At 44.0% G+C, this 288,358-nt stretch overlaps 2 protein-coding genes and 1 pseudogene across 2 annotated transcripts; 2 read left to right on the forward strand and 1 right to left on the reverse strand.

Moving 5' to 3' along the window:
- The first annotated feature begins 3,539 nt into the window (after positions 1 to 3,539).
- Positions 3,540 to 195,279, forward strand: VAT1L (vesicle amine transport 1 like). Its single transcript, XM_031003006.3, has 9 exons — positions 3,540 to 4,069; positions 32,360 to 32,489; positions 40,668 to 40,883; positions 77,989 to 78,131; positions 91,609 to 91,712; positions 94,379 to 94,434; positions 99,798 to 99,992; positions 187,024 to 187,107; positions 192,768 to 195,279. The coding sequence occupies exons 1-9, from the start codon at positions 3,837 to 3,839 to the stop codon at positions 192,864 to 192,866; spliced, it is 1,260 nt and encodes a 419-aa protein (XP_030858866.1). The 5' UTR covers positions 3,540 to 3,836; the 3' UTR covers positions 192,867 to 195,279.
- A 42,683-nt stretch (positions 195,280 to 237,962) lies between these two features.
- CLEC3A (C-type lectin domain family 3 member A) lies at positions 237,963 to 247,457 on the forward strand. Its single transcript, XM_004058030.5, has 3 exons — positions 237,963 to 238,158; positions 243,516 to 243,599; positions 245,807 to 247,457. The coding sequence occupies exons 1-3, from the start codon at positions 238,017 to 238,019 to the stop codon at positions 246,199 to 246,201; spliced, it is 621 nt and encodes a 206-aa protein (XP_004058078.2). The 5' UTR covers positions 237,963 to 238,016; the 3' UTR covers positions 246,202 to 247,457.
- Positions 247,458 to 263,997: 16,540 nt separating this feature from the next.
- LOC109023587 (keratin, type II cytoskeletal 8-like) lies at positions 263,998 to 272,336 on the reverse strand (annotated as a pseudogene).
- Between the last annotated feature and the right edge of the window lie 16,022 nt (positions 272,337 to 288,358).

Consider the following 288,358-nt stretch of genomic DNA (forward strand, 5'->3'; position numbering starts at 1 on the left):
GGGCTGAAGGGCTTCTCAAGCGCGGCCAGAGTGGGCGCCAAGGCCAAGGAGGCCCCGAGAGTGAGCCAGGGCTGTGAGGGCTGCCAGCACGCTGTCATCTCTCAGTACTAAGATTGTTTCCCATATTTTCTTACTCAAAGACTTTACCTCTATTAGGGGTTCCTATATCTGGCCTTCTACATCCCCCCCACCCCCCACACACACCCCCACGTGCACATACCCTGTCCCAGACCGTTTGCAAGGTAACAGAGCTGAGCTGTAATACTCTGTTTTACCATCAGTGGCCACTGTTTGACATTATGTACAATGATGTACATAATGCACATTATTCTACAATAATGTAAGAAATTCCACAATGGAGGCTCTGAGTGAATGTCCAAGGTATCAATTTTACAAATTGAAAATTGATTTATTGTGTTTATTTGGAGATATGCCATGCACTGTGGCTCTTTCCACGTTCCACCAGGGAGGACCAGAGTTGGGAATACTTAACAATAGTGGTATATAGGACTCAGAAGAGGGTATCTCCCCACCCCCCCAGAAGCAGCACAGACTGTGGTGGGTTCTCTCTGGGTTGTTGTGATAATCAGCTGCCTACCAATTATAATCTGGGGTTTGTAAACAGCCAGAAGATTCCCTTGGAGGGAGTAATTATATTCCCTTTAACACGCTGTAAGACAAACACTTTCTCTTAAACATGCTGTGTGCTGACTACAGAGTAGATTTACTTTACTAATGCCAAAGGAAAACAAACACTCAGAACCAAGGCAAGGGACCTTGGTGGTACAGAGATAGTAGGCGGTGAAAAAAAAGAGCAGGGAACATTAAAAAATGCCATGGAGTATTGTCAATCAGGGGCAGAACTGGTTTGGGCTGTCCGTATAAACATGCATGATGAGATGTTAAGAGCACAGATTTGGAGTTGGTCTTCTATCTCATTATAACTAGCATGTTCCTTTGAGCACAATAATTCATCATGTAAAGATTCATTTTCATTTTCCTCTTCCATAAAGTGGGAATAGGAATTCTTACTCATGAGATTATTTTCAGAATCAAATTAAGAAATATACCTACAGTGTCTAGAACAGTAGACACCTCCAAAACAATAACATATATTGCAGATATTATTGGTGCCAAAGCTATGTCTCCTTGGAATTCATCATTCCATGTATAAAATGATAGCTTCCTGCAAAGAGCATCCACAATTCTCTGCCTGGGGATTCTCTCAGCCCAAGTACATGGGACAGGATGGAAATGTCAAGGAGTTAACAATTCCAGGAACAGTTCTTAACCAATCAAGCATAGACTTTAGTGAATAAATACCTGTGTCCTCACTCCTTGGGTGAGACAACTCTGAGACTTGTTCTACACTGTCTCTCAAATGTCCCCTGCGTGTTTGAGCTCCAATTGTCCACTGCGGTAATCTGCTTATTAATACATCTCATATTGGGTAGTATCAATTTTCTGTCTCACTTTCCTACTTCCCAGCCAGAGCTTCCTGGGATTACTTCCAAAATAAACGACGGGTGTTCAAATTCTTGTTTCAGGATAGAATCCAGCCTAAACACTGTATCTCACAATGTAAACAAGACAAACAATTTGGACAATTGGATTCACAATAAAATGTTCAATTCACTAACCAAGCCCTATTCAGGCTTCTTTTAGCCCTCTTCCTTCCATCCCACGGCCATTGCCTCAGTTGGGACCATTCTCATTTATTTTGTTTCTTTTTGGGGATTTTTTTTTTTTTCGCCTGCACTTAGTCTCTAACTGATCTCGATGCTTCCAGTAACTCTATCATCTAATCCATCACCCACTTACTGTCAAAGTTATTATCCTAAAATGCAGTTCTGGTAATGCTCTTCCCATGTTTTTGTTTTTTAAGCCTTTATGGCACCAATTGCCTCTGTGATTATGTCTTAAATTTTATAACCTGGTATGTGAGAACTTTCAAAAGCTGGTCCCAATCAACCCTTCAGCCTCATCTCCAATGATTGCTAAATACAGCCAATGTTCTGCCTACATAGAACAAACCAGAATCTCAAAAGACCTTTTACCTGTTACCTTTCTGTGTATTTGAATGAGCTTGCGACCTTTTCTGCCAGAAGAACCTGCCTTATCCTTCAAGGTCTAGCCCAAATGTTCCCTCCTCCATGAGAACTTCTCCAACTCTCTGGACCAGTTTTTCAACAGGCTGCCTCTGTGCATATTCTACTATGTACCAATCACGTATTAAGCCCTGGGAAAACCACGCTGGATAAAAGTAGAAATAGCTCCTGCTCACATGAAGTTCACAGTTGGATAAAGGAAACAGATATTATCAGGTAAACATATAAAAGTTGGCCACAAAGGGACATAAGTGTCTATAGTCAGGGAGGATACCAATCTGGAGGTTGGAGTGCCTCCCAACAGGAATGGACCCTTGAGGTGAGAACGAAGTAGGAGTTAACACCAGATAAAGGAGATGGAACACATACCCCAGGCCAAGGGGACAGCAGGTGCAGAACCCTGTGGAAGGAGGGAAAATGGCAATCGTCTTTTTTTTTTTTTTTTTTTTTTTAAGGAATAGAAGACAAGGGCATTTAAAGCAGTGAGGCACAGGAAGAATGGGGGGAGAGAAGAGGCAGCACTTACATCATTCATTGTACCACATTTGTTGACTGTGTCCTTCCTGCCTCATGCTCTGAAATTGACCTTTTCCAATATAATAAGGACCATGTCTCACTGAAATCATATCCACCCCAGCACTTCACACAATACAGAAAAAAAAATCAATGTACCCAATTTATAGATGAGTGTGTTGAGGCTCAGGAAGGTTGAATGAGTTGCCCAAGATCTCAAGGCTGGCAATGGCATAGCAACTATAATAGAATATAGACCTACTTCCTCAACTGCATCTCTTTCCTTAAACTGCCCCTAGGAAAACCACCTCCTTCCCCATTATTTTATTTCAGAAATTCCAAGTTTTTCTATGAGATGTTTTTCTCAAAGAGCCTGATAACAAAACAAAACGCCAGTTACTACTCTGTGTATGTGCATGCATGTTGGGGAGCGGGTACACATTGGTCTTCCGGGGATCAGAACACGAACAGGATCCTTTCTGGTACAGGATTCTTGTCTGAAGCCTCTTTAATAGCCCGAAATGGTGTGGGTGGTGAGAATTCGCCGTCGTAAGGAAGCCCCTGGTGATACCCAGCAAAGAGCATCCCGGCTGACCCTGCAGGTCTGGAGTGAAAAGACCCTGCACTGGACTCTTCAGGGCAGTGAGCGGGATCTCTAGTTCCCTGCTTCCCAAACCTCTCCGCCCTTCCACCCAAAACTGGCTGTTTGAGAAACGACCCAATTTCCCGACTATCCCGCCCAGCCTCGAAGATGGGAGGGAGAGAGGGCAACCTTGTCGCGGGAAGGCATCCTCCAGGCCCAGACATTAGTCTCGGTCCATTTCAAGGCACCCGAGCCTGTGCCGTATATAACCAAGTACTGGGCCCACAGGAAGGGGGATGACAAGGTGGTCTCTCTAGGCTCGTTTTAGTCACAGATCTTCGGCAAATTTGGGTTTAGGGCCGCGATCCCGACCCTAACTTGGGACTATTTCAGGAACTGGAGTTGAGGCTTCGTTGGGACAGGAAAGAAGGGTGGGGCAGGGGTGAAGCGCTTAGGGCACGGCTCTTGTGAGGATTACGGCGGAGGCTGTGGACCGCGGCGGCGCTCGCAGAGGCTGCAGCCATTGCACAGCCGAGCATCCCACATTCAACAGGAGGAACCCGCGGGAGAGGAGCCCCACTCCCCCGGCGCCGCAGCCACCGCAGCCCGTGCGCCCCGCGCCCTCGAGCGCCATGGCCAAGGAAGGCGTGGAGAAGGCGGAGGAGACGGAGCAAATGATCGAGAAGGAGGCAGGCAAGGAGCCGGCGGAGGGCGGCGGCGGCGACGGCCCGCACCGCCTCGGGGACGCCCAGGAGATGCGCGCGGTAGTGCTGGCTGGCTTCGGGGGGCTCAACAAGCTGCGGCTCTCCAGGAAGGCCATGCCCGAGCCTCAGGACGGCGAGCTCAAGATCCGCGTCAAAGCCTGGTCCAGTATCCGCGCCTTTCTCGCTTTCTCTCTTTTTGCGCGCTGGGCTCTGGGGAGGGGGTGGGAAAGCTGCGGCTGGGATGCTGCCCGGGTAGAACCGCCGCGCGCACCCCCTCCGCGCCCTCACCCGGGTCTCAGAGCCTCCCCGGGCCAAAGCTGGGGAGGATGCAGAGGGGCGGCCTCCCCAAGCCAGATCTAGAGGTGATGGGAGGAGAATGTGAGCTCCTGGGGCGCGGGGAGAATGCTGGCGCCCAGGCACCCCGGGTCTGGAAGATTGCGCTACGGGAGTTCTCCGTCTGAGAGGACAACTCAGCTTTCGCACGGGGGGGTTGATGCTTAACAGAATTAAAAATATATATATTAAGAACCGCAAGCCCACTGTGTGCCAGCCGCCGTTGGTAGTTTTACACGTGCGATCTTATTTAATATTTCCTGGGACCTAATGAGTCAGGTGCCATCATGATCCGTTTACAGGTAAGAAAGCCGCCGCTCAGCGAGAATGAGTGATTTGCCCAAGATCAGTCAGCTGCCACTAAGTGGCTTGGCCGGGAATTTGATACATGATCTTTTTTCACCTCTATGCTGTTGTCCTGAAGGGCCTGGGACAGGGTGCAGGGCTGGATCCCGCCTCCTGCACACTTTCTTCCCCGTAGTTTGACGGGGAAAGGAACTAGGAATGAAGAGGGTCGGTACCTTGCACCCAAGCTTGGTGAGGGTGGAGACCAGGGCTGCAGCGCAACCCCCTGCATGCCCCTCTCCATCCTCTGTTTCTCCGAGAGGGGAAAAAACCCTGATCAGTCTCCCCGGAATTCCTGCTCCCATCTCAGAAGGAGCTCAGCTCTCTAAGCTGCCCTGTATTCCCCATTCCCCCTGGGGGAACTTCTCCAGGCCCTCACGCTCAGCTGAAATTCCCGGGGAGAGTTTAAGCCTCTCTGTGTGCGGGCACTGTAATTTCCCTGAAGTTCTGGGAAGAGCTTACCCAGCAGAGGCGGACTGGACCCAACACTAGGTTTGCATGTTAAACTTGTAAGGGGAACTTGCTATTAATCACGATGAGACGAGCCTATTCCTTCCCATCTGTTTTTTAGAGCCCCCCAGTACATACTGCTCTCCAAAGCAGCAGCCAGCTCACGAGCTCCTAGGTTAGATCAGAAACCCAATATCTGGACCTCTCTAGAGGCACGAGAAATACAAACGAGAGTCCCCTCCCGTTCACCACCTTGAGAACAGACGCAGGTTTCATCGGCCAGATTAGAAAGCAGCTAGTGGGAGAAGCAGCCGCTGATCCCTGCCTTGCTGCTCATATATGCAGCTGGTCAGGTTTGACTCTGAACACGACTCGTGGGTCTCTGTGGGGAATTCAGGGTAAGGGAAGAGGCTTTTGCAAACCGGGGGATCCTGTACAATAAACTCTTATTGAACCAAGTTGTTTGATCCCAGAAGGAGAGCTTATATCTGCCCTTTCGCAGCTAAATCCCCAAAGACCAGCCCACTCCCCCACCCCACACTGTTTGGCACACTGCACATCCTAAATAAGTTATCACTGAATGAATGGATTGAGGAAAGAGCTCGGAGGAGGATTGTTGGGTCATTATTTTTCTTCACTTGCTGGTGGAAGAGCTTTTGCTTAGTACAATTAAAACCGTGCATTTAGAACTCTCTTTCCTTAACCACTTCATCAAAAAAAATTACCTGTATACACACACCTATGCATATATGTGCATATACATATATACAATTATATATACAGTTGCATATGTATGCGTATGTAATTTATGACCCTTCATCCAAATTGAGGATGGGATTCTAGGATTCTAGAGTACATATTCAGAGAGTGAAAATGATAAAACTACTTTTTAAAGGAAAGAGCATCATCTGCAGTACACATAGTTCTGTGTTTTCCAGTCTTATGTTAACTGCATAATTGCTGATAGGAACTGAAGCATTTTGAAATAATAAATGTCAAGATGAAGGCCAAGAGATTGATTTTCAAAGCCAGATGTGAAAGCCTGTTCTTCAGTGGAGCTACACACACACACACACACAGAAATCACTGCACTTCCCCTACCCTAGTTGTTCAGAAAGCCAACCAGTCTGCAGGTACATTTGGAATACAGTGTTGCAAACAGCCCAGATTGATTTTCCTTTCACCAAGCTGGAAGCAGAGTTAATGGTTTTACGAGGAAGGATTGTAATAGGCTTGTAAAAATGGCCCACTGGGCAGCTCCTTCTCCTCTGGGCTGGGATTGGCTGGCCAGACATGATCATTGATTATAAGTTTTAGCCTTGGGATACAGGATGACTCATTCTGTATTTTTATGAATCAGCCGATGGCTTCCTGGATGATGGTCTCCCTTTTATCTGCTCTCTATTTTTAATAGAAACCTTTTTGTCATAATAGGATATGCTTTTTGCTTCGAATAAAGCATAGTCCATTTGAACCAGTATTAGTTAGACCTGGAATGACGTTCCAAGTTGGCTATGAATTTTATGAAAATGGAAGAGATGAGGCAGGAAGAAATATCTATTTTATATCATTGACCCTTTTTCATTAATGCGCCAGTGAGATGGGTATTTTTCCTACAGAACAGAAGAGCAAATTGAGGCTTGGAAACATTGAGTAATTTGCCAAAAACATCAAACAATAGTAGACTTAGGATTTGAATCTAATTCTCCTTAAATTTTTGCTGTTTTCCTTTTATTCCATTTTTGTCTCCCTTGGTGGAAAAGCCTTAGCACATGTGATTCCCCTCTTAGCATGTAGTCTCACTTTCTTTCCTTTCTCCACCGAAGATGGTTCCTTTGCTCTTTTTGTGTCTGGCTTAAGAGAATATTCTCTAGCTATTTCCAAAGTAGTATGGCTTTCTCCAGAAAGTAGAGACATTCTGGACAAATGCAGCTCAAAAAGAACTGTTGCTGGGGTCAGGGTTGGAATGATAGCAGAGTCTTCTGTCTGAATTGTTTTTAAAAATGTCAGTTTTGATGGCAGATCGATTTCACCAATTATTCATGGAATACTTTACGCAACAAGAGGTTTAAGTGACCAGGTGGAAAAAGCATGTGGCCCTTGAAGAGAGAGGGACTTGAATATAAGCTTAAGCCTCATCTCTTCCTATCCATATGTCCCCTGGGGGATGTGTCTCAGTGTCTCCAAACTTCCCATACATTATCTGCAAAATGGGGATAATAAAATGAACCTCATGGTATTGTTGAAAGGATCAGATGCAAGAAAGACACTGCCGTGTTGTCAGCATTCAATAAGTAGGATTCATTGTGACTGTCGTTGTTGCCATATCTAAACCAATGTGATATATGCTGCTTGGTGACCTACAACTTGGAGGCCATCATTTTAATCATGTATATAATATAGGCAATATCATGTCACATCTGCTTAGTGATTAAGAGAGCTTCCTAGACATGAGTCCCAGCTCTGATACTTGCTAACTGGATGTCTTAGGTCTGGCTCCTTGGAGGCAGAGCCTGACACAGGGATCCTTTTTCAGGTGGTTTATTGAAAGTGTGCTTTTAGAACTATGGGAGCAAGGGAAGCAGGCTAGGGAAGAGGAAGGAGTTAAGCAAAGATGTGGTCTTAGCTGGATCCCACTGCAGAGTCCGTCCCACCTTGAAGCAAGGAACAGAGGGAGCCTTGTGTGTCATTGGCTGTGGGCTACTTCCTAAGTGGGGACATTGAGCCTCTCAAGCAGAAGTGGCTTCTATTTGACTGAGCAAAATTCTCTAGGGAAAGGGATGACTCTGAGGCTTGAGCATCCAACACTTCCAGCAGTTTGGGGATGGGCACCTGCCCATAGACAGGATCTGGGTGAGGTACAAACCACGCCTTCTGGTTGGCCTTGGCCATGTTGTTGTTAAAAACATGTTAACAAACTTCTGTTTCCCGGACTATAAAATAGAGCATCCATTTTATAATAGCATCCCCCTTCGTAGTGTTGTAATGAAGCTTAAATGACATGCCATATACAAAGACCTTTATAAGGATGCCTGGTGCTTAGCAAGCAGTCAAAAAATGATAACCATTATTATCTAAACTTTTACTTTTGGTTGCCGTAGAAACTTTAGTTTATTATTCAAACTGAAACTCTTGTATTTTGAGACAGGCGTAGCAAGTAGTCAAAAAATGGTAATCATTATTATCTAAACTTTTACTTTTGGTTGCCATAGATACTTATATAGTTTATTATTCAAACTGGAACTCTTATATTTTGAGACAGGGTCTTGCTCTGTCACCCAAGGTGAAGTGCAGTGGTGTGATCATGATTCACTGCCACCTTGATCTCCCTGGCTCAAGTGATCCTCCTGCCTTGACTTCCTGCATAGCTGGGACCACAGGCATATGCCACCGTGCCCAGCTAATTTTTTTTTAATTTATTTTTTGTCAAGACAGAGACTATGTTGCTCAGGCTGGTTTCAAACAAACTGAACCTCTTCTGAAAGCAAAAGGGGCACTATTTATAATTACTCCTACATAGGAGAAGCTACAATCATAAACTGGAACTGTCTTAGGCAAACCAAGGTGTATGGTTCACCCCTAACTGATACAAGTCAGAACTGTGCCTTTGCTGCTATCAGTCTTGTCACAGTTGAGTGTCTCTTAGACAGGGGCTGCTAGGATTTTAGGCTGGCAGAGGGTCTCCAGGTTGGGCTGCAGGAATGTATTTAAGTGGCCATTAACAAACCTTGTCTGGTTTGTGGTTCAAATTGGCTTGCAGTAGAAGGTCACTAATGGATTAGGGACATTTATTTTCCCAGAGTGATTTACACCAAGAGGCTACATGAAACTGCTGGAAAGAGACCAAGTGGATGAAAAATGGTTCCAGCCAGTCATGGTTCCATTGGCTGATCTGAAAATGGGCTGAGGGCAGGCCACATCAGAAGAAAGCTACCAGATTGGTGGAATTCTAATATGTCACGAGGGTATAGTAAATTGGAGATAGGGAAGGAACAAACATGTATTGACCAGTTGTTATGAGCCAGGAACTGAGTTGGCTGCGATACACTCTTTGTTTCATTTCATCCTAATGACAACTCAACAAAATCAGTATTGCCATCTCCAATTAAAGATGAGGAAACTGATATTCACAGACACATCAGGATCACAGACTGCTAAGTGGAAGAGCCATGTGAACACCCAAGTGTGCCTAAAACCCAAATGGCTCTTTACATTTTGGAGAATCAGACATACACAGTGACAAAGACATAAAAGAGAAAGAGACAGAGACACACACACACAAATCATGAGAAATCAAGAGACACAGAGAGGCAGACGGGCACACAGACAGGAATACAGAGAAAGAGCCATGAATGTATTTGACTGATTTGAAATACAACTGCTAAGATTCAAAATTGCACAGTACTATCCTGCCTCCCACCCCAAAACGGCCATTATGTTTATGCACCACATCCATTTCGTCTACACTTGTGAGATACAGTATGTGGGATGCTTTGGGGGATCCATCTAGATGGAGTTACTATGACTGTTGACCCAGAACACCCATGCTGATTAAACACAATCACAATCACCACTCCTTGAACCACTAAAGATATTGGAGTTCCTCCCTCTGCCTCCTTTACCTTGATCAGGCCATTGCTACATTGGCAAACCGAGTATAAGTTATCCCCAAACAACAGAGCATTAAACTGTCACCAGTAAGGTTGATGCAATGAAAGGTGGCCAACATGATATTCCCTGTGTTTATTCAAAATAAACAAGTGGCGTCCATGAGGTTAAGATGTTTGTAAAACTAAGATGTTGCTCAGAGGGTTTCTAATGCCAAGCCAGGAGCCACTCTGACATGGAGATTGGAATAATGTGTTCTGAATCACTCTGTATTGGATGGAAGCATCAGGATTTGACAGGAAAGGATGACTCCATGCTGAGTCATATTTAAGGCTCATTTGATGGTGAGAAAGAACATGGAAGTGCTAGCTCAGGGGTCATTTTTATTTAATGAAATTTGCATTCTCTCATCAACTGAGTCCTTGCTGATGAGGACTGGGGATGGTGACAATATCCGCTCTTTATGCAGTAATGAAATGGGCTTCTTGCTTTTCTGGCGATTTGAAGAGGAAAGGAAACCTAGAATCAGTGATTCTTCTATCTCAAGAGAACAAAGAAATATGTTTTGACCCCATCATTTGAACCCACTGTTTATACTTAGCATCTTGCCCCCTGAGAATATTTTGATCTATCAGTAGAGAAGCCTTTGTCTTTTCTCTCCATTTTGTGTCTCCTCTCCCTCAATCTGTATCTTCACATACTTCTGTCTTCCCATTTTTCCATTCTGCTGCTAAAAAAATAATAGCCACCAAAGAATAACCTCACTAATGGAAGCAATAATTGGTAGAATTTACAGTGGGGGGGGGGGGAAGATTGAGAAATTAAGATTTGTTTTAATAATATTTTACATGAAATAGGATTCATCCAAGTAGAAATAATTTCAGAAAATAAAAGCGAAGTAAATGGCAAATAGCTTAACAGCTTATTAACAGCTTAATAACAAATAGCTAAAATGTGCCATTTAGAACATTTTAATTTGCTAAAAACCAACACTGTTGTCATAATTCTGATGGCTTGTTTGTAGTAGGTATTTCCTCAGGATTAAACCTTTTGGGGGATCGAAACTATGGAATTAAAAATAACCTGGGATCAAAAGGAAGAGCCTGAAGGAAGAGCAGGAATGAAGGTGGATGGGTCCATTCAGAAAAGATTCATTCATTCCACCAAGTTGGTCAACTAGCATTAGTAGGGAATCAGCGCAGACGGGGAGGAAGCTGCCTATCCTTTGGAAAGTGCTGGGGCTCTGGTTTCAGGCAGACATGGGTTAAAATTTTGCTTTGCCCTTTATTAACCATTTGTGTTTGAGCAAGTCGCTTAGCTCCCTTTTTTCTTTTTTTTTTTTTTTTTCATTTGAGACAGAGTTTTGCACTATCGCTCAGGCTGGAGTGCAGTGGCGCAATTTCGGCTCACTGCAACCTCCGCCTACCAAGTTCAAGCGATTCTCCTGCCTCAGCCTCCCAAGTAGCTGGGATTACAGGTGCCTGCCACCACGCCCAGCTAATTTTTATATTTTTAGTAGAGACAGGGTTTCGCCATGTTGGCCAGGCTGGTCTCGAATTCCTGACCTCAGGTGATCTGCCCGCCTCGGCCTCCCAAACTGCTGGGATTTACAGGCACGAGGCACCACACCTGGCCAGTTGCTTAGCTCTCTAAGTCTTATTTGCTTTACTTACAAAATGGAGGTACAACCTTATAGAACATTCGACGTATACCAGGTTTCCATGAACAGCAGCCAGATCTCAACTATATAGGGACCAGTGAGAAACCAATGGCAGGTAGCTGATGATGGGCAAAGGGAATGGGGACTGATTATTGCACCCACCCTACCATCCATCTGCAGCATCTTTGCAGTGACAAAGCCTACTATGTACCTCAGCTTTTCATCTGATCTTCACTACCCCATGGGGTAGGTGTCACTGAAATTATCATCCATGTTTTCTAGGAGAGGAAGCTGGGACTCAGGGATGGAGTGGAAATAGTGAGAAGCTACAACCGATTTGGGTTCAGATCCTAACTCTACCTCACTGTGGCTGTGTGATCTTAAGCAAATAGCACTTTCAACTTATCTACTTCCTCACTTTGTTAATGATACGCACTTTTACTTATTGTTACAAAGACTAGCTGAGTGTCTGTAGAAGTCTTGACGGTGCCTTGCCCATGGTGGGCACTCAATAAAGGTTGTTTCTTCCTAAATGACTTGGGCTTTTACATACAGAACTGGGACATGAATTGCCATCTCTTGTTTTCTTGCCTAGCGGTTCTCACACTAAACTACATTGCCAGCACGGAGTAGGATGCTGGCTTTTCTACAAAATGGAATGAAATCATGTCTTTTGCAGCAACATAGACGGAGATGAAGGCTGTTATCCGAAGGGAAATAACTCAGAAACAGAAAGTCCAATCTGGCACGTTCTCACTTAGAAGTGGGTACCCATGGTCATGGTACACACTGAGTAGAATAATAGACACTGGAGGCTCTAAAAGGTGTGAGGGTGGGAGGAAGATGAGGGTTGAAAATTGCCTAATGGTACAGTGGTCACTATTGGGGCAGTGGGTGCACTAAAGGCCCGGATTTCACCATTACACAGTATATCCACGCAACAAAACTGCACTTGTACCCTTAAATCTATTTTTTTTTTTTTGAGATGGGGTCTCGCTCTATCACCCAGGCTGGAGTGCAATGGCGCTATCTTGGCTCACTGCAACCTGCGCCTCCCAGATTCAAGTGATTTTCCTGCCTCAGCCTCCTGAGTAGCTGGGATTACAGGCATGCACCACCACACCCGGCTAATTTTTGTATTTTTAGCAGAGACAGATTTCACCATGTTGGCCAGGCTGGTCTCAAACTTCTGACCTCAGGTGATCTGCCTGCCTCAGCCTCCCAAAGTGCTGGGATTACAGGCGTGAGCCACCACGCCCAGCAATTTTTCTTTTTTCTTTTTTTTAGGATGCTGGCTTTCAAAGCCACCCAACTTCCAGGGTTGGGAATGGATTTGGACTGATCTATTGCTGCCCTCCCACCAGCCCCCTGCATCCCCACCCATGGGTTGCTGCAGGGATTTCTTTGCTAGCTGGGTGTATATAGACAATCCAGCCTCTGGAGCTAGCTTTGCTAGCTGGGTGTATATAGACAATCCAGCCTCTGGAGCACTCTCATTCAAAGGAGTCAAATCCCATGCTTTGGACACATCACTGACACTCAACACTGACAGCAGAGCTCACCCAGGCATGAAGAAATAGTGCCCCAATGACCTCCAAGCTCCTGGGACTTCCTTTTCCTAAGAGAGAGCCTTTTGGACATCTTGGCATTTGTCACAGAAGAAAAAGTGTAATTAGAAGGAAGAAGAGACTCTTCACAGGAAAGGGCGGCGAGCATGTAATCTGAAATTAGTTTGATTCCTCTGTGTGTGATCTCATACAGAAAATTGGTTGGAGCCATGGTATGAAAATGAGTGAATTTTATGTCTGAAGGCCCAGGAGACAAAATAGATGTTCCAGTGAAAGAAGCTGTTTTATCTTTGAACATGATATTTTCCTGATGAGAGCATGCCGTCAGCATCTGTCCTCAGTCTCCTGTCAATGACCCCTAAGGTCTCATCCCCAGAATTTTCCTGGAGCCAGGGACATGCTAAACAATGCTTCACCAAACAGAACCCAAAGCCAAAGCATTGGGTCCCGTCACTCCTGACTTCTCTAAATAACTGTGGTCCCCAGAGCCTAATGCAGGGTAATTATCTTCTGAGCCAGGGATGACAATGATTCCTTTCTTAACCTGGCACTAGCCATACACCCAAGCCAGATGAGAGGCAGTATGCTTCTTGGTTATAAAGTAGTTAATGTGTGAACTAAAACAAGCTTGAATTCAAATCCTGGCTCTAACAATTTTAGCAACCTGTATAACCTTGGAAAAATGATTAAGTCTTTTGAAACCTCAGTTTGCTCATCTGTAATATGGATATAATAATAGCATGTATGGGGTAAAAGTTTTTGTGTGGGGAAAGAAAAAGATAATGCAGCTAAAGTGCCTAGCAAGGATGTTGATACATTTCATATTTGTTGAATGAATGAATAAATGAAGTGTGTGTGCCATATAAGATGTGTTTGATAGATATTAATGGTGGGGAGGAGGTACAAAGAAATAGGACATTAAAAAGTCCCTCCGTGCTTCATAAAGTATTCTGAATGGAGTCCCTCATTCAGACTCCACCTGTATCCGCCAAAGACCACAAAACCCTGACATCAAAAGTAGCTCAAACGGGATATGCCACTGTGTCATGACATATACAAGAAGATGAAGAGGAATTCCTGAAGGGACAAGCGAGGAAATGGAACCAAAATACACTGCGCTCCTACTGTGTGCTAGAAACTGGACCAAGCTTAGAGATCTTCAGAGGGCGGGAAGGCCACCCCCTTACTCCCTCCCCTCTCTCATTATTTCAGCCCTGCTGGCCATCATGATGAATTTGTCCCTGGGATTCTAGGCTTTCTCCTCTCCTTCCCCTTCCATCTTTCATCCTCTCTCCTCATAAGTCAGCTTCATGTGCTCCTGCTGCAATGAGCTTCCTTCCCGAGGCTGGAAAAGGTGGTGGTCATTAGCTGCAGCTTCCATGTAAAAATTTAGCAAGCCCCAGTGCAAAGAGAACTTTTTTCTCCCAGTTTTCATGTATTAAGGAAGGAATTTGATTGGTCCTTTGCAAATCACATACCAGCCCCTGGAGATCTCTCTCCCTCTCTTCCTCTCCCAGTCCTCCTCCTCCTCTCCTTGTCTCTCCCTCTATCTCTCCCTCCCTCCCCCTCCCTCCCTCTTTCTCTGTCTCTCTCCGTCCCTTCTTTTCCCTCCATCTTTCCCCCTTTCTCCCTCCCACTTTTTCCATCTCTTTTCCTCTCCACTGCCTCCCTCTCTCTCCTCTTTCTCTCTCTGGCTTAAGAAAATGAGGAGCTGTGATTGACCACACCTGTGCCTCATGCTCTCTTACCTTGGTCTAAAAGAATGTAAGCATCATGTCTGACAGCCCCACTGGAATACATGGGGGTGTGTGTGTGTGTGTGTGTGTGTGTGTGTGTGTGTGTGTGTGTGTGTGTTGGGGGAAAAGGAGAGGGTAAATACTCCAAAAGGAATGGAGAGCAATTACCAGAAAGCGGGGGATAAGAAGCACATGGGACTATTTTAAATGGTAGCCATCATGAGTGGATGTGAGACTCTTCTTCATCCAGTAAAAAGTGAAGAATCGGAGGGGAACTGGAGAAGTCAGGTCCATTCCCTCTCCTGTGATTGTACCTTTCTCACCACAGTTATTAAGTCACATTAAATAACACATATTTTCAACTTTGAGGCCCATCATCTTGTAGATCTTTTTGGTAATCTTGGAAATTCTAGGAATTTTCTCTGTGATCAGTTAACAGGATGCCAAGCATGATGCTTGGTTCACAGTAGGCACTCAACAAGTCTGGAGAATGAGTAAATATATTACTGACTTTCTAGTAAACATGACCTTCCTAATACAAACAGTGGCCATTCCTGGTCAGTGGGGCTCAAGCTTCCCTTCCTCATCTCAGCTTTCTCCTACAAGAAGCTAAATCTCTCCTAAGGCCTCTCACATGCAGATTTGTGAGTGAGAACCTGGAAGAATACCAAACTATGTTTTCATAGGACTATATTTTCAGGAGTTTTACTTCTCCTTAACACAGTCTATTCTCTTGGAAGAAGAAATGAATAATGACTTTCCCTAGCCTGGGAAATGTGGGTCTCTGAGTTCTCACGATGCTCTGTAATTTTCTCCTTGTTGACATCTGGCTCCATCGAGTGCCGCAGACCAAAGCTCTTAGAGAGAACCTGCCATGCAGGACCAATGACTGTTATTCCATGAGCAATCACTAAAGCATCCCTGCAATACATGGGATTATCGGGTATACCTGGGGACTCTAAGGCCAACCAAACTGGATGTTAAAATCATAAACCCTATTTCCACGACTCTGTCCCTACCCTTCGTAGGTATCAGGCCCCCCAAACTGCACCCTTCAATACCCACAGAGTTTCAAGGGTTGCCTAGAAGCTGTTGCACAGGTACTCAGAAACACAGTTCTCCTGGTTGCCCAAATGATCCTGAACCTTTCCTATTGCCTTGTTCTTTTCCCACTGCCATACACTAAAGCCACCCAGAATATGTCCCCATTTTCTCCCTGTTCCAGATAGAAAGTCAGGCTCCCTGCCTGTGCTGTGGCACATTTTCCCCCCAGTGCAGGTTACAAAGCAGCACATGCTACCTTGTGTATTTAATGCTCCCACTGTTTGGAGTTAATAGGAAAGATACATTAATTATATTTCACTATTATCATAATAGCCTTTTGTTCTTGTTTTTTTGAGACAGAGTCTCACTCTGTTGCCCAGGCTGGAGCCCACTGGTGCGATCTCGGTTCACTGCGAACTCCGCCTCCTAGGTTCAAGCGATTCTCCTGCCTCAGCCTCCAAAGTAGCTGGGATTACAGGCATGTGCTACCCCACCTGGTTAATTTTTGTATTTTTAGTAGAGATGGGATTTTGCCATGTTGGCCAGGCTGGTCTCGAACTCCTGATCTCAGCTGATCTGCCCACCTTGACCTACCAAATTGCTGGGGTTACAAGCGTGAACCACTGCCCCTGGCCCCATAGTAGCCTTTATAGGGTACTTCCCAAGTACCACAAGCTCTATGCCAAGTGTTTTATGGTGATCCCTGTGATACCAAGCATCCTACCCGTGAAAAAGTGAAAGAATTTACTAACTTTCACGCAGGCTACAGAGAACTTGACTTCAAAACAGGATTATGTTTCTTTCCAGAGCCCATATTTTTCACTGCTTTGTCCTACGCAGGAGATTCCCAAACTGAAAAAGAACATTCAGTAATAACTGAAAAGAACGTTCTGTAGTAAGAAACAACTACACTCAGAGTCCAGCCCTTTATGGTTTGATCTGAAATAGCTTCATCCAGGCCTGTATTCTCCAACTCACTTTGCCCTTAGGATGAGGTTTGTTATGGTTCCCAGAATACATAGCTGCCCTTCATGCAAATAACAGATTGTGGGGCAGCCCCACTGGCCCAGATAGTCTGAGCCATATGATTCAAGGGAGCTCTGATGAGACTTTCAAACTGCACTCTTCATACTCCTACCCCTCCTCCCAACACAGGCACACTTGTACCTTTGAGCAGACTATCCATCAAAGTACACACTTTCATTTAAAAAAAAAAAAAGCATCCCTCATCTAGGATCAGAAGGAAATGCCTTTCATTTATCTACGCTACGCCTAGTTCAATCAGCTAATGGGGAGCTATTAAACCTACCACACCTATGATTGGTCTGAATGATTTTCTCATTGGTTTCCCTTTATCCGCTCAGTTAAACTCACTAAAATTGTTCCTACTGGGGACCTCATAATAAACTCTGACTCAACGTTGTGCAGCCGGAATCGACGATGCATGACGCAGCCATCCATGCGCCCACCTTCCTGAAACAGTCCTTTCAGATTTGAAGGCCTTCTCTGTCTGACCCCGGAGGAGAGACAGACAGTCCATCTCTCTGGGACTACTACTTCATAGGAAATGAATGGCAAAGGCAATTTTCACCCTCCCACCGCTTTGAGCCTCAGCATCTCTGTCCTCAGCCAGCAGCACATGTGGGAGACTCCACAACTTCCTTTTGCATTTTTAGCAGTTTTCTTTCCTTTTCCTAGTCATCTTTCTTCCTTTTGTATCCTTAAGATAGCTAGGCCTGTTTGTTCTTGAATGGAGACCCAGCTTCCAAAATAATTGAAAAGCACTGTGAAAGTCTTGAGTCCCTTAGAAAACACTAAAGTTGCCGGGGCACAGTGGCCCACGCCTGTAATCCCAGCACTTTGGGAGGCCGAGGGGGGTGGAGCACAAGGTCAGGAGTTCAAGACCAGCCCGGCCAAGATGGTAAAACCCTGTCTGTACTAAAAATACAAAAATTAGCCAGGCGTGGTGGCAGGCACCTGTAATCCCAGCTACTCGGGAGGCTGAGGCAGGGAATTGCTTGAACCCATGAGGCAGAGGTTGCAGTGAGCCGAGATCGTGCCACTGCACTCCAGTCTGGGCAACAGAGCGAGACCCCATCTCAAACACAAACACACACGCGCGCACACACACACACACTGAAGTTGCATCCATTCATGGAACGGACAAAACTTCTCAAACATTTTCTTTTCGTGTGTACATCCCATAAGTGCCGCTGCTCCCTCCAAACTCTCCCCTGCTCTGTTCAAACTCTTCCAGACTTTGAAACCGTGCTCTTGCCATTTTTTGGCAATCTTTATTCACCCTTCATATCTAGTCTTTAATCTTCCAGGAGTAAATCCTTGCTTTTTTTTGAGGCGCATCAATCAAGCAGGCCTTTGATCTTCTCAGTTTCCTTCTCACCATCACAGCAGTGGACACAGCAGGGCCGGCAGCCCAGCAATGATTTCTTTCGCGAGAAGAAAGAATAGAGCTCAAATCATTCCTAGGTATTTTCCTACTTACACCTTCAGTACAGAAATTATTGTTTGCCAGCCTTTAATGTGCCCTGTGCTAAGCACTGAACATTGAAAGGTGGATTTTAAGACAAGCCCTGTGCCCTAAAGTTGCTCATAGTCTACAGGGAAGATAATAGGGTAGAGATGCTACTACTGTCTCCTCCTTAGGATCCATTAGACTTAAATATTACTTAACTAAAAGTTCAGTTCCTTAGTCACACTAGTTACATTTCAAGTGTTCAATACCACATGTGGCCAAGTGGCTACCATATTGGAGAGCAGCAGGGACAGAACATTTCCATCATTCCAGAAAGTTCTATTGGACATGTCTATTCAAGTCTTCACCTCCTTTTTTGTTCCTATTGAAACAACCATTTTACTAGACATTCTTTTTTTTTTTTTTTTTTTGAGGTGGAGTCTTGCTCTGTTGCCCAGGCTGGAGTGCAGTGGTGCGATCTCAGCTCACTGCAAGCTCCACCTCCTGGGTTCAGTCCATTCTCCTGCCTCAGTCTCCAGAGTAGCTGGGACTACAGGCGCCCTCCACCACGCCCGGCTAATTTTTTGTATTTTTAGTAGCGACGGGTTTTCACTGTGTTAGCCAGAATGGTCTCGATTTCCTGACCTCGTGATCTGCCTGCCTGGGCCTCCCAAAGAGCTGGGATTACAGGCGTGAACCACCATGCCTGGCTACACATTCTTTTTATCAGCAGTAATGTCTTAGGAAATAGCTGTCACGTTGTAGGAAAAATGGACTATTTCTCCATTGGGACCCTGTCCGTCTTTGGCTCCGAGGAGAAATCAAACCATCATTACTCTATCTTCTCCCCTCTGTGGAGAGGTGAGATGGGGCTGGAGAGGCTGAGAGAACAGGAACAAGGGGCACGCCCATTCAGTGATACTTTCTGTGAGAAGAACCTGATCCCAGTGACGTTATTTAAGAACTACCCTCTGTATGCTAGCTGTGACTCTTGTACAGCCTCCTCTTATGGAACTATCATGCTGTGTAGTCATTCCTTTGTTGATCTCTGAGTCCTGGAAGGCAGAGATGTCATTGTCACTCTTGTGACATTAGTGCCTAGCCAAGCCCCAAAACACAGAGGGGTCTGTTGAATTTCAATTGGATGACATTAAATGTTCTATGCAACCAGTCACTGCTGAACACCTGTTTGAAGTGAATGCCTTGGTCAACATCAAACATGGAGCATAAAGATGTTAACCTTTACAGGAACCTTAGGAATAAATACCTCCTGCTGTGTCCCGAGGAGGGGCTCAGAGTAAATAACTCCAGGTCTCAAAGTCAAAAGAGTTAATCTCAGCATCTAGGAGTGCTTGTTTTGGACCCTTTCGGACCTGGCTTTTCTGTTTCTGCTGAAAACTGGCTCTAGACATTTAGATTCTCAGTATGTCTCCTGGCCGTTTTGTTCTGTGATGGAAATACTACTGAGGTGTGTTTTGAATACTAATTTGGGCATATGATCTGAATGTATTTCTTTTCCCAGATACGGTAGAAACAAAGAACTTGTACAACTGTATCCCAAGCTATATTACCCTCATCATCACTGCCAAGTCACTTCCTCCCTCCTCTCTGTCCTTATTTCAGCCATGCTGGCCATCATGATGAGTTTGTCCCTGGGATTCTACGCTTTCCCCTCTCCTTCCCCTTCCATCTTTTTTCCTCTCTCTCCTCATGAGTTGGCATCTTGTGCTTCTGCTACAATGAGCTTCCTTCTTGAGGCTGGAAAAGGTGGTGGTCTTTAGCTCCAGCAGCCGTGTACAAATTTAGCAAGTCCCACTGCAAAGAGAACTTTTTTCTCCCAGTTTCCTCCCAGCATATGTTATGGACAAAGGGATCTCAATGGGGCAGCGACAGCACTACTAATGTAAAGTGGTAGATTATGAATAAAATCAGATGGGTCGGAAAACTCCGTATGTCTCCTGTGGCTGCAGTGGCTTGTTTATCTTAAAATAGTGGTTAGAGAGGGTGGACAGGGTTATGTGGAACTGGTCACCAAGGGGACCAGTGTCAAGAGCCATGAGCCAGCAGTGTGGGAGGGGAGTCTGAACATCCCAACATACTCTTTCCAGCCTCTGATTGAACACAGGTGGATTCTTCAGGTGAATCCTAAGACCTCTCTGAGACAATTCTGGCTGTTCTCAAATAAGAGCTGCCATCTGAGATTTGCATAAACAGTGTCCTTGTTTTGGTCACTGTGAGCTTTTTCTTTCCTAGCAAATTTGTGTCAGTCTGTTCTCACAGTCTTGAGATAACAAAACTGGCACTTGAGCAAATCAAAAAAGAAAAAAGAAGATTTATGCCCAAGATTTTCTGAAATCAATGCCTATTTTCCTAAGCATTTTCAAGTTTTCAATTGAGATTAAGAAACAAAAACAAAAGCTTCAGTTCTGGGGCAATGAGAAAATTAATCAAACATCTGCTTCTTTGACCCCGCATGGATTGGGAGTTAAGTGCTTTGATGAACATATTATCAGCAAGATGAGAGCAGAATAAGCAAAGAGCACACCTTCCCTTACTGTGTCTGCTTGGCACAAAGCCTCGCACGAGGTCTCCTTGCTTCTGCCCAGAGCTGGCAAAGGCTGCCACAAATGCAGGGCTGGTTAAAGTTCCCAGGCAGAGGGCTGGTAAAGCTTTCTATTGAGAATTTGGTGGTGTTTTCCCTGATGCCTGCCTCTCCGCCAGTGTCGTGATCTCCAACTTCCCACAGACACATAGAAAGCCCTGAAGTGTGATTTTTCATAGATTTTCCCCAAGCACTTTACCAATCCTGCACGTATTTATCTGCTTGTTACTTTTTGTGTTATTTTTTCCTTAGTCTCTGCCTTTTTTTTTTTTTTTTTTTTTTTTTTTGAGACGGAGTCTTGCCCTGTGGCCCAGGCTGGAGAGCAATGGTGAGATCTCAGCTCACTGCAACCACCACATCCCGGGTTCAAGCAATTCTCCTGCCTCAGCCTCCTGAGCAGCTGGGATTACAGGCGCCTGCCACCATGCCCAGCAAATTTTTGTATTTTTAGTAGAGTCAGGGTTTCACCATGTTGGTCAAGCTGGTCTTGAACTCCTGACCTCAGGTGATCTGCCTGCCTTGGCCTCCCAAAGTGCTGGGATTACAGGCCTGAGCCGCAGCACCCAGCCTCTGCCCCCTTTTTAAATTCCTTGATCTCGTTATTTTTTTCTTTCTATTTATTTATTTATTTATTTATTTTGAGATAGAGTCTCGCTCTGTCACCCAGGCTGGAGTGCAGTGGTAAGATCTTGGCTCATTGCAAGCTCCGCCTCCCGGGTTGACGCCATTCTCCTGCCTCAGCCTCCCAAGCAGCTGAGACTACAGGTGCCCGCCACCACACCCGGCCAAGTTTTTTGTATTTTTAGTAGAGACAGGGTTTCACCATGTTAGCCAGCATGGTATCGATTTCCTGACCTCGTGATCCGCCCACCTCGGCCTCCCAAAGTGTTGGGATTACAGGCGTGAGCCACCGCGCCCAGCCTGATCTCTTTATTTTTCTAATCTTCACTTCCTTTTTTTCTATGGGAACAACTGTTTTTACTAAACATTACTTTTATCATATCTTTTATGATATAACATATCATAAAACATAACAACTTTATTTTAACATATGTTAGGAAACAGCTGTCATATCATAGCAAAAATGGACTGTTTCTCCATGGGAATGCTGGTCCTTGGTGGCTCCAGGGAGAAATCAAGACATGACCACTCTGTGCTGTCTTCTCCCTTCCATGGAAAGGTGGGGTGAGGCCAGAGAGGCTGAGAGAATGGGAGCAAGAGGCACGCCCATTCCTAAGGGATACTTTCTGTGAGAAGCACCTGATCCCAGCAGGTTCTTTCCCCTCCCTCTCATTCTTTCAGGTTTTTATTTAAAGGTCTCATTCTCTTTCCTGCCTTTGCACCATTTGTTATAAGAACCACCAGATCTTTCCTCCTCAGGGACTGCCGTGCAAAGGAGCCTCATAAAAATTCACCATCAGTGACAGCTGCTCTGTGATCACAAGGGAATAAACCCTGAAAGGAGAGATCACACTACTCTTCTTGTAGTGGGAGCTAGTGTGCACCACCCCAAAGCATCCTTTTAGAATCTCAGTGCTCACTCCCCCAGCTACCAGCAATGATGGCAGCTGACAGCTCACAGCTGGTTTCTCCTGAGGAATTGTTCTCAGCCAAAGAAAGTCTCCTTCCCCAAGGCTGCACCCCCTCCCTGGGGGCAGCCCTCATTCCTGACTGGTTGATGCAGGAGTGCAAAGGCCCAGTCCCCATGTCTTGATTCAGAATTACTCAAGGAACCATGCTATGTCTGGAACTTTGCAAAGATGAACTGAGACCTCTTTACTGGTATATCAGAGTTCAACTTCTCCCCGTCCCCAGTCCAGCTTCCCTCCTGCCCATCTAGGAGTTGTCTTTTAGAACACTCCCTATCAGACCTCTTGCTGCAAATCTCAGTCTCGGAGTCTGTTTCCCAGGGAACCTGACGTATGGCATTTTCTTTGTGTCATAGTGATGACACTGATTCGGATAGCAGCTTATATCTGTTGAGCATTTACTGTGTACGAGGTACTCTGTTTTACATATATTGTCACATGCAATCCACACAACACCCCATAAGGTGGGTGTGTTACTATCCCATTGTTGAGATGGAAAAATTAAGGCCCAAGGTCAAGCAACCCACTTGAGGAGGAGCAGAAAGCTAAAGCTAAAGATCTAAACTTAGCCTTGGTGATTGCAGAGGACTGCTTGGAATAATTCTTTGGGGAGAACTTTCTGGAGGTTGATGCTTTGACTTCATGGTTATATTGTACATTAGCATGTGCCATGGTGGCTATATGAGCACTTTGCCTACACTCCAGAACAGGGGTCCCTGGGTCACAGACCAGTACTGGTCTGTGGCCTGTTAGGAAATGGGCCACCAAGCAGGAGGTAATTGGTGGGCAAGGAAGTGAAGCTTCATCTCTATTTAGAGCCACTCCCCGTCACTCGCATTACCCCCTGCACTCTGCCTCCTGTCAGATCAGCGGCAGCATTAGGTTCTCATAGGAGCATGAACCCTATTGTGAGCTGCACATGTGAGGGATCTAGGTTGTGTACTTCTTATGAAAATCTAATGCCTGATGATCTGTCAGTATCTCCTGTCACCCCCAGATAGGACCATCGAGTTGTAGGAAAACAACCTCAGGGCTCCCACTTGATTCTACATTATGCTGAGTTGTATAATTATTTCATTATATATTACAATGTAATAATAATAGAAATACAATGCACAGTAAATGTCATGTGCTTGAATCATCCCAAAACCATCCTCCCACCCCTGCTCCATGGAAAAAAAATGTCTTCCATTAAACTGGTCCCTGGTGCCAAAAAGGTTTGGGACCGTTGCTCTAGAAGATCACTTGTCATCGTATTGTGATCAGTTTTGTTCCTGTTTTTGTTTTTGTTTGAATCAGAGTTTCATTCTTGTTGCCCAGGCTGGAGTGCAATGGCGCAATCTTAGCACACCACAACCTCCACCTACTGGGTTCAAGCAATTCTCCTGCCTCAGCCTCCCACGTAGCTAGGATTACAGGCATGTACCATCACACCCGGCTAATTTTTTGTATTTTTAGTAGAGATGATGTTTTTCCATGTTGGTCAGGCTGGTCTTGAACTCCCGACCTCAGGTGATCCACCTGCCTCAGCCTCCCAAAGTGCTGCGATTACAGGCGTGAGCCACCACGCCCGGCTGTGATCAGTTTTTATGATTGTTTCCCCATGAGAATTTGGAGCCCCTTGTTAACTTTGGGCATCCACTACCTAGTATAAGGCATAGTATACAGTAGTGCTCAATGTGCTAGTTGAGTGGAGAGGTCTCGTCTTTGTAACTGGGAAAACTGACCCATGATCTTTCTTTAGGAGAGCAAAGTACATTAGTCAAGAGCACAGGCTCTGGATTAACGTCACTTGCTTTCGCAAGCAATGTAAGCCAGCTAAAACCAACATTTTGTAAACCTTAATGTGCCTTGGTTTTGTTCTTTGTAAAATGGGGGTAATATTGTTGATCTCTTAGCATTGTTTACGGTTGTTGTAAAACTGAAATGACACTCAACACCATGCCTGATACATAGAAAGCGCCCCATAAAAGTTACCTATTACAATTGCTAGCCACAAATCAATTCTTTTCCTTCGCATCCTCCATCATCAGAGAAATTAGAATGGCCAGATTTCTGTTAGCTTCTTGGGGATGCCTCCAACAGTCACAAAGCCCTATAGGAGAGCCCTCTCAGAAAGAGTCCATTCTTTTTTGATCTTTTTTTTTCCATGGGAACAGCTGACATTGGGCTACTCAGGTGGTCCTTTGCAACCCTAACAGCACATGAGAGTGTGTGCTTTCACTAAAGAGACTCTCAGAGCTGGGACCAGGATGTACACTTTCAGAAAAAAATAAACGTCATGATGATCCTGACTTGCATTAAAAAAAGTGATTGTACTCAAGGCTCACCCCCTCTTCTCAGCAATTGCTGCTATGGCTGGAGGGAGGAGATCTATTGCCATTGCCCACAAAGAGACAGGGTTCATAGCCTTTATCGAGTTTACTACACGTGACTTCAAGGTGTCTTGGAACTATTTCATAGAATCATGAGCGCTCCAGATTTGAAGAAAGGATGTCAGCTAGTCTTGTGTTTTAAATTTCCTCCATGACATCCTTCATGGTCTTCACAAACATCGTTAGTAACCAGGAATGGGGCAGCCTGTCTGATATTTTTATCAGCAACTTGGATGTAGAAGCTCATGTCATGATAACCACATTTTTACAGGCTACAAATCCAGGAGGGAGAATTAATTTTTTTTGATGAAAGAATTAGAATTCAAGAAAGAGACAGACAAATGAGAATGATGAACTTAATCTAATAACACCAAATCTAGCAAGGATAACTATAATCCTCTGGACTAAGATCAAAAATTCAACTGCCCTAGAGGACAATGAGAACTTTTCATTTACTTTCTATTCAACCATTTAATTTGTACTCTGTCTCATTTAGAGAAAGACTTGAATTAGCTTTAAAAAATAAAACAAGATCAGTGATTCTCTAAGTGTGGTTCCCAGATCAGCAGCATCAGCGTTACTTAGGAACTTAGAAATGAAAAACTTAAGACCTCGCCCCGGACCTACCTGAGTCCAGAACTCAGAGGTGGGGCCCAACAATCTGTGTTTTAACCAGCCCTCCTGGAAATTCTGATGAATAATAAAGTTTGAGAACCATTCACAATACTACTAATACTGGTAATGGAGTGTAAGGATTTAAAAAATGGAATCTCCAAAGTACTCAGAGGTTAAGATGAAGTTCAGTATTAAGATGATATAGAGGCCGGGCACGGTGGCCCAGCACTTCCCACACTTCCCAGCACTTTGGGAAACCAAAGTGGGAGGATCACCTGAGCCCAGGAGGTCAAGACTGCAATGAGCCATGTTCACGCCACTGCACTCCAGCCTGGGTGACAGAGCTAGACTCTATCTCAAAAACAACAACAAAAATGATATAGAGAATGAATGTGACAAATTTGGCTCAGAGCTTCCTAACAGCCAATGCAAAGAAATAAACATAACCAACGTATATACTGTACTGAGCCTATAAGATCCATAAAGCCAATCCTTGTGCTGAGATTTGAGGAAAAAGTACTGTCTTCATAAAGTCGTAAATATATATAGTAGCAAATTATATACTTAACAAAATCCCTACAGTAAGTATTAAAAGTAATGGCACAAACCACAATTACTTTTGCACCAACCTAATAAAACAATGGGTTTCTGAAGATTCTTTGGCAGTCTGTCTCTTAATTGAACTAATGACAGAACAAGACTTGGGATTTCTATTGAGTATAATAGGAAAATATAGGATGAGGCTCTACAATCTGCATCAATAGAGAAGTAGGTTTCGGAAGAGGGAGATTTGTTTAATGATCTGACACTGTTTGGATTTTCATGATTGATGCTGAGGATACTGACAACCTGAGGAAAGAACAGGATAGCAAGAGGCCTAAGATCTTTTCATATGAGCAACCCCTGCCTCCTTTTCACCAGGGGAGCAGAAGACAAGGGAGCATCTCCATGCTACATGTATCTTTGCTAAACTCCTTCTTTTGAGTCACTTTTAACCTCAAATTGGAAAATTAATAAACTATAGCTGGGCTGATTCTTTTGTCATCCACTTGGTGATGTCTTTTAAGAAATCAAATGTGTCTTCATTTGATATTGTTAGCATATCCAAAAAAAAATTCCAAACGATAATCTTTGGGGACAAGAAGACATAGCGGCCTACCATGGTTTATAGATCACACAATGACAGCCTGGTGGTCAGGACTCAAGCTTGGCAGTCATATAAAAAGGGCTCATATTCCCAGTTCTGGTATGAACTATATAACCTTGGACAAGGTACTTTATTCTCGCTTGGTCTCACCTCCCTTTTGCACAAAATGGAGATTAAAACACTCCATCCCTTAATACCTAACATGTAGCAGTATCATCACGGGAGCAATGTTTGTTGACTTTGGCAGGACAAAAATAAAGGCAGCTAAACATCTCTCAGGAGACTTTACAGGGTGATATTCCTCACTTACTAGGTAACAGAAAAGAAAGTGTAGAGGCCAAGGCTAGCTTTTAACTCCTATATAAAGTCTAAGCATACAAGTCAATGTCTTTTTCTCAAGACCACCAAGCATCTCTTCCTCTCTACCTAAGCTTTGATTTTGATGATGTTTGAAACAGAGCCCACAGGATAAAGGACCATCAAACAAACAGACGATGAGAGCTGGGGAAGGCTTCAGAGACTCAGCCAAACTCCACTGCTAATTGATGGCAGTACAGGGATTAAAACCCAAGCACCTGCATCTGTTTCCTTTCACTGTTTCCTTTCAGTCTTGTTGTCCCTGAATCTTTTTTTTTTTTTTTTTTGACAGAGTCTCGCTCTGCCACCCAGGCTGGAGTGCAGTGGAGTGATCTTGGCTCACTGCCTTCCAAGTTTAAGCGATTCTCCTGCCTCAGTCTCCTGAGTAGCTGAGACTATAGGTGTGCGCTACCACGCCCAGCTAATTTTTGTATTTTTAGTAGAGATAGGGTTTCACCGTGTTGGCCAGGCTGGTCTCGAACTCCTGACCTCAGGTAATCCACCCGTCTCGGCCTCCCAAAGTGCTGGGATTACAGGCGTGAGCCACCATGCCCCACCATTCCTGAATCTTAAAACTCTTGATTTTAGTAACATTTGATTTACTTGAGATTTCATGGTGTTATGGGATACACAATAAGGAAGGAGTTGGAAGACCTTTACTCAAGTCTCGGTTCTGTCACTGTCATGTACTGTCAGTGGTGTTGTGCTGCCTGTAACAAGTCAGTTTGCTTATCTGAGAGGCTCAATGTTCACATCTATTTAATGGGATTAACGGTATCTGCACTTCTTTTCTCAGCTTGTTACAAATTTTAATGAGATGTGTATGAAAGCACATGGTAAACTGTGCTGTACTCTACAAATATAAGAAAGTGTTATTATTTTAAGGAACTGTCCCCCAATTTTCCTGTATCTTCCCTAACATGTCTTCAGATCCCTCATTCTAACTGTTGAGCTTTTCAGGGTCTCTTTTTCAAACCTCTATCTTCATTCCTTCAGGATGCCATGTCTCAATGATAACTCTTTAAACCTAGCCTCTGACTAATAATTTAGTATGGGAAGAAAACTGAGACAGTCTTATATTATTTATTAAAATTGTACCAATCTTTGAGAAAAATAGGATTACCTGGCAGAACTTTATGTCAGGCACTTTCCAACACTATTTCTTTTTTTGCAATGATCTGAAATGTTTAAGAGCTGTATAAAATTTTTACTCCATTTGTGGGCCTGAGTCATCAGGCATAGTCATTGCCACCCCCAAAAACATTCTAACTAAGAATCAGATTACCTTAGAGAATACTGGAAACTGTAATTGTGCAAAACAGGGGCATTGACATGCCCCTGTTTATTTTATTTTATTTTATTTTTGCTGTTGTGGTAGAAAAACAAAAGGATTAGACTCAAGTTTTTAAGTTCATAGATTTCACTATTTACTATCTGTGTGGCCTTGGGTAAATAACTTATTATCTCTAAACCAACAAAGTTATTTTTGTCTGAAGAAAAAAAAGTAGAGTCAACAATGTCTGTCTCAATGGGTGATTGGGAGTGATTGATTACGGTATTCGTTTGAGTTTGTATCTTTTGGTTTCATGTGACAGGGACCACACAGGTAATCCAAGCAAAGAGCTTCTGCTATAAACACATGTGTGAAGTAATGAAGGAATTCATGGAAATCATAGAGCAGGAGGTGTGCTGGAGCTGGACCTCTCCAAGCCCAGAGACTGGACCTCTCCTCATTCTAGGGAACTCAGCAATAGAAGTCTACAAAGCCTCATCCTGGTGCAGGGAGTTGGGTTGACTCTGTTGCTGTTCGTGTTTTTTCTTTTAATTCTTCCAGCTATTGGCTTTTCCACGTATGCTTCCCCAAAGCTCAGGTTAACTAGGTCTCTGTCACTCACTTCTGTCTTTTGACATCCTTTCTGTTGCTAAGTCGTTCTCTTGATATGTGTTTCCCAATTCATAGATTTACAGAGAACACCCAGTTCTTGGACCAGCTCATTTATTCAGTTTAAGGAATGGGTTCCCGTCTAGATTATGAATGGCCACTCCTCCAATATTGGGCCCACATTGGTGCAGTCAGCTCTCTGCAAGGGGGAAGATATAAAGAGCTATAAACATGGCTCTTGTATGTGCAAGGGCGGGGCATAGAGAAGTTCCCCTTAAAGAGGTAGAGTGTGTTGCCTAAGGGGTCAGGTTCTAGGCTTTGCATGAATTCAAATCCTGACTTTGACACTTTGAAAAGATGTGATGGCAAGCAAGTTACTTACGCTCTCTGGGTCTCAATTTTCTGATCTGAAAAATTGGTATGATAGTTCATACCTCATAGGAGGAGCATTGATGAGTCTTAAATAACAAAAGTCAAGCACTTAGCACAGTTCTTGACACAAACTAAACCCTCAGCAAAAGCTAGCTATATCCAAATCAGGAGAAACAGGTCTGATCCAACACTCGGGAGTACTCTGTTAACAATTATTTACATCCCCTTTGTGTGGAGATAAACAATACTGACCTGTCCTAGTCTCCGTCTCCAAAATACACCTGAGTCCTAAAAATAGGGGACATTCTCCATGACCTGACAGAATCGCCTAATGCCTCACTGAGGAAACAGGGTGCTACAGGCTTTTGGAAAGTCAGTGTTAGCCTCTCTTCTCACTGGAATTTAAGTACCTGGCTCTCAGTTTACCATTACTGGGCCCAGTTCATGCTGCATGGAGAATGCAGACAGCCCAGTTGAGCAGTGTAATAAGTGTCGAAGATGAGGCCTTCTCCAGGGGGCTGCCATGTTTGCAGAAATGGCAACAAATTTCTTCTAGCATTTTTCCAACAGGGCCTTGGGAAATCACTGGTTTTCACGAAAAGAGAAACATAGTGAGCTAAAATATACATGAAATGAGATGGAGTGCTTCATTCAGGTTGTAGAAATTTCATTTACTGTTATACAGTGATGCGTTATTTATTTGGTTGTGTCAGAAAATCGGCCATTTTATACAAGTGAAGTTCAGAGATAGCTGAAGCTTTTCCATGTCAGCTGTGAAACTGTTTTTAACCCTTTTTTTATGAGTGCCTTCCTAAAATATATCACATACTTCTGCCTTCTTAACGGAAGATGCAAATTTCAAGGCTAACATGTATTGAATACTGACTATGTACCTGGCACCACATGTCAGTGCTTTATGTGCATTAATTTTCAATGACAGCCCTGTGAAGTAGGTACTATCATAACTCCCACTTTACAGATGTGGAAACTGAGGCATGGAGAAGTTAAGTAACTTTTCCCAGGTTATAGAGATAGAAGTGGTAAAATTGGGATTTGTACCCCAGTCTCCCCAAGCTCTTAAGGAAGTGGCCATGTTAAATTATTAACATTTCAGTTAATAAATGACCTGGATAACCACTAATCATTGAAGTAGGATCTTTGGGAGTCTACACATATCATTCAGAAATGTATCCATTACTCCAAATTCTTTGACTGCTTTTTAAAAGGAATTAGCACTCAAACTGGCAGCACATATTTTTGAATATCCATAACTATTCCTTCATTCAGCAGATGTGACTTGAGTCCCTGCTATATTACTTTGGGTCCGATGCATGCCAGGCACACTGGAAGCAGAGAAATATGAGGCATACAGATGGCTTCAAGGAGGTTGCACTTTAGAGAAATACCAGCCGGGTTCAGTATGTGAAACTTCTCTAATTTGTGGTTGGGAAAACTTTGAGAAGGTGGTGAGTTTTGAGCCCACACTTCAAAGAAGTTGTCTTATTCACCTTTATTCAGTCCCTGTGTATGAGACTCATAAGTGAGACCAGTGGGCATAGGTGGAGTTAGATGCTTCCTTGGGTCCAAAGAGACCAGGGAAGAAATAAGCAAGATGTGCTTTAGAACTAGTTCAAGTTGGCTGGGCACAGTGGCTCACGCCTGTGATCCCAGCAATTTGGGAGACCAAGGTGGGCGGATCACCTGAGTTAGGAGTTTGAGACCAGCCTGGCCAACATGGCGAAACCCCATCTCTACTAAACATACAAAAATTAGCCGGGTGAGTTGGTGTGCACCTGTAATCCCAGCTACTTGGGAGGCTGAGGCAGGAGAATTGCTTGAACCCGGGAGGTGGAGGTTGCAGTGAGCTGAGATCGCACCATTGTACTCCAGCTGGGTAACAAGAGTGAAGCAAAACTCTGTCTCAAAAAAAAAAAAACTAGTTCAAGTCATCTAGCTTGGAAAAGAAGCTGTGGTTGGATGCTAATGGATGTTGGGTCAGACTGAAGAATGTACTTTCTATAGTCTGAGTCTTTCTTAGATGGCGGCTTCTAAAAACAGAAAGTACAGGCTGGGTACAGTAGCTCACACCTGTAATCCCAGCACTTTGGGAGGCCGAGGTGGGTGGATCACCTGAGGTCAGGAGTTCAAGACCAGCCAGGCCAACATGGTGAAACCCCGTCTCTATTAAAAATACAAAACATAGCCAGGCGTGGTGGCGGGCGCCTGTAATCCCAGCTACTCAGGAGGCTGAGGTAGGAGAATTGCTTGAACCTGGGAGGTGGAGGTTGCAGTGAGCTGAGATTGAGCCATTGCACTCCAGCCTGGACAACACGAGCAAAACTCTGTCTCAAAAAAAAAAAAAAAAGTACATTAGAACCACATCTGTTGGGAAAAAATGCATGTTTAATGGGATGTGTTTTCCCATGTGATTAGCAAATGGGTGTTAAATGGAATCCCCAAGAGCAGTTCTGATAAAATAAAGAGTCCAGGAGCATTGCTAATAGCGTCATTGGAATCAAGTGTATGGTTTTCCATTATGATGACTTTGATATATTTTAATAACTTTCTTATTCCAAAAGTAATGTGTTAATCAAAAATATCTAATAATATATCTCATCTGGAAATAACTTAGATTTTTGAAACACTCCAGTATTCCCATATCTATTGGGGCATTCATTTGATCTCTCTTTGAGTCCCCTCTCCTCCAGTGGAACATAATGTAATCTCCTGATGGCTTATATTCACCATTGTGGGAGCTGTTTATGCATAGTGCTGATGTAAGTGTGTGTGATGATTGAGGAGAGGTGGTTGGTTGTTTTGAGACCTTAGGTCTTCTTTCTCTTTCTCAGGCACTGGCTAGTGGCCGTTAGGTCTGGCTGCTTTCCATGTGTCTGTTCATAACCACTTCCTGGTAAATTTTTTACCTTTGATTAAGTACTAGGAACTCTGATAGCCAGGCTAGTCAATATGTTTTTAGAGTAAGCATAAACAGGCTCTGAGAGAAGACAAAGGGGCCATCTCTTGAATCAGTGTAAACTCTGCAACTACTATTTTCATTGCCAGAAATGTATTGCTTATCTGCATAGAGATAATTGAATTTTGCATTATTGGTGACATCTAGCTAAGTGGCATTACTATTAGGGATACTTTGCCAAAAAGAAAAAAAGAAAGACAGGAAGGAGTGAAGAAGGGAGGGAGGAAAGGAGGAAAACAAAAGGAAGAAAAGAAAACCAGGTCGGTGCTTTCTTTTGGATCTCATTTTGAATTTCTCTCCTTTTACATTTGCTCTTTACAGTGGATTAAACTTCATTGACTTGATGGTGCGACAAGGGAATATTGACAACCCTCCCAAGACTCCCCTGGTGCCAGGATTTGAGTGTTCTGGGATTGTTGAAGCTCTGGGGGACAGCGTGAAAGGATATGAGGTAATGTTTGGCTCTCATTTGAAGAGTAATATTCATTTGGAATCCATTGAGACAACAAAAGATGATGCAGAAGAAATGTTTGAAATAACCTATGGCATGCATTATTATCATTGTCTTCTTATTTGGACTGTTGACAATGTTTATAGTCATTAAGGTCTCATGCCTTTTTTATGGACTATCTTGGTTGCTCCTGGCAGCATTCTGGTGCAGGGGGCAGGACAAATCTTGTCTCCCCCTTTATTCGTGTCATGCAGCTATTCAACAAAAGTGTTTGGCATTTGGATTAACTAAGTGTGCATAGCCCCTTCCCATATCCGGAACTCTCATTTTCTGATCATCTTCAGCTCAAAATGCAACTACAAAACACAGAAGTTTAGAGGAAATGGACTCTCTATTTTATAACCTGGCTCCTTCAAATAGTCACTTAACTGGTACATTTAAGTGATCATTTATAAATCCCTAACTATTTTAGGAATTGGGGAGGTAGCATTTTGGATGAAGAAGATGTTAAAGTCAAAGAGTGGAGGTACCTGATAAGTAGAACAGAACTGGCCATGGATTGATGGCTTTGGAAGTAGGGAAATGGGCAAAAAGGTTTATCGTATTATACTGACTACTTCTGTACATGTTCAAAATTCTCCATAATAAAACCTTTTTTAATTTGTAAAAAGATTTTTGACCCTTCCTATTATAACGCAAATCAAATAGAAACCAGTCTATAAAAACTGAAAACCTGTGCACAAGTCAATTGCACAAAATTGCAGTAATTTGGAGTCAGAAAAACCAATGCAAATCAGGTACAAGGGCTCTTACTCATAACGAAGTGCTCCCCTAGGGAGGAATGAACATGTGAGAACCCGCTATAATCAGAACCATGGAGAAGTTATCTTTTTTAAGCCTCCACCACAGCCCTGCAAAGCAAAGATAGTTATCCCCTTGCAGATGAGGTTCAGGAGGGTTCAGTAATTTTCTGTGAGGTCAGAAGGGTAGTTAGTACCACTAGAACCCGGATTCAAATCACCAGAGCTTGTTTATCCTTCCTACAGTCTCATGATCTTCACTCCCTACTCCCAGCCCCCAAATACTGCAATAATAAATGCAGGACAGGAGAGCTAAAGAAGAACTCTATAAAATGCAATGCCAAAATGCCCTTGAAATTGAATTTGAGCCTGCTTCTCAGTCTCAGCGTGTCTGAGCCTCAGTATCCTGTGAAAATATCAATATGCTCCAAATTCATTATGAAAAATGTCTGGAAATCTCATCCCATTTATTAGTATTTTTGCCAATGGTTTTCAGATAAGACAGCACATAAATGTTGAGAAAGAGGCAGTAAATGAGTCTTTTCTTTTCTTTTATACGAATTTACATTTTTTTGTCCCCAGGTAAGCAGTGTAACCAAAGGCATACTATCTCACCCTGAAAGTGCTGCACATAAGAAATATTATCTTCTCTTCAATCCTCCACATGGTCCCCAAAGAAAAGATCATGCAGCTCACTCCGTTAACCCCGAGCATTGAATAAATAACCCATTATTTTAGAATATAACAGGAAACAGGGACATTGTTCAACTTGGTTTAGAGGGAGAACTTACTATACTTGATTATGTATATTTTTCCTTTCAATATGACTTATCTTTTGCTAATTTGCCCTGGCTTGTTTACTATCATGCCCACCCTTTAAACTCTCTCCCTTCCAATGACTTGTGGCTGCACAAAAAATAAGTCACCTACTCGTTTCCAGTTAGGGTGTGATATGGGAGAAAACTGACACTAATATTCCATCTATAATTTTGACTTAAGATCTTCAGTCATATTGGAGATGGAATTCCTTGCAGCAGCACACTGAATAGCTCTCTTGGTTTGATAGATCGCAAGGGATGATGAAAAGCTGTCACCGGAGGCCGGGTAATAAAGGAATAACTTGAGTGCATTTTGGCAAGGACTGATTTTTTTTTCTTAGCAGAATCAAATAATGAGATGAAGTGGTTATGTTTTAAATGTGCCTGCCTCTGGACTCTGAGGCTGGAGCTGAACCTATGGCTTGGACATATTTGCTATTTTGATAATGAAATGGAAGTGATGGAGCAAAGTCAAAGGAGAGATCTGGGAGCAGCCAGCCCTGTAGTGATGGCCATGAGCACCACTGCCAAGGTGGCTGAAATATTCTGTTCATTACACTCTGTGCTGACCCTGGAGGCCATCAGCTATTCTGTGGGACTGAGGCTGTGTCTTTGGGTTTTCGTGATTCTGTGAAGAACAGGATGCTAGTATTAGACCCTAGTTATCTTCTGATGCACTGAAGATATTCTTTTCTTTTTTCTTTTTTTTTTTATTTTTCTTTTTAGATGGAGTCTCACTCTGTCACCTAGGCTAGAGTGCAATGTCACAATCTCAGCTCACTGCAATCTCTGCCTCCTGGTTTCAAGTGATTCTCCTACCTCAGCCTCCTGAGTAGCTGGGATTATAGGTGCCTGCCACCACACCTGGCTAATTTTTTGCATTTTTAGTAAAGACAGGGTTTCACCGTGTTGGCCAGGCTGGTCTCGAACTCCTGACCTCAGGTGATCCACCCGCCTCAACCTCCCAAAGTGCTGGGATTACAGGCATGAGCCACCGCGCCCAGCCTGAAGATGATATTCTTCACATTCACTAATTGGTCTTCACCCCTTCCGGGGATTGGGACACTCACTGATAGTGGGACAGCCTCTCTTACCCCAGTTTCCTCCTTAGACAGCTGTTCCTCCTGCTTTCTGAAATATAATGAGTCAGTATTTAACTGCTCATTGCTAAACTGTGAATTCCATCAGGTCAGGAACCAATCTGTTCTTTTAAAGAGCAAACATGTATTGCTCTTTCCTCATTTTCCGTGCACCATGTTAAGTGCATTGGGTGTGTATTATGCCATTTAGTTTTCATAAAGACCCTTTACTAATATTATACCCATTTCAGAGCTGAGGAAACTGAGCCCCGAAAAGTTCAACTAATATTTCCACACTTTGTAGGTTCCTCTGTTATGCACCCTTATATAAGTTTATGTTTCCTTTGGAGCACTTTTCTCAAGTGTAATGAATTAATTATTTGTATCTGGAATCAGACTATCTGAGGCCATTTCTTTCATGGTTTCAAGAGGATTGAGGTAGACTCCCGCACCTGGTCAGATTGAACTTTTACCTAACACTAGGAGGAGATGACAATAGTCATGGTGACTCCCAGGGTTTCCGTGATTCTCCCTCTACAAATATATTAGCATTAAGAAAACTCACCATGGCCTTGGCTGAGGCTACTTCCAGCTAGATGAACCAGTGCTGCTTTAGAATCCCCCTAAAATCAGCAAAAACACACATTTCGCTGAAGACCAAACCCCTTGCCAAGAAAAGGAAAGCTCATCGATGCTCACATCCTCAAGCTCAAGCTCTGTAGGGGTGTTTCCCATTGTTTCTATATCTTTTCCTGCAGAATAAGAGAAGGACCCTCAAACCAGCATGAGCCGTCAGTCAGGATAGCCTCCTGTTAGTAACAGCTTGTCTTAGCAACACCAAGAAGATGGAAAATGGCTAGAACAAGGGAGAGCTATGCAGAGAGACAGATCTGAACTGGAAGCCTTCTGCTTCTGCTCTTCAAAGGCTCCTTCACCTTCCAGCTTCAATTTTCCAATCTATATAAAGGGCACAGTCATAGTTCATTATTAGTCATGAACTTCAAGAATTACATGGAGTTCTTGTGGGAATTATATAAGGTCATGTAAATAAAGGCACTTAGCGCAGATTCAGGAACACATTAGTTTTTGTTTTGGTAAATGCCATTTATTATTATCAATAACAATAGCACCTAGCAACCCCTTCCCCAGCAGTTTCCCTGCCCCAGCAGTCCCTGCCCTAGCAGTGCATTCTAGTCAATTGCAGACACTGGTTTTCCCCTTTAGACCTACAGATGTTTCCTATGAGACTACTGAAAGCTTCTCCAGGACTGAATTTCTTCCCTTATTCTCTCCCATTTCCCACCCATGGAGAAGTTAGACAAGGTTCAGTTACTTGTAATTATCCATCAACCCATCACTCACTATGCACCAAGCATTGGGTCATGCACTGAGAATCCATAAATCAATAAGACCCAGCGTCTGCCCTCTAAGATCTCCCCATTTAGAGAGGGAGCTAGTCATGTAAAAGGATAAGCCAATATAATGGGATCTGCATAATTATGAAGGATTATATAAGGAATTAGGTGGACTTTTGTTGAAATCTTTTCTTTTTTTTTTTTTTTGAGATGGGAGTCTCACTCTGTTGCCCAGGCTGAAGTGCACTGGCATGATCTCAGCTCACCAAAACCTCTGTCTCACAGGTTCAAGCGATTCTCCTGCCTCAGCCTCCCAAGTAGCTGAGATTATAGCCACACCTGGCTAATTTTTCTGTATTTTTAGTAGAGAAAGAGTTTCGCCATGTTGGCCAGGCTGATCTCAAACCCCTGACCTCAAGTAATCTATGCTCCTCAGCCTCCTAAAGTGCTGGGATTACAGGCATGAGCCACCGTGCGCAGCCTGAAATCTTGTCTTTACCACTTACAACTGTGTGGTCTTGGGCAAGTTATTTAACTGCTCTGAGCTTTAGGTCCCAGTCTATAAAATGGGAACAATAATAAAAGCTACCATAAGGAGTTGTCATAAGAATTAAATGCAGTAATTTAATTTGCTGTCTACTCAGTGCCAGCACACAAGCAGCACTCAATAAACAGAGATACTAACAGCAAAAAGAAGAGATGTCAGTTCTGCTTTTGTAGGGGAAGGTTGGTTGTCAGGGAAAGTTTTGGAGAAAAGAACATTTGAGCTGAGTTTTAAAGGAAAATAAAATATTTTCCTGAAAGAAAGACAGCACCAAGTGCAGAAATAGCATATACAAAAGCATAAGGGTGTGAGCATGCACTTTCTTGTGTTTCCTGCTGCTTTTCCAGCATGGCCATAAGGGAGACACAGGCGTCAATACTGAACAGGCACAGGGGCTGATCCTTCCCTTCTCCTTTGCTCACATTGTCTGAGCTCCCACCCACTGCTGCCACTTTTTATTGTTAGCTCATGTTTTATTTTATTTATTTATTTATTTATTTAGAGACGGAGTTTCGCTCTTGTTGCCCAGGCTGGAGTGCAATGGCGCGATCCTGGCTCACTGCAACCTCTGCCTCCCAGGTTCAAGTGATTCTCCTGCCTCAGCCTCCCAAATAGCTGGGATTACAGACATGGGCCACTACGCCTGGCTAATTTTGTATTTTTAGTAGAGACGGGGTTTCTCCATACCAATCAGGCTGGGCTTGAACTCCCGAGACCTCAGCCTCCCAAAGTGCTGGGATTACAGGCGTGAGCCACCACGCCTGGCCTGGCTGATGTTTTATTCTTAATTGTACCCTCTCTGGAACAGACTGCTGTCACCACTAGTGTGGAGAGCCACCCCCTTCCAGTATCCAAGAAATCTAGGGTCATTTAGGGGCTTGGAGGAGGGGAGAGAAGAAGGCATGTGGGGGCTGAGCCACAGATAACATACAGATAAGTCTAGGCAAGGACCTCTCCCTCTCCAGCAGTCCTGGGAGGATTCAGAGAGGGGAAGACCTGCTTAGGTTTATGCCAGGCTACCCAAGGATAAGGAAAGGAGATGCAAGGAGGCAGTGAGAATGTCCTCCTTGCCCAGCTGTCGGATCATCACATTGATTAATTACTTGCCTCTTTTCTCAAAGCGAGCAGACCAGACTTTGCCTTGCTCTTGTTGCTGTCACGAGAGCCCCAGAAGACACACTGGGGCAGAGCAATTTGATTCTGTGGTTCAGGTGTCTTTTCTGAATTAGGTAACCCAAACCCCTGCCCCCGACAGAGCTGCCCTGGCAGCTGGAGCAGAGGTGGCCAGACTCACTTAGAACATTGTTGATGCTGTCTCCAACTGTCTCATTCACCTGAACTCCTCATTACCCAGGTCTGAATGGTGCCAAGATCAGTCTGTTGTCTTTATACTATATCATCCTGTAGCCAAACGGACAATCAAGTCCTCTGGATCCTGTTCCAGACACACACTGAGGCTGAAGCAGCTCTATTCCAAAATACGCAGAACTGGCCAACCTGGAAAATCCCCAGGGTTTTGGGAGCGCTCACCTCCAGGCTACTCTGACATCCCTTCACCCCACCCACCATTCCCACACCCAAAAAATGAACTCTATTATCTTTGGACCAATATCTGAAACATCGTCATCATAGTTTCATGCTTTTGGCTTAAGACTGCATTCTCTGCTGAAATATTATCCCTTCCAAGTAGATTTTCCTCTAAGCCCTATCACTCATAGCACTTGTCATATGAAAATATCAGAGAATATGAATAATTTGAAAGCATGAGCTGTACCTCATTTACAGTTTTATCTCCAGTGCCTAGAACCTAAGATCAAAAAGGGGCTTCATATGCAAACATGGCGGGTGCTCATTGTGATGTCATGGAAAAATATTTGGAATTAGACAGGCTTCACTCTGTATGTCATTAGGCAAGATACTCAACCATTCTTAGTCTCAGTTTCTTCAAAATTATAATAAGAATAATATCCTATTAAGCTTTCATGTAGATTAACTGACAAAATGAAGATTACAGTATAGTACATTATGATTGTTTAGCAAATCATAGATTTTATAGTGATCAAATGTACATATAGAAAAACCTCTCGGCTGGGCACAGTGGCTCATGCCTGTAATCCCAGCATTTTGGGAGGCCAAGGCGGGTGGATCACTGAGGTCAGGAGTTCACAACCAGCCTAACATGGTGAAACCCCGTCTCTACTAAATACAAAAATAAATAAATAAATAACCAGGCATTGTGATGCGTGCCTGTAATCCGAGCTACTTGGGAGGCTGAGACAGGACAATCGCTTGTACCTGGGAGGCGGAGGTTGCATTGAGCTGAGATCGTGCCATTGCACTCCAGCCTGGGAAACAAGAGCGAAACTCCATCTCAGATAAAAAAAGAAAAACCTCGCATGAGGAGGAATCCATTCTCCAACCAGGCTGTAAGTTCCTCATGCTTGGCTATGGGGACTACATTTTTGAGAAGTCCTAAAGGAAGGACAGAAGTTTGCCAGGTGAAAGGTGGTTTCAGAAGAATGAAGGAGGGCTCTGCATTGTTTTGCTACCTTCCTTAGATGCGCTGACACTTCCCAGGACTTTCGCTACCACCTAAATAATGTTCAGAGTCAAGGAATGGGTTCTCAACTAACCAACTTAGCTGGTTCTGGGGAGGAGAGGGTAGTGGCTGAAGAGGGGTGGACAAGAAACATAGAGCTGTCAATGGTTCATTAAATCAGTTGTATTACTTGTGAAATGTATTAGCTTTTTGCACTGCAAATGTATTTTAAAAGTTATTCGTTTCATCAAAGTATTAAAAAATGATTGTGGGCCAGGCACGGTGGCTCACGCCTGTAATCCCAGCACTTTGGGAGGTCGAGACAGGCGGATCATGGGGTCAGGAGATAGAGACCATCCTGGCTAACATGGTGAAACCCCGTCTCTACTAAAAATACAAAAAAATTAGCCGGGCATGGTGGCAGGCACCTGTAGTCCCAGCTACGCGGGAGGCTGAGGCAGGAGAATGGCGTGAACCCAGGAGGCAGAGCTTGCAGTGAGCCGAGATCATGCCACTGCACTCCAGCCTGGGTGACAGAGCGAGATTCCATCTCAAAAAAAAAAAAAAAAATGATCGTGATACTAAAAAATTTGGATAGAGTTCTCAAGTGTATGAGTCAGGAGAAACCATGTGTTTGTACCGTGGATAGCTCCCAATAATGCATTTATTATTTTTTTTTTTGGAGAAAGAGTCTTGCTTTGTTGCCCAGGCTGGAGTGCAATGGCGTGATCTCAGCTCACTGCAACCTCCGCCTCCTGGGTTCAAGCAGTTCTCCTGCCTCCGCCTCCTAAATAGCTGGGACTACAAGCATGCGCCATCACGCCTGGTGAATTTTTGTATTTTTAGTAGAGATGGGGTTTCACCATGTCAGCCAGGCTGGTCTTGAACTCCTGATCTCGATTGATTCACCCACCTCAGCCTCCCAAAGTGCTGGGATTATACGCATGAGCCACAGCGCCTGGCCAGCTCCCAGTAATTCTGTTCTCTCCTTGAGCCTGTGTCATGAGGTAGCCTCCACTAACTCTGTGTTTCCCCATGCCCAGATTGGAGACCGTGTCATGGCATTTGTCAATTACAATGCCTGGGCAGAGGTGGTCTGCACACCAGTGGAGTTTGTCTACAAGATCCCGGATGACATGAGCTTCTCCGAGGCTGCCGCATTCCCCATGAACTTTGTCACAGCCTATGTGATGCTGTTTGAAGTTGCCAACCTCCGGGAAGGGATGTCTGTGCTCGTGCACTCAGCTGGTGGGGGCGTGGTAAGTCAGCTGTTTGTAACTTCTCTTCTTTAAGGTCATGATGGTGGAAGTGGAGTGACACCCCCCTGAGGTCTTATGTGAGCTATGTCCTTTAGCAGGAATCATCACTATGGTTCTGGTAGAGTTCACATGGACAGCAAAGCCCATATAGATGATTGCATTGGGGTAGGATAAGCCTGAGAGATGGTTTCTCTGGAGTTTTGGAAGGTTGCCAAAATGGCCTGTGAGGACACAATGGCTTTCAGAGATAGTCCCTGTTGAGAAGCATTCTCAGGCCGGGCGCCGTGACTCACACCTGTAATCCCAGCACTTTGGGAGGCAGAGGCGGGCAGATCACGAAGTCAGGAGATAAGACCATCCTGGCTAACACGGTGAAACCCCGTCTCTACTAAAAATAAAATAAAAAAAAATAATTAGCCGGGCATAGTGGCAGGCGCCTGTAGTCCCAGCTACTCGGGAGGCTGAGGCAGAAGAATGGCATGAACCCGGGAGGCGGAGCTTGCAGTGAGCCGAGATTGCGCCACTGCACTCCAGCCTGGGCGACAGAGCCAGACTCCATCTCAAAAAAAAAAGAAAAAAAAAAAAAAGAAAAAGAGAAGCATTCTCAACAGTCTTGGTATCATGATGAAAAGTTGTGTCAATCACTGTAAGATGTCTCACAAGTCATCTACTACTGCTATTATTTGAAATGACAAAATGGTCATTTTGTCAGTGATTTAGTTTTTTCAATAAATTGCAGTGGACTTGAGATGGTTCCCATATTAATGACATTCTTATTAATTTGTATTCTGCTATATTTTCTTGAGTGGGCAGAGATTGTACCAGCACACTAGAAATCATACATAAACCTAAGTACATTCATGAAAGTGGTTGCACATGTCAGTGTCATCTGTCAGGTGTGTCTCTGCCAAGGCGGAGAATGGTGGAAATCAAAATTTCTGCTCTGGATTTCAGGGATGGCAGAAACTTCTCTCATGGTTTGTCTGTGTCTCATTGCCAGGCATTCAGTGTATATTGCATGCCCGCTACATGGCAAGCACTATGTCTGTCATTGGTCTACTGGGGTCTGGGTGGAACGTTAGTGTTTCTGGGAGTGGAAGGTACTACCTACTAGTTCAAAACATATTAATTAAACACATAACATGTTCTAGACTCTGTGGATATAGAGATTAATCCCCTATCTTAGAGGCTTTGAGAGGTTCTCAGAGTCACTAATTCTGTAGTTTGATGAACTCAGAAATAAACTCTTAGGATTTGGTGTATCTCAGAGATATTTCACTGGAGGTTTTGCTAGCATACCGTTGATTTTAAAAAAGAAAAACTTGGCTTTCTGTAACTATTAAAACTCTATATAGTGTAGAGCACATTTCCGTTGTTTTTATCTAAGAAAACAAGCTCACATCCAGAACCATGAAGGCAAAGATAGGAAACTTTAGGAATGCCTTAAGAAAAATATCTTCAATCACTTTAGCAAATTTGCTGATACCTTTCGACCATGAATAAAGACATAATAAAAGCTAAGCATCCCGTAGAAAAGAAATGGCTTTCAGTTCCAGTGAATCTGTTAACAGCAAGCAAGCCATTTAGAATGCTGGCATTTATGATCTTAGTGTGCTCAGCATACAAAGTATTAGAGACTTGTTTTCATACTATCAGCATAAGCTGCAGTCTTTACAATGATGCTGGACTCAGTTCTGCTGAGAATTAGTATTTATACATTGACACCTATGATATTTCATTTCATGTTTTTATTTTTATTGTTTTGTTCTTGGAGCAAAGAAGAATGTGTCAGGGGCATGTGTCTTACAAAAGGAAAATAATCTTGGAAAATAAAAAAAAGTTTTTATCGTGCTCTATTCTGGGCTTACAGATGCTACCAACAATACTAACTACAGTGTAAAACAGGTGAAGGAACTGGGGAAAGTGGACAATGAGGGTTGGAAAATAAGTCAATGCACATAGCACAGGCTATGTTGTCCTAAAGCTTTGCTGAAGATGAACAATTTTGTTTCTTAGCTTTCTAATAGTGAGTGAAAATAGGGGGAAATGGTCATCCCTGTGAACTAGTGTTCATTTGATTGAAATAAAACAGTTACTAGGGGTAACCATAACTAACACTGGTTTTGGGGACCAGAGGACTCTTTCTTTCTCTGTGGTTTCTCATAAGAAATGTATGCTGAAATGCAATAAACATCCTCAACAAAGTTATTATAGTAAATGCAACTATTTCCATGAAGGTTTTTCTTACGGTGCACTCTTAATGTAATCTAAGAGCATCAAAGTAAAGCAAAATTTAGTGAGAGCATATATTCTTGGGCCAAAAGGATGTGGTCTGGTTTAATCTTCGGACAGAGTTGAAAAGTGCAGTTGGACCCATCTCTCAGACGGGCTGGTCTCTTTGAATAGCGTTCTCTGAAATGAGATTTGATAGGTGGTGTGTGGCAGTTCAAGGTTACCATTAGAGAAGAGATTTTTGGCCAAGTGCAGATCCACATATGTGAACACTCCGCTGAGCTGGGATGGGTGGGGCACTGTCTTACAAAATCTAAGGAGTCCTGCAGAGAGCCCACACCATCACACTCCCCTGCAGGGAGAGACCAGTGAGTCCCTGGTACCTGTATGTTGCCTTACCTGGCAAAAGGAACTTTACAGGTATGACTAAAGTAAGGACGTTGAGATAGGGAGGTTATCCTGCGTTATTCAGGATGACCCAGTGTCATCACAAGAGTCCTTAAAGGTGGGAGTGGGGCCGGGCGCGGTGGCTCACGCCTGTAATCCCAGCACTTTGGGAGGCCGATGTGGGCGGATCACCTGAGGTTGGGAGTTCGAGACCAGCCTGGCCAACGTGGAGAAACCCCCATCTCTATAAAAATACAAAATTAGCTGGGCATGGTGGTGCATGCCTGTAATCCCAGCTACTTAGGAGGCTGAGGCAGGAGAATCGCTTGAACCCGGGAGGCAGAGGTTGCAGTGAGCTGAGATCGTGCCATTGCACTCCAGCCTGGACAACAAGAGCAAAACTCCATCTCAAAAAAATAAAAAATAAATAAATAAAAAAGGTGGGAGTGGGAAGTAGAAGAATCAGAGAGACTTAGAGAAGCTACACTGCTGGCTCTGATGGAGGAGGAGGCTGTGAACCAAGGAAGCAGGTGGCCTCTAGATGCTGGAAGAGGCAGGAAATGGATTCGCCTCTGGAGCTTTCAGAAGGAACACAACCCTGCTAAGACCTTCATTTTAGCCCAGCGAAACCCATTTTGCCCTTCAGACCTCTAGCAATTTAATATCCTAAATCTGTGTTTTGAGCCACTAAGTTTGTGTTAATTTGTTACCACTTATGGGAAACCGATACTGCCACTTTCCTGGGGCTGCCTCTCTCCTTCCCTTTTCATTATGGCCCGCCAGCAGAGGCCTGAAGAAAATCAAAGTAGCGAATTGCAGAACTAGGATTCGTACCTCAATTTGGCTGATTCCAAAACCTCTTCTCTTTCCATTCAACAGCCCAAAATGTTGGGAGAGCCAGCCCAGATTCTTCAGTCCTTCATTTAACAAATATTTGTTCAACCTCTACCCAGTGCTCAGCATAGATGCTTTCAAGATCCAAAAGACGGGCCCAGGTACATATTTGCTAACTTGATGTCGATGAGATGACAAAGAAGATTAAACCTAGTAATAGCTGGGCCAAAGTTTCCTAAATAGGGTTATTTAAAGTGTGTAGCCCTAATGGCACCAAGACTTCTGTCCGAGTTTCATCAAAGGCTGAGATGGGGACTTTGCAGACAGCATGTGAGGAATACCAAACTTAGCTATGGTTTTAAGGAAACCTGAATACAGCATGGAAAAATAATTCAGTCTGGAGCAGGATACACTCTCATTGGAATTGCCCACTGCCTCCATGCTCTGTCATATCTTTGAGGACATTGTTTTCCTCTGACAATAGCATGACAAGATGGCCCCAAATGGCAGTGCTCTTAGTAAGATCTTTAGAAACTGGTTGAAAATTGGGTCACAATCCTTTAAAGGAAAAGTAACAAAATAGGTAACAGAATGAGACTCATGTTGGGACCTCGAGTTTTGTTGCCAGTCCCGTTTAATGAGCCTTGTTGATAAAGCTGCTATGACTCTGAGTCTCTTAATCCGGGTGTGCTCAGTTTCTGGAGAGTGGCATTACTGTTCCTGTGAGGTTATTTGCATTTGTGTCTGATATCTGATGCTTTGCAGTTTTCAGAGTCCTCTTACCTTTATCATCATATCATCTGAGCAGAGATTACTATAGGCAGTAAGCAAGCATCATTCCCATTTTACAGAAGTGGAAGCTGAGGGTTAGAGAAGATGAAGTGAACCTAGGTGCCAGCATGTGCCCCGGCTTCCTGACCCCATTTGATGCTGTCACTGGTCCACCACCTCCAGCCAGCCCCTCGAGGGACATGAGATGCGCCTCTATTCTGTGCCTTTTCAGAAACTGTCTCAGGGAAGATGAGGCAAGATCAGCACTCTCCCCTCCAGCCACCCTGACCTTCTCACTCTACTCAGAACACTCTTTATCTTATGGTGTACTCCTAATGTAATCTAATAGCATCAAAGTAGCAAAATTTGAAGCTCTGAACATCTGTGCCTTTTCATATGCTGTTTTTTTCTTTCCAAAATGGTATTCTCTCCCAATTCAGATGTCAGCTCTTCTGGGAAGCCATACTGTCCTCTCTTGTCTGGGTAGCCTTAACCCTTTAATAAAAGCTATAGGAGAATCCTTACAGCCTTTTATTTGTTTATGGTTTGATATGGTTTGTCTGTGTCCCCGCCCAAATCTCATCTTGAATTATGGCTCCCATAATTCCCACATGTTGTGGGAAGGACCCAGTGGGAGGAGTCTTTCCCATGCTGTTCTTGTGATACTGAGTAATTCTCACAAGATCTGATGGTTTTATAAAGGGGAGTTCACCTGCACAAGCTCTCTTCCCTGCCACCATGTAAGACATGACTTTGCTCCTCCTTTGCCTTCCACCATGATTAGGAGGCCTCCCAGCCATGTGGAACTGTGAGTCCATTAAACCTCTGATTCTTTTTTGTTGTTGTTGAGACGGAGTCTCACTCTCTCAGGCTGGAGTGCTGTGGCGCACTCTCAGCTCACTGCAGCCTCCGCCTCCCGGGTTAAATGGATTCTCATGCCTCAGCCTCCTGAGTAGCTGGGATTACAGGCCCGAGCCACCACACCCAGCTAATTTTTGTATTTTTAGTAGAGATGGGGTTTCACCACGTTGGCGAGGCTGTGTTCGAACTCCTGATCTCAGGTGATCTGCCAGCCTCGGCCTCCCAAAGTGCTGGGATTACAGGCGTGAGCCACCGCATCCGGCCAAACCTCTTATTCTTTATGTTACCCAGTCTTGGGTATTTCTTTATTAGCAGTTTGAGAACAGAATAATACATGGTTCATCCTCCCAGCAACATTTCATGGGCAGAGTTATCATCTACTGAAGGCTGGGTTGTTTGGTAAGAAGAAGACAGGCAAACCTGAGTCCAGTCTTCAGCTCTGTCATTTAATAGGTGGTGGGGGGACACTAGGCAAAGAACTTAGTTTCTATAAAATGAAAATGGTAACATTTACCTCACGTAAGGATTAAGGGAGAAACAAAGGGCTTAGCAGAATACTTGACATATAGTCTAGAAATGGCAAGAAGAGAGGAGATGAGGCAGAGAAGAAAGAGAGCAGAAGGGAGGGAGAGGTTTCTTTATATTCATAGTACTGGGCACCTATCAGTGGCTGAATAAATGTTTATTGAATTACTCCTGGCCAAATATTTGATGCAGAAAAGGTGCTGCTTCCATGTATGCGTCATACTCCCTGAGATGATGAGAATGACATTTTACCTTTCTGATATTCTTTCCCCAAACCCATAACCCCAATTTAATCATGATAAAACATAGTACAAGCCCAAATTGAGGGAAAGTCTATAAAATACCTGACCAGTATGCCTCAAACCTGTTACGGTAATGAAAACCATAGGAAGAGACTGAGAAACCATCACAGATGAGAAGAGACAAAGGAGCTATGAGAAATACACACAAAATGTGGTTTCCTGGACTGAAAAGGGCCATTAATGGAAAAACTGGTGGAATCAGAATAAAGTCTGCAGTTTAGTTAACCGTTTGGTACCAGTGGTTTGTTTTGTGTTTTTTGTTTGTTTGTTGTTTTTCTTTTTTTTTTTTGGAGATGGAGTCTCACTCTGTCACCCAGGCTGGAGTGCAGTGGCTTGATCTCGAGTCACTGCAACTTCTGCCTCCCGGGTTCAATCGATTCTCCTGCCTCAGCCTCCTGAGTAGCTGGGACTACAGGTGCCCACCACCATGCCCGGCTAATTTTTTTTTTTTTTTTTTTTTTTTTGTATTTTAGTAGAGACAGGGATTCACCTTGTTGCCCAAGCTGGTCTCGAACTCCTGAGCTCGGGCAATCCACCAACCTCGGCTTCTCAAAGTGCTAGGATTACAGGTGTGAGCCACCGTGCCCAGCCCCAGTGTTGTTTCTTTAGTTTTGATATGTACCATAGCAATGTCAGGTGTTGGCATTAAGGAAGTATGGGCAAACCGTATCTTGGAAATCTCTGTATAGTCTTTTCAACCTCTCGGTAAAACTAAAGTTATTCCAAGATAAAGAATTGGAGAGAAACACGGAGAGACAGACTATTTTACCCAAAGGATTCCACGAAGGCAAATGAGTTTTCAAATTCTTTCACCTCTAGGCATATTCTCCAGCTCCACCATGATGTGGTCTTAGCTTTCCCTACCTTGAGGACAATTTAGAGACAATCTAAAGACAACTGTAACTTCCTCTAGTCTGGTCCCAATTGCAAGTCACAGGAAGGGCTGGAAGAAGCATTCCTGGATCTCTACCAGGCTCAGATGAGGTTTTCTCGACAGGCATCCAGCTAAGACATTTGGGGAAAACACTAAGCAGGCTGAGAGAAGCTTCTCTGATCACCACAGCCTGGGCTGGACCATAGACCTTGGAAAGGAAAGCAGAGCTTAACTTTCAGATGGAGTTAAATTTGGTAACCACTCAATGATTAAATTCTATTCGTTATGGATGAGGCATTTCCCAGTGTCATTCAAACTATTTAAAAGGATAAACCACACAAGGGAGGGGAAGAATCTATAAAGGGGGCATTATGAGGCCTTTCCACACCATCTATGTGCCTGAGCACTTGTGGTCCTCCCTGAACCAACATCATTCTATCATTAAACCACAAGAGCACGGAGCAAGTGACGATCTTCAGTGGCTGAAGGATTTGGACATGCAAGATACACTCATACAGTTTTAGCAGAAGAGACAAAACCATCTACAGCATCACCGCAGGAGTATATTTTGTTGAAAAGAAAACCATCATTGACCCTAAAAGGCACCAGTATCTACCCAGTTACTCAAGTCAGCAACCCAAGAATCATGGTTTGCTCTTCTTCAACATGCTACAAGTTTCCAAATCCTGTGATTCATTCGTTTACTTATTCACTCATTCAGCACATACGCAGTGAGGGCCTACTCTGTTCAAGACATTGAATTAGGCGCTAGGAGTTCAGTAGGGAATAAGACAGATTCTCTTCTTTCAACGAGAAGCCCTAGACATTGATGGGCCTATGAATCAAATAGTCACATGGATAACTTTGCCAAGTGCTACACCAGGGAGATACAAGGTGATATGAGTATTGAGAACAGAGACCTGACCTGCACCAGAGGAGGTGAGGGGTGGAATCAGGGAAGGCATCCCCAAGGAAGTGGCATTTAATGCTAATCTGTGGATGATAAGCAGATAAACTGAACAAGGGTGGAGGAGGAGGGTCTTCATGAAAAGTGGTAATGGACTGGGCGTGGTGGCTTACGCCTGTAATCCCAACACTTTGGGAGGCCGAGGCGGGCAGATCACGAGGTCAGGAGTTCGAGACCATCCTGGCCAACACGGTGAAACCCAGTCTCTACTACAAATACAAAAATTAGCTGGGCGTGGTGGCGTGTGCCTGTAATCCCAGCTACTAGGGAGGCTGAGGCAGGAGACCTGCTTGAACCAAGGAGTCGGAGGTTGCAGTGAGCCGGGATCACACCATTGCACTCCAGCCTGGCGACAAAGTGAGACTCTGTCTCAAAAACAAAGAAAAAGAAAAAAAAGAAAAATGAAAGTAGGAATAGGCATTCATGAGAGGTGAGGGGGGCTTCATTAGAAGTGGAGGTGGGCTGGGCTTTCATGAGACGTGGAATGGGGGTAGGCCTTCATACAAAGAATTCCGGACAGGAGGGCGTTTCTTACATCACCTAACTCTCTGTCTGCCATTCACTGCTATTTTACTTCTGGCCCCAGTATGTCTCCCCAGGTGACTGCAGCAGCTATTCAACAGGCTTCCTCATTAGTTTCCTCTCCTTATTCTTTTCACTCCTTACTTGCAACCAGAATGGTTCTCCACACATACCAATCTGTTCTTGTCACTTCCTGTTGTGAATCCACAGCGGCTCCCATTGTTCTCAGGACAAGTTCAGTCCCCTTAGCTTCTGGACACACATGGCTCTCATTATCTAGGCCCTTGCCTTCCTTTCTCTTTCTCTCTCTCTCTGTCCACTTTTCCTCTATTTCTCCTTACTTCAGTAATACCGAAGGACTTGCAGTCTCTATAAGGTGTGTGGCCCTTGCCTGTTCTATAGAAGCTTTGTAGTCTGCTTCTATGGACAGAATTGCTGCTTGTAAGCAGCTGCCCAGCCAGGGACTGCATTTTTAAACCATCCTCCCTGCCCCCTGCCCTAGTACCTAGCAGGGACCATGCATCTGAGTTTGGACCAACGAAACATGGACAGAGGTATGCGATGCACATCACTTCCAGGCCTGCCCCGTCCTGTGAGATCCTCCATGATCTCTCTTTCTTTCCCCCCAGTTTTCTGGTAGGTGTTGAAGTCAACCTGGGAAGCCCGTGTTAAAGATTACAGAGCCTTCATCGACCTGGGACCCCGAATAACTCCACTCTCTTCTCCTATCCCCCGTCTCTATCCAGTCCCTGCATTTGAGCTTTATGTGAGCAAGGGAGAAAAAAAAAAGAAGCTTCTCTTATCTTAAACCACTAAGATTCCAGGCCCTTGACATCACCTACCATGTGTTAGGCTTTTCTGCATCCCAGACTGCATCCTCCTCTTCCCTTCATTTTCCTAAGATTAATGGCCTGGGCCCTGGAGTCAGTCTATGTCCAAAGCTTACCACCGTGGGCAAAATACTTCTCAGTTTCCTCATTCACGTCATGGGAATAATAACAATGCATTTATTCCTCAGAGGGTCTCTGTGTATGTTAAATGAGCTGATGCTTGGGAGACACCAAACATAGGACCAGGCATAAAGTAAGTGTTAGTTAGCTATCTTTATTATTGTTATTGTTATTACTATTAAGTGTTGGTTTGCTTTTGTTTTTTTAATTTCATTCCCCCAAACCTATAAGCCCCTCCATCAAAGCAACTGGTTCTTTTTCTTTTTGTGTCTGGTTCCTGCCACGTAGTAAATGCAGTAAATACTTGTGAATCAAAAAGCTGTCACAAGCCAATTTTTTCTATATTCTAGAAGAGTTATTTGCTGAACTAAGGAGAGCCCTGCCAACTGAGTTAATCCCAGGGGGAGGAAAAATCATTCCCAGTGATCTTGTAAATTTAAATCTATTAAGCAGTCTTTGGGGTTCTTTCTCATGCTATCCAACAGTCTGAATATTCTTTCCAGATTTTTTGGCTGCCTCTGGTATGTAATATTCATTAAATGAGGTCCCCTTTTCATGGCCCCTGTGGCTGTCCCAGCATCACTCCATCCATCATCCCATGGTCCAGCTGTGCTGAGTCCACTTCCTTCAAGGCCCCAACTAGCAGGCAATGCATGGGATCTCAGAGCTAGAAGGGAATTAAGACATACACTCACTTTTGTCAGTCAAGTACTATGTACTAGACTCTTCAAACATGCTGTTCATGGCTGGGTGTGGTCGCTCACACCTGTAATCCCAACACTTTAGGAGGCCAAGGCAGGTGGATCACCTGAGGTCAGGAGTTCAAAACCAGCCTGGCCAACATGGTGAAACCCCATCTCTACTAAAAATACAAAAATTAGCCAGGCGTGGTGGTGGATGCCTGTAATCCCAGCTACTCGGGAGGCTGAGGCAAGAGAATCACTTGAACCCCGGAGGCGGAGGTCGCAGTGAGCCAAGATCATGCCTTTGCACTCCAGCCTGGGCAACAAGAGCAAAACTCTGTCTCAAGAAAAAAAAAAATGCTGTTCATTTAACCCTCCTAAAATCCTCCCTGTTGAATAGTATGTGACAGAGAAGAGAACAGAGTATGAGCTCTAAAGTCAGACTCCTTGGGTTTAGTCCCAGCTCCATCTTCCTAACCACACTAAGACTCAGTTTCTTCATCTGTATAGTGGGGGTGGTGTTAGTGCCAGCCTTAGGTATTACTTGTGAACTTGGGGCAGTGCTTGGCACATGACTGAACACCCACTGATTTCTGAGACTAAGAGTTTCAGTGTTATTTTCTAGGCTATAATGTTAATTATAGTCAGAGGCTCCAATTTGAACTCAAATATAGAGAGCTAGGGACCCCCGATTCAGTGCTCTTGACACCATACCACACAGTGGCCTCAGAAACACCTGCACCTCCCTCATTTTTTCTGCCTGTCCCACCGTGAGCCCCAGGATAAGGGAGATTTCACTATGGCCAGATACCTGGTCCCCAGGGTCCTGCAATAATGGGAAACAGAACCCCTGAAAACTTAAAGAGAACTAAATGGCTTTATCACGTCTTTCATGAATAATCAAAGCGATGAGGATTAACTGCATCTGCACATCAGCAGGAAGGGCTATGGCTGGGGACTCACTGGAATGATTAAGACCCTCTTTCCCTAACTGCTGACCCTGGGAAACAGGCCTTTGCCTTCCAAAATGTCAGAGACATTTCTGAGATATGTTGTGGAATGAGGGCCCCGCCTCCTTGCTCCCAGAAATCTCTAATGCCAACAGCACATGACTGGATTCCTCATAGCAGCAAAATGCCTTAGGTTAAAAATATATAAATATATAGATCTAAAAACACCTCTTCCAATCCATGTCTATTGCTGAAAAAGCATCACTCATTCTTTATTTTAATTGTTTTTATCTCCTTGACCGTAAATCATGATTGACTCAAATGAACTAACTTTATTATAAATATTGTACAGGTGAATTTGGCCTCTGTGACAGATTTATTTATGCAATATTAGTTGAATAAATATATAAGCTCAGGGAGACAGAAGAGCTAAAGTAGATTGAGCTCAATAATTTCCATACATTGTCTATAAGATACTATCACACCTCATTTTAACAGAGGAAACAGACACAGACAGGTTAAGTAACTTATTCCAGGTCACACAGCTATAGAGAGGAAGAGCTGGCATGTGCACTCTCTTTGAATACAGAGCCCATGTGTTTAAGTGCTAGGCTGGGCTGACAGGTAGGCAGTGCTGAAAGAAGCCCTGCCTCTGCCTAGAGTGAGATGGAAGGTATTTCACTCCACGGGTTTTGTTGGTCGACTTTGCCTCCGTGAGTTAAGGATCGCCTGGGTTTTCCCAGGAGCTGAGGAAGAGGGGAGGATCTTTAGTTGACACAGCTGATTTCTCAAGGGGTCAGGCGGATTTGGTGCCTGGAGCTACCTTGATGTTAACTACCTGGCTGAAATTAAACCCCAGGCTCCCATGTTCATAAATTAAACCTCAGGCTGCTGTGTCCATAAATTAAACTTCAAGCTGCTGCATCTATGAAATTAAACCTCAGGCTCCTGTGTCCATGAAATTAAACCTCAGGCTGCTGTGTTCGTGAAGGCAGGGATGGTGTGAACCCTTCACCCCCTGTATCCCAACCACTGATCTCAGTACCCAGCACATTGGTGCTGCTTCAGAAATATTTGTAGAAGAAATGAAAAAATCAAGGGAAAGAAGACAGAAAAGGGCCAAAACCAGCAGTATGTACATTAGAAAAATGGTATGAAACTTAAGGGTCCAGATTCTGGAGTCAGAGCTGGTTTTCATGCCAGCATCTCTGGTTTCCAGGTGACAGAGCTTGAGCAAGTACTTTAACTTCCTTGGACTTTGTTTCTTCATCGATAAAGAACAGGTCTAATACGTATTGTATCCTTACTATATGGCATTTTAAAAAGGGGGTCTTGTAATGGACTTAGATGCTCTCTGGCACATAGAAAATTCAAATGTTAGCTGCTATTATTCCTATTATATCATTATTATCACTGTCTCATTAGACAATGTTACCCAGCGATACTTTGGCATTTACAGCCAGAAGCAAACAGGTTAGGTTGACGGTTGAAACCTAGAGCGAGGGGCAAAGAAAGCCGATCTCATCTCCCTCGGTCTATCTTCCCTGACAGCCGCTGCTCCATGCTCTATGAACTGGTGAGATTGTCTCAAGCCCCCTTCCAAACATCGCTTTCCTTGACCACATATGAAATAATGAGACTTTAGGGAAAATTTAGCTCTATAGTTCTGGCCCCTTGGATACATGCTGAGAACTCCAAACACAGGGACTACTCTTGGCCGGGTTTATATGACTCTGGGGACCCATCCACTTTCCCAGTGACATACCCAAAAGGCCACAGTTGCTTTTTAGATTATTATTGCCTTTATTAAGAAGAAAAATCAGTTCAGTTGGGAAAGGGAGGTGTGTAGCAAGAAGCAGCCTCGTTGCCTTTGAGGCGCGTGGTCTCTGTTCTCACTGACACCCACCAGGATGTTGGCCCTGGCCCCCCATCACCCAGGCTGGCCACTGGTCACTCTGATTGTGTTCATTTTGCAGCTCATGTCATGGCAAATTTGGCGGTTTCCCTTTTCCTTGCACTCACCCCCCTGCTCTCAACATGCCTGGGTGTCCGACTCCACGACAGGATAGAGAGATGAAATTTGAGCACTCCCTGCCCCTCACACAAGTTATGTCCCTCTCCCCACTGCAACAAACTGATCTATACTTCCTGTCTCCTTCCCTTTCCCTCCTCCTTTCCCTCCCTGCCTCTCTGTTCCTTTGTCTTTCTGTCCATTTCCATCTCTCTTTCCTTTTTTTTACTCTTTTTCTGTCTCCCTTCCTCTCTTTTCCGTTTCCTTCTCTCCTTCCTTCCTTTCTTCTTTTTCTCTCTATTTCTTTCCTTCTTCTTTTCCTTCTCTCTTTCTCTCCTTCCTCCCTTCCTCCTTCTCTTTCTCCCCTTTATTCTTTCTCTCCACCCCCCACCCCCATCTCTTTCTTTCAGCATCTGTCAAGTACAAGCCCTGGGGGTAACTGTGTTGGTCTCTGGGTATTCCATAGTGAGCAAACTCAGGTCTCATCCCATATTCCTGAAGCCTGCAGTCCTGTGGATATGATATAGACTTACAAAGAGGCACATTAGTCATCGATGGCAGTGGTAATTGGTACTAGAGGGAGGAGTAAAAGCTGCCGCAGAACATGAGGATGTAAGCGCCTGGTCTAGAGGACCCAAGATGACTGTGCTCAGGGACTAAACTGAGGACTGATGTCTGAAGGAGGGGGAGGGAATGAGAGGTGAAGGGAATGAAGGGGGAAAGGATACAGTGTTTTAAGAATGGACAACAACACGGCCAGGCGCGATGGCTCATGCCTGCAATCCTAGCAGTTTGGGAGGCCGAGATGGGCAGATCACGAGGTCAGGAGATGGAGACCATCCTGGCCAACACAGTGAAACCCCGTCTCTACTAAAAATACAAAAAAATCAGCTGGGCGTGCTGGTGGGCACCTGTAGTTCCAGCTACTCGGGAGGCTGAGGCAGGAGAATGGTGTGAACCTGGGAGGAAGAGCTTGCAGTGAGCCGAAATCGCGCCACTGCACTCCAGCCTGGGCGACAGAGAGATACTCCATATCAAAAAAAAAAAAAAAAAAAAAAAAAAAAAAGAATGGGCAAGAACATGAGACCTGGGCATTTGACAAACTGACCAGAGTATGACAAGTGAAAAGGAGAATAGAGAAAGAAATGACAGTAAGTGATTGGGTGGTACACAACCTTGGGGAGGGATCAGCAATCTATCTTGTCATGGGCCCTCCAGGAGACTCTAATGCATGCTCAAGTTTGTGAACCACTGATGCAGAGCACTTAGAACAGAACCTGATACTCAGCAGTTCAATAAGAATTAAATATCACCCTCATTGCATGGAGGTGCTTTAGAACACGCAAAGCACATTAAATATGGATTTAAAGAATGTATTGATCTTTAATGTCAATCCCTGAATGAGTGTATGGTCATTTATGTCTATGATGGCATAGAGTTAAGAGTCTTTGGGGTGAGACTGACCTATATTTGCATCTTAGCTTCCGCACCTTGCTGGGTGATCTTAATCAAGCTGCTTCATCTCTCTAAGACTCAGTTTCCTCATGTGTAAAATTGGCAAAACACCTCCCCTCCTAAGGTTGCTGTGAAGTTTAATGAGATAATCTATGGAATCATTAGCTCTCCAAGAGAGCCTGCAGTGAGTGGTGGCTGTGATTATGCCAATATCATGCCCTACATCAGAGATAATAGGTAACAGAATCATTACCTTGTACACGTTTTAGTGTTTGCTCATAAAAGCAAATGGGCAGTCCAGCATATTAGGTGGGGAGGCAGGTAGTCAGGGAAGTCCTCATAAAAGGGCACACGTGAATGGCTATTTCAAAATCTTTCAAAACCAAACCTATGACCTCTTCCCCTTTTAAACATCTCTGTATGCTGGCCCAGCTGGTGGAAGGGCTGACCTCTCTCTGTAGCATAAAGCTAGTAGTTAGAGTATCAGGAGCATTCCATTCTTGTTGTAAAATAACAAGAAAAACAACCGATAAAGAGTATCTAGATGCTATTCATCTTCTTCAGTTTCTTTTTTATTTTGTATCCATAAAACCTGTCTGGTATTCAGATCTGTGCTCCTCATCCTAGGAACATTCATTTCGTTTTGCATGTCAGGAGAAAATACTACAGATCAGTTGTATTTGTAAAATACACAGCAACTTAGTGATGAATATGTTTACTCCCGTGGTAGGACAATGCAGTGGTTAGGGCTCTGCACTTGGCAGATATGTGTTTGATTCCTGGCCCTGCTATTTGATGATTGTGAGACCTGGGGCACATTCCTTCACCTCTCGAAGTCTCAGCTTGCTCATTTGTAAACACTCATTTAATGCATAGGGTCTAGAATGTAATGCATACTTAGCTATTTTTAACTGTAGTATTGGAAATCGTCTTATTACACAATCCAGCATGGATTTCAGAAGGCAAATATTCAAATTACATAAACATGCTTGTTATGCACTTTTTCACTCCTCTTCATCTTAAGGGTTATGGTAACTTTAGCTTCAAACCTTAAGCAAGCTACATGGATTTAAAAGTTAACTATTAAATCAAATGGCCTTGTATGCACCAATAACATGTCATTTTTTTGTTTGTTTGAGGCAGAGTCTTGCTGTGTTGCCTGGACTAGAGTGCAGTAGTGAAATCGGGGCTCACTGCAGTCTCAACTTTCTGGGCTCAAACAATCCTCCCACCTCAGCCTCCCAAGTAACTGAGACTACAGGCTCATGCCACCATACCCGGCTAATTTTTAAAAACTTTTTGGTGAGATGGGAACTCACTATTTGGTCCAGGCTGGTCTCGAACTCCTGGGCTCATGCAATCCTCCTGCCTTGGTCTCCCAAAGTGCTAGGATTACAGGCATGAGCCACCACACCTGGCCAATAACACATTTTTTATGAGCATTCAGAAATGTTCATATATAACTCTCTCATCGGGCAGGAATGCCCGGGTGTATTTCCTCCTTGTTGACCCATTACACATGACAGATTGTCACCCTCTTAATGGTAGTCATGGGACACTGGAAGCGTAAATTACTTCCTCCTCTTCTGTCTCACAAATGTCAGACTTTGTCCACGGTACAGGAATGTCCTCTATGTCAAAGAGCTGACAGTTCCATCACCCTGTCTCGTGGAAACTGCTTTTTAGAGTGGGCTTCATTGTTCTGACAAAGGGAGAAAGGTGGGGGCTTCCTACATGACTGAAAAAGCCTGGAAACTATTTCCTCTGGAGATGATCGTCCTGAGCTCTACATGGGGTTGGAACATGGTGGCAAAATGCGAGTCTCCACTGGTGCAAGGAAAAGCCTGGATTTCACTTTTTCTGAAAGACTTAGTGGCGTCTAAGCCTTTATCCATCGGGAGAAGCTACCAACGGCTTTCTTTTTTTCTTTTTCTTTTTTTTGAGACAGAGTCTCGCTCTGTTGCCCAGGCTGCAGTGCAGTGGCACGATCTTGGCTCACTGCAAGCTCTGCCTCCCGGGTTCACGCCATTCTCCTGCCTCAGCCTCCCGAGTAGCTGGAACTACAGGCACCCGCCACCATGCCCGGCTAATTTTTTGTGTTTTTTGTAGAGACGGTGTTTCACCATGTTAGCCAGGATGGTCTCAATCTCCTGACCTGGTGATCTGCCTGCCTCGGCCTCCCAAAGTGCTGGGATTACAGGTGTGAGCCACCGCATCCAGTCTACCAAGGGCTTTCAAAACCAGTCTGGTTGCTCTTTTCCAAAGAGAAAGTCTAAAAACTCTTTCTGGGCCCTGATGAACCTGAGAGTCATTGGAAACACACTCCTGTAGATCTATAGATGGGTGCCCACTCCATGTCTGGCCCTGTACAAGCCCCTGCACAGACGAAATGGGTAAGACACAGTGCTTGCATTGAGAGGGCTCCCAGTTCCCTGGAGGAGACCAACGAGCAACCAAATATGCGCATGGAGTGTGGAGTCTGCAATGATAGAACCAACGAAAGTAATTCACAGGAAAAAAATGATTAATTCCTGTGCGGAGTAGGGGAATGATAGGTTAGCAGAGTTCTTAAATAGGAGTTTTCTAGGTAGCCAAGAAACATGGCACAAAAGCCCAGGAGAACATGATACTTTGAGAGAGCTGCAAGAATCGGGTGTGGCCAAAGCCAGGGGTAGGTAGTGATAAGTGAGACAGGCAGCCAGAAATAAATCACGAGGGCCCTGGTTCTTACTGTAATGTCAGTTTCCTAAAACACCTCTGCTCTCTCTACTCCCAGCCCCACTAATTGAGTTTTATTCACAACTCCTTGGATGGATAAATTGATGGATGAATGAATTCCAAGATAATACCAAGTAGCAATTTTTCAAATTTTACCATGTAAATTTGTATGCATAATATGTATGTAAAATTAAACAAGGAAATGTATTTTTCCCCGTTCCATTTTTGACAAGCATGCTGCTCAGTGCCTTGTATTCGTTATTTTATTTCTGCTCACAACTCTGTGAGGTATAGCGTATTCTCATCAACTCATTTTGAGATTTAAGAACTCAGAATTTACTGAAATAAAGCCAGTCACCCAAAGTCACATGATTGGCAAAGACAGAGGTACAATTCACACTCAGATAGGTCCTTCTCAAATCCTGTGTTTTAAGCCACAAAGATAGGTCAGGAAATGAGAAAGGAGACAGCAGGTACGGGTCTACCCATCTGCTCATTGCCTCTGCCCACTCAACTATTGTGGGAGCATCAAGGTGACCTTGCTATGGGCTGTTTTTTCAATGGTTTATAGGCTCATGTTGGCCTCCGAGAAGCCAGCTGGGCAGTGGGAGGGCAGGGGTGAAGCTCGTGGGGCTGGCAGGGTGGTAAGGATGCACCAGGATGCCCCAACTTAAAGAGGTGGGCACATTACTCCCAGATCTCCAGAGCCCCAACAGAAGGTCGACCCCCAGGAGAGATGCTGGATTTAGCAAATACAAATTTTATCTGGCAAACCTTACTTCCCAGGAACCCCTGAGTTCTCCTACAGAAAGTTCTAAACATTCCAGGGAATTAATTACACCAGTGAGGCTGAAAGCCAGGATTTGAGTTGATTAGGAGACACGTCCAGTCAGGAATGCATTAAGAACGGGAAATATTTTAAGCCTCAAGAGCAGCAGCTAAAAGGAGCCCTGTTCTCTAGAGCCCATCCCCATGATGAGAAAAAGGCTGTGTTCAGTGCAGACCTGGACCCCCCTTCACAGGGCCAAACAGAGGCCAGTCTACTCCCTGTCCCTGTTACAAACTGGTCCCCGATAAAAACTGGTCTAATATTTGCATACAACCTATGCTCACTCAGGGTCCCTGCCCAGCCATGCGACCCCACAGCATGGGGAGACAATTAGACCCAGAGGTCTGGGCTTGTGGAGGAGGACCAGCAGAGAGACCAACCTGCCTCTGCCTTCCTTTGCCAGGGAGAGCAGGAGACAGGTGGTGGACCTTCTTGGGTCACCCAGCAGATCTTTACTGAGCATGTACTATGTGCCAGGTGGCATGCTAGGTATCTGGAATGCGATGGCAAACAAAATAGTCACTGTCCTCAAGGACCATCTGTAAGGGAGAAAGGCACATAGCTATACAGCAAATATATACACACACACACATACACCTATTATACATATAGTATGTGTGTGTAAATAAGATATAGCCAGCCCTTATATTATGGGTTTCATATCTGTGGATCCAACCAACCACAGGTCAAAAATATTTTTTGAAAATGGATAGTTGCATCTGTACTAAACAGGTACAGACTTTTTCCTTGTGAGTATTCCCTAAACAATATAGTATAACAGCTTGTGTACATAGCATTTACATTGTGCTAAGTATTATAAGTAATCTAGAGATGATTTAAAGTATACAGGAAGATGAGCATAGGTTATATGTAAATATTACACCAGTTTATTTTTTATTTTTTTTATTTTTTCTGAGATGGAGTCTTGCTCTGTCACCCAGACTGGAGTGCAGTGGCGCTATCTCAGCTCCCTGCAACCTCCGCCTCCCAGGTTCAAGTGATTCTCCCACCTTAGCCTCCCAAGTAGCTGGGACTACAGGTGCCTACCACCAGGCCTGGCTACTTTTTGTATTTTTATTAGAAACGAGGTTTCCCCATGTTGGCCAGGCTGGTCTCAAACTCCTGACCTCAGGTGATCCAGCCATCTTAGCCTCTGAAAGTGCTGGGATTACAGGCTTGAGCCACCACATCTGCACTACCAGTTTATATCACAGACTTGAACACCTGTAGATTTTGGTATCTACAGAGGGCTCCTGGAACCAATCACACAAGGATACTGGGGATGGCTATATATACACACAAACATATATACATATACACACACAATAAATATGTGTGTGTGCATGTGTATATATATATATATATATATATGAAAGGATCAAGATGCTATCATAGAGAATATCAGGCAGAGAGACCTACTGCACACATTAAATCATCAAAGATGTCTTTACTGAGTGGGTGACATTTAAGCAGAGATAAGGACGCAGTTATGTGAAAAGCAGGAAGAAAGCACTTTACAAAGCTTTTGGAAATTGCAAACATCCCAGGCAGGACTTGCCATCAAGATTAAGTCATTAGAAGAGCATTTTCTTCCTAGTCACAGAGCTTGCTTGCTAAGATCTAGCCTGCTGGCCACTGGGCTGTGTAGCAGACACACCCATATCCCCATCCCTGAGGTTGGCGTGGACAGTCCCCATTCACACAGGCAGATGCCAGCAGCTCTGCCTGAGGTTGTTTCCTGGTTTGCAATTTGGCCCATGCTCAGGCAGGTTGCAAGAGCCCTGAGTTAATGCCGCAGGCGCATCCCTCAGCAGGTGCGGGATAAGAGAGTGGCAGTACGCTCCTGAGTGTGCTCCCCCTCCGCGGGACAGTTAGCAGGTGTGTTCTATGTCACCTCTCAGAGGGGCCCCAGTAGCATAGAGCTTTGTTGTTCACAGGGGTAAGCCACTTTGTAGGCTTTCCTCCCTTCCCTGCCTCACCACCCTAACTCGTTCATCTTACTTCCTGAGACCCATTCCAACTAAACTACATGCACCCACATTTTTACCCTAGGGTCCACTTGTGGGGAAATTCAAACCCTTTGAACAAGTCTTTGATGATCAGCCAAGATGAACACAAACACCTCTCCTCATCATCCCCTTCCCCAGTCGCTTTCTCTCCAGCCCAGCCTGTCCGCTCATCCTCCCCATGTAATTCTGCACTGTCCAACCTTCCACCCTGAGAGCCAGACTAGCTCCCCTTGTTCCTCTGCCTGGCAAGTTTCTATTCACCATTTAAACGTCACTTCCTCTTGGAAGCCCCTCCCGCTCTTCTGCCTCTATGCCCTCTACATTATCTTTCTAATATTACCCTTATTAGATTCACCTATCTGTGCATCCATCCATCTGTCCATTCGTCCATCTGTCCGTCCATCCATCCAGCAGCTATGCCTTAACTGCCTCTATATCCCAGGCACTAATGTGTGCAATTATCCCGGGTCTTCGTGTGCTAGAGGGGTCTTCTTGAAATCAGAATGGGCCTTAGCATCTCTGTGCTTCCACCACATATCACAGGGTCTGGGATGGAGTGGGTGCTTGGCAAGTGTTGGATCAAATTAAATGGATGAACTTTACCTATCCTATGTAATGATAATGACACTCTTAATTACACAGGGGGAGGATACATTAGTATGTAGAATTAATGAGTGAGTACATTGTCATCAACATGTGAGCTACACGTAGACACAGTTTCATTACTGAAAACAGCTTGTAAGCCCTTATGCCAGTGACTGCTTGATTTCCCAATACCAAAGCAGAAACAGCCCCCAGCAGGTTCCGCTTGATCCCTCCGTGAACCACAATGACAGAAATTCTTGCTTTGCTGCCCCAAATATTTTCTTTAGAATTTTACTGAACCCTTTGACCTCATGATTTCATACTGGTAGGGCTGCCGTATACTAATAAAAGACAGGATGCCACCTTCACTACTGGCAATATCTTCTAAAGAGATAACCAAAGAGTTAGTCAAACAGCTAGCCAGTCTCTATGCAAACATTGAGCATCAGCAGTTCTTCCGGCAATGAGCTAGACACAAAGTATACAGTCATAGGTAAGATGGACTTAGACTCTGGCTTCTGAAACTTAGAATCAAAGATACTTATACAAAAATGTTCACTGAAATACAGTTTATAATACTATAACACCATAATTTCTTGTCAGGTAGTTGGTTAAAAGGAATTATGGTATATCTATATAATAGAATATTCCATAGCCATTCAAAATGGGGTGTTAAATAAAATGTCATGACCCACAATAATGCTCACAATGTAAGCTTAGAAAGAAAAAGATAATCAGGGTATATAGTGGTGTATTCAGTGTGATTCCAATTCTGTGGATAAAAAAATTATTGATAATACATATTAGAAAACTACTGTAACAGAATAAGCCAAATTATTTAGAGTATCTCTGAGAGATGGCATTGTAGTTGACATTTTTATAGTTTTCTGTATTTTCCAGATTTCGTGATTTACAATGGCATAAACGTGTTGCTTTCATAATAATACTTTTTATAAAGAGCTTAGTAGAGGTCAGAGTAGGTCCTTCTGCAAAATGCAGCATTTCATTCTCTGATGTTTAAGTGTATCAGGAGAACTTACTAAAATGTTCAGAGTTTTTGCTGCTCTGGGAGAAGTAATTGCTTTCAGTCATGCCAAGAGCTTTTTGGAAATGAGAAAGCAGGAAAAAAAAAAAAGCTCTTAAACTATGACTGATGTGCCTTTACTTCTTTTGTTGATTGTGACCTGCAACCACTAAATAGTGGCCAAAAGCAGTAGGTGTATGAGAGGAGGAAGGGAGACAGAAACCAAAATAATCACCTCTCCCCCGGTCTTCCCGTGCTTCTGACGTATAAACCTGTGGTCCTGGAAACGTATTGCCCTCATCCTGTGCTAGCTGTGCACTTCAAAACTTCGGCAAAGTGGACCACCATATTTTAACCCATGGGTACATTTCATTTTTGGTACAACTGAATATGCATGTCCTGCCTGTCCATCAGAGTGTGGACATGATAGAGCTCAAAAATGCAGTATGACGTGCAATACCACTTGCTGTGAGTACTAAATTGAGGCTGTTGCCTGAGCAAGATCACCCTTTTACTGGACCGTGTAAGAAATTCGTCTTGTGCACATGCATCAAAAGAGCCAGGTCAGACCACTAAGAAGTTCTAAAGTCAAGTGGCAAAACCAAGTGTCAGTGACAGTAAGTGTCACTGTAGAGACTGTGAGATGTTGTTGTGCTGTGGTTGTGAATGGCAATGTAATCTTGCCTGCATTTTTAGTGTTATTTGAATTTTTATCAGTCAAGTGTGCTACCCAAAATTGTGTTATACAAAAGTAGGCTGTCAACAAAGAAATATCAAGAACTGCTGATGTTCAAGTGGAAGGAGATGGTTCTGCTGTGCCACGTTTAAGAGGGTTATCACCTTCTAGGCCACCGTCCCCTGGACGTAGTGCCATTTGCCAAAGAGAAGCGCTGAAGGGATTAAACATGCTCCGATTGGAAAAGAGAAGATCCACGGTGCAGGAACGTTGTGGAAATATCAACAGGGAGTAAGAAGGGATATGAGACATACAAACCTATAGTTTTGTGTGTCATGCTTCCTAAGAGCAAAATTTACAGGAAGGCTGTGGATAGCATATTCTAAATAAGACCTTCTAACAATTAGAGGTGCCTCAAAATAGAACGGGCTGACTAGAGAGGCAATTAGTGCTCCATTTCCACCTCATTAGTTTTCATCCATATTATAGGAGGAAGCTGAGTCAGGAAGCTCCTCCTGCACCAGGTAGGAGGTTGGAGTGGATGACTCAAGGACATTTTAGGTCCTAAGAGTCTCCAGAGCTGTGTTTTCAATGCTCTTCATGTTGCCTCTGTCTTGGCCCCCCATGTGGGATTGCCCCATGTGGGACTATGCCTGGTCCATGATCTTGCTGGAGAGACAGGTAAGGAGCTGAAGTCCTTACCATTAATATTAGCTGGTACCAGGCAAGGTGTTAAGCCCTTACTGAGGTCATCTCCTTTACTCCTTACACCCAGCTTCAGGAGACACTGTTACCATGCACAGGGGCAAAAACAACAAAAACAAAAGTTCTGAATGCTTATGTGATTTGCCCAATGCCAGCTATCTAGTAAACGTGATCAGGGCTACTTCCGCAGATGGTGTGCCTCTAGAACATGCCACCTCATGTTCCCAGAACCTACCCAGTATAGGGCACTGTTCACAGTAGCAAAAACTTGGAACCTACCCAAATGCCCATTAATAATAGACTTGATAAATAAAATGTGGCACATATACACCATGGAATACCATGCAGCCATAAAAAAGGATGAGTTCATGTCCTTTGCAAGGACATGGATGAAGCTGGAAACCATCATTCTCAGCAAACTAACACAGGAACAGAAAACCAAACACCACATGTTCTCACTCATAAGTGGGTGGTGAACAATGAGAACACATGGATATAGGGAGGGGAACATCACACACCAGGGCCTGTCAGGGGGTGGCGGACTAGGGGAGGGAGAGCATTAGGAGAAATACCTAATGTAGATGATGGGTTGATGGGTGCAGCAAACCACCATGGCACGTGTATGCCTATGTAACAAACCTGCACATTCTGCACATGTATCCCAGAACTTAAAGTGTAATAACAAAAAAAAGTAGGTGCATAGTGCATGGCACATAAATGTCCACTGAATGAAACAAGAAACAAACGTGCAAAATTTATGAGACAGAGAGCATACCATGAAAGGAACAGGGCGTTGCATTACTAAGATGTCAAAGGAGGGGAAAATGTGAAGAAATCATCATTCGTTCATCCATTCATTCATTCATCTCCATGTTTTTATGAACAAATTCTACATGCCTGGCTGTGTACCAGGGGCTCCAGATAAGAGGTCACGGACGACAGCAGTGGTCCTGGTGATGCCAGTCTTTGAGCAAGGGGGATGGCTTGGTAAACAATATTAACAGTGAAATAATTTTACTCTTACTACACTCGCAAAGAAAGCCAGTTAACTTTGAAAGTTTGTCATTGATAGGAAACAGCAGGACATAGAGCTTTGAAAAGGGTCCTGTCCTACAAAGAAGGCAGGTCTGAGAATGGAAAGGTGGCAAAGGTGAAATGAATAGAACTAAACATCCCAGTAGGAATTTCTATCTGGAGACCTGGCCACTGCATTCCAGTTCCCTACAAGACTGACAGTTAAAATGTACTCTGATCCAGAAGCCTCTGATGTCACCTTCCAGCTGTGATGGGTCCTGTCCCGCCCAGAACAGAACCTCAGCCGCAGGATCTGAAGTCACAGAAAGAGTCCCGATGTCTGATCTCTGAGGACTGGCAGAAACGGAGCAATGATTTGAGCGTTTGAGTCATTCATGTTCAGGGCAGGTACTTTGAAATGGAATTGTTGATCACATCAGAAGATGCTGAAACCAAGGTCAGGCTCCTGTTCCTGTTGAGAGGCCTTGTTAATGAGGTGCCTCCAGCAAACATGGACACGCGTGCCAGGCAGGAAGGCAGGCTGCTGAGCTGTGAACACGATCGTCCCAAGTAAACGCATTTGCTTTCTGCCAGGCACTGCTGCATGCTGGTGTACAAATCCCCGTGTGTAGGGTACAGGCATTGTAGGAGATGGGTAAAGACAGGAGTAGGGGACATGAGCTTACATCTCCTAAGCCCCCACTTTGTGTTTGATTCCGTGTAAGGCTGTATGCACACTTGTCTGTTGTACACTCATGGTAACCTGGTGAGGTAGGTAATATCATCCCAACTTTATAGGTAAGGCTATCAGTTCAGAGTAATCAGGTCAAGTTCCCTCAAGTGCTTAGCAGTAGATCCAAGGATCAGAATCCAAGTCCCACTGATGCTGCCCCTCTGCCCTTCTCTCCTGGCCACCCTATTAATTATTTTCCTTGACTTAATATTAGGATGACTCTATGACCCAATTTGCCTAAGACACAGTTTATGCCTGTTGATCAAGGGGAATTAATAATAGCATCCCCTTTCATTCTCAAAAAGAGTCCCAATTTAGATAATAAATTATATGGGCACCCTACACAATAGTAGTTTGAGTCGTTTGGTTTTTTGTTTGTTTGTTTTTGTTTTTGTTTTGTTTTGGTTGAAAGAGACGCATTTATCAAAACCACAACTTCAAACTGTGGGTGCAAATTTTAATTTGGCTGGAAATGAGAATCCGGCATCCCACCATGCAAATACAGTCATCCAGGAAATGTATCCAAATGCACTACATGGAAGGCAGCCAGCCTGGAAGTGACTCTAATACTCCTGCACTCCTTGATTTAGAGCCCTGTGAAGGGGACTTTGCCATCTGGTGGACTGGACTGCTCCACGGTTGCTGGAGTCCAACTCTCAAGCAGTGTGTCAGTCTGTGGGCTATGGGTTGTCCTGTGGCCATGCATGGTGCCCCTCACTTGGAGAGTATTGCTGATGACAGACACAAGCCTTGCTACGGTCTCTACACGGGTTGATTAGCAGAGTTGCCATGTGCGGTTGGACAGGCTGCACACTGCACAGAAAAACCAAACCATGGGGCAAGCAAGAGATGGCCGCACTCTAGTTGCTAGGGCTCACAGCTCTGCCTGGCAACAGATACTAGCCCATCTTTCTAATTCACACAAAACTGTGGTAGGGTAGAGCAGAGGTGGCTATGGTTACGGATTGAACCTTTCCAACCCTGCCCTGCCATTGACAATCAGAAATCCCACAGGGCGTGAAAAAAACTATTTAACCTGGAATTAGTAGACTGAAGACCATAACACGGAATGATACAGTCTTTAGAGTAAGAAGAGCAGAGCTGGCCAGGCACGGTGGCTAATGCCTGTAATCCCAGTGCTTTGGAAAGCCAAGGTGAAAGGATTGCTTGAGGCCAGGAGCTCGAGACCAGCCTGGGCAACATAGTGAGACCCTGTCTCTACAAAAAAAATTGTTTTAAATTACCCAGACATGGTGGTAAGTGCCTGTAGTCCCAGCTATATGAGAGGCTGAGGTGGGAGGATTGCTTGAGACCAGGAGTTTGAGTTTACTGCAAGCTATGATCATGCCATTGTACCTCAGCCTGGGCAACAGTTGAAAACCTGTATTAAAAAAATAATAATGACAGAGAGAGAACAGGGCCCTATAATCTACCGAGCAACCACTATGCTTGGCATTGTACTAAGTATGCTAACCTGTTTGCATGTGAGTTCGCTGAGGCTCAGAGAGATGAAGTAGCTTTCCAGAGTCACACAGCCTGTCAGTGCCATAGCTAGGCTGCAAACTCCGGTTTGCCTGACTCCAAAGTCCATATTGTCATGTTTCCCCATTGCTGAGCGCCATCACACAGGACCCTCGGAGACTGCTCCCGTCCTTCTTGTACATTTGAGGGGCGTAAGCTACAGAGCCCTGAAATGGCAAGAGCAGGATCAGAACTCAGGTTTTCTGCTCCTGCATGTTCAAGGCTCCCTTCAGAGCTAGCTTGCTTTGGGTCTTGTTCTGAAAGCGGGGATCTCCCACAGTCTCTTCCTCCAGGACCATACTAGTGCTCCTCTCCCCTCCCAATCTCGGGGCTGCCCGTCCTTATTGCTCAAACAACAAAACTGTGCTGGCTTGACCCTCAAACATACCATGAGGTGGAAGTGGACTGACCTCTCTCTCTCAGCTAGAGCAGAGGAGGGGCTGTCACTGATGTGTCATCCCGTAGGCCCGGGCTCATGGAGCCACCTCCTAGGAGAAGCTTTGGGAAAGCAAAAGTCACCTCCCTCCCACCCTTGATCCTGAAGCTGCCTGCTGTGCTCCGTGAGGACGGGGTGTCAGGAAACCCAGCTGAGGGGGATCTGATCAGGCATCTCGGGCACTGGCTGGCAGCTGAGTTTATGTGGGGAGTGGGCGTCATTGTTGCCAGATCACTTCATGAACATGTCCTGTCCCCACAGGCTTAGCAATAAGGCAGCTTGCATTTAAACCTCACCACTTCCAGTTGCTAGTACTTAGACTTTCTGAGCCTCAGTTTCCAATGATCCTGGCAAGATTACTCTGAGTAAGTTCCCTTGCTGTTTCTGAGCCTTTCTTCCAGATGGCAATATGATGTTGGGTGGATAGAATGAGATGTGTGTAAAGTACCCAGCATAGTGCTTGACAAAGCGTAACTTACCAGGAAGAGGTGGTTCCCCTTCCTTCTCTCCTTTTGGCCTACAGATCCACAACTGTCCTACAGCATAAGGCAGTGGTTAAATTGTGGAAGCTGGAGTCATACTACTTGGATTCAGATCTTCTCCCTGGTATTACTGTGTGACTTTAGGCTGTTACCTAACTTCTCTGTGCTTCGGTTCTTCCATCTGGGAAATGAGGATGAACTAGTACCTACCTCATAAAGGTTGTGATGAGGATCGAATGAGCTATTATTTATAGGGTATGTTGAGCCCTGCCAGGTACACAGTAAACTCTGTGGAGCTGGAGTTGAATGAATCAACCTATATGCTTCACCACTTTGCCTCACTCACTTCTTAATCCAGGACCTTTGCAATGAGCTCAGAGCAGTCTAAGTAGAAGGAAAGGTTTAAATTGTCATCTTCCCAGTCACTTGCTGGAGCAGAGCTGTGACAGGCTAGGAAAACCCGGTGCACCGTGGCCAAGCATCAAGAGCCTCAGAGCCTGCTAATGGGGATGGGGGCTTATTTTCTCTTCCTACTTCTCTGATCACAGAAGACTGTGTTGGTCATGCCCTGATCTACAGGATCCCACACACTAAACCCATGGACTCTGATGTCAGCCTCAACTAGGAAAAGAGGAAGTGGATTGTTACAATGCCATAATTGAGCAAATTAGAAGGATGCCTTTATAGAGCAGTGGATCTCAGCGCCGTCAGCACATTAGAATTATCCAGGGAATGTATAATTATATACGAATAGTCAGGCCACATCCAGGTTTTAAATAAAATACCTGATTATCAGATATTCTGAGCATCATGGAGCCTTTCTCCTCTAAATCACAGGGAATGTGCCAGTGATTTACCATGATGATTTATGTCAGTGATTCTCAGCTTGAGCTGCATCAGAATCCCCTAGAGGGCCTGTTCAAACTCAGGCTGCAGGGCCCCATCCTGGGAGTTTCTGATTCCATAAGTCTGGGTTGGAGCCTGGGAATCTGCATTACAGCAAGTCCCCAGGTGATGTTGAGGCTGCTGGCTCTGGCACCACACACTGAGAAGCACGGATCCATACAATGAATAAAAGAGAAAAAAATAAGACACTGTCCACCAAGTCTTCTCAAAGAATATGTCTACTTCTTTTGGGGATTAAAAAAAAATTAGGCTGGGTGCCGTGACTCATACCCGTAATTCTAGCACTTTGGGAGGCCAAGGAGGGCAGATCATGAGTTCAGGATTTCGAGACCAGCCTGGCCAGCATGGTGAAACCCCATCTTCACTAAAAATATAAAAATTAGCCAGGCGTGGTGGCACATGCCTGTAGTCCCAGCTACTTGAGCAGCTGAGGCAGGAAAATCTCTTGAACCCGGCAGGTGGAGGTTGCAGTGAGCCAAGATCGCACCACTGCACTCCAGCCTGGGCAACAGAGTGAGACTCTGTCTCAAAAAAAAAAAAAAAAAAAATGTCCATACTTATATTTTGAGCAATTGAAAAATGCCTGTCCCACTCTTTTCCATTTTTCTTCCCTCTCTCCTATCTCAGCCATGCACCCCTGTAACCTCCTGCCATTGAAATTCTCAGCACCTGTGTGTCACAGCGCATGTCACGTGTAGGTCAACAGCTTTGCAGTGACAAACAAAGAAAAAGAAAAACTGACTGATGCTTGAAGCATTGTAGGTGAGAACATAGAATAGTCTTTGCTGCCTTTGGTGGCAGGTCACATGGATCAGCCCACACAGTGGAGTCTGAATTTCCTCTTCTTACAACAATTGAGTCACTGAATTGTTGAGCAGACAAATGACAGCGTGATCTGAAAAAAATGTTTCTGACTCTGTGTCTAAACCTCAATGTGGGAGCTTGTATTGTTGTAAGAAAAACGTAAGTGTGGCTTATGCATCCAATGTACTTGATTTTGTGATAATTTTCAGTTATTTTTGCTCATCTAAGTACCTCTATGCGTCGATGAAGATGCAAAAATAAACTGACAATCTTTGGAAGAAGAAAATCTTACCTCACCATCTCCTCCAAGTCTCTTCTCCGAACATTCACAAGCTCATTCTGCTAATTCATTTCCATTCTTTGACTACATTAATGATCTGTGGTTTTCATGAGCTGTTTAACAGTGAAAACAACTTTTAGAAGAGATATACAAAATTCTTTTTGTAAGATGATCTTGAAAATAGTCAAGTTAGTAATAGAAAGTTCCATTTTCATCAAACTTGGTACAGGGACTCAACTTTCATACTTTTTGGGAGATTTCTCCAAATACACTGTTTTTGGCCCAGCTAAATAACTAGTCAATGTGATCAAGAAATCTTAGAACTGAAGAGACCACAGAGATCATTAAGTCCAAGTTCCCATTTTAAAAATGTGAAACCGGCTGGGCGTGCTGTTTCACGCCTGTAATCCCAGCACTTTGGGAGGCCGAAGCAGGCAGATCATGAGATCAGGAGTTTGAGATCAGCCTGGCCAATATGGTGAAACTCCGTCTCTACTAAAAATACAAAAATTAGCTGGGCATGGTGCCGCGTGCCTGCAGTCCCAGCTACTCAGGAGGCTGAGGCAGGAGAATCGCTCGAACCCGGGAAGCAGAGGTTACAGTGAGCCGAGATCGTGCCACTGCACTCCAGCCTGGGCAACAAAGCGAGACTCCGTCTCAGAAGAAAAAAAAAAAAGTGAAATCAAGGCACAGAGACATGAGATTGCCCCTAGTCACACAACCCATTTGAGAAACTTGACCACAGGTGAGTCCTTTCGTTTTCCTTATCTATCTCCCCCAACATGCCCACACACTCCACTTTAATCCATGCCCTTCATTGTCTGCATATGTCCAAAAACACAGTGCACCAATGCAGTCTTTTGCTAGTGGTTCAGTGGAATTGGTGCTCTCATTCTCATGGTTTAGGAATATAATTGTACTTTAATGGTTTATTTATTTTATTAATGTCTGTCATCTTCATTACAATGCAAGTTCCAAGACAGGGAACATATACATAAATAACTCGTTTATATTTCTGGCACCTCTGATAATGTTTGATCCAGTAGAGATGCTCATTAAATAGCACTGTAGTCACTCCTGTAATCCCAGCACTTTGGGAAGCCAAGGCGGGCGGATCACGAGGTCAAGAAATTGAGACCATCCTGGCCAACATGGTGAAACCCCATCTCTACTAAAAATACAAAAATTAGCCGGGCATGGTGGCGGGCACCTGTAGTCCCAGCTGCTCGGGAGGCTGAGGCAGAAGAATTGCTTGAACCCAGGAGGTGGAGGTTGCAGTGAGCTGATTGTGCCACTGCTCTCCAGCCTGGCAACAGAGGAAGACTCCGTCAAAAAAAAAACAAAAAAAACAAAAAAAAAACACTGTAATGATGGAATGAATGACTCAATGAAGTAACAGAGAGGCTGAGAGTCAAAGGATATAAGGAATAAACCGGGAGAAAAGACAGGAAAGAGGATTCCAAGCAGTGGGGATTGTATGTGCAAAGATCCTACAGTGAAAGAGAGGGTGGCACTTAGGAAGAACTGATTGTTTTTCCTTGTGGTCAAGGTAGAGTTCTGGAATACGGTGAGAAACAAGGCTGGAGGAGTAGACAGTATTTACATTACAGAGATTTTCCTAAGCCGTCCATTCTCTGTCCTTACTTAGTTGAGTTTCTGATGCTAAATCCTGAATCTCAGTGCACTGGTAGGATCATCTAGCCTACATTCCCACTTAATGGGTAAAAAGAATTTCAACTGGGCCCCATCCCAATCTCAAAACTGTTATAGCTAAAAACTGCTCCTTACTCAGTACTTAATATGTACCAGGCAGTGTAGTAAGCCTTTGAAGAGATGAATTCACTCCTCCAATCATTCGTTTACATGCTGGAATATGATCTTGCTTTAAACTGCCAGTCTGTCGATCAGGGTCATATATTTCAGGGACCTAAATCAGCTCCCTTGTTACCACAGTCCCTGGATTCCCTGCTGCCTGTGCTCTGATTAAGGAGACTCCAGCAGCTCTGCAATAAGGATTGAGTTGATTAACATCTGGTTGAAAATCTCTTCGCCCATATGAACCTGAGACAAAGCCATCCAAAGAGTAATTGATGGCAAAGACCCGCAGTTGTCTCTAAGATGTCAACTCGAGGGCTTAGCTGCACAGATGAGAAGATTAATAGCAGAGTGGCCTTGGAGTCAGGGATACCTGGATTTGACTTCCAGCTTTATCATTCACATGCCAGGTAACCTTGGGAACTTTCCTTTTCTCTCTGAATCCCCATGTTTAGGTATGAAAAGAAGAGGCAAATACTTACACTAAAGGTGGTTTAAGGATTTAACGAAGCACCTTAGTACAGTATCTGCCCCATGGTGGGACAAAAGAAGCCGCAGCTGCTATTAATGCCGTATTGTTAGCCAAAGGGAAGACAAGGGCAGATGTGGTGCAGAATTCTTACGTTCAAAAGAAGGAAGGAAAATCCATTAAAAATAAGCGCATGCAAATCGTCATTTACTGCAGTGACTGGGAGAATGGACTGTCTTGCTCATTTTATGTTCTGGTTCTGGAGGTAAACTGCAAGGTCCTTTTTATTGAAAGTTCATTCTGTCTTCCACAAATGTTATTGAGTCCATGCTATTTGCTAGGCACGTAGGAGAAACGAGGATAAATGAGCTGCTGATCCTGCATTCACCTCGGGAGTTGGAGAAGGGAGAATACGGATTTTCTATAAATGTGTGGGAAGGCACTTTTCTGCTTAAATACAGAATGCTAAGCATTATTTAAAATTTATTGAAAATATTACCAGGGCCTCTCATTGCCTAAGACAGGTGATGGAGAACAGAAAGGCCGCAAGTAGATATGTGATGAATTTGTGTTTTCCATCCATTAATCTTTATATAAAAGTATAGATTATTATATATTATACATAATACTTACATAGCATACTAATCTTAATTCTGTTATTAGTAACTCTATTTCTATATTACTTATTAAATAGTATATATTATGTATATATAATTATACATATACACATCATGGCTATATATATTAATTGTACATTATTCTAGTTATAAGTCATTATATATTTATCTATTATCTAATACTCACATATTTTATGTTATATAATAATATAAGTACATAAGTGATTTGGATTACCTATATTATCTCTCTCTCTTTTTTTTTAACCATGTGCATGTTTTTCTTTAAAATAGAAATAGTGAAGTTCTGCTTCAGTCAGAACCTGCATAGGTTAATTAAATCCACGCTTTATTCCAACTCTATAACACTAAAGGACATGAAGGCTGCAAAACGACTGGGAAGGGCTGCCCCCATACACTCAACTCCTCCAGTTTCTCATGCATCCGTCCACCAAGTTTTACCAGACATTTACTATGTGCCAGGTTCTGCACTGGGCACAGGAGCAGAGGGCCGGTGGAGACACAGTCCCTGCCCCCAAAGAGCTCACAGATGGGGCAGGCAGAAGTCACAGAGGCCGTGGTGGTCACGCTTCAGGAGAAAAGAACCACAAGTCAAAGGGGCACAAAAGGGGGCAACCAACTCTATCTGGGATGCTGGAAAGGATTCCTGGGGATGGAGATGACTGAGTGGGAATAGCCCTGATTGGAAGAAGAAAGAGGAAGGGAGGGCATAATGAGAAGGGGGAAAGCATGTGGGGAAACTGGCGTTGATGCTAAAATAGCATAGTCATGCAGGATCTGATAACAGGATAGCGGATATGCTGCTACTGCAAATGTAATAAGACCAAGAAAAATAGTAAGAGAGGACTTAGGAGTACTGATAGCAAGTATGTATTGAGCACTGATTGTTCTAGGCACTTTGATGCACTATATCACGTAATCTCACAGTAAACCTAGACTGTGTAGAGTATTGCTATCCAAATATTTTAGACGAGTGAACAGAGGTGCCAATACGTTGCTCAGCTGGTATGTGTGGCAGCCAGGAGTGAAACAGATCAAGCTGTTACTCTAGTGGTGTTGGAGCAGACACCTAACCTCTGTAAACCTCAGCTTCTTCCTCAGTAAAATAAGGTAACGCTGGGCACAGTGGCTCATGCCTGTAATCCTAGTGGTTTGGGAAGCCAAGATTGATTACTTGAGGCCAGGAATTCTAGACCAGCCTGGGTAACATAGTGAGACCCCATCTTTACAAAAAAAAAATTTTAAAAAGGCTGGGCTTGGTGGCTCACACCTGTAATCCCAGCACTTTGGGAGGCCGAGGCGGGCGGGTCACCTGAGGTCAGGAGTTCGAGACCAGCCTGACCAACATGGAGAAACCCCGTCTCTACTAAAAATACAAAATTAGCCAGGCATGGTGGCACATGCTTGTAATCCCAGCTACCCTGGAGGCTGAGGCAGGAGAATCGCTTGAACACAGGAGGCAGAGGTTGTGGTGAGCTAAGATCGTGCTGCTGCATTTCAGCCTGGGCAACAAGAGCGAAACTCCATCTCAAAAAAAAAAAAAAAAAAAAAAACTATTTGGGTGTGGTGGCATGTACCTGTAGTCCCAGCTACTGGGGAGGCTGACGCAGGAGGATCACTTGAGCCCAGGAGTTCAAGGTTGCAGTGAGCCATGATTGAACCACTACACTCCAACCTGACAGAGTGAGACCCTGTCTCTAATAACAAACAAAAGTAAGATGAAAGGTCATTCTGAGAATGCCAGGGTTGAGGGCTGCACAATGCCATGCTCATGGCAAATGCTAATTGTGGTGGCTGAAGTTCCATGTGTGTTAGGGAGTAGAAATTGGAAAAGTGGAGGAAATAAGTGAATGAGGGGAGACTGGGTCAGATAATAGGGCCCAGTCTAGTGTGATAAACTAGATGTGTGCATTTTATTCTGAAAGCTGTGATGGATATTGGGAAGTCCAAAATAAATAGTGACATGTTCAGTGTTGTGTTTGAGAAATGTCACTCTGACCGCAGAAGGACTTTTGGAAACAGCCAGGTCAGGTGGAGGAGTGTTGTCATAGTCCAGGGTGAGAAATATGATGATCCAGACTAAGAAGAGACAGTTATAAGAGCTGTCGAGGACAAAGAGATAACGCAGTTGCTGAATATAGGGACGTGGGGTTGAGGGAGGAAGAGGAGGCCAGGATGCTGCCCAGATTCCTGGCTTTAGCGCTGGGGAATGGTGCAGTCCATCCACTGAAGCAGGAAACACAGTAAGAGGAGTGTTAAATTGCATCCCACCCCCACCACTCCAAATTCATATGTTGAAGCCCTAACCCCCAGTACCTCAGAACGTCACTTTATTTGGAGATAGGGTCTTTACAAAGGCAATCGAGTTAAATTGAGGTCACTGGAGTGGGCCCTCATCCAATATGGCTGGTGTCCTTATGAGAAGGGGAAACTCGGACACAGAGTGTCATAGAGAGAAGACGGCGTGGAGAGACGCAGGGAGAATAGGCACATCTACAAGCCGAGGAGAAAGGCCTGGAATAGATCTTTCACTCACATCCCTCAGAAGGAACCAACCCTGCCAACACCTTGATTTTAGACTTTGAGCCTCCAGAACTGTGAGAAAAGGAATTTCTGATGTTTAAGCCACTGGGTCTGTAGAACTTTGTTACAGCAGCACTAGGAAACTGACTTAGGGAGTAACTCATTCAGAGATGGCCACGAGTTAGGTTTTGGATCAGTTGAGTGTGATGTGTTGCTTTTGGGACAGCCAGGTGGAGACAAATGCCAAAACGATAGAGATGCAAGTCCAGGACTCAGTGGGCAGCTTGGGACTGGAGATTAACACATGCCAATCATTTTGGACACTCTGGCATCCATAGCACAGTGCAAGCAGTACAGAATAGAAATTTGAAAAATAGTTGAATGAATAAATGAATGTCCTATTTGCCTAAGGACAGAGGGCGAAGGGAATACAGGGAGACTGGAACTAATTGTAATTTCCCATCCCAGTAGTAAGAAGGTTATCTCAAGCCCTGTCCATAAGGAGCTATAATTATGACATATCTGAGGCCAGCAAATTTTAGAGAATTGCTGCATTGGTTGCTGATATTTACCCTCCCTAGAAAACATAGTCCTCTCTTTGCTTTATAAAATCTAGAAGGTAGAAGAATTAAACAAGTATCAATGCTCTTCTTAGGACAGAAAACTATAGCCTGTCCAGAGTCTCAGGTTTATGCCCATATTCTGAAATGTTGACCTCCAAGGGAGTGTGCCAGCAACATGTCTATTTTAGGTAGGAAGTTTAAAGCCTGCTTCGCTTAAAATGTCAAAATAAGTAGACAGCATAACAATGGAAAGTGGTAATAAGTGGAAACCAGGAGACCTTACTTTGAATCCCAGATTTGCCTCTGAAAAAGTGGGTAACCTTAACCTTTCTGAATGTCTTTTCCTTTATCTATAGAGCAGTCAGGGGAGGGGGTAATTGGATGATCTTCCAACTCTGACATTCTGTGATTCTCTCAATGTTGCCTTTAATTGCAACGGGTGATAAGATGACATTTCCATAAATTGACCTGCCAACCTGATTTAGTCCGCCAGCATGAAGACATGAAAATAAGATGATAGGCAGAAATTAACATCACAGATGACGCTGGTAGAATATTTTCCCTCCTTAAAATGGCAGATGGAACACCAGAAAGAGACAACACTTGGCTTTAGAATGCACCTTAGTTACCAGAAAACTGGGTTTTACTGGAAAATGCCTGAATATACATGACCACAACATTTTGTCCAATGACTTCAATTTTGACCATACTGAAAAACGATATGGAAAAATAAACCTGCTCCTAACTGCATGTGTGATTTCCCCTGGACCACTTAATATTTAAAACTTGTGTTGACCTTTTCTCTATATGCCTGGACATCTCGGCAATGGATATAATAAGCCCCTAAGGGGGAAAGGTAATTAGGATTTATTATCTAAGTGTCACATTTTGTGCCAGGTCTTTGACTGGTGTTGCAAAATACCTTATTTACACTTCCCTGTAGAAGATGCTGTCAGCCACATCCTATCATTTTTGCACTTAACATGCCGAAGGTTGCTTAGGACTTCTGTCTGCTGTGGGAGCCCACTTGACTGGAAGAAGCCAGATAGGCACAGGAATTACTATTGCAGAAGCAGCCCTCAACAAGTATCAGATGCAAATGTGCTGGATAAATACTCCGGCTTCCTTGCTCATGGTTGGGATAACTCAGAGGCGTATTCTACACTTGGTCACAGGGTTCCCCAGAGGGATTGAGCTCCAGTTATACATGGTAGATAAGGCCTTGATAACACATCTTTTATTGGCTGCCTTCTTTTACTGTCTTAATACCTTGTTATTTCCTGAGATCATTGTCCAGGTAAAATACCTACATCCAAATCGTTATCTCAGGTTCGGCTTCTGGGGTACCAAAACTAAGACATCTGCAAGAGCCCTGTGAAGTAGGTGCCATTGTAAGATATCAGTTTTTAAGTCTTGGTGCTTGGATTCGTCTGATTCCCATTGACTTTCCTCTATGCCAGTGATCCTTAACTACAGGACATTTTGTCCTTCCACCGAGGTGACACTTTGCAATGTCTGGATACATTTGTGGTTGTCACAACTGGGAGGATGCTACTGGCATGTAGTAGGTAGAGGCCAGGAGGGCTAAACATCTGACAATGCATAGTACAGTCTCCTACCACAAAGACTAATCCAACCTTAAAAAGGCCCCCGGGGCACAGTGGCTTGCGACTGTTATCCTAGCACTTTAGGAGGCTGAGGCGGGTGGATTACCTGAGCTCAGGAGTTCGAGACCAGCCTGGGCAACACGGTGAAACCCCATCTCTATGAAAAATACAAAAAATTAGCCGGGCATGGCAGCATGTGCCTGTAGTCCCAGCTACTTGGGAGGCTGAGGCAGGAGAATCGCTGGAACCCGGGAGGTAGAGGTTGCAGTGAGCCGAGATCGCACCACTGCACATTGCACTCCAGCCTGAGTGACAGAGTGAGACTCCATCTCTTAAAAAAAAAAAAAGTCAATAGTGCCGATGGAGAAATCCTGCTCTACACTCAGCAAGACTGGCTATGATCTGGTGGCTCCTATGTGTGACATAGCTATTGTCTTTTCCTTCCAGGGTCAAGCTGTGGCTCAGCTGTGTTCCACTGTCCCCAACGTGACTGTCTTTGGAACAGCCTCTACTTTCAAGCATGAAGCAATCAAAGACTCTGTGACCCACCTCTTTGACAGAAATGCAGACTACGTGCAAGAAGTTAAAAGGTAAGATGTTTGCTTTTGAAAAAGCACCAGGCTGGCCCTTGCTCTGCTCTCAAAGAGCAGTAGCACTTATTTAAAGGAGAGATAATAATAATATGTAGCAAACCTATATTGGGGGCTTAGTATTATTAGCTCTGTGCCAAATACTTCACACTCATTAGTTCATTTAATCCTCTTAACCCCACTATTATCACCAAGGAACGAATCGGCTAACTTGGAAAGTTAATGTATTAAAGTTACGCTAGCTCCTATTTGACCATCTTAACACATGGAACTTTATTTCTCATTCATTCATATGATAGCTTAAGGTGGATATTTGGTGGATGATCTTCTGTAAGAGCATTCAGAGACCCAGGCTCTTTTCATCTTATGGTTCCACTATTGTCTTGGGTCTAAAGGTCCTTTGCTTCTAGCCAACAGATGGACAGACAGCACCAAAGGGTCATGAATAGGAGGTTTTATGGGCCAGTCCCAGAAAGAACACACACACTTCTCATAGTCTAGCACTACTGCTCAGGTCGTCGGCTACGCCTTACTGAAAGCAAACTGACAAACCTTGTCATTGTGTGCAGCCAGGAAGGCCTGGCACTGGCAGTAAAGGGTGGAGCCTGGAGTCAAGCCAGGCATTTCAACTTTGGAGCCCGTGATTTTCCTGTACAGATAGCACCTCTCTGAACAGTGAAGCATGAGCCAGAATTATCCATAGGAAGAAAGGGGCAGGGAGGGGGCTGTTCTGGGAAAGGAAAGTCATGTGCATGCATTCTGAGGAATGCAAGAGCCTCAGAGGCTGGGAGAACTACAAGAAGGCTTATTGGGGTGCAAGTCCAGGGATGTCTTGTTATCTCATCTAATTATAGGTATTGGCAAAGGGACACCTGGGGGGAAAGGGAAGAAGGGGCATGAGGTGAGGCTGAGCAAGGAGACAGGTATCAGATGCACATAAAGACCATGTACACCAATCCAGCAAATGTGGACTCCAACCTGGGTGTGACCAAGAGCCACTGACAGACTAAAATGGGGCTATGATTGATTTGAGTTTTGAACAATCACTGGTGGTGCAGAGGGGATGGATGGGAGGAGGGAGGCTGGAGCTGCAAGATAATTTGCTGGCTGTTGCAGTCACCTGGGGGAATGATGGTTTATAACCTGTGATTCTGAAATTATTGATCATGGCCACATGTGTGTCAGCATAGGGAAGCAGATGGAAACCCAGCTGCCATCATGGTTTCAGATGATTTTGTGTGTCTCACTCTGGCTATTGCTCTGGGCCCCAGGCTTGTTCTCAGGGTCCATGCCACTCAGAGCTTCTGAGAGGATTCAGATTTGGGCCAGAGCCATTGTTTCGGCACTCTCATTTTCCAACACAAAATTGTTACATACAAAGGTATTACGTTGTCCAGATAGAATCATAATAAAGAAACAAGGCTGGGCACAGTGGCTCATGCGTATAATCCCAGCACTTTGGGAGGCCAAGGAGGGCAGATCACTTGAGCCCAGGAGTTTGAGACCACCCTGGCCAACATAGTGAAGCTCGATCTCTACCTATGCCCCCCCAAAAAATACAAAACGTAGATGAGCATGTTGATGCATGCCTGTAGTCTCAGCTACTCAGAAGGCTGAGGTGGGTGGATCGCTTGATCCCCAGAGGTAGAGGTTGCAGTGAGCTGAGATCATGCCACTGCACTCCAGCATGGGTGACAGACAGCAAGAGCCTGTCTCAAAAGGGAAACAATTTTCTTCAAATCACAGATTAAGATGGGAAAACTGAAGGACAATTGGATGGGAGAGCTGGTTATTTGAGGTGATAGTTTTAGAACAGATTTGGTGAAACTTGGGAAGTTTCTTGAAAAGGAGAGGGTTCTGATGGTCTTAGTTTTCAGATTTATTTTTCAATTTTGAATGCAGATCATTGCATATAATTTAAGGTTGTCCCAATAGTTCCAGCAGGATGTGAAAGGAAAGCTTAAAGCTAGATGTCAGAAGTTGACCCTCTGTTTCTCAGATGTCTAGAGGCTGCAGGCTAATTTTGAGGACATCCATTTGCCCAGTTCCATAGCTCTCAGGTAATTCTTCTTATCCCTTTTTTTTTTTTTTTTTTTGAGACGGAGTCTCACTCTGTCGCCCAGGCTGGAGTGCGGTGGCGCAATCTCGGCTCATTGCAAGCTCCACCTCCTGGGTTCATGCCATTCTCCTGCCTCAGCCTCCCGAGTAGCTGGGACTACAGGCACCCGCCACCACACCCGGCTAATTTTTTGTATTTTTAGTTGAGACGGGGTTTCACCGTGTTAGCCAGGATTGTCTTTATCTCCTGACCTCGTGATGCGCCCATCTTGGCCTCCCAAAGTGCTGGTATTACAGGTGTGACTGCGCCCGGTCAGTTCTTCCTATCTTTAACTTGAGTCTCTTAAGCTGTGGTCTGGAAAATGAACTATTATTGTCCCTTCAAGTCATTTTTTCTTTGACTTCCTTACGTGTATTTTTGCAAGCATTCTTTCATGTATGCATGAATACAATTGCTTAATACATCTGTGCTTTGTGTCTGTGATGGCCTGGAGACTGTGCGAGGGCCAGAGATCCAGCAATGCCATCTTGAGAGCCACTGTCCTTGTGGAATATAGAGTCTTAACGGAGGGAGAGGGGACAAAAAATAAAACTATAAAGAGAAATAACTGATTCACATTTTCGACATGTGCTCTGGTAGTGAAATGCAAGGTGCTGTCGAATACTTACTGATGGAGAAATCAGAAACACTGTCAATCACAGAGTGGGATTTTGGCTGAGAATTGAGGGATGAGAAGTTGGCCAAAGGAAGAGCATTTCTGACTAGCAGGGATGTCATGGGCTAGGATCCCACGTCGGGAAAAGCTTGCTGAACTTATGAACCTGAAAGGAGGCCAGTGCAGCTGGCAGGATGTGGGGAGTGGGAAGAGAAGGGAGATGGCATCTCTTCTGAAAAAGTAATAGCCCATAACCAGAGAACTCCTGCCTGCTCCATTTCCTCAGCATCCTTCCCATCCTCTATCTTTCCACTGCCCTAGATCTACTCTCTTAGCCCTCAAATCTCTGGTGTCTGCTGATGTCAGAAGAACAGAAGGCATGTGAGACCCACCTCACCCTCACCTTCCTTCAAAGGTGACTTCCCACAATTCATTGTGTTTTTAAGTAGAGACCTTGGGATTACATTCAGAATGCCCAGGAAGTTACAGATACGTTTACACAACCCTCCATCCTAGCAAACCTACCCTCAGGAAATAAGAAGAGCAAAGCTACAGGTACAAGGCTGCCTGCTGCAGAGCCAAACCCTGCTTCTGCTTCATTGTAAGTGCTCAGCACATGTTGACAGAGTGAATTATAGCATTGTCTGCAATAGTGAAAATTCAGAACGAGCCCCTACAATCAACAGAAGGGAAACAGTTCAGTCGATTATGCCACACCCACATACTTGAGTATTGTGCAGTCCCTTAAAAAATGATAATTATGAAGACAGCCACAAAATGAAAAAAATGCCCATGGTAGCACATTGAGTGAAAAAAGCAGAATGCCAGATTCCATCTACTCTGTGATCACAGCTTTGTACAAATTCTCGGTGCATGTAGACTTAAAATGAAAGGAAAGGGAAAATATCCAACTGCCAACATGCAATAGGAGTGGAATGCAGAGTGATTTCTCTTTATTTTTTGATCACAGATATTGTTACACTATTATGCATACAATGAACCAGAAAAAAATAAAAAGACAAAATTTCTCGAGATGAAAACTCTTTTATAAGCCAGTCAATCGGGAAGCCTCCTTTGAACACATTCTCAGCCTTGAGGCAGGTGTTGTAAAGGGAATAGAAAAAAAAATACTTATGACACAGACCTAACCTTTACATCAGTTACTTTCTCTCTCTTTAGGAGGAGAGAGATGATTATGAGTGAAACCAAGCCAAAGCGTTAGAAACCTTGAGTTGTGTGTACCTAACTGCAAGGGCTTTAGAAATAAGGAAAAGAGAAAGATCAGAGAGAGCACGTCAAGATGGACAGCCCCTCAGGTGCACTTGAAGGTTGCGATCGATTTCAGTAGGTGGAGGGAAGCGTGAGAGAATCCACACAAGGGAATCTTGGACAGAACAGGGCAGATAATAATAGCCACGCTTTGTTGATCTCCTGCCATCCTGCTACGAGTTCAGTTAGACCATTTTATGTGCACCTGAGACAATCCTGCAAGGTGAACATTCCTCATTTTACAGATAAGGAAATTGAGAGGTAGGAACAGATTTGGCCTTGGAGGTGTGTGAGTCTGTCAGCTTTCTATTCTGCAAAACTCCTCTTGGTTTACAAGAGGACTCAAGGAAACTTTTGGGCATGAAGCATATGTTCATTACATGGACGGTGGTGAGGGTTTCACAGGTGTGAACATATTTAATCTCTCACCAAATTGTACACTTTAAATATGTACAGTTTACTGTATGTCAATTATATCTCAATAAAGCTATTAAAAAAAACCTGCCTTTAAAAAAATCAAACAACATTTTAAAACTTCATTGGGTGGAAATGGGTACACAATATCATTTCAGACCTTTTGTTCATTCATTCATTCATTCATTCGTTCATTCATGTAGAGATGCTTCTCGACTTACAATGGAGTTACATCCCTGTAAACCCATTAGAAACTTAAAATATCATGAGCCAAAAATATATTTAAGGCCAGGCTTTGGTGGCTCATGCCTGTAAATCCAGGACTTTAGGGAGGCCGAGGCAGGAGGATCACCTGAGGTCAGGAGTTCAAGACCAGCCTGGCCAACAAGGTGAAACCCCGTCTCTACTAAAAATACAAAACTTAGCCAGGTGAGGTGGTGCACACCTGTAATCCCAGCTACTCAGGTGGCTGAGACAGGAGAATTGCTTGAACCCAGGAGGTGGAGGTTGCAGTGAGCCAAGATTATGCCACTGCACTCCAGCCTGGGCGACACAGCGAGACTATCTTAAAAAAAAGAAAGAAAGAAAGAAAGAAAACCCACAAAACACAATATTTCAAAACACTGGGTGGGAAATGGGTACACAATATTATTTCAGACCTTTTGTTTTTTCATTTATTCCTGTACAGATGCTTCTCAACTTAAAGTGGAGTTACATCCTTGTAAACTCATCATAGGTTTAAAATATCATGAGTCAAAAATGTATTTAATACACCTAACCCACTGAATGTCATAGCTTAGCTTAGCTTAGCCTACCCTAAATTTACATTAGCCTACAGTTGGGCAAAATAACCTAACACAAAGCCTATTTTACAATAAAGTGTTGAAAACCTCGAGTTGTATGCAGTCAGGTATACACAACTCAGTATTCTTAATGCTTACTAAATACTGTACTGAAAGTGAGAAACTGAACAGTTGTATGGGTACATCACAAAGATGAAAAATTATGAAGTGAGACCATTGTAAATGGAGTACCATCTATATTAGTGAGGCCTACAAACAGACTATGAAGATACAATGGTAAGCAAATCCCCATGCAAGACAATGGGGTTGGCAGCTGATAGGGAAGTACAGAGCACTGTGGGGGCACAGGTGAGCAATGCCTAAATGGAAGCCTGAAGAACACATGGGAGCTCTCTTTTGGGTCTTCCACATTCTATGAAGTAAATACTGTGCTTATTTTTCAGAGGGAGGCAAGGCAAGCCTAGTTAAGTAAATGTCACACAAATAGACGTGACGGGACTCAGTTCCAGGTGGCTGTAGTTCCAGAGCTTGTGATCTTTCTAGCACCCACACTCACTCTCACAAAGGAAGTGAGGGTGGCTTGCTCCTCAGCCAGGGAGGAAGCCAGATTGCCTGTATTAAAGCATGTAGTTTTGTGAGGCGCTTGGATGGTAGGATGGGGTTAGATCAGAGCTTCCAACCTCAGCACTGTGGATATTTCGGCTGGGATCATTCTGCTATCGGGAGCGCTGCCTTGTGCACTGCAGATGTTGAGCAGCATCCCTGGTCTCTATCCATTAGATACCAGTGGCACCCCCCCTGCCCCTCAAGTCATGAAAATATGAAACGACTCCAGACCCTGGTGGAGAACTGGGCTAGACTGATGAGACTCTTCAAAGCTCTTAAATGGAGTAAACATTGCATTATGTCAGAAATTTAGAGTTCTTTGCAGATTTGAAGCAGTTAAGCACTGTTTTGAAAGGCGAAACTACAAAAAAAATGATCTGGCTGCCGTGCACAGGAATGGTGAGAGAAGAGATCTCCAAAATCAGGAGAATGAGTAGCAGAAGGGGGAAGGGAGAGGCAGTGCCTATAGAGATTCTGAAGGAGAACAAGAGAGAATGACCTATGACTAGGGAAAATACTGCAAGATGAGACCAAGACATCTTTTCCTTTTTGTTGTTGTTAGACAACAAGCAATGGAGCTGTAATGACTTCCTTTAGACAAGATAAATACAGTGTGAGAGTGAGAACTCCAGGGCCCTGCATAACAGGCCAGGGAAAGTGGGACTGGAGCTCCATTGAGTAGAAAGCCACTCCCTTAGGCTGGATGTGGTAGTTCACACCTATAATCCCTGCACTTTAGGAGGCCAAGGCAGGAGGATAGCTTGAGGCCAGGAGTTTGAGACTAACCTGGGCAACATAATGAGACTCCCATCTCTAAAAAACAATTAGCTGGCTGTAGTGGTATACACCTACAGTCCCAGCTACTTGGGAGGCTGAGACAGGAGGATCTCTTGAGCCTAGGAGTTTGAGGCTGCAGTGAGCTGTGAGCATGCCACTGCACTGCAGCCTGGGCAACAGAACAAGACCCAGTCTCAATGATTAAAAAAAAACCACCCACATTGAGCATTTTCCAAATGACTGACACGAGCTGGCTCTGAAGTTAGGAAACTGAGATAAAGCACAATCTCTAGCCAAAGGAGCACAAAGCCCACAGAGGAAGGAATCAAACTCCCGATCGAGGGGGAGCAGCTAATTGTTAAAATGACTTGAATCTTGCTATCTGCTTCACCCGATAGCAGTCATAGGTGAAGCCAAGGGGTATAAGATCAGAAAAGGCAGAGATCAGACCGAACTCCTGCACTTCTAGCACAATGCCTGGCACATAATGGGAGCTTATTTTAAAACTGGTGGAAATTAATAAGAGTCTAATCACCTGGAAAGAATAGGGACCAAGGGATCTAGAAGGCATTCCTGGAGGTAATATTGCTAAGTACCTATGGGAACTACTAATAGTAAACACTTACCAAGAAGCCTACCACACATCAGCACTGGGCTTGGCCCCCTGTGAGAAACCTGTCACGTGCTGGGTGCTGTGCTTGGCACTCTGTAAGAAGCCTACGGTGGAGTAGGCATTGTGTCCAGTCCTCTATAAGAAGCCTGTCGCATACCAGGCACGGTGCCTGGCACCCTGTGCAAAGCCTACTACATGCCAGGCACTCGGAAATAGTCTCATGCTGTGATGGTTAAAGCTGTGGCACAGATGAGTTCTCAGAAAAAGGGATTCAGAAAGAGAAAACAGAGTGGAGAGCCAAAGACCCAGCTGGAGAGCAAAGTCACCATAAAGGGGAATTCTTTTCTTGGCAAGGTCAAAGGGTTTCTCTCTAAGTACCGCCTCTGTTGGAACCTACTGCCACTCAAGAGAAATTCTTCCCTAATCTGTGTGGGCAAGAAGGAAAGAGGCAGCATTCACCATCCAGGGGCCGGGGCTGGGGACACAGGAAGGACAGACATGAAGGTCTTGGATCAGCAACTCTGAAATATCTTACTGCTGAATTTGGCTCATATAATCCCCGAGCTGGGGCTATTTGTGTTTGCTTTTTAAATCCACAGAGATTTACGGCAGCAGGAAAAAGCACACAAAGGAACTGCTGCATTTGGCCTTCTGCCACACCTTCTTTGCTTTCATGTAATAATCATACATATGCAGGCAGTGGTGAACACCCCCAGAAACCGGAGTCAGGGGGCACAGAAATGATGAAGATGGTCTTTGTTCCTCTGATGAGCCTTCCAGCTCCACTTGTGATTTTCATGATTATTTCATTAAAAGGGCTACTGCAGCGCTTTTCAATGTGGGTGTAACTGAGGCAGGGTCAGTCCCAAGGCTGCTCATGGGACCAGGAACATTCTAAATAGACCCAACTGAATCCAGTTCAGTACAATCCTTCTATGGGGTCTGTCATAGAAGGGACTCAACAGAGGTGGAGCACTTTTCAATTTTGAAATTCTTACCCGAAGTAACATTTCTACCCTTGAAAGGAGCAATAGCTGCTGGAATGGTTTGACAGAAAGAGCAAAAGCATCCTCACCCTCAGGTGCTGAGAATGATATCTGCCTCTGCCCAACTTCTCCCCCTCAGAATCCACCTCCCCTACCTCCTCCCACCCTCCACCCCACCACTGACCTTCAAAAGGATGCAATGACGGCAGGAAGGAGAGGATTTGTGGTTCTGTCGACCCCCAGCTATGCATGTGATCCAACTGTAGAAATGCCAAGAGAGAGGCATGGACGGGGGCAGGTGGCCTGAATGTGAAGGAGACCCACAAGTGTCTCCTTCTAGTGTTAAGCCCAAGGAAGCACCCCTCAGCTTTTCTCATCCCTGCCAGGTACGTGCATGGCATAGAAGTGACAGTGGTGGTCACCTCAGGGTTGGCCGCTACTTACCCTATGAAACCCTACTTCAACTTTGATGCCCTTGCTTGGTTTCTAGATGTGATGGAACAAACTAAGGTCTTCCCACTCTATGCAGTGGGCCCAGGGGTGAGTCACCTGACCCTCACTGAGCCTCATTTTCCTTGTCTATCAAATGGGGATAATGATGGCTCCAGAGTCAGAGGATTGGCATGAGGCATAAATGTAGCCTGGACAACAGAGCAAGACCCAGTCTCAATGATTAAACACTTACGAACTTCTTAGCATTCTACTTGGGACATAGTAATTGCTCAAGAGTGTGGCACACTCTCTTTGGAAGGTCAAGAGCATCAAGCCTCAGCTCCAGTAATTTCTGGGCTGGTGTCTCCACCCACCCTGAAGGTTGAGTTGGAGAGGTTTTGCATACTCTCTGTTTTCATGCCCTTTTCCCAACCAAAAGACTTGAAGGTGGGGCATTTTGAAAAATGGTAATCAATCAAAGCTACCATGGACCCAGAGCTTACCATGAACTGGGCTCTGTGTTCCATTTGCATCAATTCATTCAAGCTTCATAAAGAAAATGTAGGTGTTATCACCATCATCCCCTTCCACAGTTGGGGAAACTGAGGCACAGAGAGGCTAAGTAACTCACCTAAGGTCACACAGCATGTAAGTAGCAGAACTGAATGCTTAATACTGAAATAAAATGTATATTCCTAAGCCCAGTACTGTGTTGCCCTTGAGCCACCCCTCTCCCCTGCCTACCCACCTCCATGTGAGCTGTTGATTGTGATAGCCATTCTTAGGGTCCTTCTGCAAGGAGTCAGTGGCCAGGCCTCCTCATTGCCACAGTTGGTGTCCCAAAGCCTTCTCACTGTCCTAGGTCAAGCTATTATACTATTCTCTGAGAAGTGCCTTCCCTTTGTCACCTGGCCAATTTCTGCTCTGAAAACAGACCTGGGGAGAAGTGAGGGAGACAGGAACACAATTGCCCAGCCCATAATGCAAGGTGAAGACCTGACCACCAACCTGAAGCCCACTAACCAAGAGTCCGTGTGGTCCATCTCCCGCCTGCCTCTCCAGCCCAACCTCAAAGCAAGCGGCCCTTTGTTTTCATACTCCAGCCACACTGGCTGCTTCCCAGTCTTCCTCCCACCATAAGGCCTTTGCACATCCTGTTCCCTCTGGTTCCCTCTGCTGCCAACCCTCAACAGAGAGTCATCTTCCAATGCTCGTAAGTTCTCTATTGGAGCAGTGATCACTCTGTGTTTGGTTCATTTATAGATGTCTGTCCTTGTAGACCATGAGCTCCTGGATGGTCAGGGCAAACTTCCGCCTTCTCTGTGTATTCACAACTCAGCATGCACAGTGCCTAGCATGTAGTAAACACTCAGCAAACGGTTATCCAGTGGCTGGAAATTAAGGGTAAATTTGTGGGACTCTGAACTTGGGTCTCTCCTATAAACTCTCGGGGAAAACCAGCTTGAAAACAGAAATCTTTTGGTCTAGATGTTTGATCTAGGCCAAACTTTGATCAAATGTAATCAGACTCTGAATGTATGTGTATTTATTTCAAGACAAAATTTAAGCCTGAATTCTTCAAAGACTAAATTAAATTGGCTGCTTCTCAGAGCTGCTTGCTAAAGTGATGCTTCCGTACTTAATACTGGCTTGAACATTTATTAAGTCTTAAACTCAGACTGGTGAAAAGGCCATCATCTCTGGAGTTAAACTAGACCTAGAATTGAATTCCAGCTGTGCTAGTTACGTAAGCTTGGGCAAGATTGCTGCATCTGTAAGCCGTGATTTCATTTTTTTAAAAGTGGAGTTAAAATGCCTGCCTCATAGGCTTTTTGTAAGGGTTAATTATGAAATAGCTGTTATATAGGAGAGCTCTGAAATATGAGTTTCCTTTCCGAGGAAGCACACATATAGAGACACAGAATAGCAGTCTTAAACTGTTTTCTTCATCATCTTTCATTCATTCAGTTACCCATTCATTGTAACACTTGTGCATTCCTCTGGTCAATCACTATTTCTTGAGAAGAAACACTATATCCAACAGGAAAAGAAGGGCCATAGATATTATCATAAGCAGCACAAACATGGTCCAAGGGGCTTAAATTTTGGTGGAAGAGAAAGTCAATAAATAAATAATTACAACCTATGATAGGTACCAAAAAGTATCTCCAGTGTAGACATTAAAGCATAAAGGAAACTAAAATGGAGATCCGTTTTAGGTGGAGTGATTAGTTACAGCTCCTCTGGAAAGATCGTATGTGAGTGAGGTCTGAAGGATGAGAAGGAGCCAGCTCTAAGGAGGGCAGGGGATAGGCTGTCCAAGCAGAGATGACAGCACATGCAAAGGCCCTGAGGTCAGAAAGTTCTAGGGACAATCAAAAGGCCAAATGCCTTGAGCTGTGGGTGGGAGGTGAAGATGGGGAAGTGCACAGGAGTTTATAGGCCACTGTTGCCTATGGACATGCCCTGCTTCTCTGCAGAACCAGAGTCCAGCGGACAGAGCAACAGGTCAAGGCGGGACTAATACAAGGAGATATGACTGGCAGTTTGTGGGAGAGAATGTGGCCCGCCAAGTAGAATGCAGATGTGAGGGGCATCAGAGGACAAAAATTCAAGGCTGGGCGGACCCATCATGGGTACAGCAGGAGGTATGCATGGCCTAATATTGGTGAGGCTGCTTCTGACCACAGGTGGGCATCCTGCAGGCAAGGGGAGAGGTCTTGGAGAAATGCAGTTCACTGAGATGACTTGATGGCTCAGGAGGGCGGGCTGGTAAAAGCAGACCAGGACCCCACTCCCGCAAGAGTGAGCAAACTTAGCAGAAAACAGACCCGGGCAGAAGTGAGGGAGACAGGAGCACAATTACCCAGCCCATAATGCAAGGTGAAGACCTGACCACCAACCTGAAGCTCACCAACCAAGAGTCCATGAGGTCCAACTCCCGCCTGCCTCTCCAGCCCAACCTCGAAGCAAGCACCCCTTTGTTTTCATACTCCAGCCACACTGGCTGCTTCCCAGTCTTCCTCGACCACAGGGCCTTTGCACATGCTGTTCCCTCTGCCTAGGACACTATTCCCTTCACTCTTTGCCTATTTAACTCCTTCCCTTCCCCATGGATGCCTCTCTGATAGCCCTGATTGGGAAAATTCTCCATTTACACAATTCTAGAGCCCCTTAGTGGCATGAGACCACATTTCAACTTAACATTTATTTGTGTAATTATTGGTGAATATCTGCCTCTTATACGCTCCAAAAAGAGGAGAAAGCAATATACTACATCCTCCAGTGCCTAGTGCAGTGGCCAGTGCTGAATATTTAATGAACAAATTAATTTGTAAAAAAAAAAAAAAAAATGCCAGTTTGGCTCTGAAGTAACTGGCTTAGATCAGTAATTCTCAGAGCGTGGAGCTGGAATTAGCAGCGGCAGCAGCACCTGGAAACGTTATAAATGCAAATCCCCACCACAGACCTACAGGATCAAAGAAAAGAAGGATTGCAATCTTTGTTTTAGTAAACCCTGCAGGTTATTACAGTGCACACTTCGGTTTGAGATCCACTGTCCTAATTACTTTGTTTTGAACTTTCAGGTGAGACTTAAGAGGACACCCCTGTGCAGATAAGAGCTCTATTAGGCAGGAAGCTAAGCTGATCATTTTGGATGAGCCTTGGTAGTGAGCTGGATTTTGGACATGACATGAGGGCTTTTGAAGGGCATAGTCACATAAAGACTCAGCTGCATAGGGAAGCTGACTTAGTCTGTGCACCCAGGAGATGTACATGCAGTTTCCTAGTTAGTGAAACTATGGACACAGGACCCAGCTGTTAACACATGCTGCAATGCCTAAATTTTGCTAGGGTGAACTTGAGGGTAGAAAAATTGAGATACTTGCTAAGACAAGTTAATCCTGCAAACTTGCAAACACAAGGAATGCCATTCTTGTCTGAACAGAGCAGGGATCTGCCAGAATAGGGATCTCTGTGGGCATGAATATCTTCCCCACAATCTCCAGAGTCTTCCTGTTCTACAGCCCCCTCCTGTATATCTTCTAACAGTGGGAGCCCAGTAAAAGTTGCTTACATCCATTAATGAGTGAGTGAGTGAATCAATGAATGTATAAAGAAATGAATAGAAGAAGAGATCAACAAATGCTTTGTCTAATGCAATACAAATGTGGCTTCTTTCTACTCCACAACCTCCCATTGCTGGAGGAAGTTCATCTCTATTTAACCCTCTTCCTCCTAGAGTCAGTTTTAGGTTGGACCTGGACATTGGAGAAAGAGAAGCTTACAAGTTAGATTAACGTGCTTTATGTTTTCACTGTAAAGGGAGGTTAGGAGGGAGGAAGGCCAGGCCCTGCTAGAGAAGCAGCCCCATGAAGACAGGGAGCACACTGGTTTGGTTCACTCTATCTCCAGCACCTTGAACAGAACCAGGCAACTAACCCTTGCTCTACACATAGGAGTTGCCTGAGCCTCCCCTTTTGTTGCCTCATTTCATTCTTACCACAAAGAAACATACTAGCTCCACTTTACAAAGGATAAAGCTGAAGCTAGAGAATTTGAGTAAAGGAGCTAGATACAAACTCAGACCCACTGACCCCAAGTTCATTCCTCTGGCCCAGGCTGGTTCCCAGTGGCAGCTACCACCCAGACTCTTAGCTGCCTCCAGTTTTGTGAAATTTTTATCACTGGATCTGGGAAGACATATCCACCTCCTGGGCTTCTGCCCTATTTATTGCTACTCCTGGAGCTTTCAGGGTTCCTAATTCTGAGAGTCAAACAGTATGACACAGGAAAGGAAAGGGATTGACAGTCTGGCTCCTGACAGGTCACAGAATTTTGCTTTGCCTTCTCACCATTTAGAATCTCTGCTGAAGGTGTGGACATCGTTTTGGATTGCCTCTGTGGGGACAACACTGGAAAAGGTCTCAGTCTTCTCAAACCCTTGGGAACCTACATTTTATATGGTGAGTGCAAAACAGCAGCAGGGACGTGGTCAGCAATGGGTACCTCTGCATATGTGCCTGCAAAGGCTCTGAAAAGTGAATTGTGCTGATATGTTGGGGTAGTGGGATGGGGGTGTTTCATTTTTTAATGTTTCCTATAATGTTTCTATTACTGTGAGTTATTTTCAATTATAAAATAACATGTGCCTACTGTCCTATATCCTATTATTTCAAATGGGATAAAGCAAGACCAAGCCAATGTGGTCATTGATATGAGTAGAACCACTAAGGGACATCACCCACAGAAGGTAGCACAGGTGGAAAATATGAATGACTTCAAAGGAAGTTCCGAAATAAAGAAGGCATGAAGGACCCACAGTAGGATGGGGAGGAGTGGCTAGGATATGCAGGTTTTAAGGGAGGATCTTTACTATTTGAGAAGTTGCAAAGTACACACTCTGCTTCCCCTAAACTACCCCTGAGCATCCCACGCAAGACAAAAGCCCTGAATAGATGGAACACATGTCTGTTCTTCTTCCCCTAAACTCCTCCTGAGCGTCCCACTCTAAGACAGAAGCCCTGGATAGATGGAACTCATGTCTGTTTCCATCTCTTTCTACATTCACTTCTATGTCTTAGGAGTGGAAGAGATGTATGCAAAACAACTGGAAGAAGATTTTCTCCAGCAAAATGAGGCTCCAGGGCCTCCTTTCTCTCTTCTTTTTCTTCTTTTCTGTCATAGGCATGCAAACCAATTTAAACATTAGTCTCCGCAGGCCGGGCGCAGTGGCTCACGCCTGTAATCCCAGCACTTTGGGAGGCCGAGGCGGGCGGATCACGAGGTCAGGAGATCGAGACCATCCTGGCTAACATGGTGAAACCCCGTCTCTACTAAAAATACAAAAAATTAGCCAGGCGTGGTGGCGGGCGCCTGTAGTCCCAGCTACTCGGGAGGCTGAGGCAGGAGAATGGCATGAACCCGGGAGGCGGAGCTGGCAGTGAGCCGAGATCGCGCCAGTGCACTCTAGCCTGGGCGACAGAGCAGGACTCTGTCTCAAAAAAAAAAAAAAAAAAAATTAGTCTCCACAAACTAAAATAAGAGTATTTGAAGCTAGATGGCATATTCTGAAGCAAAATAATATTGGGTTTATCCAATGTTTAAGATTCTTGGTACCTTTGTACCCTGTAGGTACAATAGAAAACTGAGTTTTAATTCTGGCTAACTCAGAAAAAAAACACTCATTTCCCTGCTATTTCCTGAAGAGCTTATAAAATAGATATTTGAGAGGTATAAATATGCAAGCATCTTTTTGTCATCTTCAGACCACTGTAACAGAAAGAAGGCTGAACTCACCAGACGCAGGTAAACATCCCATTGCTGGAGTGTTCCAGTAATTTCAATCATAGCCATGTATTTCCTTTGAAGTGGACGTGTAGTTTATTATTATCAATGAGAGTCCCTGCATATTGCAAGGATATCGGATATGACTAACATGTGAGTCAAATGCAGATGGACAATGTAGTCATCCTTACTTATCATTTACCAATAATTCTATTTTTGTCCCAGTTTCTTGATGTCATTTTGGTGAAATTCAACTTGATTAATTCCATGTGAGTAGTTCACAATTATCTAATTCATTACATTGATCACTTGGTCACTAATTAATCAAAGTCTAGTACTGGGATGCCCAGTGGTACTCACCCCATAAAAACAGAAGCAATGGTTCACTATTATGCTGGTGTAAGGGTAATTGCGGTCTTTGGCATTAACAGTAATGACAAAAACCACAGTTACTTTTGCACCAACTTATTAACTGGCTACTAGTTTACCCAGGCTAAATAGTGTAAAATACACATGATTATTTTATTAAATAACTCCTCTCTGAGAAGAACTTACTCCAAAATCTTTGGAGACAAGGCAGGAAAGTTGTTGAAAAAGCACCTGTATGGTATTTGAATGTTCCCCGTACTGTTAAGAGCTCTCTCATTCCCCTCTCCCCTGCCCCGAAACCCTATAAAGGGTCTTCTCTCTCCATATGAGAATCTTAGGGAATCTTTCCCAACTCCACCTCCCATCTGCCCTCTGAATACTGCTTGTCCAATTGGCAAAACTCAGTTTCTCATACGCTTGTCTCAGACCTCTTTGGAGCTGACACCATTTCTTTGGTCCCTGGGCCTCTTTTCATTCTCACCTGTGAGCTTCTGTACCCATTTTTTCCAATCCATCTATATTTTAACTCTGCTCCACCTCTCCCGCCATTTAGGTACCCAGTCCAGGTCAGAGCCCCAAGCCCCTCACTTGCTGGGGAATCAAATTCAGAATCACAAAGTAGATTCACTAAGGAGTTCCTTTCTCAGCCTCAAAGAACAGACCTAAAAAGACATTTCAGCAACTCATCATTTTATTCAAATGTTGGCCTACATCATATTTTTGCTATATGCCGAATTTTTCAAAGTAATAAGACGGTCACCATGAGAAATGTCACTTTCTCTTTGATCAGGGACAGTCAGCTAACATAGTCAACCTGATGCCTCATTCTTATTCCCCTCACTTTGCCAAGGCTTAATTAAATTTGTTTTCAAGATTTTTCCAGTTCCGGACCAAACAATTGCCATTTTTTTCATGCATAACAAGAGATGTCCATTTTCATTAGCAATTGCTTAATGTGGGAATCTTTCATTTTCAGGCTCATCCAACATGGTAACTGGAGAGACCAAGAGCTTCTTCAGCTTTGCAAAATCGGTAAGTATCCAGGCACATCTGATGTACTGTGGTGGCATGTTGATTCACATGTTGTGAGCTTTGTTTTTGTTTGTTTGTTTTGAGACGGCGTCTCGTTCTGTCGCCAGGCTGGAGTGCAATGGCACGATCTCGGCTCATGGCAACCTCCGACTCCCTGGTTCAAGCGATTCTCCTGCCTCAGCCTCCCTAGTAGCTGGGGTTACAGGCATGTGCCACCATACCCAGCTAATTTTTGTATTTGTAGTAGAGACGGGGTTTCACCGTGTTGGCCAGGATGGTCTCAATCTGACCTCGTGATCTGCCCACCTCAGCCTCCCAAAGTGCTGGGATTACAGGCGTGAGCCACCGCGCCCAGCTGTGAGCTCTTCTATCATAAGGCATTGACTTAATCTTGTCTTTCAGTTTCCTCATTCATTTCCCATAAAACCTGCACTCCTGCCCTATTCCCTGCAAATGGACAGGACCAGAATTTAGACTACTTTTGTCTAAATGAAACAGAGAGGTGGGAGTGTCAGAGAAACTCAAGAAAGCTACAGCTTTATTTCAGTCAAAATTGCTTAAGTGTTGGTGTCTTTAATTATTGGTCAAAAATGAACTTAGCATTAGTGCATTTTCTTTGCTCCATAGAGTGGCCAGCCTTTCACTTTGCTACTTTCCGACCAGGTCTCTGGTGGTACTTGAGATTTCTCTGTGTCCCCATCCTCTTGAACTGGAGATAGAAATGAGGACCCTATGACCTTAACAAGATCCTGAGGTGACTTGTAGACTCAGACAAGCTCATGAACCACTCTCTTGGGAGATCATGCTTTCAATATGGTGGTTAGTTTGTCAGCCATTGCAAACCGACATCCCTGGGCATTCACCTCACTACAAATTGACTCTGATTTATCTTCCTATCTGGAGCTATATTTGATAGAATTATACTGATGTTGGCTTGAACTTTTTTGAGACAGAATCTAGCTCTGTCACCCAGGTTGGAGTGCCGTGGCATGATCTCGGCTCACTGCAGCCTCCGTCTCCTGGGCTCTAGCAACCCTCCTGCTTCAGCTTCCCAAGTAGCTGGGATTACAGGTGTGTGCCACTAAACCCAGCTAATTTATGTATTTATTTTGGTAGAGACAAGTTTTCACCCTGTTACCCAGGCTGGTTTTGAATTCCTGGGCTCAAGCAATCCGCTTGCCTCAGCCTCCCAAAGTGCTGGGATTATAGGTGTGAGCCATCGTACTCGGCCAAACTTAGTTTTTTAAATATCATTTCAACACCCCTTCCCCAGCCCAAATTCCTTCTCTTCTTTGAAATGAACCACCAGTACACCAGCACCAGCCCATATTGCTTTTTTTTTTTCTTTGCACGTTCCAGGGTATGTTTTTTTTTTTTTTTAGTAATTTCAACTTTTTAGATTCAGGAGGTACATGTGCAGGTTTTTTGCCCGGGTATATTGTATGATGCTGAAGTTTGAGGTACAAATGATCCTCTCATTCAGATAGTGAGCATAGTACCCAATAGTTAGTTTTTCAACCTCTGCCCCCCTCCCAGTTCCCTTTAGTGGTCTGCAGTGTTAACTGTTCCCATATTTATGTCCATGAGTACCCAGCTCCCACTTAGGAGAGAACATGCAGTATTTGTTTTTATGTTTCTGCATTAATTTGATTAGGAAAATGAGCTCCAGCTGCATCCATGTTGCGCAAAGGACATGATTCCATTCTTTTTTATGACTGCGTAGTATTCCATGGTGTGTACGTCTCACATTTTATTTATTCAGTCCACCATTGATGGACACCTAGGTTGATTCCATGTGTTTGCTATTGTGAATAGAATGGCAATGAACATATGAGTGCATGTGTCCTTTTGATAGAACGATTTACTTTCTTTTGGATATATACCCAGTAATAAGACTCCTGGGTCAAATGGTAGGAACTTTTATTTTTACCCCTCCCCAACAGGGCATAGCTGCTTTTCACAAGGGTTTATTTTTGCCCCCTCTACTTTTGGACTTCTATGTGCCAGTGCAGCATCAATTGATCCACTCACTTCACAAGCATTTTCTGAGCACCTGCTGTTTGTGGTATTGTGCCAAGCACTGGGCTATCACGGTACATAAGATAGGTGCACTTTGGGCCTTTTTGGTTCTTATATACTAATGAGGGAGACAAACCCAAAATAAGCAAGATATGTTAATTAACATGATTATAAACGGCTATTAAACCTCTGAAGGGGATAAAAATCGAGTGCTAAAATAGAAAATAGCAGGGTGGGTGGAGGCAATTAAAACAAAGTGGTCAGTGAAAAGTATGGTAAGGAGTTTGGAATTCATTCTAAGTATGGCACTATGTGGTATTCATATGCCCTCAAAGTGCCAACATCGGCTGCCAGAAACATCAGCCCCAAACATTCTGGAATGGATAATGCTCTCTGCATTTGTGAGATTCAAATCAAAGGTCCTCTCTTTGCATTTGGGCTTTAAAATATGGGTCAAGGATCATCCTAACTACAGAACCAACAGGAGGAGCAAGAATGGAGTGTAATGAAGGATGCTGTCTGGAGTGTGTCCCCTGAAGACAGGCTTTGTGCCATGCACAGCTGCTATGTTGCTGTGGCTGTAATTAACATGATGTTGACAGACTGCTGTGGGTAACCACACTGGTCCCAAATTACATACAATTGTAAGAAGTGTTTTCCCTTTCTCCTCTAAATGCACAATCCCAACACACAGTGTTAATGAAATAATTGCAGCGTGCCCATGCTCAATGAAGGCATTCATAAATGCACAGCCAGGATGGAGATGGAGATTCCTCTGCCCAAAGCAGGGGTTCCTATTTCCAGAACGCTTTGTACCTGGAGGTCAAGAATGAGGACGTTTTCTTTCAGAGGCCTGCTCAAACACTGAGGGTCATTTGGAAGAAAACTGAAGAGAGGGCCTGCGAAGAGGTGGAACTTTGCTCTGAAAAGTTCTAGAAAAAAAAATTTTCAATGTATTCAAGAGGGGCTTAGAAATTAAAGGTCGACTGGAATTATGCAGGAATTTCCCACTCAGTTATCTTAATGGTGTTGCATCTTAAAATCGCTACAGGGTTTGTGCCTCACTATTTGTCAAACATGCCATTTTCTTTCACACCATAACGATGATGATACTAATAGAAGAAGTTAACATTTACAGAGCAATCTGACTCCAAATTTGGAGCTCTTATTCACTAAACCAAAAACATCTTGTTCAAATTAAGATAATAAAAGTGGTGTATGTTTATAGAGCACCTCATGCGTGGCAGACACTGTGCTAAGCACTTGATATGCATTAACACATTTACTCCTCATAACCACCCCATGAGGAACAGTGAGGAAATTGAGCACAGAGAAGTTAAGAGATTTGCCTAAAGTCACACAGCTAGTAAGTGACAAAGCTGAGATTCAAAACTAGGCATTCAGCTCTATAACCTTCTTAACCACAACTGTACATTTGCAGCAAGCATTCATTCCACAAACATTCACTGAGGCATTGCAGATACACTGTGAATCAAGTTATTATTTTTCTATATTTGCTGTATTTCCCAAGTTGGTTTGTTTTCAATGAGGGTCCTAAAAATCACTGTCCCATAGAACAGAATTTTGGATGTAAGGAATACTTTAAGTTATTTAGTGGTTTCCAAACCACATGTCTCACCACATCATCTGTGCCACAAACCCTTGCCAGGTAAGACTATCAAAACTGAAAGCCAAGAAACCTAAGGTCAAATGCGTGGCTCTTATTGGTCCCCCGGCCCTCTCTGAATGTGCTTTGTAAATAATTTTGTATATGAACCTCATCATTGTTTTCAACCTGCCTTTTCCATGCTTATTCTCCTAGTGACACGAGCTTCCCAATTAAAAAAATAAAAAATTTTCACTTTAGTCAGTCTCCTTAATTCTTTTCGGAAAGAGGATATAAATGAGCTCAATGATAACATAAATGCTATCAATGTTTCTAAATGCCCATCACATTCCTCTTTGCATCCTGTATTGAAATGATTTTGAACATCTTATCTCCTAGAATCCCCCAGAAACTGGACGTTTGGATTTCTAACCTATAACCAGCACCAAAGGAAAATCAATTAAATCACAACAAAGCAGTTGGACCCCCATTTCTCTAGGTTTCCAGTGGATTATTTACTTATTTTGATATGAAGGGAGGAGATGACAGACTGGAAAAGAGATGGCCACATTAAATAGTTTGTAGGTATTTCACCCAGAACTTTAGTCCAGGGCATCTCGGCTTTAATGCTATGGATATTTGGGGCTGGGTAATTCTTTGCTGTGAATATTCTTTGTCCTGAGCACTGTGGGATGTTTAGCTGCATCCCTGGTTCCACCCACTAGATGCCAGTAGCACCGCCTCTCGCTTCAGTCATCACAAACAAACAAAAATCCCCAAACAATATCAAATGCCCTCTGGGGGACAAAACTACCCCCAGTTCAGAACCATTGATTCAGTCCCAACAATTTGGCCTCATCATTTCTTCATGCTGTCACTTCTTCCTAAATTACTCCTCCTCCCTCTTCTTCATCCAATGGATCCCTACCCGCCTCCCCAGATTTAGCCTTATCATAACCACTCCCCCAGGAAAGCTGCTTCTGCAGTCAGAGTGGCCACCTCCATCATGTTCCCCACCACATTGTGTAAACTTCTCTGCCATCCTACTTCCTTTAACAACCCCATCATCACCACCACCATTCACTGAGCCAAGTGCTTTACACCTAATCACAGAGAACGTTGTAGAGCCACGATTCAACTCCAGAGCTGATGATCCTGACCATGTACTTAATATTTCAACTATATGTGGCCTTGTAGTTAGTTTTGGGCTCTCTCTCCCACTTAGACCTGAGCGTCTCATAAGCATCACTGTCTATTGCTTCCCATGCACTTGCAACAGTGCCTAGAAAAATAGATGCTTTTAAAAAAGTACACCACTGTCCAAGGCGGGTGGATCACGAGGTCAGGAGTTCAAGACCAGCCTGGCCAAGATGGTGAAACCCCATCTCTACTAAAAACACAAAAATTAGCTGGGCATGGTGGTGGGCGCCTGTAATCCCAGCTACTCGGGAGGCTGGGGCAGAGAATTACTTGAACCCAGGAGGCAGAGGTTGCAATAAGCAGAGATCATGCCACTGCACTCCAGCCTGGGCTACAGAGCGAGACTCCATCTCAAAAAATAAAAATAAAAAATAAAATAAAAAAATACACCACCAAGAGCAACCCCTTGGCCAGCTGGAATCTGCTGAGCTGCAGCCCCATGTTCCCCCTGTAGTAGCTGATGACATCAGCAATGCTGCCAATGTAGCCTTAACCCCGGTATTGAGTTCCTATAACCCGATACCACCTCTCTTTGCAGTGGTGGCAGGTGGAGAAGGTGAACCCCATCAAGCTGTATGAGGAGAACAAAGTCATCGCGGGGTTTTCCCTTTTAAACCTGCTCTTCAAACAAGGCCGGGCGGGCCTCATTCGGGGAGTGGTGGAAAAACTCATAGGGCTCTACAACCAGAAGAAGATCAAGCCTGTGGTGGACTCCTTGTGGGCTCTGGAGGAGGTAAGAATGGTGCTTTTCTTCCGCAAATAAACTCCTCTTTTTAACTCAGGAAGGTTTGGGCAGCCAAATACAATCTTCTACTAAATGATTTTTTTCCCAGATGGGTTTGTTTTAAATGAGGGTCCTAAAAGTCACCTGTACCATACAATAGTACTTTGGATATAAGAAATACTTTAAGCTCTTTGGAGATTTGCAAACCACGTGCCTCATCACACCATTTGTGCTCTGAACCCTTCCCAGGTAAGGCCACCAAATTTTGATCGATGTCTACAATTCGGTGTGGTTACAAGAGCGTGTGTACATTGTTGAGGCATCATACATATTGTCACCTTGTGAGTACATAAGAGATCAGTGTCAGAGCAGACAGTGATCTGAGCTAAAATGATTTGTGTGCTCAGCTGGATGCCTTGAGCCCCGATGAGACATTAGCTATCATGATGGACTTTGGAATTACTGCTGAATTGTTGGGTCTAATGTTGGATTGAGTCTTTTTGTTAGTTGATCTTCCAAAAGTTATAGTATTTGGAAGCATTCCTTGATCACGAGAACATTAAGAACACCTAATGGAGCCTTGAAGGATACTGAAGCATGAACTGGTTGCATTGGTTCACATGGCCCTTGCTAGGAGAAGGCAGGGTCTAGAATATCCTTCAAGTAAGGGGAAGGTTTGGGCATTTGGGGAGTCAGTTAATGGCAGCTACTTGTAGAAGAAATGAAGAGATGTGGCCTGGATTTTAAGAGGCATTTCACTAAGAAACCTAAGTCAAGATTTTTTAGCCTTGGCTTCAGGGAGCCATGACACCCCTGAGAAATATTTTAAAATATGTGGGAATGTTTTGTTTTTTTTATTGTTTTGCATTTTGCATGAGGGAAGTGCCTTATGGTACAAGTACTTTGTTGTACTTTTGCAAGTCACAAATACTTTTTTAAAAAAATAACAAGTACGAAAGTTCTAGTGGGTGTGCTTCTGGCAAGAAGGCTGTGTCTGTTTGCCTGAACGATTACATTGGCCCAAATCCAGTGGCTTCTCTAAGCACAGAAATACCACTAGAAAGGCTCTTTGGGGGTCACTGTATATTCAAATACAACTGGTCCTAGATCAATGGAGCAGGAATGTGCCTATATCTCTCTCTAATACTGCAGTGTCATGGATGGGCTTAAAACCTTTAGCCACCAAAAACCTTGTTTCTTATGACAAAATAAATACTCATTACAGAAATTCCTAAATTAACCAAAAACATAAGGAGAAAATAAACTGCAAGTCCACATTCCAGAGAAGGATAACATTGTTAACATTTCGGTTTGCTTCCTTCCAGTCTTTTTTCTATTGCAGATGCTCACCGTGATTCAATTTAGCGCTAAATTTTATCAGATAATTGTGCATGCCTTCTGCTGTGTAATTGCCAATACAGCTAGCCTATTGCTGTAATTTTCTTTAAATGTTTTTAATTCAGTGAGTCAGACACCCATATGGTATTCACTACCATATCTCATTGGAACAGGGAAAGGGCTGGGCTACCTGGTTACTGGGTTCTCAATGGTCAGGAAGGAGAGAAAACTGGGAATCATCAAGAAAAAGGCTAAGAGATATACTTGTCCATGGGCCAGAGAAGGTGACTTACACTTGAACTCAGTGCCCAAAAGGACCCAACAAATCTGGTAACATTTAAGTGAGAATTGAAATCCAAGAGGAGTCCACTTGGCCCAGTGGGTTCTTGTTCTAGTATTTGAAATCACCCCTTGGTTACAATGGTCATTGAATCACCAAACATTTATTGAACAACAACTATGTGCCCAGTACTGGGCAAATGCTGGAGCTACAATGATGAACAAATGGACAAGATCCCAAGACTTCATGGAGTTTTCATTCAGAGGAGTAGGAGGAGATAGAAAATACTGAAATAAACAATAATAAGCAAGGTAGTTGCCTGTCGTAATAAGTTCTTAGAAAGAGATAAATTTGGATATATGTTGGTGAGTGGAGGGGGGAGACTTAGTTTCCACAGAGCAATGTTGCTTAACTTATTTTTCATTGTTGCTCCTCTAAAGAGACTTTTTAGATATTATTTTGCCTAATAAACTCATGAAGTTTTACTACCATATATGTGTATGTACACATACATGTGTGTTTATGTCCTGTATGTATATCTGTATTTTATATGTTAAAAGAGTAACTTTATCTTCCAAGAGCCAGTGTTCATCCCACTGGGGTGATATCATGCTTATTGAGAATGCATGCTTTAGAGAAACTTTAAAGTGGGAAGGTTTCTCTGAATAGGTATCATTTGAGCTGGAACATGAAAGAGGCAAGAAACTAAAGGGAGAGAATTCAACACAAGGAGATCCCTAAAAACAAAGGGGTGAAGAACAAAAGATTTTGGTAAATCCCAAAGGGGCATTATTGTGAGCCAAGGAGGGAATGGTACAAGGAGACTCTGAGTAGGTTAACAAGGTCTGGATGGAAATTTGGGTTTTACTCTAAGCAGCAGGGGGATGCTATAGGTTCAGAGTCAGGAGGTACCACATCCTGGTTCCAAGGGTGTTATCCATCAGGACAGAAGCTGAAATTGCCAGGCAGGATCCTGGGCAGCTAGGCAACTACAGAAGTCTGATATTCAAGGAAGATCTCATTCCAGCTAAGGAATAGGAAAAGCATGCTAACTACAGACCAGGAAGCCTCCCAATGGAGAAGCTCAGCTAGCATTAAGGAGGGTCTGACCAGGCACAGATGGTACACGTGAGGCAGCAAGACTCATCTCCAACCCTCAGTGCTGGGGGAAATGGTGCTTCATGCGTGCTGGGGTTGTCAGCACTGGCTCAAAGACTGAGTCCACTAAGGATACAGAGCAAAGGTACTCAGGACCAGCACTAATGAGAGATGAGAAAGCCAAGGCTGGCAGCTTGCTTGACTGAGTCATGCATCATATGCAGGCAGGTCAGGGACTTTACCTTGAACATACTTCTTCCATCTTTATTCTTAGCACTGTCGTCTAAGCTGGGTGGACTCAAACAATACCTAAACCAGATCATGTCCAACCTTGCTTAAAATCCTTCCATGGCTTCCTGCTATACCTGAAATGCAGTCTAAATTCCTCGTTGAGGTCTGTAAGGCCCTGCACTGTCTGACCCCTGCCCATCCATTACCCTCACCTCCTCCACCCAAGCTTCAGCAGCATTCATGTTTCTGGTCCTTGAGCCCACCCAGGCCTTCCCTGTCTTGAGCTTTCGAATGTGTTGCTCCTTCTATTTTGAACACTCCTCTTCCCAATTTTTGACAGTCTGCTTCCTTCAGGTCTCAGCCTCAGTATGACCTGTACAGAGAAGCCTTCCCTAGCCCCACTCTTGAAAGTAGCACCTTGCACAGCCACTGCAGACCAGGCCGTTCTCTCTCCCTTTACTCCATTTGATACTCTCCATTGTATTTACTGCCAGTTGAAATGATCCTGTTCTTTTATTCGTCAGCTTGTTTAGACTCTTGCCTCCCTTCCACTAGAATTTAAACCCTACATGAGGGAAGACCTAGACTATATTATTCCAGACCCCAGTGCCTGGCATGGAATAGGTGCTCAATACATACTTACTGTGTGAATGGAACAATCCACCAATACAGAGAAAGAGGACTAGTTGGACATTTTCTATGTTTAACAATAAATATGTGTTGATTGAGTGAATTAATGAATAGATGAATGAATGACTGAACAAGGTATAATTTTAAAAGATTATGTTAAGACAAGGTTTCTCAAAATAAGTAAATACATAAATAAAAGACAGGGTTTCTCAGCCTGGGCATGATTGAGATTTTGGGCTGAATAATCTTTTTGCTGGGTAGGGAGGGACTGCCCTGCGCACTGTAGAATGGCGAGCAGCATCTCTGGCCTCTACTCCCGTACGGCCAGCGGTGGCAATAGAAAATGTCCCCAGACATCGTCAGATGTCTCCTGGGTGGGACAAGCGTAGGGGCAAAACCACTCCTACTTGAGAACCACTGCTTTTAAAGGAAGCCATGATGGCAAAGACAGTCACCAGCAAGATAAAGGAATTCTAGGTTCCTGTAGCAAGACAGTCCTCCATAGAAAGGAGAGAGACAGCTGTAGCCTGTTTGCCAACAACAGCACCCACAGCCACTCATCAAGAACACCCACCGACTTTCTGCCGGCTTTCTGCAATATTTACAGACATCTGTTTGGAGCTGCAGTCGGACCAAACGTGGCTATTTATCAAGCCCACGCAGCTCTTCTGGGCTTGAGGAGAGTGTAACATGCTTATTACTTGCAAACCTCTGAAGGACTGTAATGATTTTTCCCCTCCCATTTGGTAAATGATTGCACAAAATTGCTTCTCAATCCAGCTCTATAACTTCATCTATGGAATATAAAGCCCACAGGGATTCAAAGAAAATTTTCTTGGTCTCTCTGAGCCTCAGACTAGAAGATTTAATAATATCAGAGACGATTAAAGTTTCCTTTTAGCCATCTGTCTTTGACTTTATTGTAAATTTAATTCACAAAGCAGAGTGGGTCTACTGCAGCCTCGGATTTGCTTCCAGATACTAAATGTGCAGCTGTACGTTAAGTTGGAAGAAAGTTAATCTCACCAAACAGTTTAGAGATGGAAAAGAAATAAAAAATACTTGCATTTTTCAACCAAGCAGCAGTAACAGTGTTGAGAGCCTATTGTGTGCTGTGTGCTAATCCTCTTTTAGGATATCGAGTCTACAGAAGTCCTAGACAACATGTTAATACTTGCATTTGTCAGCCAAGCAGCAGTAACATTGCTGAGCACCTACTATGTGCTATATGACAATCCTATTTTAGAATATAAAATCTACAGAAGTCATAGACAACGTGTTTCCTGCCCTTGGTTTATAATTTAATGTCTGAGACAAAAATAAAATCTATAAAACAATTAGACAATAACTTAGTATGCAATAACAGAGTATTAATTTCAACTGCAACTGGCTTTGAAAACAGGAGAGAACAATGTTAAGAGTGAATGTTAGCCAGGCGCAGTGGCTTATGCCTGTAATCCCAGCACTTTGGGAGGCTGAGGCAAGCGGTTCGCTTGAGGTCGGGAGTTCGAGACCAGCCTGGCCAACAGGGTGAAGACCCATCTCTACTAAAAATGCAAAAAATTAGCCAGGCATGGTGGCAATGCCTGTAGTCCCAGCTACTTGGGAGGCTGAGGCAGGAGAATCGCTTGAACCCGGGAGATGGATGTTGTAGTGTGCCAAGATTGTGCCACTGCACTCCAGCCTGGGCAACAGAGCGAGTCTCCATTTCACAAAAAAAAAAAAAAAAAAAAAAGAGAGAGAGAGAATGTTGAGAGATGGATTTTACAGATGAGGTGGGGCTTGCTTGGTATGGGAAGGATAGGAAAGGATAGGAATGCTTTGGATGACACTGGAGTTACCAGAAATAGATATGACAAGCAGGAGGGACAGCATGAACAACATCACAGAAGTGGGAGTGAGTATGGAGTGGGTGGGGTAGAGAGAAGAGTCTGGGCTAAACAAAGCAGAAGTTGCTGGCTGTAGAGGAGAGGAAGTAAGATTTGTTTGGTCAATGGAGTCAAATCATGGTCCCCTTTGCTGCCAGGCAGAGGAGTTTCAGCTTACATCCTGGGTAGGGGGATTGCTGTTGGAGAGTATGGGGCCTAAGAAGCATGACACCATTTCATCTTCTCCTTTCCCTGAGGCCCACTCTGGCCCCAAGTATGATCACTGTAAAGATTCCCACTTAGATACAGCTGTGGTCTCTGATTAAAATTGCTTTCCCCCATCTGCCACTTCATAGTACACAGAGAGTTGCACAGAGATCTCAACAATTTTTTAAATGTTCTATTGAAGACATGATCTGGGCCAGGCGTGGTGGCTCACACCTGTTATCCCAGCACTTTGGGAGGCCAAGGTGGGCGGATTGCTTGAGCCCAGGAGTTCAAGACCAGCCTGAGCAACATGGTGATACCCCATCTCTACTAAAACTACAAAATATTAGCCAGGTGTGGTGGTACACACCTGTGGTCCCAGGTACTCAGGAGGCTGAGGTGGGAGGATGACTTGAGTCTTGGGGGTGGAGGTTGCAGTGAGCTGAGATCGTACCACTGCACTCCAGCCTGGGTGACAGAGGAAGACCCTGTCAAAAAAAAAAAAAAAAGACATTATCTTTACTATTTTACATGATTTATATAAAAGTCTATGGCTACACTCTCCAGTACAGTACCACTGGTCACATATGGCTATTTAAATTTAAGCTAATTTAAATTAGGTCAAATTAAAAGTTCAGCTCCTCAGCCGGGCGCGGTGGCTCATGCCTGTAATCCCAGCACTTTGGGAGGCCGAGGCAGGTGGATCACGAGGTCAGGAGATCCAGACCATTCTGGCTAACACGGTGAAACCCCATCACTACTAAAAGTACAAAAAATTAGCCGGGCGTGATGGCAGGCGCTTGTAGTCCCAGCTACTCGGGAGGCTGAGGCAGGAGAATGGCATGAACCCAGGAGGTGGAGCTTGCAGTGAGCCGAGATCGCGCCACTGCACTTCAGCCTGGGCGACAGAGCAAGACTCCGTCTAAAAAAACAAACAAACAAACAAAAAAATTCAGTTCCTCATGTCACCTGTACACATTTCAAGTGCCCAGTGCAGCACAGCTATCGGAGAACCGTTCCATCGTTGCAGAAAGTTCTATTGAAGCTGGTCTATGAGATGGTATCATCCTTTTTTGGGGAGGTAGGAAAAACTTTGTCTTCCTCACTTTGGCTGTAGTGAAGGTCGCTGCCCAAATGCAGTCGTTTATTGGATGTAAGTGTCCTCAGTCTCGCTGAGTCTTCTGCATTTTTACCTCCATGTTAATGACTATGGTTTAATTAGATTTGTGTTTTTCATTCTAAGCTGTCACTAAACCTGTACAGAGATAGACTGGCCCGAAAGAATAAATAAAGGAAGAAAATGTGATGCTGAGCTTGATAGGGACCTTTATCTGTCCCAGGACAATAGGGTAACTTGATAAAAAGATTAGGCTGGGCGCGGTGGCTCATGCCTATAATCCCAGCACTTTGGGAGGGCGAGGTGGGTGGATCACCAGGTCAGGAGATCGAGACCACCCTGGCTCACACAGTGAAACCCTGTCTCTACTAAGAACACAAAAAATTAGCCCGGCATGGTGGCACGTACCTGTAGTCCCAGCTACTCGGGGGGCTGAGGCAGGAGAATCACTTGAACCCGGGAGGCGGAGGTTGCAGTGAGCTGAGATCCCGCCACTGCACTCCAGCCTGGGTGACAGAACAAGACTCCGTCTCAAAGATAAAAGATGAATGTGGGACACCAAGGACAGAGAAGGTGGAATGGCCCGAGTCAAGGCTGTGCAGCGATGTGATTGTCAGTTCTGAAGAAACTTCAACTCTAGCACCAGACCGGGAAGGGGACAGAGAGGATGAATGAGGCCAAGCACCCAAAATGGATACTGCACCCCAAACTAGGAGGCAAAGACTCAAGGAGAAATTGTGGAAAGTCCAACTTAACTATGGCAGATTTCAACTAGCTGGCATGGACCCTCTTTAAAGATTTAGGAGCTCCTTCTGAGGCACTGAGCACAGTGTGGGGCGAGGATTTAAAAGCACTGCTGCTGCACCATGGTCAATCCCACTATGTTGGGGTTGACAGTACGGTTGATGGTGGGCCCTTGGGCCGTGTCTCCTTTGAGCTGTTTGCTCAAAGGAGCTGTTTGCAGACAAGTTTCCAAAGACAGCAGAAAAATTTCGTGCTCTAAGCACTGGAGAGGAAGGATTTGGTTATAAGGGTTCATGCTTTCACAGAATTATTCCAGGGTTTATGTGTTAAGGTGGTGACTTCACGCTCCATAATGGCACTGGTGGCAACTCCATCTATGGAGAGAAATTAGATGATGAGAACTTCATCCTAAAGCATATAGGTCCTGGCATCTTTTCCATGGCAAATACTGGACCCAACACAAATGGTTTCCAGTTTTTCATCTGTACTGCCAAGACTGAGGGGTTGGATGGCAAGCATGTGGTCTTTGACAAGGCGAAAGAAGGCATGAATATTGTGGAGGCCATGGAGTGCTTTGGGTCCAGGAATGGCAAGACCAGCAAGAAGGTCACCATTGCTGACTGTGGACAAGTCTAATAAGTTTGACTTGTGTTTTATCTTAACCTCCAGACCATTCTATCTGTAGCTCAGGAGAGTATCCTCCATCCCATTTACTCACAGTATCCTATCATCTTTGTGCACTCGCTGCAGTTCCCTTTGGGTTCCATGTTTTCCTTGTTCCCTTCCATGCCTGGCTGGATTGCAGAGCGAAGTTTATGATTGTGAAATAAAAACTAAATAACAACAACAACAAAAGCCTCTCCCAAGAGCAGGCTGCGTGTGTTGTGTCATGTACATAGTGGTTTGGAGGGTGAACTGGTGGCAGCTGGTCTGGCTGGGAGGCTGTGGCAATTTTGGGGGCATGAATATAGGTAAGCCACCAACCAAAGTGGGGGTGTGGGATGGGAGAGAATAAACCCATCTCCGCCATTGACAGAAAGGAAATCAGAAATAAAGGACAAAGGGGAAGGAAGAGCCAGCAATGACCAAGGGTCTTTTAAGCTGGGAGGTCAGGAACAGGGAAGCCAGCAACGGCATTTTAGTTAGCAGGGATAGACACTGGTGTGAAAAAGTTGCTGAGCTTAGATGTGAGTTTGGTTTAAAGTCATAGTGGGACATGAAGGTGGAGCTGTCCACAGACAAGTCAAATCCTCAGCCACATTCAGGTGAGAGAAGGCTGGATAATTACTACTACGACTGCTACTACGGTACAACATTTCTAGAGGATTCGCTAAGTACTAGGCATTGTTCTAAGTGCTTTATGTATTAACTGATCTAAACTTCCCAACATCACAATAGTGTCCAGGTATTATTATCCCCATCTCACAGATCGCAAAAATGAGGCTCTAGAGAGATTATACTTGCCCATAGTCCGTGCTTACCATTGAATTTGATGGAAATTTGAACCCCAGGAAAGTCTCATGTATAGAAGTTTTTGGAAAGGGATAATGAATAAACTCATTGAACAAAAGAATGAGCAAAATAATGCTACTAGGAAATGCTTAGCATAGCATGTTTATATGTGCCAAGTACCTTGCATTTATTAACTCATTAAATCCTCATGATTACCCCCAGTGGTGATAATTGTTACTCACATTATGATACAAATGAGGGAATGAGGGCATACAGAGAGGAATACGTTGCCCAAGGTCACACAGCCAATGCATGGCAAAACCAGCTTTGAGACCTAGGCAGTTTGGCTCTCGAGTCCACGCTATGGACATTAGCGTCTCCACTATGTTGGGAAAGACCAGAACCCTACCACCCCCGCTTTATTCCTGCATGTCTGTGAATCCTTCGTCCTTGGGCAGAGGATGAGGCATCCACAGAAAGGCAGCAGTAACGGAACCACCACGGCCATCTGACAGGTCATTAGTGTCGGCTGCTGCTGACAAGCCAGGAAGTCCATAGAGAAACAGCCTTTGGGTTTGGCCCAGGCTCATTTTTGACCTTTCAGAAAGCAGTGTCAGTAGAAAGATGGGGGCAGAAGTCTGAATGCAGAGGTTGGTGAAGGGAAGGTGCAGGGAGGACAGGCCAACAGCCAGCACAAGCCTCCCACCTGGCACTGAACAGGACAAATGCCTGGAACCCAGCCAGGAGGAACAGAGGTCACAGGAGGGCTATTTAGAAAGCCAACTCATGGTTGCCTAGGCCTGGGGGACTTGGAGATAATGGAGAGGAACTGCTGATGGGCATGGCATTTCTTTTTGGAGAGATAAAAATGTTCTAAAATTAATGGTAGTGATAATTTCACAACTCTGAATATGCTAAAAAAATGGAATCATACATTTTAAGTGGGTGAATTGTATGGCATATGAATTACATATAAAGCCAATATAGAGATATCATATATATGCTAAGATAGATATGCTAGTATACACGTATATTACACATGAGAAAGGGAGAGATTGAAGGGCTGTTTAATGCTGAGATCAGGGGAACTTGGGAGATGGGGAAGAGGCACAGCCTTAGAATCTCTGGATCCCTGGCCTCAATCCTTATTAATATCCTAGCTGTGTGGCCTCAGAAAACCATCCCACCTGGTCCATTCTCCCAGTTTTCAGATAAGCAAAATTGGGCTCCAGAAGCAATTGCTGTGTTTGCTGTAGGTCCCTACCCTTCATTTTTTCCTTCCTGCGTGACTTCTTTCCCTTAAGTGGAATTGTAAATTTTTCTGTTCAACATAATCACCCCAGCCACTTGCCCACACACACACACACACATTTCCAATTTCCACGCACATTCTCCCAGCTGGCCTCATGTGTTTTCTGCAGCTCAAACTTACCAGCACTATCATGCCCCCAGGCCCTGCCATGCCCTTGCACCCAGCTCTGCTCTGAGCTGCCCAATGGACCAAAGAAATTAAGGCACAGGTCTGCCTCAGTGTATTCGTCTGTGACAGGCTGAATAATGGCCCCCTAAAGATGTCCACATCCTAATCCCTAGAATATTTGAACATGTTACCTCATATGGCAAAAGGGACCTTGCAGGTGCGACTAAATGAAAGATTCTGAGACAAGGAGAATACCCTGGATCATGCAGATGGATCCAATACAATCACAAGGGCCTATGTAAGAGAGAGGCAGGAGGGTTGGAGTCAGAGGAGCAGATGCGATGGCAGAAGCAGAGGAAGAAGGGTGATGTGATACTGGGAATGGGAAGAGCCTGTAGAAGCCAGAAAAGGCACAAAAATTAAGGAGCCAGCCCTGCTGACACCTTGATGTTAGCCCTAAAGAGACAATTTCAGGCTTCTGATTTGCAGAACTGTAAGAGAATAAATGTTTGTAGTTTTACATAAATTTGAGGTAATTTATTGTAGCAACAACTGGAAACTAATACATACCACTAATGCCACTCAACAAATGCTTACAGAGTGCCTGCCTGCTGCGCGCCAAGCACCAGGCCAGGCTTTGCAAACACAGTTGAAAGTGAGAAAGCCTGGGCCTATGCTCAGGGGCAGCCAGGGTGGTGGAAGTGAACAGTCAGACAATTATATAAGCAGGAAACGAAGCCTGGAGGAAGAGAGCTGGGCAGGGGTGAGACCCAGGTCTGTGCCACAGCCTGGGCAAAGGCCTGGAAGTTGGAGAGAAAGGCAGAGGTTGGCACATTCAAGGACAGAAAAAATGTTCATCAGGCTGAGCACAGAGTGATGGGGAGGCTGACCTTGAATGGAGGGGAGAGGAAACGGGATAGGAGGAATTCCCGCCAACCGCCGGAATACACCCATCACTCTGGCCTTACTGGACCACTGTGATTTTCAGAAACCTGAGTCTCTGCGCCTCCCTGCCTTTGTTCCAGTTGTTAACTTGGCCTGCATGCCCTTGCCTCATCCTTGTCCTGCAAAATTCCTGGTCACCTTTTAAGACAGCCCTGGTGTCGACTCTTCCGCAAAACCATTCCTCCCTCTTGCCATTATCCGAACCCTGAGTTAGGAGGTACTGCTTTTAGATCCCATGGGCTTGCCTCCCTCATTGACATGTGCATGGGCAATTTCCTGTGAAAAATGGAGAGAATAATGCTACCTTCCTTCGGTTTCTATTTAGAGGGATTAAATGACCTCATGTACAAAAGGTACTTAGCTTAATGACTGACAGAGAGTAAGTGCTCAACATTAGCTGTCATTACAGGGCATTGCAAATGCATTTCCCCCAGAGAGTGGAGATATTTGAGGTCAGGGACTCTTTGGCAAGGTGCCAAGGGAGGAGAACACAGGATATGCCCTGCAAAATATTTCTGGGGCCTCAGGGCATGCATTTTCATCAGCCTGGTGCAGCATCTCCCATCAAGGTTCTAAGCAGACAACTTCATCTACACCAGGAGACCAGCGTGTTGCAGAATTAGGCTTATTCACAGCTCAGCACTCCTTGTTAGGAGTCTGGGAGCTCAGCTCTGAATACATTCCTGTTACAAAGAAAATGCTCGTCCTTGCCTTTACGCCTGTCATGCAGATGAAAATACTTCACAAAACTGGATTTCCTTGTGAGCCAGGGACAGTCAACTCACACTGCCCTTGGCTGTGTTTTAAAAGACACAGACCAGGATTCTGCTGTTTCCAAAGACTGGAAAGTTTCTATTTGCCTTTGAGGTTGATGCAGAAATTACTTAATATATCTTATTTGCAGAAAGGCAACGGAGGACCAGTTTCAAGATTTTTCCAAGATATCTGTACTGATATGTTAATCACAGATTCTTTATTTGCTAAACTAAGTAGATAACTGTGCTGCAGACCAAGATTCTTGAATCTTGGGACATACATTTAAATCAGATAATGCATGAGTAAAAGGTCACATCCTGGCAGATAAACATGCTGTGGATATTACCACTACCCCCACCTCTGGAATCCACACTCCGGTCTGAGCATCAGTTTCCTCCATTAGAAATGGGGATACTACCATGTTCCTTGTTATTGCATAGGATTTATGATTATTGTGCAATCAACTGAGTCCATATGTGGTGAACTCTTGTACACTGTAAACCACTCTGCTGACACGAGGCATATTATAATGTGCAGAAGCAGGTGTGATTGGATGGGGCAAATTCTTGGTCCAAAAAACTGGTTTTGTTTTTTGTTTTGTGTTTGAGACTCTTGTCACCCAGGCTGGAGTGGAATGGTGCAATCTCGGCTCACTGCAACCTCTGCCTCCCAGGTTCAAGCAATGATCCTGCCTCAGCCTCCTGAGTAGCTGGGATTACAGGCGATGTCAGCCAACATGCCCAGCTAATTTTTGTATTTTTTAGCAGAGACGGGGTTTCACCATGTTGGCCAGGCTGGTCTCGAACTCCTGAGCTCAGGTGATCCACCGGCCTCAGCCTCCCCAAGTGCTGGGATTCCAGGTGTGAGCCACTGCGCCCAGCCCAAACTGGGTTTCTTAACCCTTCCACTTCCTAGTGGTTTGTCCTGTAGCACTTCATATTTCTCTTCCTCCTTTTCCTCCCCTATAAAATAGGAACAGCTGACTTTATTTCCCAAAACAGTTGTGTATGAGTTTGCTAGGGCTGTTGTAACAAAGCACCACAAGCCAAGGGGCTTACACAACAGAAATGTGTTGTCTCAGCGTTCTGGAGGCTGGAAGTGTAAAGATCAAAGTGTCTGCAGGGTCTGTTCCTTCTGAGGGTCACGAAGGAATCTGTTTCATGCATCTCTCTTAGGTCTGGCAATCTTTGGCATTCTTTGGCTTATAAGCACATCACCTCTATCTCTGCCTTCATCTTTACAAGGCATTCCCTCTGTGGGCATCTATCTCCAAAATTCCCCCACTTTATAAGAACACTAGTATTGGATTAGGGCCCACCCTACTTCAGTATAATCTCATCTTAACTAATTACATCTCCAAAATCTCCATTTCTAAATAAGGTTGTGGTGGAGTTGCTGGGAGTTAGGATTTCAACATATAAATATTTGGGAAAGAGGGGAGGGACACAGTTATATCCATAACAAATTGTGAGTCACATACGATCAAAAACGGGAGATGCCTTGCAAATTATAAAGGGCTAAAGAGATAAAATTTTGCATGAGGGTTAAAAGGGCAAAGTCCAGATTAAGTTCAAGTCTCCCCTCCTCCAGTTATAGCTGTGATTTCTTGGGAGAGTGGCTTCATTTCTTTCCTAATCCTTGCTTTGCTATCTGTGAAAGGAAGATGATAGCAGGGCCTCCTCTGTGGGGTTGCTGTGAAAATATCATGAGGCTGTGCATGCAGGGCTTAAGGCATACCCTGGCACCCAGTACGAGCCAGCCTCTGTTACCAGATCAGAAGGGGTGGGTTGGGTGGGGTGCTGCCTTTCCATCTTGACCTTGCAGTCAAACCTCCCAGAGCTGGTTTCCTCCCTGATGTGCTACTGCTGTGGTGCAAACAGGCTTACCAGTGCCCTTTCCTCGTGCTTGTACTCATTTCCAAAGGCAACTGTGGGAGCTGCTTTATGGAACAGAAGCTCTGAACAGCACAAATGATAAACACATGCTGGTGTTTGCATTCCTCTAACCCTCCAACCATCTAGTCTCTGATTACTAAACTGTTAGCTTGTTTTGGGAGGTTCTGCCAGGAAAGTGCCACGCTCCAGTTAGTCATTTAATAAACTCTAAGTGAGCAGCTGCCAGCAGAGCCATGGACAAATGACAAAATAGCAATCATGGCTACAGTGTGATATCTGCCCAGAGCCAGGCACTGTGCTGAGCACTTTACATGCATTAGCTTATCTAGAGTCATGGCAATCCTGTAGGGAAAGAACTATTATTGCCCCCATTTTACAGATGAGGGCACTGAGGCTTAGAGCATTAAGTGACCTGGTCAAGGTTACACAGACAAAAAGTGGTGGAGCCAAAACTCAACTCTCAGACTGGCTCTCTCATGAAGCTATGCTTGTCACCAAGGCCTCAACCCCCTCCAGGAGCGGCGATGACTTTGTCCTGAGCTCTTCAACTTGGTTGCCCCATCAGGCATCCTGATTTGCAGTGGAGAGATTGGCTTGAACACCCTGGTTCATCAGTTCCTACCTTCTGTGACTAGACAGGTGACACTGCATCTCAAACCTTTCTGCATCTGTAACCCTTGCTCTTCCTGCCTGTTTCAAAGTCTATTGCAAGCAGTGTGTAAGCTGTAAACTTCATGCTGTGTATGGAAATGCCACAGAGTGGGTGCTTGATACAACTTGAGCTTGCTTCTTCCTTTCCACTTCCCTTCCAAAATGTGTGTCATTTTCATAGCTTCCCTAGCACCTTCACACATGTTATCATTCAGTGAGTTTGCTCAACAGACACCAACTGAGTGAGGATGGGGATGTGGTGATTGAGCTCTGTTCCCATGACCAGGAGCTAAAAACCACGTGATGCTCACCCAACCTTTCCAGGGTTGATAAGAAGACCGAGATGCGGAGAGCGGATGCGTTCTCCAAGACACACAACTCTACTAAGTAGTAGCACAGATTCCCTTGACTTTAAGGCCAGTACTTGAGCCTCACCATCTCCCTTTCAGCCTCACCCAAATGGCTACAAATTACCAACTAGTTAGGCTCCAATTTCATTGCATTTTTATTGTTTGGCAGTTGGACATACTCCACATGAGCATGTTTACTTCCCAAGCTACACCATATGCAAGGCTGTGCTGGAAGTGCAGAGGTGACAATTCAAAGAGGCTATACCTGACTCGACACCTTCTATTTGCACAGCATTTACTTGCCTTTGTGGGGATGAAGCCCCATAGTAAAACCACAGACATAGGCAGGACAGGTGTCATGTTCATTACATAGATATGTGTGTGTTATAAACATAGACTGAGTAAGGTAATTTGCACAAGGTAGTAGAGCTGGGAATCCAAGCCACATTCCTTATTCCGGAGATCATATGAGTATTTGTGTGTCTGCGTATATCTGTGTATTTGTGAGCTTTGCTTATGTGCTTATTTTGCCCTTTCTCCCAGCATAATTTTTTCTATATAGCAATTAAAATAGGCTATATAAATATATAACTACAATATACAACATTTAGAAAATAGGAAAAAAGGGCCAGGCAAGGTGGCTCACATCTATAATGCCAGCATTTTGGGAGGACAAGGCGGGGGGGGATCAGGTTAGGTCAGCAGTTTGAGACCAGCCTGGGCAACATGGTGAAACCCCATTTCTACTAAAAATACAAAAATTAGCCGGGCGTGGTGGTAGCTGCCTGTAGTCCCAGCTACTTAGATGGCTGAGGCGCGAGAATCACTTGAACCCGGGAGGCAGAGGTTGCAGTGAGCTGAAATCGTGCCACTGCACTCCAGCCTCAGCAGCAGAGTGAGACTGTGTCTTGAAAAAAAAAAAAAAGAAAATAGAAAAAAAGGCAAAAATACTGCCCATAATTGTGCCACCCTAAACAAAACCATTGTTATTGTCAGACTGTACCCCATTCCTGGTTTTACTCCCATACATCTTTTCCCTCTCTGACCACCACTCCCCTGGCAACCAGTTGTCATTATAAATGCCCCAAGTCTGCTCATGAGCCTTTATGAGCAAATTAAGGGCATGTTATGATGCTTTTATAAGCAGAGACACAGAGTCACAGCAAAATGCAAGAGGCATTTGCTTTGGGTCAGCATCACTGACAGAGCAAGGGCGAGGAAGTTCATAGTTGGCAAGCACCAAGTTCAAAAGGTGAATGAGGACTGGAATGGGAGAAGACACAGCAAGTGATAGCCAGAGGGCTCAGAGGTGGGGCTCATGTTGAGATATACAAACAAGATGGTGGTAGGTGTGTGACCAGTAGTTTACCTTTTTTTTTTTTTTTTAAGACAGTCTTGCTCTGTCACCCCAGGCTGTAGTGCAGTGGCGACATCTCAGCTCACTGCAAGCTCCGCCTCCTGAGTTCATGCCCTTCTCCTGCCTCAGCCTCCTGGGTAGCTAGGACTACAGGCGCCCGCCACCACGCCCGACTAATTTTTTGTATTTTTTAGTAGAGATGGGGTTTCACCGTGTTAGCCAGGATGGTCTTGATCTCCCAACCTTGTGATCCGCCCGCCTCCGCCTCCCAAAGTGCTGGGATTACAGGCGTGAGCCACCGTGCCTGGCCCATAGTTTACCTTTTAGTTAGTATTTAATGCATTTTTTGCTGCTTTTCCTCCATTAGTCACAGAATCATTCAAAAGAATTGTTACCTGGGTCCTATCAAGTGCCTCTTACTTATTCTCCTATCAGAGCAGGTGGAATACATTTCTTTTTAGGCACAATGTGGTTCTAACTCCCAGGTTTGCGGGCCATCAGCACTTCCTTCTACACCCCATGGCAGACATCACTAATCAATCCTACTTGGCATCAGATCTCTCTCAGCACAACATCCCACTCCCACTCAATCAGAGAAGTTACATTAAATGAACCACTGTGGGTCACCCTCACCCCTAACCTGAAATAACCTAACCAATGTCCAGTGCAACCAAAGTGGGCAGAGCAAGAAGAGATACCAATTTCAAGAACAGCTGTCAGTGGTGGTCTTATTCTTGCTGTTTCTCAGGATAATTTTCACCTCATTTATGGTTTGCCGAGGAAGTGGCTGTCTTAACAGGCATTTTAGAGAAGCTATCAGCCATAGTTTTTCAGCCCAAAGTCATTCACCATTTTCCTAACTCTGATTTATTTGTGGCAGTGTTTTCACATAATATAAACACCAGTTATTTCAGGTCTTCCAATATGCTGTATTTTAAAAATCTAAACTTTTTGGGTTTATGTATAATTTACTAAAATTCCATTAGAAAACAAAGCATACACAGCCCTAGACATTACTGGTTGATGAGCTCATCTTATTCCTTTCTTTATCCTTGGTTCTAATTAGCCAAAAAGGAGCAGAAGGCCATGGATGGAATAAGAAATGCATGGTAATACTCATTTCTGAGTAATTAACCTCATCTGTATATGTCAAGGGACAATAGTGAATGGGGTTTTTTATATAATTTATCACATTACCATAAAAACATTGAGTAGTTATCTCGGTAGATGCCAAGGCATTTGATGAAATTCAGCAGCTATTTTTTATTCAGTCACTGAGTTTTTTTCTTAACCCAATAAATGCTTTAAAATAGAATTAAAATCAAAATCAATTTAAATGCTTTAAAGTAGAATTAAAATCAAAACCAATTTAAATACTTTAAAAGAGAATTTAAATGCCAAACAATATTATATTTGGTAAAACAATGTAAGACCCTCAACAAGCTGTACAAGGATGGCCCCTACCAGAAGAAGTGCTAAAAAGAAAATCGATCAATCAATCAATCAATCAATGGAATAAAAAGGCTGAGCATGGTGGCTGATGCCTGTAATTGCAGCACTTTGGGAGGCCGATAGTTGGGGCGGGGGGGTGTGTGGATCACCTGAGGTCAGGAGTTCAAGACTAGCCTGGCCAACATGGTGAAACCCCATCTCTACTAAAAATACCACAAAAACCTAGCTGGGAACGGTTGTCCACTCCTGTAATCCCAGCTACTTGGAAGGCTGAGGCAGCAGAACCACTTGAACCTGGGAGGCTGAGATTTCAGTGAGCCGAGATGGAGCCACTGCACTGCGGCCTGGGCCACAGAGGGAGACTCTGTCTGAAAAAAAAGAAAGAAAAAAAGTAACAAAGGAATAAAAAGATTATACCTTACACTCTCATAGCAGATAATGCTTTTAATGTGCAGCATTCCCCTTCTTAAAAATTTCCTTGAGAAGAGTCCATCTTTGTTTTTAATAGACATCTCCTGGGTTTAGTCTCAGATCTCATTTAGTAAATGAGAATTCGCCAAGAAACTTACTCTTACTGAACCGGAGTTTTCTCACCTGTAAATTTGGGATGAATTACAATAGATACAGCATATGACAAGCACACAGAAAATATGATATTCCCCCCGCTATGTAAGCTCTACCTCTGATTTGCTTTTCGTTGTTCTTTTTCATTTGGAGTCCAAGGCTTAAAAACGCATTCGCTTCTTGAAATAATTTTGGAAATAGACTTTGCAACAGGTAGTTAGTACATATAATACAGTCTTCCTGATCCTTAGTTTCTGAGGGTGAAAATTAATATACATAACACCTATAATAGATACTAAAAATAATAATAGCACTACTAGTTACTGAAGACTTATTCTAAGCCAAGCATTGGACTGGACCAGGGGGTACAAAAATGGAAAAATCACATGCCCAAATATCTTACAGAGAAATTGGGTACAACCACCCTATCTAGACTTGGAAATTCTGATTTGGAGATTGCCTTGGGTGTTTTCTGTTTTTAGAAATAATTATTCAATGCCACTTGATTTTAAAATTATTAGGTTGGTGCCAAAGTAATTGCGGTTTCTCTCATTACTGGTTTTTTTTTTTCTTTTTTTTTTTTTTGAGACAGAGTCTTATTCTGTCACCCAGGCTGGGGTGCAGTGGCGCGATCTCGGCTCACTACAAGCTCCACCTCCTGGGTTCATGCCATTCTCCTGCCTCAGCCTCCCGAGTAGCTGGGACTACAGGCGCCCACCACCACGCGCAACTAATTTTTTGTATTTTTAGTAAAGACAGGGTTTCACCATGTTAGCAAGGATGGTCTCAATCTCATGACCTTGTGATCCGCTCGCCTCAGCCTCCCAAAGTTCTGAGATTACAGGTGTGAGCCACTGTGCCCGGCCCTCTGTCATTACTTTTAACGGCAAAAACCACAATGACTTTGGCACCAGCCTAATAACCCAAAAGGAATAACCATATTCCCCCATCAAAAGAGAAACGCTTCTGTATTATTTTACACCACTCTATCTTATTCCTGGTGTTACTGATTTGCTTTTTTTTTTTTTTTTTCCATTAAAGGCACCATTGGTGTATCCATGCGGTTTGTCTGTTCTGAGGTTTCATTCATATCCTGCTTTTTTTACAACGGCTTTTAATTTTAACATGATTTTTTGTTTATTGCTTTATTTCCATCCTGTATTAGTCGTTCCAGGCTGCCATAACAAAATATCAAAGACTGAGTGGCTTAAACAATAGAAATTTGCTTCTTAGTTTTGGAGACTGGGAATATCAAGATCAAAGTGTCAGCTAATTTGGTTCCTGGTAAGGGCTGTCTCTGGCTTGTGGACAGCCACCCTCTCACTGTGTCCTCACGCGGTCCCCACTCTGTGGAGTCTCTTCTTATAAGGGCACTAATCCCATCATGGGGGCCTGCCGTTATGACCTCATCTAATCCCTAAGTGCCTCCCAAAGCCTCCATCTCCAAATACTCTAACCATTGCATTGGGGTTCAGGGCTTAAACATGAAATTAGGGAGAACAATCGTTCAATCTATAACACTTCCTATATTCCCTAGGGAGAGATTTAGAGCATTCTTACTTTTCTAACTAATATAAGAACTTTGGGCCAAGAAATGTGCTTTAAATATTGTTTGGGCAGCATATGGATTCCTTCCTTAATCCATATTTTTATGTAAGAAAAATTTTTTTTTCAATTGACACACGGTTGCACTTCATTCTTTTCATTCATTTGCAAGCCTACTTCTCTTCATTTAACACCTACTATTTACCAAGCCTGGGACAAGGCCATGAAGAGTTAGAAAATCAAAATACCTCAAGGAAAAAAACAACTGGTGGTAAAGGAGAAATGTAAACCAATGATTAAAATACAGTGTTCCACGCTCAACAAGGAGAGAGGTTCCTAGGAAATACTGGTGTCAAGTAAGAGGAATTCAAATCTGCCTAATGTGGTTATGAAAGACCCTTATAAAACATCCCCTATCTATCAATATATTGGGCATTATTTGTATGTCTCTTGTTGGCAACCTGTAAAGAAAATTGAATGTTTTAGATGCACCAAATCTTGCAATAATTTTCCTATGGCTAAAGGAAAAATGAAAACATTACGTTTGTTGGCATGGCTTGATTTTCTTCAAAGAAGAAAAGAATTTGAAGCAAAATCAAGAAAGAAAAAGCAGTAGCTGAGAGGAGATGCCTGAAGTTATTCTCGCTGACCTCTTCTGTTTGCCGAGATTCCAACCTTACTTTTTACACTTAAAAATTTGACAGGGAGGTTTTTTCAGAAGTTCCCTGAAGGCAGCTTCTGAGTGCAAACATAGAGTAGCCTTGCCACCCCTGCTGAGATCATTTTTCTGTTCAGATCCATTTTTATGTGATTGTTTTCCTGCTTCTGGTTTCCACCTAGCTGCTGTTTTTAAGTGTCCTCTGTTGTACCATTATTCACAGGTTGATGTTCCTTGTTTTATTTTCTAGGTTGGCAGCCTTCCCTGCATCATTATTCTGTTTATATCATTAGCTGCAATGTAGGTTTGTTGTGTTACAGCATCATACGTTATTTGCTTTGCAAATATGACTCACTGTCTCTAACTTTCATCACCTGTGTTTGTGCGTCCTCTGAAGCGTTTATAAGCTTATCATAGGCCTGCAGTGTTGAGAAACACGGTTCTAAAAAATAGTCACTAAAAAGAGTCAATAGCTACTGCATCTCTCCCTGACATTCCAAGCGTTCTGTCAGATCTAGGAGGTTTACGCTTATATTTACTGCAGACTTAATTTTTTACTTTTCCTTGACTAATTTTTTTAGGTTTCTTTACTCAAACCTTCTTTGATATTTGAGGTTCCCCTCACCATTGCTCATGAATTTTGGAAGGCCTTGGCTCACATCAGGAACTCATTTCACCATTGTCCCCCGAGTAATGAGTGTTGAATTAATGGTTCTTCCCAGATGTGCTTAAAACTTCTTTAAAGTACCTTCTTTATTCACTCATCAAAGTTTGTCACCTACTCTGTGCTAGGGGATGTTGTAAGGTGAGGACAGCAAAGCCCCTTTGTTTTAATGTTGAGAGCCTGGAGGGAGAGAGATTTAATGTTTAAACTTATTTGATAATTACAGTGCAATGTGGAGACGGCTTTCAGAGCTCCTTTGGAAGCAAAACATCACCAGGTCTGGGGAAAACCAGGCAAAGCTTCAAAGACGATGTTGTGCTTGACCTTGTTCTCCATCACCAGCATACTTATCATTTTACACTGTGACTTGCACAATAGGACAGTCATACGATTGATGGACAGATGTCAACACTTAGCTTGGGATCGCCTCAAATCAGAGCCTGGGATACAGACTTATGTGCAGGAATTTATTTGAGAAATGATCCCAGAGAGAAAAAGTGAAGGAGAAGAAGAGCATTTGGAAAATGAAGGAAGGATGGGTTATCAAAGGCAGCTACTGCTGTGAGTGACTGGTGTTTGATCCTAATCCCTGGGAAAACTAAGGAAATGCAACTCAAAACTGTCTTCCTGAAAAACTAAGGGGGGAACGGTCACTCCCCATTAGTCAAGGGTGGCTCCAAAGCACCAACTCCCAGTATTTTAGGGTTGTGCATGTGAGTGGGCTGCCCTCTCTCACATCAGAGATACCTCTGGGTGAAGCAGAGCTAAAGGCAGGGCCCAAGGAACTGCCATCTTCCACATGCATGAAGTTGATCAAAGTCTGTGTGGAACTGGCCCTGGCAACAGCAGCTAGGGTATAAAGGGGCCCAGAAGATTTAAAGTGATGTAGAAGAGGTGTTCAATACAGTGGATTCAATTTCTTTCATGGGATAAGATATAGGGACCTATGAAGTTGGTTACATCTTGCAGGAGGCAGCAGAGAAAACTCCCAATTGGAGGTCTACACAGTGAAATGCTGGTAAATATTTTAACAACCAGCCCTAGGGGGGAAAAAAAAAAGCCCTGCTGTGTAGTATTTGCCAGTTTCCACGCTGTAAATACTCCCATCATGACCAATAGCGGGTTATCAACATGACGTCACTGAATACAGAATTGGGAAGAGATGGGCACAATCAGCTCTCGGAGTGAGTGCCCCATACGTATTCCCTGGACTCCAGTTCCACAGAGTTGGCTGACAATACGATGGCCTGAAGGGCAGATTCCACCAGGCACAGAGCTCACTTTTGCTGGTCTCCTGTGTGCAGAAACCCTGGCTATGTCTGTGTTTGACAACCTGGTACAAGATAACTGGGGAAAATCTCAGAACATTGAGAATTTTTTGCTGTAAGGCTATATAAAGAAATCAATACCCAGGCAGAACCTCTCTCAGCAGCCTTAGGCACCAGGCCTGCCTTAGGTCCATTGCTGTATAATCCTTTTGGTCTCTGTTTTGCTCTCACTTCTTGGACACCCTATGCCCAGCTCAAGTCCCTCCTATGTACCCCCAGCACTCTATTACTTCCAACACAAAGATATAATTTTTTTATTGTCCATATTTTCCATAAAGCTATAAGCTTCCTAAAAGCAGGTGTAGACATCATGTTCAGTTTTATATCCCCAACAGTTAATTTATAAGCTCAGTACCCAAAACTTCATAGTTCTCTTCCTCCCCTATCCTTCAGGGAGGAGTGGTGCCAAGTGCTAGATTTACCCCTGAGCTAGGCAGTTGTACTCTATCAAAAGCAAAAGCCCTTAGCTATGTTTCTCACCATCCATCATTTTAGTGCCTGTTTAGAGAGAATCATAATAAAAGCAGAGAGTAGCAGTGAAAGATTGAAATATCCACTTCAGGCAATGATAGAAAAGCCATCACAAGGGCCGGACACGGGGGCTCACGCCTGTAATCCCAGCACTTTGGGAACCCGAGGCGGGTGGATCACCAGGTCAGGAGATTGAGACCATCCTGGCTAACATGGTGAAACCCCGTCTCTACTAAAAATACAAAAATCAGCCGGGCGTGGTGGCGGGCGCCTATAGTCCCAGCTGCTCGGGAGGGTGAGGCAGGAGAATGGCGTGAACCCGGGAGGTGGAGCTTGCAGTGAGCCGAGATGGCGCCACTGCACTCCAGCCTGGGTGACAGAGTGAGACTCCGTCTCAAAAAAAAAAAAAAAAAAAAAAAAAGTTCAAGACCAGCCTGACTGACATGGTGAAACTCCGTCTCTATGAGAATTACAAAAAAATTAGCCACACGTGGTGGTGAGTGCCTGTAATCCCTGGTACTTGGGAGGCTGAGGCAGGAGAATCTTGCTTGAACTCAGGAGGCAGAGGTTGCAGTGAGCCGAGATAGCGCCACTGCCCTCCAGCCTGGGGGACAAGAGCCAGGTTCTGTCTCAAAAAAAAAAAAAGCCATCACAAGGCTCTTCATGATTACAGATAATAGGCCCTGTTGGAGTTCAGAAAAAGCCAAGACCACTTCCCGAACCTGCAGAAGAAGAGGTGCTCATTGTCGGATCGCCATGACCTGTCAGTGGCTCAAGACAGGAAAAGGAGGCCGGGCGCGGTGGCTCACGCCTGTAATCTCAGCTCTTTGGGAGGCCGAGATGGGCAGATCACAAGGTCAGGAGATTGAGACCATCCTGGCTAACACAGTGAAACCCGTCTCTACTAAAAATACAAAAAATTAGCCGGGCGTGGTGGCAGGCACCTGCAGTCCCAGCTACTTGGGAGGCTGAGGCAAGAGAATGGCGTGAACCCGGGAGGCGGAGCTTGCAGTGAACCTAGATGGCGCCACTGCACTCCAGCCTGGGCGACAGAGCAAGACCACGTCTCAAAAACAAAAAAAAAGACAGGAAAAGGAGAGTGGAACTGAGTAGGAGGAAAGAGAGAAGCAGCGGGATGTGGACAAAGGATGATAACAATATGACAATAACATACAGCAATGATGATAATAATCAACACACATTGAGCATTGACCATGTACTGGACACTGTCCTAAACATCTTATAAGGGCTGTATTTCATTTAATCCTCACAATAACCATAAGAAGTAGATGTTATTATTTATCCCTATGGATTACAGAAGAAAGTGAGGCACAGAGGAGTAAAGTCGCTTGCCTGAAGTCACACAGTAAGACATGAAAGACAAAAACTTATATTTAAACAGCTTTTGAAAATTAGGTGATGATATTGTCATAAGCTGTATATTTCTTCTAAATCTTACCTCCTCTGCACTTCTTTTCCTTGCCTCTCTGCAGTAAGGATTATAAAGATTTCTTGGCAGGTGCAGTGGCTCATGCCTGTAATCCCAGCATGTTGGGAGGCCTAGGCAGGCAGATACCTTGAGGTCAGGAGTTCGAGACCAGCCTGGCCAACATGGTGAAACCCTGTCTCTACTAAAAATACAAAAAGTAGCCAGGTGTGGTGGTGTGTGCCTCTAATCCCAGCTACTTGGGAGGCTGAGGCAGGAGAATCACTTGAATCCAGGAGGCAGAGGTTGCAGTGAGCTGAGATCACAACACCGCACTCCAGCCTGGGCGACAGAGGGAGACTCTGTCTCAAACAAACAGAAAAAAAGACTTCTCTTGAGCTCCTGAGTGCTGAGCACTCTGCCTGTATCTTTTCCTGCAATCTACCCACAACCAATCAATCTTTGGTAGTAGGTAAGGGGGCAAGGGTTCAGAGAGGTTTAGGAGCTTGTCCAAGATCTCATACCTGCTCAGTGGAGGACCTGGGATTTGAACCGACATCACTGGGGCTCTGAATTTTTCCATGCCTGCATACATTCCTGCCCTTCAACCCAGTCCAGCCTGCTCGCCCTCCCTTCTTGCCTCGTAAGAATGGCTCCTGCGGGAACACCACAGGCCTATAGAAGAATTCAGTTTGAAACCACTTTTCAAGAATGTGACAACAGCCAAATTGCTACAGAGGGCAGTTTTAGGAAACTTCTCGTTTCTTTTTAGAAAACAAGAATGCCCTTTAAGGTGAAATTCAGTTAGAGTTGGAATATTATTTGCAAACATATGAATTATTCTCATAAGGGAAAAAGGCATCCCTGAAGTCCTACTTTTCCCTAAGACTCTGGCTAGGGCCCCAGAACCTGATGTGTAAGCATGGATAGCATGTCTGCTTTGAGAAAAAGAGAAAATGAAAACTTGGGAAATGGCAGCTGCTCTTTTTCTTGTGAAGGGACATTTCACAGATGTCCAGTTAAAGCTAAAAAACGAGCCTCTCAGGGTATGTTTCACAAACATGAATCCTAGTAGTTTGGAAATTCATTATACAGTATCACTTCCTAAGAATACACTAGGTGGCCAGGCGTGGTGGCTCACGCCTGTAATCCCAGCACTTTGGGAGGCCGAGGCGGGCAAATCACAAGATCAGGAGATCGAGACCATCCTGGCTAACACGGTGAAACCCCGTCTCTACTAAAAATACAAAAAATATTAGCAGGGCATGGTGGCGGCTGCCTGTAGTCCTAGCTACTCAGGAGGCTGAGGCAGGAGAATTGCGTGAACCCGGGAGGTGGAGCTTGCAGTGAGCCGAGATCGCTCCACTGCACTCCAGCCTGGGCAACAGAGTGAGACTCCTTCTCAAAAAAAAAAAAAAGAAAGAAAAGAAAAGAATACACTAGGCATCAAAACATTTAAAAGACTCTGAGAAGCCCTGCATTAAAGAAATCTCCTTGACATTAGTTAAGCTACTACTTCTCAAAATTGTCAGTGCATCATCATTATTATTAGACATTTGTTCAGTATGTGCTATATGCCAGGCATTCTAAGAGCATTATGACAGTACATCTCTAAACAACCCCATAAGATGCAATTGCTATCCCCATTTTAATAGATGAGGCAAAAGAATAGAGAGATTAAATAACTTTCCCAGAGTCACATTGCTAACAAGTGGCACATCAGGGATCTGAACCCATGCAACCTTGCTTGTAACCACTACATGCAAACATTTACTATCATCCCACAGGCAGGGACCCAGAACTGGTTTGCAGTAACCTGCCAGTGTACACCAACTGTACCACCCAGTAAGACCAGTGTTCAAACCAGAATCCTAGCTGATTCACAATGAAAAACATAACCTCCATCTCAGAAGTTCAATATCATTGGTTATCCCAGTGTCCCAGTTGGGAAGAAAAAGGAAAATACACGTTGTAAGCAGCCAAGGTCCTTGGTTATGATAAGGGAGATGCAAAACAATGAGGTGATTGGTGGCTTTAATTACTTGATCATTTTCCCCCACTATCAGCCCAGGGGAGACCAGACCTTCTCATCCTGTGGCATAGTGTCCTGTGGGGTACTAAGGATTCAGTACTTCCCTTAAATTCATAAAAACAGGCCCCTGCCCAAGGCCCTGGGCTTCATAGGACCCTATATGGACCCTCTCTCGGCCTCACTCTTGCTATTCTACAAGGCCAGGAGGATATAGGCCTATCCAAGACTTCAGCATCCCCTGACCAAATGGCCCTGAGCCCTCTTGCAGTGTCTTCACAAGCTTCTTTTCTAGCCCATCCTCCTGTGGGTCAAATGTGACACCAGATTGCACTTCCCAAAGCCTGAGGAGTGGCTGTTTGTGGGAGGTGGGGAAGGAGCTTGCATGTGCAGACTGGGGGTCCACACGAGTGTACACAAGGCACCCCAAGGGGATGGACGGGGCTGAGATATGAAGAAAGGGACTCCCCAGGGAGTGGGGTCAGCTGTCCTCACTCCCCACCTCTGGCATAGAACTCGGGAGGATGAGAATTCTAAATGGGAACCTGGTCCTCCTGGGCTTGATGATGGTGTATTTGTCAAGGGAGGAGGATAGAAATAGTTCACTTAAAACAAACTAACGGTATGTTAGGTTGATTTATGTCCACTGAATATTTAGACATATGACACATGGGCCCACATTTGTACTCTTTGTAGTCTCATCTTGGACCCCACAATATAAGGGGTGGGCCCACCATACCTCTTCAGTTCCTCTAAGGCAGTGTAACATAGTAGAAAGACAAACATTCAGTACACATTTACAGAATGCCTACATTTTACCATGAGCTGCCTAGAAAGAGTCAAGCCTGAGTTAAAGTCCTGACTCTACCACTTCCCAGCATAAGTGAGTTCTCTTTAGTTGTTTTCAACATCAGTTTCCTTATCAGTAAAGTGGGGTTGATCACCCTCTGCAAGATACCAGCAAGGTAGGGGTGAAGTTAACATAAGTAAAGCGCCTGGGATTGAGTCTTTCATATAATATGAGTTCAATAAGCAAAATAACATGATGAAAAACACAACAAAAATGGGAAAATGTTAATAATTGTTGAGGCTGAGTGAATGGGGACAAGGTGGTTCATTATACAAGTCTACCTTGTTTTTTTTCTGCACCCAGGCTGGAGTGCAATGGCATGGTCACGGCTCACTGCAGCCTCAACCTCCCAGGCTCAAGCGGTCCTCCCTCCTTAGCCTCCCAAAGTCTACTTTATGTTCATTTTTTTTTTTTACAATAGATTGAAATTTTAAAAATTAAACATAGCATCCAATTTCAACTGGCTTATTCTCACTGGCAAGGCAAACATGTTGCTATTTCTCCTATTGTAAAGTATCTCTTGACCTCACCCCACCTGATAGCTATTGTCTTAGTCTGCTCAGGATGCTTGAACAAAAAAACAAAGACTGTGTGCTTAAACAGCAGATGTTTCTTTCCCACAGTTCTAGAGGCTCGGAAGTTCAAGATCAAGGTACTAGCAGATTTTGTGCTTGGTGAGGGCTCTCTTCTTGGCTTGTAGATGGCCGCCTTCTCACTGCTTCCTCATATGGTAGAGACAGGAAGTTATGGTTTTTCTTCTTCTTCTTCTAAGGGCATCAATCCCATCTCGAAGGCTTCATCCTCATTACTTTATCTAAACTTAACGCCCTCCCAAAGGCCTCACCCCCTAATACCATCACATCAGGTGTTACGGCTTCAACATATGCATTTGCGGGGGTGGGGTCATAGGCATTCAGTCTATAGCAGCTTTTGCTGTTTCTCCGATCCCCTTTGCTACAAAACATTTAAAAAGAGTTATCTATGCTTTATTTGGATTAAATGATTTAATTTTAATTTCATTTGAAAGTAATATTTTTATTGTGGCAAAAACACATAAACGTACTGTCTTAAATTTTTAAGTGTATAGCACAGTGTTAACTATATACACAGTATTATATAACACATCTCTGTAACGTTTTTGTATTGCAACTCTAAAACTCTATACCCATTGGAGTTGTCTATGCTTTTTGTCTCTAATTCTTTCCTTCTATTCTCATTTAAATTTAGTCCAAGCAAACTCCTGCCCCCACATTCTACCAAACCCACTCTTGTCAAAGTCAACAGGGACCCCCCTCCCCCGACAAAGTTAAATCCAGTGATCAGCTCTCGATCCTCATCATCTTGATACAGAGACCCCCTCCCTCTACTATGATGCTTCCTTCAGTTGGCTTCTAGGACACCCTTCCTTGCTTGTTAGTCTCCATTGTTGGTTCTTCTCCTTGACCGCTTTATCTTGCAATGTCCCAGGGCTCCGTCCTTGGGACTCAACTCTGGGACATGTTGGCATCTGGACTGGGCCAGGTTATTCTTTGACATGGTTGGAGGGAGACAGTCTATGCATAAATGTGTATTGTAACAAAGGCCAGGAGCTGCCTAAGACAATATTGGACATCAGATATAAACAGTAAGTTTAAGATCCTAGTCAGACATAGAATTAGGACATAAAAATACAATAAATTGGGGGATGCAAGTTAGGGGAGGTGAAAGAGCCAGGACCAACTCTACGAACCTCATGAGGATATGCAGGGCTCCCTCTCGGTAGAGAGGCTCTTATTCAGCAACAACATTGACTGATAAAATGCCTGAAGGCTGCCTTATTTTCTCAAGCTCTTTGGTCATCTGTTCTTTTGAAAACCAAAGCCACTCACTCACACAGCAAGTATTCAGAGAGCTTTTACTGCAGCCCAGAATCACATTAGACAATCTGAATTACAAAATAGATGCAGCATATGCTGGAGCTGGCTCATACCAGCTCACAAGAGCCAATTGTTAAATAATCAGGAATTTTGTGAACCAGTCATTCAACAAAACTATTATAGTTATTAAATTATATAAACTAATGATTTAAAATATGTGTTAAAAATAAATGGAATAATCATTTATAACTTACAAGTTTTTAGTTATATTTTCGTTTGGCTATCTATGCTTTTGAGGTTGTATGCATTCATTGTACCTGTATGGTGGAGTACTATAAAATAGCATTACCATGCATTGTGTCCCAATCCCACTTTCAGTTATGTCATTTTGGTAATTTGAAAATCAGCCATGGTGTGAGCATTCACACCAAAGAAATCAGCAAACGCTACAATCCGGGCTTGATTTATCACTTGGTTTATTGTGTAGATGAAAGAAAGTAATGGAAAAAAATGTAAATAATGCAAATTAAACTTGAAAATACATCACGTATATTACTGAAGCTGAAAGAGATTACAGTTCATTGAAATTTGTATGATGGTAAGAAAGAGTGTTACCATAGATCAGTTATCAGTCACTTATCAGATTTAATAACACCAAATTGATTGGGTAAAGAGTTGGGCCGGTTATTGAAGCTGAAAGAGGTTACAGTTCATTGAATGAAATTTGTATGATGGTAAGAAATAGTGTTATCATAGATCAGATATCAGTCACATATCAGATTTAATAACACCAGATTGATTGGGTAAAGAGTTGATGGGCCGGACACGGTGGCTCATGCCTGTAATCCCAGCACTTTGGGAGACTAAGGCAGGCGGATCACCTGAGGTCGGGAGTTCGAGACCAGCCTGACCAACATGGAGAAACCCCGTCTCTACTAAAAATACAAAATTATCCAGGCATAGTGGCACATGTCTGTAATCCCAGCTACTCGGGAGGCTGAGGCAGGAGAATCGCTTGAACCCGGGAGGCGGAGGTTGCGGTGAGCCGAGATTGTGCCATTGCACTCCAGCCTGGGTGACAAGAACAAAATTCCGTCTCAAAAAAAGAGTTGTTGGATTGGAATGCAACTCAATTTGTCAAATTGTGATTGAATCGTAACCATAGATTGGCAAAACTCAACACAAGCATTCTCTGGAAACAGACTACATAGGCTTTACAGTAAAGAGTATTGTATATTTTTATTACCATTTGTAAATTGTGTACTACACATCCTCTATGTCAGTAAAAAATTATCATAAATGTATGCATATACGGATTTTTTTGGAGAGTCAGTTATTAAACATTTATCAGCACACCACTGGCTGTGAGCATGATCTTGATACACAGATGTTTAGAGTCCATTTGGGGGGAAACAAATGGCATGGATAAAATAAGAATTAGAGGACAAGGCAGTATATGACATTGTTTAGTGTAGGGAAATGTCGCAAAAGGCCTGTGAGTTGGTCTACCTATTTGTGAGTCACCGAGAAGGCTTCCCCAGAGGAGTGGGACTTGAGCAAAACCGTGAAGGAAGTGCATGGGTTAAAACCGCATAAGGAAAGGCCTAGAGGCAGGAGGCCCTGTTGTTGGTGTTCCATCACTACAGCAATTGCAAGACCAAGCCTGTGGGAATGAATGAACCAATGGAGAACTAACGGCAAGTGAGGTTGGCTAGAAGACAGAGCCAGATAGAGGGTCTCACAAAGCAGCAGCTGACCCTGAGACAGAGAATCATATACAGGATGTGTATTTAGGACCGCAGAACACACTGGTGGAAGAGATGGGAAAGTTAGACAAGGAAGGGAAGACAACTCCTGCGAAGTGCATTGTCAAGCCAGCTACTCCTGTAGGTAAATGAAGGCTAATCCTACTGGGGCGCTATGAGAAGCAGTGCACAACACCCAGCTCGGATGAGGAGCCAGCATACTTAAGCATCAATTCCCAATAGTCATTCATAGTCATTCATTGAGATCTGTTCTGGGAATGCGGAACATTAACTCCCTGGCACTTCTGGCCTGCTGTGCACGCAGCATCAGCAAGAGAAAGCCTTCAGACGAAGAAATGGGGGTAGTAGCACGGTAGGGTCTGTACGAAAGGGGGCCAAGGGCAGGGAAATCACAACCTCTGCTGTAATTCCTGGAAGTCAGTTTGGGTTTCGTGCACTCAACAGTGGGGACTCACTGTGTGTTCCTGAGCAAAGAAGTGTCCTTGGAAATGCTGCCTCCTCTAGAACTCTCCCTGCAACAGCGTCCTTACAACATGGTATGGCGCAAGGGGCTCAGGTTCAGAAGATCAGAATTCAGGCCCTACCTGTGCCACTAAGTAGCTGTATCGTTGTGAAGCTCTTGTCTTCTCCGCTTTTGTAAAATAGGAATATTACTACTCTCTCTCCACTGGGTTGTTTTTGTTTTTAATTTTTGTTTGTTGTTTTAGAGATGGAGTCTTAATATGTTGACCAGGCTGGTCTCAAACTCTTGGCCTCAAGCAATTCTCCCCAGTTGCTGGGACTACAGGCTTGCAACACTGTGCTTTGCTCCCATTAAGTTGTTCTGAGCATTAAAAATATACATAAGAGTGTTTTGTAAATTGTTATTTTGTTATTTTTATCACCTATAGAATGTCAAAGAAAGAATGAGGTTCTCAAAAGAATCTATGCTGGGATCATCTTTTGTCATTGCTTTTTAAATCTACTCCTACAGGGAGCCTCCTTATACTACACTGCGTTTTGCTCTTTTTTTTTTTTTTTTTTCCCTAAGTCAGACACATCTTCAAAGCAACCCCTGTCATTCTCCAACTTTGTTGTTGGCAAAGAGTGCCCTCTGATTAGTAGCGATTGCACTCATGGTAATACTAGTCATTTTCACAGCAACAGCCATGCCAGTTGGGAGTTCTAATAGATGTTGTTTTGACTTTTAAAAAAAATCATCTTTGTGTATTACTTCGGTGATCAAAGTTTATTCATCCACCAGCACTTGAAGGATTTAGATAAGAGATATTGTTGAGTTAATTTGTCCCTTGGCCTAATGGAGCCTCTGAAATATAAGCTACATTCTCAGAGTCACCATGAAAGCCTCACTTCATTAATTGAAGACCAATCTAGAGAGACGATAAGAGGGGAGAAAAAGAAATCTAAGCTCATCTTCCCAGTTAGCAGTAAGACAAGAGACAGGAGGTAGGACCAGAAGGGGAGAAAAATTGGAAGCAACGAAAAAGGAAGGGGCAAGCCATCCTGAGCTCTAAGATGTAGCCATTATGTGGAAAGGCATAGCTGTGCTCCATAATTTTCCGGAAATTACCTTTTATTAAAGTACTGCCCTTAACCACATTACCTTTAATATTGAAAAATAAAAATTGCTAAAGGAACTCAGGTTTCAGTGCAAATGTAACAGAGATAATTAAATTCATCCTAATTCAGTCCCAATGATTCCTGTTCAACTTCAAATCATTGCAATTAAGAAAGCACTTTTTCATTCAGCTCAGAGAATAAACCATAGTTTCTTTATGTTTTGATTTGTTTGTAGCTGCCATTAATAGCCAGTTTACAGGGCTACAGATAAGAAAACGGAGACTCGAAAGAACTGGTAGAGGATGGAGTAGAGATTAAGATTCTATCTGAATAATCTAAGGTTCCCTCCACTCTGCTGCCTTGCCTTTCTGGTGCCAGTAAATTCCAGAGAATGTAAGAGAGATTATTACCAAAGTACACTAAAGAGGAATAAGGAGAGTGTATGATTTCTTCTGCCTTTGAGGGGAAGACACATGATTTACAAGGATTCTGAATCCCCAGACCTCCCTGGTCTTTGCCTAGGGGAGCCCCAGAGATGGAAATCAGTTGAAGCCAGACACTGAAGTTCTGTATATGCAAGACTCTCAAGGTCTGGGCTGCCCCTTCCCTTCACCCTAGGAAACCATCAATTATTCGTCCCCCAACTAGGCAGGGAAATAGGGAAAGAAAGAGCAGAGACACAGCCTGAATCTTTTCTATCAAAAAGAAACAGTTTGAAGAATTTCATATCCAATAAATGTGTGAATGGGGAGGTGTCGGGATGCAAATTAAAGGCATTAAGGAACTTGCTAATTGGCTCAAGAAACTGGAAGTTTCTCTCACTGACACCAGCTGGCCCAGCAAGCTGTTTATTCTGTGGTGTCTCGGAGGCCAGGAAAAGGTGATACAGTGAGCCCAATAAGCTAAGTACTGATTCAAAGATTTACAAACATTTTTCTTGTTACATCCCAATTAATGGTGCTACCATCCGTGCAGGAAACCAAGGTAGAAAGTTCTCCTCAGCAGGCACATATTCAAACACATATATCTTTCCTTCTTCCCCCCAAATGTCTCTTGAATCTAGTCCTTTCTTTTCATTCCACAGGGCCTGCTGTAATTCCACCCACCATCATCCTGCCGTTAGACTCATTCACTGGCCACCTGTCTCCCTCCCTCCTTGTCCCCTTCCTCAACCCTTGCTCTCCTCATGTCGCTGTGATCAACACTAGAATGTCAGGCCCCAGTGTCTGCTGGGAGGGTGCGACCCATTTGGCTGATCCATGCTGTAAGGAGGATGGAAAAATACCATCTTCCAATTGGTTCTCAATATCCAGCTTCATCCCGGAAACTGTAGGTTTAATATGGGAAGGCAATGAATGCATCAGCCCTCCCAAGCTGATCATTCCTAAATCTTACTTTGCCCATTTTTCTCCTCCTTCCAACTCTGAGCTCCCTGGAGGAAGGAGCCTTCCCTTATTGATCTCAAGGTTCAGAATGCATAGCAGAATACCCAGCCCAAGATAGGCTCCCAGTAAATGTTTGTTCAGTAGAATAAGTTCTCTCTCTCCTGAGCTTACCATGGCTATTAGTTAAAATTAAGTTGCTCAGGAAGCAGGCACCATCCATCATTCCTTCCTATCTAGCTTCTTGTTTATTCAAGAGAGTCGTGGCTATGTAAACAGTGCTGAGGCATTCTGCAGTAGAGGCTGTGCCAATAGGGGAGAGGAAGGGCATTGAATCCAACTAGGCACTATTGAAAGGCTGAAAGTCCTTCTGGAGTTTTGATGGTGTGTGTGTGTGCCTGTGTGTGCATGCATGTGTGTGCACGCATGTGTGCATGTGCATGTGTGTGTGTTTCATCAGCTTTCTCTGCAACCTAGGTGTCCAGGGGAAAACAGACAGCCCCTTGTGCTTCCTGATTTGCAAACCAGACCGGTGCCTTTCATTGACAGGTGTTGTGCCTAGACCAGGATGCTGTTTTGATTGGAAAGGATGCTGGACTGATTAGTTGAAACAAAACATTCTCCAATTAACAGAAATAGAAGCTGGAGCTGGAATGTGAAGTGTTCAGCAACAGTGTTGCCAGGCAGCCTATTTAAAATTAATTAGAGGTAGAGATACATGGAACTGAAAAACACCACCCGCTTCCCTGCTTAAGAGAGCTGGGGTAGGATGAATGATGTGGGAATTTGCAAGCGTTACTGAGCGAGTCTGAACTGCCTTTTCAGATCCCATTTTTTCAATTGGTGGCTCTCATGCAGATGAGTGAGTCAATGTGTGAAATAGAGGAGAGATGACTGTGATAGAGAAGGACAAAGAAATTACAAAATATCCCTTGCTTTCTAAATGCCCTTAGCTCCTGAGTTTGCAGAGCAAGAATTCAGAAAGTGAGAATTCACAGAGCAAGAGATACCTATTACTATTAACAAAGGTTCAGTATATCTCATTTATCTAAAAAACAAACCTTGGCCGGGCGTGGTAGCTCACACCTGCAATCCCAGCACTTTGGGAGGCCGAGGGAGGCAGATCACTTGCGGTCAGGAGTTTGAGACCAGCCTGGCTAACATGTGAAACCCCATCTCTACTAAATAAATAAATAGCCGAGTATGGTGGTGGGTGCCTGTAATCCCAGCCTCTTGAGAGGCTGACATACGAGAATTGCTTGAACCTGAGAGGCAGAGATTGCAGTGAGTCAAGATGGTGCCCCTGCACTCCAGCCTGGGCTACAAAGACTCTGTCCAAAAAAAAAATCAAACCGTATCCGGATACAAACAAAATTCCAGAAGGAAAAGCAAAGTGATTGCTGTAAGGATTGCACAGAGCTGCCAAGCATTCACCCATTCAAACAGGACCTAGTCAGTCCCTGGGAACTTTTGCTTTTCATTCAAGTCTGGCCATTGCAAATCTTGGCTGTGTCTAATCTGATATGGTGGTGTAAGTTATGAATGTTCAAAAGGTGGAGGAAACCGATAGAGGCAGGTCCATTTAAAACTGCCAGAAGTGATAGCCTGTATCCCAGCAATGCAGGAGAAGGAAGCAGATGACACCTCCAAAATGCCCTCTCAAGGACTCAGCAAAACATAGCTGCCATTTTTAGTAGGAACAAAACAACTCCATACACCTCATCAGCATTTGAATACACCCCCTGAATTATACTCAGAAGACTGAATATCGAAATATATACGTGTTCATATGTCAGTATATGTATATGAATGTATATAATATATAAATGTGTGTGGATATAGTCATGCTCTGTATAATGACATTTCAGTCCACAGACGTTTGCTTAAGACAGTGATCCCATAAAATTCTAATACTATATTTTTACTGTGCCTTTTGTATGTTGATGTGTTTAGATACACGCTTACCACTGGGTTACAATTGCTTACAGTATTCAGTCCAGTAACATGCTGTACAGATTTGTAGTCTAGGAGCAATAAACTGTACCATACAGCCTAGGTGTATGGTAGGCTATACATACGTCAAGGTTTGTGTAAGTTCACTCTATGATGTTCACACAATAACAAAACCCCCTAACCATGCACTTCTCAGAATGTATCCTCATCATTAGGTAACATATGACTGTGTGTGTGTGTGTGTGTGTGCGTGTGTAGTGTGTGTGTAGTGTGTATGTGCATATACACACACACACACACACATACATACATACATACATGTAGATAATTCATCAGAAGTTAACACAAATATCCATTTCATTAGATCAGCAGTGGCAAATCAGCTTTATCTCATTTGCCAGTTTCAATGCCTCGACGGGCTACCTGGAAATCTGTTTGCACAAGGACTCTGATGCCAAATCTTATCTTAATGGTAAGAAGGGCCATTACTGACAGGAATAGCATCATGGGGCTGGGCAAGGAAGCAAGCCAGTCTTTCTTTCCAGCTGGAATAAATCATAGCCCAAGAACACTGTAAATCGGGACTATTCCTCTGACTCCTCATGGAATTGCTTTTACTGAACAATATGTTGACATTTCCCTATCTTTGCACTGAGACGTGTTGCATTAAGAAGAAGCTCTATTGTGTATCTCATAGGGGTGCTTGATAACTTTATCCATGGAAGTGACTCTCCTTTAGGAGAACCCATGGAAGAAATACATCCAGTGGGAGAGAAAACTGTTTCTCTTGAGAAATGTGTTTGTTCTGATCTGGGGACCACAGATCCTTTAGTTACATTCCTCTTTTTGCATCGGCTGTGGAAGTCAGATATGCACTCTCCTGTAAACCTATGCAGGACCTTTCATATCTATTTTATCTGTTCCTCTTACCTGTGACTTAATTTTATGTCTCTACTAATATTTTCCCTTTGTCCTAATTTGGTCACTTTATTTGTGACTTTCAGGTACTTGTACTTTCTAAGTCACCTCAAATCCTACTTGAATAAGCAACAATCAAGGAAACTTGTACACTTTCTTTTTGAGACAGGATCTCACTCTGTTGGCCAGGCTGGAGTGCAGTGGCACAATGACAGCTCACTGCAACCTCTACCTCCCAGGCTCAAGCAATCCTCCCACCTCAGCCTCCAGAGTAGCTGGGACTACAGGTGCATACCACTACACCTGGGTAATTTTTATAATTTGTTTTATGGTGACAGGGTCTCACTATGTTGCCCAGGCTGGTCTTGAAGCCCTGGGCTCAAGCAATTCTCTTGCCTCAGCCTCCCAAAGTGTTGGAATTACACGCATGAGCCACTGCATTCTAGCCACATATACTTTAGAAAAACCTTTTTTTCAGGTTAGCACCTACTGAGACAAGTTGTTACTATCTGGAAAAATTTAAGCATGTGGAATATTTTATTTCATAAATGAAGAATCTCTCCCTGTGTGAGTTTGGGATGGCGGGCGGGGGTGGAGGGGCAGTGTCTGTATGTGTCTCTGTGTATCTGTGTCTATGTCTGCGTGTACAAATGCATGTATAACATCCATGTGGTTCTTATTAGGTCTTGGAATTAAAAGGTATTCTGTTCAAGCTGAGTTTCTCAGAGCCACAGAATTATAGTAATTACCAAGGCCAGTTCCATCAAGGCAGCAGAGTCACACACGTTTCAACTGAACAGACAAAGGGAGCCTAAGCCACTGTTAGAAATGTGCTGCTTATTAATGGCTGCAAAGGAAAATTCTTCTCCTGCCTTGGCCTCAGAATGCAAGGAGATTAATTCTTAACAGTGAAAAGACAGGCAGCTGCCAGCGGCTTGTCACAGCTGGGCATGTGATGAAGAGAGAGCTGCTGTGACATGTGCCAGCAAGGACAGGATTTATGCAGTGGAGAAGTAGGGAAAAAGCCTCGAAAATAGGGCAAAGGGAGAGGACGGTATTAAAGTGAATGCCACTCTATGTGCCTGTCACTGTTTTAGGCACTTTTTAGAAACTCCCTTTAAGCTTGCACGCTCCCAAACGCTTCCCATTTGATGGATAAAAACGGTGAGGAACCCCCTCCCCATGGAGCCAGGATTTAAACCTAAGTTTGCCTGACTTTCCAACCCATGCCACTCTCACTGTGCCAGTGGCCCTCAAAGTGTGCACTGTGAACCACCTGAGTTGGAATTCCTGGGGAGCTTTATAATGCAGATTCCGGGACCTCAACCCAGACCTGTTTGTTCAATCTTGGTTGACGTCTACAAGCACTAAATCTTGAGAGCCACCACTGTACCTTGCAGCCTGTTAAAAGTCAGCAGTTCCTTTCCACAGTGGTGGGCTTTGGAGAGTTCTCCCAGCTCTCAATTCCTCTTTCAGCAGGAGACCCTGCAACCTGTGTGACCCCCCGAACCTCAGCTTCTGGAGGACAATTCTGAACATCCGTTAAAAGGAATAACTTTGGCTGGGCGTGGTGGCTCACGCCTGTAATTGCAGCATATTGAGAGGCCAAGGTGGGTGGATCATGAGGTCAGGAGATCGAGACCATCCTGGTTAACATGGTGAAACCCCATATCTACCAAAAATACAAAAAATTAGCTGGGCATGGTACCGCGCACCTGTAGTCCCAGCTACTCAGGAGGCTGCGGCAGGAGAATAGCTTGAACCCTGGAGGCAGAGGTTGCAGTGAGCCAAGATCATGCCATTGCACCCTAGCCTGGGAGACAGAGCAAGACTCTGTCATGAATGAATGAATGAATGGAATAAACTCAGGGGCCCAGAATCAGGTCTTAAAATCTTGGTCCCTGGAAAGATTGATGTTAACAAAATTAAGCCAGCATCCTCACTTATCAGGTTTTTTCTACTCTCTGTTGGACTTCTATAGAATTTCTTTGGTATTTTTCAGAAGCCAGCCTCCTGCCTAGTCACATAGCTTTCTCCTCCGGGCCTCAGTTTCCCAATCTGTAAAGTGAGGAAGATGGACAAAGCCTTCTCCCAAGCCTGCTTCTTTCTCAAAGTTTGTACCCAGGGTGGCTTCACACAGTTTTTGAAAACAAAGTGCCTTCACTACACTGGGGAGAGAGGAAAAACAAAAACAAAAACAAAACAAAACAAAAGCTGCTGTGAAAACCATCCCAGGATACCTCATATGAGCTTAGCAGCCTACACACTGGTGTGTACAGGACCCATTTGTCAAGCTGACTGTCTCTCCACAAGCTTGGATTTCTCCCTCATGGTCTGGGGTCTGCCTTCCCACCCTCCCTTCCCCCAGTAAAGATAAGGAAATCTATTTACGCAGCTCTGAAACTAGACATACAAGAAGTTGCATCCCCACTGGTTCTTACCAGCTGTGAGACACTGAGCAACTGATTCAACATCTCTGAACCTCCTTGTCTCCATGTGTACATAATACAGATGTCAGCTGGCATCCCCCTTTCTCCCGGAGAAGCTATATTGACTCAGACACCCCCGAGTCAATGTTGTGGTCTTTGAAAGTCTGAAACTCTTCCTTCAATATTTGCTATTTTCTAGGGCTTATGATCTGAAGGTCTTCCTCGTGACTGCAGGCAGGATCTCTTTTTCACGCAGGACCACCTCAGCATCAAGCTCAGCCCCTTCACTGGGTCCCATAAGATGCCCCTCCCTGGCACACATATCAGGCATTTTAAGCTTTAGTGTATGAGAGCCGGGAATGAGCACATCAAAATGCACAAACTCCCAGGCTTCTCCAAGCTTCCACCCACTTCTTATTTTCCTTCCTCCTCACTTTTTTTTTTTTTTTTTTTTTTTTTCCCTGAGACAGAGTCTTGCTCTGTCATCCAGGCTGGAGTGCAGTGACACAGTCTCGGCTCACTGCAACCTCTGCCTTCCAGATTCAAACCATTCTCCTGCCTCAGCCTCCCAAGTAGCTGGGATTACGTACGTATGCCACCACACCCACCTAATTTTTTGTATTTTTAGTAGAGAGGGGGTTTCACCATGTTGGCCAGGCTGGTCTTGAAGTCCTGGCAAGTGATCTGCCTGCCTTGGCCTCCCAAAGTGCTGGGATTACAGGCGTGAGCCACCACGCCTGGCCCACTTACCCTTATTTTCATATCCCCTCAACCCACACTCCAAGACCTTCAATTTTTGCCCCCTCTGTCTAGCAGGGTAATGTCTCAAGAATATCAGCAAATAAATTACCTAAGCCCTGGGTAGAGAGCCAGCCAGCTCAGTCTCTGTACCTTTTCATTTTACTAAAGGATTTCTTTCCAAATACATGGCCCTTTCCATAAGAATTAAGATATGTAAAACTATCTCTAATAGTGTATGCATTAAAGGTAAGAATACTCACCCACAAGGCTTTTGAGAACATGGGTGGTCGGTTATGTAAAGCTCCTCATGGAATGTTCAGCTTATAGGTAGTCCTCAAAATTAGTAGCTTTTGCCTTCCCTACCACCAAGCAATGGTTACTGCCAGGGCAGACTAGGGTCAGGCAAGCAAGGTACCTAGTGTACACAGTTTAAGGAAGCACTCACTCTCAGGTTCACGTGCAGCCTGGAGAGTGAGGGCCTCCTTAAATTTTACACCCCCTGGTCTTTCTCTTGCCTAGTCCTGGCCCTGGTTGCAGAATTGGCCAAACCATCTACCCCTTCTGGTTATCTGAATCTGACAAATGTGAATTTGATCCCAGCTTTACCAAATAGTCACTAATTTCACCTCGATCAAGTGGCTTGAGTTTCAGCCTACCATTTACAAAATCAAGCTAATAATACCCCTTAGCGGAAAGGGTTGTTTCGGGGGATTAAAGATGTCCATATATGCAATGGCGCTTCAATCAATATTGCTTTTCTCTGCCCAGAGTCAATATAAGAACAAAAGATTATTTCAGCTTTCCACGTTCTAGCGTTTTCACTGCTTCCTTTAATAAAATGAACTCAGCAGGAGATGAGACTAGCTAACCCAGAACTGTTTTTACAGTTTCCCTTCCTAAAATCAATTTTGCTTTTCCCTCGTTCTGCAGATGACGTAAAATCTAGAAAGACTACAGGAAATTGAAAGAATAAAATAGATGGTGATCCTGCAGAGTTGTTGCTGGGTTACAGAACAGTGCCTTTTGAGAAATCTATCAAACAACATAAAAAGCCAGAAGCAGCATCTTCCTTTAATTCCCCCCACCTCCCCCTGCTTCTGGCTTTGAAAGTCCTTGACCATGAAGCTGCCTAGATGCTTTATTGGGTCCTTGAGTGATCAATGGCATGTATGCATTTGATCCTTTACTGCTGATAATCTGTCATTAAAAAATAGGAGTCGGGGCCGGGCGCGGTGGCTCATACCTGTAATCCTAGCACTTTGGGAGGCCGAGGCGGGTGGATCACGAGGTCAGGAGATCGAGACCATCCTGGCTAACACTGTGAAACCCCGTTTCTAGTAAAAATTAGCCAGGCGTGGTGGCGGGCGCCTGTAGTCCCAGCTACTCAGGAGGCTGAGGCAGGAGAGTGGCGTGAACCCAGGAGGCGGAGCTTGCAGTGAGCCGAGATCGCACCACTGCACTCCAGCCTGGGCGACAGAGTGAGACTCCGCCTCAAAGTAAAAAAAAAAAAAAAAAAAATAGGAGTAATAAAATAGGAGTTGGGCCAGGCACGGTGGTGCACACCTGTAATCCCAGCACTTTGGGAGGCTGAGGCAGGCAGATCGCTTAAGGTCAGGTGTTTTGAAACCAGCCTGGCCAACATGGTGAAACCCCATCTTTACTAAAAATACAAAAGTTAGTCGGGTGTGGTGGCAGGCGCCTGTAATCCCAGCTACTCAAGAGGCTGAGACAGGAGAATCGCTTGAACCTGGGAGGCAGAGGTTGCCATGAGCTGAGACTGCACCATGCACTCCAGCCTGGGTGACAGAGCAAGACTCCATCTCAAAAAAAGTAGAAGTAGGGGTAAGAGCTAAAAGATACGGTGGTTGATTAAGGACATGGAAGTGTGGCCAGGTTTTCTAAAGAGTATTTCAGGATAAAAACTAAGGTTGACTTCACAGTCCTCACCAACCTCTATGCCCCACTAATGACTCTTCTGAGCAAATCACTGCCCCCTCTAGAACTCTGGCTGAGCCTTTGTTTCCAGCACTGAGACACAGACATGTCCCATTCCGCTTGCAGTCTCCCTTGGTGGGGACACCCTCCCTCCTTCCACATGTGACCTAGAAAGAGACTCTGGCTTCTTGGGCCACTCTATCATGGCTACCCCTTAAGTTAGAAATCAACCAATCACTTCCTCCACATTGTCAAAGACCATTACACATTTACATATGCTACCTCTCTGGTTAGGAATGTATAAGACAACATAACAGTCATAGGCTATTTCCTGAGGAATTAGTACACATCAACACTGTTATGGCCCGGCGTGGTGGCTGACGCCTGTAATCCCAGCACTTTGGGAGGCTGAGGCAGGAGGATCACCAGGTCAGGAGATTGAGACCATCCTGGCTAACACAGTGAAATCCCATCTCTACTAAAAATACAAAAAATTAGCCAGGTGTGGTGGCGGGCACCTGTAGTCCCAGCTACTCGGGAGGCTGAGGCAGGAGAATGGCATGAACCTGGGAGGCAGAGCTTGCAGTGAGCCGAGATCGCGCCACTGCACTCCAGCCTGGGTGACAGAGCGAGACTCCATCTCAAAAAAGAAAAACACTGTTGGGAGGGCTTTGCATATAGTGAGTACTACTGTTGTCCCTGCTTTACAGATGAAGAAACTGAGGCTCAGCAACTAGTAAGAAGTACAAACAGGATCAAAACCAATTGATCCATCTCCAGAATCTGCAGTCTTTAGCCACTAGCTTTTGCAGTCATCCTATGGCCACCCTAGGTACACCCATTCATTTGCATCAGGCTGCCTGTCCTGATTTGCACCTCAAAAAAATTGAAAAACTTTGGCCAGGCGCGGTAGCTTTCGCCTGTAATCCCAGCACTTTAGGAGGCTGAGGTGGGCGGATCATGAGGTCAGGAGTTCGAGACCATCCTGGCTAACACAGTGAAACCCCGTCTCTACTAAAAAATTAGCCGGGTGTGGTGGCACACACCTGTAGTCCCAGCTACTCGGGAGGCTGAGGCAGGAGAATCGCTTGAACCCGGGAGGTGGAGGTTGCAGTGAACCGAGATCACGCCACTGTACTCCAGCCTGGGTGACAGAGACTCCATCTCAAAATAAATAAATATAAATAAATAAATAAACTTTTCAATTTCCTTTGAAAATTCTTACCACTAGTATCCCTGATCTACAGTTCTGACTGTCTTTCTTCACGGAAATCAAAAGTCATTTGACCTCTAATTCAATCCTTTCCATTAGGATGGGATGCCTCTTCCATACAATATCGGAATAATAAAACAATGCAGTATCTTCAGTGTCTACTGGGCTCAAATGGGCCATTTTCACAGCAGGCCTTATTGACAAAGTCATTTTAATATTGTTTAGTTCAATCAAAGACCCCAGAGCTGGCCTCCTTTTGTAAAGATGAACCAGAGCAAGACCTGGCTCTGGTTCATTTGTGACCTGAGAAGTCCCAGGGAAGCTGACATCTCTCTGGTCACCAGGCTTCCCTCTAGCAAATGTGTGTGTGGAGAATGCTAAATGAGAAAAATTACATAATTGCTTAACACACTTGTAAAAACTCAGCTGTTTGCTAATCCTGCTATTGTGACTGCTATTATTTCTCTCTTATGATTATTCCATCATGGTTGGGGGAGAATTCAGGGATGGAGGGAGATGGTCATTCATCTTCTAAAAGGTCAAGTATTGAGATTTTTCATAACACTATCCTGTGAGAGACAAAAGTCATAGCTGAATCTTCCATAACTGTCATCTCAGAAACCGCTATCTTGGATGTGATGTGACAACCAACATTTCCTCTTAAATAAGGCATTTGTAGCCCTCCCCCGACCCTAGTGATAGTTAAAGAAATTTCTGTAATCAAGGAAATAAGATTTTAAAGCAAGCCCCTCGTAAATGACGTGTTTCACATTACTCACCAAAATCAGTAACAAAAACAATTACACAAAATGTCTTAAATTGATGGGGGTGTCAGGAAAGTAAGAATTATTTTTTTTTAAATGACTGCTGAAGTCTTCTAAGTCACTGTGCCAGTATGCTCTGTTTTCGTGTGTTTGTTTGTTTTTGAGACGGAGTCTCACTCTGTCACCAGGCTGGAGTGCAGCGGTGCAATCTCAGCTCACTGCAACCTCCCCTTTCCGGGTTCAAGTGATCCTGCCTCAGCCTCCCAAGCAGCTGGGACTACAGGTGTGCACCACCACGCCCCGCTAAAAGTTTTTGTATTTTTAGTAGAGATGGGGTTTCACCATGTTGGCCAGGATGGTCTCGATCTCTTGACCTCGTGATCCGCCCCCTTGGCCTCCCAAAGTGCTAGGATTACAGGTGTGAGCCACCACGCTCAGCTGCTCTATTATTTTTATGCTGTGTGATACTGATGTACTTTGAATGCTCTCTATTTGAGCTCTGCATTCTCTAGATTGATGGAATGCGACATTTTTCTTTGTCTCCAGAAATTCCCCCTCTCCTTCAATAATGAGTCTCTAGACTTAGTACTGCCTGAACAATGGGATACTCTCTTCCAGGCAGGGATCATTAGTGAGAGAAAGATTGGCAACATTTCCTCAACATTGGTAGAAAGAGGAATATATGGGCCCTCTGTGCATGTGTTTTTAGGTACATGTATTTGTATTAGGCCCTAAGGAGTTTCAAGACAAGCTGAATTTCCTTCAGTGTTTAATACTTCATAAATAAAGCCTTAATAGTAATTCTCAGCTCCAGCAAATCATGAATGTATTCCAGAGAACATTTAAAATATAAATGTAATTTCAAGTGGAAGAAAAGAGCCCCATTTTTCCAAATAGTCAACATATCTCAAGACACTAACATTTTCAGGAGGGAGAGGGTGACAGATAGGGAGTCAGATGGGAATGCTTTGGTGAGATAGAGAGCCCTCACAGAAAGAAACAAAGGCCACTCTCCCCCTCACTACATGCTTAAATACTCACAAAGTGACATGAGGTAGGTGTTGGAATTATCCCCATTTTATATTTGATGAAACATTTCCAGGTTAAGCAAACTGTCCGAGGAGACCCAGATAATAAGTGGAAGAACTGGTATCGGAAGTTAGCACAGTAACTCGAAAACTGCCCTCTGGCTGGGTGTGTAATCCCAGCACTTTGGGAGGCCTCAGCAGGATTACTTGAGTGGAGGAGTTTGAGACTAGCCTGGGCAACACAGCGAGTTCTCCAAGTCACTGTCCTCTTCAACATGATATATTTTTCTTCCTGCGTGCCTTTCCAGAAAAGATGTCTTATTTCCAAATGAACCTCCAACCAATACCCATAGCCCATACTCCTTATCCCTTTTAGAAGGACATACCTTCCAACCCAAACTTCGTACCTTCTTGAAACAAACCACCCACACCCCTCTTTCCAGCCCATATTCCATGTCTTCCTTGGAATGAACCACCAGCACCCATCCCCAACACATATTCCTTATTGTTCTTGAGATGAACCACTGAATTCGACCCCTAGCCTGTATTGTCTGTCTTTCCTGGTCATGCATGGCCTCAGTGAAAGCCACTAGGTCTCTCCCATGATTATCACCACTGATGTTCTTTGGGGGACATGGCTTAGCTGTTTCCAAACAATGGCCAATTCCACCTACCCCGTCCATTGATCCTATCTCTTACCTCGGGGAGAAGGGCCCACAGGAATTTAGTCTGGCCCTGTCCTTTGAATGGCTCTCTGCAGTGGCAGGTAAGACTGGTTCGGAAGGAGGTGTGAGGTAGATAACCCCTCGCTGAATCAAACTCAAAGAGACTCTCAATCCGGACTCAACGTTCTTGACAGGTTCCAGGGCCCTTGCCTCGCTTATATCTCAAGGTAAGTTCCGTAGCACTCAACAAAACCCTCTGCAAGGTATGGATCATCATTTGGTGGTTGGATAATCCTAATCTCAGGGTGTTGAAAGCCCCCACTGTTAAGAAAACCTTCAGTCTTGTTCCCAGGAAATGGACATCTCCTCTTGGCCTGCTCCAACATGCAGAGTTGTTCAAGGGGGCATGCAGAGAACACTGTTCTCTCTCCTACCCAGTGTGTTTGTCATTCTGGAAAGAGCAGGTGGAGAAAAGTAGGCTGTTCTCTTGACACTGCATTCTTTCTGGCTTTACACTAATTTAATCTAAGACACAACATTCAACATAATTCATTGAGTAGCTAGGATCTTCCAGGCGCTGTACTAAGAATCTTAAATTCTATCTCATTTAAACCTCTAAACTCTAAAGGTGGATAATGGTACCCTCCTCATTTTACAGATTTAGCTAAAAAGTAATCAGTTGTACAAGAGTGCACAGCCAGTCAGTTAGTGGTGGACCTGCAATTAACACCCAGGTTATTCTACTCCAAGCCAATGTCTTAATGCTCTTATTAGATTGCCTCCTCGATCAGAATTATGACTCTCAGAAGTTTTAATAAACTTTCTTTCATTGAACGACGTGGGTGGGCATTAGGCAGCCTAGCTTTATATAAAATGACGTCAGCACCCTCGGAATGAAAGAATGTTGGAAATGAAAGGCTCTAGGCTTTAACTGTATTAGTAGCTCCTTTTAAATAAGGAAACTGAGACCCAAAAAGAAATAACTCAGCCAAGATCACAAATTTTACCTCTGGGAAACAAAAGCAGCCTACATAGAAACAACTTTTACATCAGATATTCCAAAATGTGTTTCATGGAGGAGTAAGGTCTGTGAGGTGTTAAAAATAGCTCAGGGAAGGGGGAAAGAAGGGTCCTAGGGTGAAATACTATATTTTCTGATGTGTAAAATTCACCAGTTATATGAGATGTCACCCAATTTTTTACAGAAATTCTATGCAAGAATTACTTTTCATCATACTTTTTAAAAAGTGATTTTGTAATGGAAAATTATTTTTGTAAGCATGGATTGTTGTACAGTGGAATCCTAGTAGGAAATAATGAAGTCTGAATATGTAGTGATATCTTATAAGCCCCTAGGCAGGGGGCAATATGAAAATCACACAGCTGGAAAAATATATATTGATCTTACTAAATGCTAGCACATGCTAGAGTTAGTAGGGTTAGTAGTAATTATATTTAAGTTCAAAGTGTTAGGGGAAAATCACCTAAGCAACTATGTGAACTTTGACTTGCTATTTTTTATAGGAAAACTTTGATGTACTGTGAAAACATTGTATCTTTACTGCTATGTTTTGGGATTGCCTGTTTTACCACTAAGGGAGTAGACATGTATTATTTTGCCTTGGATTTTCATTCATTCATCCACGCCTGAGCATTTAGTTCATGGGAATGTTTGGATTCTTATTCTTTCATTGCAAGGAAGGAAATGCATTATATAAGCCTGAAATACAGTATTTTTTTTTTTTTTTGAGATGGAGTCTCGCTCTGTCACCCAGGCTGGAGTACAGTGGTGCCATCTTGGATCATTGCAAGCTCTGCCTCCTGGGTTCAGGCCATTCTCCTGCCTCAGCCTCCCAAGTAGCTGGGACTACAGGTGCCCGCCACCACACCTGGCTAATTTTTTTGTATTTTTTAGTAGAGACGGGGTTTCACCATGTTAGCCAGGATGGTCTCCATCTCCTGACCTCGTGATCCTCCCGCCTTGGCCTCCAAAAGTGCTAGGATTACAGGCTTGAGCCACCACTCCCAACCAAAATACAGTAAATTTTTAAAATGCCAGATTAAACTAAGTTAGATAGGTTTCTTTCCTGCAGGACTTCTTGTTGACAGAGTATACAGCATTTTCCTACCTATTTGACTGTGGAAACTCTTTTCTTTATATCTCACTTAATACAATTTCACAAGATTTTGGTGTCCCATCCTATATCCCATCAGATTACCAAATCGTAGCAATGCAATATCTTACACTTGAGAGAAAAGCAGGACAGTCCTTTATGATTTGGTACCTGCAGTAGAAACAGAGTATCTGGTGAAAGGAATGCCACCTCCTACTAATTCAGCAATCCCTGAGATCCACTCATTTGTGCTGGCCACAGTACCTCCAAGCTTCTCTTCCTGTCTGTTCTGCCCACAAACCTGCATTCTTGCCTGCCTCCTGGATTCACAGAAATCCAAAGGGAAAAAACAAAGGAGGTCTTTCTTTACCAGGAGTGCTGAGATAGCTCACAGGAGAATGAATGGTAGGATTCAAGCATGTTAGAACTCTACAGAAACAGAGAGACATTGGTGTGATTCCAAGCACTTAGGGACAATTCTCCCCCACACATTTCATTGGCTAGCACTGATCACATGGCCCCACCTGACTCCAAGGAGGCTGGGAAGTGAAGTCTTCCTGAGTGTTTAGGAAAAGGAGAACCAGATATGGAAAAGTACAAATCTTTCCACCTTAAGACCCTAAGTTCTTAGTCATTCCAGTGTCAGAAGAAATTAATGTGATGGAATACTTCAACTATCACTCCTTGAAGTTTCATCACTCTCTCTCATTTGGATTTATAGTAAACCCCTATCTCAGTTCTCATTGTCACCTAAGAAAACAATAGTTCAGCATGGTAGAGTAACTTGTCCAAGGTTCTTTTAGCTACTAAGTGACAAAGCCAGACTCAAACCCATATCTTCCTGACTCCAAAAACTGTATTTACCTTAAACAGCTGTTGTGAGGATTGATTAAATCAGAAATCCATTCATTCATTTGAATATTCATTAAACACCTACATGAACCATTTACTAGTCAGTATGTAGAGAATTTGGCAGACACTGCTCTCCTAGAATTTAAAACTGTATGAGGATAAAATAACAAACAAGAAAAATGGTCAAATAATTTCAACAATGGAAAAATTCCGGAAAGAAAATGAAATAAGCTAAAGGAATGGAGTAAAAGGGATGGGGAAGGCAGGTATTTTGGATAGGGGAGTCAGGCAAAGCCTGAAGAGGTGATCTGAGGAGAAGAGGCTGAAGCAAAGGAGGAGAGGTCTTAAGCAGAGCTGGAGGGAGGGGGATTAACAAGTGCAAAGGCCCTGAGGTGAAAGTGGGCTGGGTACATTTAAAAAACAACAACAAGGCAAATACGACTGGAGCAAGGAAGTGAAGGGGACAACAGTAAACGAGGTCAGAGAAGTAGTCAGACGGCACATAGCCTAGGTCAGGGAAGTAAGCAGATGGTGCATAATCTGGGAGAGGGAGGCACAATCAGGAATCTGGAAAATTTCTAGCCATGATGGGAAGAAACCCATTGGAGTGCTTTGGGCGATGGAATGACGTGGTCTGTGTTCTTTTTCTTAAGGTTCCTTTTCTATTATTATTTCTGTGCAATAGACTGTTCTGGTAGAGGGAGGAGTAAGAATAGAAGTAAGAAGAATAATTAGGGAGCTACTGAAGTCATTCAAGCAAAAATTGATGGTAGCCTGGATAAGACTGTTCAAAAGAGAAGGTGAAAAGTCATTAGATTCAGGATATATTCTGGATGTTAAGCCAACCAGATTTATTGGCAGATTGGATGTAAAGATTGAGGGGAAGAAGAGAATCATGAAAAACCCCTAGGTTTTTGGCCTGAAGAGCTGTGGTTTTGTGGTTTTGGTAGAGAGAATGATGCTCCCCACACCCCCAAGATGACCCTGTTCTAATCCCTTGGACCTGTCGATATATTACTTTACATGACCAAAAGGATTATACAGGTGTGATTAAGTTAAGAGCCTTGAGCTGGGGAGATTTGAGCCAAGGAATGCAAGCAGAATCCAAAAAACAAACAAACAAAAAAAATGGATTCTTCCCTAGAGCCTCCAGAAGGAACACGGCCCAGCTGACACCTTGAGTTTAGGCCAGTGAAAACCATTTTGGATTTCTGACCTCTAGAACTATAACATAATAAACACCTGTTAGTTTAAGCCACTAAGTCTGTAGTAATTTGTTACAGGAACCATAGGGAACTAATTTAGTGGGATGTGAACAGTGCTTTGAATCCTGTTAAGACATTAAAGGGTGATCACCACAGCAAACTAGGAGTTAGAGCAGAGAACAGAGGGAGACAGGGTAGGTTTACTGTTCAACCTTAAAATGGAAAAGTACTTAATTGTGTGATATATTGAGTTTCACTAACAAGCAGGAAGTACCAATTTGTGCCAGGTCTTATATCAGACAATGGAGACATGAGGATGAGTAAGATGCAGGGCCCGGTCCGGTGGATGAATTTGCAGGATGGGGAACAATTTCACAGCAGCTTAATGGACCTGCCTGTCATTTTACCTCGAAAAGGGACCCTAGTCTAGTTTTCATCTTTGAGTATAGGAGGGGAAAAAGGCCTCTTGGTGTTCGATTTCCTCTGGTACCACGGAATGTTTCTTCGGGCAGGTCTCTTCTGTCTTTTACATCTGACCCACAAAATGCGCTTTATTCCACTTGGTCTGGACTTTCTATTGAAACCAGCAAAATGATTTACAGAATGTACGGCATCTCTGAAAAAAATAGTAAAAGATTCATTGGAAGAGTGAAATCTCTTTTAGGTTGTAGGAGATGTCTCTTCACTCATCTGATATGATACAGTTTTAAAGTGATAACTGAGACTTTTTTATGGAGTGCAGTTAAGAAATGTCATTACTGTTTATTACAGAAAATGAAATAAATTGGTAGTGCGGGTAAGAGAACTCATATTCTACAGAATTACAACTCTTTGGGAAATACGAGGTGAGCATCTTCTTTGGGCACAAGAATTTTTTTTCAAATACCTTCCAATTAGCATAAGCCTTGTGCTCAGTATTTCCTCCACTCCCCATTCAATGATGGTTTATAAAAAAAAAAACTACCCTTATTCCAAATTTAAGAGGCAGAGAGAGATGGGGGCGGTGGCGGGGAAGGGAGAAAAGGAGAAGAAAGGAGTGAGGGGGACAGAGAGGGAGAGGGATGAGTGGGGGGAAGAGAGAGAGAGAGAAAGAGAGAGAGAGAGAAGGGGAAAATGTGGGAAAGAGGTTCAGACTGGTTGGATCGTGTCTGCAGTGATTGCTGACCGCAGGGTTGCACAGTAGACCAGCACTGGCTGTAATGTTAAGCTGGCCAGAATTTAAAGCTCATCTCTGGCATAAACTACCTGTGTGACCATGGACAAAATATCTAAACCCTATGAGCTTCAGTTTTTTTCATTCATTAAATTGGAGAAATGATACCTGTTTGCAGGGCTATTGGGAATTCTGGTGTGATCATGTATCTAAAGTACCCGGCATTGTCTAAAACATGGTAGATGCCTAATAAATACTCATTTCATTCTCCAGAGCATCCTGCTTCTCTCTCGTTCTCTTTTTGACACTCCTTAATTTTCCTCTTTTAAGAATCAGTGATACATACCTGGGGAGAAAAAAAAGGACGTGGGAAGAAATGGGGAGGCATGATAAGGTTGTAGGGAGACTATCGCACCACTGACTTTTCTTATAACTTCCCAGGACTGGCTGGGGAAAGACCTGGTAGGTACAGGGGGAGCCATGGCCTGGAATAGCAAGCTGGACATTCCTGGTTATGTTACTATACTGAGACTTAAGGCTGCGAAACACTTGTCCATCTTCAGCTATATTTCTTCCTCACTTAAACCCTCTGGGACAATTTTCCACTTTAGAGCTAAAGAAACTGAGGCTGGGGGTGGTTTTCTGACTTGCCCAGGATGACTACAGTGAGTAAGGGGAGCCTCAGTCTCCTCAAGTCACCACGCAGGCAGCCCTTTCTGCCTCATTGCACCTGGCGCCCACCTTTATGTAAAAGCCAACATCAAAGAAAAGGACCCAAGTGCTGGGGGACTTCTCCTTAAGTCAGCTAAAGATGGGGTCCTTGTCACATGGCCACGAAAATGTAGGCTTGCAGACGATTCGAAGAGTGATGAAAATGGGATTTACTGGGCAAAAAGGAAAAAAAGGGGAAACAGAGACTCTTAGTGAAGCGAGAGAACGTGCTTCCTACCTGTGCACTTCCTGCCTCGCAGTTTGAATCCCAGATTCCACACAGGAAGAGGAGGGGCCAGGCTCCTCCCTGCTGCAAACAGCATTAGTTACTGTGGCTCCATCTTGTAAGGATTAAAGAAAGAGGAGAGGAAGGAGAGGGAGGAAGAGCGAGCAAGGGTTAGGGAGCGAAATCCCACTTGCAAGTGGTCAGGGGTAGATTCCTAAGACCTGAGGGTTTGTTTGGTTTTTTGTTTGTTTGTTTTTGAGACGGAGTCTCGCTCTGCCACCAGGCTGGAGTGCAGTGGCACATTCTTGGCTCAGTGCATCCTCCACCTACCGGGTTCAAGCGATTATCCTGCCTCAGCCTCCCGAGTAGCTGGGATTACAGGTGCATGCCACCACGCCCGGATAACTTTTTATTTTTAGTAGAGACGGGGTTTCACCATGTTGGTCAGGATGGTCTCGATCTCTTAGCCTCATGATCTGCCCGCCTCGGCCTCCCAAAGTGCTGGGATTACAGGCGTGAGCCACCGCGTCCTGTCCAACAGGAGGGTTTTGAGAGCCCACCTCGGAGTAGCCCCAGTCTGAGCCTCACAGTTCCCTTCAGGTTCATCATCCTTCTCACGCAAATCAGTTGAAAATGAAGTGAGGGAAAAGATGGGCGGGTGGCCAGAGACCTTCAGGATCCAGAGGTTAACTAACGGTGAGCCGCCGTTGCCCACTGCTTCCTGAGTTGCAAGAGAGCCTGTGCTCCCAACACCCGTTCCAGGTTTTGGCACCAAATGTAAGAATTAAAGAAAGAGGAGAGAAACACGAAGGGTGGCTTGACAGTTACCCAAGAAACTTTCCCCCCTACCTCCCTTTGTGGCCGAGTTGTTTTATTTGTGTTTTACTATTTGCTCTTTCTGGCTGCTTACAGTTGGAAGAGAAATGATTTCCTTGTAATGCTTGAGGCTAAAAAGGGAGCTGGAACTTAAAGTGGTGATGCTTGTCTGAGATGACGGTGCTCCTGCTCTGTTACATCCCAGTATGCACTCCTCCCAGTGAATAGGCCAGTTGGAGTTTTGCCAGGGGGCCCTTCCCACCTGACTGTCTCACAAATTCTCAGACCGGGAGAAGGACCTCCTTGAAAAGGCGAGTTGGATCCCTTGAATTACATAAGGGGAGGAGACAACCTGAGCCTTAAACTCACAGCGAAGCCCACTAGTTGGGAATTCAGAAGAGACTTAGAGTTGAAAATTACCGAAGGAAACTTGCCCAAATACTTAAGATAGAATCACAGTGCTCTGAAAGAATATGCTAAGTCATTGTATTTTTAAGAACTGGGAAAACGTGTTTCCTGTTACTATTTGGAAAGAATGACTCTAAGAGCGTAAAGGGCAAAACCCTTCTTTTTATGACCACTGTTTACTGTTGCTGATACCTCCTGACTGAACAGACTGCGTCTAAATGTGGACCACTTGGGACCAGTTCCTGAGCTCCACTTTGGACCTAATGAATCAGAAGTTATTAGGGATGGGCCCCAGAGTTTTCTGTTTTAATATGCTACCATAGTGGCCCTAATGCACAGATGAACTGGAAACCACTCTTCTAAATTTGTCTTATGTCTCCCTTGCCTGCTGGATCCTGATTCAACAGATATTTATTGAGTTCCAACTATTTAGCTGGCTGTGTTTTATGCACTTGGGATATACCTATAAACAAAACCGAACGCTGTCAAAAAAATCTGTTTTCTAGAGCTTATATTCTACTGTGTGGGTGACATTGTTTAAATATGTGTCCTCATCAAATCTCATGTTGAATTGTAATCCCCAGTGTTGGAGGAGGGGCTGGGTGGGAGGTGACTGGATCATGGGGATGAAGATTTCATGAATGGTTTAGCACCATCCCCCCTTGGTACTATACTGTGAGTTCTCATGAGATCTGGTTGTTTAAAAGTGTGTGGCATCTCCCCCCTTATTCTCTCTGTTGCTTCTGCTCTGGCCATGTAAAGACGTGCCTGCTTCCCCTTCACCTTCCACCATGATGGTAAGTTTCCTGAGGCCTCCCCGGAAGCCAAGCAGATGCCAGCCTCATGCTTCCTGTACAGGCTGCGGAACCATAAGCCAATTAAACCTCTTTTCTTTATAAATTACCCGGTCTCAGGTATTTCTTTATAGCAGTGAGAACAGACTAATACAGCAAAAATAGGTGAGTGAGGAAAGAAAATAAGCAATAAATACAACAAATCATTTTTTACTTTATATTAAAAGATCATCGTTGCTTTTTTTAAAGAAGAGGCAGATAAAAGGGGAAACAGGAGGGTGGGGATGGGAGAGAGGAGTGGGTTGGGTGGTGTGACCCTGGATCTTCTGTCTACTCCAGGAATGAGGCTTTAAACCTTTCCTGCCTGCATCAACCTGGACTGCTCAGACCTGGGCTTCCCACTTCTACCTGCCTCCTGATTCTGAGTGCTCTGTTGCCCTGTTACTTCCTAGGTACTCCACCCACAGTGCACGGAAGTAACCTTCCTCTGCTAGCTAAGCAGAATCCATGACGACCTCTCCAGGCTAACTCTGGGAAAATGCTTGTTTAAACCTCCCTGTAGGACTAAACGCTTACCAATTCTTTGAAACACCAGAAAGACTGGAGATATATTTGAGCAACACTCTGTGGGGTGCTGGAGCCAGTATGCACGAGCTCCTGAGAGCCAACTGTGTGCATGTTTTTTCCAGCTAGGCATCAGTGGTGTTACATCATAGCTCAAACCAGTGGGGGCCGGAGGCGGGCGGGGTGGGGACAATGGGAGTAGTTAGTTACACTGAGGACTGTGATAACTCAGCAAGTGCTACAAATCAGGGCTCCCTCTAGAGATCTGTTGTTACATATTGACCATCACATCAGTGGTAACAGTTATGTGCTAGAAATCGCCCCAGAAGAACATAACTCCAAAGCTCTCTCCCTAAATCCAGTAACCTGGGTTTGGCTCTTCTCTTGCTTCCTGGGTACAAGAAAATCTCAAACCCTCTTGCTACCGAAGGGTTTGAGATTCTAGACCAAAAAGATACACAGAGAGGCTTGGAATAAAATAGACAGTAGTGACTTGAAGGAATACAAAGGGTGAAAAATTCCTGCACTCAATTTATTGTCTTATATCTTGAGGCTTATTTTTCCTAATAATCATTACACCCTCAGAAACTGATGAGTTTCCAGGGCATTATAAATTTAAAACATTTAGCAGGGCTAGCACTAAAATAGCTCATTAAAGAGTGTGGGTTGGAAAGGCTTGTTAGTCTACTTTATACACAATGATCAATTACAGCAAATTTCTCAGCAGTAGTTTCTATCACTCTTCTTTAAGATGCAGTAATAGAAATGAGATCATCAGACTTAAGGAAGTTAATCAGTGCATCAGGGTTTTCCACAGAAATTTTCCAAGGCAGGAGAAAGAAAATGGACATTCCAGATGCCTAAGACTATGGTTTAAAGAGTCTCAACAAGCTCAAAATGTCAAGAAAGCTTTGGCCAGTGATACGCTAGTGAATGTTTTAACAAGAAAATCTTAGGGGTGGGGAACTGTGATTTACAGCATTTGCCAACTTCCATCGCATCAAGATTTCCACCATGGCCAATTTCAAGCTACAAATGTGCTATCAACTGACTTACTGTATTCCTGAAAATGTAGCTATTGATTCTCATGACCTAGGACAAGCCAGGTCTAACATACCACTTGGTCTTTTTTTTTTTTTTTTTTGGAGACAGACTCTCACGCTGTCTTCCAGGTTGAATTGCAGCGGCACAGTCTTGGCTCACTGCAACCTCTGCCTCCCGGGTTCAAGCGATTCTCCTGCCTCAGCCTCCTGAGTAGCTGGGATTACAGGCACGTGCTACCATGCCTGGGTAATTTTTGTATTTTTTAGTAGAGATGGGGTTTCACCATGTTGGTCATGCTGGTCTTAAACTCCTGACCTCGTGATCCACCCGCCTCAGCCTCCCAAAGTGCTGGGATTACAGGCATGAGCCACTGCGTCCAGCCCCACACCACTGTCTTTAGCTCAAAAGTTAATATGAATTTTGCACCCAGCTCAATGATACATCCATAATTAATTTAAAAATAATAGTGGTTTTCTGTCTGTCTTCAAAATTTCCAGCATCACCTAACGTATGTTTCCCAAAGACAGCTCTACTCTTATGTGAGATGACTTGGAGGGGGGTGCTGGGACATGGAATAGCCTTACATTGTTTCCTTTGCATTTCTCCCTCTCAATCTTCCCAATTATATTAAGATTAAAGTCTCAGTGAGGTACTAATCTTCTTTAACACCTCTTGAACACTTATACCTCTCCCTTTTCAACAAAGAGGGAACAGGCTTCAAGTTCAGAGTCTTCAGGCTGGCAACAGTATCAAGTTAGAATGTATTAGAATTGTTTCTTTACGTTTTGCTTATTATGTTCAGCTGTCTATGGCAAATAATACTGATTTTTTTCCATTTATGGATGCAGAGTGGGCTTTTCCTTTAAATATGTTATTAGTATGTCAGTTAATATGTTTCTTGTACTAAGGTGGTACCTGAAATAAGCAAAAGTCACTTGCTTCTCAGAAGATAAGGCCCAGCTTCTTGTGGGACATGCTAGTGGGGCCTTTTGGAGGCAGAAATACCCAGTGGCAGCTTGTTGCATTAGCAGTAACTCTCTACCTTTAGAATCTCCTGCTGCCATTCATCCTACTCACCGAAACAGATTTTGATTCAAGTTATGATGGGCTGTCATATGTTGATTTGTATCAACAGTTGCTCACTTGTATCTATTGCCAATTTCCATGGTATAAATCTTCCCACCGTGGCTGATTTTAAGCTATCAACCAGACAGTGAACATATGCATGCATGTATCTTTATGACAGAATGATTTATATTCGTTTGGATATATACACAGTAATGGGACTGCAGGGTCAAACGGTAGTTCTGTTTTTAGCTCTTTGAGAAATTGCCACACTGCCTTTTTTTGAGAGTCTTGCTCTTGTCACCCAGGCTGGAGTGCAATGGCATGATCTTGACTCACTGCAACCTCCAGCTCCCGGGTTCAAGCTATTCTCCTGCCTCAGCCTCATGAGTAGCTGGGATTACAGGCACCATGCCACCAGGCCTGGCTGATTTTTTTGTATTTTTGGTAGAAACAGGGTTTCACCATGTTGGCCAGGCTGGTCTCGAACTCCTGACCTCAGGTGATCCACCTGCCTCGGCCTCCCACAGTGCACAGATTACAGACATAAACCACCACGCCCAGCCTGCCACACTGCTTTGCACAATGGTTGAGCTAATTTACACTCCTCCCAACAGTGTATAAGTATTCCTTTTTCTCTGCAACCTTGCCAGCATGTTATTTTTTTACTTTTTAATAATAGCCATTCTGACTGGTTTGAGATGATATCTCATTGTGGTTTTGATTTGCATTTCTCTAATAATTAGTGTATTAGTCCATTTTCACACTGCTGATAAATACATACCTGAGACTGGGTAATTTACAAAGAAAAAAGAAGTTTAATGGACTCACAGTTCCACGTGGCTGGGGAGGTCTCACAATCATGGTGGAAGATGAAAGGCATGTCTTACATGGTGGCAGGCAAGAGATAACTTGTGCAGGGAAACTCCCCTTTATAAAACCATCAGATCTCATGAGACTTATTCACTATCACATGAACAGCACATGAAAGACCCTCCCCCATGATTTAGTTACCTCCCCCTGGTTCCCTCCCACGATATGGAAATTGTGGGAACTGCAATTCAAGATGAGATTTGGGTGGGGACACAGCCACACCATATCAATCAGTGATGTTGAGCTTTTTTTTTCATATGCTCATACAATGGTGAAGAGAGGAGAATTCTTTGGATATATACACAGTAATGGGACTGCTGGGTCAAATGGTAGTTCTGTTTTTAGCTCTTTGAGAAATTGCCACACTGCCTTTGGAGAAACAGAAATCTTGCATCCATAGTTGCCTCATTTCTCTTTTTCAATTACTGACTCTCCCAACATAGAAGGATCGAGTTGAGGGAGGCCACAGGGTCACTTACATGTGCAGATAGAGCAGTGGTTTGAAGTCAGTAACCACCCTGTTTTTGTTGTTGTTGTTGTTGTTTTTTGTTTTTTGTCTTTGTTTTTTTGAGACAGTGTCTCACTCTGTCACCCAGGCTAGAGTGCAGTGGCACAATCTGAGCTCACTGCAAACTCCGCCTCCCGGGTTCAAGCGATTATCTCACCTCAGCCTCCCAAGTAGCCGGGATTACAGGCACCCACCATCACACCCGGCTAATTTTTGTACTTTTAGTAGAGACAGAGTTTCATCATGTTGTTCAGGCTGGTTTCAAACTCTTGACCTCAGGTGATCTGCCCGCCTCGGCCTCCCAAAGTGCTGGGATTACAGGTGTGAGCCACTGTGCCCAGCCCACCCTGTATTCATTTTTGTTTGTTTTTTTGAGATGGAGTCTGCCTCTGTTGCCCAGGCTGGAATGCAGTGGCTCGATCTCTGCTCACTGCAACCTCCGCCTCCTGGGTTCAAGCGATTCTCCTGCCTCAGCCTCCTGAGTAGCTGGGATTACAGGCACTCACCACCACACCCAGCTAATTTTTGTATTTTCAGTAGAGATGGGTTTTCACCATGTTGGTCAGGCTGGTCTCAAGCTCCTGACCTCAGGTGATCCACCTGCCTCAGCCTCCCAAAGTGCTGCAATTACAGATTACAGGCATGAACCACCGCACTTGGCCTATTTTCTTTTTTTTTTTTTTTTTTTTTTTTTTTGAGACAGAGTCTCACTCTGTCTCCCACGCTGGACTGTAGTTTCCCGGGCTGGAGTGCAGCGGCACCATCACGGCTCACTGCAAGCTCCACCTCCCAGGTTCACGTCATTCTCCTGCCTAAGCCTCCCTAGTAGCTGGGACTACAGGTGCCCGCCACCACGCCCAGCTAATTTATTTTTGTATTTTTAGTAGAGATGGGGTTTCACCATGTTAGCCAGGATGGTCTCGATCTCCTGACCTCATGATCCGCCTGTCTCGGCCTCCCAAAGTGCTGGGATTACAGGCGTGAGCCACTGCGCCCGACCCACCCTGTATTCCTAAAGTAGCCCTAGCATTCACTAGCTGTGTGGTCTCAGGCAAGTCACTTAGCCTCTAAGGAATGAAATTTCTAGGAGCACAAGAGCATAGGGCTCTCACATAGCATGTGGCAGTTATTAGGATGCAATTAGCATCACCATTTCTTTCCTCCACACCCACAGGTGTAGAACCAGGGCACGTGAGCATTGTTTAAAGGAGAGCTTCAAAGATGATGTATCTTTAGAGCTTGATGCCACCTGCCTTTGCCTACCTGTTGCTTGGCTACAGACCTGGCTCCCCTCCAACCTCCCATTTCTAATGCTACATCAAAGGCTGTGCTTCTCAGCTGGGAGCAGTTTCGTCCTTTGAGGGGCAGCTGGCAATGTCTGGAGACATTTTTGATTCTCACCACTGGAAAAGTATGACTGGGATCTAGTGAATGGAGGCCAGGGATTGTGCTAAACATCTCATGATACACAGGATAGCCCCCTGCAACGAAGAATTATCCAGCCCCAAATGTTACCATGCCAAGAATAAAAAACCATGCTCTAAGGATTAAGTGAGCTTGGTCCCTCTAAAAGATGTGTTTACTCTACTGGAATACTAGAGAAATTCCTTAGGCTACCATCCTAAGAAAGAGTAGCATAGCCCCTAAAAATTGTAACTAAATTTTACACTCCCCAGCCAGAGGTATAAAGATGTCTCCGACTTGTTAAAGCAATAAATGACCGAAGGGTAATGGGCATGACAGAAAAGATTTTTAACAGTTTTATTCCCATCATTAAATCCTCACTATTCCACTTTTTTAGCTCTGTGACCATGAGCATAGTAAGTGCTAGGATCCTCAATTTCATCAACTGTGAAAACAGAAATAATGCACCTGTCTTGTATAAAATTGTTGTGAAGATTAAAGGAGATAATGCCTGTAAGCCAGTTAGCCAGTTACTGCTGGTATATTGTTATGTTCTCAACAAACATAATCATTATCATCATTACTCTTGCTATTATACTGCCTACAGTAGTCAGAGCTCATATAGCTATTTTCCTCATTATTATTATTTTAGGTCTATTTTAGTTCCTTAAACAGTTGTGGGTGGCTGAGAGGCACATGTACCTGTCTCTTCTCTGTGCCAAGACTCTGCAGAGTGGTGAACAGCAAGAAAGAAAAAGAGTCCAAACAGATGGAAACTTCACGGGGCAGGTTTCTCCTACTCCGCCCCCCGCCACACACACACACAGAAACTAAACACTCTTCCAAGCTGTCTTCATCCATGGGATAATTTCTTTAAAGCCTGCATGGAATCCCAGATAATGAAGAATGATGAGGCTAATTATAGACTCACCATGGTACAAAAACCTGTCGGTTGTATGTTCATACAGATTATCCAGCTTAAGTCACAGGCCATTCAGAGTGTTCAATTTCAGAACCATCCAGAAGCTATCAGACCTAGTCTGTCCAATCTGTGGGGGCAAAGATGCTATATCATTTGGTTTTATAGTTTGCACAAACCCAAGAACTGTTCTAGCACGTAGAAGAGCACAAAAAACATGGCTTGTGGTATCTGTGCTTAGTGAGGCCACTGACTCACTTGGAATGGCCAATTCCAGATTGCAGAACTTTTTTTTTTTTTTTGAGAGAGAGAGAGAGAGAGTGTGTCTCACTCTGTCGTTAATGCTGGAGTACAGTGATGCAGTCATAGCTCACCGCAGCCTCAAACTCCTAGGCTCAAGTGATCTTACCACCTCAGTCTCCTGAGTAACTGCGATTACAGGCACTCACCATCATGCCCATGTAATTTTTATATATATAGTTTTTGAGACAGGCTCTTGCCGTGTTGCCAAAGCTGGTCTCGAATTCCTGGCCTCAAGCGATTGTCCCGCCTCAGCCTCCTAAAGCACTGGGATTACAGGTGTTAGCCACCACACCTGGCCAGAACTTTTTCAATTGTTATTTTCTCCTGATAAGAAAAGTAGCACATATTCAACAGAGACATTTAAAACCATGTCCCTTCAAAGCAAGAAAAATCATACTCCCATTACCAACAATAACCCTTGTGTATGAGTTGTCTTTTCTTTCACTATTTCCTTTTTGGACAGATGGGGATTTGTTCTTTGTTTTGTTTTCTTTAGTGGCTTGACTTTTTTTTTTTTTTTTTTTTTTTTTTGAGACAAAGTCTTACTCTGTCGCCCAGGCTGGAGTGCAGTGGCACGATCTCAGCTCACTGCTCCCTCTGCCTCCCGGTTCAAGTGATTTTCCTGCCTCAGCCTCTGGAGTAGCTGGGATTACAGGCGCATGCCACCACGCCCACCTAATTTTTGTATTTTTAGCAGAGACGGAGTTTCACCATGTTGGTCAGGCTGGTCTCAAACTCCTGACCTCATGATCTGCCCGTCTCGGCCTCCCAGAGGGCTAGGATTACAGGCGTGAGCTACCACGCCCGATCAGGGCTTGCCATTTTTTAGACATTATCACATTGTACAGAAAAATTTGTGGACTGCCTTTTTTTCCCTCTTGTACACTCATAAGCATTTTAAACTATAATGGCTACATAATATTCTAACAAACAGCTCTAACAGAGTTTACTCAACCACTCCCCTGTTCTGGACATCTAGGTTACTTGTTCTTTTTTTTTTTTTTTTTTTTTGAGACAGAGTCTCACTCTATTGCCCAGGCTGGAGTACAGTGGCGAGATCTCAGCTCACTGCAAGCTCTGCCTCCCAGGTTCACACCATTCTCCTGCCTTAGCCTCCCGCGTAGCTGGGACTACAGGCACCTGCCACCACGGCCAGCTAATTTTTGTATTTTAAGTAGAGACAAGGTTTCACCGTGTTAGCCAGCATGATCTCGATCTCCTGACTTCGTGATCTGCCCGCCTCAGCCTCCCAAAGTGCTGGGATTACAGGCGTGAGCCACAGCAACCGGCCCGAGAATGTATCTTAAAGAAATAAACCTCTAATTGGAATTTTATTTAAAAAGTATTTATATCTGAAATGTTTGTTGTAGCTATACCAACAAAAATGAACATGTCATTTTGGGAAGATGTGACTTCAATTTATTCTTAGAATTGCCACCTACCTCCCCAACTTACCAAACTCTTGGTTATGGAGACTTCTTAGATTCACCCTTCCTTGTAACTCTAGAGGACCTGACTACTGTTCATAACCACCCCTTTGGGATCAGCCCCGTTTGAGATCCCAGTGAAGCCCAGGCTGAAACAAGAATGGCTGAAGTCTGGCTATCCATCCCTAGTTGGCCTCTGAGCAGGAATGGAAAGTTGCTGGAAGGCAACACCTCCCTCAACCCCTTACTTTAATTCCCTGTCTGTTGAGCCTGTTTTTATCTCGTTACCATGGCAACACAGCCTCAAGGCTGATAGATATTCCTTGCCACTTAGAGGAAAACACTCAGCTAATAGGCAAGTGGGAAGGACACAGGAAAGAAAGGGTGAGCCCTTTTCTGTTTCCCCTCCGTGCCTCTGCAAATGGGCAGAGATAATTAAAAATTAGATTTTAAAGTCACACTGACACTGATGGAAGGAACATAAGGAGGATTCCAGCGCTCACAAGACCATCTGCTTCTAGTGCTAATTAAAGTGGATGAAGATAAATCAAATTACCCCAGATCTCATCTCCTTGATGAAGAATCTTTGAAAGCATAGGTCATTTTAGGGACTCTTTTCACCCTTTGGGGAATTACCTGGCTTCTAAAAAACCTGAAACAATCGTAAAGATCAAGTGGGTTTTAACAGCATGCCTCACATCCTACCTCAAATCTTCGTCTCACCTCGCCAGCCTCCATAATTCCCAGTTGTCATTGGTCGCCCATTTTCTCCCCATCCAGGGCCCACTGGCCAATATTACTCTGGGAGGTTATCTTCCTGAAACACACTTCTAGCTGTGTCCAAGTGAAGACCATGCCCAGCTCCCTCCTGCTCACATAAGAGATGCCAGCTGACCTGGCCCAGCACACAACATCCCCAGGACACCCAATACCACTGTCACTCACTCCCAGTCCCCTGAATGAGCAATGCATTCAGTCCTTTCAGAACTCTGTTCTCTTGCCTGAGTGTATGCAGTTTCTCTTCCTGAAAAATGCCTACCTCCCTCTATTTTTGAGGTGGAGTTTCGCTCTTGTTGCCCAGGCTGGAGTTTGCGCAATGGCATGATCTTGGCTCACCACAACCTCTGCCTCCCAGGTTCTAGCGATTCTCCTGCCTCAGCCTCCCAAGTAGCTAGGATTACAGGCATTTGCCACCACGCCCAACTAATTTTGTATTTTTAGTAGAGACGGGGTTTTCCCCATGTTGGTCAGGCTGGTCTCAAACTGCCGACCTCAGGTGATCCAACCACCTGGGCCTCCCAAAGTGCTGGGATTACAGGTGTGAACCTCCGCGCCCGGCCCCATCTCCCTCTTAAAACCCAATGGAAAAGTAGTTTTTCTCTAAACTGAGTCATTTCCTCCACTGGACTCACATGCCTCCTCATTCATAGCTGGGATATAGCTCTTCCCACACTCTGTTGGAATTGACTGTCTCCATGGCCACCTTCCCTCTTCTCCTGGCTTCAAGGGCAGAGGCTGCATGTGCTCATCTCTGCATGCTGCCTGGCACATAGTAGGTGGAGGTTATTACCCCACAAACACAGGCCATTTGATTGAAAGGGTACACTTGTCTATCTAGGAAATGAGAATAACACATTGAACTTCTCTACCACCTAACTCCTAGGAAATCCAAACCCCTCATTTGCAACACCATCATCAAACATATGCTGGGTCCTTAGCAATACGGTGTCACAGTTGAGCATTTGAGTGCTGGAACTGTCGTTATAGTTGTCATTTGGGGAAGAAAGCTCAAAGTTCACATTTTGTAAACTTTTTGGAAAATTTCAAACATTTAAAAGCAGCAATTATAGGATACTGACACCCCCTGCCCCCATACTCCTTCCCTGTTACCCAGTTTCCACAATGATTAATATTTGGTTGATTTTTTCCTTCATTGCCTTCCCTTTCTCACTATTTTTCTGGAGTATTTTAAAGTAAATCCCAGACATATTATTATTTCATCTGTAAATATTTCATAAACATTCTAAGTTAAAATCCTAGCTCTTTGACATACTATGTCTATGACCTTAGGCAGGTTAATTAATGTCCCTAATGTTCATCTTCTACATATGTAAAATGAGGATAATTATGGTACATTCCTCATAGGGTTATAATGAGGAGTGAAGGCACTATTCCATGGAAAGCATTTGACACTTAGCATGCACTCAGCTGGTGTGCTAAGGGGTCAGTGTTAGCCATTAAAATCACTGTCACTTATCATTACTGAATTTACAGCACAGCATCAAGCCCTTGGGACATGAAAGACATAAGATCTATCAGTAATCTGTATCTATCAGTAATCATGACTGTGGCAGCAGGATGGGGGCAGATTGGAGCACGAAGAAGCTGGAACCTTCAGAGAACAAACAGGAGGCTAGAAAAAGAATACTGTAGGGAAATGATGAGACCTTGAATGATGCAGTGACAGAGTGGAGACAATACATGCGTGGAGATTAGAGCCAAGATCTCTGATCGACTGGCTGCAGCAGGGAGATGTCCTTCTGCAATTAAAGGTCAAGTCTAGAGTCTGGTGGCCTGGAGCGAGTAAGTCAAGGGAGGTGGAGGCAATGGCAGACAGTGAGTTTCTTCTTCCTAGGATCATGATCTCTGGGGTACTGACAGGGCATCCTATGCTGGGGCATCCTAGAAAAAAGAGTAGGCAATGTGCTAAGAGTTTGGATGTTTGTTCCCCAAACCTCATGTGGAAATTTGATCCCAGTGTTGGAGGTGGGGACTAATGAGAGGTGTTTGGGTCATAGGAGTGGATTCCACATGAATAGATTAATGCCCTCCCTGCAGGAATGGAGAGTGAATTCTCATTCTAGTAGTTCCTGCCAGAGCTGGTTGCTAAAAAGAGCCTAGTGCCTCACCTCTCTGTCTTGCTTCCTCTCTCACTGTGTGATCTCTGCACGTGCCAGCTCCCCTGCACCTTCCGCCATGAGCAGAAACAGCCTTGGGCTTCCACCAGATGCTCAATCTTCCAGCCTCCACAGTCATGGACCAAATAACTCTTTTTTCTTTAAAAATTACCCAGCTTCAGGTATTCTTTTATAACAACACAAAGGGACTAATATAGCAGGTGAGGCTGCCGATTATGACATGGCAATGCTTGTCCTGCCCTTTGTGAAGCACGTGGCTCTTCCTAGACAGTTGGTTGTCAGTTTTATTTTGGTTTACTTACACAGCTTCTAATGAAAGATTCCAGGTGACTGTACCTTAAGTTTTCCCTCAGCCATGGCTCTGTAGCCTCGTTTCACTGCCGTGGTGATCAAAGTGAGCTGGTGGTTGCCTCATAATCACTTTTAATAACTTATTATCCAACGAACATGTGCTCATTGGGTTCATTTTTTAAAACACAAAAACATTGGCCAGGTGCAGTGGCTTACGCCTGTAATCCCAGCATTTTGGGAGGCCAAGGCGGGTGGATCACTTGAAGTCAGGAGTTCAAAACCAGCCTGGCCAACATGGAGAAACCCTGTCTCTACTAAAAATACAAAAATTAGCCATGTGTGGTGGTGGGTGCCTGTAATCCCAGCTACTCAGGAGGCTGACACAGAAGAATCGCTTGAACCTGCAAGGCAGAGGTTGCAGTGAGCTGAGAGCACGCCGCTGCACTCCAGCCTGGGCGACAGAGCAAGATTCCATCTAAACACACTCACACACACACTCACACACACACACACACACACACACACACACACACACACACACACAGTTATAATGGAGAAAATGAAAACTAGCCCTAACCCTATTACTCAGATATAGCCAAGGTTGTGAGGTTGATACAACCTATAATTTGCATTAATATATATTTTACATAGATAAGCAGAATAAGAAATTGTATGTTCAGCGTGATCTTATCATGTTAATGAGAAATGGGAAGCAGTGATCTTCAGGGATGTTCTGTGTTGCTCTTAACCATCCTAAGCCTGATGGACATTTTGCTCCAGTTTTTTGCTTTTAAATATTGAATAACATATAGTAACTGTTAAATTAGTGAATGTTATACAGCTTTATTCAATTTCTTTAATTTTTCTCCTTTTAAAAGGCTGTTTCTACTGGCAAACATAAGGAAAGGATCCATTATTTATCCGGCCTTTCCTATACAAACTGTTTATCACTGGTAATCAAATAATGGATGAAGGGAAATGTCTCCTTATAAAATTATGGCAGCTAATAAATGAACACGACTGTATTTATCTTCCGGTAAATTACTGGATCTAGGCATTAAGCTAGTATGCTGGAAAGAGAGCCAGCCAGCCATTGTATAGCTTTCGGAGAAAAGACACAGCAGCGCCTGCGGTCTTGGCAAAGAAAATATATTAACCTGATCAAAGCTTCCACCCACCTGAAGGAAATACAGAGAATGGAAAGATACGTTGGCTGCACCGGCTGTTCAAAATCTGTAAAGTCCAGACGGTATGCAACTCCACAAAGCTCAACAATCGGAGCTCTTCAGTACAACTTGCAGGGAACAGCAGCAAAGTGGAAGGGTAACTTGTAGTTTTAAAATGACTCAAAGGCCGGGTGTAGTGGCTCACGCCTGTAATCCCAGCACTTTGGGAGGCGGAGGCCGGCAGATCGCTTGAGGTCAGGAGCTTGGGACCAGCCTGGGCAATATGGTGAAACCTCGTCTTTGCTAAAAATACAAAAAGTAGCCGGGTGTGGTGGCGGGAGCCTGCAATCCCAGCTACTCGGGAGGCTGAAGCAGGAGAATCACTTGAACCCAAGAAGTGGGGGTTGCAGTGAGCCGAGATTGCGCCACCACACTCCAGCCAGGACAATGGAGTGAGACTCCGTCTCAAAAATAAATAAATAAATAAATAAATAAATAAATAAATAAATAAATAAATAAGGACTTAAAAGTATGAGTGCGTGTATATTCTTTTAATGAGCAAAACAAAACTATAATGCCTGGGATGCAGAGTTGGGTGAAATTAAGGAAATTTAAGGAAGCGATTACTCTAAAAGTCAGGATTGAGCCAGCGACGTTTGAGGGAGGGGAAGGAGGTGAGATTAGCACAAGGGACACAGAAAGGACTTGGGGGTGGCTGACAAAGTTCTACTTTGATGTATTGCTTTTGTGTAGTTTTCTGTATCTGTGTTTTACAATTTTTAAAAGTTTAAAATTAAAAAAAACAACAAAAAAACAAACTTTGAAAGCTGTTACTAGGCAAGATTATTTCAACAGGGCAGAGAGATTGAACTCAATTCCTTTGAAACAAAAGGTAGAGAATTTTTGAGCACTAGGGGGAGATAGTGGCAAAGTCCTAAAGGACGTTTCAGGAAGAAGGCAGGTGAGCTGAAGCCATCAGGCCATCTGTGTTTGCTAACTGGTGCTTATGGAAGTTAGGCTCTTATCCTTCCCAGAGACTGGGAGATAGGGATGCTATCTTTCTTGATTACATTTTGAAGGGATGGTTCCCAAGTCCTTGAGAAAGACATTCCCGGGTTGTAGAAGATTTATGTCTTAAAGGAGCAAAAATAATTTACAATATCAAGTTTTCTAAAGTAAATGCTCTAAGGGAGGATTAGGGACCTACAGTCAGGAAGAAACCTGTTGATACAGTTTGGATCTGTGTCCCAACCCAAATCTCATGGTGAAATACAATCCCCAGCGTTGGAGATGGGGCCTGGTGGGAGGTGTTCGGATCAGGGGAGCAGGTCCCTCATGAATGGCTCTTGCTCAGAGTTCACACCAGACCTGGTAGTTTAAAATTGTGGGGCCCCTCCTCCCTGTGACCCTCCACCACCACCCCTCGCCTGCATCTGCTTTTGCCATGTGACATGCCTGCTCCCCCTTTGAGACCTCCCTAGAAGCTGATCATATGCCAGCACTATGCTTCCCATAAAGCCTGCAGAGCCATGAGCCCCTGGTGACTCACGCCTGTAATCCCAGCACTTTGGGAGGCCGAAGTGGGCAGATCCTGAGGTCAGGAGTTTGAGACCAGCCTGCTCAACATGGCAAAACCCTGTATCTACTAAAAAATACAAAAATTAGCCAGGCATGGTGGCGCACGCCTGTATTCCCAGCTACTCAGGAGGCTGAGGCAGGAGAATCGTTTGACCTGGGAGGCAGAGGTTGCAGTGAGCCAAGATGGTACCACTGCATTCTAGCCTGGGGAACAGAGTGAGACTCCATTAAAAAAAAAAAAAAAAAAAAAGAGCTGTTACTAACAATATTGTGTTGGAGAGTGTCCCCCTAAATCCATGTTTCTCCCTGAACCTCAGAATGTGACTTTATTTGGAAACGGGGTTGTTGCAGATGTATTGCAATAACATTGCAGATATTTAAAACGAGGTCATATCAGATTAGGGTGGACCCTTAATCCAACATGGTGTACTTGTAAGAAGGAAAAAAGAGAGAGAGAATGCCATATGATGATGGAGGCAGAGACAGGAGTGATGTGTCTCCAAGCCAAGGGCCACCAAAGATGCCAGCAACCTCCAGAAGCTAGGAGAAAATAATGGAAAAGATTCTTTCTCAGAACCTCCAGTAGGAACTAATCCGGCTGACATTTGGATTTCAGACTGAGCCTCAGAACTTGTGAGAAAATAAATTTCTGTTGTTTTAAGCCACCTGGTTTGTGGTACTAGACAGCAACCCTAGGAAACTAATATACTACCCAAACATTATTATGTGTTCCTAATTTTAATGAAAAGAATGATTAGTTTAGCTGAAGACTGGGTATGATTTGTTAAAGCATTATTTCTAGTCCTTGTCTGTATGCAAATAATTGTTTACTTGGTTGAAGTTATATCCCAATACAGTTTTATTTCTGGACTTTTTTTCATTTGACAGACACCTATTTACATTTCTTTTTGTTTGGTTTTATTTTGTTTTTTTTTGATAAAGGGTCTCACTCTGTCACCCAGGCTGGAGCACAGTGGTGCAATGACAGCTCACTGCGGTCTCGAACTCCTGGGGGCTCAGCCTCCCAAGTAGCTAGGATTACAGGTGCGTGCCACCACATCCAACTGTCTTTTCATTGCCCAAGCTGGTCTGGAACTCCTGGACTCAAGCAATCCTCCCACCTTGACCTCCCAAAGTGTTGAGATTACGGGCATGAGCCATCTTGCCCAGCCTGATTTGCATTTCTTAATTCCAGCACGTGTATCTCTAGTAGGCATTGGTTCACACTAGATCCTGATGTTTCCTTCCTTGAAAAGAAACAAGCCCACCTACTGCATTTCCAGCATGCAACTTTGCTTCTGAGTTTTCTGCTCATGTTGCACTAAGATCTGGCTCATTAGACCATAAACTGTGGGTTGCTCTTGTAACCTGCTGATTCTAACTTCTCACACACATCCTGTGACCCCACCACCACTGAGATTCGTCCCTGAAACCATCAGCAGATGAAACTCAGCTGCTGGGTCTTTTGAGGGGCCACATGGAGACAATGAATAGGTATAATTAACAGAAAAACAATATCCTGAAAGTTTCTTCATGCACTGAGCAAAAATCAAGTTGTTTGATACTTGCGCAGAACCAAAGCTGAGATCGGATTTCTTCTCTGTTGCCCTGGAGTGAAAAGGGTTGTAGTCACAGCTCTCTACTGCTTTCCAGCATGCCGGGATATTTAAGTCAAGTGTTAAACTAGGCTCTATCCAGATATTAAAAAGTGGAATGTCAGGCCGGGCGCGGTGGCTCACACCTGTAATCCCAGCACTTTGGGAAGCCCAGGCAGGCGGATCACAAGGTCAGGAGTTCGAGACCAGCCTGACCAACATGGTGAAACTCGGTCTCTATTAAAAATATAAAAATTAGCCAGGCGTGGTAGCACATGCCTGTAATCCCAGCTACTCAAGAGGGTGAGGCAAGAGAATCGCTTGAACCCGGGAGGCAGAGGTTGCAGCGAGCTGAGATCATGCCACTGTACTCCAGCCTGGGCGACAGAGCAAGTCTGTCTCAAAAAAATAAATAATAAATAAATGGAACGTCATCTCCCCCTCTCAGGGGCATCTTAGCCAAGCAGGGGACCCGTCTTTCTTGTTCTTTGCATGAGTCACCCAAGCACGATGCCTTCTCACAGTAGGCAGTCAATATTTGTTAAATAAAGCACTTTTGAATTAAAAGGTTCTAAAACGTCAGAGCTCCAGAATCACCAAGAGTGGACTATCTGTCCAGTCTCAGAAAAAGAGGCCTAGGGTGAGGCCAATACATTACCTTTTAAAAGCAACATATGTGATTTTTTATTTTTTTTTAAGATCAACTCCAGTGATAGGAAACACACGTGATTTTAATGCAGGCAGTCTTTAATTTCTATTTTTAAGAAAAGCTAATGTAACCACTTGAGTGTTTTGAAATCAGAGACCATATTGTGTTCTGTTCATGAGCGCCTATTGAGCTGTGTACCACACACTCTTCCTCGTTCTTGGGAAAGAGTAGAATCAAATCCCCTGTGTGCAAGGTGTTATGTAGATACTGAGATGGGGCAGGTGCATGCTCTTTAAGAGCCCATGGACCAGTGGGAGGGTAGAGATACAGAAAAAGTTTTTATTACACTGTGATTCTTAACTGGAGGTGCTTTTGCCTCCCTAAGGGATATTTGGCAATGTCTGGAAGCATTTTTGTTTGTCACAACGGGGTAGCGCTACTGACATCTAGTGAGCAGAGGCCAAGGATGCTGACGAACATCCTGCAGTGCCCAGGACAGCCCCCACAATAAAGAGTTATCTGGGCCAAAATGCCAATAGCTACTAGATTGAGGAACTCTTCAACAGAGAATGCGGCCGGGCATGGTGGCTCACACCTGTAATCCCAGCACTTTGGGATGCCAAGGCGGGAAGATTACTTGAGGTCAGGTGTTCGAGACCACCCTGGCCAATGTGATGAAGCCCTGTCTCCACTAAAAATACAAAAATTAGCCAGGGGTGACGGCACTCGTCTGTAACCCCAGCTACTCGGGAGGCTAAGGTGGGAGAATCACTTGAACCTGGGAAGCAGAGGTTGCAGTGAGCTGAGATCGCAACACTACACTCCAGCCTGGGTGACAGAGGCTCTATCTCCCAAAAAAAAAAAAAAAAAAAAAAAAAGAGAGAGAATGGAATGAGTGAAATGACCCAGGGACAAGCAAGATGCATATAGAAGTACAAAGGAAATAAACCATTCCTGGTCCTGCAATACAATACCCAGTGTCCTACATCCTTCCTTCCTTCTTCGCTCTCCATTGCTTCCAACCCACTGTCTCATACCTGGCAACAGTGCATCAAGCCTGTGGTTGTATGGAGCGGGGTCTAAAGCCTAGTTTCTCTGTATCCACTGTTTAACCTTAAGCAAAAACAATGGGTAAGACCTGTTTGATATCACAATGGGGTGACTATTGTCAACAGTAATTTAATTGCACATTTTAAAATAACTAAAAGAGTATAATTGGATTGTTTGCAACACAAAGAGATAACGCCTGAGGGGATGGATACTGCATTCTCCATGATGTGATTACTATCTATTGCATGCCTGTATCAAAACATCTTATGCACCCCATAAATATATATACTTACCATGTACCCACAAAGATTAAAAATTTTAAAAATTTTTAATTAAAAAGAAAAAATAACCTTGGACAAGCCATTAACCTTCCTGAACCTCATTCTCAACTCGACTCTCCTCCTTGAACAACAGAGACTCAGGAAGAAAAGGGGGCCTATTTTTATGTAGCCCTGATTGACAGCCTGACAAACTCCCACTTACCTCATTGGGTTGATGCAATGAAATGAGGTCATGCACATGAGGTGCTTTGCTCAGTGACAGCACCTGGTAAGCACTTGTCATATGTCAGCTGCCGCAATGATCACGAGCAACGGCCTCCACCACCCCATAGATTTACCACCTCTGCCTTGTCCTTTACATTTACCCAATTTGGGGTTCATCTCTTTCCTTGAGACTTATCTTCTCCCATTACAACCTATGGGCATCTGGTGACTCTCATATTATTACGTTCTTAGGTTCAGAGCCTATAGTTTGCTCCTCCTATCCTTCCTCGTGGGAGGATCCAATATATACCCCGCTTTAGACAAAGTGGGGGAGAACCGGCTTTTGATAAGAACACTTTGGTTGGCAATGCTTTCGCAAATAGAATCGCTCTTTTATTTCCACTCTATACTTTAGTCTGTTCCCCAGACTCTTTATCCCAGGCTTGGGCTCTGTCTCTGTTGGCTGACTAATTTTGCAGCCTAGGAACCCTAGCATTTGTCTAGACAACAGTTATATATGGATTATAGAGTCAATGTATCTCAGTTTCCTTAGGTACTAAAAATACCACCTATTCCTGCAAACCAGCCCTTTTTCTCCAAGCCTAAGAAATGATCACCTCTGACTTCTATTAAAGTAACTGTGGATTTTGCCATTGAAAATCAGGGAAAAAATCACAATTCCTTTGTACCAACTTAATAAATGGTACTTTCCCAAATGCTATTAGGTCTGGCTGTCATCCCTTTCAAAGATAGCTCCCCACTTGAGAACTTTCAAGGCTTTGAAGGGTCTTTGGACTTCTTAAATTTTTAGCCCTTTTCCATGAATTCTCATGTTTGACAATTCCGGGTGAAAACCTTCAGACATTACGGAATGCCACAGCTACCAATCTATGAGTAAATCAAACCAGTGTTACCTGGAAGCAAGGCAATTACATCATTAGTAAAGAACTAGAGTCCTCCATGCAGAAATACAGTATCTTTCTCCCTTAGTTGAGGGTTTTGCTGAAAGATTCAAAGCCAAAAAAAAGTTTAAAATCTATTTTTTAGCAAGGTGCATTGGCTCACGCCTATAATCCCAGCACTTTGGGCGGCCAAGGCGGGTAGGTCACAAGGTCAAGAGATCGAGACCATCCAGGCCAACATGGTGAAACCCCGACTCTACTGAAAATACAAAACTTAGCTGGGTGTGGTGGCACGTGCCTGTAATCCCAGCCACTCGGGAGGCTGAGGCAGGAGAATCACTTGAACCCGGGAGGCGGAGGTTGCAGTGAGCTGAGATCGGGCCACTGCAGTCCAGCCTGGCAACAGAGCGAGACTATGTCTCAAAAAAATAAAATAAATAAAATAATTATATATAATTATAATTATATTAATATAAAATTTATAAAAATAATAATTATAAAATAATTATAGTTCTACCATTCTCGTGTGGAATTGCAGGAGTGGTGGGAGCTCAGGTTGTTACTTTAACCCCTCATTCTCTTAGTAGAGCAATATTTCCTTGGGTTATTAATGCATTTATTTTTGAGACAGGGGCTTGCTCTGTCACCCAGCCTGGAGTACAATGGTGTGCTCTCAGCTCACTGCAATCTCTGCCCACCAGATTCAAGTGATTCTCCTTCTTCTGCCTTCCAAGTAGCTGGGACTACAGGCATGTGCTACCAGTCCTGGTTAATTTTTTTATTTTTTGTAGAGATGAGCGTTTGCCATGTTGGCCAGGCTGGCCTCAAACTCCTGGGCAGAAGTCATCAACCTGCCCAGCCTCCCAAAGTGCTGGGATTACAGGCATGAGCCACCATGCCTGGCCTTCTTGGGTTATTTATATGTCCCTCCGTTTGGCTGAGTGACCAACTTCTACTCAAGTTACTTCCTCTCAACAGCTTCCTCTGGTTTTCATCCTTCTCCCATATCAAATAAATTACTTCCTCTTCTGTGCCCATCACACCTCAAGCATCTCTCTCACACACTGCACAACAGATATTTTTCCACAGGTCTTTCTAAGAGACTGAGCATCTCCAGAAGCGAAAGTACCTCACATGTCTTTTATCCTCTTCCCCAAGTCTCACTCCCATGTAGGAATCAGCATCCCCTGAGTGTCCACTTCAGTTCTATTCAACCACCCAAATCCAGCACTGTGGAGCGTTGTTAACTAACACAAACATTGGAGGGAATTCACCAGATTTTTTTTTCCTCTGCTTTAGTTCAAAACACAGTAAGACAAGAATATATAATTTGGTTTCATTATGAGTTCGATTTCTGTAGAACATTCTGGCTCTTGGTTCAATGTTTAGTTCATACGAACCCCTTGTTACCATGATGTATATTTGATCAAGAGAATAAGTACCATCCAAGGATGCAGGACAAAAGGAACAGTTGCTCCATCCAGATTACACTGCCTTGCTTTTTGCTTTCTCTTCTTCTCCTTCGAAGAACATTCTGTCTCTTGTAAGCCAGTGTTCCTACTAATAGCCCCTTTAAAAATCCTCTTGAAGAATCCTATTAGTTATCCTGTTGCCAAGTAGGTACTTCCTTTATAATAGCTGGTTGAATGTTTCTCCCATTCCTTTAAAAATAGTAACCATTCTTGCAGGACCAAGACTATGTTTAGTCAAGACAGACAGCTAGGGTATAAAATGTAAGGCAGCGCTCACTTTCAGGTGCTGATCCTGCACTTGTGTGACTCAGAGAATGGCCACCTCCTTAAATTTTGCACCCCAGTCACCTCCTTTGCCCCACCCTCATCTATTCCCCACATTATTGCAAAGACGCAATATGCAGCTGCTCTAAAAGGGAGCTGAGTGTTTGAATCCTTTCTCTACCCTTCCAGTGGATTAATTCATGGTTCCTGACATTCTGCTTTTCCAGTCACTCTTCCATCTGGGTCACAATCTTGGGGCTCACGCACTTTAGACTCCAGAAGAAGCTACTTGGCAAAAGCCAGAAATTCCAGATCTCAAGCCTACTTGCAATGAACATGTTACATTTAAATACCCACTTTGTGTTTTAGATAATCATCAATCCCTCCCAAAGATGGATATTGTTAATATGAGGAATATCTCACAGATGACTTTGGTAGATGTGTTTCTTAATTAAAGTATTACTCATTTCTTCTTTTTCAAAGCTTTTAATTTATCATCTAACAGGCGTAGTGATCCATGGAATTACCCCCCTCTTGATTTTTCCCCCTTTTTACATGGCTATGCTTATTACCATTCATAGCACAAGCCAAGTGCTATGGTTATTAAGTGGTGTCATTTGTACCCTAATGACTTTCTGCCTTTCACACCATTAAAAAGGAAGTTGGCTATTATGAAGCACTAAATGAAGCCCCAAACAAAGACTGAGGATTATTAACCCTCATGGCCCAAGTGTGAAGGAACTAACCACTCAGGTAGGTGAGGAGAGATAGGAGGTTCTAGATTTGCAACCACATTCATGGAAACTCTTTGGAATGTAGTAACCAAAGTCCCCAACTACTTTCCAGAATTTTTCCCCACTTTGACTTTTGCTCTTTTGTCCCCAAGGCCATTGGCTTTTTTCAGTCTCTCCTGTCATATTCTACTTCCTCTGCTTGGAATGGTCTTCTCTCTCTCCTCTTGCCATAGCTAAATCCCATCCATCCTCTAAATCCTAGCTCAATTATCACTTCTTCAGAGAAGCACTCCCTGATCTTCCCAACCAGGTCAAATCCCCATCCACATCCTCATAACACCATCTTACCAAGTGGTAATGTTACATTTGTTTGAGTCATTCTTGGATAAAGCCCATGGCTCCATGAGAGTATAAAAGCCTCACCAGCTTAGGGGGTCTTGTAGGGGGTTGGCTTGCTTGCCACTGTCTTCCCAGGGCTTAACAGTTAGTACACACTCAGTGTATTTGTTGAATAAAAAAGCTTGGAGCCAAATATATCAGTCAGTACCCTGGCAGGAAGCAAGCAGCACACTTACCTGGGGTTCTAAAGGTATCAGAGTTAAGGAAACCAACTCAACAGGGATGTTGAGATGCCCAGAAACTAGCCACAGTAGGAAGATATTACCCACCCTGGGCCTGAAGGGGCATGAAGAAGCAAAGGCATTACCAGATTGCGGAGCGAAAGCTAGGACCTTGCAGGAGCTATAGTTGTGAAGAGGCATAGCTACTTCCAGAGACCCATCACAAGGCAGGAATGAAGGGGGAAATATCTTCATTCTCCTTCCTCCTGTTTTCTGATCTACCAGGATCTCTCATTGGCCAAAGCCAACTGGAAGCCATGGGACAAGGAGCCCAGTAGATATAGTCCATGGGGGAATGAATAGAGGCCAGAGAATGGAAGAGGGGAGGAACCCCCTATTGATAACCAAGACCCCAAGGTTGCAGCCCAGGACCCCTCCTCAGCCCTGATTGAGGCTTCCAGCCACCCCACCTCTCCTAATTTTATTGCAGACAGAAATGACTATAACTACTGCTGAGAAATGACTGTGACTACTGCTCCTCTGCTTGCATGGGGTGAGCCAATTAAATTTTCCCCATGGGTCACGCGCTGAGTCTTGAACACCAGCCAACTTCATTGACAGCATGAACTGATGGCATGAGTTCAGCTCCAGTGGGTTGCAATCCACTGGGGTTAAATAAACAAATCAGGAACTCTGCATTAATGAGTCTAGCTACACAGAGTGAAATATTTTTGAATAAATTTTTCTGAGAGCATCTATCAGGATGCTGCAGCTCCTGTGCTGCTGTCTGTCTTTAACCTTGAGGGAAACAGCTGGGGCAGTTTTCAAAAAGGATGGGCTTGAGGAACAAGAGTCTTTGTTGGCTGTGCGTCTATTCACAGAGAAGCAAAAAAGTTGGAGACAGGAGTTCCAGGCTGTCACCAAGGGGGCTTCTCCTTGGTACACTGTGATCTAGCTCCTGCCCACTCCACTTTGCTGAGTCAACCCTCTCTAAATCACCATGACCCAGGTTCAAGGGCTTCCTGCCAGTCTTTCTCCTTCCTCCCTCGGATCTGTTCACCTTCTTGTTCCCTTACCTTGCCCTACTCCTGGCTCTCAGATCCCTGGGCCTATTCCAATCTCTGATCTACATTTTAGAGATGGAGGTGGGAGAAGAAACCATTGTTCTCCAAGGTTTCCATGGCCCTCTTCTTTTCGAGGACTGGATCAGTCTGTGACTCACAACAGCCAGGTGGCACAACGGTTGTTCATTTGACTTAGGATGATCCGAGATTGGCCTCCTCAACCTCATTCTTTCTCTTAAGACCCATACCCAGGAATTTCCTGCCATTTTCCCCTGGCTGCCCATCCAGGATCTCAAACACAACACTAGACATGAATGCAGCCTCTTCTCCTTGGAGAGGAAACCAGGTCTAATGGAAAAGCCCGGGCTTGGCCCCCTGCCTTCTGGCCTTACTCCCAGCTCCTCCACTATCAGCTGGGTGATCTTAGGTGAAACACTTAGCATCTCGGAACCTAAGGTTTGTTGTTCCAAAATGAAGCTCAGCAAAGATGATGGGAATGCTATACAGATGTGAATATTGTTGTCATCATTTTTGTCATTATCATCATTGCATTGTGACAAATCCCTCACTGGGTAGGTACCCCATTCTGACTAGTGTGTCTAGAGCATCATAGTCTTCCTGGTCAGCTGTGAGTCATCTCTAATTCTTTCTCTCCTCAGTCTCTATGTCATACCCACATCCTAATTTCCAGAACCTGCCAGTCATGCCACGTAATCACTGTGTCCTGTAGCCAGACCCACCCCTCACATCTGCAGGGCCCTGGGCAAGAGTGCAAATGGAGGATCCCAGCCCGTGGTCAGTCCCCTTCTGTCTCCACCCCAGAGTCCCACCCACACCACCAGGAGGGGTCCTGCCCATGTAGTGGGAAAAAGTCCCCATGTGGTCTTGGGGCCATTTGAGAATAGAATTCTGGAAGGCCAGGAACCCAAAGCATGGTCTAGAAGTGTATGTGTTGGGGGAGACTGTTTGCTTTGCATGGCTGTCCCTTTGGCTCCAACCAAAGGGAGCCATAGGTAGGGGTGCCGACATAGGTAGGGATGCAGGCAGAGGAAGGCCAGGGTAGGCCCCTCTAAGTGGGGCCCAGGTCTCAGAGTAGAATCTCTCCTCTGGACTTGGGAGTCAAACAGAACCCAGTTGGAGTCCCCCTTTTATTAGGTGGCCTTGAGTATATCATAGGCGGGACCATCCTATAAAGAAAGAAATAGGCTGGGAGCAGTGGCTCATGCCTGTAATCCCAGCACATCAGGAGGACAAGGCAGGAGGACGGCTTCAATCCAGGAGTTCAAGACCAGCCTGCGCAACATAGCAAGACCTTTTCTCTACAAAAGAAGGAAAGAAGGAAAGAAGGAAGGAAGGAAAGAAAAAGAAAAAATAGCTAGGCATGGTGGCTCGTGCCTGTAGTCTCAGCTACTTGGGAGGCTGAGACAGGAGGATTGCTTAAGCCTGGGAGGTAGAGGCTGCAGTGGGTTGTGATCATGCCACTGCACTCCAGCTTGGACAACAGATAGTGATTCTGCCTCAAAAACAAAACAAGAAAAGAAACAATCTTAGGGTTCTGGGTGAGGAGGACATAGATAGCTTTCGGAAATCTAGTAGAGGGCGCTGGATCCTCAAGTTTTCTCCTAAAGAAGCTTCTAGTGGAGCCAGTAACTGCGTCAGATGCTTAACAGACATCTGCCCTCAACCTTCACGGCAGTTCTATTAGGTGGGTGAGAACCTGGGCCGAGCAGAATAATACCACGCAAACATGCCCACATCCTCATCCCCAGAACCTGTGAATCTGGTACCTCACATGGAAAAACGGACTTTGCAGATGAGATTAAGTTAGGGACTTGGGGATGGGGAGATCCTCCTGGGTTTTTCAAAGAGGGAGGCAGGAGGAGGGTGAGAGTCAGAGAGATTTGAAGCTCTACCCTGCTGACTTTGAAGATGGTGGGAGGGACCTGCAAGCAAAGAAATGCAAGGGCTTCTTCTAAAGACGGGAAAGTCAAGGAAATGAATTCCTCCCTGGAAACAAATGCAGGGAGGAATGCAGCCCTGCCGGAGCCTTGATGTTAACCCTGTAAAACCCATTTCAAACTTTTGACCTCCAGAATGGTAAGATAATAAATTTGTGCTTCAAGTCACTGTTGGTGGTCATCTGTTACAGTAATAATAGGAAACTGATACAAAACCTTACCTTCACTTTGTAGAAAATAAAGGGGGGAAAAACCCACAGTGTCACAGAGAGGCTGGGGCAACTGCCTGAAGTCACACAGTCAGAGAATGCAGGAGCCTGGATCCCTCCTGAGACTCCCGTGGCTCCACAGTACAGGCTGGGGTCCTCACAGGAAAGGCATATGCATTTGGTAAACAGGGGAATATTGGGGAAGCCATGGGAAAGTGATGTTCACTTCTCTGTGATACTTCCCAGCACAGAAATGATTTGAAGCAATCAGAGACGAGCTGTCTCACTAGCAAAGAGGACGTCTTCGCAATACGTGAAGACCTTCAGAACAAAACCGAAAGTCTTACAAAAGGGACTTCCATGGTGCAAATAGTGGCTGCTTAGGGACTTCAAGATCTGCCACACTCTCCACTTCCAGACCCCAGGATCTGGCCGCTGCCTTCCCCTCCACCTGCCCTTGTATTTTTCTCCACCACTCTGGCCTCCTCTTAGAGAATCCCACGTCGGATTCAGATCCACCTGGAGCCAAAGCATATGTTCCCCCTCTCCCTGAATCCCTATTGCTCAGCTCTTTCTGTGGCTCACTCCTAACTGCTCTTCAGGTCTCACCCATCACCTCCTTAAACCCACCTATATTAGTGTCCTGTAAGCTGCTGTTCAAATGACCACAAATGTAGTGGCTTAAATAACATAAAAGTATTATCTTACAGTTCTGAAAGCCCAAAAATCAAGGTGTCAGCAGGGCTGCGTTCCTCGTGGAGGCCCTAAGGGAGAATTTATTTCCTTCCCTTCTTTAGCTTCCAGAGGCCACGTGCGTTTTTCTTGCTTCACGGTCCCCCCAGCAAGGGCATCACTCCAAACTCTGCTTCCCTTGTCCCATCACCTGCTCTCTGAGCCAAACCCTCCTGCCTCCCTCCTGCAAGAATCGTTGTGGTTCCATGGGGCCCCCAGATAATCCAGGATAGTCCCCCATCTCAGATTCTTAGCTTAATCACTTCTACAAAGTCCCTTTGCCATGTCAGGTAACAAACATATCCTCAGGTTCTGGAGATTAGGGAATGGATGGCTTGGGAGTGTGAGGTCATTCTGTCTGCTTTCCCCAGGGATCTTGTTTAACTGGGTCACTCTCCCGCAACCCCTCACCATCTATTCTCCATCGTGGAACACTGCTCACTCCCTTTGTAGCACTTTTTTTTTTTTTTTTTTTTTTTTTAGATGGAGTTTTGCCCTTGTTGCCCAGGCTGGGGTGCAATGGCGTAATCTCAGCTCACCGCAACTTCCGCCTCCCCGGTTCAAGCAATTCTGCCTCAGCCTCCCGAGTAGCTGGAATTACAGGCATGCACCACCATGCCCGGCTAATTTTGTATTTTTAGTAGAGACAGGGTTTCTCCATGTTGGTCAGGCTAGCCTTGAACTCCCGACCTCAGGTGATTCGCCCGCCTGGGCCTCCCACAGTGCTGGGATTACAGGCATGAGCCACCCCGCCTGCCTGTAGCACATTTTTTTTATGATTATGATAAGCCTATTTAATAAGGGAAACTGTGATTCCCCCAGGACACACAGAGAACATCTGTTTCAGCCAGCTCCCGGCCCAGGGCTTTGGTTCTGTTGAATGACTGAACAAATGAATAAATGAATGAATGAATGAGTGAACGAATGAGTAGTATAGCTATTATCACTCACATAAGATGAGATGCAGAGAGAGGAAGCCAGTTGTTGGAATGATATTACCAACTCAAAGCAGAGCCAGGATTCAGCCCTGGAATGCTCCCACTGCCTCCTGCCACCATGCACTTGGGATGCTGTCAAATTGGCCTCCCAGACAGCAGAAGTGTCAGAGAAAGTCCAGATGTCCTTTGAGCTTAGAATGTTGGCATCTTAAGGTGCTTGAATGACATGACTCAGATTTCCTCCCTCCACTCTCTGGATGGGAAACCAGCTCTGTTGGAGATGGCCTGAGTAAATCCAGAATCCCAGCCCTGGAAAATCCAGCTGCCAAGACCAGATATGGCCAGCCACGCAGCTGGCCGTGGCATCCCAGACTGGGTGTGGGACCATGGTCCTGATTATGAACAGACTCCGCTGGGCTACCCAGGCTGCACTGAGCAGGCCACCAAGAGATAGCTGCCGAGGCCAGGGGCTCTAGGATGTGGGGTAGGCAGGACAAAGACCTGTAGGTGAGGCTCAGCCACATGACGTCTCACTTTCTCCACATATCCACTTTTTCATTCATTCATTCATCCCGGAAGCTATTGTGTGACAGATGTCCTTTTGCACTATGGACTCTGAGGTAGACACCATTGTCCTGCCCATATAGAGCTGCAATCCCCAATATGGTAGCTATGAGCTATGGGAGGCCAATGAGGACTTCAAGTGTGGCTCATCTGCAGTGAGATTTACTCTCAGTGTAAAATACACCCTAGATTCCAAACAGTCCCCCCCAAAAAAGTGTAAATTATTACTTCATTATATTGAGTATATATTGAAATAACATGTTAGATATATTTGGTTAAAGAAAATATCTCAAAATTAATTTCACCAGTTTCTTTTTACATTTCTTGACGTGGTTAATTTGAAAATTTTTAGCCACATTTGTGGTTCGCTTTATATTTATTTTAGATGGCACTGTTCTATTGATTTGCAATGGAGAGGAGAGGCTCATGTGTAACTTACAAGGCTGGGGTAAGGTTGACATCACTAGCCAACTGAGGTGTGAAGGGGTAAGTGCTTGGGCGAGACTGTGAGGTTGAGGGTGGAGGGCAAATACTTAGAAGAGCTCACATCCAAGTCAACAACAGCAAGACAAATCCAAGGTAGCTCAGGACCAGGGCACTCCAGGAAGGGACCCAGGACGTACAGAGACACAGTGCAGAGAGCCCAGTGAACTTCAGATACATCGTAAGTGGTGGACATGAGGGTGTGATAAAAGGTGAAGAAAAGCAATAAAGCCAGAAAAGGCAACAGTTACCAGCTCCAGAAACATGCAGTCCAGTGCTGTTCAGCAGAATTATGTGAGCCACATGCAAAGTTTTAAATTTTCTAGTTTCTAGCCATATTTTCAAAATTACAAAAAACTAATTTTAATAATTGTTATTTTAACATGTAATAAATGTCAACAATTCTTACTGAAATAGTTTGGATTCTTTTTTAATGATGATTAAGTCTGTGAAGTCTGGTGTGAATTTTACACTGACAGCACATGGCAATTTTTACTAGCCAAATTTCAGATGCGCACTTGCCACATTGACTAGTGGCTATAGTATTAGGCAATGCAGGTCTACTAGACAGTTCTCTTGAATACAATGGGGAAGGGTTTTAAGCAGAAGAGTACTTAAAAAAAAAAAAAAAAAGCACCTCTGGTGGTCCCAACGGAGAAGACAAGTCTCCCACGTGCTACTGAGCTTTCTGGAGCCCATCACCACTATCTTCTGGGCACTGTCACCCCCGTTGGGGTGCTTCCACTTATAAACGGTAATTTGGGAGCAATGTCTCTTTTGCGCAGACTTTGCTTTGCCAAGGTGTTATTTGAGAGCAGTTTGGGGTGTTGACAACAGAGGAAGGGGAAGCTGCCCTCTCAGATCCCCCATGGTTCTCACCACCTTTCAGATGGGCACCAGAGGCAAGAACCTTGGATGTTTTATCTGTGAAACTGTGGTGCTTAACTCAGCTAATCATTGTGATGCTTAACTCTGCTTATCATCAGGTTTCTCCTCTGTGAAACTGATGCAGACACTTCTAAGAGGCTTGGTGTGTGTGGATAACAGGAAGCAACTTATGCAAAGGGCCTCATATGGCGGCCTAAGAAAGAATTAATCAAGAACTGTATCATTTCTTTCCTTCAACATTGTCATTAGAAAGGCTCCAAGAGCAGCCTGACAAGAGGATAGAAATGCACATAGCGTGAATAGGAGGTCAGGCTACTTAAATGGCCTCTTGGAAATACTGCTAATCCTTTATCCATCCTTTCCGTAAGGGACTTCAAGGAGTCAGTTCGTTTCAGAAAGAAATATCCAAAAAGCATGCAGATTAGAGGCAGCCCTGCAGGGAGCTTTTTCTCCTAGCATCACAATAAGCTTTAACTGGTGAGAAAACAGCTTTTCAGTTTCTCTGGGCTCTGTCTTACTGGAGAGGCAGCTTAAAAGTTGTTCCTAGTCTCCAAGGAGTTTTCAGATGCTAATAACTTGCCAGGGTGATAAGTAACTGAATGCTGGAGAGCCATGACGTGAGACACTACCTACCTCATTCCTCTGCCTTTGAGAGTCAAACAAAGCACTACGGACTAGGCAGAACTGGGAAAGAGCTTTGGTTTTGAAGTCTGGCAGCCCTGAGTGCCAACCACAATTGTGTCACAATTAACTACGTAATCTTTGGGTAAATTGCTTCTATTTTTGAGCATCAGGGTACATTATCTGTAAAACGGGGATATATTTTGCAAGGTAATAATTATGTATGTGAGATAAGAATATATTATCTATTATTGCATTTAACTCCCCCACCCCCAACAAACTTAGAGGCACTTATGATCTCCCAGTTTCTGTGAGTGGGGAATCTGGGCACAGCTTAGTTGGTCCTTTGATTCTCACAAGGCTGCAATCGGGGTGTTACAGGAAAGGGGTCCTGATCCAGACCCCAAGACAGGGCTCTTGGGTCTCACACAAGAGAGAATTCAGGGCCAGTCCACAGTGCAAAGCAAAAACAAGTTCAAGAAAGTCAAGTGGTGAAACAATAGCTACGCCATAGACAGAGTAGTGCATTCCTGAAAGAGGAGGAACACGTTCACCCTGGGTACAATGCTTGTTTAAATGTAGGATAAAAAAAAGAGCATGGGCTGGGCGCGGTGGCTCACGCCTGTAATCCCAGCACTTTGGGAGGCCAAGGCAGGCGGATCACAAAGTCAGGAGATCAAGACCATCCTAGCTAACAAGGTGAAACCCCATCTGTACTAAAAATACAAAAAATTAGCCGGGCGTGGTGGCAGGCGCCTGTAGTCCCAGCTACTCAGGAAGTTGAGGCTGGAGAATGGCGTGAACCTGGGAGGCGGAGCTTGCAGTGAGCCAAGATCACGCCACTGCACTGCAGAGTGGGCAACAGAGTGAGACTCCATCTCAAAAAAAAAAAAAAAAAAAAAAAAAAAGAGCATGGGGACAGGTTCTGCTACAAGGGTTTGTGATAAAGGATTAATTTTCTTAATTACTGTATTTTGCAAGAATCAATTTTTTTTTTTAAAGACGGTCTCGCTCTGTTGCTCAGGCGGGAGCACAGTGGCGCGATTTCAGCTCACTGCAACCTCCACCTCCCGGGTTCAAGCAATTCTCCTGCCTCAGCCTCCCAAGCAGCTGGGATTACAGGCACCCACCACCACGCCCAACTAATTTTTGTATTTTTAGTAGAGATGGGGTTTCCCCATGTTGGCCAGGCTGGTCTTGAACTCCTAACCTCAAGTGATCTGCCCGCCCTGGCCTCCCAAAGTGCTGGGATTACAAGCGTGAGCCGCTATGCCTGGCCTGATATTATTATCTTTAAAGCAAAATTAGGAATGCTTCTGTTCTCAAGATATCGAGATATCGTTATCAGGACACTCCAGAGTCTGGGTCTGTTTAGTAAACATTATCAATCTGTTCCCTTAACCGTGAGCATTAGAGGCTAGGAATACCTAACTCACTGGGGATGCAGCCCAGCAAGTCACAGCCTCATTTTCCTAGCCCTCACTCAGGACGGAGTTGCTCTGTTTCAAATGCCTCTGACAAAGGTGTCAGCTGGGGCTGTGGTCTCAAGTGGGGAAGGGTCTGCTTCCAAGGTCTCTGTGGTCGTTGGCAGGATTCAGTTCCTCACTGGCATTTGGACTGAGGGTATCTGCTCCTCATTGACTGTCAGCTGGGGTCTGCCTTCAGTTTCTTGCCATGTGGACCTCTCCATAGGGCAGCTCACAACATGGCAGTTTGAGTCATCAGAACAAGGAAGCATCAAGAGTTAGAGAAAGAGGGACTGCAAGATGGAAGTCACGGTCCTTTATTACCTAATTTTGGAAGTGATGTATCATCACTTTTGCTCTATTCTGTTGCTTAGAAGCAAGTCACTAGGTCTAGCCTATGTTCACGGGGAGGGGATGAGTACCAGGCAATGGGGATGACTGACAACCATTTTAGAAGGTGTCTGCTACAATATATGAAGATTCCTGGTGGGTAATAGCTATAATGAACAAATGTGAAAACCTTTGAAAAGCAGAGCTCACTACAAAAATAAAAGGAATCTACTGAATTATGTATTAGGGTCAAGAAATTTTAACAATCATATGACACTATTAGAGATCAGGGCCGGGCACAGTGGCTCCTGCCTGTCATCTCAGCACTTAGGGGAGGCCAACGGGGGAGGATCACATGAGGCCAACAGTTCATGAGCAGCCTGGGCAACATGGCAAAATCACATCTCTACTAAAAAAAAAAAAAAAAAAGGCAAAAAATTGGCTGAGCACGTGGTGACACTTGCCTGTAATCCTAGCTACTTGGGAGGCTGAGGTGGGAGCATTGCTTGAGACCAGGAGGTCAAACCTGCAGTGATCTGTGATTGTACCGCTTTACTCCAGCCAAGGCAACAGAGCAAGACCCTGTCACCCCAAAAATGGGTTGATTCCGATCACTGCCAGGTTGTCCAAAGACTGCATTTAAAAGTGCATTTATATTAAATACTGATTTGATAATATGTTACCAGACTGACGCTAAAGTTAAAAGACATCCATTTCTTCTACATGATGTTTTATCATATATCCAGAGCCCTTTCTAGTTATTTTAGTATATGTGTGTTTTTATGGAGCTAGAGATTAAAACATTTTAAATATGCATGTCAGTTCTCATTTAGCAATATTACAACATTTAATTCTGCTATGTAGTCTTTGTAATTAGCTGTATATATCTTTATCTTCTTTAACAGCCACATATCATTTCCTTTCAGTAGACACATGTGAGAGTCATTATTTACTTAATCATCCCCTTAACTCTGGGACATATAAGTTGCTCAATGTTCTGCCATAAAAAGCAATACTATAATTGAGTATCTTTTGTGTAATAAGTTTTTTTCCCCATAATTTAAATTATGTCTTTAGGATAAAGTTCCAGAAAAGCAATTAGAATACAAACATTTTAATAGTTGTGTCAAGTTCTTATCCAAATGTGTAGAAGGCTTCGGTTTTCATACAAGCAAACACTGCTCTATCAATCAGCCACAGGGTGAGTTCCTCAAAGGCAGGCACTGTATCTTACTTTCTAATTTTGTTTAACCATAGCATCTAGGCTAGAAGCAACATTTAATGAATATTTTTGGACTGAATGAACACAAATTTTAAACATTTGAGACTTCAGGAAAAATATTTAGGCTAGATCTATTAAAACTTTTTTTTTTTCTTAATCAAGAGATGTTGCATTTCCACGCAGATTTCATTGAGATGTGGAGCATGGGCCTGTACCAAGCACCAAGCTCCATGTTGCCCTTTCTGGATTTCATTTAACTCTCATGCCTCCCTCCCCAACCCCACCTCAACAGTTGGAATTCCACATGGCAACAGAATGAAATGCTCGAAAGGCAAATTGGATTCTGCCGCAACCTTGCCGTTTCAGAGGGTCCCAGGAGACACCTGTTGGCCTGGCAAGCCCCCAACATTTGAAAAGAAACAGGAGGCCCTCTTTCCTGGGGAGAATACTATAGTGTTGAGGGGAAACTGCACTTAGATAGAGACAACATTTCCTCCCAATAATCAGAATCGTGAGAATTTTCCTGAGTTCAGTTCAGCCTTGAGTAATGGGTCAATGTAGCCCAACTATGAGTCACAGTTAAATAACATTGAAGTAAGCAGGGCACAAATGACCTTCAGAAAATATCTCTATTGGTCCAAATGGAATCTGACTAATGCACCCTGCCACCCTGCAGCAGGTAATTCTGAGAACTCCAGAGAACCTTCCCCCACCCTTTTAAGGAATGTTCATCTACTTATTTCAAGAGCTGTCACCCTCACTTTTTCGACCCAGAAGATGTTTGCACAAGATCACTGTGTGTGAATGGCACAACCAGAATGTAGTTGCACCCCAACGTCCAACAGCAACCTCTTAGCCACTAAACTTGAGCCGCAGCGCCCTCTGGTGGTCACTTGACAGTTTGAGTGTTCCAGGCCCCCTTTTTAACTGGGGAACATCTCGCCTAACCAGCACCTCTGTTTCTCACCTTTTCGCGCAGGTGAAGGAGGCCATGCAGCGGATTCACGACCGAGGGAACATTGGCAAGTTAATTCTGGATGTAGAAAAGACCCCAACTCCACTGGTGAGTGAAAAGCAGAGGAGTCTGTTCAGTTCCACGCGAGAGAGCACCACGGGTCAATCAGATGCAGACACGGGTCGGGTAGAAGGAAGTACAGGTAGCCTGTGGGCTAGTGGAGGAGACCAGGGGTAATCAAATGATGTCATACATGAGGGATTCATGACAAACTGAGATGAATGCTGAAAAGGAAAGGCCAGTGCTTCAGTGAGAGCATGTCAAAAGCAATACGAAGGCATAGGCAGGAAAGCATAGCAACAACAGACCTGTCTATTACAGCTGCTAGCTCTTGGGAGAAATTCCTGGAAAATTTCAATAATTTCACATTCATGTTCCTAACAGAATGATGCCAGCTGCTTCCGAGATGCTCCCTGATGGTTCCACAGATTTTTTTTTTTTTTTTTCTTTCAGAGAGAGAGTCTTAAACTCTGTCACCCAGGCTGGAGTGCAGTAGCACTATCTCAACTCACTGCAGCCCCCGCCTCCTGACTGAAGTGATCCTCCCACCTCAGGCTCTTGAGCAGCTGAGACTACAGGAGAGCACCACCATACCCAGCTAATTATAATTATTATTGGCCAGGCGAGGTGGCTAACGCCTGTAATCCCAGCACTTGGGGAGGCTGAGGTGGGTGGATCATCTGAGGTCAGGAGTTTGAGACCAGCCTGGCCAAGATGGTGAAACCCCGTCTCTACTAAAAATACAAAAATTAGCCGGGTGTGGTGTCAGGTGCCTGTAATCCCAGCTACTGGGGAGGCTGAGGCAGGAGAATCGCTTGAACCTGGGAGGCAGAGGTTGCAGTAAGCCGTGATTGTGTCATTGCACTCCAGCCTGGGGTACTAGAATGAGATTTTGTCTCAAAAATGATAATAATAATAATAATATAAAATAATAAAAATAATGTAAAATATAAATAATAAAAATATAATTTAAAATATTATTTATATTATTTTTAGAGACAGAATCTCACCATGTTTCCTAGGCTGGTCTTGAGCTCCTAAGCTCAAGCAATCTGCCTACCTCGGCCTCCCAGAGTGCTGGGATTATAGGCGTGAGCTACCACACCCAGCTGTGATTTTTTTTTCTCTTACCAGGATAAAACCCTTATATCCCAGGGATACCACCAGGAGTATAGCATGTCAAACTCACATCCCACCTATTCTCCCCAGGGCCTCTCGAGGAGGGACTATGTAGTGGTGTGGTCAGTGCACAGACCATCCGACTGCATGGATTCAAAACCCTGAGCCCCTGTTTATGACCTGGGCAAGTTACATGACTACTCAGCTTTGATCCCCTGTCTATAAAGTGGAGATTGATAAGTTCTCAGTTAGAATAGCATTCATAAAGCATTGTCTGATATGTACTAAGTTCCAGGTCATCTTTTTTTGAGATGGAGTCTCACTTTATCACCCAGGCTGGAGTGCAATGGCACGATCTCGGCTCACTGCAACCTCCGCCTCCCGGGTTCAAGCGATTCTCCTGCCTCAGCCTCCTGAGTAGCTGGCATTACAGGGGCCCACCACCACACCAGGTTAATTTTTGTATTTTTAGTAGAGATGGGGTTTTACCATGTGGGTCAGGCTGGTCTTGAACTCCTGACCTCATGATACGCCCGCCTCAGCCTCCCAAAGTGTTGGGATTACAGGCATGAGCCACCGTGCCTGGCCCCCAGGTCATCTTTAACAGAAAAAATATTAGGGAAGGGTTTCTTGTTTCTTCATTTACATACACATTGATTCTTGAAGCTGCATCAGTTCTTTAAAAAAAAAAAAAAAAACTAAAATTTCTTGCATATTGTCATGTAAAGTGTTTTTTTGTTTGTTTGTTTGTTTGTTTGTTTGAGATGGGGTCTCGCTCTGTCGCCCAGGCTGGAGTGCAGCGGTGCGATCTTGGCTCACTGCAAGCTCCACCTCCCAGGTTCATGCCACTCTACCGCCTCAGTCTCCCAGGTGGCTGGGACTACAGGCACCTGCCACCATGCCTGGCTAATTTTTTTGTATTTTTAGTAGAGACGGGGTTTCACCATGTTAGCCAGGATCTCCTGACCTTGTGATCCGCCCACCTCGGCCTCCCAAAGTGCTGGGATTACAGGCATGAGCCACCGCACCCGGCCAGGAGTGTGTATTTTTAAAAGTATTTCCTTCACTTGTAACCATAATGTAATTTGGGTATGATAGTCATTTCATTCAATGAAGGACACCTTCAACACTGTAAAACGCCCTCTTGTTAAGTGACTGATACAACATGGATATAGCTTATTAAATACTTACTAAGTTCCAGGGCTGTTCAAAGCAGATGACAGGGCAAGGAGAGGGAGGGGAGGGAGTGACTTGGATCCTGAGTCTCCTGTATACCTCTTTGTAGTCTTTAAACATATGACCAAGTCTATTTCAGTCCCATTTGGAGAAGGCAGACAGGCTCTAGGCCCATCCTGGAAGCTTACGGCTTTCAAGAAAATAGTTGGCCCCAATTTCCCACCCTGGGATGCTCCTGTGTCCATCACACATGAGTTGCTCCCAAGTCCTCGGGCTGATAGGAAGGCCTGTCTTACCAAGGGAGGATTCTTACTGGAGCAGATGCTGAAAAATCCACGTTACAGGGTAAAGGCACAGGATCTGCCTGTGCCACACACAATGTCATTGTCCTTGTTTCTGAACCTCCTGAAGGCTTCTTTTTTGAAATGCAGTCTCACTCTGTCACCCAGGCTTCAGGGCAATGGCACGATCTCGGCTCACTGCAACCTCTGCCTCCTGGGTTCAAGCGATTCTCCCACCTCAGTCTCCTGAGTAGGTGGAATTACAGGCACATGCCACCACACCCAGCTAATTTTTTTTTATTATTTTTAGTAGAGACAGGGTTTCACCATGTTGGCCAGGCTGGTTTTTAACTCCTGACCCCAAGTGATCCACCTGCCTTGGCCTCCCAAAGAGCTGGGATTATAGACATGAGACACTGTACCCGGACCCCTTGGAGGCTTTTATCACTGGGACCTAAAGAAACAAAAAGACAGTAGTGAATGGGTATTGGGAGCAACCACGTGGTAGAAAAGAGGCTACGGCCTATCTAGACGGAAAAGCAGACTTGAAGGAAAGGGAGCATGTCTTGAGGTTAAACAGAAGACATGGAGACGCAGGAGGGATCCAGTGAGGTCATTTTAGGGTTAGCACCTGACGGAAGAGGAAACAACTCAAGCTCCAGGCTCCGCAGGATGTGTCGCTGTTCACTCAGCAGGTGCTGGAGGAGGGGACAGAGGCGCCTGCAGAGACTGGAATGACCACCTTTTTTTTTTTTTTTTTTTTAAAGACAGTCTCATTCTGTCACCCAGGCTGGAGTGCAGTGGTGTGATCTCAGCTCACTGCAACCTTTGCCTTCCGGGTTCAAGTAATTCTCATGCCACAGCCTCTAGTGTAGCTGGGATTAGAGGTGCTCACCACACCACACCCGGCTAATTTTTGTATTTTTAGTAGAGATGGGGTTTCACCATGTTGGCCAGGTTGATCTTGAAATCCTGACCTCAGGTGATCTGGCCGCCTTGGCCTCCCAAAGTGCTGGGATTACAGGCGTGAGCCACCGCGCCCGGCCATGACCACTCTCAGCCCTCACTCAGCCCCAAATCTGCCCAGCCAGCATGCTGCAGGACACACAGTGCTCCTCTAGAATAGTCTGGGCTCTAAGGCGTGTGGACAGCACCCAGGCAGGGGAAGTCGACTGCTATTGGCAGCTCCAGAAGTAAATTTCCTGGGGAGCACTAAGAGTAGAGTCTCTCCTGCTGAGAGCCTCCTCTGAATGACGCTGGACCAAAGCAAAGTCGAAACTCATCCTATGATGTGTCATGAGGTCAGAGCAGAGGCAGAACTGCTGCCTCCAGACCCCACAGTACCAGCGGGCAGCCCTGCCCCAGTCCTGGCCATCTGACCAGTGCCCCAGAGAACAGAGGTGGCCTTTCCTGAAGGCTGCTGACCTCTGCTGCCTTTATGGGTTCTGTGTTCACATCACCTCAGGGTCTCCCTTTCCACTGCTGTAGAACAGAACTAACAACAATAATTACTACTATTGCTGCTACTTCAAAGAGTCATAGAGAAGATTAAAAGAACCAATGTCTGTGAGCCAATTGGCATATTGGTGACTATGTATTATAATATACACTACTAAGGGACAGCTTAGCTGGTTAGTTCTTCATTATCCTAAAACACTTGTTGCATATGTACCTAGTTGTAGGGAAGAAAACTGCAGAGACATGGTCCTCTCCCGTGGTGTCCACGGTTTGGCAGGGGCAAATGGACATTGGCCAATGAGCCATTCATATAAATGGGACATTGCAGCTCTTGATCAGTGCTACAAAGAAGAGGTATTTGGGCTGTGAAAGCTCATAATAGGGAGATTGTTCCAGTTAGGGAATTCTGCAAAGGCTTTCTTGAGGAAGCAGGATGAGCCCTAAAGGAAACATAGGTATGGACTGGATGAACTGGGCATAGGGGGTAGAGGAATGACATTCCAGGGAGAAGGCACTGCACATGGTGTGGCCAAGAGGGAAAACCCAGCTTCAGGTGAGACAACATGGGGAGAGCTGAGATTCAGGGGCCAAATTCCTGTTTGTCAGAATAAGCCATGAAGCAGCCAGGGACTCAAGTTTGGGAGATCTGGGGCCCAATCTAGATCAGGGGATAAGAACAGAAAAGAAATCTGAGGCACAGATTAGGTAGGGAGATGTTAATGGACAGAACTAATTTGTTCTGAGCCTCTGTCATATGCTCAGCCCTTTGCTAGACTCTTTAGATACATTACTCCATTTTCTTTCACCTGGTTCTTAAAACAAATTTATAAGGTAGGTGGATTTATCGCCACTGTAATGATGGAGGAAATGAAGACCCAGAGGGGTAATCATAACTATGCCAGGTACCAGTGATTAACAAAAGAAAAAGAGTCAGGCAAAATCCCTGTCTTCGCAGAAACTATATTCCAGTGGGGGGAAGAGAGACCAAAAAGTAGATCAATACACCTTTGTTCTGGTTGTTGTATCTGCTCTTCGTAAGTGACAGCATCAAGACTTCAACCCTGGGGACTCTGTGCAGCTGATGCTCTCAATACCCCTCCCACCTCCCCTTGGCATTCAGGTCCCCTGCGCACCAGGGGCACCTCTTGTGGGCACCTGCCCCTCTCTGCCTGAGAGCTAACTCTTGTCACCAGAGCATGCTTGAGTTTTGCAGAGAACCTGCGTGGGGTGCAGGGAGATAACTCACCTCCCCTGAGAGCAGCCCTTAGCCATAACATGGCTTCCTCCTCCCTCAGAAGAGACAGCTCTAAGATGTGTCCCCCAGGGTCTCTCAGAGGTCCCCAGCAGGACTAAGTCCCACTGCCCACACAGGAACCAACTTACTAACATACCCTGCATTGGATTCTTCCCCTTTTTCGTCTCATTTCTTCACTCCCCTGCTAGTGCTTCCTGGGATCATCTCCCAAATTCCAGATACTGGTATTCAAATCCTTATCTCAGCACCGTCTCTCGGGGCGCCCAACATATGACAGCTAATCCTGCATTGCCTTCCAGGGAAACAAGCAACCCTAGTTCCTAGCCCCCAAGAAGTCCTCCCATGGGACTCTGTCAGATGCTCAGAGATGACGAGGCTGGGTTGCACAACCCTCAATAACATCCTCTTTTGAATTACAGATGGCCAATGATAGCACAGAGACCAGTGAAGCAGGGGAAGAGGAGGAGGACCACGAAGGAGACAGCGAGAACAAGGAGCGGATGCCCTTTATCCAGTAACCGAAGACCCAGGTGGGAGAATGTGAAGGATGGTTTGGAAGACGAGGACCCGGCTGAGAAAACTCTTCTGTGCCCCAGTGAACAAATGCTGTAGTCCAGTGCGTGTCGTGTTTGTCTGCAGTCAGCTGAGCTAAAAAGCTGTTGATCACTGTTGTTTTTTGAAGTGCCAATCCCATGCCATGCAGTATTATGTCCCTCTCCTATCTGTGTATTACACATTCCCCTCTCCCCTGTATCAAAACCATCCATCTGTGGGTTCTTCTTGACAGTTCTAGAACAGCCTTGCAAATTAATACAAGTCCCAGGCCCAATGCCTAAGAGACCAGACGTGGGCAAAGACAAGTTTGGATGGAAAGGTGTTATCACAGAGCCCTGTCCAGCTCCTAGAATTCTTCAGGCCAGTGACACTTTTTTGCTGCTGGCCACCCATGCCTCTGATGAGAACACTTGCCAATTTGGCCGGCAGAAAGACAGTAGGCCAGATGTTTTCATGAGCCCACAAATTTATAAACTCTCCTAGTAGTACTTTTTCTCTCTCCATTTAAGAGACAACTACGGTCAAAAGTTTGAGCCATTCTCTTCTACCCCTTCAGTTTTTGACCCTTTCACTGGCTCTTATCTGTAAACACAGGGAGGCAGGTATGGATTTTTCACAGTAGACAATGGGTCAACAGCATGAGTTTGAGGACCTGCTGTGAAGATTTATCCTCCAAAATACATCTCATGGGCAGGATTCTTCCTGCTCCGTATCTGTTTCAATTTTAAGAAAACACCACATACGAGACGCATTCAGAAGTCATTCCTGAGCATTGCTGGTGTTTGCACACTTGCCACCTGCATTACCAATTCTGTAAATTTCAATTCCTGGTGGAAAGTGACCACTTTGACCATGGATTTCCCAAAGAAGAGTTCCCTTGCAGACCATAGGTGGAAAAGTCAAGGAGCATCTCCTTCCTTGCCAAAGCATGTCCCAACATGTAACAAACTCTAGGGATACAAAAGGTTTATATTCAGCATCTGATGCCAGATGTACAGTTCCTCCCCTCCCATATATAAACCCCGGTGTAGAATCTGCAGCGCCCTGCTCTTTGGAAACCAAGGAACAAGCCATCTGCTCACACACCTTGTTCAATTTTTCAGCTCCTAAGGAACCCCAACCCCATGCAATTTGACTGTGCTTGAGAGGTGAATACAGTTACCTTCGAGAAAGAGAGGGAGCTCCTCACTCCATCCTTCCAGTCCTTTTGGCTAAAATGCTTAACTATCACTCACGAACCAATCTGGAGATACCAGGAGCTCATGGGATTAGTACCCCAACTTTGTGTTCTGAAAAACATCAGAGGGATTTTACATTGCCCAGTTTCTCCACCAAAAAGCCTTAGGGTGGACCCAACCCTTTCCGCAAGTGGTAGGAACGAATGCATCTTAGCAATTCCCTGATTTCCAAAGTCCTTTTGTAGCAAATGTCACCTCATTCGTGTTCTTTTTTCCTATCGTAAGCTTATGATGATGAGTTATGTATGCCAAATATTTATCTGAAGCGTGTCTCCTCATTGTGAATGTGTATGTAAAATATGAAGACAAGAAAGGGTGCTTTCATCTGAGGCACCAAGGGGTGAGAGTATCCCAAAGGAGGACACCAACATCATTTTTTTCTTCCTACGCCAGGACTCGTCAAAATTCAAGTTCTGGGCCATTTAGAGAGATAATGGGGCATTTATTCCCCTATTACCTTTGCTAAGTGGTATATTATTGGCTGTTTCTCCCGTAACCATGCTGAAAAGGGGGTCTTAGGGAGAACTGTCATCCAAGTGGCATTCCTAGTAAGTTGGGCAAAAATGACATTTTCCAGAGCTGAAGGAGTGAAGAGCCCTTGGCCATACTAGGGCTCTCCTTCCCCCAGGAAGTGGGAACTCAGCCACATTCAGAATTCATATCGCCTTTGTTATGTCCAGAGGAGAGGCATAAAAAGGCACTCTCCCCCACCACCCCTACCAAATCTGGGTTTGGTTTGGTTTTGTTTAACTAGCAAAGTTAATCCAGTAATCGCAAATTACTCCAGATGGTTAAAGAAAACCCTTTCAGAATACAGAACGAGAAAACTAGAGTTTGACAAATAAGACCAATTTCTGCCATGAAGAACTGGGGGACGCAAGTTAATTGTTTAACGTATTCTCATTTTAAGCACCTTCTTTCCTGTCTCTTAATTGTTTTTTCTGAAGGAAGTGTAAAGAATGTCTCAGTCTGCCTTAAAGGAACTGTGAAGGCTTCTCTGTAATTTAAGCTTGATTGAAGTGAACTGAAACATTGTCTAATGTCTTTGTGGCTTTAGAGCTTTTGTTATATTGTGCCTACAAAGCAAATTATGTTTACATAAAAATATAAATAAAGTATTCAGCATAGCAAAACCTCACCTGGCATCTGCTATTCCACATAATTCATTGCTGGATAAGCAGTCGCACTATTAAATATGCAACGAATGGGGAACTGAAGCAGGAAAAGTTAAAAACCTAAGGGGAGCATCTCCAGATAAGAAACTAAAGACCACATGGAGAAAATAGGGGTTAAGAGGAGAAAGCCTTTAAAATCACTTTCAGGTTCCCTCAAACTAGAAAGTAAAACCATTAGGTTAAAAAATATATATATATATATATATATATACATATATATATATATAGAAAACATCCTATGGGCCAGGCGCGGTGGCTCACACCTGTAGTCTCAGCACTTTGGGAAGCCGACCCTGTGGATCACTTGAGGTCAGGAGTTTGAGAAAACCTGGCCAACATGGTGAAACCTCATCTCTACTAAAAATACAAAAAGTAGCTGGGTATGGTGGTATATGCCTGTAATCCCAGCTATTCAGGAGGCTGAGGCAGAAGAATCACTTGAACCCGAAAGGCAGAGGTTGCAGTGAGTTGAGATCACACCACCGCACTCCAGCCTGGGTGACAGAACGAGACTCAGTCTCAGAAACAAAACAAAACCAAAAAAAACTATCATATGATCATGATGACAGTGATGATACAGATAACGATAATAGAATAACAATAGGCCAAGCGCGATGGCTCATGCCTGTAATCCCAGCACTTTGGGAGGCCGAGGTGGGTGGATCACGAGGTCAGGAGATTGAGACCATCCTGGCGAACACGGTGAAACCCCGTCTCTATTAAAAATACAAAAAATTAGCTGGGTGTGGTGGCAGGCGCCTGTAGTCCCAGCTATTCGGGAGGCTGAGGCAGGAGAATGGCGTGAACCCGGGAAGCAGAGCTTGCAGTGATCTGAGATGGTGCCACTGCATTCCAGCCTGGGTGACAGAGCAAGATTCTGTCCCTCAAAAAAAAAAAAAAGAAAAAAAAGAATAAAATAACAATGATAATGCCAAACATGTATAAGGCAACCTACTGTATGTTGCTAAAAACTGTCCACATATTAACTCACATGCCTTCCCCACAGCCCTAAGAGGTAAGGTCTATCATTATGTCCACATACGGGTGACAAGATTGAAACACAGGGAGCCTGCGCCCTTTCCTAAGATCACACGCTACTAAGTGAAAGCTAGAACTCACCAATTTCCAGCCATACTTTTGCCGCCAGAATTCATGCTCTTAACCACCTGATCATGCTACCTTGAACCTTAAATAAGGGTAAAATATAACGCAATTCAAATTAGCGATCTCTTGTTCACTCGAAACCCGTTAGGGATTTGGTTTTCTCTGATTTCAAGGATGTGCTTGTAAATTTGTCTTGCTTGGTAGCAAATAATATGCATGTCCAGAAGCATATTTATTTTTCTTACCTTCCATACAAGTGTTTGGTGACATACTGATTTTGAAACTCACATGTCTCATCAACGGCTTTCATCTTCATGATCTTAAATCCTCAAGGTTACCAAAGAGATACTAAGAAGTAAATATCCACCAGCTAGGGTTACACAAAAGAGGAATTCATGGCTGGGGAGGGTGTATTGTGCTTTACCATCTTTCTCAGCAGGAAGCCAACAAAACAGTCAGGCCTATGTCAGTAAAACATCACATATATAAACCAGAATTGACAAAGCAGAAAGTCACGCTGTTGGTGAAATTCTTAGGAAGTCACACACTACTAAGTTTCCTGGTTTTATGTGTGGGTTTTTGTTTGTTTTGTTTGTCTGTTTGTTTTTGAGAATGGGTCTTGCTCCATTGTCCAAGCTGGAGTGCAATGGCACAATCACACCTCACTGCAGCCTCAGCCTCCTGGGTTCAGGCAATCCTCACACCTCAGCCTTCCAAGTAGCTGAGACCATAGGTACATGCCACCATGCCCAGCTAGCTTTTTTATTTTTTGTAAAGACAAGGGTCTCCCTATATTGCCCAGGCTGGTCTCACACTCCTGGGCTCAAGCGATCCTCCCGCCTTGGTTTCCCAAAGTGCCACTGCATTCGACCTTTGTTGTATACTTCTTTTTTTTTTTTGACTGAATCTCACTGTCACCCAGGCTGGAATGCAGTGGCGTGATCTCAGCTCACTGCAACCTTCGCCTCCTAGGTTCAAGTGATGCTCCTGACTCAGCCTCCCGAGTAGCTGGGATTACAAGCACGCACCACCATGCCCAGCGAATTTTTATACTTTTAGTAGAGATGGGGTTTCACCATGTTGGCCAGGCTGGTCTCGAACCCCTGACCTCAGTTGATCCACCTGCCTCAGCCTCCCAAAGTGCTGTATGTTCTTATTTAATGCTCACATTCTCTGTATGAATCTCATGGCTACATCCAGCCAGTGTTGGTGCACTGTCACATTTAAAAATGGCTCACCTACAAAAACTAAAACTAAATCCACATGTTCACTTATAACTGGAAATGGGAAAGAAATCTACTAGGAGTTGGAAATAATTTTTTTTTTTGAGACAATGTCTCGCTCTGTCACCCAGGGAGAGTATAGTGGCATGATCTCCACTCACTGCAGCCTCCACCTCCCAGGCTCGAGCAATCCTCCCACCTCAGCTTCCCCAGTAGCTAGGATTACAGGTGTGTGCCACCACACCCAGCTAACTTTAATTTTTTGTAGAGACAGGGTCTCACTATATTGTCCAGGCTGCTCTGGAACTCCTGGGCTCAAGCGATCCTCCCACCTTAGCCTCCCAAAGTGCTGAGATTACAGATGTGAGCCACCCTGCCCAGCCCAAATTAATTTTTAAAGGTTTGAAGGAGGTTAGGGTATTAACATTTCAAAAGCCATTTGGGGTATAGGAAACATTTGTATATGAGCAAGGAGGAAAGAAATGTGAGGAGCAGAGAATAGAACAGTGTAGCTGAAATACAAGATGGTAGGGAGGGAGTAGAGCGGGAGACAGGCACTATGGGAAGTCAGCACCAGGTCTGGGGGCCGCTGAATGCCAAGCTGGGAACCTTAAATGTTAAGGAACAAGGTCATGCAATGAATGGTGTGATGTAAAAGCTTGGGAGGCGATTTCTGAGGGTAGGTGCTGGGTTTAATGGGAGGAGAAATAAGAAGAGCCCATAGGTGGCCAGGAGCCAGATGGTCAAATGCCTTGACTCCTCTTGCCTTAGTTTGGGTCTTCCAGAATCCGACACTGAAACAAGCATTTGAATGTAAGTCATGTTGGGGAGGTGACCCCAAGAAGCACAGAGGGCAGGAGGTAGGGGAAGTAGGACAGAAGAGGAAAGAAGCCCATTCAGGCTATGTTGGTGAGCAGGCACCACTACAAGAGTCTGTAGGCATGATCAGAATGGTCCCATTGAAGGGTAAGGAGGCAGTCATGATTACCCATAAATTCCCATGCATTGTTGGTTGGGGACTACTCTTAACAAGGGTGTTAATTCCCTTCCCATCTTGCCGCCTGTATGAACCAAGCACATTGCTGTCGCCAGACACTGGTCTCGGAAAGCCACAAGAAGCGCTTGGTCTGTATGGGAACTGCTAGGAGATATGGAAGCAGTGCCCACAGCTCCTATTGTAACTTGTCTCAAGAACTTACTTTATATTCTGAAGTTCATGGGGGAAGCTTTTGAGGCTTTCCACAAACTGTATTTCCGTCTTAGTAACCACTCTAGCTATATCCCATTACCTCACACCACCCCTTCTTTTTTTACATTTGTTCTGTCAACTGTTCTCTTCACTTGGAGAATAGAGTTTCTGCTCAGAGGAGATAGCCAAGTTGCCTTGCCATCTCATCAGGATGTGTTACTTCATGAGGATCTTCCTTTCAAATTGTAGGTCTCTTCTTCATTGGGACCAGAAAAATCTGGGCTCTCTGTTACACAATTCCATGTGTTTCCTCGACACATTTTAAATGAGCATTTACTAAATGCAAGACCTTATTCCAGGTAATAGAAATAGAAAGCAAATAAGACAGACTCTGCCTCAAGAAATTCAGTCTGGAGCTGTGCTATCCAATAGAAATATCATGTGAGCCACAAAGTTAAATTTTCTAGTAGTCACATTAGATGAGTAAGGAGAAACACGTGATTTTAATATAATTTAGCCCAGTGTTTATAGAATGTTATTTCAACATGTAATCAACAGAAAGATTGAGATAGTTTATGCTCATTTTTCATACTAACACTCCAAAATCTGGTGTGTATTTCATTTATTTTAAAGACAGGGTCTACCTCTGTTGCCCAGGCTGGAATGCAGTGGCATGATCCTAACTCATTGTAGCCTCAAACTCCTGGGCTCAAGTGATGCCTTAGGCTCCCAAAGTGCTGAGATTACAGGGATAAGCCACCACACCTGGCCCTGGTATGTATTTTATACTTACAGCACATCTCAACTTTGACTAGACACACTTTAAACGTTCAGTAGCACCTGTGACCAATGGCTACCATTTTGGACAGGCAGGTGTACAAGAAGGGCAGGAATGGACTGTAAGATATAAATGCAGCTTTAAAGATGCAATGGGAGAGGGCATAATGAAGATGCAAAGTAGGGAGGGAATGGCAAGGAAAGCAGACACAGAGGGGGCAATGCTTGAGTGAAGTAATGAAAGATGAGCACATGTCATCTGTGAGAATAAGGTACTTAAAGCACACAGGATAGGGCCTGGCACACAGCAAGCACTCAGTAAACATTAGTTCTCTTTCCTACCTGCACTTGTCAATGCTGGGAAGAACGGGATGCTTGGGGAAAACTCAATAGCTTTTTTTTTTTTCTTTTTTTTTTGAGATAGCGTCTCACTATGTCACTCAGGCTGGAGTGCAGTGGCGTGATCTCCGCTCACTGCAACCTGCACCTCCTGGGTTCAAGCGATTCTCCTGCCTCATCCTTCCGAGTAGCTGGGATTACAGGTGTGTGCCACCACGGCCAGCTAGTTTTTTTGTATTTTTAGTGGAGACGGGGTTTCACCATGTTGGCCAGGCTGGTCTCGAACTGCTGACCTCAAGTGATCCGCCCGCCTCAGCCTCCCAAAGTGCAGGGATTACAGGCATGAGACACTGTGCCCGGCCTAGCTTCTTTTTTCTACTTTTTTTTTTTTTAAAAACAACAGAGACTATATAGATCTCAATATTTTGCTTCCAGATTTGTTTGTGGGAGAAAATAAAATAAATGTTTTGGTATTCTCTGCCATGAGCACAGCTTCTATTGCCAGCCAAGCAAAAATGCTGGGAAGTATATTATTCAAATTGGCACCCAAACACCCATACAAAGAAGAAACTCAGACAGGAGCAACTGAAACATCAACACAGCTCAGGAGTGCACACTCACAAACAACTGTGCAAGAGCATAAGCCTTAGAATCTTTCAAACCAGGGGTCAAACTTGGGGAATTTGCTTGGGGTCTGACCTTTCTCCTATTAAAATGGAGAAGATCATATTGTATATATTCTAGATCAAATGTAACAGTGTAGGTGTAACCCAGCTGAAATCATGACCCACAATTCCAGTCCAAAAGCCAGATAACAAATGCCTCCAAAACCAGGTTTCTCCACTCATTAAAACACTGATCAAATGCCTAGTATGTTCCCGACATATTATTTTTAGTGTCTTAGCTGCAAAAATAAGTGCATAGCCCCTGCCATTCAGGAACTCAGTTTAATGATGTGGTAAAAAATAAGTTATTTATTGTGCAAATGGCAATTTGTTTGTAGAGTCTGCCTTGGTACTGGGCATTTATGTGGGCCGAGTGGCAAAGAGGCTGTAATTGATGAGAAATATCTATCAGGAACAGGCAAAGAGAGACATCTAGGAGAAGTAACTATCATTAGGTCCATCAGTGAGGAAGCCCAGGGTAGGTTCATGGAATGGTCCACTTAACCACTGCATGCATCAAGAGGAAAGATAGAAAATCAATAGGACTGGATTATGGAAATCCACGGATTTCACTTCAAAGGTTCTGGATTTTGTACTAAAAGCAGAATAATTCATTGAGGGATGAATCAAGGGATTCCTAGAGAGTGTCTCAAGTAAGAGAAGACCATGGGAAGTCTTCCCAGAATGAGCTTTACTATTTCACTTGGTTCAGCTGTGGGAGGTGGAACAGATGAAAGTGCCATATCGGAATAACAGTTCTTTGGCCAGTCTCCCAGCATCCACCCATTGTCTATTTAGTCATGAGATAAGGTGCCCATGGAATTGGCATGAATGGGAACAAAAGAACTCCTCTCCATTTCAGGAGTTGTGAGACAAGGAGGGGCTGTGGTTCTGTCTTTCTGGAGATATGGGGCATCGTCTCCATGGAAGTAGAAGCTCCCAGAAAGTAAATCACCATTCATGGGAGTTAAAACTAGTGCAAGTGACCCATGCGGCATATTCACAAACACTGACACTCAAAAGATTGGAATCGTTTTCAAAAACGTGCCCCCGCTCAGAGTTGACAGATGTCCATAGAATGGAATTGAATCAAGACCAACCATGGAAATGAAACTAACATTTACCGAGGACTTGCTACTTGCCAGGCATTTGACACATACCCTCACTGAATCGCAGCAGTGCCTGGAAAATCAGGCATCATCCTCACTTACAGATAAGGATCCTGGATTTCAGAGAGGTTAGGTGGCCTGCCTATGTACACTCAGTCGGGAAGCAGAGGAGTGTGGTATAGAACCCAGGGCTCCATGTGACAGAAAGACTTGTCTCAATAGCTGGGACAAGATGGAGGCCAGGCATTCCAACAACCTCCTGGCAAAGAAAAAGAACTTTCTCTTCACTAGCTCTAGTGTGAACCAAGGTGCTCTCAGGAAGGCTCCAATTAGCCCATGTTTGGTCACATGCCAGTCTGTAAAACAGTCACTGAAGCAGAGGGGTGGCTACTGATTGGCCAGCCTGGGTCACATACCCACACCTGTAGGTTCCAGCAACCTGACTGATAAGCCAATCAGGACCATGTCAAGCTGCAGAAGGATCCTTATAGGAAGTGATGCTGGATGGTTAAACCTATGTCCACTACAGCTACAGTATATGGAATACTCATTGTGTACCAGACACTGTTTGAAGCCCCTGTAGAAATCACCACTGACACCCACCACATATTGTCTTGGTGCACCAGAGTTCACCTGCAGCTATAGACAGTTCCTGGCATGGGGACAGCTTTCCACATCAAGCACCTGCACTGGTCTTTCTACTGTGCCTGCAGGCTTCCTCCAACATCACAGGAGACAAATGCATGGGGGTAACCCAGAGTTACTGTGGTGGGGGGACGGGCATAGCTTCAACCAGAGGAAGATGGCAGCCAGAGGATAAATGCCAAGATTTCCCACCTTCTAGTCGCATGATTTGAAGGTGTGTTCCACACAGTAGCTCAAAGTGTCCCTTGGCAGGATGAAATGCAAATTTCCCACAATGGCAACTCAGTCAACAGCACGCCCCTTACTGGCTTTTCTTCCTTCCTTGTCTCATTCTCCCACTCCTGCTCCTGCTTTCTGAGATCACATTCCCAACAAACCATTTCCACCCAAGTCCTTGTCTTCAGGGATACTATTGTGGAACCCAAGTAAAAGCATTTTACACGTCTTAACTTGCCAACTACACCCAAAAAAAAAAACCCTATAAAGTAAGTGATACTATTTCCATTTAACTGATGACAAAATGAAGCACAGAAAAGTAAAATAAAGTGCCCAAAACTACACAGCTAGCAACTGATTTTCCAGAATTGGGGCTTAGAAACCAAGCCAAGTTCTCTCTAATGTCCAAGTCACTGAAAACATGCATTACTGCTTAAGCTGGAAAAAATTATTCAACAGCTAAGCTAGTGTCATAATTAAATTGACTTCTGGGACCAGCCCTTCTCAGTATTTCAAAAGCCTGCCCAGAGAGTGAGAAGGGATTATTGCTGTTTTCCTGATCCTGGAGAACTCTATCCAAGGCCAACGGGAGAGGACCCAGCAGCAGTGATGAGTTAATGGGCTATGCTGGGAAAAAGGGAATCAGACCAGCCCCAAGAATCACAATACATTTGGTCTCTTCATCCTTTGCTAAAACAAACAAAATATCAATTTACTGAGCCCAGGCTGCTGCTCAGGCTGACGGCGGATGTTAAGAGCTGTTCTGCTTGTCTTTGTTTGGAGGCAGAAGTTTGATCATCTCAATGGTCCTTTGAGATTAATCAACTAGCAATGAAGGAAGTCAGTCTATCATTAAATTGCACTTAGATAATTTAATTATTAACTAGATAAATTCAGAGTGTATTTTTAAAACTCCCATTCTTACTCAGGACCTCTCTCTCGTTCTCTCTCTCACTCTCCCTCCTAATGTTAATATTATGAAAGAGACTTGATTCAGTTCTACAAATATTACTAAGCCTTGGCTATGGGTATGGCCCTGTTTTGCATGTTGTGAAGAAGTTAAACACAGCCTGGCCACTGCTGGCAAAAAGCCCATGGTTGTGCTGGGTGCAGTGGCTCACTCCTGTAATCCCAGCACTTTGGGAGGCCGAGACGGGTAGATCACGAGGTCAGGAGATCGAGACCATCCTGGCTAACGTGGCAAAACCCCATCTCTACTAAAAATACAAAAAATTAGCCGGGCATGGTGGTGGGCGCCTGTAGTCCCAGTTACTCGGGAGGCTGAGGCAGGAGAATGGAGTGAACCCAGGAGGTGGAAGTTGCAGTGAGCTGAGATTGCGCCACTGTACTCCAGCCTGGGCAACTGAGCAAGACTCTGTCTCCCCCCCACCAAAAAAAGTCCATGGTTGAGAAGATGGTGTGAGACAGGGACATCAATCACCAGGAAAAAGCTAGAAGCATGAAGAGAAGAGATGCATGGGGCTTGGGGGCGCAACAGTGGAAGAGGTGGTGTTTGGATAGAGGATAAAGAAGCTCTATGGAATGGAGGTGGGATGGACACTCTTGGTTTTGCCTGCCAAATTTGGCTCATAGTTCTGTGGTCAAAACTAGAGACTCTGAAGACAGATGGCCTGGGTTTGAATCCTGACCAGCTGTATAGTTACTAGCCGGATGACCTTGACCAAGTTATTTGATCTCTGGACCTTTGCTGGCTCCTCTGTAGAAGGGTATGATGATGCTAAAGTGTTATCAGGTTATGGTGTATATTAAATGAGCCAATAGGTGTAAGATGCTTATGTGAGTGCCTGGTACATAAGCAATTGTAATTGTGATGTGTTTTGTCCATTGCCCCTGATTTTCCTTTGGGGAAAGACCCACCCTTTATATATTGTGTTGGGGTTTCTGTAAATCAAGTGTTTACTCAAGTGAGGCTCATGACCCAGGGAAGGTCAAATGAATGTTCTAGTAATTTGAAGTTTAAGAAGAGAGATGCAAACACAGACAAATGGGGTAGAGCTCATTCATTCTAAAGACAATGTCCTTGGCCGGGCGCAGTGGCTCACATCTATAATCCCAGCACTTGGGAGGCCGAGGCGGGCGGATTACCTGAGATCAGGAGTTCGGGACCAGAATGGCCAACATGGTAAAACCCACCTCTACTAAAAATACAAAAATTAGCCAGGTGTGGTGGCAGGCACCTTTAATCCCAGCTACTCGGGAGGCTGAGGCAGGAGAATCGCTTGAACCCGGCAGGTGGAGGATGCAGTGAGCCGAGATCCTACCATTGCACTCCAGCCTGGTGGACAAGAGCGAGACTTTGTCTCAAAAAAAAAAAAAAAAAAAAAAAAAGACAGTGCCCTAAAGATACTCTCCATGAATTCCTGATACCCAGATCCCCAAAGCTGCTTGAGTTTCTATTTTTTTCTGAGACCAGAAGTTTTAGAATTGGATTCTGTGAGCTTAAGTTAGCCAGACCTGATTTCTGTTACACGCAACCGAAGAACCCTATCTGATAAAAAGAGAGCCTTTGAACTGGGTCTTGAATCATGTGCCAGGGTTATAACTCGGATGGTTCCACTTCCCGGTTATATCCATATAAAAAGCACATTTATTTTAAAAAGATCAGGACACATAGCTGGCAAAGGATTTTTATGGCACATCAGTGACAAGAGCAGCATAAGAGAGTATGAATGCCAAACTATAGTCATTCCTGAAACAGTCCAGATTTTTCATTAAGATGTAATGGTCAAATATTTGAAGTACAAAAAAATGCAGTCAACATATTCATGGATCAAGAGCAGTATTTGCCAAATTTCAATTTTTTGTGTACCACTTTGTGATTTTTGCCATACCTAGGTCCCAGGTATCACTAATTTTTTTTATATTATATATGTAGATATATATACACACATGCACGTATACACACCTCCCCCTCAACACATACCCCATTAGATCATTAATGCTTCTCTTTAAATCCACCTACTTTTAAAGTCATATAAATGTATTTTTAAATTATATTACTACCATAAATGGAAAATAAATACTGTCCATGAATAGAAAGCAATTATAAGCATTAATACCATGGAGCAAGGTTAGGGAGTCCCACTGGTCAAATATGGAACAATTTCAGCATAAAATAAATACATAGTAGATCATAACCCATGAATAAAATAAAAACCCATGAGCCCAGCAATAACTAATATGCAACTGTAGTCAAATGCCAACAAATAAACACACAAAAAAATGGAGTTAGAAAATCAAGTCGTTGGTGAAAGTTTAATGAGTAGCAGGTTTTCCTTGCCTGAAATGTTTCCCCACAAATTACCGATTGATTACAAAGTTAAAACTGTTAACTTTATTGTTGAGAAGCCCAGCAGGCAACATCTTAACCAAGGGATCAAAGGCGACACCACCAATGTGAACCAGCCGACACTACTTGCTTCCTAATAGGATGCACTGAGAGGGACACAACATCACTTCCTTAATATCCACGCCAAAATATGCACAACTAAATTTATTCAGGAAAAAACATCAGGCAAACCCAATCTGAGGAACATTCTAAGAAAATAATCCCCGAAAATGGCCTGTACTCTTCAAACATGGCAAAATCAAAAGGGCCAAAAAAAGGCTAAAGAACTGTTACAAATTTAAAGAGTCCAAATAGTAGACAAGACAGCTAAATACAATGTGTGATCCCGGACTGAATTCTGGAGTGAGGCAGTAGCAGTGGGGGGGAACTTATACAGAACATTATCAGGACAATTGACGAAATTTGAATATGCACTAGATCAGAGTGCAGCGTTGCATCAATATCATGTTTCCTGATTTTGATTATTGCATTGTGTGTATACGAGAGAACTTCTTAGGAAGTACACACTTGAGTACTTAGGTGTAAAGGAGACTGATGTTGAATGTTGAAGACAACATTCATTTTCTCAGGGTTCCAAAATAAATACGCATCAATAGACAGAATGAAGATTATAAAACAAACGGGGCAAAATGTAGTCAGGTGAATCTGGATATAGGATAAAAAAATTCCTTATATAATTTTTGCAACTTTTCAATAAGCTAGAAATCATAATAAAAAGTTACCAAAAATCACTAACAAAATTAATATCACAAAACATGTTATTAGAGTTGTCAACGAAAAAAATCTAACTTTTGTCAGATACAGTGAGTTCTGCTTCAAAGCTTTAGTTTTTGACCTCTTTGTTCTTCGTTCTCAAGATCAACTTTTCCTTGTCCCTTCTCCTAAGCTACCTGCTCTGTGAATATCTCTTGCCAGTCCCAATCTGTAACTCACATCTCCGTTGTTTGGAAAGAGTCCTCTTTGCTCCTGGCTACCCATTCTGTAAACTGCCCCTCCTGCCTAAACAGTTCTTCCCGCCTTTGCCGTGCCCTGACATGCCCAAACATGCCTTGTACCATAATGGACAGCCTCTCCCTTCCCACCTAATTAGCCATATTCAATTTTGAACTGTAGCAAATCGGGTCAGTTTAGATTGTGCAGTCCAACTCCAACCAACGGGGACAGGACACAGAAGGAGGGACTAACCACATTAGGGATAAAAACCCCTTCCCTACTTTGTGGGGTATGCCCTCCCAGCAACCAGAAGTGTAAGCAGCACCCTTCTGCAGAAGTAAATTTGGCTTGCTGAGAAATCCTTTGACTGCTGGTTTCCTTCCAACTCCAAGCTCTTGCTTCTAACGCTTTGTAAAATATTTGAAGAGATTTATTCTGAGCCAAATATGAGTGACCATGGCCCAAGACACAGCTGTCAGGAGGTCCTGAGAACTTATGTACAACATGGTTGGGGTGCAGCTTGGTTTTATGTATTTTAGGGAGGCACGAGACATCAATCGAATATATTTGAGGAATACATTTGTTTGGTCCAAGAAAGGCTGTACAAAGTGAGGGGGCTTCCAGGCTGTAGGTAAATTTAAACGTTTTCTGGTTGACAATTGGTCAAGTTTGTCTAAAGACCTGGAATCAATAGAAAGGAAAAGTTCAGGTTAAGATAAAAGACTGTGGAGACCAAGGTTCTTTTGAAGTCTCATAGTGGCTGCTCTTAGAGACAACAAATGTAAATGTTTCCTACTCAAGACCTTTAAAAGGTGCTAGACTCTCAGTTAATCTCTTTGGGATTGGGAGGGTTTGAAAGAAAAAGATGTAGCTTTGTTAAGAGATTCTTTACAGATGTAAATTTTCCCACACAAAGGACGGCTTTGCAGGGCGATTTCAAGAGATGGGAAAGAAACATGTTTTGGGGTAAAATATTTTGATTTTCTTCTTTGTCGCATAATGTTATGCCAGAGTCAGATTGGAATGTGAGTCATGATATATAGGTTAAATAAAACCCATCTGATGAGAATTTATGGTTTGCAGGGCAGGACTTCCCAGACCCCTTAGATATTTGGGCAAGATAAGAAAAAAAAAAAAAATCAGACCTTAATCCCCAGTGGCAAGTTAAAAACTATTGTCCATCAAACTCTCTAATACTGGAGACCAGTTTCTTAATAAAAAAGAAAGAGGCACATTTTAGAAAGATTTTAAAAGGCATACCACCATCAAGATAAAAAACTACCTCGATACTATAATCAAGGTTTGGAGAGCATTGGAAAAGAAAAAACATTTCCCCCAGTGTGATCCAAAGCTCTTTAATGTATGTGCGCCAGTGGTAAGAGCACTCAACCTGGGGAAACCTTCTCTCAAGCAAATGAGGCTTGCAGAAACTTTGACTCATTGAGCAGCTAAAACCAGGGAAAGCAGGAGGACAGAGCAGCCTGACATTTTTGCACAGCTCTTGGCTGAGAAGATGTGCCAGTACGTTAAATTTAATACACTGGTTTTGCCTGTTAGAAATCCACTTTGCTCACAACAGTTTTGAAACAGACCTCACTTTTGGGTGGTGACAATATTGTCTGCAGCCAGGCGTTTCTATTTAAATGCTGGCTAAACCCAGCTTCAACAATGAGTCATCAGGAGAGAAGTTCTGTTTTCCCCACATCAGGAGACCCAGATGGAAAGAGAAACCATCTGCCCACCAATCCTGTAGTCTATTTCCAGCTGCCAAGCATCTGCAGTCCCACAAATGAGATAGAACTCCCTGAAATGGCCCCCCAAAATGGTCCCAGTACTTTAAAAGGGCTAAGCTTCAGTGCCAACAACTACCAAAGCAACCCCCATTGAAATTTTAATGTGGTACTGAGAGAGTACTGGGAATCCCCAGTCATATTTATTTATCTGTTACCACCAGGAAGAATCCCTGCTAAGCAATCTTGATGGATTATTTCATTTAATCCTCTCACTGTCAGAGGAGTTTGAAACAGAGCAACTCCGTCCCGAGTGAGGGCTAGGAAAATGAGGCCGAGACTTGCTGGGCTGCATTCCCAGAAAGTGAGGTATTCCTAGCCTCTAGATGTTTATGGTTAAGGGAGCAGATTCATAGTGTTTACTAAACAGACCCAGACTTGGGAGGGTCCTGATATCCCCATATCTTGAGAAGAGAAGCATTCCTAATTTTGCTTGAAAGATAATATTGATTCTTGCAAAATATAGTAATTAAGAAAATTAATCCTTCATCACAAACCATTGCAGCAGAGCTCATCTCCCCACGATCTTTTCTTTTTTTTTTTCTTTTTTTTTTTTTTTTTGAGACAGAGTCTTGCTCTGTTACCCAGGCTGGAGTGCAGTGGCACAATCTCGGCTCACTGCAAGTTCTGCCTCCTGGGTTCACGCCATTCTCCTGCCTCAGCCTCCCAAGTAGCTGGGACTACAGGCACCCGCCACCACGCCCAGCTAATTTTTTGTATTTTTAGTAGAGACGGGGTTTCACCATATTAGCCAGGATGGTCTCAATCTGCTGACCTCGTGATCCACCTGCCTCGGCCTCCCAAAGTGCTGGGATTACAGGCGTGAGCCACTGCGCCCGGCCTCCCATGATCTTTTCTTATCTCATATATATACACATACGCACACACACATAAGTATCGTACCTAGGTGGATGCGTTCCCCCTTAGTTTAGGGAATGCCCTACTCTGTCTATGGAGTGGCTGTACTTTCACCACTTTACTTTTTTAATAAACTAGTTTTTGCTTTGTACTATGGACTCACCCTGAATTCTTTCTTGCATGGGGTCCAAGAACCCTCTCTTGGGGTCTGGATCAGGACCCTTTTCTGGTAACATCACCACATGAGACTGTGCTTTTGTTTCATAGATGAAGAAACTGAGGCTAGGAAAAGTTAACCAATTCACCCTGGTTCTACAGCCAGCTACATGGCACCAGGATTCAGATCCAAGCTGTATGCCTCCAAAAACTATGTTCTTGGCCACTATCAACCACTAAGCTGGGTTGCCCCAAGGAAAGTAAAAGAGGCATCTGGCACGTGGGTTGCCAAGTGAAAAACAGAATATGCAGTTATATTGGAATTTCACACAAACAATGGGGGAATAATTTTTTAGTATAATTATGTTCCAAATATAACACGATACATACTTACACCACAAAAGTTATTGTTTATCTGAAATTTCAATGTAACTGGGCATCCATCCAACCCATGTTTTTAAATCTGGAAACCATACAGCAGGTAGGACCAAACCTATGCAACCCCTAGCTCAGAAGACATGTGGCTTAACTATTAGGCCACAAGAAGCAACTACAGCTTCAGAATCCAGGTCTTCTGTAAACCTTCCCAAATGTCTATGTGCCTAATAACCATCAGGTCATTTTTTAATTTTGGGGCATTGGTGGGATGGTGGTACGTGAGTTCTAGCAAGATGCCAGAGAATCCCACAAGCAATTATTATAAAGAACAAACAGGGATATCTGTGAGAAAGACCTACTGAGGCAGCATTGTTGTCTGGGGTAAAAACCAGGGTTTGTCATCTCACTCTAAGAAAATTAAGGACACAGACACATGTGGATAGGTTAAGGAGTGAAAAGTTTAACACGCAAAAGAAAGGAGAGATGAGAGCAGTTCCTTGTGAGAGAGATGCTAAGGAAAAAAAAAGTGGGGGAAATGTGTGGACTGCAGCAGATTTTATAGGCAGGCTTGAGGAGGCAGTGTCTGATTTACATAGGGCTCACAGATTGGTTTGACCATATGTGATGTTTACATAGTATGGGGAAAAGGCTGGTCACCCCAATCTAATCTTATTATGCAAATGGGCTTTCCACTTGGCCAGGGCCATCTTGTCTGCTGCTTACTTCTACACGTGGCTGGCAAAAAAAGAAGATGGAGCTGCCATTTTGAACATGCCTATTCCCAAGTAGTATATTCCTACGGGCACAACTGTGGGCATTCACCCATGCAAGCTTCCAGCTTGCTTGTGTCTGCAGCTTGATTTTACAGGATGTTCTTTGCTAGAAAGGAAGATGATTTAGGGGCTGCTTTACATTAAAAGGGAAACCTTACCAAGGACTTTGCCAGAGATGATGAATTCCTCTTCAAAGGGTTAACTGTGTAATGTCCTTGTCCTTGGTTTGGAGGCCTCATCTCCTTGTACTTTGTTTCTAGTCTGAGAGCAGCCCTCCTGCTCTTGTTGTGCCCTGACTTGCCTGGACACGTCTGAACATGCTTTGTGCTATAGTAGAGGGACCACTCCTACCCCCTCCCTCCCTTGCGAATCACACATTTACCCTACTTGGAAAAGTTTAAGTCTTAGCCAATCGGGGTCAGCTTAGATTGTGCAGTCTAACCCTAGCCAAAAGGGGAAGGACACAGGGATAGGGACTGCGTTAGGGATAAAAACTCCTTCTCTCCTTTGTTTGGTGCGCTCTTGCAGCTGCCAGAAGTGTGAGCAGCACCCTTCTGCAGAAGTAAATTTGCCTTGCTGAGAAATCCTTGGAGTGCTCATTTTCCTTTCAATTCTGAGCTCGTTTCTAACGGACTTCCATACCCTCACTATCTAAGTAATTTCTTCTTAGCTCCTAAATCACAACAGTACTGGGTCCAAAGAGTGAGATAGAAGCCTGAGCCTCACATCTCAAACCCAGGAAAGCCCTGGATGGAGTGTTGCAGCTGTGTGACCTCCATGACACCACTTTTCCTCTTTGAGCCTCAACCTCCTCCTATGAAAAAGGAGAGCATTGAACTAGGCTGGAGGATCTCACAGTTGGTCCCTGGTCTGCCTTCAGCAGAGCTACCCAGAGAAATTGTCAAACAGGTAGATTCTGTATATATATATATATATTTTTTTTTTTTTTTGAGATGGAGTTCCTCTTGGTTGCCCAGGCTGGAGTGCAGTGGCACCATCTTGGCTCACTGCAACCTCTGCCTCCCAGGTTCAAGCAATTCTCCTACCTCAGCCTCCCAAGTAGCTGAGACTATAGGTGTATGCCTCTACACCCAGCTAATTTTTGTATTTTTAGTAGAGACAGGGTTTCGCCATCTTGGCCAGGCTGGTCTCGAACTCCTGACTTCAAATGATCCTCCCACTTTGGCCTCCCAAAGTGCTAGGAGTACAGGTGTGAGCCATAGCACCCAGCCCAAACAGGTAGATTCTTGATTCCCACCCCAGACAAACCAAACCAACAATTTTAGAGGAGCCAGAAAAACTAAACTTTAGCAAGATCCCCAAGAGGTTCTGATGCATCCTGAAGTTTAAAACCAACTGGACCAATCTTGAAAAGTAGATGCTAACTAAAAGAAGCCAAAGACAAAAGTTCACATATTCTCTAACTCCATTAATATGAAATATCCAGATTAGATTAGTCTACACAAACAATGGGTAGATCGGGGATACAGGGAGGAGAAATGAGGAGTGACTGTTAGATATGGATTTCCTTTTAAGGAAATGAAAATGTCCCAGAATTTGATAGTAGTGATGGTTGCACAACTCATAAATATAGTAAAAAAAACCAAAAAACAAAAAAAAAAAAAACACTGACTTGTACACTTTGAAATGGTTAATTCTATGATAGTTCAATTACATCTTAATTTTTGTTTTATTACTATTTTTTGAGATGAAGTCTCACTCTGTCACCTAGGCTGGAGTGCAGTGGCACAATCTTGGCTCACTGCAACCTCTGCTTCCCGGGTTCAAGCAATTCTCGTGCCTCAGCCTCCTGAGTAGCTGGGATTATAGGTGTGGGCCACCATGCCTGGTTAATTTTTGTATTTTTAGTAGGGATGAGGTTTCGTCATGTTGTCCAGGCTTGGTCTCAAACTCCAGACCTCAAGTGATCTACCTCCCTTAGCCTCCCTTAATTTTTAAGTATAATAATGAGTTTAAAATGGTAATGGGAAAACAAAATCACTCAACTGGATGATCCTAGATTAGGGTTCCCCAGAATGTGCTCCCCAGAATTCTCTGCCAAAATCCTCCGTAAGAACTGAGTATAAGAGTTCATCCCATGGCCAGGCATGGTGGCTCATGCCTGTAATCCCAGCACTTTGGGAGGCCGAGGTGGGCGGATCACCTGAGGTTATGAGTTTGAGACTAGCCTGACCAACATGGTGAAACCCAATCTCTACTAAAAGCACAAAAATTAGCTGGGTCTGGTGGCGCGCACCTGTAAACCCAGCTACACGGGAGGGTGAGGCAAGAGAATCACTTGAATCAGGGAGGTGGAGTTTCCAGTGAGCCGAGGTTGCACCATTACCCTCCAGCCTGGGTGACAAGAGCGAGACTCCATCTACCCCCCCAAAATAATAATAATAATAATAGAGTTCATCCCAGAAGGTCATAGGGCAGCTACTAGAGAGGAAGAGCTCTGGGAAGGTCTGTTGATAAAAGAGAGAAAATCTTTGGCCCAGATATTCCTACACTTACTTTCACCCTAAAGAACACCTGACTAAGTATCTATGAAACAGCCATTTAGAGGTGGATGTCCACGTGAAATGCCATTTCCTCAAATTCACGGTCAATCTCTGCAATTGGCATATGGATAAGAGGGCCCCTTGCGTCACAGCCTTCAGCTGGGGAAGTGGTCTGCACAGACACTGACTCACCTAAATATATCCGCCTCCTGCAATCATGACCACTTCATGGTCATTTAACTCCTCTTTTTTCAAACAGAACTTCATGGCAAGTCCATCCCAAGTCAGGCAGAGAATTTAGCCACACTTAGTAAATATTTGCAGATGTATTGATGAACTGAAGATTAAGTTCAAAGGTAAGGTATGCTTGCTTCATAGACACACAGCTCCAGCACAGAGCATGACCCAGGATGTTAGAGTAGAAGAGGAAAATATGGTGTGATGCAAGGAGACAGACCCGGGTTCAAACCCTGCCTTCATTTGTTCAACACGTTTTGATTGTGCTCCAGCGATGTGACAGGCATTAGACTAATGAAATGGAGGAGTTTTCCCTTATTCCTCCCTCAGGGTATGGAACAGGGGTGTGGCTCACTTCTTTGGTTCCCTGCTGCTCAAACCCCTAGGGGAAGCATACAGACGGGCAGGTTATAAGGAGTGTTTTTGGGCTCCCACCCCACAGCAGTGTCTGGGGTTGAATGTTTCCAGCTCCCAAAGCCCCAGTGGATGTGTATTACAGTGAACTCTGTCAGTTTTGCCATCTGCAGGCAGCTTGTATTAATTGCTCAATTAGACCTTCTATCTTACCGTAAGGAACAAACTAATACAGAGGCCTTTCTGTATTCCAGGTGCTTGCCCTAAGTGTACCAGAAAAATTGGATCATACATGAACTTAGAGGATGGGTGCAAGATTTTACTGAGTGGTGGAGGTAGCTCTCAGTGAAGTGGATGGGCAGCCAGAAGGGGGATGGAGTGGGAAGGTGATCTTCCCCGGGAGTGAGGCTGCCCAGCAGCTGGACTCTCCTTTGACTGTCCCGACTAAATTCTACATCGTCCTGCCTCGATGGTCTGCCGGTGTCTGCTAGTGTATGACATTGTGTTCTTCCGCTCTCTCTTCATATTTAGCTGCTTGTATCTGTGCCCACTAGCGTCTCAGGTTTTTATGGGCACAGGTTGGGGTATGGCAGGCCAGAGTGGTTTTGGAAAATGCAACATTTGGGTGGAAAAACAGGAGTGCCTGTTCTCACTCAGGTCCATGGACACAAGCCCAAGAGTGGAGCCCTCACCAGGGACCCAGCCCTTCTCTACCTAGCATTTCCCTGCCCCCCTCCCGTATCACTAAATATGGGCATGGTTGGGTATATGCCTCAATTTCTCTGGAGCTATGAGCAGAGTTTCTGCTGCTTAGCTGTGTGAAATGACCTTGGGTCATTTACAGAAGGTCTCTGGATTCGTTTTTTATTACTGCATAATAAGTTACCACAAACTTTGGGGCTTAAGGCAATGTACATTTACTATCTCATAGTTTCCATGGGTCAGCAATCTGAACATCCCTTGGCTGTGCTGTTTGCCTGGGGTCTCACAATCCTGCAATGCTTTTGTCAGCAGGCTGTATTCCCTGCTGAATCTCAGAGTCCTCTTCCATGCTCACAGGGCATCTCACAGCATGGCAGCATACTTCTCCCTTCATGGAAGGCCAGGACCCTTTTATAAAGGGCTCACAGTATTAGGCTAGGTCCATACAGGATCATCTGTGAACTCAAAGCAAACAAATTTGGGACCTTTATTGTATATGCAGAATCAATCCCTTCACCTTGTCATATTTTACTGGTTTGAAGCAAATCACAGGTTCCATGCAAACTCAAGGGAAGGAGATTCTATAAGGGTGTTGATATGGTTTGCCTGTGTCCCCACCCAAATCTCATCTTGAATTGTAACTCCCACAATTGCCATGTGTTGTAGGACGAACCTGGTGAGAGGTGATTGAATTATGGGGGCGGGTCTTTCCTGCACTGTTCTCCTAATAGGGAATGAGTATCACGAGATATGATGGTTTTAAAAAGAGGAGTTCCACTGCACAAGTTCTCTTATTTTACTTGCTCCTAAGAGGTGAAGCCAACTGGACTTCCTGGGTTGAGTGGAGACTTGGAGAACTTTTCTGTCTTACAAGAGGATTATAACATGCACCAATCAAGCACTCTGTAGCTAGGATTGTAAAACACACCAATCAGCACTCTGTAGCTAGCTAGAGATTTGTAAAATGCAACAATCAGTGCTCTGTAAAAACGCACCAATCAGCACTCTGTAGCTAGCTAGAGGTTTGTAAAATGGACCAATCAGCAGGACATGGATGAGGACAAATAAGGGAATAAAAGCTGGCCATCTCCTAGCCAGCAGCGGCAACCCGCTCGAGGTCCCCTTCCACGCCATGGAAGTTTTGTTCTTTCACTCTTCAGGATAAATCTTGCTGCTGCTCACTCTTTGGTTCCACACCACTTTTAAGAGCTGTAACACTCACCGCAAAAGTCCGCAGCTTCATTCTTGAAGTCAGCGAGACCACGAACCCACCAGAAGGAACCAACTCTGGACACAATGCCATCCACGTAAGACATGACTTGCTCCCCACTGTTTTCCACCATGATGGTGAGGCTTCCCAGCCACGTGAAACTGCAAGTCCAATTAATCCTCTTTCTTAAGACTTGGGTATGTCTTTATCAGCAGTGTGAAAAAAAATACAGGTGTAGATACTAGGGGGTGGGAGGGCAGGGTAATCAACTTCAAGTTCTGCCTATCATACTCTGTAAGTATCAGTTCCTTTCATCGTACTTTGTTATTGTTCATGGTAATAGTACTGCTAATGGTACCAAATATTTTCTTTTAACGACAGACCTTCTTAGAGCCTTTCCTCACTAGTAGCTGCCCTGTGACCTTCCGAGATGAGTTCTAATACTCAGTTCCCATGGAGGCTTTTATCAGAATTCTGGGGAACACACTCTGGGGAACCCTGACCTAGGATCATCTAGTCCAGTGGAGGTTTTTCTCATTTTCTTTGCATTTTGTAAAACAGCAAAATGGGAGGAGCTTAACCCACCTTGCAATATTGTCAAGAGAATAAAACAAGAAATTGTATAGAAGGAGCAAAGCTGCCAATTCTCCCTTAGGAAGAATAGCAAATATTTACCATGATTCTTCATGGCCAAGTCACAGAAAAAGTTGAATGGCCAGTATATTATAGCGATTAAGGACATGGCTCTATAGTCAAACTACAAGGATTTTATAAATCCTGGCCTTACTGCTGATTTACGATCTGTAGGTCCTCGGGCAGGCTTGTCATAACCTCACGTAACCACACCACTTTCCTTATAAATAGAGTGAGGATAATAGCCATCAGTCTGTTGGGCTATCAAGAGAATTAAGATCATATACATAAAGCATTTAGCTTAGTGTTTGGCTCATAGAGCTCACATACCATCAACTCATTAGCATAGCTGGACAGTTTTAACCTCAGTAAGAAAAAGAAGTCTCAAAAGATTACAGTGACAAGTACATATTTCAAAAACTTTAAACTTCACTATAAAGTAAAAACAAAAGTTGTAAGAAATCCTTGAACTTGGACTCTGGACTGTTTCCCAATAACACATGCTAATGTGATAGCTAAGTCACTGAGCCTGCAGTGCAAATCCTGTTGCACCTCCTTAAAAATCCTGAAACAAGTACAGGAGCCCTGCCCTTCACGTTCAGGAGTAGAGAATTTGATGCCATAGTGCTACAGGTCCACAATGACATTTGATTTCTCCAGGAGGGGGAAAAAAAAACGTATTTGGTCATAAAGAAGCCATGAGTTATTTGTTAGATGAGGGTGGGCACCCTATTTTGCTTTTATGAAGCTTTCCTGGGAGAAAAAACTCTGCTACATTTTTAGTACCTAAATAGGGGATGCATCAGGATTGGAGGCAGTAAAAATAGCAATTACCAACAGCAGCTCTCTCCGGTCTCCAATATCATAGAGGATTTCTATTTCCTACATTATTTGCTTTTATAATCTATAGATTTGTAAAATGTACATGCATCATTGTGCACGTAATCCAGAAAACAAAAAACATATGTGTATGTGTATGTACATATGCACGTGTGTGCACGTGTGTGTGTGTGTGTGTGAGTGTGAGAAGCTGGAGGTAGCTGGAGCATCTCTGGACCTCCAAGAGGGCTGATGAGAGCCCCAGAAAGGCTCCCCAGAAAGCCTAAGGGAGTGTTTCTCAAACTTCAATTGTACCTCAGAATCCTAGGAGACTTGTGAAAAGCCAACACAATTGCAGACTAAAGCACTCCCAGAGATTCTGATCTACGGAGACTGCCATTGCCTAGGAATCTGCATTTTTATGTACAGCAGCCCCAGGCGATTCTGCTGCATTTTGAAAAGTGCTGGTTAGGACCCGGGCCTCTCCTGTGATGGAAATGATCTGAGACTGCACAGCCCAGTGTCATCTCACCATGACAGGGGAGGCCCTGTTCTATACCTGGGTCTGTAGGTCAGGAGTGTGGGATGGCTCATGGGAAGGGGAGAAAGAGCTTGCAGCTAAGATGTTCCAATACATTTTTAAAAATTAGATGCTAAATTTATAAAAATATACAGATCTACAGTTGCATGAAAAGCTTTTTTTCAATCCTATCTGTCAATTTCTATGGCAATGGAAATAAATTCATTTGAGGATAAAGGGGAAAGTCTAAGTGTCAGACCTTTTGTGAAAGAGACCTCACCTTCTGCCTCCCTCCCTTCCCCCTCTTCCGCCGCCATGACAAGCCCCAGCCTAAAAGGACATTCAAGGCTCCTCCCAGAAGGCTCCCAGCCAGCCAGCAACCGGGTACCAAGCTTGGACTTGGCGTCAGCCTCCTGCCACCTAGTGGTCAGTCCGGGACACACAGCTAATTTATCTTAATTTCCACTCCACTCTCATTGGTTGATCCAGCGGACATTGGTCTAGCTCCTGTCATGTTGCCAGGCAATTTGCTGGGCTATGGAGGTAACAACGACTTCGTCTTATAGCGCTGAAAGGAATGTGCTGGCATTAGTTAAATCATTCCCAATGGTGAAACTGAGGCCTGGAGGCAGGGAGTATGGCTTACACAGGGTTCTGCATCAACTCTGATAACTCGCTTAAAATATCCTTTTCTCAGCCAGGCGCAGTGGGTCACTCCTGTAATCCCAGCCCTTTGGGAGCCCAAAGCAGGGGAGGACTGCTTGAGGCCAGGAGTTCGAGGCCAGCCTGGCCAACATGGTGTCACCCCTCTACTAAAAATGCAAAAATTAGCCAGGCGTGGTGGTGCATGTCTGTAATCTCAGCTACTCGGGAGGCTGCGGCATGAGAATCACTTGACCCTGGGAGGCAGAGGTTCCAGTGAGCTGAGATCACGCCATTGCACTCCATCCTGGACGACTGAGCGAAACTGAGCAGGGGATAAGCTAAGCCCAGACTCTTGACCTGTAGAAACTCATCATAAATATGATCATATCATAAACAAGCCTCAGAGTTTGTGGTCATTTGTTACACAAATAGGAAACTAAAAAAAATTCAATAAATACTGAAAACGAGAGAGATGAGAGCGGGAAAGTAGAAAGGGAGGGAAACGGCAGAGGTAAAACAGTAAGTAGGTAGGTCCATTCTGTAAGGTATTTATTTGATTTTAGCACCAATGAACTCAGGAGGTCGAAAGATGTAACACTGTTTCACCCTCTCTGTGGGGGTGAGATAGGATGTGAACCTTCAGCACCAGTGACTGTCTCTTCAGCAAGCTCAGCAGGGAGGAAATAAAGTCCTATTGATAGTTCTGATGCTTAAGCCCCAGAGAAGCCTCCAGCCCAGAGATAAGTAAGCTTTTCTGGGTGTTCATATGTGGTTCACTTGTCTGCCTGTAGAACACTGGAACAGGAGCTGTTCATCTCCACCCAAACCACTAAGAATGCATTTCTCACAACTCAGGTTTTGTATCTAGGTGGAAAAAAAAATGCTGGGCAGAAAAAAGCTGTATGATCTTCCTTAGGGGAAAATAAATTTTATCTCAGATACTAGTGGACATTAATTAAAAATTCATGGAATAGCTCTCAAGAGAGTAGATGTCAGTAAACATTAGAATATAAGCTCTATGAGGGCAGGGATATTTGTCAGTCAGGTTTACTCTTGTATCCTTGCACCTAGGACACTTTCTGGCACATAGTGGGGCCAACCGATATTTAACAGATAAACAAATCTGAAAGAGGGTGGATGGAGGGGCTGCTGCAGTCTAGTCAAAACTAATCAGGGTCCTCTCTACTCATCGCCCAGCAAACCAGGTCTGATCGAATATCTTCCTGTCACCTCTACCTACCTACTCTCAACTTGACAAGCCTTGAGGGAAATGGCATTATTCCAGAGGAAGCAGGAAGCAGTATGAGTCCTAAATTGTGACTGTGAGCCACAGTTATATCACCATACTCAGGCCCCATCTCCAGGAGTGTCTGATTAATATTTAACCAAGCACTGTCAGGTCTATAAAGTAAAGGAGAAACCCAATTCTCATCTTTGGACTTCCATTCAGAGTGGAACACTTCATTTGCTAAACAGCCAATACCTTGCTTTATTAGACAGTTGTGCTCAACAAGTCCATTCAACATCTGTAGGATGCATTTATAAATACACCGAGCTCAGCGGCTCACACCTGTAACCTCAGCACTTTTGGAGGCCAAGACAGAAGGGTCATTTGAAGCCAGGAGTTTGAGATGAGCCTGGGCAAAAAAGTGAGACCTCACGTCTATAAAAAAATATTTTTTTTTTAGATTAGCCAGGCATGGTGTCACATCCCTGTAGTCCCAGCTACTCAAGAGGCTGAGGTGGGAGGATTGCTTGAGGCCAGAGGTTGAGGCTACAGGGAGTTATGATTACGCCACTGCACTCCAACCTGGATTAGAGCAAGACCGTTTCAAAAAAAAATTAGTGGAAAACCAGAATTTGACTTTCTCACGATGGTTCCTATTGACTAGAAGTAACAAAAAACAGCAAGAGAGGGAGAGTAGAGGAGGAGAATGAACTTGGAGTCATGTGTGCCAGATGCCATATCCTCAGCCATGAATCACACCCACTCTGATATCAGATACCATTTCTGAAAGGTGTGGTCTAGTAAAAAATACAGGCACTGTTGAATTACAAATTACACAAAGTACAGTGCTTAGTGTTTCAAAGAGAAAGTATCCAGTACTCCATGTCCCCCTAAAGTTTATAAGAAAGTTCTGACGGTCAGCAGAGTCCTTCCTGAAAAGGTTGAAATCTAATGGATTTTGTCTGGTAAAGACTCTACGGCAAACCTTACTGACTACCTATCTAAAAGCTGCCCCTGCTGATTCTCTTGTTAACAGAAAACTTGGTATTTTTGTTTGTTTGTTTGTTTGTTTGAGATGGAGTTTCACTCTTGTAGCCCAGGCTGGAGTATAGCAGTGTGATCCTGGCTCACTGCCACCTCCACTTCCGGGGTTCAAGCAGTTCTCTTGCCTCAGCCTCCCCAGTAGCTGGGATTACAGGCGCCCACCCCCATGCCTGGCTAATTTTTTGTGTTTTCAGTAGAGACGGTGTTTTGTCATGTTGGCCAGGCTGGTCTTGAACTCCTGACTTCAGGTGATCTGCCTGCCTCGGTTTCCCAAAATGCTGGGATTACAGGCATGAGCCATGGGTGCCGGGCCCAGAACATCTGTTTTGTTCAAGTATCTGGTACTTTTTTGCGCTCAGAAAATGTTCTGCTGGCCCCAGTCTAGGAATGACCCTGTGGCCCAGTTTTGACCAATGAAACATTAAGGGGAAATCCGCTAGGGGGCACCTGAGAGCAAGTTCCCTCTCTAATAAGAGGGAGGTATGTGAGCACCATCTTTCCTTCCCATTAATACCCCCTGCTCCCTCCTTTCAAAGTGATGCTGTGAAGATGTGACACTTGGAGGTGCTGCAGCCATCTTGTGACTGAGGGGGAAGCAATAGAAATTGCAAAGATACTAATTCAGTACCCAAATGTAAAGCCACTGGGCCCACACTAGAATGAACTACCCTCTCTCTCTAAATATCTTCTTATATGAGAAAAATATACCCCCATTTGTTCAACATGGTGTTAACTGGATTTCTTTTCTTTTTCTTTCTTTTTTTTTTTTGAGATGGAGTCTCTCTCTGTTGCCCAGGCTGGAGTGCAGTGGTGCAATCTTGACTCACTGCAACGTCTGCCTCCTGGGTTTAAGCAATTCTTGTGCCTCAGCCTCCTGAGTGGCTTGGATTACAGGTACCTGCCACCATGCTCGGCCAATTTTTGTGTTTTTAGTAGAGATAGGGTTTTACCATGTTGGTTAGGCTGGTCTCAAACTCCTGACCTCCAGTGATCCACCCACCTCAGCTTGTCAAAGTGCTGGGATTACAGGCATGAGCCACCGCCCTGGCCTGGATTTTCTTTACAGCAGTACATACAACTAACCGATTCAGATTTGTAGCATGACTGTCAGGATTTTAGAAATGAGTTTTATATCTATTGTTAGATAACAAACCAGCCTAAAACTCAGAGCCAAAAATACAATCATTTGTTCACAATTTTGGGATCTAATGCTGTGTAACCATTACCCCTAGGCCAAGTGCAGCGTCTCATACCTGTAATCCCAGTGCTTTGGGAGGCTGAGGGGGAAGGATTGCTTGAGGCCAGGAGATCGAGAGCAGCCCGGGTAACATAGGGAGACCACGTTTCTAACAAAAAACTTAAAAAAAAAAAATTAGCCAGGCGTGATGGTGGACACTTGTAGTCCTAGCTACTTTGGAGGCTGCAGGAGGAGGATCGTGTGAGCCCAGCAGTTAAAGGTTGCAGTGAGCTATGATCGCACCACTACACTTCAGCCTGGAAAACAGAATGAGACCGTGTCTCTAAAAAAAAAAAAAATTATTCCAAACTTTGGCAACTCAAAATAATGATCAACATCTAGTGTCTTCTAAGGGTCAGGAGTTTGGGAGTGGTTTAGCTGGGTGGTTCTGGCTGAATGTCCACTGGCTTCCCCCAGGACAAGCAATCCAATAGAGACAAGTGGAAGTTCCAATACTTTTTTTTTTTTTTTTTTTTTTTTTTGAGACGGAGTCTCACTCTGTCGCCCAGGCTGGAGTGCTGTGGCGCGATCTCGGCTCACTGCAAGCTCCGCCTCCTGGGTTCACGCCATTCTCCTGCCTCAGCCTCACGAGTAGCTGGGACTACAGGCGCCCGCCACCACGCCCGGCTAATTTTTAGTATTTTTAGTAGAGACGGGGTTTCACCGTGTTAGCCAGGATGGTCTCGATCTCCTGACCTCGTGATCCACCTGCCTCGGCCTCCCAAAGTGCTGGGATTACAGGCGTGAGCCACCGCGCCCGGCCTGCAATACTTTTTATGACGTTATCTTGGAGGTCACATACTCCCATTTCCACAATATCCTATCCATTACACAGGTCATCCCTGTTCAGTGTAAGAGGAGACTATGTAGGTATGAATGAATATCAAGAAGTAAGGAGCAGTCATTGGGAACCGTCTGGAGGTGGGTCACCACCACCTACCCTCTAATGATGTGTCACACAGGACTCAGGGAAACAAAGCCCATCAGGAGATACACGTGTGTACACACACACACACACACACACACACACACTTTATTTTTTAAACTCCATTTTGTTTTTTGAGACAGAGTCCCACTCTGTTGCCCAGACTGGAGCACAGTGGCATGATCTCGGTCAGCTCCCTGCAACCTCCACCTCCCCAGTTCAAGTGATTCTCATGCCTCAGCCTCCAGAGTAGCTGGGATTACAGGCACACACCACCACGCCTACTTTTTTTATGTTTTTAGTAGAGACAGGTTTTCGCCATGTTTCCCAGGCTGGTCTCCAACTCCTTGGCTCAGGCAATCCGCCTGCCTTGACCTCCGAAAGTGCTGGAATTGCAGGTGTGTGCCGAGCACACACACACACACATACACACACACACACACACTTTAAAGGGTTTATTACAGGGATTTGACCCCGTGTAATTGTACATACCGGTTAAACAGTCTATAAACTGCTACCTATGAAACTCTAATGCTGGCACTTGGGGTCCACAGGGCCAGCCATGGAGATGGGCACCTCTCACAGCATCCTGCTTTGGTATCTTGCAAGGAAAGCTGGTGGCTCACCTTAACTGGACACACACAGGGAAGTCTGGGACACAGCTGAGCATCGCCAAGTGACACTTTCCAAAGCCACTGAAGATGTTTACCCTTCGTAGAGTCGTGGCTGGGACAGGCACAAAGACAAGTCGGGAGTGCTGCCAGTGTCCAGCTTGCTTTATAGCTAGGTCTAGAGGCGCATTCCTATTTATGTTATGAAAAATCAGAAAGTGATATGCTTCCAATTTGGAAACGTTTATGTTTATATTTCAATAAAGCGTCTATTTAAAACATTGATATGTTTTATGCAGAAGACTTAGAAAAACAAAGAGAAGGCCAGGCGCGGTGGCTCACGCCTGTAATCCCAGCACTTTGGGAGGCCGAGGCGGGTGGATCACGATGTCAGGAGATTGAGACCATCCTGGCTAACACGGTGAAACGCCGTCTCTACTAAAAAAATACAAAAAAAAATTAGCCGGGTGTGGTGGCAGGTGCCTGCAGTCCCAGCTAATCAGGAGGCTGAGGCAGGAGAATGGCCTGAACCCGGGAGGCGGAGCTTGCAGTGAGCCCAGATCGCGCCACTGTATTCCAGCCTGGGTGACAGAGCGAGACTCCATCTCAAAAAAAAAAAAAACAAAAAAAACTACCATCTCAGCCTCTCAAAGGAACCACTATTATTTTGACCTATCCCTACCATACAGATACTCATCTGCACACATCCCTCACCCATGGCTCTCTACCGCCTGCATTTTTTTTCTTGAGACGGAGTCTTGCTCTGTGGCCCAGGCTGGAGTGCAATCACGCTATCTCAGCTCACTGCAACCTCTGCCCTCCCAGGTTCAAGCAATTCGCCTGTCTCAGTCTCCAGAGTAGCTGGGAGTAACAGGTACACGCCACCATACCCACCTAATTATTTTGTGTTTTTTAGTAGAGACGGAGTTTCACCATATTGGTCAGGCTGGTCTCGAAGAATTCCTGCCCTCAGCTGAGCCACCCACCTTGGCCTCCCAAAGGGCTGTGATTACAGGCGTGAGCCACCACGCCCAGCCCCTGCATTCTTTTGTATGAACTGCTTTTCCCCTTTGGAAATATTCCATGGGCATTTTCTGTGTTAATCAATGTTCTTTTATAGCAGAATTTTAATGATGGCTTAAAAGTCCAATATATTAATCCCCTTTTAGTAATATCCTTTTAATTTTTGGTTAGAAATAATTCTTTTTCTGAGCTGGGCATGGTGGCTCACGCCTGTAATCCCAGCACTTTGGGAGACCGAGGCAGGTGGATCACGAGGTCAGGAGTTCAACACCAGCCTGGTCAAGATGGTGAAACCCCGTCTCTACTAAAAAAACATGAAAATTAGCTGGGCGTGGTGGCGGGCACCTGTAATCCCAGCTACTTGGGAGGCTGAGAAAGAGAATCGCTTGAACCCAGGAGGCAGAGTTTGCAGTGAGCTGAGATCATGCCACTGCACTCTAGCCTGGGCAACAAGAGCGAGACTCCATCTCAAAAAAAAAGAAATAATTCTTTTTCTGGTTCCTGCTAAACTACCATGAATAAAGCCAGGCCAGAGGCTGTCTTTGCTTCTTTATTTTCAGTAAGGGACACTCAAGGCAAGTACTAGGTTTTTCAACAATAATCCGAGCTATCTGGTATATATTTTGGAGGGTGGCCCAAGTCTCCTTGGGCAGAAATAAATTATAGAAAGAAGCCAGGCATGGTGAATGTGGGTCTTTCAGGGACATCAGCCTGTCTCCTGGACTTGCTGTCTCCACACCTAACTGGCCCGGCTCTGCGAGCGTTTCCTGTCTGGTTTCCATTTGAAGAAACCCTTTAGCGAAAAACAGCATCCAGTGCAAATTGGACAGTCCCTCTGCTGATCAGGGAAAAGCGAAAGCTGAAAAAAACTCCTGAGATGAAAACGAGACACTAATAAAACACTGACTCCTAAGCTGTTTACCAGACATTCAAAATGGATGTGCTGGTGGTTTCCTGAAAGGAAAGAAAAGTTGTCTCATATTCTGAACCCCTGCAGGCTCTCGCCTCTGAGAAAAAGCAATGTTTTCCAGATACCAGTAACTCTCCATTAAGCCTGCCATCTTCCTCCTAGCCTGCAAGGGCCTCTCAACACATCTGAGAGGAAATATAAAATTGAAATCTACCTCTTACATTTTTTTTTCCTGGTGGGAAAATTGGCATTTCCCTTTTTAAAATACAGTTACGTATGATGGTGACATTTGGGGCATTATTCGATTATATCAGGGAGCACAGGCCAGGCACTGTGGCTCACGCCTATAATTCCAGCATTTTGGGAAGCCGAGATGGACAGATCACTTGAGGTCAGGAGTTTGAGACCAGCCTGGCCAACAAGGCGAAACCCCATCGCTACTAAAAATTAAAAAAAAAAAAAAAAAAAAAAAAAAAAAAAAAAGATTAGCTGGGTGTGGTGGTACATGCCTGTAATCCCAGCTACTCAGGAGGCTGAGGCAGGAGAATTGCTAGAATTTTGGAGGCGGAGGTTGCAGTGAGCCAAGATCACGCCACTGCACTCCAGCCTGGGCGACAGAGTGAGACTCCATCTCGAAAATAAATAAATAAATAAATAATAATAATAATAATAATAATAATAATAATAATAAAATGTATCAGGGAACACAAAAGTCCCTAAATCCTGCCTTGGCCCATCTAACCCTCTTCCTCCACGCACAGGGACAACGGTGAATGGACACACAGACCAGCTATGCTGGTACAGAGCTTGTGCCCCAAACCCCATTGCAGAGAACTGTGCAGTGTGTGCTGGGCTGGAACAGAGTATCTCCCCAAATTTAGGAGCCTCTGCATCTTTCTAAGTCTAAACTTGTATTTCAGGACCTTATCACCATCCATTCAGTTGCAGAAACAGAGAGATCAGAAGGAATGCCCAAAGAGGAAGAGCTGGCTGTTCCCAGCAGAACCCTTTTAAGAGCCAGTGACTCCCCCTGCTTATCCATGTGGCCCAATCACTATCCTAAAAATTGACCTAATCCAATCAGTGTCCCTTCCTCTTGGGAAGGAGACAGGCTAAGACCTCCTCTTTCCCATCAACCATAAAATTGGCAATATTCACTTCCGTTGGCCCAGTAATTATTACTTACTCATGCTTAATACAGGCTACACATTGTTCTGAGTAGGTACTTTATAAGCATCATTATGTTTCAGCCCCCAATAGCCCTATACTTTAAATCCTACTATTGCCCCTATTTGATAGATGGGAAAACTTGATGCAAAAGCCAATGGGGAGCCTAGATTTGATCCCAGATGATCCACCTCCAGTCTGAGTTAATTAGTAGACTATGCTGCCTTTCAATCAATCCACTTCAAGTATCATGTGTCCTAAGGAAATTACCTATAGAAAAAATATTGATACACAACGATGTTCATCTCATCATTTACAATAGAAGCAAAATTAAGAATTAAACAATGGAGAAGATTAAGTAAAGTAAGGTACATGAAATATACATACATTAAAATGATGTGCAATTACCTGCATTGTCAGCAGACTAACAGTTGTAAACATGTAGCTACTGCTCATCAACGGAAAGCTTATGTATAATACAGAGAGTAGGGTTCCTGTCAGCCTTCAGCCAGCTTCCTACCACCCCAATAACATTAGGAGAGAATCAGGAGGCAGGGTTTCCAGCACAGCCTCTAGGAGAACTCACTAAATAGACAGTTATCCCCACCCTTGACAAAAACTTCAAACCAGGATGAAAACCATTCAACACTGCCAACTATTTAATGAACATTGTTAGCACTTTTTATGGGGCAAGCATTGTTCCAAGAAATTTCATGTGTATTCATGGATTTAATCTCTACCTGGCAGGTAGTTAGTTATTATCCTCTCTTCCTATGAGATAGGAGACATGGCAACAGCACACAGCTGAGAAGCGCAAAAGCCAGGATTCAAACCAAGGTCATCTGGTTCCAGGCTCTGCAACTTAACCACCACCCCACACAGCCATTCCAGCACAGCCTGTGGTGAGAGCCACCTTCTGCCTGCCTGCCTGTGGGCATGGATGTGTGTGGCCCTGTGGCCAGCACATTTCTGGCTTGGAGAGTGAGGTACATGCAAGATTGTGAGTCCAGAGATGGGATTACGTAGGGAATGGGTTAGTGGTGGGAACTGGGGCTGGAGATTGCCAAAGCATCAATTCCACCCACCACACACCCTTCCCACCTGCTCCCAAAATACAAGCAGACCTCCCTGAACAGAGACATCCATAGAAAGAACCAAGTATTTGTGTGTGCCTTACATGGATGATACTAGTCACTATTTTGTTCTCTGATGTTATCTTTACTCTATAGTGTGTCTTATGGTCTGTGCATGCTGGAACATCTATTTATTTTTATATTTTGAGAGATGGGCTCTCACTCTGTCATTCAGGCCGAAGTACAGTGGCACTATTACAGCTCACTGTAGCCTCCAACTGTTAGACTCAAGTGATCCTCCAACCTTAGCCTCCTGGGTCTGTAGTTAGGGCTACAGACACTCACCACATTGCTCAGCTAATCACAAAATTTTTTTGAGAGATGGGGTCTCGCTATGTTGCCCAGGCTGGTCTTGAATTTCTGGCTTCAAGTGACCCTCCTTCCTCAGCCTCCTAAGTTGCTAGGATAATAGGTGCTCGCCACTCCACCTAGGTCATGTTGAAACATCTACATCTTCCCACTTCTTTGTAATGGCTTCAGAGTTTTCCACAGTAGGAAAATACCAACGGATATTGAGCCATTCTCTACTAATGGATATGTAAGTTGTTTCCAGCTTCTTCATATTTTAATCCATGTTGCAATAACCACCCTTATACATGTCTTTTTGTATGTGTGCATGTGCAAATGTTTCTCTGCCAGAAACACCTAGATAGACATAGTAGAGGATAAGCATACACATTTTTTGGTTTTATTGTTAGACTTCAAAGTAGCCACACTAATTTACATTTGCCCCAACATGGATGAAAATGGTTGTCTTATGTCCTCAGTACTCAATATCATCACACTCACCACAATCACCACCACCAAAAGATTGAGACAAAATTATGGAGCTACTGTTTTAACACACATTTCCTACTTGTTATCAAGATCTTACCATAGTTTTTTTTAAACCCATTTTGATACTATCTTTTGTGTATTGCCTATTTATATTCTTGCTCATTAAAAAAAAAAAAAAAAATCCTGTCCCGGCCGGGCATGGTGGCTCATGCCTGTAATCCCAGCACTTTGGGAGGCCGAGACGGGCAGATAACGAGGTCAGGAGATTGAGACCATCCTGGCTAACACAGTGAAACCCTGTCTCTACTAAAAATACAAAAAATTAGCCAGGCGCGGTGACAGGCACCTGTAGTACCAGCTACTCAGGAGGCTGAGGCAGTAGAATGGCGTGAACCCAGGAGGCAGAGGTTTCAGTGAGCCAAGATCGTGCCACTGCACTACAGCCTGGGTGACAGAGTGAGACTCTGTCTCAAAAAAAAAAAAAAAAGAGTTCCTTGTATAGTCTGAATAATAATTCCTTTTATGCTACATTGCTAATATTTTCTCCTATGGGTTTTCTTTTTTTGGTTTTAACTTTATAAAAACTTCTGTCATGTCAAGCATTTTAATTTTGATATGGTGAAATTTCTCAGTTTTTCTTTTATGGGTTTTCCTCTTCATAGGTTGTTTCACAAAGTCTTCTCTACTCCTATGTCATAAAGATGTTTTCCTGTATCATAGCTTTATCATTTTAAAGTCAACTCTTTAAGATCGACTTGCTATTTTCCTCAGTGCAATCTGGCTTTCACATCTAATGCACTAGAGAAGTTATTGGAAGTCATTTTCTAAGTCCCAAAACCAAGGTTTATTTTTTTTATTTTATTTCTTTGATATATTTGCCAGTTCCATCTCCTCCATCCACCGTAAAAACTTCCATCTTATGTTCAAAAAAAACTGTTTCTTGAATCAATAGAGGGAAATGCAGTTTTTCTCTAGCTTTCTTGACCACTAAATCTTTTCTGGCTGCCTTTACTCACCTCTCAAATACCTGAATCCCCAGAGATTTGTCTCTGAGCCTACTTTATCTCTCCACATGTATCCTGGCTTCATATCCATCATCAAGGTTTCCACTATTAGTATATTAATCCTCTATTAACAAATACTTGATTCCCCAATGCAACTCTTTCTACCTCATTCACATACCCAACATTTCCAGTCATCAACTAAACAAATACAGCTGCATGTCCAGTGAAATCCTTAAGACCAACTTATGCAATACCAAATTTTTTCCACCCTTCCATCCTTCTTCCCATCTGTTGCCTTCCCTTTTCTTTTGGAAACAGTCTTGCTGTGTCACCCAGGCTGGAGTACAGTGGCACAACCTTGGCTCACTGCAACCTCCACCTCCCGGGTGCAAGCAATTCTCGTGTCTCAGCCTCCTGAGGAGCTGGGATTAAAGATGCACAACACCACGGCTGGCTAATTTTTTTATTTTTAATAGAGATGGGGTTTTGCCATGTTGGTCATGGCTGGTCTCGAACTCCTGGCCTCAAGGGGGCCTCCCATAGTGCTGGGATTACAGGCATGAGCCACTGTGCCTGGCCTTTTTCTCTTCTTTGTTTTTATTAACCTCAGAACCAAAAGAGGTGTACATAATGCCTTGTACCAACAATGCATCTAATTACCTGGTTCCTTTTCCTATTCTTCGTGAGAAACAGGGATCTTGGACACAATTTCCTTGGTTTACCCTTTAAGAACAATTTCTTCAATTTCTCCATGCAGGTTTTCAGGTTCAGGAAGCACTTCCTGGAAAGGTGACTAAAAATCAATCCCTTTTTATGTCATTTAAATACAAAGGAATAGCTTTACTGTTTATTAAGCAGCTCAAGGAGAGCGCCAGATGACCTTAGTTCCATCACTCAATTTCCGCCAGCATCAGGGATGGAAAATCAGTTCATCCCCCAAAAGGCAAATTTCCCAATGGTTCACTCTGCAACCTGCAGTCATCTTGCTTCAAGCACAGTTAGAGTCAGCAAGCCTCTGAATTCTGAGGAAGAACAAGAACCCTGTTGTTGTCACCTGAAGGCCAAAAACTGTTTCTACCAAGTCTAAACTTGGGAGGGCCACAGAGAGAAATTAGGAAGGTTTTTCCACTGTGGGCTGCCCTTGCTCTTGGTGAAAGGGAGAGGAATACTGGCTTTTTTTGTATTCTTGGAGTATCTGGCAGCAGGATCAGGCAAAATTCACAATAAATTTTATATGTCAGTACACCTAGGAAAAACAGATCAACCAAATGCTTGCCTTCCTTTAAAAATGGACTGTTCGCTGCAGTGAGTGCTGGAGGACAAGGTAGAGGGGACAACCAGATGGGGACAGGCTGGATGCATGGAGAGGAATGGACTTCAGGGTCAAGTTGGTAAGAACTAAGATATTATTTTAACTATGATAATGATTAGTAGTAATTCCACATATTAAATATCTCTAATGGATATCAGCCATTATCCTAACTGTTCTTAGGGCATCTGTTTAATCTCCCCATCGTTGCTGGTAAATAGTCTTTATGATTCCCAATATAGAGGAACGTGAGGCTCAGAGAGGTTAGGGAGCTTGCTGAAATCACAGAGCTGGCAAACAAGAGCACCACAGTTCTACTCCAGGTCTGTGAGATGTCATTTGTGCATTTTTCCACGACTACAAGTTGCTTTGGGAAGTATAGAAGTGAGGTGTCTGGTTGTGTGGGGCCAAGGGTACAGTGGCCTCAGCATCATGTCTGATGGGAAGGAGCCAGGAGAACACTGGGTCCCAGAAGAGGGAAGGGAGCTGGTTTAAGATGAAATCACACATTAGACACCAGCTCAGAGAGATGACAACCATGTGCACAGAATAGAAGCAGAGGGAACCAGTCAGAGGCAGCTGTAACCTAAGCAGCGAGAACCCAAAGAGCTTACAGTAATGGTGGAAGTGGTGGAAACAGAGAAAATCCCCTGACAGCAATGTCAGGGGAACTTCGTGAATTAAATTGGGGGCTGTATCTTTCCTTACAGGTTTTCAAGAGAGAAGGCTGGTCATAATAAGACAGTAAAAGAGGCAGAAGAGAAGGAGGAATGCCTTCTGGGTAAGACACAATGTTCTAGCAGTAAAACTAGCAGCCTTGCTGCTGAGTAGTCAATTTTCCATCATGGGCAATGTTCAGAGACTTGCCAGCTGTTGTTGCATCAGGGATGCAAGTATCAACGTGAACTTGATGACTGCAAGTCTTTCCTTAACTTGAGATTCTGTTGTTCTAATCTTGCTGCCCTGACTTTACCAGAAATTTCACAATGACCTCCTAGGTAAGCCCAAGAAGCCCCATATCCCTTCACCACCAGGTGGGCCGCACCCCCAGCCAAGCCCCAATATGGGAGACTCAAGTCTGACCAACTCTTAGAAGTTGAGAAGTCTAAGAAAATTCACTAAGCCTGGGTCTCATCTTCTACAAGTCAAGGATATTTATATCTTCCTTACTAGATTTACATTTAAAATCTAGCACAGTGCCTAGGATAAGACGAATTGAATCTAAGTCACCTATCTATTGACTGTAAAACCTCTTGGTTGAACAATTTTATATAATACCCATTAACAAAATGCCCCCCTAAACATTAGTCCATTTGCTAGACACTAGAACTATGCTATCAAGTATGGCAGCCGCTGGCCACATGTGGTCATCCAGTAATTCTATTGTACAGCACTGGTCTAGAAAATCAGAAGAGAATAAGACAATGTGCATGTCTAAGGCCAAATATTTGGCTAAGGGTGGGGGGTAATATAAAATAACTGCATGTTTTAGAAGTTCTCTAGTAGAAGCGTGTTTACCATGGGTGCACATGGAACCAAATCTGTGAGACTGGGGCCAGGGCAGTGGCAAGTCTGAGAACCTTACGCAAGTATGATGGATTGTGTACCTGTATGATGGTAGTGCAGGAAACTCAGACACCCTTTGATTGTTCACCTACTGTAATGAGATGCGGCTCTCTTGTAGACACATGCTCTGGCTTCCTCAACGGTCTGCAAAAATCGATCGGAACATCAAGGTTCAGAGACATGGGGAAGTCCAACCCCTGAGGCAAAAGCAATAAACAACAGATCTCAGACTTTAATCCCAAACTATCAAGAGTTCTTGTTCTTGGCCTATATGCGGCACTGCTCCAATTTAGCAGTCTCTTAATCCTCTTCCCTAAAACCTGTCACCATCCCTTTCTGTAAATTCTTTAACACTTTTGGCAGCCACAGCTCCAAGTAATAGCCAGAGTAGAAACGGAAGTAGAAAGCCAAAGGCAGCTTTGCCCATATATAGAAACCGACCTTTCCTATAAGCATTTCAGGTTGCTTGTGCTATATCCAAGTCCAGTCCTATCGCTTCCTTTAAATGCTACCCTGGAACCTTTGAACACAGCCTTTAAACATGTTTGGCCTTGAGTATTCATGGAGAAATAACCATCAGGCCGGATAGATTTGTTTATTAGAATTCAAGACTCTGGAAAACAGCTTAGAGCAATTTTAAAATAGCAACCAGTGGAATAAACACACCAATGGCACAGGGTGGTCAGTGAATGTGTTGCAAACAGCCATTTATTAAAGAAAATGAAACACTGGTGACAGTTTTAAAATCATCATCAAAACGCTTTTTGTCTAAAAGCAATATTTTTATAGTGTCTACCCCTGGCTATAAATGTGGTGTTTCTTCTTAAATAGTCCTTTCAGAAGCCCAGGTCCAGCCCAGGAGACAAGCTGGTGACATCATCCTGCTCTACAAAAAAGGAATTGTTCAGCCTCCAATGAAACAGTGAGATCTGCCTTCCCCAAGGACAAGGTGGGGCAGGGGTCACCCCACCCTGTTATCTTTGATGTGTGTGATTTCTTTTTTTTTTTTTTGATGTGATTTTTTTTCAGGTCTCTGCCATCCCACGTGCATTTCCTGATAAGATATGAGGGGGAGAGCCTCTCCTAAATGGGAAGGCCATGTCTGATGTCCGTCAGCATTTGTGACAGGGAGAAAAACCTTCACTTGAGAATGTTCTGAGGTCCATCACTATCCACAGACCCTCATCCCACTTCCTCTTCTCCTGGCCAATCCTGTCAGCCATTTAGTTTATTTCATTTTCTCTGCTTTTTCCCTGAAGAGGGATAAGCTGGAGTTGGAATTCCTACAGGAGGAAGACAACTTAAAGGACAGCTTCTGTCCCTGTCTGGCCTCAGGGCCAAGAATCCACAAGACAAGCAGAGCTTCTCCAGCACTGAGTGTGATGATTTCTTAGTGTGACTCCAAGTGCTGGTACAACAGATGGGTCTCAGTCTCTTTACTCTTCCATGGGTTGCACTGCTGTTTTCCTTGGTTGGCCAAATGCCTTGTTGCCTTAGAGAGGCGGTGGGAAGAGAAGGAAGCAAAAGCAAAGCTGTTCAGCCACACATTCATAAATAATTATTGAGCAAATGCTATGTGCCATGTGTTATATCACATGCATGGTTGAACTAACCTGACATAGCCCCTGCCCTGCAGGAGTTTACAGACCAGCATCCAGCAAGTAAATCAATTAAGTAGGTAAGTCTTTAAATGAGAACCAAATTGTGATGAAGCCTATCAAGGAAGCAGGGTACTTCGATGGAGAACCACAGAGCAGGACCTTTCTAGATTATGCACATTGAGAAGGCATCTCTGTGGAGGTAGCATGTGAGTTCAGACCTGAAGGACAAGGTGGAGTTGGCCTTATACAAAACAGCACACACCGAGATATCAAGTTTGGGAAGGCATGGAGTGGACTGACAGAAAACCCATGAGAGAAAGCACAGTGAGGGTGTGGGAAGAGACTTAGATAGGATTTAGAAATGGCAAACGGTCTTCGCAACTGGAAAAAGTCACCAGGAAGAACCAGGTAAAAGGGCCTCAGCAATCATGATAAGCAATGTGGGTTTCATTTTAAATGCAATGGAAAATTTTGGAGGGTTTCAAGTAGGTGAGTGACAATTTCATTAGTGATGCATGGTGCATCCATTTGAATTGGAAAGGGGCTGAGTTGGGATGGGTTAGGACAAGAGCTCTTGACTTGGAATGGGATGATGGCAGGAGTGAAGAACAAAGGTCACGAATCAACATGTATGTGGGGGCACTTGCTGCTGACAAGGTCGTGGGGAAGGGTGTTGAGGGCAAGAACAGGGGCCTCATAAATGCCTCCCATGTTTCTGAATTGGCCCATTGAGTGGGTGGAGACATTAACTATGACAAGGGAGACTCTGGAGGAATGAGACTTAAGTTCATAGGTCATTAGTGAGAGAAGCAGCTAGAATTCAATGTTTGACTATCATGGGTTTGAAATGTCTGAGACATTGAATTCTAAGTGTCACATGGACAACTGGAAATATGAGACTGAAGGGAGGAGCTCCAGGTTGGGGAGGCTGATGCGGGAGCCACAGACAGCACTCTGAAGCCATGAGAAGAATTAAGGTCTTCTAGGGAGAGAGTATAGGGGAATTAGAGCAGCCAGAGGAGAGCTCTGAGGAGCACCAGGCACTGGAAGTGAGGAAGAGGTGAATTCTCAAATATTTAATTAGAACAAAAAGCAGGGGTTAAATATCCCAGTGAATAGTTAATAGCTAACAGTTTCAGTGAAACTATTCTGTACGACATGATACATTTGTCCAAACCCACAGGACGAATACTACCAAAATGAACCCTAATGTAACCTGTGGACTTCAGTTAATACTAACATCAGTATTCATTCAGCAGTTGTGACAAATACACAACATTAATTCAAGGTATTTTGTGTTTTGAGACAAAGTCTTGATTTGTTGCCCAAGCTGGAGTGTAGTTGTGCAAACATGGGCCACCACGGTTGAGGCTACGGTAGCCTCAACTTCCTGGGCTCAAGTCATCCTCCTACTTCAGCCTCCTAAGCAAGCTGGGACCACGAGCACGTGCCACCACACCCGGCTAATTTTTTTTGGTTTTTGTAGAGATAGGATCTCATCATATTGCCCAGGCTGGTCTCAAAGTCCTGGGCTCAAGCAGTCCTCCTGCCTCGGCCTCCCAAAGTGCTAAGATTATAGGCACGAGCCACCACACCTGGCCCATAACTTGAAATTTTTTTAAAAGGATTTAGGAAGATGGCAAAGAAAATTTTTGATCAATTGTAAGATTAGTTGTAAATCACTGATCTTTTCCCCTGTTCAAATCAAAGCACATTTTCGCAGCCCAGGTCTTCTGGAGTTAATCAAAACTAGATTGTAATTTCTACTCAGTTCCTTGAGATCTTAGTGATGTTAGACAAAAACCACTTAACTTTTGAGGCTCAATCACCTTTAAAATGGAGATAATATTATTACTTATCCCACAGGCTTGCTGTGAAGACTAAAAAGATGGCATTCCATAAATCGTATGTACCATTGTAATTAATGGTAAGGATCTTATTATTAAATACTGGATACTGCGCTAAGTGCTTCATAGCCATTATCTCATTTAATCTTTCCAGCAGCCCTGTAAAATAAGCATTCCTAGCCCCCACTGTTAAGATGAGAGACGCCTTATAGAGGTTTATTGACTTGCCTGATATCACACAGCTAAGCGGTAGGTTGTGAACTGAGCTCAGCCTGTCTTCACAATGTTCTCAAATGCCCATGCATTAACTGCCCATGTTGGTACAAAGAGTCAACACCGGAGGTCAGATCTTTAATTGTACAGTTACTTTGCTGAATCATGTCGGACTTTCCTACATCAGTGGTCTTACTATGGTGTTACTATATTGGTAGGTTACAAAACGGCTTTAACTTGGAGGAAATGAAGATGAAATAGACTGTGGTTTTTCTCATTAAGATTCAGAAGGAAGCACTCATTCCTTGATTCTTTCTGTATTGTCTCAAAGAAAAAACAAAGGCAAAATGAACTTGGTCCTTCAGACCTTCCATATCTGCAACCACTGCCCTCCGTCTGCACCTGGTCAGCCAAATAAGCATGTGGAATGCAGGAAGGCCTTTCCCTGGGTCTAAATTCCTCCCTCTTGGCTATTCCTGTAATGCAAGTCCATTGCTTTTGATGCAAAAGCCTATCAGGTCCCGAAAACTTGCCCTTAAAGCCTATGGTTAAAGGTAGGAATAATTGAGTTTCTCATTACATTAATTTTATTTTTATTTATTATTTGAGAAGGAGTCTGGCTCCGTCGCCCAGGCTGGAGTGCTGTGACAAAATCCCGGCTCACTGCAACTTCTGCGTTCTGAGTTCAAGCGATTCTCCTGCCTCAGCCTCCACAGTAGCTGGGACTACAGACTCCTGCCACTACACCCAACTAATCTTTTTGCATTTTTTAATAGAGACGGGGTTTCATCATGTTGGCCATGCTGGTCTCGAACTCCTGACCTCAAGTGATCCACACACCTCAGCGTCCCAAAGCGCCGGGATTACAGGCGTGAGCCACCACGCCCGGCGAGTCTCTCACTAGGATTCTCTGCTATTACATCATGCACTTGAAAGTGTTGTTTAATGTGTTCAAGGAAAAATGATTGGTGAGGACCTGAAAAAATAGCTATTGATCTATTACATTAATTCTTATTTTAATGGAAATAATTCACTTTTTAAAATTTTCTTTTCACTGTAAGGTACATTTTCCCAAGAAAGTAATTTGCCCAGGCTGGAGTGCAGTGATCTCGAACTCCTGGGGCTCAGGTGATTCTCACACCTCAACCTCCCAGGTAGCTGGCACTACAAATGTGTGCCACCACGCCTGATGAATTTTTTAATTTTTTGTAGAGATGGTGTTTCGCCATGTTGCCCGTGCTGGTCTCGAACTCCTGACCTCAAGGGATCCACCCACTTCGGCCTCCCACTGGGACTACAGGTGTGAGCCACCACATGCAGCCCCAAGGAAGTAATTCTTGATGAGTCCACAAAATCCTAATGGAGGAAAGCCCTATATTTTATCATCGAGTATCTATTTCCGCAATCTCCATAAATCCCACTGAGAAAACTACTTCCAAGCTACACTTGAGCTGTGCAGACACATGAGTGTGAGTAGACACACTGGCTTAAATGAATGGTGCTGTGGCATCACACACACACACACACACACACGCAGTAACTTTCCTTTTTCTGCATTTTTTTTTTTTGCCCTGAAAACTAAATTGAATCCATTTTCCAGAACATTTAGTAAATTTCAGAGTTCCAAATCAAAGAATTTTTCACAAAGACCCCAATCTTCTCAGAGTTTAAATTTAAAAAAAGAAAGCAGGCTAAACCTGTAGTTAAGTTTGACACACTCCAAAAAGGCAAATCACTAGGAAATGCAGCAGAAATTAAATAAACAGAAAGCCTAACATGAGGCACAAGAACAAGAGGCCACCTTATGCTGTGGCCAGCAGAGGCATTCAAACATTCCGTCAGCAGGATTCCAGCCAACCTCCGAAGCTCACTTTTATAAGCCAGCCCCAGGCATCCCAGAGCAAGATGTAGCTGTGTAGTCTACCTCTCCGCAGCTGCTTTAGGGGGGCTGGCAACATGGCTCAGCAGGCTTGCCCCAGAGCCATGGCAAAGAATGGACTTGTAATTTGCATCCTGGTGATCACCTTACTCCTGGACCAGACCACCAGCCACACGTCCAGATTAAAAGCCAGGAAGCACAGCAAACGTCGAGTGAGAGGTAATGGGGCTTCTCAATCAAGCAAAATTCTAGGCTTAGAGAGTGTGGGGAGGTGCTGGACAATGTTAATTTTCAAACTCCTCCGGGAGACTATCTTTGGTGATGGCACCATGCCATCATCCCTATATGGCATTTCAGGGGATTAAGTGAACTTTTAATTCTCTGGGATACTTTATTTTAAAGAAACCAGGCTGCTGGGTTTAAAAAAACAACAGGGAAAAAATTTGATAATAAAAGAATTCTGTGTTGTATATTTTTTGTTAGGTGGGCTTAAATAGAATGTGCTTCAGAGGAAGCTCACGTGGATTTCTGAAAATCTGGTGTTATTAATATGGGGCAAAAAGAATGTATTAACAGAGCACACTGTTTCACTAGCAGATATTGAGTAACTCGATTGAGTTATATTTTAAGATAACTATAATCTTATTCCGTGTGTAGCAGAGGATAGAGATTTTGGTAATTGTGACTACCTGTTTTGTCATTAGTTATCATTAGCTGTATTTCCATATCCTTGGCAGCATAAGGACAACCTATACCATATATTTAAACTTTTTCATGTCAGAGACATTGAATCTCTCCAACTTAAAAAAGTCAATATGCAAAGTCATCTAGTATTTGAAGGCATTGTGATGCAAAACTGAATCTCCCGGGAACCTCAAATTTTGAGTGAGTTGAATTGGGTTAACAGGTTAAAGAAATTGAAAAGAACAATGATGATAGCGAGGTGTTTGCAATACGTTGAAACCTAAGCAAAAGAAAAAAACAAGACAGAGGGTCATGTTTTATCACATCCTCTGCATCATTTTCATTTCAGGATATTTCAGATTATGACTATTTCCTTATTTTCACTTCATTAGTAACAACACACACATACACACATTTCAGCAAGGTTACAGTCTATTTGACATGACAGATGGCTGGTGGGTAAAAAGGGGTCTTGTGCTCTCATGATTATAAAGTACGATTTTTCAGGGACATTTATTTACAAAATTTAAGTCTGGTGCAAGGTTTCTTTTTTTTTTTTTTTTTTTTTTCTGAGACAGAGTCTCGCTCTGTCGCCCAGGCTGGAGGGCAGTGGCACAATCTTGGCTCACTGCAAGCTCCACCTCCTGGGTTCACGCCATTCTCCTGCCTCAGCCTCCCAAGTAGCTAGGACTACAGGCGCCTGCCACCACGCTCGACTAATTTTTTGTATTTTTAGTAGAGATGAGGTTTCGCCGTGTTAGCCAGGATGGTCTCGATCTCCTGACCTCGTGATTCGTCAGCCTCGGCCTCCCAAAGTGCTGGAATTACAGGCGTGAGCCACCGTGCCCGGCTAGTGCAAGGTTTCTTAAGTGGAATCTTTTTTCCTTAAGAAATACTGTACTTCTTTCAGTGAAAGATTAAAATATTTCTCATGAGTAGATGAAACATATTGCTGAAGATGGTATCAAAAGGAGAGGGGAGAGAGAAGATACTGGGTGACGTGGCACATTTCTGTAGCCAGCGTTTCTTCACTGCTGGATGGAGTGGCACTCCTCTTGAGAGTGGCGATCACCCAGTAGGAATGTGTGAAGAGGGTCTGAACGTGACTGCGTGTGCATGTGGGTGCTGTGTGGGTGTTTCTGAAGTAATCGCAGCTTAGGTCACACCCAGCTTTTCCAGGGGCCTCCCTCCCCTTCCTCCTCCCACTCTCTTCTCTCTCCCCACCTTCTTTCCCACTTCTTTACCCCCTTCTTCCCCACTGCCTCCCTCATAACCACATGTGCATGCACATGCTTTTTTAAAAAAAAAAAAAAAAAACTGACTGGATACACACCTCTTAAATGTCATTCCCCCAGTATAGTTTTTGCTACTTTTTGCCATTAGGTCCAAGAAAGTAGATTCTACAGTAGGTGAAACAATAAACCTAAACCAGTCAAGCAATTATATCCCTACCCATCCATATACTTTTAAAATAGTTTAAGTACCTTGAGATATAATAATACCAGCGTTTAAGAGATCAAAAGTGAAAGCCATCTTCTCTCTCCCAATCCTCACCACAAAAATATCCGCTATTAACTATCAGGTAATACTATTCCCAGAAGTTTTGTGCTTTGTTTTTTGTAGGATTGTTTGTTTTGAGACAGAGTCTCACTCTGTCACCCAGGCTGGAGTGCAGTGGTGTGATCTCGGCTCACTGCAACCTCTACCCACCAGGTTCAAACAATTCTAGTACCTCAGCCTCTCAAGTAGCTGGGACTACAGGTGCCCGCCACCATGCCCAGCTGATATTTGTACATACATATTTTTTAGTATAGATGGGGTTTCACCATGTTGGCCAGGCTAGTCTCAAACTCCTGACCTCAGGTGATGGGATTGCAGGCATGAGCCATCATACCCGGCCTATTCCCAGAGTTTTTAAAATGCACAATTAAAATACATATTTTTAACAAAATAAGAATTGGCTATGCAGAATGTTTGGCTAGGCAAATACATTTATTTCATCTATTAAACCTTCGATAGTTACCAGTGTAAGCAATACTTTATTCATTTTAACAGCTGCATAATATTCCATTGTTTGGATGGGTCATCACTTAATCTGATCTCTCCCAATACATCTCTTTTTGATTAAATAGCCCCAAGTAACTGCTTTGCACACATACTGCTCCCCATGTTAGGATGTTATGAGACATTTCCAGAAGTAAAATTGCAGGTTAATTATACTTTCTAATTGTCCCTCCAAATGATAACACCAATCCATCTTCCCATCTTCTGTGTATGGGAGTGCCCATTCCTATATATTTTGACAATCCAACATCATATAATGGTTTTACTGGCCATGTCTTCTGGGAATGACTTTTGTGTTTCTACACTGTGTCTACCTCTGGAGAGCAACAATAAAATGAAAGAGAGCCTTCTGGGGGACTCAAAATAGCAATGGAAGAATTTAGCTTCAAACACAAGATCTCTCTGGTACTTGCTTCATAGGTCTCAATTTATGTGTTGCATTCATGAATAAAATATGACTTTTCCAGCTCAGTAGTTGTTCCACATATTCCCTTTGTTTGTTGTACACAAAAGACATCTACATCAGCTACAAAGGATGGAAGCTACAGGCAAGTCCCTGGATAATGAATTTCATAACCATCTCCCAGGAGCCTAATATCAATTCATGTGTCTTCATGTTAATTACAATGTTTACAATCTCCCAGTAGAGGCCACTTATTTAAGGAGAACGGAGCAGGAAGCTGAGAGGGATGGGGGATGACATTTTTAGAGGTGACAGCTTATACCTTGGAAGAAGGTGTTCAGAAGTCTTTGCAAGCCCGGCCCCCGCCAGCTGATGAATTTGCATTCTGAATGCACCCTTACATTTTTTCTGGATTAAATGGTCACACAGATAAAAATCTTTAGGTTATAGTATTTCTGAGCTGAGCCATGGGATGCTTTCAGAACTGATGTGCAGCATTAAGTAAAACAGAGGCAGGGGCCACCCCTGGATATTCCAGAAGACAGCTTCCTAACCCAAATGAGGAAACATCTGGCTTATGAAGCACATGTTTAAGGGGACAGTGAATTAGCACATGTGAGTTTTAGACTGTCCTGAAAAATCCAGTACAGAACATAGACTTCCTCCATGGCATCCCCACAAAGCAGCAGCTGGGGACAGTTCATACCAAGCTTTAAGTATCTTCTCTGTCTGGGGCCATGTGCTCGGGACCAAGAAGGTAGAGGCAATCACTGTGCAGAAGCAGGTAAGAGGGATGAAATGAGAACAGGCTTGGAGCTGGGCAAATTTAAATCCCAATTCTTCACTTTACTAGCTGGGTGACCTTCAGCAGGTGAATTCAGCTTTCCGGGACTCTTTCTTCTGCAGAATGGAGACAATGATTGTGTCTCTCTCAAAGCACTACTGAGAGAATTGATCTCTGACAAACAGTATGTGGAGGCTTTTAATAATTTTTATTATGATTTATAATTCCTGCTTTTGAAGACCTCACAAGCTGCCAATCTCTAAGAGAATCCTTATTACACCTGAAATTTCAATTTATCCAAGGTTTCTTGTTTTCTGCCACTTACTTATAGCCAAGATTGGTCAAGGATGGCTATAAAGATCCTTTAGCCTCATCCAGGAACATACAAGACTTAAGTTGCTAACACCTAATATAGACATATTTCTACATGAACCTTTAGCACTTAACCCTGCTGGTAGCCACCATACCTGAGGCATGTGTTGAGTAGGAACACTGGGGACAGGGGACCTGGGGACCCAAATCAGTCAGAGTATGAATTCTGCCATGTATCTTTCGAGACACTCTCATTGGACTTGTCCTCATTCTTCAATGGGAATCCAACTTTTCTCCATTCATAGCTATGTTTGAAGAGCAAGTGAAAACAATTGTGTATACCATAAAGTGTGTATTCACTAGGCAATATTATGATCAACTATTATGTACCAAGTATCATGTCAAGCATCAGAAGCACCAAGAATAATAAGACAGATGAAATAAAGTAGAGAATAGAAAATATAGAGAATACTCTATAAAATATGGAATAAAATAAAATGTGAACTGAGACTAGAGAATGAAGAAAAATAAGTTTCAAAGAAAGATTAGCAGAAGGGATACTAAATTATAGTATAACCAGGAAAGCCTTCTCAGAAGAGGAGATATTTAAGCTTGCTAAGAATACAGGAAAGCGCTGGAGCAAGAGTGATCCTAGCAGAAGGAACACACAGGAAAGATGAGATTGAGCTCATTCTCAGATGACCCTGGAAGTCAACAAGCCTAGAGTCACAGGATGTGACTGGAGAGATAGAAGGAGCCTCATCTCACAGAAGGACCTTCTAGTACTATGATTGCCATGAAGCTCTTAGGAATCTTCCTGTCCAAGTTATTTTCTTTTTCTTTTTTTCCTTCCTTCTTTCCTTCATTCATTGTTTTTTTGTTTGGTTGGTTTTTTTTCAGACAGAGTTTCACTCCCTCACCAAGGCTGGAGTGCAGTGGCATGATCTCTGCTCACTGCAACCTCTGCCTCCCAAGTTGAAGCAGTTCTCATGCCTCAGCTTCCCAAATAGCTGGAATTACAGGCATTCAACACCATACCCAGCTAATTTTTATACTTTTAGTAGAGACAGGGTTTTGCTATGTTGGCCAGGCTGGTCTCGAACTCCTGGCCTCAAGTGGTCCACCCACCTTGGCCTCCCCAAGTGCTGGGATTACAGGCGTGAGCCACTTCGCCAGCCCCAAGTTATTTTCATGCATTAATTTTGTATACACTGGGCTCAGGTTCACCAAAACCACTATTGCCTTGGGTCCTACATTCCAAAGCTTGATTTTATTTTAATCATATGCTTTTCATCCACCTACCCCATCCCACCCTAAAATTTTCCCCAGACAAGGATGGAGATCTGAAGACTCAAATTGAAAAGCTCTGGACAGAAGTCAATGCCTTGAAGGAAATTCAAGCCCTGCAGACAGGTAAGGTGCAGACCTTCTCAGTGCCTTGTCCCAAAGGAGACAGGAAAATTTCTGGGTCAATTTCTGGGGGACGTCTTTTTAAAAGAAACACTGACAAATCAACAATGTGGCCAATAAGAGGCCCCAATGCTGGGAGATGATTGTTTTAGGAAATCAGCTTCATTTACAATCCCATTCTCCTATATATGGGTGGTATAGAAATAAAAATAAGTAGTTCAGGAATAAATTTGAAAAGTCAGTCCATACTTATTCTCTAAAGAGTAGTGAAACAGAATGAAGCAAGTATGAAATGACTAAAATGATCAGCATTTATTGGATGATAGCTAAGTGCCTATCAGGCCACCAGGACTCACTCGGGCCACACCCAGCCTAAGATGCTGGAAGGACATGGGTTAGAACCGCAGCTTGCCAACAGGGCAGCGCCAGTGTTCCTTCCCACAGTTATGCAGCCACATGCGCTACTGCCCAGGAGCTATTCTCCAAGGGGTGAGGAAGTGAGCCATGTGGGCAGGTTTGGGAACAGCCCTGGTTTACAAGGCTCATCCCCCAAGGAGCTAATATCCTTTGTAGCAATTTCAAAAGCAGGGTGTTGAGGGTCCTCACAAGAGACCTGCCTCATTACAAGTTACTGCCTTCAGGGAAGACTGAAGTTAACGGCTTTCCATCAAGTATTTATAACTCCCAGACCAGATGCATGTTACCAACCTGGGGTCATTTTTACCACAAGCAATGTTGCCTAGTAACAAGGGTGACATACTCCCTTTATCAGGCTTCCAGGGGAACAGAATTAGAAAGTTAAAAGACAGCAAAATGCTTATGCAGAAGGTGAGTTTTGTTCATCCTTTACCCACAGTCAGGTACGAGAAATTCTTTATAAACACAAATCCATTAATCCTCCAGCAACTTAAGCTATTATGATCCTAATTTTACAGATGAGGAAAATGAGGCACAAAGAAGGTAAATAATTTGTTCAAGATATACACAGCTAGTTAAATGTCAGAGATGAGACCTAAACCCAGGCACTATGGGCTCTGAGGCCTGACTCTCCAATGCTATGGCCTAAAACTATCTTTATGCTCAGTTTATCCTGAATAATCTAAACAATATTACCAAGGCTCAGTTATCTGCTTAAGAAAATCCCTGTCTCTCCACATGCAAAACTAGAATTTAATTGACTAACTGACTGATTGATTTTTGAGACAGAGTCTCGCACTGTTGCCCGGGCTGGAGTACAATGGCGCAATCTCGGCTCACTGCAACCTCTGCCTCCCAGGTTCGCATGATTGTCCTGCTTCAGCCTCCTGAGTAGCTGGGATTATAGGCACACACCACCACATCCAGCTAATTTTTTGTATTTTTAGTATAGACGGGGTTTCACTATGTTGGCCAGACGGGTCTTGAACTCTTGACCTTGTGATCCGCCCGCCTCTGCCTCCCTAAGTGCTGGGATTATAAGTGTGAGCCACCACGCTGAGCATTTTTTTTAAGATAAATATTAAATACCATCTAGTTCCAAAACTCCCAAAGAAATCCAACACAGAGTAGCAAGCATGTATATATCATAACAGCATGAGGTTTAAGGCTATGTCTTGGGATAGGGCAGACCTGCGTTTGGGTAGCTGTGTTCTCACATGCTGCAAAAATTACTTCATTTAAAAAAATGTGGCTAGGCACAGTGGCTCACGCCTGTAATCCCAGCACTTTGGGAGGCCGAGGCAGGCGGATCATGACGTCAGGAGATCGAGACCATCCTGGCTAACATGGTGAAACCCTGTCTCTACTAAAAATACAAAAAATTAGCCAGGTGTGGTGGTGAGCACCTGTAGTCCCAGCTACTCGGGAGGCTGAGGCAGGAGAATGGCGTGAATCCGGGAGGCGGAGCTTGCAGTGAGCAGAGATCGCACCACTGCACTCCAGCCTGGGCGACAGAGCGAGACTCCATCTCAAAAAAAAAAAAAAAAAAAATGCTAAGGTGTTACAAGTAACAACTTCTCTAAGCCTAAATATCCTGATATGTAAAAATAGGGGTAATAAAATACAACTTCATGGGGTTGTCAGGATTATGTAACTTAATTTATGTAAAATGCTTGTTGTCTCATCATTATCATACTTCATTCCACAAATACTTATTGCTATTTGCCAGGTCCAGCCCTAGTCATAATACACTCAAAATGCATCTTAATATGTTAAATTTCACATCTTCACAGTCTGTCTCCGAGGCACTAAAGTTCACAAGAAATGCTACCTTGCTTCAGAAGGTTTGAAGCATTTCCATGAGGCCAATGAAGACTGCATTTCCAAAGGAGGAATCCTGGTTATCCCCAGGAACTCCGACGAAATCAACGCCCTCCAAGACTATGGTAAAAGGAGCCTGCCAGGTGTCAATGACTTTTGGCTGGGCATCAATGACATGGTCACGGAAGGCAAGTTTGTTGACGTCAACGGAATCGCTATCTCCTTCCTCAACTGGGACCGTGCACAGCCTAATGGTGGCAAGTGGGAAAACTGTGTCCTGTTCTCCCAATCAGCTCAGGGCAAGTGGAGTGATGAGGCCTGTCGCAGCAGCAAGAGGTACATATGCGAGTTCACCATCCCTCAATAGGCCTTTCTCCAATGTGTCCTCCAAGCAAGATTCATCATAAATTATAGGTTGATGACCTCTAAGAACAAGTAAAAATTATAATTTTTACTTATTAAAAAATTGCAACACAAAATCAACGTCCATAGCAATATGATAGCGTCAGCCAATTTTGCTAACACATTTCTTTGGGATTTTGCCCTTCCTGGTGTATAGGGGATCAGAAATATTGATCCATGTGCACGCAGATAAAATGGCTTCTGCTAAACAGACTAAAATCTTTCTCTCTAGTCTTTCTCACTTGTACAAACCCAGTCTGTTTTCAAAAAAATCACAGTAGCAATGCATCTCATCACTCTAGAAAAGCAAGCTTAGGCTACCTGAAAGATTTTCCCTTGGAAGTTTAGTTTATGTTTGACTAACAAGAATTCCCTAAATCAGAGACTCTAGGTGCTATATAATCCAAAAACTTTTCAGCCTGTTGCTCATTCTGTCCCATGCTGGCAATAATACCTTGTCAGCCCATTACCCTTTTTTTGAATTGCTCCATCTCCTGGTGGGACTTTTGTCTGCCATATCAGAACACAAACCCCTGAAGAGGTTCTGATTTGATTTTTTTTTCTCTTCATGCCTACCCCTTTTTTGGAAGTTTCCAGCTGCAATTTGAAAGGAAATGATAAGGTATATATTTGATCAATTTTCATTCCCACCATTGCATTACAACCTCTAACTTAAATGGGTAACCCTAAGGCAGATCAAAGAAGCAAATTGCATGATAAAGGGAAATAGAAAAAAAGAACCTACATTTATTTTGCGTTAGCATCCTTACTCTCACCTTTTATGAGATTGAGAGTGGACTTAATGTTTCCTTTTTTACATTTTTGTATACTTATTTTTTTTAGCCATCATTATATATTTAAGTCTATTATGGGCAACCAATCTTTGGAAGCTGAAAACTGAATTTAAAGAATGCTATCTTGGAAAATTGCATACGTCTATGCAATTTTTTATTCTGTCAAGTGCTATTCTGCTTGTTTAACTAGATTGTACAAAATAACTTCGTTGCTTTATATCAAATTACAAAGTTTAGACTTGGAGGGAAATGGGCTTTTTAGAAGCAAACAATTTTAAATATATTTTGTTCTTCAAATAAATAGTGTTTAAACATTGAATGTGTTTTGTGAACAATATCCCACTTTTCAAACTTTAACTACACATGCTTGGAATTAAGTTTTAGCTGTTTTCATTGCTCAATAATAAAGCCTGAATTCTGATCAATAGAAAACGTGTTCGAGTGTTAATTACAGTTATTCAAAATATGTTGGTTTATATTAAACTTGGCAGAGTTCGAGGGGAATTACCCTGAATTTAATCAAACTGGTGATTTGGATATACTCAGAGAACAATTTTACCTGGCAATGAAGAGGTATGGTCTGGCTAGAGGATGGAAACTTTTAAAAAATTTTAGCTGCAGTGGCTGGGCGCAGTGGCTCACACCTATAATCCCAACTCTTTGGGAAGCTGAGGTGGGCGTATCACTTGAGCTCAAGTGTTCAAGACCAACCTGGGAAACATGGCGAAACCCTGTCTCTACACAAAGTACCAAAATTAGCCAGGTGTGGTAAGGCATGCCTGTGATCCCAGCTACTCAGGAGACTGAGGTGGGAGGATTTCTTGAACTCAGGAAGCTGAGGCTACAATGAGCTCAGATTGTGCCACTACACTCCAGCCTGGATGACAGAGCAAGACCTTGTCTCAAAACAGCAAAAAATGTAGCTGCGATTTTATCTGGTTGATCTTGGCCAACTCCCTACTTCCAACGTAACCATAGTCTTCGTAAAGGTAATGACCATAATGAAATGGGTGGACACTGGTGAGTAAGTGCATTCTCTTCACATTTCAGGTACTATCCTAGATCTTATATAATTCTCATTTATCTTGAGGAACAACCCTGAGAATTTAACCCTGAGAATTAGGCTCTAGAATCATTTCATATTACAGAAGAAGAAAAAAAAGAGAGTTAAGTTACCCTAAGTCACATGCCAGGAAATAGTGGAACTGTCACTGGAACCTAACAAGCTGACTCAGATCCTGTATACTTACTACCCATGGGGAGCAATAAAAGGTAAAGCCCATTCAGAAAGGCAATGGGAGTGGATTCTAATCCAGTATCTCACTTTCCTTAGGTGAAGTAACAATCTGGATTAACAGCTGACCTTGAGAAGCATTCAGTCTGAGGCCACTTCACAGAAGGTGTTTTTCCTTCTCCCTTTGCAAGGGCCCAAAGAAAGACAAAGACAACCAATGTTACTGAGCATGGTGGTTCAAGCCCCTAATCCCAACGACATCAGAGACTGAGGCAGGAGGATCACTTGAGGTCAGGAGTTCAAGACCAGCCTAGGCAACACAGCAAGACATGGTCTCTACAAAAAAAATTTTAAAACTAGCCAAGTGTGATGGCACATGACTGTAGTCCCAGCTACTTGGGAGGCTGAGGCAGGGGGACTGCTTGAGCCCAGGAGTTTGAGGCTGCAAGGAGCCATGATTGTACCACTTGACTCCAGCCAGGGCAACAGACAGAGTGAGACCCTATTGAAAAAAAAAAAAAAAGACAACATTTGAAAACGATCCATTAAATAAGGCAATCTTTCCCAAAGTGCCTCAACAAGACCAAGAGAGTAAGTTAATGCAAAGGAATAGATGAAGGTTAGTGACATCAAGATGAGGGTTAGCGAATATCAAGGTCAGTTAGCAAGACAAAGCGCAGATGATGGGAAACAGCAAAACTGGAAGGAATGGATTAAGAGATTACCTGGTTTGTTCTCTTGGGTCTAATTCATGACCTCGACTTCGCTACTTAGCCAACAAACCAGCTGAAAGCCACACCCACAAGATTCCCTAACCTGGACTTCTCTTTGGTCTGTTTTGCCTGTTGGGTACTCTCTAGCAAACAATTGGTCTTCAGGCAGGAATGATAAATTGTTCTTAACTCTCAGGCCAACTTTTTTTTTTTTTTTTTTTTTTTTTGAGGCAGGGTCTTGCTTTGTCACCCAGGCCACAGTGCAATGGCACAAACATGGCTCATTGCAGCCTCAACCTCCTGGGCTCAAAGTAGCAGGGACCACAGGTGTGTGCCATCATGCCCAGCTAATTTTTACTTTTGTAGAGACAGGGGTCTTGCCGTGTTGCCCAGGCTGGTCTAGAACTCCTGGTCTCAGGCGATCTTCCTGCCTCAGCCTTCCAAAGCTCTGGGATTACAGGCACAAGCCCATGCTCCCAGCCTCAGGCCAACTCTTATGCTTCCATAAAAGCTGTCTGGACTACAGCATAGAGAAGCATCCTGAAGCCTGGTGGAAAGAATGACATAAAAAATTAGCAATGTCTCCCCTACAAGGTCATGGTCAGAGGATGTGAACATTGTATCATGTAAGTGTCAGGTGATATAACTTCGAATATAACTGACATCTTCAGGAAGGTAGGCATTTCCCGTCTTCCCAAAGATGTCAGTTACATTCGAAGCCCAAACAGTCTAGGCTCCCCAAACCTTACCAGGAAGCTGGTTCTAATCTTCAGAGCAGTGCTTCTCCAAATTTTAAATGCTTGCAGATCACCTGAGGCCCTTGTTAAACCACAGATCCCATGGGGCTGGGCCGATTCCAACAAGCTCCCAGTGGACACCAAAAGTCTAGACCACAGACCACAGCATGAGTAGCAAGGTTCTAAAGTTTCAGCTACTTGCCTAGACACCATCTCTGATTAATTGTAGTTCTGCTGCTTGCTAGCACAAAAGGGTAAGATTTACAGTTCTTCTGAGTAAAGAACAATACAGACAGCAATTTTCTACTTACCAAAATGCTTCCATGCACATCATTAAGTGAGATAACAAGAAAAATCAGTAAGCTAAAGGAAACACCTATAACAGACTCAGGCTCAATTAGTATTTTGAAGAATTGGCTTATTGCAAGGCTCAATGGCTTCTTCCTCTTTCCCACTTATCTGGTTGATTTTGGCCAACTCTGTACTCCAACATAACCGTAGTCTTGCTAAAGATAATGACCCTAACGCAATAGGTAGACACTGGTAAGTAAGTGCATTCTCCTCACATTTCAGGTACCGTGCTAGATCTTATATAACTCTCATTTATTTCTGGGCAGCATTTCTTATCTAAAAACAAAGTTCTATTACTGGAGGCCAAGAATTTGAGGCTGCAGTGCACTATGCTTACACCCATAAATAGCCACTGCAGTCTAGCCCAGGCAACATAGTGAGGCCCCATCTCAAAAGATAGTAACAAAATAAATAAATTAAACAAATAGAAATATAAAATATTTTCTTCTCTCAGATTAGCAAGAACTTCCATAACATCATCAAAAAAAGGCACATCTAACAAATGAAACCCCCAAAATTTAGTATTTGGGGGATGCAATAAATAACATCAAATTTTAGTAAGCTCAGTATCTTATTTAATCTGGTGCAAGAAATTCAAAGGGTATCTACTAACAGTAATAGGTAATATGGAGAGACAGAAAAAGTCAGTCATAGCACGCAAGAGAGCAAGACTACCTGCGGGGGTCTGTGAAGACAATATTAGTACCTCTAATTACACACGGCATTAAGCAGGTAGATTAATGTCTAATTTTTTTCTAAACTGACACCCCCAAAATGGAAAATAGTTTAAATAAAATTCTGCTAAGGAACTATAAAGTGAATATACAATAGCCAAAAACGTGTGCACACATGCCAGCAAGCAAAGCTGACACTTCTCCTCTCAGTGTGGGTGGTTCAGGGAGGTATCCGCAGCCCACACATGAGCCAATCAGATTATTTTCCAGTGGTTGTCACCTGGAAACTGGGAGCAATGAAACACCTTCCCCTGGACATCTTCAATAAGGACAAAGTACATTTAGGGCTTCTGGCAGAATTCTTTCTTTCTAGATGAGTGCAATGTGCAGAATGAAGCAAAACAAAGATAAGCAGTGATGAGAAATAAGGGGACAAAAACGGAAGGAGAGGGAAGGGAAAGAAAACAACAGGGAGAAAATGTGTGTGTTCTGATAGTTCTTAGTCCATCATTTCAATCCGCTAAGGCCCGGGTTCCATTTCTGTACATTCTGTGAGCTGCTCCACAATGCCTCCAAACTACAGAATACAATTTTTCCTTTTCATTTGTGCTAGTTTCAGTTGGCATATTAGCCAAGATAGGCTAGGTTATGATGCAGTAACAATCTCAAAACCTGAGTGGCTTCAAACAGCAAAGGTTACTAATGTCCCTTCATTTTCATATTCTTCGTGCATTAAAAAGGGGCTCTTCTCTGCATTGTGCTCATTCTAGAAACCAGCGGATGGAGAAGCAACTACTGTCATTCTCTACAGCAGAGGAAAAGAGTTTTGGAGAGACTCACAGCAGCCATTAAATGATCTGACACAGAAATAGTAAACATTTCCACTCTGAGAGATACCTGCAAGTGCAGGTCAGCCATGTGCCCAGGAGGTAGAGAGCTCGAATACTTGGTGGTGATCAGCATGTCTCCCACAATTGGGTTTCTGTCACTTGCAATCAAAATAATTCTGATTAACATAAGCCATGAAGAGAAATGAGACTAGAAAGACCTCTATTCCAATTGAAAGAGAAAATGAGTTCATGGAGATAGGTACATAGCAGTAGAAATGCATCTCATATTTGGTAAATGGAAGCCAAGTTCAAAGCTTCAAAAGCTGGAAGTCAGTTTAACTGTTTAACTGTATAAATTGGAATTATTACATACAACTCCAAAGGCAGGTTCTTAGCATCTGTGATAGCTTTCTAGAAGTGGGACATGCATTTTTAAGTTGGGAGATGGTATGTGCAAATTTTATCTTATTAAAAGCCAATTATTTCAGTTGTCCAATATATTTAATCTACCCAAGTAGAGTGACCATGGATTACATTCCAATTTGCCCTGGAGAGTGCTGACGAATGACAATTGTTTGAAAATTTATAGCACCCTTTTTCACTCTGAAAGTTTCCCAGTTTGGGTAAGAAATTATACTGTCATCCTAACTATAACTCAGGCTTTGTTTCAGAGGTTTGATGATCTTGCCTATTCCTATATTTTAAAATTCACCTTCCATTCCCTTCATGGAGGAGCCTCACACTTGAGACAAACTATGCTACTCATGGGAACTTAAACGCACCATTAATTTATGCCAGCAGCACTCTGATCATATTTCTCTTTCGTCTGTCTAGAACTCTTTCTTCTCATTTTGTTTCTGGTGACTTTCTTCTCTTTATTTAATATTCAACACAATGGTGACCTTTTCTACCCTCCTACAAGACATATTTCTTCCTCTGTGCATTCATAATACCTTATATAACTCACAGCCCTTATTGCATTTGTCTAACAATGGACAAGTATTATCATATTATCCTCCCCTACTTCAAACCTTTCAATGGCTTTCCAAGTTTCTTAAAAACAAAACTTTAATGTGGCCTGGAAATGCTGCAAGTTCTTGCCCTTCATCCCTCTCCATTCTCTCTTCCCTTTACTTTTGTACTGCCACCCTTCGTGGGCACCAATCTCCCCTGTCACAAATATTTGCAGAGAAACTGTTCCTTCATCTACTTAAACCTTGCTCATTCTTCAAACTTTAGCTAATCAAGACTTCAGGGAAACTTTCTCTGGACTCCCTTAACAGCACTTAAGAATGTGCTTGGCTGCAAGTAAATAAGGCACGACTAACAGTGGATTAAGGAAATAGGAATTATTATTATTACATAACAAGAAGTCTGAAAGTGAGCAATTGCAGCATTCTTTGTTTCAGAAAATCAATAAGGCCAGCATTGATGTTTCTGCTATTCTGTGGGCCTTTTCTTATAATCCTAAGTTGTCTGCTGCAACTCCAGACATCACATCCACATTCAAGGTATAAAGACACATAGAATAGCATCACCAGCCTGGTTTGCCCCTTTTTTGACCAACATCCTCCAGCAGACTGCAGTTTGTTTTGTTGGTCGGAACTCTGCTATATGGATGCCCTAACCCTATGAAAGTCTGGAAAAGGAAATATTGTTGTATATTTTGCCACCCCAAACAAGATTAGCGTTAATAAGAATAGAAAGTTTTTAAGTAACAGGCTCTGCCAGAATCAAATCCCCTTGTAAATTCCCATAGCACAAACACCTCCTGTCTGTTTCAATTTTTCAGATGTGATGTTACATTTATATTTATTTCTCTTATTAGACGATAAACTCCAAGAGCTCAGAACTAGAAAAAATGTTTTTTGATTATATTTCCAGAGAAATATAACATTTGGTAGAGGCTCAATATTTAACTGTTGATGGAATAAATGAGTTAATGCGCTAACATATTTCCTCTTTTCACGGGTTAAGTGCAAGCACTATTCTCTACGCCCCAGGTTCCAAGCATGATGTTAAGTCTCATTAAATCAATGAATTAAATAATTTGATCAAGTTATTTTATCAGAGAACACAAAGCTTTAAAAGAAACTTCTGTTTTCACTCAAAACAAATTATTTACCTCCATACCTAAATACTTTGCATTCTTCTGAAGTTTGGTTTCTTTATTAAAAACAATAACAAGAACCAAAAACTGCATCAAAACTGTACCCAGAGGAGCCAAAAGCTAGTGTATTATCATGGGATACGTTATTGGTGATGAATGGCTAACAAATGCAGGACTCAACAGCCAATAGCTTAACTGAGATGGGAAGATCAAAGCCTCTGTAAAGTGAGAGCTTTCTGGACTCTACTCCCTGGACTGAAGGAAATAAACCAAAACATCTTCATGAAAGCGATTTTACACATTACTGCCTCTAACTTGGTATCATCTGGCTACTCTGTTCGGATTAAAAAAAGAAAAAAAAATCAATGAAGTACTTGGATGAGACTTCAATAGAACACTCAACAGAATATTTTTAAAGCTTTCATTTCCAAAATGGTTATAAACAAAGGTAGCTGGTCTAATCACAATAATTGGACTCTGAACAAGCTATGGCAGACATTCAGCAACCAATTCAATGGGTTAAAGAACCAAACTAGGGATCTCAAATACATGGCACCTGGGCCGCTGTCTTTGTGTGTTTGTGCTGCAGTAACAGAATAGCAGACACTGTGTAAATTGTAAAGAGCAGAAATTTATCAGCTTACATTTCTGGAGGCTAGGGAGTTCAAGATCAAGAAGCTGGTAACCGGAAAGGGTCTTATTGTTGCATCATCCCATGGGGGGAAGGCAAGAGAATAAGGAAGTGCATGAGAGAGAGAGAGAGAGAGAGAGAGAGCAGGGAGCTGAACTCACCCTTTTGTAATGGCACTAATTCCACTCATGAGGGCAGAGCTCTCATGGCCTAATCACCTCTTAAAGTTCCCACCTTCCATACTGTTACAATGATAACCAAATTTCAACAAGTGTTTTAGAGGGAACTAACAAACTGTAGCAACCCCAACTTCCCACTCCTTTGTCCACAGCAGACATCCTGAATTCATTATACAGTCCTTGTCAGGGGTGGAATTCCAGCAGCCAGCACTTGGTCATCAGGATTGGCATAGGAGAACACATTCATAACCCCTTGGGGTTATACACACCCTGAAAGCCTTTCCCACCAATTCAAGGTCACCAGTTCCCTAACTCTGACACACCATGGATGCTCAAAGGGTGAGATGATTTAGGAATTACAACAAACCTTCCCCATCTATTCATTGTCATTCCTCTCCATGCTTCTCACACGTTCATCCTCAGTTTGGCAGAGTTTGGTACACCTAGAACAAAAGCCAGAAACCCTAACCCTGGCATTCAAGGCTGTCCACAATCTGGTCTTAGACTTTCCCTCTAGCCTTATTTCTCACTGCAGTCTTTCACTTACACTGTGTACAGTGGGTTTAACAGAGATACCCAAAATTCATTTCTATCCAGAACCTCCAAATATCATCTTATTTGGAAATAGAGTCTTTTTTTAGAGGCAAGGTCTTACTTTGTCACCCAGGCTGGAGGGCAGTGGCACAATCACAGCTCACTGCAGCCTCAACTTTTGGGGCTCAGCTAATTTTTAAAATTTTTATATAGGCAAGAACTCACTATGATGCCTCAAACTCCTGAACCCAAGGGATCCTCCCATCTCAACCTCCCAAAGTGCTGGGATTACAGGCATGAACCACCACACCCAGCCGGAAGTAGGGTCTTTGCAGACTGCATTAGTTTGCTAGGACTTTCATTATAATGTAACACAGACTGGGTGCTTTAAACAGAAATATACTTTATCACAGTTCTGGAGGCTGTAAGTCTAAGATCAAAGCATCAGCAGGGTTGGTTCCTTCTAAGGGGCTCTCTTCTCAGCTTATAGATGGCCATCTTCTGGTGTCTTCACAGTCTTTTCTATGTGTGTCTGTGTCCTAATCTCTTCTTATAAGGGCATAAGTTATATTGGGTTAGGGTCTACCCCTGTGATCTCATTTCACCCTAAATACCTCTTTCAAGGCCCTATCTCCAAGTACAGTCATGGATCACTTAACTACAGGGTTATATTCTGAGAAATGTGGCATTAGGCAATGTTTTTGTTGTGCAAACATCATAGAGTGTCCTTACACAAACCTAAGTGGTATAGCCTACTACACACCTAGGCCATGTGGTGTAGCCTAGTGCTCCTAAGCTACAAACCTGTGCAGTGTGTTGCTGTACTAAATCCTGCAGGCAATTGTAACACAATGCTAAGTATTTGTGTATCTAAACATAACTAAATGTAGGAAAGGTACAGTAAAAATATGGTATTATAATCTTATGCAGCCACAGTCATATATGCGGTCCATCATTGATTGAAATGTTGTTATGCAGCCCATGACTGTACACATTTTGAGGCACAGGGATCAGGACTTCAACACAGGAATTTGAGGGGCTATGACACAAATGCAATGTGTTAAAACCAGGACATACTGGATTATGATGGACTCTAAGTCGAATGATTGATGTTCTTAGAAGAAAAGGAGAAGAGACTCAGATATGGCTCTCTCCTGGCTTCTGGTGGTCACTGGCGATCCTTGAGGTGCCTTGGCTTGGTGCTACATCACCCTAGCCTCTGCTCCATTGTCATTTGCCTTTCTTCTCCATGTGAGCCACCACACCCGGCTACAGTCTGTTTTTTTTGTTTTTTTGTTTTTTTTGAGACAGAGTCTCACTCTGTCACCCAGGCTGGAGTGCAGTGGCGCGATCTTGGCTCACTGCAAGCTCCGCCTCCTGGATTCACGCCATTCTCCTGCCTCAGCCTCCCAAGTAGCTGGGACTACAGGCGCCCGCCACAATGCCAGGCTAATTTTTTATATTTTTAGTAGAGAAGGGGTTTCACCGTGTTAACCAGGATGTATTGTCTGTTATTTTTAAGCCACCCTGTGTATGGTGATTTGTTACAACAGCCCCAGGGAACTAATACATTGGCTTCAGTTCTAGCAACATCACTTATAATAGCCACCATTTATGTAGCACCTGAAATGTGCCTGACACTGGTCCTCTTAGGATAGAGGAAAAAAATTATGTGCTGCAGCAGAGAATCAAAGGAAAGTTGAAAAGGGAAGGAACAAAAGAACATCCAATAAGTCTTATGAAATTTTAAGCCCTAGTGGACTAAATAATAACAAGTATCTAGTATCTGACAAATAATATTTACTTATAAGCCTTTCTATTCAAAGTTGGTTCATGGATTTCAGGTAGAATTCATCTGAAATGTCAAGAAAGATTATGGAAGCAAGGCAGAGAGAAAATCTAAAAAGCCTTTTGAAGGATTTCTGTTATTGCTCAGGTTAATGCTGGCTAAAGAATCCTCAATTTGGGAGATATTAGTTCCTATTATAAGTCATTATCATGAAGCTTCCCATTTGTCAAGGATGTGTGTCGTGCTGAAGTAGGATTTGACACTTCAGCTGGAAGCCAGAAGGAGGCTTGGTACCATCCTCACTGCACAAAATTCCACTAATAGGTCCAGACTCAGTGTCTAAAGATATCACTCGGAGCGATATCCAAAGGCCAAATTCAACCCAACAAAGTTGGTGAGTTGCAGGAGTTCAACATCAGTGTTTGGCTCCAGGAGAAGTTTTTTTTTTTGTTTTTTTTTTTTTGTTTTTTTTTTTTTTTTTTGAGATGGAATCTCACCTCTGTCATCCAGACTGGAGAGTGCAATGGCATGATCTTGGCTCACTGCAACCTCCAACTCCCAGGTTAAAGCAATTCTCCTGCCTCAGCCTCCAGAGTAGCTGGGATTACAGACGTACACCACCACACCCAGCTTATTTTTTGTATTTTTAGTAAAGATGGGGTTTCACCATGTTGGCAAACTGGTCTTGAACTCCTGACCTTGGGATCTGCCCACCTCAGATTTCCAAAGTGCTCAGATTACAGGCGTGAGCCACCGCGCCCGGCGTAAAGCTTTAATTCTTGTTAAATAACACTGGGATGGGTTAGAGCCAAGGACTCAAGCTCCACCCTCATCCCAAATACAAGAGGAATAAAACACTTGCTTCACACACAGTTGGGATAATATGTGAAATATGAATAAGGTTTTAAATTAGATAATGACATTGGGTCATCATAATTGATAATTGTGCTGTGTTTATGTAAAACCTTTTAGGAAATGCACACTGAGTTATATAGAAGTAACAAAACATCATGTCTTCAACTTGGCCTTAAATAGTTCAGAAAGAAAAAATAATTACGTATATGGAGAAAATGATAATGTAATATGGTAAGATACCAATTGGAGAATCTGGGCGAAGGTCATTTTTTATATTATTCTTGCAACTTTTCTGTATGCTTGAAATTCTTTCAAAACAATCACCCAAATGACAACTTTAAAACAGATAAGCAAACTAACCTCATTCAATCTCTCTAGCACAGGGTTTCTCAATCTTGGCACTATTGATATTTAGGATCTGTGGATTCTTTATCAGGAGCTGGAGTGGGTTGGGGCCGTCCTGTGCATTGTATGAAGTTTAGCAACCTCCCTGGCCTCTGACCACTGGATGCCGGTAGCATGTCCCAATGGTGACAACCAAAAATAGCTCCAGATATTGCCAAATGTCATCTGAGATAGCAAAAATCACCCAGCCAAAAACTACTGCTCTAGCATTTTATTTCCTGACAAGACTAATGGGGGTAAGCCCAGGTAGTAGCGGATGCTGTGGGAGAAGCGAGCTCATCTTATCTTTATCATACATACACTTCCATTCCTGCAATTCCTTCCACAGGTATCTTACCGAGCTAACCATGAGTGAATCCAACCCTGTGCTAGATTTTGGAGGTACAGATGAGCAAAAGTCAGAGGGGACTTGTGTCCTCACAAAGCTTATATCTAGATAGGTAAAATATATAATAAGCAAAGAAATAAATATCATTTCTGAAAATATGACAAAATGTAAACAAGAGGTTGACATGGTAAAGGGACATAATAAATTGACAGGATGAAAATGACGAAAGAAAAAACAAGGAGATGAGTGATAAAGTGACTAGGGGAGCAACGTTAGACAGGATATCCAACATCCTAAGAGAGTCCTCTCTCCACTGAAAGAAACAGTGGGAAAGACTGATTTTATAAACCACCAGGTCAAGAGCCCAAGAAAGGAAGGGACACAAAGGAAAGTGACTTACCGCCAAATCACCCAGCAAGCCAGGGACAGGGCAGGGACTGCAATTTTGTTTCCTGTCTCCCAAACCAGAGCCTGGAACATACCAGCCAAGTTCAATGTCAGCAAATGTCAAGGGACTTGGAGTCAGAAGACCTAGACTCAGCACTTACAACCTGATTTCACATAAGAATAAGGTGTTGGGCCCCCACTTCCTCATCTATCAGTGGGAATTAAACCATCACTCACAGAACTGTGAGATAAGATTTGAAGCCAGGGGCAGTGGCTCAGCCCTGCAATCCCAGCACTTATGGGAGGTGGGGGCGGGTGGATTGCTTGATCTGAGAAGTTTAACACCAACCTGGGCAACATAACCAGACCCTGTCTCTACAAAAAAATACAAAAGTTTGCCAGGCATGGTGGCACAGGCCTGTGGTCTCAGCTATTCAAAAGGCTGAGGTGGGAGAATCGCTGGAGCCCAGGAAGTCAAGGCTGCAGTGAGCTGTGATCATGCCACCGCACTAGCCTGAGTGACACAGTGAGACCCTGTCTCAAATAAAATAAAGATTTGAAAATACAATTTATGAACAAAGTTTCTAGACACGACATCTTTAAAAAAAGTGTTGTTTCCTATAAAACCAACATATCTTGCTACAGAAAATTATAAGTAGAAAAAACATGTTAGGAACTACGCTTCACCTGTCTTTTCATTTATCCAATTACTATTTATTGAGCACATGTATCCAGTACTGTCTAAATAATTCTGCCATCGCCCATAAAAGTTGCAGAGATCACATCCAACTGTACTAAAAATTTATGTCCTGCTTTATTTTACTTATAAAATAAGCACTTGTTATCGTTTTTATAATGTACTTTCCATGGTTCCATAACATTCCAACATACAAATCCATTCAGCACATGCATGATTGCCATGTTTTGAATCCATTTATGGTTGAAGTTTTATTTAAACATTTTAAATACAAATGTTTAGCTGGCTTTCAATGGCAGAGGTCAAGAGAAAAAACAAACAAAAGACACCAGGTGTGGGGGCTCATATCTACAATCCCACACTTTGGAGGCCAAGGTGAGAGGATCACTTAATCACTTAAAGCCAAGAGTTCAAGACCAGCCTGGGCAACATTAACAAGACCCTGTGTCTACAAAAAATAAACAAATAAACCAGACGTGGTGGCCCATGCCTGTAGTCCTTGCTATACAAGAGATGGAGGCAGGAGGATCACCTGAGTCCAGGGAATTGAGGCTGAAATGAGCCATGATTCCACCTCTACACTCCAGCCTGGGCTACAGAACAAGACCCTGTCAAAAAAAAAAAAAAATCATTATTTAAATAAGTAAAAATGTTTTTCATTTTTCTAGTTTTGCATATCATGCTATAATAAATCTTTATAATTAGTTTTTAAAGGAACATCTGTGTGATTTTTGTGTGTGGTTGACTTTTGAACTTTAGATTTTTCTCCACTGTTAGACTTCCAGAAGTGAAATTATACTATCAAAGAATATTTACCATACACTCTTTGTTTCATGGTGAGAAATTGCTTTCGAAAAGGCTTGTGCAAATTCAACTGGGAATACGCTAAACACAGACATAAATGACAATGGATATCAGCATTAAATATTACCAATAATAGGCTGGGTGTAGCGGCTCACGCCTCTAATCCCAGCACTTTGGGAGGCCGAGGTGGGCGGATCACAAGGTCAAGAGTTCCAGACCATCCTGGACAACATGATGAAACCCCATCTCTACTAAAAATACAAAAAGTAGCGGGGCATGGTGGGGTACGCCTGTAATCCCAGCTACTTGGGAGGCTTAGGCAGGAGAATGGCTTGAACCTGGGAGGTGGAGGTTGCAGTGAGCCAAGATCGTGCCACTGCACTCCAGCCTGGGAATAGAGCAAGATTCCGTCTCAAAAAAAAAAAAAAAAAAAAAAAAAAGTAGTGGTTTATGATTGGTAACTTTTTTTTTTTTTTTTTTTTTTTTGAGACAGTCTTGTTCCGTCGCTGGAGTGCAGTGGCCTGATCTTGGCTCACTGCAACCTCCGCCTCCTGGGTTCAAGCGATTCTCGTGCCTCAGCCTCCCGAAACATACTTTTAAATAAAGTAGGGAGCACAACAAAGGAGTTTTAAAAGATCTCAAGACGAGCCATCAAGGATAGACTCCAAGGGCGGCTAGAGCCCTCAGCCTGGAGGAAGGGTACCTTTACAGCAACCCCTTCTCAAACTTGTTTATGTGCTTGGACATTTCAATGGCCCAGATAGGCAGGATGTCCGGGCCCAAGGGGTGGAGTGCTGCCCCGGGGAGCGACTACAGCGCGGGATCTTGGGGAGACAGCTCAAGGCAGGCCAGGGAAGGACACGCAGGGCAATGGGCGCGGAGACGAAGGGTCCGGACGGCGGCGAGGCGCTGGCTCCGGTCGCGGCACCCGACTGCTGAGGGCCATGCTGCTGCTTGGGACGTTCCAGGCGGCCAAGTACCCTCGGCGGCCCTGGCAGGGCGGTGCCTGGGGTGGGTGGGCGCTGGGCCTCCAGGCCTGCAGCCACGCTTGGCGCTGTCCGCTAGGGCCAGGTGCTGAAGTGTTGGCCGCGAGCGGAGCTGCTGCAGCGCTGGCTTCCCCGGGCCGCTGCGGGTGAACTTGGACAACACAAAGGGCTGCTGGAGCGGGGCCACTTTTTCGCCCGGGTAAAGTGTCCTCCAGCAGCACATGCTCGGCCTCCTGGAGAGGAAAGGGAAGCGGCCTGGCTTCCACCTGCTCCTGGACACCCAGGTGAGGAGGAACCCGAGGGAACTGACTGGCCCCTCTTAGCCTCGCACTCCCCAGTGCAGCCGATGACAGGAACTCAGTGACAACCGATGGAATGACCGTCTTGCCTCCCTCTCTGTAATGGGGAAAAAAGGTCAGAGATACCGAGCCAGCTTTTTGCCAGGAATCAAGACAACTCATCTGTTGACTTGGTTTCCTCATCTGTAAATTGCTGGCAATATTTAAGAACATCTAGAGGCCGGGAACAGTGGCTCCCGCCTATAATAGCAGCACTTAGGGAGACCAAGGCAGAAGGACCACTTGAGGTCAGGAGGTGGAGGCTACAGTGAGCCGAGATCTCACCACTGCACTACAGCCTGGGTGACAGAGCAAGACCCAGTCTCAAAAATAAAAAAAAAAGCATGTAGAAAGTGGAATATTCCTGTTTCATTAAAGTTTTTGTGACCATTTCGTGAGATAATGTAGGCAGAAAGGCATTACAAAGTTTTTTGTTCATAAGAGGTACTTAGAGTATTAAAATTACCACCAGCTGCAAACTGGTTTCTAAGAACTAGAGATAAAAAACGCCTTCATCTTTTTAGAAGCACTTGCTCAAAAATGAAGTATCAGGTGGCTCCGAGAAGAGATGATAAATTTCCCGAGTACTCCAAGAACAATGGGAAGAAAATTAAAATGACAGTAATTTTCCAAGGTGTAGATTTAGCCAGAATGAGCAACCTAAATCAACCCTATAGTTACCCTTCAAAAAGTGAACACTCTTAATTTATTATTTGTCTTTTAGCATGGTATCATTTGAAGGAAAAATAGAAGGCCAGGTACCATTTAACCTTTTAACAGTATGGCTTTTTCACTTACAAAAACTTACATATTATGATACGTGTTGATTTTTTTTTTTTTTTTTTTTTTTTTTGAGATGAAGTCTCGCTCTGTGGCCCAGGCTGGAGTGCAGTGGCGCAATCTCGGCTCACTGCAAGCTCCGCCTCCTGGGTTCACGCCATTCTCCTGCCTCAGCCTCCCGAGTAGCTGGGACTACAGGCGCCCGCCATCATGCCCGGCTAATTTTTTTTGTATTTTTAGTAGAGACGGGGTTTCACCGTGTTAGCCAGGATGGTCTCGATCTCCTGACCTCGTGATCCGCCCGCCTCGGCCTCCCAAAGTGCTGGGATTACAAGCGTGAGCCACCGCGCCCGGCCGATAAGTGTTGATTTTTTAGAAAAATTCTAACTCACGCTGTGTGACAATTCAAGTTTATCTGGTGATTTTCTTTGAATATGCACCTATTTTTATCTCGCAATAACCATATGATGTAGGTTTTTACTCTCATTTTACTGATGAGGAAATTAAGGATCAAAGAGATTTGAGCTTGGTGATTTGCTTAAGGCTGCACAGGTTTGAAGCTGCAGGGCCATGACTGGGGTCCAGATCTGCCTAAGTCCACAGACAGTGCTCTTTGGTTGTGTTTTACCTATTAAAACTAACCATATTACCTAATTAATCTATTAACATTAGTAACACAAGCTGTCATATTTATGTAAGTCTAGAGAGCAGATTCTTAAAGTCAAAGACAAAACATCCCCCCAGAAATCAAGTAAGAAGCAAGAGTAACTTGCAAAACAGGTTAAGGTTGCTTATAGCTGTAACTTACAGAACTTTCACAGTAATCAAAAACAAACTGCGGTCAAATGAACTGCATAAATTATTTTGTCCTCATACTACAAATATTAAGTTTCCAGCACATTAAGCCTATTCCAGATTTTTAAACATGCAGCCATTAACAAACACAGGCGATTGAAAGGAACTGCATTGGATCACCTGAGGTCAGGAGTCCAAGACCAGCCTGGCCAACATGCAGAAACCTATCTCTACTAAAAATACAAAACTTAGCCAGGTGCGGTGGTGGGTGCCTGTAATCCCAGCTAGTTGGGAGGGTGAGGCAGGAGAATAGCTTGAACCTGGGAGGCAGACGTTGCAGTGAGCCAAGATCGCACCATTGCACTCTAGCCTGGGCAATAGAGCGAGACTCTGTCAAAAAAAAAAAAAAAAAAAAAGGAAAAAAAAAACTACATTAAATGGTTAATAAGTGTTACCCTATGGGCGACATAATGTGGGTGAATGTTTTTTCTTATTTTTCTACACTTTCTACAAGGAGCAAACATTATTATTATTATTATTATTATTATTGGCAGAGCTAGCTCAAGTTTTATTTTAGCCCCCCCCCCCAAAAAAAAGCGCAATTGAATTGTTTTGTAGCTGGAGGCATGGGCAAGGGGGGTCCCCAGATAGTAAACTCCCCTGCAGGTGGGCTTAGGGCTAGGGCTGAGCCTCAGGTGGGTCTCCCGTTCGCCCTGCTCCTCTGCACAGCAGCCTCCCTTCTGGGCTCTGGGGCAGCCTCAGGATGGGCAGGCTGGGAGGGGCTATCGCAGCTGTTCACTTTGGCAGATGTCAGGACTCGGACACCAGCTTCCCATCATGGGTCTCAAGCTTCTTCACAACCACAGCCCTGGTGGAGCTGGAGCCGGTGCCAGAACCAAAGCTGGAGCTCAGGCAGTAGCTTGTGAGGCCCTCCTAGGCCGAGCCCAGACCACTTGCATAGCCATTGGTGGTCTTCGAATGGATACTCACGTTATGCATCCCAGACTCCAGCCGGCTCTCCTCACCCTCCAGCAGCTTCCTGTAGGTGGCTATCTCGACGTCCAGGGCCAGCTTGAAGTTTATCAGCCCCTGATACGCAGCTGCCGTGCCATGTCCCGCTTGGCCGGCTGTGGGGCAGCCTCCCAGCTTGGAGAGCTTGGCGTTGGCATCCTTAACGGCCAGCTCCCCACACTGCTCGGCATCTGCGAGGGTGGCCTCCAGGGAAGCCCTCTGGCCTTTGAGGCCCTCAATCTCAGCCTGGAGCCGGCTGATGTTCCCGTTCATCTCAGAGATCTGTCTTCGAACACCACAGGTCACCCCCGTGCTTCCCAGCCAGCGCCTGCAGCTCCTCATACTTGATCTGGTACATGGTCTCACAGCCTCAGCCTGGCTGCAGTTGGCGATCTCCTCGTACTGTGCCTTGACCTCAGTGATGATGCTGTCCATGTCCAGGGTGCGGCTGTTGTCCCTGGACAGCACCACAAATGTGTCCGAGATCTGGGACTGCAGCTCCTGGATGTCCTCTTCATACAGCTGACTGAAGAATTGATCTCGTCAGTCAAGCCTTCCAGGCGAGACTCCAGCTCTACCTTGTATAAGCTTCATCCACATCCTTCTTGATGAGGACAAATTCATTCCCCACCTCTGTACGCTTATTGATCTCATCCTCATACTTGTTCTTGAAGTTCTCCACCAGCCCCTGCATGTTGCCAAACTGCCTCCAGCTTCAGCTTCTCCCGGCCCAGAGTCTCCAGCTGCCACCTAAGGTTATTGATGTAGCTCTCGAACATGTTTGTCCACGTTGCTCCAAGCCATCTGCTGCTGCTGCAGGAGGCTCCACTTGGTCTCCAAGCATCTTGTTCTGCTGCTCCAGGAACTGTACCTTGTCTAGGAAGGAAGCAAACTTGTTGGGAATCTTGACCTGCTCCTTCTCCTGGGTGTGCACGGCCTGGATGTTGAGATCTACCTCCAGGTTAAGGGGGCTCAGTAGGCTCTGGTTGACTGTGATGATGGTGATGCCTCCCCTTCCACTAGCCCCACCATAGCCTCCACCCTGGCCACCCCGGAAGCTGCTGCTGCCCACTCGGGAGAAGCTAGAGAAGCTGATGGGGGCACCGGGCCCACTTGTGTAGGAGAGGCTGCTGAAGGCCCATGGGTCAGAGGTGGACACCTTGTAGGACTTCTGGGTCACCCTGATGGATATAGTGTAGGCAGAGTGGAGGTAGGCGGGCTGAACCAAGTGGAGATTCCAGAAGGAGCAGAGAAGCTGCTTCTTGGTCCATAATTTTTAAATCCAGAACCACGTTTTATATATGTAACTGGACGTCAACGCGCCAACTTATTTTAATACTTTGGTGCTTGTTAGACACATCCTACTGATTTGAGAGCTTAGCATTTCAGTAATGCAGTATTTCCATTAAGTTTCAGCCTACCTTATTAAAAAATATAAGAGCTAGAATGCATCCTTCATAAATCCAAAGAAAGGGGGTTGGCAACAGATAAAAAAGTTGCATTAAGTGGAGGACTCATCTTAACTTTTGCATTTGCCAGTAAAATGGATCTGTTACCCAGAGACCAGCTTGCATCCCAAACTACAATGCAGGGAGTGGATTATGACTGGATACTCAACATCAGGACAGTAGAACAAAAAGTAATCTTCACACGTTGGGGAATTCTCACCAAAAGCAGAACAACTTCACACTTTCTTTCTCCTTTCAGTTTTTTCAGATATTTTCCACCAAGTTACTTTTGCCTAACAATTCATACACCATCACAAAAGACTAAGAGATCAGTCAAGAGATTTAAGAATATATGGAATGAAAATTTAAAAATTCAAAAGACTCTTTCCCTGAATCCAAAAACTACTGCAGAGAAGAAACCGGCTCTATTCACAGTCATCTTCAAAGAAGAACATTCTTGGCAAACATTGTCCTTCACCCTCAGAGAGAGGAAACTCCCTTTTATGTTTAATGTACATTCCTCCTGCTTTGAAGCCTCCCTTTCCCTGTCCCCTGTGGAGAGTTTCTGTTGCTTTATGGATTTTAAAGTATGCAGAATTCATATTATTTCAGCTTCTTAAAAGCCTCATTTGCTGAGAAAGTGTGCGTATGTTAAAATGCATGAATTCTGTATGGTGCCAGAAATGTAGAAAATGTAGAAAGCTTATGTTATTTTTCCAGAGGAAAAGTCAAAGCTGATGGTCAAGATTGATATGTCAGCCATAGCCCAATGATAGCAAAGATTGTGTTGGAGTCATAAATGTCTCTTTACAAATGCCAAGGGCCTAGGCAGATATTTTATAAGCTCCATGGATATTTAATCAAGCATGCCTGTCTTTGTTGACCTAGAACTTTTGGTATTTATTAGCAATTTTCTGTGTTAAGAAAGAATTTTTTTAATCAGACGAACTTTATGGTGGTCAAATGTCAAACAAATAATTAAAATTAATAGCAGCTCTGAATAAATGAGTAACCACCACCAAACCAGAGAGGGAGGTTATCTCAGGTTGACAGCTCTCTAAATAAAAAAGCTGTGTCATTAGGTGATGAAATTTACTTGCCTGAACTGCCCATAAATAAAAGGTTTCTGTGGCCTACCAGTTGTTGATGGGGACAGAATAATCACTCAACACCAGATGCAATGCAACAAAGTAATTAATGCTCAGATCTCAGAGCTGGGTATGAATCAAGGATCCTTTACTTAGTAGTTAACTAGAAGACTGGGACTAGTTAACTTCTCCAGTGCTCAGCTTCTTATCTACAGGTAAGAATTGTTACGGTACTTACCTTTCTGTGTTATTGGGAGGATTGAGTAAGAATGCTCATAGATACCTTAGTCAATGTACACATGTATGCAATGAAGTGAATGCTAACAATTTTTTTTTTTGGAGACAGTCTCACTCCATCTCCCAGGCTGGAGAGCAGTGGCATGATCTTGGCTCATTGCAACCTCTGCCCGCATCCCGGGTTCAAGCAATTCTCCTGCCTCAGCCTCCCAAGTAGCTGGGACTACAGGCGTCTGCCACCACGCCCAGCTATTTTTTTTATTTTTAGTAGAGACGGGGTCTCACCTTGTTGGTCAGGCTGGTCTCCAACTCCTGACCTCAGGTGATCCACCTGCCTCAGCCTCCCAAAGTACTAGGATTACAGGCATGAGCCACCCAACCTGGCCAAGTATTTTTGTCCTCCTTTGCATCATTTCATATGAGCACATATTCCCAAATGTGAAGACAATGACTCCCACTCCGTTTATCCTCCACTCCAGTCATCTGCTGAATCCTCCAAGGGGAACAGAATAAGGGGAAGATCCCTGGAGATCAGATTCTCAGATCCAGTATCCCGTGTGCTGACCTGCCATGAAAAACACTGGCAGGGAGCCTGCCATAGAGGAAAAGAGTAAGAATTGGCTGAGTTCACATATGGGCTCCATCAATAACTAGCGGCCAGGTGAGATTAAGTAAGTGTCTTCTCAGAAACTTAGTATCTTCCCTGAAAATTGTGTATGCTTATACTAAGCTCAGAGGATTATTGTTGAAAATTAAATGGAATGAGAGATATAGGTGTGTCACATGCGGTGTTTTACCCAAGCAGATGTTCAGTTAGCACTGGTCTCCTTCCTGGCACTGAGTTTTGAGGTGACCTTTTCTGAGCTCTCCCCATCCAGGCCCTTTCTTTTGGAGTGTTCTCAGTATAACCCAACAGGTGGACACATACGCAGAAGGTAGAAACTTTATTCCCACAAACACAGCATGTGTTATTAACACAGTAAATAATCAGCGTGACCAAGGCTTGACGTTCTAGAAAAAGAAGCAGCATGACAGAACTGCTTTGGGCACATGTCAACATGAGAGCAGACTGGCAAGAGACACATTAGTCACAAATTGTATGGATGGCACCCACAGTCCCTTTCTCTCAGCTTCAGTTTCCTTCCAAAAAAAAAAAAGGAAATATCTGGAGTATTAGTATTCTTCTCGAAAACGATTCTACCATGCTACTCAGAATTAACCTTTTCTTCTAAAACAAGTGGAATAGCCAGCAGGAGGGGAAAAGCAGAAGGTCCTTGCTCAGTTCCCTCTTTCTCATCCTCCTGTTATTTCTGCCCCCGGGATGGAAAGAGTCCTCCTCTCTCACGTTTAAAGTTAAAAGGACTTTTAGGGTTTACTGAGAATTCCTTAAGAGGAATGAACAACCTCAGTGTATGAACATGAACAAGCACATCCATGGCACTTATTAAGTATGCTTTACCACATTATATATTTTAAGTTCTGGGATAGATGTGTAGAACGTGCAGGTTTGTTACATAGGTAAATGTGTGCCTTGGTGGTTTGCTGCACCTGTCAACCAGTCACCTAGGTATTATGCCCCACATGCAGCTATTTAACCTGATGCTCTCCTTGCTCCAACACCCAACAGGCGCTAGTGTGTCTTGTTCCCCCCTCCCTGTCTTCACCACTTAATTTCTATGAGATCAAAGATAAGCTTTAGCGTTGTGATTTCAAAATTGTCGGTGGAGATGGACAATCGTAACCTCAGATTGCTGATTGGCAGATAGGGGAATGTATGGTTATAAGAGACTGCCACAAAGAAAACACCCAAAGTGTTTGCTTTCTCTTGAGATGGAGTCTCACTCTGTCACCCAGGTTGGAGTGCAGTGGCATGATCTCGGCTCACTGCAACTTCTGCCTCCCTGGTTTAATCGATTCTCCTGCCTCAGCCTCCCGAGTAGCTGGCATTACAGGTGCCCACCATCACATTCAGCTAATTTTTTTTATTTTTAGTAGAGACGGGAGGTTCACCCTGTTGACCAGCTGGTCTCTAACTCCTGACCTCAGGTGATCTGCCCGTCTTGGCCTCCCAAAGTGCTGGGATTACAGCCGTGAACCACCGCACCTGGTCTGCTTTCTATTTACGCCTCAGAAGGACTGTAGGCCCATTGAGGTTACAGATTACTTTTATTTTTTGTATGCCCCAGAGATCTCACACATAGCCTAGTATAATACATTATATAAATATTTGCAGATGGGTCAAAACAACTATTTTAAGACAAGGAAAAAGATCTCAGCATAATGCCCCCCTCTCAGATGAGCAGAGAAGATGAATTACCAAGGTGTCATCCAATAGCTAGATGCATGGTCTTACCATGGATCCGGATGTTTTTCCTCCCACTCAGATGTGTATTTAATAATTGTAGAAATCCAAAAGAATCGGCATCTAATCTTGAAGTTGTGAATGAACCTGTGGGTTGGCTTGACTAGGCTCAGCCACTGAGCTGCCTCAGCTAACCAAGGAACAGGATGTGATGACCATGCTCACTTCCGTATGTCTTAATCTTACATATTTAGTTTCAATAAAGCATTTGTACCAACGGCTCTGGAGCTTGGAGGAAGACTAAATTGTAGTGATTCTGAGCAGGGTGTGGGCCTATGCAGCAGAGCTATCCTTGAGGGAGAAGATTAACAAAGTCCTTTCTTCCAGTATCAGGAGAGTCATGAGTGGCAGTCCTATCCAAATGGGCCACTAGGGCTAAAAGGCTAGACCCTGCCCTCTTCATCTCTGAGCTATAACAGGTTCTTTATCCCTCCAGGCAGAGGCAAGGAGCTTGCAATGGGGAGTTTTCAGGAATGAGGACCATGACATAGTTGTTTCTGATCCCTCCATCCAGTTGTGAAAAGATGAAGCAAAGGAGGCAAGAAAAATGCTTAATCTAGCAGACAAGAGAATGGACAGTGCCGTCCCTATCAGTACTAGTCCTGGTGGACGCATCACTATTCAGCTCCACGATGCTTCTTTTTTCCCTTCATTTCGTCTGTTTCCATTCATTCCCCTCAGTTGTGATCTGGAATCAATTCTAAACCTCAGAGTATTATGAAGCTGATCCTTAAAAACCTGCAAAAGCAGGTTACTTTTGAGGTAGTTAGTCACGCCATGTACAAATAGAGCTGTTATAGACAATGTAGCTTTGCAGAGATCTGCCTCTTTGCTCACTAGCAATTAGGGAGTTAAGGCTCTAAAATTGAGGCAAGGAGCCTAGAGTGTTGCCACGGCACAAAAGTTGCAGCAGGACTCTATGGGAGCTGCCCAAGACCTGATGGCATGAGATTTCTATCTGAGTCGTTAATCTGTCTAACATGAATGATTCTATACTTTGGCTGAGACATAGTTCTGGTGAGAGTTTTACTCTCTCGGGACATTGTAAAGGAGGCAACATAATATAAAGGAAGAACAAATAACAGAGCGGAAATCCAGTTTTGCCTCAAACTAGCTGGGAGACCACAGGTAAGTCATGGAAGGCCTCAGTTTCTCTGACTGCAATTATTATATTGGATTGGATGGTCATGAAGTCCCTTTCATAGCCAGACATTTTGTATGGCCACTAAAATGCTTAAATTTCTGAGGTCCTGAAAGAAAATAGGTACACCCCTCCTCATCCCCCCCACCATTTAGGCTAGTTTTGCTGAGTTTTCCCCAGGTCCCCCGATAACACTTCCTCCTAGGCTGGGCACGGTAGCTCATGCCTGTGATCCCAGTATTTTGGGAGGCCGAGGCAGGCAGATCACCAGAGGTCAGGAGTTTGAGACTAGCGTGGGCAACATAGGGAGACTCTGTCTCTACAAAAAATTTAAAAATTAGCTGGGTGTGGTGGCACATGCCTGTGGTCCCAGTTACCGGGGAGGCTGAGATAGGAGGATCACTTGAGCCCAGAAGGTCAAGGATGCAGTAAGCTTTGATTGTGCCACTGCACTCCAGCCTCGGTGACAGAGACCCTTTCTCAAAAAAAAAAAAAGTACACGCGTAGTGACAGCTGACCATTTAGTAGAAATGGCCCATGCCTTTACACAACTTTGTATAGCTAGAAAAGGCTGTTTTTTCTCTCCCCATGCCCAAGCTTATTCCATTAGGCATGCAGGTAACTGTCGTCCCAACACCCCGATTCCCATTTCTCCTCATCCCAAAACAGGTAACCCTAAGAAATAATTCCTACAAGGAGAAGGTCTCAAGTGCCAATCAGCAGTCATTTGGTGATGGTGGGTAAGGTCTAATGCTACAGAAAGGTTGTATCCAGCAGAATTCAATTCCCTAAGAATCCAAACTCCCAGGCTGGCAGGCAGCAGTGCTGAGGACAAGCTCACTGTTGAGAGTCAATCTGGAAAACCCCACTGGAAGATCTTGTGGTGACGTAGACCTTGCAACTGCCTTGTCATAGATGGCATTCACACTGGCGCAGAGAGGCTGCAGCTCTCTCACCCATGAGCAACGAGCCCACTGGCCACACAAGACAGTAGCAGTAGCTTCAGCACAGACAGGACATTGAGTCCCAGGTGGGGGCTTGTGGGAGCAGGAGTGGGACTTGGATTTCGGGCCCTGGTTTGTTTCCTTCTTGAGTTTCTTCTCCTGATCCACTTAACTGCTTTGAAGGTATCCTTCTTTTCCTCTCCTGAGTTTCCTTAGCTCGCTGCTTGGCCTCAGGTTTCTCTGCCTCTCCTACTTCTGATGCCTCTCCTGCTTCCAACCCACCTGCACGGCCTTCACATCTTGTGACGCCTCGTATGCCTGCTGCTTACACTGCCTCTTATCCAAGCAATCACTTGCCACCTTGGCCAGGAGAGGATCCAGGGAGTTATCCTACAGGTCCAGACACTTCAGGTTCTTGAGCTAAGCAAAGCAGACAGGCAGGGTGGCCAGCCTGCTGAGGAAAACCAGGTGCTAGAGGTTGACCAATTGGCTCAAGTCTGTGGGCAACCGTTACAGCCCATTTTTTTCTTCCTCTCTGTGCCCTGCCCCCAAGACAGGGTCTGTCATCCAGGCTTGAGTACAGTGGCACAATCAGGGCTCACTGCAGCCTTGACCTCCTAGGCTCAAGCCATCCTCCCGCTTAGCCTCCCAAGTATCTGGGACCACAGGTACACACCACTCCCAGCCAATTTTTTTTTTTTTTTTTTTTTTGGTAGAGACAGGGTCTCACTATGTTGCCCAGGCTGTCTCCAACTCCTGGCCTCAAGCGATCCTCCCACCTCCTGCAGCTCGTTCTTAATCTAGCCTCACCAGGCATGTAAGGCCATGGAAATTCAACAGTAGAGCCCCAGATTTATTGCAGAACAGATCCAGCATGGGGGCCTTTGGAAGGGCAGCCAGCTCCTTGAGGGCCTTCATTCAGGTTGTCCAGGCTCAGGTCCAGTTCATTGTCTCCTGCCTGTCAGAGGCTCCCGCCCTTGCTAGCAGCCTTTGGTCATGTTGACAGTGGCTGAGAGGGCTTGGCTCCAAGGTTCCCAGGCATGAGGGAGAGGAGCTGAAATGCCCTTGTCAGTTCTGTGGATCCCACCCAACCCACAACTCCTGCGCCTTCCACCCTGAGCCCCAGGCCTTGCTTCCACTAGTGCCTGGATCAGGATTTTTCATTTTTCCATCCACGTGTAGCAACAGAGTCCCCTGACTGATGTTAGGTATCAACCCAGGACCACTTAAAATCAGGAAGAAATCAAGAAGTGGAGATATGAGTGAAAAAAGGGAGGTTTTTATACTAATTCTCTATTTTGTGGAATTATAATACAAAGCCCATAAGGGAAGCTTGCACTCTCATCCATTAGGCACACACATAGGCACATACACAAACTACTTCACACAGTTTTAGGGGCCTTGTAAACTCCAGTTTATAATCCCCTATTTTTATCCATTTAAGCTCTCAGTCTAAATCTTGTAGCCGTAACAGACGTTCCTCAGCCCATTATGGACTTCTGGTAAAACAGGTGCAAATGGTTCAATTACATTGATTTTGGAGACTCAGCTGTGTCCTTCTAAGGAGATCCAAACTCCCAAAGTACCAAGATTTGTATGCTTGCCATGCTGTCCGTCTTATTATTTTGAGACAGAGTCTCACTTTGTCACACACTGCAGCCTTGATCATCCAGGCTCAAGGATACTCCCACCTAGGCCTCCAGAGTAGCTGGGACCACAGGTGTATACCACACCTGCCTAAATTTTTATTTATAGAGGTGAGGTCTTGCTATATTGCCCAGGCTGGCCTCTAATTCCTAGCCTCAGGTGGTCCCTCCTGCCTCAGCCTCCCAAAGTGCTGGGATTATAGGTGTGAGCCACTATGCCTACCAGAGGGTATTTCCTATTCCATTTTATTCATCCACTCCATTCTAAGATGGAAGGTTGAGTAGTAGCTCATTAATGACCAGTCAGTTCTGCCTCTGGAAAGCTGTTTACAGAGAGCTCTCAGCCAGGGGCTTCCAGGATATATAGCCAAGGTGACCTTCCTACCCGACTGCACAACAGCACCTTGACAGGCTGAATCGTCAGCTTAGCAAGTGTGAGGGACTATGACTTCTCTAATCAATTTGTGTAATGCAATGAACATGCCTTGGCACTAACCCAGAAGTGCTCCATCTTTGGACAAAACATTGATCATTTCAGATGAAATCGATCAAAGAATCCATTATCCTCTCTTCTAGAAACCCATCATCCTCTCTTCTAGAAACCCATCTGTCATCTCACACACATTAGGCGATAAGCAGAGTTGTCCAAACAGAGATGGCATATACATTAGCCACTCTCAAGCAGGACAAAAGAGAGCCAAACCTTTCATTGAAAAACAGTTACTTAGCTCACCCACTTTATCTGAAATATCTTTTTGAACTGTCACGTTTTCAGCCTCACAATCTGTCTAGAAACCACAGACATTTACATAGCCCAAAGAAAACGACGGTTGTCAGTCTGGCTTCCACATTTGTCTTGACAAAAGTCCTTGAGACAACTGTCTTTGGGAGTCTCCATCACCTTAAACATGAGCATTATAGACTAGATTTTCTTTGGTCTCCAGACAGCCCCCTAAGGTAGCTAAAGCCTGCAGACCATCAACATAAAATCAACCGAAAATGGGATTTTGAGTTTAATCCTTTTACAAGAGAGCTTCCCTGTATCGGTTTAGCCTTTGCATATCCTCTCTTTCATTTGGGTCCCACTGGGGGTCAGTTCCTGGTAACTGGGTCCTTACGTACTCTCAGGGGTTTTGGTAATCAGCTGGTGCACGTTCCTCTAGACACTTAGTTGCTGCTTGGAGCACTCTCCGCCTTTCACCTGTGTTAAAGAGGAACATGAGCAACTGGTGGCAATCAGCCCAAGTGGGGTTATGGGTCTGGATAATAGTTTGGAGCAAATCAGTTAGAGCTTGTGGCTTTTCAGTATAGGATGGGGTATTGTTTTGCCAGTTGAGAAGGTCGGCAGAGGTGAAGGGCTGGTACACAAAAACACACCTCTCCACTATGTGACCATCCTCATCTATCCCAGTATACCGCTGCTCTCTCAGGGGCATTTGAATCCCCGTTTTGGGTCTTAAACAAGCTGCCACGGGAGGGGTTTCTCCTGAGGCTTCACCTCCTCTCTTGTTTACTCTGGGTGGCCTAGGGATATGTTTGTCTTGCGGAGGCGCAAGCACTGTGGGCTCAAAAGTGGGGAGCCTCTCTCCCTGATAAGGGGAGGGCACGACTGGGATCACTGGTGCCATCTCGTGCAATGGATCTTCTGAAGTTGGGTCGAACAGAACTTCAGGAGTTGATTTCCCTCGGTGGGTGGAGGGGGATCTTTCCTTGGCTATCTGTCCCTTTGCTACTAGCACTGCTGCTGCCTGCCCTCTTAGCCACTGTGGGAGCTCTAGCACCAGCTGTAACCAAGTGTCTGTGTGTGGGAACTGGTCTGAGTGTCCTGACTTACCAGTTACCTTGTGCCATACCTTAGAAACAAGGGACCTGTCCAGGCTTCCGTCTGATGGCCAACCCACTTCTAATGTTGGCCAATCTATTTCATACAAAGTTCTAAGTTTCCCTGGTGTCATAGTAACCCCATAGTCTCCATTAAATCCCTTCTTAAAATTTTTCAACATAGTTCCTAGCGGAGTAGGCTTACTTTGTGTCTGACCCACGTTTCCTTGAGACAAAACACCAAGCTCACACCACACGCACACCACGGAACAAAGAATGGGTAAAAAGGGCACACACACACTTTTTCAGTTTACACCAAACCAGAATCAAAACCAAAATCAGAGTATCCAGAAATCCAAGCCAGGTCAAAACCAAAACCAAAATATCAAGCAATTCAAGTCAAGTGAAAAACAAAAACCAAAGTGCCGGTACAGGCACGCCGTGGGTAATCAGGCCACACTTCCACTCAAATGGAGTGGGCAAGTTCCAAACACCAGTCTTACCAAGTTTCAGATGTCTGGAGTCCAAGTGCCCGTTCCTTCCCGGTGCTCAGCCACTGCGTTGATTCTCCACGGGAGCCTGCCACGCACTGCTCTGACGAGGTGTTCCACCGGGGCAATTGCCTACCCCGGAGCGCTCTCAGGATCCACGTCGCTCAAGCTGGCCGGAGTCCCCCACAGGGATGCTCCACAGGGTATGCCTAAGCCGCCTAAGGGGCTGCCTCAACCGTCCGTTAATCACCTCGCTTCCCAGTCAAGGAACCAAGAAATGTAGCAGGACGAGTCACAGACAAAACTCCTCAGACACCGGATTAAAGCAGGAAGAGGTTTATCATTTGGCCGGGATCGTCCGCAGACTCGCGTCTTAAGAGCCGAACTCCTCAAAAAAGAAATCATTGGCCCTTTTAAATGCTTACAACTTTAAGGGGTCCATGTGAAAAGGTCATGATACATCAAGCAAGCGTGGGAAACGTGACTGGGGGCTACATACATCAGCTAACAGAACAAAGAGTTTTACAGTGCTTTCTCATACAATGTCTGGAATTTACAGATAACACCAGTAGTTTTGGTCAGGGGTTAATATTATTTTAACCACAAGGGCAGGTGGTGGCGCCAAGGTCACCTAGCTGTTTATCTTACTTCTGTTTCTTTCCAACTTTTTGCTTTCTCCCTTTTCTCCTGGTCTTATAAACTAGGGAAAAGGGGAGGCTGTGGAGAACCTGGGAAGGACAACAGGAGAAGTGGTGGTCTCATTCCATACAACCTCTGCTTCCCAGGTTCAAGCGATTCTCTCGCTTCAGCCTCCTGAGTAGCTGGAATTACAAGCACCTGCCACCACGCCCGGCTAATTTTTGTATTTTTAGTAGAGACACGGTTTCAACCATCTTGGCCAGGGTTTCAACCATCTTGGCCAGGCTGGTCTTGAAACTCCTGACCTTGTGATCCACCTGCCTCAACCTCCCAAAGTGCTGGGATTACAGGCATGAGCCACTGTGCCCGGCCAGCTTTTCCTTTTAAAATCCTCAAATCAGAAAGGGTCTGATTATATTCCATTTCTTAAGCAGTAGAGGCTATTCTCCTTCCAAGAGGGAGTTGCAGGGCTAAAGCAAACATAGATAATATGCAAGCAAATAACTGTGGCTCTGTTCCGAAAGCTTTACTAAAACAGGGAGCAGGCAGATTTGACCTATAGACCATGGATCGCCAACCTTGGGTCTACATGGAAGCCCAGATGACTGCCTTTGTTTCATTCTGTTTATTATTGAGGGAGATATGGGGCTTTTCCTCACTTGTATTTAACGATCCATGCTGCATGTCAGTCAAAGTACTGCTCAGTTAAAATTCTAGGTATTTCGGGGATTCTATTTTTCTCCCTCTGCTCTTATATATATGCTTGCTCTATTGCATGGTTTATTCACAGACAAGAAAACTTTTCTTAGTCACTGACCATTTGGGTTTATTAGTAAAGCAGTTCTAATATGACAACATAGTTGTTTTTTTGATAATTTTGAGAGAGTTTCGCTCTTGTTGCCCAGGCTGGAGTACAATGCTGTGATCTCTGCTCACCTCAACCTCTGCCTCACAGGTTCAAGCAATTCTCCTTTCTCAGCCTTCCGAGTAGCTGGGATTACAGGCATGTGCCACCACGCTCTGGTCTCAGCCTCAGCTGAGGAAAAAAGCACAGAAGTTTTTTTTGATCAAAAACTACTCAGCAGTAGGCCGGGTGTGATGGCTCATGCCTATAATCCCAGCACTTTGGGAGGCCAAGGCAGGCGGATCACCTGAGGTCGGGAGTTCGAGACCAGCCTGTCCAACATGGAGAAACCCCACCTCTACTAAAAATACCAAATTAGCCAGTCATGGTGGCAAATGCCTGTAATCCCAGCTACTAAGGAGGGTGAGGCAGGAGAATCACTTGAACCTGGGAGGCGGAGGTTGCAGTGAGCTGAGATCATGCCATTGCACTCCAGCCTGGGGCCATTTGGTATATGCTTGATTGCAGCTGAAGAGTGAATTGGAAGGAGAACTAGTTCTTGGTCTCAGAAACTCCCACCTCTTGTACTAGGCCTGCCACAAATTTGCTGAATGGAAACGTCAACATCTTTCTGGATGTTTTCTCATCTCTCAAATGGGCAAACAGGACTAGATCTGATGTTCTTGAACACCTCAGTCTTGGCAATCTATTTTAAGCAGACTCTCCTAGGCCCTCCCATGTTACCCATCATCTGAGAGCAATGTTTCTCAAACTTTTTTTTTTCCATTATCCCCCTAAGGAGCTTTTTAACATTTTTTTCTGATTGCAACCCTCCTCTTTTTGTGATCTTCAGTTTCCCCTGTGGTCATTTCTTACATAACTGTAAGATTCTATACCATTACATAACTGTCATGTTTTATAAGAATATTGAAACTAGGAAATTGAGTATCAAACTTGGGTTGAAATGCCAAAAAAAATCCAAGTAAAATGGCACATTCCATATTTTCAAATTTGCCCAACCCTATCACACAAAGGCAGCTAAGCGTGGTTTCTGCCCATGAAGGCCTACAGCCTCATAAGGCTTCCACAGTTCAAAGAAGTCCCTTATGTACTGTGGATTAGGAGAAATACATACATGACAGAAAATGCTAACTCCAATAACATTTTCATATTCTTTCATTCAAAAAACAATCCTCTATGATGTTGAAGGAGTTGTAACAAAAGTATATTTAAGAATAACTAGAGCAATTCCAGGTAATATATGTACCTATTTCACTCTCAAAGTCACACGACTCCACACTTAAGTGTGGGCCATGCACAGTGACTTCCTTTTAAAAGCTACAGTATATGTTAAAGAAAAAAAATCCTGACACTTGTTAAAGAACAGGAAACCAGACTTTATATAGGACCACTGCAGTAGGTATAGAAACCACAGCAGTGGGGTTTTGCAATGAAGGTTGAGCTCAACTCCTAATACAAGAAGAAAAAAAGTGGGGATTTATAGCTAAGGATCTATCCCTTGACTCCTTGAGGGTGAGGGAATCAGAGGATGAGAAATTACTAACAGAAAACATCTAGGGTCAGCTGGGCACAGTGGCTGACACCTGTAATCCCAGCACTTCAGGAGGCAGAGGTGAGTGGATTACTTGAAGTCAGGAGCTCAAGACCAGCCTGGCCAACATAGTGAAACCCTGTCTCTACTAAAAATACAAAGGTTAGCCTGGCGTGGTGTCACACACCTGTAATCCCAGTTACTTGAGAAGCTAAGGCACGAGAATTGCATGAACCCAGGAAGTGGAGGTTGCAGTGAGCCGAGATCACACCACTGCAGTGCAGCATGGGCAACAGAATGAGACTCCATCTAAAAAAAAAGAAAAAAGAAAAAAAAAGTGGGGGGGAACCATTCAGGGTAAGAGTATTCTGCATAAACCTAACAGAATTCTTGCTGCAAGCAGACCAGAATAGGTATCACCTGGGGATAGCGGAGGAGCAAAGACCGGATCAGATTTCCAGGATGGGGGATTCTGGCAAAGTGACATAGCAGGATTCCTGCCCAAATTGGACAATGCGGAGATGAAAATGGAAGCCCAAAAGTCAAAAAAATTCCTTCTAAGTATTCTTTCAAACAATCCTCTATGATGTTGTTTGATGTAGGTGGAAAGGGTTTAGAGAAGCCCAGTTAAAGTTTGGTCAAAGAAAGAACCTTTGTCAACGGACAAAGGAAAAAAAAAAAGGTAACTCCACAGTGGAGAATCTTGGTTCACTACAGCCTCAACCTCCCAGGTTCAAGCAATCATCCCACATCAACTTCCTAGGTAGCTGAGACTATCAGCATGCACCACCAGGCCCAGCTAATTTACAATTTGTATTTCTAACTAGCTGCCCAGGTGATGCAAATCCTGCTGGTTCATAACCACACTGAATAGAATCTAAGTACACTTCTTGAAGAAAAACATTATCATAGGAACCATTTCAAGTAAGTCTTCTGCTCCGATCTTCCATGGCCAGACATTGGGAACAAGCTTGCTGACTTTTCTGGAGTTCTCCTGGAATATCCCCTTCTCCCCTAACATTGCTGCTAGGTAATTTCGTACTGCTCAGTATTTCAGTGTAGCTGGCACAGTTTAAGTTTGGGCAGTTTTTAACCTTCAGGAAAGAAAAGTAGAGAAGAGAGGTAAGATAAATCCTGCATTGTCTACCTATTACTAGGTTTGTGAAATGTTTGTTCTTGATTGTTCTAATGATCTTTGAAGGTAACTATTTCTATTCTACAAGTTAGGAAATTTTGGCAAGTTTTTTATTCCTTCCAAGCTAAAGGTGAACCTGCAGACAAAGGGAGTGGGGAAGACAGATTCAAGTTTTCCCATTTACAACCAACCAAAAAATAAGTCAAAGAAGCAAAGAAAACAGCAAGTATTTTCCACTCTCCTCAATTCCCTTTGCCCTTATTGAGCCTGCTGCAAATATGCATTTGTTTTCTCCAGCAGAACTTCTTGTAGCTGTTTGTAGTTAGCTAGCTTGTAGTTTTACACTATCACTTTCCTTCTAAATATTCTTTCTAAACACTCAAGTCAGTATTCTCAGGAACAATTTTAAAGGAAAACACATCTTCTATCTGTGGGACATCCCCCTTAATGTACCCTCGATTCCCTCTTTTTTAATTCAAAGTTGTATGAAACAAGCCCCTTTGAATTACCCTTTATATACCCTAGGCCTTGTGGGCAGGGGAAAGGTTGTCCTTTAGCCCCAGCAGACTTCAGTTAAACATCTCAAGGTAAAAATCATTTTTCAATGTATCAGAACCCTCCCTTGGAGACTGATTCACTCAGAGTGGGGTGGAGCCTAGAATCTAGAATCCACTCCATCGCCCCACCTCCATGAGCTTTGGGGCCCCGGCAATTTGGAAGTCATTTTTTTCCCCTTTTAATAGAAACAGAGGTCTCATTATGTTGCCCAGGTTGGGCTGAAACTCCTGGGTGCGAGCGATTCTCCTACTTTGACCTCCCCAAGTGCTGAGATTACAGGCATGAGCCACCTCACCTGGCCTTCATTTTTTTTTTAATCAAACTGTTCAGTTAGCATCCCTACATCCAAAATGCTCCAAACTCTAAAACTTTTTGAGTGCCAACACGATGCCATAAGTGAAAAATTCCATAGGTGACCTCCTATGATGGATCATATGTGTCTCATGCACAAAATTATTTAAAATATTCTATAAAATTAGCTTCAGGCTATGTGTATAAAGTATATATGAGATATAAATATATTTCATGTTTAGACTTGGGTCCCATCCCCACGATATCTCATTATATATATGCAAATATTCCAAAATAAAAAAAAAAATCTGAAACCCTTCTCGTCCCAAGCATTTCCAATTAGAAATACTCCACCTATACATCTTTAACTGTGGGCAGATTAGAACAGGGCACCTTGTTCATCTCCACATCTTCTATCCAACCCTTCTCAAATGGTTTTAGTGATAGAATAAACCCCTATACCCCTTATAAGAGTTAGAGAAAGAGGAAAGAAACACGAAAAGCGGCTTAACAGTTAAAAACAGGTTTATTCTCCAAGATAAACGGGGCTTCTGCCCAATTTTGGTCAGGAACATTCCCTTTTACAGACTAAGGATACTTAAGGGTTTAGGAAGTGGGGAGCTTATCGTAGGTTCAGAATGTTTCTATGTGAGGGAAAGTTTATTACAGCATTGGAATGTCACTGGTCAGAGGGGAGGCTGTCTTGGGGTTGGCATATTTCTGGTTGGAGGAGGGTTTATCTTAGGGCTGGAATGTTTCTGGTTATGCTGACATTAGCCATTAGGCTGATGTTTTGGGGCTAGATTTAGGCTTTTTTTTTTTTTTTTTTTTTTTTTAGTCAAGAGAAACTTAAAATGGTGGAGTTTGTCCAAAATGGCGACGCCCCTGCTCTGTCAATCCAGTCCCTGTAGTTATAAAAAGGATGAGGGGTAGTGTGTTCTTTCTGGCTAGTTCCTGCTGAGGGGGGCGTGGAGAGTTCTTTGGTTTTGGAGAGTAAACCTGTCTTTGACTGTTAAGCCAATTTTCATGTTTCTCTCCTCTTACTTTAACTCTTACATCCCAAAGTATGAAATGAATTAACTTCTTCTCTACGTATCTAAGGTATCATCACTGTGCCATCTTTGGGAGGAATGAGAAAATAGCCACTGCAATAATTTTCTGGAGGGCTATTTTTTCCTGTGGAACACTGATGGAGAAAGACCACAGCCCAATGACTAGAAAAAGGCCTGGAATGGAGTTCACACCCTCAGAGCTCGTGCAGGAGCCATCTATGAACTACATGCATATTGACTCCGTATCCTCACATGAGCCCTGGGAGGTAGACACTGTTAATATCCTCATTTTATGGATGAGGAAACTGTTGCCCTGTTAAAGCTTAATCAGCTTTATTATTTGTTTCCCATCACTGCTGTCACAAATTGCCACAAACTCACTGACGTCACACAACACAAAGTTATTATCTTATGGTTTGGGAGGTCAGATGTCCAAAGTTGGTCTCCTTGGGCTAAAATCAAGGTGTCAGTGAGGTTGGTTCCTTCTGAAATTCTGAGGGGAGAATTTGTTTCCTTGCCTTTTTATTTTGTTTTTTGTTTTTGAGACAGAGTCTCACTCTGTCACCCAGGCTGGGGTGCAGTGGCGCCATCTTGGCTCACTGTAACCTCCACCTCCTGGGTTCAAGAGATTCTCATGCCTCAGCCTCCCAAGTAGCGGGGATTACAGGTGCTTGCCACCACACCCAGCTAATTTTTATATTTTTAGTATAGACAGGGTTTCACCATGTTGGCCAGGCTCAACTCAAACTCCTGACCTCAGGTGACCCCCAACCTCAGACTCCAAAGTGCTGGGATTACAAGCCTGAGCCACTGTGCCCGGCCTTCCTTGCCTTTTTCAGCTCCTAGAGGCCACCCGAATCGTTTAGCTAATAATCCCTTCCTTGATGATACACTCCAACTTCTTGTTTTTATTTATTTCTAAAAAGCGGTTCTGTAACTCTCAATCCAGAGATGTTAAAAATGTTTCTAGGCACAGTATTAGTAAATCAAGTAAATTTCATGTCCTCTTGAAGGACAAACTTCCAGAGATTTGAATATAAATTTTTATATGTGTTATAGATTGTCGTGTAACAAATGGTCCCTACAAATTAGTAGCTTAAAATAGCATTTATGATGTCACTGTTTTCTTTGCCTTTTCATTACTGTTCTGTACAGACCTATGTAAACAACTTTTGTATATGCATATAGGATAGCTTTTTTGAGGGTATACAGCTGTATATAAAAGCAGCTGATATTAGTTAAGCTTGTGTCAACTAGTTTTTTTGACTCATACATTTGGTACTTTTTCTGGGGGGTGTTGATTAAAGTTGTATGTGCTTAGTATATGAGAAAAAAACTGCTTCTGGCTCTGGGCCTCTCACAAGGTGGCAATCAAGGTGTTGGCAAGGGCTGTAGTCATCTCAAGGCTTAACTGGAGCCCTTGTGTACATGAATGTGCAGAGTGTGACTCAGTTTACAAGCTCACTCATGTGGCTCTTGGCAGAAGACATAAGTTCTTTGCGACATGGGCCTCTCTATAGGACAGCTCACAGTGTGACACCTGGCTTTTTTCAGAGTAAGTGAGCAAAAAGCCAGAGAGGCAGAGCACCCAAGATTGAAGCCACGGACTTTTTTTTGAGACAGAATTTTGCTCTTATAGCCCAGGCTTGAGTGCAGTGGCATGGTCTCGGCTCACTGCAACCTCCACCTCCTGGGTGCAAGCAATTCTCCTGCCTCAGCCTCCCGAGTAGCTGCCACAGACTTTTTATGACCTAATCTTGGATGTGCTATCCCATTTCTTCTCCATGTTCTTCACATAAGAAGAATGTCAGTCCAGCCCACATGCAAGAAGAAGGGATTTCAAGGGCATGAATACCAGGGGGTAGGGTCACTGGAGGCCACATTGGAGGCTGTCATTTATACCCTTTGAGCATTAAGTCAGGGATGTCCTTAATGAACATGCAGCATTGCTAAGATTCCAGACTAAATGGCTCAAATACATATTGGGTTATTCTTCTGAGCTTACTGTTTATTTAGCCAAAAGTTATTAAGAATAAAGTATACTGGGGGGAAGAAAAGGAAGGAAGGAAATTATCTTTAATTCTCCCACACTAACATACATTTTAATTTTTGTCTTTAGTTCTTATTCAAATGTATAAATATTTTTACATGATTATAATTTTTTATAGTCTTTGGTGGCCATTTTTTAACACTTGGCATCATATTACAAAGCATCAACCACATTTCCAGATAATCCTCATGATCATTTTATTTTATTTTTATTGGGATGGAGTCTCACTCCATCACCCAGGCTGGAGTACAGTGGTGCGATCTCAGCTCATTGCAACCTCTGCCTCCTGGATTCAAATGATTCTCCTGCCTCAGCCTCATAAGTAGCTGGGATTACAGGAATGCACTACCAGCATGGCTGGCTAATTTTTGTATTTTTTTTTAGTAGAGATGGGGTTTCACCATGTTGGCCAAGCTGGTCTGGAGCTCCTGACCTCAAGTGATCTGCCCGTCCTCAGCCTCCCAAAGTGCTGGGATTACAGGCTTGAGCCACCATGCCCTGCAGCACCATCATTTTAACATACTAGAGATCTTCATTATCGCAAAATTACTTGTTCTCTTAAAGTAAGGCCTTACACCCTACTAAAATGTGATCAAAATTTTATTATGAATAGATGAAAAGCTGTAGCTATAAATTATGAGAGTAAGTTTATTTTATATTTATCCAAATGTAGTTCATAATAGCAACTTCACTAAATCTTAGAATAAAAAATGAATAAAATGTTAATTTTTTGGAGGAAATGGTTAATTTTTTCTACAAAATTGTGTGACAGCTTTACAGACCTTACCCTTCACAATTGACTTGAACATTAACATCATAAAGAGGGTCCTGTTTACAAAAGAATAGTCAAGAACTTCATGAATTTTTAACAGTGACTTTTTTCTAACCCTTTAATCCAAATACATTTAAGTGTCCATCATCGTCCTTTATCCAACTCAACTGTTAACTAGTTTTCTTCTGTGAGTTCCTTTGCCTATAATTGAAGCAGTTCTCTGAAATCACCCAAACTGATTTTATGAAAGCCCACGCTTTTGGAAAGATTTGCAATTCGGCTTTGCAATCTATTTACATTGACTGTACTTGCATTGTATTGCTAGATGTTGACTATCAGTTAGGTCAATCAAAAAGATATTGATAATGGGCAGGGATAAATCAGAAGTTACTGTCAATAACGAAGTTATGTTTTATGGGTATTTTATAGGTGATAAATTCATTACTGAGCAATTTCATATCATGTTTTAATTCTCCTGATTGTAATATGGTGACTCTGGAGACTCAAATATTAAATATTGGTGTAAAGACAACCTCTTGTCATTCAGTCTTGTCTACAGTTTGAACACAGGAAGAGTCTTTTTGCATGTATAATGATAGTCCCAATAGTAATAATGACAATGGTTACTTTCTATTTAGTGTTCTGTGCCAAGCATTGGATAATATTGATGAAAAGGTTAACTATTGTAATGTAGTGTGAGGGCTTAGGTATTAAAATGAATACGATGAATCAATACATAGTGCAGGAAAAGGTATTTGGGAAAATAGACATAATGTAGTTGGACAACTTAGCTTCAAAATGCATTAAACATTTTTATTTTTCCTTTCTCTTGGGTTTCAAGATATAAGCTTGAGGCAAACTGCAGAAGCCTTTCCTTATCCCTTATCCTTTTTTTTTTTTTTTTTTTTTTTGAGACGGAGTATCGCTCATCGCCCAGGCTGGAGGGCAGTGGCACGATCTTGGCTCACTGCAAGGTCCGCCTCCCAGAGCTCACGCCATTCTCCTGCCTCAGCCTCCCGAGTAGCTGGGACTACAGGCGCCCGCCACCACGCCCGGCTAATTTTTTGTATTTTTAGTAGAGACGGGGTTTCACTGTGTTAGCCAGGATGATTTCGATCTCCTGACCTCGTGATCCGCCCGCCTCGGCCTCCCAAAGTGCTGGGATTACAGGCGTGAGCCACCGCGCCCGGCCTTTCCTTATCCTTAAAATAGACTCCACGGACCTCCCATTCTCACTCTCTTCACATTTATCTAACTGTATGCTAGTATCTAATTATGTGTCTTCTTAGAAGTTCTAGGAGCTAATCTTGAAACAGACCAAGCCTGGAGACCCAGTTGCAAAGTTCCAGAGATGGCTTCAAGGTGGCGAATTAACAACCCGGCCGTTGTTGAGATGACGTCAGCCTGATGTCCAGGTGGACTGGGACCCAAGTTGGCCACCAGAACAAGACACGAGGACATTGCACTCAGCCCAATTCTTGCATGCCTACCTTATCAAGTTTTCCCTTTTTAAAACCCCTGGCTTCCCCCTCAACCACAACTGAAGCAGTTACTTTGGATAGGAATCCAGCTGCTTCCCCTTCAATAGTTTTGGTTAATAAAGTCACTTTCTTTCTACCAGAGCTTGCTCTTGTTAATTGAACTCTGCAAATGGCGAGCACCTGGACCTGCATTCTGTTACAATAATATGGAGGAGACTTCCGTTAGATAAAAATTATAAGAGGCCATTGTTTTGGACTAAGCTCCTGCGCAAGGCCCCAACGGAACTGATTAAAAATCAAAATGGAGTCACGCATGTTAAAGTTTCGTGTCACCAAACCTAAACTAAGTTTTTGTCTGACCTTTCTAGAAATCAGGAGAAGGAAAAATAGCCAATTTCCCAAACAGGCCCGTTTAAATCTTTAATTTTTCTATTGTTCTGTCTTCTTGTACGTGGTTTTCAAGAAAAAGTAACTTTGAAAAGTAATGAGTGCACTCTGTACACACTCTGTTCTTGGTTTCTGTTTTCTGCACCGTTACTGTGTCTTACAAGGCCAGCCTCCTCTGCTTGGCTCACTGGAAAACTAATTCTGTTTTATGGAACGAACTATTGCCCTATCCTAGAATCATCAAGTCAGTTGAGATCTTTAAATTTGTTGTAATTTTGGTTTTTGACAATTCAAATTGTTTAAATCTCAAGAAAAGAAGATTAAGATGAACGAAGAATACAGTTCAAAATCATCCAACAACAGCAGAGGGTTCAAGTGAGATAAACTGCCTTGTATAGGGGGCCCGTCCTCATGTTCCTACTATATGAATGAAAAGTCCATCTAGGCCCGGGGCAGTGACTCACTCCTGTAATCCTAGCACTTTGGGAGGCCGAGGTGGGCAGATCACTTGAGGTCAGGAGTTCGAGACCAGCCTGGCCAACATGATGAAGCCCTGTCTCTACTAAAAATACAAAAATTAGCCGGGCATGGTGGTGCATTCCTGTAATCTCAGCTACTTGGTAGCCTGAGGCAGAAGATATCGCTTGAACCTGATAGGCGGAGGTTGCAGTGAGCCCAGATCACACCACTGCACTCCAGCCTGGGCAACAAAGTGAGACTTTGTTTAAAAAAAAAAAAAAGAGAAGAAAATTGTCCACCTGCAAATGAGGCAGCAGAACTACAGATGGAGCAATACATGGTCTTGTTAGCTTTGCCTGAGGAGCCAAGAGGGATTTGGGCTAGGGGGAGATTTATTCAAGAAAAAATGAGGGAGTCATTGCTGTAATTAAAACATGTTGCAGCCAGGCACGGTGGTTCACACATGTAATCCCAGTTACTTGGGAGGATTGCTTGAGGCCCAGAGTTCCAGACCAGCCTGGAACTCCAGACCCTGTCTCTAAAAAAAAAATTAATTAGGTGGGCATGGTGGTTCGTGCCTGTAATCCCAGTTACTCCAGAAGTGGAAGGATCACTTAAGTTCCAGAAGTCGAGGCTGCAGAGAGCTGTAGCTGTGATTATGCCACTGCACTCCAGCACTCCAAACTGGATGACAGAGCCAAACCTGGTCTCTTAAAAATACAAAACAAAACAAAAAAACCAAAAGCTGGTTGCATCAAGCTTCCCAGGAAGCTAATTTAGACTCATTGTCTTCGCAGATGCAGGCAAGGTAAATAAGCAAGGCAAGGCATTTTTAAGAATAGTTTTTCTTGGCCGGACGCAGTGGCTCATGCCTGTAATCCCAGCACTTTGGGAGGTCGAGGTGGGTGGATCACCTGAGGTAGGAGGTCGATACCAGCCTGACTAACATGGTGAAATCCTGTCTCTACAAAAATACAAAACATTAGGTGGGCATGGTGGCGGGCACCTCTAACCCCAGCAACTTGGGAGGCTGTGGCAGGATAATTGCTTGAACCTGGGAGGCGGAGGTTGCAGTGAGCCCGGATCGTGCCATTGCACTCCAGCCTGGGCAACAAGAGCAAAACCCTGTCTCAAAATAAGATAAAATAAAATAGTTTTTCTCACCAGTTCTACCTGGAGTCAGAGCCGCATAGAAGGAACCCTAGAACTGGGAACTGGGAGAAGGCCGTCGTTTTCTTGCCCTGTGGGTTTTGATGAATGGACCTGTTTTGCTGGCAGTTGTGGCCATTTGCTGCCTTGATTGCTTTTGTGGCCTTTGGTGCCCCAGGTAGTGCAAAGCCTACCTGAAGGAGTTAGGAGAAGTAGAATGAATATCACCCCCAGGAAACTGCGGTGTACTTTACATATGCAATTTAAATTACCCTACTTAGCAGGTGGTAGTATTCGACACAGGAAGACACTAAGACGGTGAAAGGTTAAATTGCCTACAGCCATGCTGCTGATTAAATGTTGACTCAGGGATATAACCCAGGTAGGCTAACCTTGAAAGCAATGCTTCATGAAAAAGGCTGAATTGTCTACTGCTAACTGTGACTCAGGGGCACCTGTTAAGATAATAAGCTGGCAAAGTTGCCCTTTCCACTAAGCATATATATGTTTTTTTTAAAAAGTCACATTGAAACAGCAGGAGTTATAGGAAAATAAAAACAAATTATTGCAAGGTAATTTTTTTCAATCAAAATGAATCCACATTTCTCTTTTC

This window comes from Gorilla gorilla, chromosome 18 (assembly GCF_029281585.2).
Source record: "Gorilla gorilla gorilla isolate KB3781 chromosome 18, NHGRI_mGorGor1-v2.1_pri, whole genome shotgun sequence".
NCBI lineage: Eukaryota > Metazoa > Chordata > Mammalia > Primates > Hominidae > Gorilla > Gorilla gorilla.

Bases quoted from the DNA above. Each gene is read 5' to 3' on its own strand.
- VAT1L (XM_031003006.3), top strand. From the start codon at position 3,837: ATGGCCAAGGAAGGCGTGGAGAAGGCGGAGGAGACGGAGCAAATGATC. The intron at 91,713-94,378 runs GTGAGTGCAAAA...TTTCATTTTCAG, and splicing joins GGGAACCTACATTTTATATG to GCTCATCCAACATGGTAACT. The intron at 99,993-187,023 runs GTAAGAATGGTG...CTTTTCGCGCAG, and splicing joins CCTTGTGGGCTCTGGAGGAG to GTGAAGGAGGCCATGCAGCG.
- CLEC3A (XM_004058030.5), top strand. From the start codon at position 238,017: ATGGCTCAGCAGGCTTGCCCCAGAGCCATGGCAAAGAATGGACTTGTA. The intron at 238,159-243,515 runs GTAATGGGGCTT...AATTTTCCCCAG, and splicing joins CAGCAAACGTCGAGTGAGAG to ACAAGGATGGAGATCTGAAG. The intron at 243,600-245,806 runs GTAAGGTGCAGA...ACATCTTCACAG, and splicing joins AATTCAAGCCCTGCAGACAG to TCTGTCTCCGAGGCACTAAA.